Here is a 288358-nt window from a genome sequence, read left to right as displayed (position 1 = left end):
CAAATGATTTAATGATGGAACGCATATGAGTGTTATAGCTATACCGTAAACAGGATCAAAAGTTCTGATATTGTTTACCAGAAGATGCATTGTGTGCAATGTAATCAGTTATATGATTAATGTTGGCCATCGTAGGCGTGAGTTGAACAAATCACATTATAGAACGATTTTTGTACGAATCAATCCTGTTTAAATAATGAGATCAAACAAAGAGGTTTGTCTTGCATTTAGCTTGCTGAAGTTAGTTCGCGTCGGATAAATTCTGGTGGATTGAAAACCATTAGTTGTGAAATTTTATGCATTGACTCGAACGATAAGCTGAATACTGGTGCAATCACTCCTCATCTTCACTCCTCTATAGCAGAAAAATTGCACATTATTTTCATATAAAACTTTCTGATATAGATTCTCAGTACCGAACTCCACCATTCATTAATTGTAGGTGGGCTACTAAACAAAATGATGTGGTATCGACTAATGTGACGACTATTGATAAAACTATTAAACGAATTCAGTGCTCATGTAAAGGTTAATTGACACAATATTTAAAGGAATGTTAACTTGAACTTTCGTATGTCCAAGAATTACTCATTTTTATCAAAGTACGGAAAAATTCGACGTACCAAGGTTCATTTAAGGGGCGGGTAGGGTCTAACACTTTAAAAAAATCATCTATTTTTTTCTTTGTATTTTCTGATAGTAAAATATTTCAAGAATATTCTGCGAAATTTTCAAGCCTATCGGAACAAAACTCAGCAAGTTATGGGCCTTCATTTTTGTTCATCTTATACTGCGAAGAAGTAAGAACTCGGCACACAGGCTTAAGATTTCTGCTTCGATTGACTTCAAAACTTGACAAAATATTCTTGAAATGTTCATTATAACAAGTTATAAAGGAAAAAATATGATTTTTTTAAAATGTTAGACCCTTGAGTAATAATTTGTTTCCATTGATTTTATAGACAAAAAACTTTAAACGTGTTTTCCTCTAAAACAAGTCTTGAAAGTCCGTGTCCATCGTCATTAAAAAACTACTGCACCATTTTTTTTTTCAAATTTTGTACACACTTTCTACATATGAAAAACCAGACCCAAAGTTTTGCTTTTCGTTGTTTGGTAGGTTTTATAACTACAAAACGGCGGATTTTTCCACTTTGAACAATCACCAAAAATTAAAAAAAATCAAACAGAGACGTTGGGGTCTAGAAAAACTTCTACTCTAACTACGCTGCTTTGATTTGTTTACTTCTGTGGACACTGCTAATCATGATTTTTAAGAAGCGTCCTAAAAAATACCTCTTCACCGACTAATTTCTCAATATTTTTTCACGAAAAAATTACAAAATGTTGTTTGAAGGATGCTTTTCATCATGCAAAACATTTGAATTTATTTTGTTGAACGATAATTCTGAAAAAAATAACAAAAATGATGATATTTTTCATCATTTAGACCCTACCCCCCCTTAAGTAAGGAGAAGGTTTCTCGCATCTAAACTTTTACCTTCTACCAGAGGAGTCGAACTTAGCGATGCGAAACATCCGAGTCTCTGATATGTCAAAAATTTACTAAATAATTACTGACTGACCAGATGTCCTAAATTAAAAGTAAAACTAAAGTTTTATCGCTAAATTGTTAATCGTAAAGGTCACGCTACGAACATTCATTAAACACGATTAAATAATATCACCAGACTAGCGAGAAGTGACGAACTATAAGTCGCGAGGGCAGCTTTTGTAGATTGTGGAATCAATGTAAAGTAGTCATCTTAGTTATTTTTGGTTCACTTTTTATTTCATATATCGAAACCATAGTTTGAGAGAGATCTACAATCGCTATTCGATACACTGACTTCAAAGATGATATGGTGCATTGGCTTAATTTTTGCGTAACAAAAGCTTTTAACATATTTTCAATTTTTTTATGAATTCATCGCTGCCAAGTAATCAGTAAAATAATGGAAAGAAACATTAACAGCATAAGAGATTTTACAATTATTCTGTCCGAAAACATAAATTCAAAAAAATATCGGGCGAGACGAAGTTCGTCGGGTCAGCTAGTTTACAAATAGAAAATTCAAATAATTTTTGCATTCTGTACATTCCGAAATAATTCTAAGTTTGTGAAATATAAATTTTAATATTCTGTCGATTATAATTGATGTCGTTTAGGATAGTCGAAATTTAAGATATATTATTTTGTTCCTTATTGCTTGTAAAACAAAAATTGCTTGTAAAACAAAACACTTTTCGAAGATATTTGAACGCGCTCAATTTTCTCAGAGATGGCTGAACCGATTTTAATAAACTTGGTCTCGTTTAAAAGCTTTGAGCTTGATCGGACATACGTAAGGGGTGCTGCCCGGTGGTAAAGGTTTGACAATTTTCGATCTTGAAAAAGCACCATAGGGGGGAGTACATGAAATTTGATGCAAAAACTCTTAAACCTGCATAAAACATCGAAATTTAGTGTCATCTCAAAAAAATTTTTTTTTGAAAAAATCTACTTTCTGGGACCAAAAAGTCGACTTTTTCTAAAAATTTGTTTTTTTCGAGATGACACAAATTTTCGACGTTTCATGCAATTCTAAGCCTTTCGGCATCAAAAATTTCATGTACTCCCCCCTATGGTGATTTTTCAAGATATATGTAAATTCCACTAAGTGGACTAAGAAGGCTTTTTGCCTTTCTCTATAGAAAGGTATTAGAATTGCTGGAAAAACCGACTTTCGAACGGAGCCTCGGAGACCCATAGTGTTATATACCATTCGACTCAGCTCGACGAGATCGGAAAATGTCTGTGTGTGTGTGTGTGTGTGTGTGTGTGTGTGTATGTGTGTGTGTGCACTTTTAGAAGATATTTGAACGCGCTCAATTTTCTCAGAGATGGCTCAACCGATTTTAACAAACTGGGGCTCGTTTGAAAGCTACTATCGGGGCATTGATCAAGTTCGAAGATAAAATGGCGGTGACTTTTGGTTCAGGAGATATGATTGTATAAGTGACATAACCGACAAAAAGCGTTGTATTTGAACGCGCTCAATTTTCTCAGAGATGGCTGATCCGATTTTAACAAACTTGGGCTCGTTTGAAAGCTACTGTCGGGCCGTTGATCAAGTTCGAAGATCAAATGGTTGTGACTTTTGGTTCCAGATATATGATGGTATAAGTGACGTAACCGACAAAACACGTTGATTTTTACCGCTCTTGTATATATAAGGGTGCCAAAATTTTGGGATCAACTCTATTTTCGTAAAGTTCTAGTGCTCAAAAGTTTAAGCACCTCGAAAAAAGCCTTCATGCAAAATTTGACCTAAATCGGACATGCTTAAGGGGCGCTGCCCGGTGGTAAAGGTTTGACAATTTTCGATCTTGAAAAAGCACCATAGGGGGGAGTACATGAAATTTCCAAAATCGAAAATTTTTTTTGATGCCAAAACTCTTAAAACTGCATAAAACATCGAAATTTAGTGTCATCTCAAAAAAAAATTTTTTTGAAAAAATCAACTTTCAAAGTCCCAAAAAGTCGATTTTTTCAAAAAAATTTTTTTTCGAGATGACACTAAATCTCAACGTTTCATGCAATTCTAAGCCTTTTGGCATCAAAAATTTTTTTTCGATTTCGAAAATTTCATGTACTCCCCCCTATGGTGATTTTTCAAGATATATGAAAATTCCACTAAGTGGACTAAGAAGGCTTTTTTCAGATTAGCATCCCGGATTACAAATAGGCAACGCAAATGTCAAGCACTAATTTGGAAAAATGATGCTGACTGTGTGACATAAACACTGAAGCATGCTTTTGTGAACTACTCGAATCAATCTGAATCAATTAGTTTCGAAATTAGTATCCGAAATTATTTAACAAAAGTATGGAACATATTTTCATGAGACTGTTATGAAAGAAGAGAAAGGCATTATCACACCACTAGGTGGATTAAGAAGGGTTTTTTGTCATGTCATTTGTTTAGTATTAAAAATTCTTATATTTTTACGTTCTATTCCTTATTGTATGAAGCCATTGAAATTATTTAAAAATTTTGTATTATCACAAAACATCTCTATGGAATAGATAAAAACAACAAGGATGGCAATTTTAAAATTTTGAAATGTCCGATCTTCTACCGATTTTTTTATAGATTCTACGGAAAACCTAAAACAAAATCAGAATTTTAGTAGTTATCAATTGCATTTGGGTTGTTTAAATCTTTTGTACAATACAAAAATATAATTATTTTTAGAGTTTAGGTATATTTACCAACATTTTTAAGATTGTCAGTGAAATCCAAGTTTCAGTTTTTTTTGTAAATTTTGTTCATAATCGATTTCCAACCATAATAATAAAAAAAAAATATGTCAACTAATATAACATTTTTGTTTTGATTTTGTTGGCAAAATTTTCCCAATAATTGAAATTCTCTGAATTTGTACCGAATTTTTTTGAGATTTTTTGAACGGATATATAATTTTGTTCATCAATATATTGTTTCTGGTAATGATTCCAATATTTTGGATTAGAAAAATGTACATGTCATCGCTTTAATTTTTGAGTTATATACAAATATGTGAAGAAAAATGAAAAATTCATATACATTTATAAATTCATCGTCGATTTTTTTAAGTTTTTCTTTATAGTGCAAGAATGGTAGTAGGGCGAAAATTGTAGCTGGTATCATTAGCAATCGAATGATGTGTAAAAATATATAGGTCATCGCTTTCAATTTCGAGATATTTACGATCATTGTAAAAAGTCTCACCTTTTCTGAGGACATCTATCTACAATTTTCATTATAACTTTGGGTAGACAACCCGATTTTCGGTTTTTTCAGTGCATTTTATTTCTGGAAGTAATACCGTTCCAATGGTGAACAAATTTCAAAAATCGGTTGACTAACAACAAAGTTATGATTCGGTAAAGTTGAAGTATCCAATATTTTCTAAGCGATGTTTATGCCAAAGGAAAGAGAATTGGAGAGCAGATAGGGCATATCGGGCGCGTGAAAAAAACCTTTCATTGGTTTTCCTTTACCAATCGTCTGCTACAAAGTTTTTGGATCAATCTACGAACTTCACAAAATTCGAGGGTGTAAAATTTATTGAGATTCGTTCAAAAACAGCTGAGCTATGACAGCTCAAAGTTACCGTTCCAACTTTTTTTGAGGCTTGGTATTTGGAGTGTTAAGTTCTACCCATTCTTGTGACGAGTAAATTTTGAAAAGGTGCCCCATACTCAAGAAAGTCGTATTCACGACAAAATATGGACAGTTTTAGTTTTGAATCAGTATATTTGAAATTTGATTCTGAGTAATTATGTATAATCTCATGTTAGTTTTCTTGCATTGCATTATTTTATCCGTGGTAAAACATTTCTTCGCGTTTAATAACCCGGATCCGCCCCCGTCCCTTTTGGCGGCCAGTTGAGAAGAAATTCGTCACTATAATTTCCTCGTCGAGTAATTCTTCTCCGTCGCTGCCTGCTATGATTATTGTAACCGATAGCAACATTCCAAAGACCGCGCGGATCAAGAAGGGGTTGGGTATAATCACACTTCATGGCCATGGCTCGTGACCGTCATTCCAAACGGCCGGAGTTGATGTGCTGCTGCTGCTCACACATCGACCGTGCTTAACGCGGTTAATTATGGTATTAATTACAAATGTGGCGAGTTATGATCATTAACATTGCAAGAAGCTGACCTCTGCTATCGTGACCAGATGAGGTTTGTCCTCTCGGATCCGATTTAAAGCGAGGTTGAAACCGTGCTAGTATTCTAGTATCGCAACGTCCGATTCTAGGGCTTAGTTCCAGTCGGCTTTGAAAGTTGATTTCATTTAGAAAACCACAGATCAGGTATTCCGAGTACAATAAAAACCGAGCTCCGCCTATTCATCAGACGATCTCTCGGTGTCTGTCCTGAGAGGGGGGACGAATAAATCACCTGTTGCACTGTGGTACCAACCTCGACCGTAAATAACAACTACACACAACAATTAACTACAATCCATTCCGGTTTATTCAGTTAATGGACTGAAACCGCAACGAAAGCAAATTTCTCCTTTATTTCGATTCGGTCTGACCACAACCGAAAGGTCAGACTCGGAACGGACGAACAGCCGCCGTCGACCGGAGAAAAAAAAATCTTGTTCCAGACGACGACTGGACGAGGAAATAGTCAAAGAGTCAAGCAGAGGCCAATACCGGATTGATGATTTGCACTCGCTTTCGGTTTTTTTACCTTTTGTTATTGGGCATGACATAAAGCTTTGCAAACAGAACTTAATCGATTAATTTTGCTGGTTAAGTAGGCGTCGATTTCAAAGTCTTTTGCTAACTCGGAAGTAATCTCGAAATGATTGGATTTGCAATTTTTTTTGTACCACCATTTGCTTAATAGTTATGACAGACAGTATGCTCGCCCGGGTAGCAGTGATTAGCAAACCAATAGCAAATTCTGTTATTAAAATCAAACATCTGAATGGTAGAAATTAACATTATTTAGTTTGAAATAAGAGTTAAAATATCAAAAATTATAACAAAGCCTACATGAGAAAATAGCAACAAAATAAAAAACTACAAGGATCAGCCCCATGGGGTTGTTCGAGCCGTTGATGTGGAACAAGGCATCCAACATTTCCAATCATTGACATTTTCAATTTATCGTCACACTTTTGAATCCGCAAATGCACAAGAGTCTGCTTAGATTGATCCTGAATTAGGAATCAACACCGAACACGCGAACCCAGAATATAGACTCTATTTATTGTGATTTGTATTTGTTTCGTAGCCGACGAAATTACATCAATAGCCCAAATGTATACATTTAAATGTTTGTACATGCTTGCGATACGGATATCGATATTTAAGCTTCTATTCACCAAGCTTGTGTTCAAGTTTTGTATGCAAGCAGTTATTTTTATAGCGTTTCTCTACCAATACTACCATTTTGCGATTTCGGTTGAAGCGATAAAATATTTATCATTGTCAACCGAGTTCATCTTATATAAATTAGAAATTAGTCTTATGCACTCAAAATTTACCCTGGGGTAGTTGTCAATTTCTCAGGCGAAACGGCATAACATGGGATTTCATCCAATCTTGCATGACACAAGATCAGAGCGTACCAATAAAAGCTTCAAATCGTTTTATGGCACTTTTTGTCTTGCTGTGTAGCAACAACCTACCTCTAGCAAGCTACGCATAAGACTGAAACGTTAGCTATAAATTCTCTTCTATTTGTAGATTCGCGTGCTTCCAACAGCTTTGCTTTTGCTTCGATTGACCAATCAGAGCGATGCTTTCCCTTTGATATATCGCTTACTCCTTCAAAACCGTCGACTATGGCAGGGAAATCCGGTATGGCGGAGATTTTTTGCAGCCAAAATAGGACACTGCTAGCTATTAATCAACATTTCAATGATATAAAATTAAAAATACATGCCTATGAACATTCAAATCGATACGTAGAAATATTTCCAATCAAATGGTGACATAATATTAATAATTGATACAAAATTGACTGAGCTGTAATTGTTCAAAACCTGACCACATTTCTACGTGTATTTTTCTTGAGTTTCTAGTTTGCACCGCTATATAGAAAACAAAAATGTGTTCCACATTAAAATTCTGTCATTGCAATATCAAACCAAGAACAAAATATTTATAGAAGCTGAATTTGTTTATTATTTTATATTCTAGCATTTAGAACAGAGTAATATCTTAAGTATTTCTCTTTTCTGATTCAATGAGTTTATTCAATGGTATTTTATTTGAAGATAGAACTACTGGATCAATTTACTTAATGAAATTGAAATAGCTCATCAATAACGAAATAAGATATTATAACTAATTTTTATGTTGAACAGATATTGTACAATGTCTTGATCCCTTGGTGAAATATCACGAAAATATCAAGTATCGCTATGACAACACAGAAACATCAAGCCAAGATATGATGGTAAAATTTGTTATTATTTTGACCTTTGTTTGCTATTTACACCTACCCGGGTCTTGTCGGGACACCATCACTGCAATGGAATGACAAAACCGCAAATGATTGCGGTATGATTGATGGGTGGATTCCTAGAGCCGCACTAGCGTAAATGATTCAAAGCTATCAATGACATCATGAAAGCCAGTGAATTATCTACAATTAATTAATAGCACATTTTCACCAACCAGTAAAGGCGATACACGTCAAATTGATCGAGTAACATAAATTTTTCGTAGTAAACGTAAGAGTAAAAGGCTGTTCAAAAATTACATCAAAACATGTGACAGTTGATTACAACCAATTTTTGCAAAGACACCAACAACAAAAACCTGTTGTAATCCAGAGAGAGAGAGAGAAAGAGAGAGAGAGAGAGAGAGAGAGAGAGAGAGAGAGAGAGAGAGAGAGAGAGAGAGAGAGAGAGAGAGAGAGAGAGAGAGAGAGAGAGAGAGAGAGAGAGAGAGAGAGAGAGAGAGAGAGAGAGAGAGAGAGAGAGAGAGAGAGAGAGAGAGAGAGAGAGAGAGAGAGAGAGAGAGAGAGAGAGAGAGAGAGAGAGAGAGAGAGAGAGAGAGAGAGAGAGAGAGAGAGAGAGAGAGAGAGAGAGAGAGAGAGAGAGAGAGAGATTTCGAATACTCGACGAACTGAGTCGAATGGTATATGACACTCGACCCTCCGGGCTTCGGTTCAAGAGTCGGTTTTCACAGTGATTGCATAACCTTTCTATATGAGAAAGCCAAAAAATAATATTTAATAGCGAAAATTTTTTTCGCGCTAATTTTCCACTCAAGATCACTGTGCACTGGTTATAAGCTGAGTTCTTTGAGAATTTTCAACTTATCAGCCTGATTCATATAAGAACTAAGGGGCTGTCCATAAAAGACGTCACGCCGCAAGGGGGAGGGGGGTGTTTCATAAAACGTGACCTTTTGTGACAGGGGGGTGGGGGGGAGGTTTTTGGAATGTGACGTCCAATATTTTCAATGAGCGCATTTTTGAAATACCTAATTATATTACTGCTTTGCTCTATTTCTTGAAAAAATCTCCAAAATAAACGTTTACATTCTATAGGAAAACGTGTATTTGTTGATGTAAAAGCTTTTGTTGTAAATTCGGAAATGAGTGATGCAGGAAATCATTTCTGTTGTGATCAGCAAAAGTGCACGGAAGAGCGAGTAAATTAGCGAAATTAATAAATTTTGCTTAATATGAGTCAACAGAAAAAATGCCTTTAAACGGTTTAACTTAAGTTATGCACTGACAATTTTTTCAGTAATTTGATTTTCTAGCATTGATAATAGTATATCATAAGAATTTCTCTTATCTGATTCTGATGCAGTTTATTCAATTGTACTCCATTTGAAAAAGGGCGGGAGATCAACGATTTCAGACGTAGATCATGTCTTATCTTGATCATATGTGATTTTCCTCCACCAACATCAAAGCTTGTCGAATCATCCAATGATTGAACTTACATAAATCAAGAATCATTTTAGCTCAAAATCACTACCCATTGTGTGACGGTAGATCAGTACCGATATTGATCGATATGATTTAAAATTCACTGATCAACTGATCTTGAAAAGATTCTTCGGCAGTGATCTCGTTTTGATGAGGTTTTGGTCTTTATTTTCTCAGCCCTGTATGCTATACTAAGTAAATATTATTCTTTACCTAAAACAATAATATATCTGTGTACCCCTAGGAGGAATAAAACAGATGATTTAAATGTTTCATCAATTCCAACCAAATACTTTTGTTAATTTATATAATTGTTATTAATAAAATAATTCCGATGATTTTGTAGTTTTAGGGATATTTTTTAATCTAAGGACTCGATTTTTTCCTCATATTTGTATGGTTTGTCATACATATTGAGAATGAATTGAGATGATTTTTTTTTTATTTTGAATTCGTGACATGTGACATAGGGGTGGTGGGGGGTCTTTACTTCTGTGACAATTTGTGACAAAGGGGGAATTGGGAGTCAAAAATCGTCAAAAAAGCGTGACGTCTTTTATGGACAGCCCCTAATTCAATTTTCCTGATCCCCACGGTAGTGATCGGACCATCGGAGACAATTAAAGTTTCGTTTGACCTCACACGAAATATTGATTGGAAATACAACGCAAACTCGATATCTGAGAAACTAGAATCAACACAAGAACTTCCTCCGGAGGAAGAGTACACATTTTTGGCTGGCTTGATTCTCGACACCGCGACTCAAGCTCAGACGAAACGTGTACCCGGCGCGAATACCAACATCCGTCCTCCCAACCCATGGTGGGACAAAGAGTGCTCAGAATTAAACGCTGAAAAAACTTCATCGTTTATCGAGTTTAAGAAAACCGGAACATCTGATAACTGTAGAAACTACGCGGTATTGGCCGTTAAAATGAAAAGCTTGATTAAAGTGAAGAAACGCGGTTATTGGCGTCGATTCGTAGACGGATTATCAAGAGAAACATCAATGAGCACTCTTTGGAATACGGCCCGTCGCATGCGCAACCATAACACAATGAACGAAAGTGAGGAATATTCTAACGGTTGGATATTCGATTTCGCTAAAAAAGTATGCCCAGACTCTGTTCCGGAACAGAAGATCACCCGCGCCGCGACACCAAGCACAAACGAAACACCGTTTTCGATGGTAGAGCTTTCACTTGCACTCTTGTCATGTAACAATAAAGCCCCGGGATTAGACAGAATCAAATTCAACTTGTTAAAAAATCTGCCTGTCCTCGCCAAAAGGCGTTGCTGAATTTATTCAACATGTTTCTTGAGGGTAATATTGTCCCACACGACTGGAGACAAGTGCGAGTGATCACCATCCAAAAACCAGGGAAACCAGCCTCCGATCACAATTCGTATCGGCCGATTGCTATGCTTTCCTGCATCCGGAAATTGTTCGAAAAAATGATTCTCTTTCGTCTTGACAATTGGGTGGAGACTAATGGCTTGCTTTCAGATACACAATTTGGTTTCCGCAGGGCAAAGGAACGAACGATTGTCTTGCGTTGCTCTCAACAGAAATGCAAATGGCATTTGCTCGCAAAGAACAAATGACATCAATTTTTCTTGACATCAAGGGGGCTTTTGATTCAGTCTCAATAAATATCTTATCTGAGAAGCTGCATCAGCATGGTCTTTCGCCAGTTATGAACAACTTTTTATTTAATCTATTGTCCGAGAAACACATGTATTTCGCGCATGGTGATTTGTCGATAATACGACTCAGTTACATGGGTCTTCCTCAGGGCTCATGCTTAAGCCCCCTTTTATACCATTTTTACATTAACAACATTGATGAATGTATCAACACATCCAGCAAGCTAAGACAACTTGCCGACGACAGCGTTGTGTTTATTATAGGACCCAAAGCTGCCAATCTCCAAGGACCACTGCAAGATACCCTCGACAATTTGTCGACATGGGCTCTTCAAATGGGTATCGAGTTCTCCACGGAGAAAACTGAGCTAGTTGTATTTTCAAGGAAGCGAGAACCAGCACAATTACAGCTTCAACTAAGGGGTGAAACCATAGCTCAGGTCTTCACATTTAAATATCTCGAGGTCTGGTTCGACTCTAAAGGGACCTGGGGATGTCACATTAGGTATCTGAAACGAAAATGCCAGCAGAGAATCAATTTTCTTCGTACAATAACCGGAACTTGGTGAGGCTCTCACCCAGGAGACCTGATCAGGTTGTACAAAACGACGATATTGTCAGTAATGGAATATGGATGTTTCTGTTTCCGCTCCGCTGCGAATATTCATTTCATTAAACTGGAAAGAATTCAGTATCGTTGTTTACGTATTGCCTTGGGTTGCATGCAATCAACCCATACAATGAGTCTTGAAGTGCTGGCGGGCGTCTTACCGTTGAAAAACCGGTTCTGGGATCTCTCATATCGTTTGCTCATTCGATGCGACATTTTGAATCCTCTGGTGATTGAAAACTTCGAAAGGTTAGTTGAGCTTAACTCTCAAACCCGTTTTATGTCCTTGTATTTTGATTACATGGCGCAGAATATTAATCCTTCTTCGTTTGTTTCCAACCGTGCTCATTTCTTGGATACTTCTGATTCTACTGTGTTTTTCGACACATCCATGAGAGAAGAAATTCGTGGAATTCCGGATCACGTGCGCCCTCAAGTAGCCCCTAATATATTTTATAATAAATTTAGAACAGTCAACTGTGAAAAGGTGTTTTACACTGATGGATCAAACATCGACAGGTCCACAGAATTAGCTGCTATTAAGTACACCCTCGAGATCATTGAAACCTTCCCCAAAGACCATTACTTCATTGTCACGGACAGTCTAAGCTCAATAGAAGCTCTCCGGGCAATGAAGCCAGGAAAGTATCCCCCATATTTCCTGGGGAAAATACGGGAACACTTGCGAACTTTATCTGAACGGTCTTATTCAATAACGTTAGTCTGGGAGTCTGCGAAGGGATTGTTCCATTCCGGGCAATGAAAAGGCAGACTCATTGGCTAAGGTGGGTGCATTAAAAGGTGGTATTTATGAAAGACCAATCTGCTTCGATGAATTTTGCAATATCTCTCGTCAGAAAACTCTCGAAAGTTGGCAAACTTCATGGAGCAATGGCGAACTGGGACGATGGCTGCATTCCATTATCCCTAGGATATCGACGAAACCTTGGTTCAGGGGGATGAACGTGAGTCGCGATTTCATTCGTGTTATGTCGCGGCTCATGTCAAATCACTACACTTTCAACTCACATCTCCGGCGTGTTGGGCTTGCGGAGAGCGGGCTCTGCACCTGTGGCGAGGGTTATCAGGACATCGAGCATTTCGTGTGGTCGTGCGTAGAGTATCGTGACGCCAGGTCGAAGCTACTGGAATCCCTTAGGGCCCGAGGTAGACCGCCTGAGGTTCCGGTTCGGGATGTGTTTGCGAGTCGGGATAGTTTATATATGCTTCTCATATACCAGTACCTTAAACACATTGATACAGGTTCGACACTAACATCCGCCCTATTCTCTCAATCCCGTCCCTGTCCACCATCTTCATTGTTACTAACAAGATCTTTTTTTGTCACTAACTTTTTCGTTCCCTCTTCCCTGTCTCTTCACCATCTCGATGGCAACTAATTAGATCTCTGTCGTTTTCAGACATTTTGTTCCCACATCCCCTTTTTACCCCGTTTCCACAATATTTACTTTCTTTTTCATTCTCTTCCGTGACATCACCATCACCGCCCACGGAGACCGCTCCGGTCGAAAACCAGCATGCGGGCCACTCGCCGGGCCTTCGTAGGCTGGGGGTGTTTCCCGCGGACCCACACGGACCGAAGGATGCGGCCAGCATAGATATTTACCAACGCCATCTGGAAGACCCTCATGCAATATCCAATTCACCGGCCACTGCCAATCGCCAGCTGAAAGCTGGATTTACGGGAACCCGAGATGACATAGTCTAATGATACTATTCTAGTTTTAAGTTAGTCGTTGATTAAGATTAGAAAATACCATTAACATCTTAGAGCTTAAGCAGTGTGCCTAAAATTATATTACATTATTGAATAAAAAAAATACGTAGTAATATTTCCAATCAATTGGTGAAATAATATTACTGATTTAAACTAAACTGGCTGAGCTGTAAGTGTTCAAAACCTGACCATATTTCTAGTTGTATTTACCCTTGAAATTCTAATTTGCACACCTATATAGAAAACAAAGATATGTTCCACATCAAAATATGTTAGGAAAAGTACTACAAAATTAATAAAGCATCCGGATTCTAAATGAACTAAAAATCAAAACAGTTGTATAACACTCTTGCCTAGAGTTTTGATTCGAAGAGAAGAATGCATCTTCAAATCAATTTCAACACAACTACGATTAATTCAACACCTCATAGAACTTAACATGGTGTCAAATGTCGTCAGTGGAATGCCCTTTTCGAACTGCAAATCGATAGAAGCTAGCAAATTATTACTTCCAGTGCTCACTGGTTTGGAACCAACGATCGGTCTCAAAGGATTAACAAGGACTGTCCATTGTTTGACCTGCTTGTAACACATTCTAACACTTTATGTGATATGGATCGAATTCCAAGAAGTGTTATCTGTTCCCCCATCATGTTTGTGTGACTAGCTTTGCTTTAATGCCATTTGATAGCAGCTAACTGCGAGGCACATTGTATGTTAGAGCTGTACTGTACATTTTCGACCGAAGGATATTGAACCGTTTGTCGAAGATCTGATTTTGCTAAAACTCATCCCAGTTTCACATTTAAACACTCATCTTGCATTTGCATACTTCCCTAGTCCTAATAAACCAAGAATTTACTCTGAAAAACCAAGCTTCGTTCGTCCCATGTTCCATTCCATGACCTCCAATGGTTTTACTTTCATCGAAGCAGGCGGGGGCTCAGGTGAATTTTGCACAAGACAAAGAATATTAGGTCCCATATATGAAGTGGCTCAACAAATCGTTTTGAAGGTTGAATTCATTGCTCGCATCGTAGGAGGCGGGAGGATGCCTTTCTGCTGTTGGAATTTGGCAGCTACATCACTTGGTCTCGGCCCGGGGCAAGGATTCCTTTGTGAGGACACCGTTCGAAAGAATCCCCCCGTCCATAGTCGGTACCTACTTTTTTATGAATATTCATACTGGTTTTAAACGACAGGAGAGTAGCTACCGAGAGAAGGATCAGGTTTTCAGTTCACGATTGCAGACACCTTTTAAGATAAAATTTTTATTATTATTATTGTTCCGACTGGCTTGGCTACTCTTTTCAGTGGATGCCGGGGAATGTGGCCTGGAAAAGATGAAGAATTCAATTTAACTGAGAACTGACTGTCATACTGGCCGTTGTTCTTCATCTGGAAGTAAAATGAATAATCTATGCAGTCACATCTGATAGGTGGAAATTTGTTCAATATGTGGTTAGATGAAAGGTTTAATCAACCGATATGGAATCAGGTACTCAAATGCGACTATGGAAGGTATGTGAGAAATTTTCCGCTCCATCCATCTGATGCAAAACCAACATAACTTTGTAGATTGATCTAGATTGTGGGACAATAAATTATCGCAATATTTCAACAAAATACTGATAAACAATGGTACTAATAGAATTTAAAAATATTCCTCGTTTTGAATGATCTTTATTTCAGTTCGAACAACCGTTCTATTGTTCAATATTTACATTGAGAGTGGGAAGGATGATCGTAAATATCCCGGAAGAGCCGACGTGTGCTGCCGAAGGCATAATCCATTTGTATGACAAACGTGTGGACCATTTGACCCGTAACAAAGGCACTTTATGCGTTCCCCCCGGTCCGTCCGTTTCGGGTTGGTATCCAATAAATTGAACTGCTCGAAAATTCCAAAGTTGTTATCCCTTTTGTAATTTGCATAACTGCCCCTTGCTCGTTTCGGTGTGATGATTTATTTATATTTTGGGAATTGCTTCTCTGCCTTCTGGTTTTATTTCATACCCTAGGCTAGTAGTTAGATAAAGGAAAAAAAAAACCTGTGCCGATTCAGACAGGAGATTCGGATTCAATTCATCGCTTAATGACGCGACAAAGTAAGGGCACCTTAACAGGAACGGGTCGAGTAGAAACCGAAAATCGTTTGAGATATTTTCAGTTTCCGCACTTTTCGAATGTTGTTTTTCATTTTTGAGATAACTATTGGTACAACATACCAAGAATAAGAAAAACCTCTCAAACCATTCTGTTTTAATCCATCTAGTGGTGTAATGAAGCCATTCTCATATTACTTATATTCCCGAAACGAAATGTTTCAGCTATCAACTTGGTAAGCGTGATGAATAAGTTACTAGTTACGAGTTACTAGTAGTAATCTCATACTACCAAAAATTCTATCACAAATTCCATGAAGGGGAGAAAAAATTAATTTCATACGTTAAATAAAACAAGAGATATTCATGATCAAAAACTTGTCACTCTTCTTCCAGAGGGTAATTTTGAAAAATGAGCCCCATAGTGAACTAAGACGTATTCACGTCAAAATAACGCATCGTAACGCTTGTAACTTACTAACGAGAAACGTTTTGTAACGCCTATTAATCTTAAAAAGTAACGCATGTAACGTTTCGTAACGCATAGCTCCCAAAAAGTAGCGTTACCAAAATTTATAAAAGAAACGCATGTACCGCTTGTAACTTGAATGAAATAAATAACGCTTGTAACGCTTTGTAATGTCATGTCTTACAAAAAAGTAACGCATGAAACGCTTTGTAACGCCATTAATTTACGTAACGCATGTAACGCTTCATAACGCCTATGACTCACAAAAAAGTGACACATGTAACGCTTAGTAACGCCATAACTTGCTAAAACCAAACGCATGTACAAAACTTACAAAAAAGTAACGCATATAACGCTTTGTAACGCCAATAACATACAAAAAAGTAACGCATCGAACGCTTCGTAACGCCCTTAACTTACTAAAAATAATGCCGCTCCGTAACGCCTGTACCTTGCAAAAAAATTAACGCATTAAACGCTTCGTAAAGCCTATAGCTTACTAAAAGTAACGCATGTAACATTTTGTAACGCCATTAACTTACAAAAATATAACGTATGTAACGCTTCGTAACACCTATAGTTTACTAAAAGTAACGCAAATAACGCTTCGTAACGCCAGTAACTTGAAAAAAGTAACGCATGTAACACCTGTGGTTTACTAAAACTAACGCATGTAATGCTTCGTAACGCTATTAACTTACAAAAAAGTAACGCACGGAACGCTTCATAACGCCTGTAACTTACTAAAAGTAACGTACGTAACGTTTCGTAATGCCAATAACGGTTAATGGTTAACCATTCGGCTGCTCGGCCATCCATGGAAGTTGTCCATCAATGTCAACTTCCCTTTCTGAGTAGCCTAGATAGCCGTGTAGTGTCGGTAGCGGTTTCCCAACTAAGAATAACGCTACGGTCCACCTGTACCGGTGGTATAAGTCCACCAAACAGGTAAACCGTGTGGCATCCGGCGAAATTATTTGCTACCAAGAATTGATCCACTGGTTTCCTGTTCCATGTCGTAAAAGGCCACAAAAATAGGATCTCCTAAGTCAAGGTGTATTTCCGTGCCGATGGCTGGATGGCTGCAGGAGGTTAAATAATGCAGTCGTGAACGGAATATCTTGGGGTTTTCCCTTACTGGATACACGCAATGCTTAGCAATCGACTTCTTTGTTCATCGCTTCGGCAAGCAGATATTAGAAAGCTGAGTGTCTGTGGGTGTCCTCAAGGTTGTGTACTATCCCCACTTTTATGGAACCTAGTCGCTGATGGTTTGTTAAGGAAGCTTAATAACCTTGGATTTCCGACTTATGGTTTTGCCGACGATTATCTTATTTTGATGACCGGTATAAGCATTAACACTCTCTTTGATTCAATGCAACAAGCCCTGCGATCTGTTGAACAATGGTGTTGTCAGGTTGGATTATCTGTAAATCCGGGCAAAACATCATTGATGCTTTTCACTCATCGTAGGATAATCACAGGAGCTAGCCCGTTACAGTTCTTCGGTTCAGAGTTAAATACGTCGGAGTTATTCTTGATTCAAAGCTGAATTGATCTGCTGACATTGACTTCAGGATTAAAAGAGCTTGCATGGCTCGTCGGCCAATGCAGACGAGCTTTTGGAAAATCATGGGGGCTCAAACTCAGATACATTCATTGAATCTACACAACTATTGTTAGACCAATTTTAGCATATGGATGTCTTGTATGGTGGCAGAAAGGAGAAGTCGCGACAGTTCAGTCAAAGCTAAATCATCTCCAAAGGATGGTCCTAATGGCGATGACAGGAGCATTCACGACAACTCCTACTGCTGCTCTAGAGGCGCTACTGTGTATTAAACCACTACATGTGTTCCTTAAACAAGAAGCATTATCTTGTGCATACCGTCTTAAGGTCACAGGGCTTTGGAACAGTAACCCCTTAGATTATGCTACCAGCCACACTCGCTTGTGATCCCAAATGGTTACGTGGGATGAGTATTTACTCGCTCCTAGTGACCTAACTCTCACATGCAGTTTTCCTTTCAAAACATTCAATGTGAGCTATCCTCTTCGTTAGGAATGGTTGTCTGGTTGGCTGGAACGACAACTTGATGAACACATAGTCTGTTGAATGGTCGTGCTGGTGCTGGTGTCTGCTGTCGTGATATGAGGTTAGAGCAGTCTCATTCACTTGGTAAATACTGTACTGTGTTCGAAGCAGAAATCTACGCGATTCTGTGTGGAATACAATCGGCAATGATGAGTTGGCTAGAGCTGGTGCAACGAATGATTACGTTGGTCCTGAACCAGTTTTACCACTTTCAACTAGTTGGATAAAGCACAAGATTCGTCTTTGGCTGCATCCAAACGGGAACGGGCCATTGCGCCGAAAGCCATTTCGCCGAAAGTCGTTTCGCCGAATGCCATTTCGCCGAAAGTCGTTTCGCCGAATGCCATTTCGCCGAAAGTCGTTTCGCCGAATAGGTCATTTCACCGAAAGTCGTTTCGCCGAATAGGTCATTTCACCGAAAGTCGTTTCGCCGAAAGGGTCATTTCACCATTTCGTCATTTTTTTTGTGTTATTATTCCTCCTGAATAACTGATGTGGCGCAGCCACATAACCGAAGCCAAGATGGCTCGGCGGCATAAAGCAGCCGAGGCGACGCCGGCTGAGTTGGCCTCTTGGAAGCGGCGGCCTCTTGTATACAAATCTGTAACCGCCTCGTTTGCCCGGTCTACTCAAAGCTAGGTTTCTTTGCTTTAGTTAGGTCCGAACGAGCGGTAGCGAGGTCGGACAGCACACGAATCAAATCGATGTTACGAAGTCGCATTAGATATTTTTATATTTAGTTAACGGAAAATACCACATATAGGGGACGGGTATAGCGTGATGGGATAGTCGATGCCTGGTTTTCTGGTCCGAAGAGGCGAATGACCTAAGATGTTAAAGCCTCTATAATTGAAACAAAAAAAAAATACCACATACATTTGCTCGATAGATACCTATGGAATTGCTTTGATGATTAATAGTCAACAAGTTTCTTTGGGAATTCCGTTCTGAGGTTCATGAATCAATCTTCATTCAAGAAGTACAATTGTAGGTCAACAAAACGGGCGTTAACGTTATCATCTTTGATTTGTTTTTATTTTAAATCGATTTCCATTACGATTTTAAGACATTTGCAGGAATCGGCGAAATTACCCTTTCGGCGAAATGACTTTCGGCGAAATGGCTTTCGGCGACATGACCCTGATCCATGCAAACATGCCAGCAAAAGGATATTCTCTCTTTTCTTACCCAATGTGATAGGGAGCTTTAGTCAGATGGGTTCATCGTTCTTCCTGGAGTGAATGAATCCTTTTTATATTCACCTTAAACAGGGTTTAGCAGATTGTTTGGCATCCTTTAGGGGGTACCGAATTTACTTCTGCTCGTACATACTGCGAATCGTTCTGCATTCTTCCGGGAGTGCAGAATGGTGTCGCTTTTGTAAGATCTCTAAATCCTCTCGGGGGTTGGAGGTTTTATTAACAGCAGACTGTTCGGGACCTCGTAGAGGTTCAGAATTTACTTCTGCTTCCACTAAATGTGATCCCCAGCAGATTGTTCGGCATCCCCTAGGGGTGCAGGATTTACTTCTGCTTTTATGTGTTTTTATGTCGTCAATTTTTCCCATCCTTCTAGTCCAGACCTTACCATTTCCTTTCTATCCTTCCCTCTTATATATCGGAAAAATGATGCTAAAAACAAATTGATGGCAAGGCACAAATCTCCAAATATCAAGGGAAACGTGCCATTCGAGCCAATTTGTTCTAATTCCTGATTCCTGAAACACCTGTAGTTTACTAAAAGTAACGCATATAATGCTTCGTAACGCTATTAACTTACAATAAAGTAACGTATGTAACGCTCCATAACGTCAATAACTTACAAAAAACTAACGCATGCAACGCTTCGTAACACCTATATCAAACAAATAACGCACGGAACGCTTCATAACTCCTGTAACTTACTAAAAGTAACGTATGTAACGCTTCTTAATTCCAATAACTCACAAAAAAGTAACACATGCAACGCTTTGTAACGCCAATAACTTACAAAAAAGCGACGTATAAAACACTTTCTTAACAACACCTATAACTTCCTTAGAAGTAACGCGTCTTAACTCGTTTACCGCAAGAATATAACCCTTAAACCGGTTTTTAACATTCATAATTTTCACAAAATAACTCAATACTCAACCAATTTAAGAAAATTATCGTATGCAACGCTTTCTAGCTTCTATAACTTAACGTAACGCTTCCCCATTACACGATAATATCGAGTGAAACGCTTTGTTAAATGGAACATTTTTCCATATTGGGGACGGGTATAGCGTGATGGGTAAGTCGATGTCTTTCACGCAGCCCTCTTGGGTTCGATTCCCAACCCCCACATAGGGTCAGAAAATTTTTCTAGCCTGAAGTACTATTTCATGTACACCCAAACCTACGTTTACGAACACTTTTTTTACGTTACCTCTTTTTACGTAACTCTTTTTACGAACCAAATCCCAAATAACGTAAACTTTTTTACGTATGTAACCAACTTCGTAAAAAGAGGTTTTTGCATCCAATGAAAACAATTTCCGGCTCCATGGAAATTACTACAATATGGGTATTTTCGGAACGGGATTGATGAGTAGATGACGGAAAACGATGTTAGAAGTGGTTCGGAAATCCAAAATGGCGACTTCCGATTCTTTGATATTGCTTAAAAACATTTACAATAAGGTTTTTTTTCCTAAACGGGTTTGATGAGTATATACCGGGAAATTATGTTTGAAAGCGATTCAAAAATCAAAATGATGAGTTCAGTTGTATCGGTATTCTTTGACGATCATTACGATGTGATTATATATCGTTTAAAAAAAAGTTATGCTTCTGACAAAGGTTTTTCCTGCTAATCATTATTGTTTGAATATTGTACTATATTTTCGAAATGACCATAACAAGTAGACGTCTGAACAGCTATAATAGTTTTATAATGTTATAATTATATTGCATGCTTTCAATATTTTATTGAACAACTGGAAGTCACAATCGGGAAGCAACCAGAAACATTAAAATTTGGATTCAAATCAATGACCGTATTCTCCAATATTTTTTTATTTTCATTTTATAACATCAGTTGTTTTAGTATACATGATAAAGACGAAAAAAGTAATGTTACTCTCATCACGACACATTTGTTTTTATTTAAACTTGTCAAAATCTCATGTCAACTGGCCCGTCGGAATATGATTTAACATTTTGTAAGTCATTGAGAATAAGGGATATTATTTGGCTCAAGTGGTAAGAGTTAGACAACCACATGACACTGAATTTCTAGCATTTGTGAGCAATTTCAGAAATAAATAGCAGATAAACTGGCAGGATCGACTTTCTCCGAATCGGATGAAACAATGTACACCTCTTCAGTATGGCAATCTCTTCTTCCTGATAAAGGAACCTTTTCGACTCAATATTAATTTTTAGAATGTCGAAATTTGAAACCGTAACTAACCACTTCAAACATCGTTTTCCGTCATCTACTCATCAATCCTTTTCCTAAAATACCCACATTGTAAAGGTTTTTAAGGAATATCGACATCGACATATCGACGCTATCTTGGATTTTGATCCGACCCCAAACATCATTTTCTTGCAACCACTTATCACATATGTTCCGAAAATGGCCATGTGATTGGGGGTTTCCACATTCATTACACAAAACTTTTTTTACGAATAAAATCCCAAATAACGTAAACTTTTTTTACGAACTACCTCCATTTACGAACCCCCGTTTAGTTCGTAAATGGAGGTTTCGGTGTATTTTATACATTATTATTATTTTCACTCATTTAACCTCGGTTTCATAATCTATTTTAGGTGGATTTGATGCTGCTTGTTTTATCGGAGGTGGAGCTTTAACCATCACGTCAAAACTTCTATATCAAGCTGTATTCTACAAAATCAAAGGCCTCATAATATTTCTCAAACTTTTTTTTTTGCATTTCTGTTTCTGATTTCGGGAGGAGTCAGGGTAGTATGAGAATAGAGAAATAATTCCACCGCTAGGTGGATAAAAACAGGTTTTTTTTCTTAATTCAAATATGAGAGATGTTCTAGAGTGGTTCTAAGAACGTTCAAATCAATTAACATTTTGAGATAGATTAAAAGAAACTTAGAACTCTCGGATCGGGATACTGCCAAAAAATACGATGCCATAGCCGCAGTATCGTTCAGGAAATCTATCTGCGATGGGTAATCGTTCATGCTGCCCCTGTCAACAGGATATTGGGAGGGAATCTAGCATTGCCCCTAAATATTGATTTTGTACTAAGTATTCTTCCTCTTTTTTCTGGCGGACGTCACCTCCTTTGAAAAGACGCCGATTAATTGCACAGGAACCTAGGCTATATATTGCCAGTTAATTTTCGTGTATAGTCCAATGTATTTTCTTTTCAGTGGATTGCCAGCGAAAAACACGCTGGGTTGCAACCTCGATTCGTCAAAGTACGTATAAAAATCTTTACTTTTTCGAGAAATATTTGATTTTTCCAACGCTAATCACAACCCTCGAACCAAGAAAATATTGCCATTTTTGAAAGAAAAGTTTTCTGCATATCCATATCCATATATAGCAAAAATAACGTCGTTTAATAAACAAACCATACTTCGTGGTAAAATAATTTTTACTAAACATTTATTCCATACAACATTTTATAGCTACAACCGGTTGGCTTTACCTATTCTCGTCTAGATGTCAGCAGTGTACATTAGAAGGGGCCTCGCTTAAATTATGGTTAACTGAAATGATGTATTTTATTTTCTCATGCCACGTGCTTCGGTTCCGTTCAATGTTTGACTCAGTATTTTTTACCGAAATCAAAATCATCGTCAAAATGATTATCGTGATCGTTGAAACCCGAATCGATGTACCGCCTGGTATGAACCGGACTGGAACTTAACGGCCGACAACCGGAGGACGTCGTCGCCGGTCCATCGTCATATCGGGAACAGTGATGGTCACTTCCGGCCGTTGTTCCCAGCGGTGATGCCGACCCGTACCGATGGCCCAAACAGGTACAGTGATGCTGCGAGGTACAGATCGACTGGAGTTTGTGGAGTAGCTCCGATTCGGGACTTTCGTGCATGTGCAACAGTTTTGCCACCGATATGCGGAAGGCTTGCAGCTGCGACAGACGGTGACCGGTGTCCGCCAGTTGGGATTTCACTCGGGACAGTTCGTCGCGAAGATGCTAAATTTTCCGGGGAAAAAATTATCAGTGTTTTTTTTTCTACGGGGTAGACTCCTAAAGTTCAGGTGACTCACCGAAATGGCATGTTCATCGCGAACTCTTCGATCGTGAGAACTTTCGACGGCCGAACGTGCCTTCGATTTGTACGCCGCCAGTTGATTCACCAGCCGTTCCCGTTCACCCTCGAGCTGACACAATCGTGCCTGCAGTTCGTCACACTTCCGGGATCGTTCCAGGGCCGTTAGCTTGTAGTCGGATGCTTCGTTGAGTTGTGATTTCACCTCCACCAGTTGAGCTTTCACTTCGGCAAGCTGTTCGGCGGTTCGTTCGGCATTCTTCGAGTTCTTGCGTGCTCTGTGAACCGCTTCGTCCCGTTCGGTCTGAAATGGGAGGAAAAAGTATACAGACTTAACGGGACTCGTTTGGATTCTCTAGACCCGATGGATGATTGAAACGAAAACTACTTGAAGTATCACTTTCCCCCTGGCATTGTCCTCTAGCAGTGCTATTTTTCGCCGAAGTAGCTCCAGGTGCAAGTCTCTTCGTTGCACTTGTTCCCGGAGGACACGAACCCGTCGTTGCAAATTGTACAGTGCGGAACTCTACAAAACGAGAATGATTTAGTGCCGAAGAATGAAAAATCAAAAGGGCGTACTTCTTTCATTGGCAGATCGGTGCAGGAACGTTCGCGTCTCAGCTTTGGCAAATGGCTTTGATGATGGTGATGATGAGAATGGGAGTGCGTGTGATGGTTCGCTAGTTCCCAGCAATTCTGATGGGTGAAACAAACAAACAAACAAGCAGTCACTCGATCAACTTCGAAAAGCGCTCACTACGCTTACCTTATCACAGATTCCGTGGATGTGGTGATCGTGATGAGTCGACAAACGACTCGCTCGCTCTAGCAAAGTTTCGCCCAGGATGGTGGTGTCGCTTCCGGGTGCCGGAGGTTCCGTACATTCGCTCCAGTTCAATGCTCGGGCCAGTCGGACCAGGTATTCACTTAACTGTGGGTTTTATTGTATTGATTAAAGATTCTGATTTAGAAAGAAACAAAACAACTAGTCTTACGGTGGTGTGTTCCGCTCTAAGATGCTGCAGCTCGTGACAAGCCTTCTCCAAACGCTGCTCGGCACTGACACGGTGCTGTTCCTCAGATTTCAATCGACAGTTGGTCCCTTCCAAGTGTTCGCTGTGCCGTGCAGCATCCTGATGAAGTTGTTCCTTGAGGTGTGTTATTTGCTAAAGGAGATTAATTTATGACGGGACCAGATTTCTCCTTGAAATGTTTTACGTTTTACTTACGTCATGCAAAGTCTGGTTGTGGTTCGTAATTTCCCGCACTTTATCCCGAATATTGTTTTCGCAAGGCTCATTCACACCCACAATGCTGGCCAAGGTACGTAGGAATTGCAAACGTTCAGTTTGCATCCGATCGGTATTGTTTTGTAATCGACAGCTGCGAGACTCGAAACCTCTGAGCTCCTCTAGAAAAAAAAATTGGAAATTATTACCAACCCTTCATCATTGAAGTCAACCAACCTCTCAGCTTATCTCCGTTCAGCTCACTTTCCGCTAGCCGATCACGGGTCACCTGAAGATCCCGTTCTGCCTGGCGACATCTCGATTCCAAACCCTGGGAAAGCGACTGCAATCCTTCGATTTGTGTCTGCAGACGAGTTTTCTCGGTAGAAGCAGTAGTTTTGGCGGTGATCAGTTCCGCTTCGGTCGAAGTTAAATGTTCGCAAGTTCCGGCCAATTTAGATCTCAACCGTTGCAGTTCCGCCACAGTTTCGGCGGCCTTATTGAGAACACATTCCGCCGTCAGGTGAGCCCCTTCACAGACATCAATTCCCAGACAGAGACACAACCTTCGGATCAAATCCTGTAGATTGGTCCGAGCCTGATCGCGATGGCCTTCCTCCTTGGTCAAATCACACTCCAACCGTCGGCTTTTCACACACAGCTCCTTAATCTTGTCTTCCAGGTGCTTTTTATCCCGCGTCAGAGTACCAACGACACTTTCGGTCCGGGAATGAAGTGATTTCTCCCGTGACTCGGCCGCCGCCAACCGTTGCTGCAGTGAACCGATGAGGGAAGTTTGGCGAGCGCTTTGCGCACGCAACGCTTCGCACTCATTTTCCTTGGCACACAGCGAACTTTTGGCCTCGGAAAGTTCCGCCATCAGCCGGTCCCGCTTGTAGGTGGATGCGGCCAGTTCGCTGCGTAGCGTCGTCGCCAAATCGATCGAGTGTGCCAGATGATCGCTGCATGCCGGATCGGGCTGAGAAGTAATAAAAGAATAAATTGAAATGGAAATCTTCAAGAAAGTTTTGTGGAATTCAAGCTAGATGACGTTAGTGATTTTCTCTTTCAAATAGTTATTGTCGAAAAATGACAAATCCTAAAAAAATGTGTAGTTCGGGCGATTTTCACAAAATCCGTTATATGTTTGAATAAAAATACCGAAAAAATCCCTATCGAATCCTGCACTGAAAAAAATTGATTTTGAAAATTTGAAAATCGATTTTCGAAATAAACAAAAAATAGTGGGTAAGAAAGAAATGTAACCCTTTTCAAAAGAGAGCCAAGATCAATTATGGAAAAACAAAGTATGCAAAATGACTTTGTGTGACAAAGTCTACATGTCCAGAATGGTTCCTTCTATCAGGTGTACAACTTTGCTTCCGCCGTTTTCCGATAGATGGCTGTACCGGCTGAGGCTGGTCAAAATACATAGATGATAATGCCTTTGAAGTGAGTGTGTACAGTGCCTAACGAATTGTCATCGCCGTTTCAGTGACAGTTGTTCTCGTTTTCGTATTATTCACGCTCGAAAATGTCTGTTTATGTGCCCAATTCTCGCCATTTGCGGAAAGTTTTATTTTTCTGTTACAATTCGAAAAAAATGCAAATTGAGGCGCATCGAATGCTTTCAGAAACTTACGGTGATGCTGCTCTGAGTAAAAGATCGTGTCGGGAGTGGTTTCAACGTTTTAAAAATGGTGATTTAGATGTCGAAGACAAACATGATGGTGGAAGAGAAAAAACCTTCAAAGATGAATAACATTTTACTACGGGCTCTTAAAACCGGGTTTTCACAGATCCACAGATTCGCAGATTTCCAGAATAATTAACAGATTTCCAGATTCCCAGATTCCTAAATTCACAGACTCTCAGATTCCCAGATTCCTAAACTCATGTATTCCCAGAATCTCAGATTCACCAAATTCTCTAATTCTAAATTTCTTGTTTCTCAGATTCGCAGATTCGCAAAATTCTATAATTCAGATTTATAAACTCCTAAATTCCCAAAGTTTCAGATTCGAAGATTCGCAAAATCCATTAATTATTAGATTAATCTCTGCGATTTTAAGATTCGCAGATTCGCAGATTCGCAGATTCGCAGATTCGCAGATTCGCAGATTCGCAGATTCGCAGATTCACAGATTCGCAGATTCGCAAAATTCTCTAATTATCAGATTCTTAGATTTCCAGATTTGCAAATTCGTAGATTCGCAGATTCGCAGATTCGCAGATTCGCAGATTCGCAGATTCGCAGATTCGCAGATTCGCAGATTCGCAGATTCGCAGATTCGCAGATTCGCAGATTCGCAGATTCGCAGATTCGCAGATTCGCAGATTCGCAGATTCGCAAAATTCTCTAATTATCAGATTCTTAGATTTCCAGATTTGCAAATTCGTAGATTCGCAGATTCGCAGATTCGCAGATTCGCAGATTCGCAGATTCGCAGATTCGCAGATTCGCAGATTCGCAGATTCGCAGATTCGCAGATTCGCAGATTCGCAGATTCGCAGATTCGCAGATTCGCAGATTCGCAGATTCGCAGATTCGCAGATTCGCAGATTCGCAGATTCGCAGATTCGCAGATTCGCAGATTCGCAGATTCGCAGATTCGCAGATTCGCAGATTCGCAGATTCGCAGATTCGCAGATTCGCAGATTCGCAGATTCGCAGATTCGCAGATTCGCAGATTCGCAGATTCGCAAATTCGCAAATTCGCAAGTTCGTAAATTCGCAAATTCGCAGATTCGCAGATTCGCAGATTTGCATAATTCTCTAATTATCAGATTCTTCGATTCACAGATTCGCAGATTCTCAGATTATCTAATTCTCACATTCGCAGATTCGCAGATTTCCAGATTCTCAAACTCCCAGATTCTCAATCTGTGAATCACCGATTCTCAGATTTCCAGATTCATTAACTCCTGAATTCCCGAAATCTCATATACGCTGATCATCAGATTCTCAGATTCGGAGATTCGCAGATTCGCAGATTCGCCGAAATAGCTAATTCTCACATTCGCAGATTCGTAGATTCTCAAACTCGCAGATTCGCAGATTCGCAAATTCGCAAAATTCTCTAAATATCAGATTCTTAGATTAGTAGATTCGCAGATTCTCAAATTCCCAGATTCCCAGATTCTCAATCTGTGAATCATCGATTCTCAGATTCCCAGATTCATTAACTCCTGAATTCCCGAAATCTCATATACGCTGATCATCAGATTCTCAGATTCGGAGATTCGCAGATTCGCAGATTCGCAGATTCGCAGATTCGCAGATTCGCAGATTCGCAGATTCGCAGATTCGCAGATTCGCAGATTCGCAGATTCGCAGATTCGCAGATTCGCAGATTCGCAGATTCGCAGATTCGCAGATTCGCAGATTTCCAGATTCTCAAACTCCCAGATCCCAAGATTCCTAGATTCCCAGATTCACAATCTGTGAATCACCGATTCTCAGATTCCCAGATTTATTAACTCCTGAATTCCCGAAATCTCAGATAAGCTGATCATCAGATTCTCAGATTCGGAGATTCGCAGATTTGCAGATTTGCGGATTCGCAGATTTGCGGATTCACAAAATTCTCTGATTCCCAGATTCGCAAATTCGTAGAATTCCCGCGATCCTGAATATTCCTATATTTCAGGATCCCGCAAATCTACGTTTCCTGATAATAAAATTTTAACATAGCGCAATTTCAAGATTTCAAAACTCCAATACTCTGCATTTCAAGATATCGTGATTCCAAAATTTGACCATTGAATGCATTTAAGATTTTGAAATGAAAGTAAATATTTCTCTGAGATTTACTGTGAACTGAAGAAAATGGTTCTGAAAAGGACATTTTTTTTGAATATTTATCGATTATAACCATAAGCCATTTTCAGAGTAGATAGCAAGTCATCATCGATTTCAGTACCGTTTGTTTTACACTGATGGAAAGATCAATACGACTTAAGACTGATTTGGAAAAGGTCTAATGAAATTTTTGCACGCACTTTCTTCAAATCGTTGTTACTCGGAAACTATCAATTGTCATTTGAAAAGAATTTGTAGATAATCGATTGCACCCTCTAAAACTATAAATACATAATCAAATTTTTTGTAAAATGTATTTGTTATCATTCACATGCTCAATATTTTCATAGTATGAATACTTACGTGATGATGGTGATGGTGCACTGGTGAGTGATGATGCTTTGGCATAGTCTGAAATTTGGAAACCGAAAAAAATATTTATATAGAAATTTTGGTACTTCATTAAATGAACCTTATTTTGTTGTTCAATACTTTGTTTATTAAACCTAGGAGAAGCGTCACAATTCACTAACACTGGGACACTGCGCTGCTAAAACAAATTTCGTGAAATTCCAGATCAACGCACAATTTTGTGTATGAAAAACAGCTCCCCCTCCCCAGGCCCGGTTCTTTTTCAGAAGGCCCGGTCTACTGTGCTTCGATCGAGATCATGTCAAAACGTACGTGCGTTTTGACATAGGACTACGTCTTTCTTTTCTATACTCATCTGGGTGCATTTGAAAAAATTTCAAACTACGAGAGCATTACGAAACTATCCCAGATTTACTTTCCCTGTTTGAATGTTTTTTTCAATTCTTTTACTAAACGAATGGAAGAAGAAGTAAGATTGTTACCAATATCACACTTAGCACATAAACATTTTTTAAATAGTGAAATAATAAGTCCAAACACAAAATATAACAATCAACCGAATCTAGAAATATACCCTGAAGCACACCAGAGTGAAATCTGTGTATCAACTTGAAAAACCTGTGTACCATCTGCATTGCATATTTTCGATCATAATATGTGAAAATCTGTGGAAAACATTTTGAAAATCTGCCATTTTTATTGAATATTCATAAAAACCTGCAGAAAACTGTGAATTTTGATCAAATCTGTGTTCTGTGACATCTGTGCGGCAAAATAGGCAAAAAATCTGTAGTACTACGGAAAAATCTGTGAATGTTGTCTATGATCATCCATGAACGGGGACACATCGAGTGCGCAGACCGCCATCTACATCAAGAGAGTGAAACTCAATCCAGCCTTATTCGACTGGTGCTTTGCAATCAAGAAAAAATTCAGCATTAGACAACGTAGAATATCAACAAATCCGGCCACCGAGAAGAATATTTCGTTGATCAGCTTTATACTATGTTCACACCTGCAGAAAATAACACGTTTTAACGATAGTGACATAAAGTTAAAACCGAACTGTTCACACTTGTATTATGTTATACGCATGACATATTGTTTGTTATTGAGTTTGTTTAGAAACAAACTGCAAAAATGTTTACGTCGCAAACATTAAGCACTTGTTATGAAGATAAATTACTGTGGAACTTTACTGGGTTCCGGAATTCTCATAGAAGTCGGAAGTAATTCGGAATAGGAAAATCTACAGAGAAAAAATTGAAAATTGCATTCCCGATTTCAAAAAGCAAAGTTTTTCACAATGCCTCGGAAAAGTTGGTAAAAATATGTCAATCGCTTCAATGTTCCACTTCTTCACTTAGAAAGTTTTCTTCTACGTATTAAAAAGTCGTTTTTAGTCATTTGTTGGTTTTAAATGTTTTTGTCACGTTAGTTGTCAACGTTTCGAAGGGTATTTGCTTCGAAACTTTGGCCATTTACGTGAAATAAATATATTTAGCAATAAATGATCAAAAAAGTCATGTCTTAAAACAAAAAAAACAAGCATTTTTGCACCCGTTTCTTGTTCTGTTTTGTCATGATTACATGGCTACTCTGATGGAAAACTGTTTCGATAAAAGCTTATCAATTGACATAGTCGAAAAATGACGGAAAATGCTAGCAGGGTTGTGCTTGACTGATCATTATATCATGTTATTTTTGGAAAACATGTTTTAATGTGACGTTTCTGTATATGGAATAACACCGAAGAAAAACATGTTATTTCGCTTAAAACATGAAATCAGACTTAAAACTCGTTTTAACTCGCAGTGTGAACGTAGAGTTAGGCACCGACATTCAACTGGTGGACGTTCACATTTCAGAAAAACCTGTTTTAATTCACCTAGTGCACAGTGGTTTGAATCGACAAAAACGTGAACTTAATTCTCTAGCTGCTCAACCGTTAATCCGATATACATAGTTCCTTTGGAGAACTCATTTACAAAAATATACCTCGTGATTTGATCACAATAAAAAATGTGCAAAGCCTACTACGGAATTTCGCCCTTTTCAGTGATGGTATACAATTTTTAACACACTTACCTTATATTTTCGGATCCGGATGAAACTCCGGAATTGGAAGTCGGATTCAAATAATATTCAGGAATTTTATATGGGACCACAAGCCATTTTATTTGAATCTAAGTTTGTAAAAATCGGTTCAGCCATCTCCGAGAAAAGTTAGTTCAAAAAAACGTCACACACACCTCCGGGTCTCGTTTCAAAAGTCGGTTTTCACAGTGATTGCATAACCTTTCTATATGATAAAGGCAAAAATATACCGAAAAGTGAGCAATGATTTTTTTCATAACAGCCCTTCTAAGGGCTATAAACGTCAAAAAAAGTACTGCAAGAATTACTTTTCGGTTGAAATATGAAAATCGGCAGTGAAAATAAATATTTTATTGATCCGAGTCTGAATAAAACTAGACAGTGTTCAATATCATAGAGAATAACACAATTCGGCCCTTCTGAAAGTATGAAGTAACAACCGTACAGAATTATAATAGTTTCTTTCGGTGGAATATGCAAATCCGAAATGAAATGATCAACACCGGAGTCAGTATTGAATCAACAAATGAGTCAGTATTGAATCAATCCGCACTGTGAGCAGTTCTGCTGCGGGACGTTCGCAGTGCGAGATTCGCTTCATACGAGAGCGATTGCATCATCATCCAGCTGCTAGTCGTTTGCATTTGTGGTGATCCGATGAGAATGGGATCACTGGGATGGGATGTGATCGTGACACAAGAATCGTGTGCAGTACTCGACCCTTCGCTTTCATAAACCACGCTGTTGATATTCAACGTAAAGAAGTATGAACGCACTTTGATTTCGCTGTAAATAATTCACAAGTGTTAGATATTCAAATTTTATTCGATATACTGATAATATTAGACTACAACAACAGAATATTATTCTCAACATTTGCTACTTAGCCATTGTAGACTAGCTGGCGCACCTTCTTGCGAACGATCCTCATTAAATTCCGTACAGACTTCTTGGCGACGAGTTTTGACACTTTTTTCCAATCTTTTTCGAACTGTTGAATGGTTTCGGCTGCCGAGACATGTTTCCTAAGAAGGGCCTTCGTGAATGCCCAAAATTCGTCAATTGGTCGAAGTTGTGGGCAATTTGGTGGATTCATGTCTTTTGGGACGGAAGTGATATTTTTAGTAGTTTACCATTCTACCGTTGATTTCGAGTAGTGGCAAGAAGCAAGATCTCGCCAGAAGACAACAGGATCCTTGTGGCTTCGAATCATGGGTAGAAGTCGTTTTTGTAAACATTCCTTGATGTATATTTCGCTGTTCGTTGAAGCAGTGGTGATGAAGGGTTTCGAAATCTTACCGCAGGTACAAATTGCTTGCCAGACCATAGCTTTCTTACCAAATTTTTCGACTTCAATCGATGTCTCGGACTGGTTTAACACTTGCCCTTCTCGCACCGTAGAATATTGTGGTCCCGGCAAGGATTTGTAATCGAGTTTTACGTAGGTTTCGTCGTCCATGATTATGCAGTTCAAATTTCCAGCAAGAATCGTACAGCTTTCGAACCCTCGGCCTGATCGATGCTTCTTGTTTCGGACTACGTTTTGGTTGTTTCTGCTTCTTACAGTTTCGAAAATTCAAACGTTCTTTAGCACGAAGAACATTTGACTTCGAACTGCCTACTTCTTTGGTCACATCCCGAACTGAAACCTCCTTCTGTTGCTCGAACGCCTTCAGTATACGTTTACCCAACTGAGGGTTAGCAGGACCTTTTCATCGACCCGTTTTCGGTTTATCCTCAAAGGTGTTATCCTCACCGAACTTCCTGATTGCATTTCGCACGGCTTTTTCACTTACTCCTTCCAGTTTTGCCATCTTTCTCAGTAACAGTCCGCATTCTGCGTACCATTTGTACACATTTTTTCGACGTTGTTCTGCTGAAAGTCCACGCATTTCGAAACAAACTAATGAAAACGAATAAACAACTGCACAAGTGGTTAGAGAAAAGAGTAAACAACAGGACGCAGCCATAAAAATTGACAGATTCTGAACCATTGAGAAATGGCAGCGGTTTTTGGTTGCGTCCATACTTTCTGGGATAGTCTTTATAGATTCAAGATATGTCAAAAAGCAAAGTCTTGGCATTACATTGTTTTGGTGGAATTTGGCATTTCTGTTCCAATACTCTTCGCTGCCGATTCAAACCGTACAGACAGCTGGTTTGTAAGAGCAGCGCCCTATTCATTGAACCGCCAACCCGGGTATGGCTATCGTTACGATAACATTTATATAATGACTTTTTCTAAATCAAGGCTTAAACTTACAAATGGCTTGGATCGGCGCCGTTCCTGGAATACAAACGTAATCATCCGTAACTAAATAGCCCTTTTCAGGACTCCAAAGCCACAAGCGGTACTTTCCAGGACCCCAAAAGTGACGAAAAGAATTTTTTCAGAAAACTGATTTAGACTGCCGCCAGACATCCCAAAAACAAACGCAACTTTCCGAAACCAAGCGGTTCTTTTCAGGACCCCAAAAATGACAATGTACTAATTCAGAGAGTTCAAAACATCAGCTGTGGAATCTCGATTGCTATCAAGTCACTTAATATTTATACACAGGCCGAATGTAGTCCTACGCCAATCTCGCGGTTATGTATCTGATATTACCTTTTTCAATACTTTTACCGCGCATCGTTACGATGGTCAGTAAATTTAGTGAATATTAGTTTTCGATTGCGTGGAAAACAAAAGACGCAACTCAACAGGACACATAATTTTCGACTTGAAAGTCTTAACGCATTCTTGAAACATTCCATAATATTGACATAATATTGCGTCTCTGGCGGAAAACTTTGATCGATTTCCAAAATTAACTTTGGCGAGAAAAACACAATTACACTACCAGGTGGATTGAAAAAGACAAAATGTACTTCTAGTGCAAAGCTGCTTTTACAAGAGAAACATGTACAAAAATAACATTTTAGTAGAAATTCAAATCTTGGGAATATCCTTCCATGTTAGACTTTTCCAACTTTAACACTGATAGAAATTTTCCCTATGTCCTTGACAGATTCACTAAGGAATGCAAACGTGGTTCCACACGAACGAACGCAACAAAAAATAGGTTAACAACCATTCGGCCTGCTTTGATGGCGGGTGGCTCCAAGTAAAATGAAACACCAAACTGCCATAGGCATGGCGAAAAGCAGGTAGAGAACGTGTTTCAACTGTGCAAAGTAGGGACGCCTACTGTTGGAGTTTCCTGGCCTGTTAAAGCGCTTTCTTTTATTACGCTGCACTACATTTCTGTAGTGCCTACTACGCTTGTTCGAATAAAAACTGTAATCAATTTCCTAACATTGGCTCCTTCTCTGTGGCAACAATTTAGCAAACGAAAAAGATATTATATTGTCCCTATTAACATAAGTAAAACGATTGTCCTTCATCACACCATTTTTTTTTAAATTATTAAAATATAACTTTGAGGTTCTTTATTCGCAAGTATCCTATTTAACGACGTTTATTACGTAAAATCCATTCTATGATTTCATCCAGGATAGAGCCGTAGTCAATATTTACGGATATAATGTTCCATTTACATACTGTGACTGTGACTTACTTTAGGTTTATTGAACACTTTCCTTATAGTAACAAACACTTTCACTACTTATCTTGTATTGATAATCGTTTTTTTGAACACATAATTGAGCATTCTAGTAGAATGTTTGACATTTATGTTTGAACACTACTTGTCAAATAACTCTCCAAGCATCTAAACCAGCGCTCCAGCATTAAAATCAGTTCATTTTCACCACTGAATATCCACATCACACTTCACTGAAAAACCAAATTCCACCAATCAGAGTGTACGAAACATGCTCCAACACATCCGACCCTGCCTGGTATCCTTGCAAAACTGCTGCAAAGTTTGATTCACGATATCGGAATTCTCTGCACACCACCAAAACCAACCAACCAGCAAACAAACAAAGTTTCACGCAAATAACGGATAAGCCTCAACGTTTTTTCGCCACCGAACGCAAACACATTGGCATTCTTTTTTTTGCTTTTGATAGTTTGTTGTATTTCGCTTGTAGTAATGCAATTTATCAAAACAATAACTAACCCGCCAACGAGCCTGTCAGCCCAAGTTAGGCTAACTCGTGTTCCTATTCGACTTCCGTTCGAAAGGAAAATTGAGATCAACAAATTCCTTCGCTACACGAATCGATTATTATGCCATAAAATTCAATCGACTCCAGTCGAACCGTTTACAGTTACAGGAACTGAACCGAGTTGCCGAGAGTTTGGTTTGGCCGACTTCTAAGACCTGTGTGCTCGATCCAAATAGTAATAAATTGGAAAATGGTCTCCAATCACAGGATTATCTGAAAAGGGGACGGTAAGTCACTTTTGCAAATTTGGTCATGCAATAGCAGGAACTTTCATTCAGAAAATCTTACCTTGATACCGTGAAAATAGAATCAACAAAGCTGTAGTTGCCATGGAGACGACATCAAATGAATCCTAATGTCGGCCATTCTTCACCAAAGGGACTGTTCGATCGAAGGAATTAGGTGAGAGGTTGGAAAGTCTTACACAGGAATAATTTTTCAGTCGAATTCATGCCAAATATGAAACAAGTTGCTATCGAAATTCGTTTGAAATTTCACCACAAGCGCAGCAGCATCAGATAAATCTCGCATTTCCATCCCGTTAACAGGAAAAGTTTCCCTTTGTTTTGAATACTTTGGTGACAGATTTTTGTGTTCCATTTAAACCAGGTTTGGAAATAAGCAAATATTTTGATTCACAGTAAATAGAAATAGTCAGTATTATCTTTTTATATCATATATTTATTGTAGATATTATAATGAATTTTGAAACGAATGATTTTTAATGACATAAATTTTGGTTTTACTTAGAGTTTAAAAATGTCTTTCATTTCTGATTCGGAATCAACACTTTAGCAAAGTTAGGTTCGTTTCAATGCAGCTCTGTGTTCATTGAACAGGTTTGAAGTTCAAATGGTACTTACGGTTTCGGTAATATAATGGTATAAGTGACGTAAACGTCACAACCGATTACTGCTTAATTTTCTCGGATATGGATTTTCCGATATCAATAATTTTCGGTCGTGATGTATTTGAAATTTATTTAGTCGTGGTGGAATAATATCGTCAATGAAAACAGCTAATAATATTAACATACATGTTGCGATGAAAAATAATCATAATGATAATAAAAACATGCCCAATCAAAATGCGTGCTACGCAGCTGAATAATATTACCCTATTTAGCTTGAATATCATACACAGAAGTAACAGGAGTGCAGGATTTTGCTGCGCCAATTCAAACGCATCATTCAAATGCTGCGCTCCTGTTACTTATATAAATCAAATTCATGTCAAATACCGTTTTCTTTGGTTTAATCTAAATAGTGCATGAATATCATCATCAGCATCAACCAGCTGTAAGTAAAACAAAGTCTTTTGTCGTTATACTCGCTATTTGATGTGGTATATTTCTTTTTACTAATTTTGCATTGCGCTGCACTCATATCTCATCTTGCTCATATGTGATTTTCTTCCACAATGCTCTAAGCTGAACGAATCGTCCAGTGATTTTATCTTGCATGAATCAATGATAATAGTAGCTTAAAATTACTACCGACAGAAGATCGGTATTGATTTTGATCGATGTGATTCAAAGATCACTGATCAACTGATCTTAAATAAATTAAATCAGTAGTGATCTTTATTGGGAAGGATCACAAGCAATCATCTTCGCTAATGATTATAATTTGGTGATTTTTTTTATCTTAAGTTAACAGTTTCGCTGCATGTAAAGTTGTAGAATTCAACTGCAGGATCTTTAACGTATGGGTATCGGTTTCTAAATAAATGCATAAATTTGAAAAAAATGCTACCTAAACTATTCGCAGATTCTCAGCAAAACGTTCTATCTATGAACATAAAAATCAAACTCGCCACATTTTTTTTTATATTCCTGATTTTTTTTTATATATATACGACATAGAAGGTAACTTGAAATGTATGTGTGAGATCAGCTTGGAAGATTTATAACCTTTTGTGTTCATATATATCCCAGTTTTATTCTTTTTTTTTTCAAATTTTTCTGATCCAGAGAGGTTAATTTTGTGTACCGAAACCGGACTTGAACTTTTCAGAGCAGAAATCGTTCAAAAGACATTTTTAGTGCAAGAACCGGGCACAAAACTTTGAATGGGATAACCAGATAAAATCTTAGCCGGTACTTTCAGAGCAAATGTGTTGATTTTTGCATAGAAACTTTCTACGAGTTTCCCTCGTTTGCGGGATTCATTCCACATATTGAATGTTATGTATTCTATCTAACAGATTCTAGGTCGTTTGTTGTATTAATTACGCGTATGCGTTCGGCACCCACTATTTAATCTACAAGTTGTTTTTGATTACTGAATATTGATGACGAACCTTTCAGTTTAATCTAATTGTATTGAAATCAGATATTATTATCTTGACGAATTAAGTTCGATAACACATGTCTATTAAAGTATTTTTTGGAATCAAAATTTATTAAAGTGTAAAAAATTACTGCAATTATCGATATTACTAGGTTTGAAAAGAAGTTCATTACAATTAAAATTACTAACGTGATTACTCTATTTAATTTTTTCGGTACATAAATGCGTGAACGAGATTCTGTGAGAGCAGCTAAAATTCTTCACATGCGCATGGTTCTCTTTTGAAAATGAGAACAAATTTGTCTTTGCGCAATAAAAAGAACGCGTATCCATAAAGTCTGCTGCCACTCTGTGTAATATACAGCTCCCAAAATTTAAAAAATAATCGATCATAAAGTTTTAGTTTTCTTAATTCACGCTGTTCAGTTTTTTGATTCACAATCGGAAATCTTGATTCACGTTTTCGTGCGCAAAATGGGCTTATTTCCACCTCTGATTCAAACCATGTTTAAAATTGCAAATAATTTCGGATACCCAGAAAAGGACCGTTTAGTTTATTGGTGTTGATGATGAAAGGGCCTGATAACAATCATCCACCACTTCATGATCGAGTTCATCCATCGTTTTCCTCGACTGCGACGAAACATTACAATATCGACGAAAATGTCTCTCGTGCAAGGCAAACGGTGCGTAAAATAAATCTGCAGAAGGTCCACCAGCTGATGAGCACAGCAACCTTCTCGGCGACATTAACGAATTGCACAGTAGTTTCGATACTGATATCTGTTTTGTGAAGGGACTCTGTGCGGACATACACACAAACACTGAAGAGCGGAACTCCTATAAAAACCGAGAACTTATGTACACTGAAGTTTGTTTTTACGCAGGAGATACGTACCACAGCAAAAAACTTGTAACTCCGGAAATCGACGGAAAAAGTAGCGTTACTTCGAAAATCCGCCTAGGAAAACCGCGTAGCTTTGGAAATACGCGTAAAAAATGCGTAAAAAGAAATCGCATAAAAAAGACCTGAGTGTACACGAAATTGCTTGGAAAACAGGGAATTCGTGTCAATGCTTAGAAATAATTCCGAGTAATAGCTGTAATAATATCGATAATCTGTTAAAAATTGGTTGAGTATAGGTTTTAAAAAACTGACCCCTTTTTACATGGTTTCATTTTCCGTATTAGGAGTTTGCATCCTTATATAGAAAACAAAGCCATAATCTTAGGTCCAAATATTTTCTTGTCTATACTGAACTCCTGGGGCCGCTAATTCGTTCTTCAGAAGTTTTCAATGTTTCTGCGAAACCGTACTGTTTATTTTTATATATTCTGTTATCCAGTAGTTGAAGTACAAGTTTCCATTTTTAAAATATAGGTATCTCGTATTAACGCAAAGTAACAGTGAAAAATTTTAAAGTCATTTTTAACTGGCCCTTTCTTAATCCACCTAGTGGTGAAATGATCCCATTCTCATATATCTTATATTTTCAAGAAATATCACTAGAAGATTCTGTCAAGATTTTTTCTTTCTAACTTGAATAAAATCAAAAACTTTCTTTGGTAAAAATTACCATCCGCTGTTCAATTTGTAAACAGTTACGTCAAGTCAAGAAAGATTTAAATGTGGCAACCCTGCATGCTATACAAAATTGAACAAAGCACGCTGTGTGCTAGGCGGGTTTGTTCCGGTTCCGGAAGTACCGGAAATAGTGGTCATATATACCAAAATGGATCTCACTCACTTTTCTCATCGATGGTTTGACCGATTTCCACAAACTTAGATTCAAAAAGGTCTTCCGGTCCCATACGGAATTCCTGAATTTCATCCGGATCCGACTTCCGATTCCGGAGTTATAGGGTGCGTACTAGAAGAGTTTGTATGTCATGTTAGTTGGTGGCCATACGAATCGACTTTGATTATACCGGTTCTCGGGTTCCGGTGCCGGAAGTACATATAATAGTGAACCCATTTCGTTTTCTTAAGGATGGCTTACGCAAACAAAGCACTGTTTTATTCTGTATGTTATGCATAAACAATCTCTTGGTTTCTTTCAAAAATCGAAGAGAAATTTTTTTAATAGAATGCCACAATATTATATGCACATGAGAAAGGCATCATTACACCACAAGGTGGATTAAAACAGATTTTTGTAATTTATAGGCGTTACGAAGCGTTACATGAGTTACTTTTAGTAAGTTACAGGCGTTATGAAGCGTGACGTGCGTTACTTCTTTGTAAGTTATTAGCGTAACATACGTTACTTTTTTGTTGGATTTACATACGTTACTTGCGTTACTTGCGATACTTTTTTGTAAGTTTTAGGTGTTACGAAGCGTTACATGTATTAATTTTTTGTAAATCAAAGGGGTTACAAAGCGTTACTATTTAGAAAGTTATTATCGTTACGAAGTGTTACATGCGTTACTTTTAGGGAAGTTATAAGCGTTACGAAGCGTTACATGTTTTTTTTTTGTAAATTATGGACGTTAAGAAGCATTACATGCGTTACTTTTGGTAAATTACAGGCGTTACGAAGCGTTACATGTGTTACTTTTTTTGTAAATGATAAACGTTACGTAGCCTTACACGCGTTATACACATTACGTTAAGAAGTGTTACATGCATTACTTTTGTGTAAGTTACTGGCGTTACGAAGCATTACATACGGTACTTTTTAGTAATTTATAAGCGTTACGAAGCGTTACATGAGTTACTTTTAGTAAATTACAGGCGTTACGAAGCGTTACATGTGTTATTTTTTTACGAAGCGGAAATTTTTCAACCGATTTTTACAAACTAAGATTCAAACGAAAGGTCTTGAAATTCTTTAAAAAGTCCCCGAAAAGTTGATCCAGGTCCGACTCCCGGTTCCGAAATTATAAGGCAATGAGTATCAAAACTTTCAAGCTGTCATACAAAATTATGCAAAATCGGTACGTGCTGGTACGGAAGAAGAAGAAAACAAACCCGCCTAGCACACAGCATCCTTTGTTGAATTTTCTATAGCGTGCAAGGTTGCCACATTTATATCTATATTAACTTGACACAACTGTTTACAAATTGAACAGGTGATGGTAGTTTTTACCAAAGAAAGTTTTGGCATTAAAAATGCCTTACTCTTCGCTATACGGGGCCGGGTGTCAATTAAAAGTTTCAAAAATAGCCGCGTAACCTTTTTGTGTCATAATTTTGAACGTTAATAGCTCAGTCATTTGTTGATGGATTGTTATAATTTAACAACCAATCGATTCGGAAACTTTTAACTTAAACATGTATAGCAACGTCGTTTCAGTATTTCAATAGCATACTATTGAAAAAATGGTTAGAATTGACCTATGTTTCCATCTACCAATCCCAGCTGTGGAAATTGACGTCATTTTCTTTTCCGGCATAGGAGGCTTTGCGTCATGCATAAAGAACACCGCATTGTTATGCGTAGTATGAAGAGAAATCTATAAATATATGCTGCAAATCATTTCTTGATTTCAGTTGATGCTTGACTGTGAATGAAACAAGTAGCTCGTCGAGTGAGGTGATGACTGGATTGTATATGCAATCGTTCGTTGGATTGTCGTTTTTGCTAACTCTTCATTGTACGAGGCTGGGTGTCAACTTAAAAAAATGCAAAATCGTAACCTTTTTTCTGTCATAATTTTGAACGCTTATAACTCAGTCATTTGTTGATGAATTTATATAATTTAACTACCAATCGATTCGAAAATATTTAACTTAAACTTATATGATAACGACATTAAATTATTTTAATTGCATACCATTGAAAAATTGGATTGAGTTGACCTATGTTTTCACGAGCCAATGACAGTCTCAGTGAATGATGTCAAACTCTCGTCCGATTTGCGCAGTATGAACTATAGCACAAAAGGGAATCTATAAATATATGCCCGAATACATTTCTTCTTTAGTTTACCCATGGCTTATCTTGATTCTCCGGTAACTAGCAGGCCAACTTAGAATTATCGGCGATAGATTTTTCGAACCTAATTTGAAGCGCTTGTATCTCTGTGATTTATTGATAAATTTTCCTCATTTAACTTGATTCGAAAAAGTTTAAAATTGTTTTAATTTGTCAACGGGTAGTTTGCATACTGAAATCTCCATTTACATACGAACAACACGGTGGCGCGCAAATAAATTCAGTATAAAGTTGTGTTATGATGATAATCATAGATAATTATTTTGCCTTAAATGTGGCAAAACACAAAGACCTATCTCTCAGCATAATCCCTCAGACCCTATTATTAAACCAAACAATAATCGTGTAACCTAATTGAATAGTTAGAAATTGATTTATTCGTATAAAGCATAACATTTTGTTCGAATCTTGCTTCCAAGAATCTTATAGAAGAGATCCAGACTAAGTGTAGCAAAAATAATGCAATGCAAATCGTTATGCAGTATCGATTTGAACAAGTTGTTGTCCCACCAGGAATAAAACGCTTCAAAAGCTTCGGAACTTAGTACAAATGAGTTGCACAGACTCACATATACAGAATTATCAGATGCAATAAAGTACAGTATTAGAGATAAACTTAAGACAAGCTGATTTGCGATTTTACATGTATAATTTAAATCCTTACTAAACTCGGGTTACCGCCAGTTTCAGTTAAATTATCATTTCCATAAAAACAACAAGTGTCTTATCACTACATGCGTTGTAACAATGACAATGTTCGTTCATGTATTAATAAAATCTAGTTATTATATGAACCTAATTAAGGAATTTGGTTGCGTATGCATTGGTTCCCTAATATGCAAAAGTGAAAATCAATCAAAGTAACAAAATATGTTCTGCGGACTGTGTCACATATTTTCTTCCTTGTTCTGCTGCCATTCTATGTTCAGACACTTTCCGAAGATTATCGATGCTTTTTAACGAAGGATCATTAAAATTAAACTATTACTGAGTTTATTGGTTGACGGTTATTCAAATTTTTCACATCCAAATTTTTCGATCAAAATATTTAAAATCTTCTCTAATCTCTGTTTATAAAATGATTAAGTTTGTACGTTCTCTGTCTTGAAAATTATTATGATAAAAAATCGTTTCTTTTGTCCAGATTTATATCTGGAGTTTGTACGTATCCAAAATTGATCTTTTAAGTAACTTTGAAATCATCATAATTGACTTTCATTTAAAGTATATTTTCCAAAAATTTTCAAATGTAAAAATTTATTGAAGGCATCAAAATAGAGTAGAATCAATTGTTCTGAAAGAATCAAATTGTAAGTAAGAGTAAGTTTGTAATTTGTGACTTTTAGTGCATCCATCATCATCTTTATTTTTGTATTTATTATGGGTACCTAAGAATTATTTCATTTTTAATGTAATCGTGATCGGTCGTGTCTTGCATACAACCCTCTAATGTTTTTTGATTTTATTCAAGTTAGAAAGAAAAAATCTTGACAGAATCTCCTAGTGATGTTTTTTGAAAATATAAGATATATGAGGCCAGTTAAAAATGACAAAATTTTTCACTGTTACTTTGCGTTAATACGAAATAAAAAAATTATTTACGTTACGAAGCGTAACACACGTTACTTTATTCGTGAGTTTTACATGCGTTACTTACGTTAAATACGTTACTTTTTTGTAAGTTATTGGCGATATCAAGCGTTACATACGTTACTTTTTTTGTTGGATACGTTACTTGCGTTACATGCGTTACTTTTTTGTAAGTTTTAGGTGTTACGAAGCATTACATGCATTACTTTTTTGTGAATCAAAGGGGTTACAAAGCGTTACTATTAAGTAAGTTATTAGCGTTACGAAGCGTTACTGTAACTTATCGATACTCTTTAGTAAGTTAAAGGTGCTACGAAGCGTTCCTTTTGTGTTAGGTATGACGCTTCGAAGCATTACAAGCATTATTCCTTTGTAAGTTACAAGCGTTACATGCGTTAGTTTTTATAAGTTATAGGTGTTACGAAATGTTATTCGTTACTAAGTTACAATCGTTACGATGCATTACTTCTAGTAAATTTTAGGCGTTCCAAACCGTTACCTTTTGTAAATTACAGGCGTTACGAAGCGTTAGTTTAGGTAAGTTACAGGCGTTACGAAACGTGACATGTGTTATTTTGTGTAAGTTTTTGGCGTTACGAAGCGTTACATGCGTTAGTTTTTTGTGAGTTGTAAGCGTTGCGTGCGTTTCTCTTGAATGAATTACAAGCTTTACGAAGTGTTATTACATTTTTGTAAACTAGAGACGTTACGAAGCGTTACATTCGTTACTTTAAATAAGTTTTAGGCGTCACGAAGCATTACATTCGTTACTCTTTTGTAAGTTATAGGCATTGCAAATTGTTACATGCGTAACTTTTTTTGTAAACTTTTAGGGTTACAAAACGTTACATGTGTTTTATTTTTAAAATGTACAAGCGTTACGAGTCTTTACATTCGTTACTCTACTGTTAGTTTGGCGTGTTACGAAGCGTTACATGAGTTACTCTTAGTAAGTTACAGGCGTTATGAAGCGTGACGTGCGTTACTTCTTTCTAAGTTATTGGCGTTACGAAGTGTTACATGCGTTACTTTTTTGTAAGTTATAGGCGTTACATGCATTGTTTTTAGTAATATACAGGCGTTACGAAGCGTTACATGCGTTATTTTTTTGTAAGTTATTTACGTTACGAAGCGTAACACACGTTACTTTTTCGTGAGTTTTGTATGCCTTACTTTTTAGTAAGTTATTGGCGTTACGAAACGTTACATGCGTAACTTTTTTTGTTAGTTTTACATACGTTACTTACGTTACATACGTTACCTTTTTGTAAGTTATTGGCGATACGAAGCGTTACATACGTTGCTTTTTGTTGGATTTACATACGTTACTTGCGTTTCATGCGTTACTTTTTTGTAAGGGTTAGGTGTTACGAAACGTTATTTGCATCACTTTTTTATGAATCAAAGGAGTTACAAAACGTTACTATTTAGTAAGTTATTAGCGTTACGAAGCGTTACTGTAACTTATCGATACTTTTAAGTAAGTTATAGGTGCTACGAAGCGTTCCTTTTGTCTGAGGTATGACGCTACGAAGCATTACAAGCATTATTCCTTTGTAAGTCACAAGCGTTACATGCGTTAGTTTTTTTGAGTTACAGGTGTAACGAAATGTTATTCTTTCTTACTTTTAGTAAGTTATAGGCGTTACGAAGCGTTAGCTTTTGTGAAATACAAGCGTTACGAAGCGTTACTTTAGGTAAGTTACAGGCGTTACGAAACGTGACATGTGTTACTCTTTTGTAAGTTATAGGCATTGCAAATTGTTACATGCGTGACTTTTCTTGTAAGTTTTAGGTGTTACAAAACATTACATGTGTTTCTTTTTTTAAATGTACAAACGTTACGAGTCGTTACATTCGTTACTCTACTGTAAGTTTGGCGTGTTACAAAGCGTTATATGTGTTGCTTTTTGTAAGTTATAGGTGTTGAAAAGCGTTTTGGCATTTCAATTTTAACATATTGAAGAGTCTCTTTTTTGCACGTAACATTATTTTTCTTTATCTGAGGGCCCCTCCCGAAACGAATTCCTGGGTACGGCCCTGGTTAGATCAGCACCTTCTCCTCGGAAGCACCGAGTTGTAGTAACGTAAGTAAAATTCACAATAATACATAACCCTCAGTTCATTTCGTATTCTGTTATTTGCCGGAAAAAGACATTCAAGATCTTTTCGCCAAGCAGTTTAAAAATCTTCAGAAAAACTAATCTTTGAAAGGTGGAAAAAATCTTTTGGTGAAAGTTATCAAAACTGTGTCACTTTTTTTCAGTTTTCAAGGTGAATTGTTGTTCTGTAAAGATCACAGAACAACAATTCACATCGAAAACTGAAAAAAATGTGATACATTTTTGAAAACTTTCACCAACTTTATAACATAACTTTATAACTTTATAACATTATAATCTGTTCATTTCAAGGTTTTTTTTTTGTTGCGCCATATTTATACTGAAATAATTAAAAAACTCTTTATTGTTCTATAACAGAAACTATTAACGATATTTAACAGAGTTTAGCTAATCCTAAAATTATTACACCTCACTCAAACCAGCTCTCAGTGCTTCAGAAGAAGCTAATGAACATCACGATTCCACCACTTACTTTATCTAAGTGAACTTGCACACTTTAAATGTCACCTAGCTCTTACCTCTTCCCCACCACATAAAATATCGAAAATTTCCCAATCCTTCTCGCTGTTTCCCGACTCTTCGTCTGTCGTCTTTATCTTTGACATTATCTGGCCTTTTGTTTTGTAACTAACCTATGTGTATCAATGTAACAACCAGTGCAACTATCAACTTAACACTTGTACTGCAAAACAAGTCGCTTTATCCATGATTAATTCACACTTTCACGACCAAAATAATACTGATTAAGCAAACATAGAGAAACAGTGTTTTCCTTCTTCAAGAGCGACTAGAACTTGCGAAACCCTTTAGCAACTCTTTCTACTTGTTAGTGTTTTATTAACTTCGAAAAATCAAAATTCGCTTCCTGTGCTGTGCTCGCAGTCTGAAGTTAATAATTTGAAAACTAATTCGTAGGTAGCTAGAATCAGAACGTGTCCACGGAATTCAAGCACATCGTGTTCCTACGGTTGGAGCATGTCAGAGACCTCCCACCCCCCCTTGCAGGAACTCCAATCGCAGTATGCCAGCCACTATTCAAACTTTCAATCCGTAGGTATGGAATTGTTTATACCATCGAGGGTGTTTCCACGGGGATCTCCTTGAAGTGCGCCTACTGCGTTCGGGTTTTGTTTTGCTCATGTATGGGCAAACAGTTACGCTCCAACAGAAGTACACCCATGGAATATTGATCCGGGGGGCTAAGGATAGGAAATTTGGATATCAATCTGCAGCTCTAGCTGTTTATGCTTCATGAAGTACAAACTTTTGATTTCTACATTATTTTTTTGATAAATAATCAGTGTCAGTACGAATTAAAAGACTGAGTTCGAAACGAAATTTAAGGCTATGATATTGTTAGTTTGAAGAATTAGATCATATTCTAATTGGTTGTTATACCAAAATCTACATACTGACGTCTAACAACAAGAAACAAATCGATAAATTAATCAGAAAATTATTCAAATCAAAATTTTTGTAACACTTCTTCTAACTAGAAATCAGAAATTTGTTATCACTTATCAAACAATCCCAAGCTGAAATCACATACGAATAGTGAAACGCTGATCAAAAAGCTATACTTTAGCCTGACGACTAGTGAAAGCCAAAAACAAAACCTATTCATATCAACATTTTTACTGACAAAAGAGGCAAAAAAGCATTAAAGATGCAAAGAAAAAAATAAATCTTCAACAATTATGCTACCACCTCCGTAAGTAATGTGCCACGACGATGTACCAGGCACTACGGTTGCAAGGAGAACCTTCAGCTGGTTCGGCGAAACTGCCAGCTCGATGCACACGATGTCTGCCAAAGCGATAAAAGGAAATCTTGACCGGCTGCAAGGAAAAGGAACAAAACAGTACCCAACTGCATTCGGCCGTCTTGGTAGCGCAGTGCAGTTAAAGTGTTCCTTGATGATTGGTGTACGAGCCCTTAGTGCGCTTCCAGTGCAGGCTGCCATCCTGTTCCAATGATACACTTTCGAAACACGCCCTATTTCGGACCAGAATGCTACTCGGCAGCCGAAAGGGCTCGGTCGGTCGGTCAGGCTGAGAGCCCTTTCAAATCGGGTACGTACTGCAAAAAAAAACGTGCAGCCTCCTCGAAAAGCCCTTGCCAACACAAACAAAAAAACTGAATCGAACCTGTGTACCTGCGGAAGGGACGTGACAGCAAAAAAAAAAAGGAGTCGAATGAAACATTTCTCAGAAGGGCGCTTGTTGCTTGCCGATGCACTTCCAATGGATGCCGGTTTATTCATGCGATGCTGTTAAAATGCGGGTGAATTGAGTTGTAGTGGTCACTTTCATCATGTAAAGAAGGACAGCAACAAAGCAGGCCGTTTTGAGCCCAACTGACCATTTTGGTCCTTTGCCGCGAAGATAAGAGAGGCTGCTACGATTGTGATGTGGCCTAAAACTGGTTTTCGGTTCATTTACTTTGTGTTTCGTTTTCGGCTCGTCAGTGCATAACAGTTTATGTTATGCTTTGAACGACACAAAACGAAGCTAGCTCCTAAATGAATAGTTGAGGAAGTAATGTTCGAAGTCATGTTTGATTTGAAGTTGAATAGCACTTATGCTCTTATTGTTAAAAACAAAATGAAAACAGCGTTAACCATAATGGATTTTCACCGAAAACGAAAGTTAGAGTCGTATAATTTCATTCAATAAAAACTAGTATAATTTTGGCGATCTCATGACAGTAAAACAGTTCACCTTCAAAATTCTTTGTTATTATTTTTTGATCGTAGATTGGTTTTCGGGGCGCTTGTTGAGCATTTGACGCATCATGTGATTTTAGTAAACAGCTTCTCGTCCCATTTTAGTCCTTTATGCAAAGTCGACATTTTTTTTCTCATAAATACGTTTATTTCATGGGCAATATCCATAAGTTTTTCTTCGCCGTGGCATCCACAATACATAGTACTTTTAACCTAATACATTTCGAATATCATATTAGTATGTTGGTATTCATTAGTTAATCTAAAACCCCGTTTCAATCAAGCATTAAAACATTACATTGAGTTATATTGCATAAAATACATTTATTTTGTACATTATCTTATAACTATTTCAGGTTTGTTTGTATCAGTTCATCACTTTTATTCAATATCATATAGTTGGCTATTGGCTGAACTCATGGAAGACATCACACGAATGAAGTCCCTACTCACATCCAGTCCCCTGAACCATGCCTTTGTCGATATTTTAGGAATAATTGAGTGCATCCACCGTCCCAGATCATCTTTATCCCAAGAAGCTTGCCAGCTGGTAAGTGTTATTTGGCGAGACGCGCTAGAGAATTCGTTGAAAGCAATCGGTCTCTCATAAATTTCACCCTCAATAGCACCACGTTTGGCTAAAATATCGGCTTTTTCATTGGCTGGAATGGAGCAATGAGCAGGGACCCAAACTATTGTGATTTGATAATTATTGTTCAATATGTCGTTCAGGTACTGTTGGTTATTTCCGTGAAAAACATTTTCTCAGAGTCAATGTGCCTGAGCTTACTTGAAAATTGGGATTTTCATCGAGCGTAGATGTTCCGGGATTCCACGCACTTCGCGCTGCATGGATGTGTCGAAAAATAAGCTTGAGTCAGGGACATTTAGGAGGGTGTCACGGATAGGAATATATCTTGAAGGGTTGATTTACTGTGACATATGGTTAAAATATACTGTCATGAATCTTGTTTGAGATTGAAGCTCAACTAACCTTTCGAAGTTATTAATAACCAGGGGATTCAGTACCTCACATCTTATTAGCAGTCGCGATGCAAGCTCCCAAAAACGATCCTTCAATGGAAGAACTCCCGCCAGAACTTCAAGACTCATTGTGTGTGTCGAATGCATGCAGCCCAAAGCAATTCGCAAACAACGATATTAAATTCGCTCTAATTTGATAATATGAGAGTTTGCAGCGGAACGAAAGCAAACGCATTTATATTCCATCACTGAAAGTATTGTTGTCTGATACAATTTTATTAGATCTTCCGGATGAGCACCCCACCAAGATCCTGTTATTGTTCGAAGAAAATTTACTCTTTGTTGGCATTTTGTTATCAGAAACCTAATGTGTCCTCCCCACGTGCATTTGGAATCAAACCACACCCCAAGGTATTTGAAAGTCAAAACCTGTTGGATCATTCTTCCCATCATATGAAGCTGAAGTTGCGCGGGATCATGCTTTCTTGAAAAGACGACCAGCTCTGTTTTCTCCGCAGAGAATTCGATACCCAGATGAACAGCCCAAACGGACAAGTTATCTAAGGTATCTTGCAATGGTTTTTGCAGATCAATAGCTTTAGGTCCAGTAACTGAAACCACGCCAACATCTGCCAATTGTCTTAGTGTACATGGGGTTACGAGACAGCTGTCAATGTCGTTTACATAGAAATTATACAGGAGCCAAATAGCCAAACCGCCATGTGAAAAACACATGCACTTCTCTAACTAAAGGTTGTGCAAATAATTATTTATAACCGCTGGGAGTCCATGTTGGTGGAGCTTGTCTGAAAGAACATCAATGGAAACTGAATCAAATGCTGCTTTAATGTCTAAAAATACAGATGCCATTTGTTGCTTTTGAGCGAAGGCAATTTGGATGTCTGACGAAAGTAATGCAAGGCAATCATTCGTCCCTTTATTTCTACGGAAACCAAACTGAGTATCTGACAACAAACCGTTCGTCTCGACCCAAGTGTCGAGGCGTCATAGAATAATTTTTTCGAACACTTTTCTGATGCAGGACAACATCGCAATGGGTCTATATGAGTTGTGATTGGAAGCTGGTTTACCCGGCTTTTGAATGGCGATAACTTTCACTTGCCTCCAGTCAGGTGGAACAATGGTTTGCTCAAGAAACTTGTCGAACAATTCCAACAAACGTCTTTTTGTGAGGTCAGGTAGATTCTTCACCAAGTTCAATTTAATTCTATCCAACAAAGGAGCGTTATTGTTACAAGTCATGAGTGCTATGGAAAATTCCATCATTGAAAGTTTCAAATATTTTTTGTTGTGAATACGACTTACTTTACTATGGGGTGCCTTTTAAAAATTAGTCATATGGAAGAATGGGCAGAACTTATCGCTTAATAAATGTACTTTTCCCAAAGCATGGAAATCTTCCTTTTTTGTACCAATATTTAAATCTGGTGCAAAATCTAACATTCGGAACTACCGTGGAATAGCCATTATCTCATGCATTCCAAAATTATTTGAAAAAATTGTAAACGAAAAACTTTTTCATCAACTTAAAAATGTAATAACAAACAACTACATAGACACTCTTTACACTGACTTTAGCAAAGCCTTCGACCGTATTGACATACCTTTACTTCTACACAAACTACAAAAATATGGCATAAAACATACTCTTCTTGAATGGCTCAAATCATACTTAACGAATCGTGTACAGGTAGTCCGCTTCCAAAACATTCTGTCTGAACCAATTAATGTAACATCTGGCGTACCTCAGGGTTCTCACTTAGGGCCTCTCCTTTTCATTTTACATATAAACGACATTTCCTTCATACTCAAAAATCTGAAAGTGCTTATATATGCAGACGACATGAAACTCTTTATGGAAATTAAAAATATCAACGACGCTGTAATATTTCAGAACGAAATCAATCTATTCCACATTTGGTGCTGCAAAAGTCTACTCCAACTCAATGTAAAAAAATGTAACTCAATAACTTTCAGTAGGAAAAATGAAACTATACCTATAAACATACATCTAGGAAATCAACTTGTAGAAAAATGTAAAATTGTAAGAGATTTAGGCGTAATCTTAGACTCCAAGCTCACTTTTGTGGAACACTACAATACCATAATCAATAAAGCAAATAGCATGCTGGGCTTTATTAAACGTTTCAGTCATAACTTTCAGGACCCATACACAATTAAAATATTATACATATGTACTGTCAGACCTATTTTGGAATATTGCAGCCTAGTATGGAATCCATATAATATTATTCACGAAGAACGCATCGAATGTATTCAAAAACAATTTTTTTTATATGGATTTCGTAAATTAAACTGGACAGCATTTCCTCTACCATCATATGAAGCACGCTGCATGCTCATCAATATACAAACACTTAAAGAACGCCGCGACCTTGCAATGCTTTATTTTATCAGCGACATTATTTCTCAACGCATTCAATCACCTTCTTTATTATCGCAACTAAATTTTTATACACCTAGCCGTCAATTACGAACCAGGAAATTATTTTTAGAAAGAAACACTAGAACAAATTATGCAAAATACAGTCCAGTCAATCGAATAATGCGCCATTACAATCAATACTGCGAACATCTTGACCTTACTATGTCAAAAAATCAAATCAAATCTCAGCTTTGTCGTAGAAATAATGCGTAGTATGTAAGTGAACATTGTAAACAATTTATATGTAGTCTACATTTGCTTGACGAAATAAATAAATAAATAAATTAATCGTGAATATCTCGACTTGTAATAACGGCAGCAACATAATTCTTTCACCATTTAATCAAAAATATGACCAGGAACTTAGGACGGATGACGATTTTAAAGTAGTCAGGCACATATCTTCATCTGAATGCGTATAAAAGGGGAATTGTAGTCGAAAATCGATCATTTCTTCTTGTGCGTTGGATGGAAGAAAACGTCGTGGGAATGATTTAATCAACCAGCAGCAACGAAGAGTGCACCTTCTAACTAAATTCTGAGTCTGTTCTAAATTCTTAATTTAGTTCTTAGGCTCAGGTCTAGTTCCTAATTCCAGAATTCTTCAAATCGGTTCTTTTTTGAACCATAATAATACTCCCATAGAATTATGCGAATATTTCATCATAAAGAACTATACTGGTTATTTCGTAATATTTGTGTGTCAGAATGTTTAATGCAACTAATCTGTACTGTAGTTTAGGTGTATCGTTTCAAATTCTAGTAGTGTAAAAGGGCAACACTTGCACAATTCACACAATCGATCAACTAATTGATAGTCGGAAGTATAAAGAAAGAGTGTCAGTTTTATTCGTATTCGCGACATCCAGTTATGCCGCTGACATTACACATTTCAATTTGTAAGTTTTATTTTGAACAAAAAACAAGTACCCAAAATAACGTACTATATCTTCCATTTGAGTTTATAACTTTTCCCATTTCACATCAAACAATTTAGTTTATGCTTGTATTATGTTGGTACAACTAGAAAAACAAACAAAAAATCTTTATTTTGACAATTGACTAGGCAAATTCCGAAAAATATTTTTATTAGCGAAAAGTTTTCACTTCTACCATTGATCGCCTTATCTTCTGTATGTTAGTATTGTGGAAAAAAAGAAAACGTGTACGAAACAAAATTACCCACTTATCGCAGTGATGGTAATTGTTATTGCTCGTATTTCAGTCTGACGCACGCACGATAAACACCTTCCCGGGGGCATGCGACCCGCGGAAAAAGCTGCATACACGGAAGACCAAAAACGGCAGTTTTAATGTTCGCAGCCTTCCAATAATACAGGGTGATTTTTTAAGAGCTTGAGAACTTTTTTAAACAATAAAACGCATAAAATTTGCAAAATCTCATCGGTTCTTTATTTTAAACGTTAGATTGGTACATGACATTTACTTTTTGAAGATAATTTCATTTAAATGTTCATTCGGAAAGTCCGCTTTTTTATCGACAAATTTTGTTCAGCGATGAGGCTCATTTCTGGTTGAATGGCTACGTAAATAAGCAAAATTGCCGCATTTGGAGTGAAGAGCAACCAGAAGCCGTTCAAGAACTGCCCATGCATCCCGAAAAATGCACTGTTTGGTGTGGTTTGTACGCTGGTGGAATCATTGGACCGTATTTTTTCAAAGATGCTGTTGGACGCAACGTTACAGTGAATGGCGATCGCTATCGTTCGATGCTAACAAACTTTTTGTTGCCAAAAATGGAAGAACTGAACTTGGTTGACATGTGGTTTCAACAAGATGGCGCTACATGCCACACAGCTCGCGATTCTATGGCCATTTTGAGGGAAAACTTCGGAGAACAATTCATCTCAAGAAATGGACCGGTAAGTTGGCCATCAAGATCATGCGATTTGACGCCTTTAGACTATTTTTTGTGGGGCTACGTCAAGTCTAAAGTCTACAGAAATAAGCCAGTAACTATTCCAGCTTTGGAAGACAACATTTCCGAAGAAATTCGGGCTATTCCGGCCGAAATGCTCGAAAAAGTTGCCCAAAATTGGACTTTCCGAATGGACCACCTAAGACGCAGCCGCGGTCAACATTTAAATGAAATTATCTTCAAAAAGTAAATGTCATGTACCAATCTAACGTTTAAAATAAAGAACCGATGAGATTTTGCAAATTTTATGCGTTTTATTGTTTAAAAAAGTTCTCAAGCTCTTAAAAAATCACCCTGTATAAAGTAAGAATGGCGGGTAGTACGGCCCTTTGTTACTGGCCACAATCATGGGTGTGTTTTGGTTCGGTTTACCGGGCTAAGGAACTAGACAAGACACACCTCATCATCCATCGTACACACACACGAGCCGCTAGGGATTACGACGACGCCTCACACGATTTTTGTTTCTTTCTTCGCGAGCGGACCAAACGACGAACCAGGAGTTCATGTGAGCTAATAACCTTTCCCGATGAGCACAGACAAGGTGTGGTGTATGCGAGTGAGTATCGGTAGTAAGAAAACGATGTTATCCTGCTTGCCGAATCGGATTCCATCCATCTTTCGCGAGGACGACCGTTTCCCGTAGCGTCGAGTTCACTTATTCAGTCGCACGGTCTGTGCTCGGGGCTAGAGCGAGAGTCACTGTCATTCTGCGGTCGAAGCCGGAACGAAGAACAACACTATCATCCTAGTGGCATTTCTTGTCTTTCGCAATCACCGACCGCCATTCGACTGGTCTCGTTTGGTTTCACTCGAACTTTTACTTTATTTTACAAGGCGAGCAGACTGAATCGAACCGGGCGAACTTCTGTTGCCAGCTTGCTTGGATTTGCCGCGGTATTCAAGGTGTTGATTGCTTGTTTTTTTTGTTGTTGCTTCATTTTTAATGAAATTTCAACAGAATCGGATAATAAAATATGTGGATACCGAAAATGACGTCAATACAATGTCCCCGAGATCAGGATGACATGCGTACCGGGGGGTATTGATGCCCGTGCGAGGTGGGAAACTACCGCGAAACAGAAATGATAATTCCGATGATGATTCTTCGTTAGACGTCAGACAGCGGTGGATAGGAAGGCAATCATCAGAAGTCGTCGTAGAAAAAGTAGCACTCGATGGAGGGATCTATCCGCGTACTGTACTTTGTTGCATTGAAGTCGACGATTTCGAAAGTAACCAAAAATAGTGGTAAAAAAACTATCCAAAGGCAATTCACTCCAGCTTTAAAGAGAAGGCCTAATCGATTTGACCTAACTAAGGCTAACTAACCATTGAATTAATTTGGATCCGAATTCCTGTTCCGAAGTTACAGAGTGAAAAGTGTTTCAAAGTTTCAAACCGTCATTTGGAATAACGATGCAAACAACATACTTGCATTCTGAAATTGTCTTAAAACTGTTTCAATTTTTAGGCTATGTAAGTCAATCAAATCGACCTCGGCTGTACCGACTCCCATAATTTGTTACTGAACTCAATTTTTATCAAACTTTCTGTTTCTGAATTACAGGGCGATATGACGATGCAAAAAAAAAACTTTAAAATAGTTAAATGTTTGGCTCTGTACTGTTCTATTTCGTAGGTTTGTAGGTAGGTTGCCAATACAAACTGTTTTATTTTTAGGTCGTCGGTGTTGAACAGTCGTTCGCACCGCATTCGTATAGCTCTTGGCTCCTGGAAATTTTTTCTGGCTACCTAGAGTTTAATTGATTCAAGGCTTCAGTCCTTTTCAAGGCCACCTGAATCACTACTAAACATTAGTCAGCCTTTCTCAAGGCTATACAACGAGTGATATTAGAGTGACTAAGAAATTTATCAGCCTTTTTTAAGGCTAGCTATTCAAAGAACTATTATTCAAACTTCAAAATTCCATTCGTTTCAAAAATGCCTGCGTCCAACCGGAAAGGCAATAAGCCTAAGGCTAAAAATAATTCAATACGGAATAAATCACAATCCGTTATTCAACATTTTTCTAATAACATTCACGATCTTATAAAATCTGAATGTAAAAATAAAAGACAACGGACGGATTTCCCTTCCGTTGATTCTGTGCCGTCTAACAATATTTACGAGATTCTTCCTGAATCCGATTGTAGCGACATAGAAAAAAATTCTTCAAAAATTTCCAAAATGGGCGCTTGTCGTTCTGGGAAGAAACATCAATCTATGCCTCCAGTGACGGTGATGATTTCCGACTTCAGAGCATTCCGTACTACTAGCTTTCTACTTTTCTCCCGGAAGTAAAAGTCTCATTTCAAATCGGACGAAGAGGAGAATGTCGAGTCTTGGTTGATAGATTGGAAGATTGCGAACGTCTTATTCGATATTTGTCCGAGAAACTTCATGAATTTTATTCATATGATATAAAATCAGACAGACAATTCAAGGCTGTCTTGAAAGGATTATCAAATGATCAAAGTACTGATGAAATTAAAAATGAAATAAAAGAATTGCTTGGTTTTGCCCCTTCCCAAGTAATACTTATGAAAAAAATAGCGAATGGTACTTCTAAACCACGCTCTGGAATTTCCCATGAACTTCACTTAATACACTTCAATCGAAGTGATGTAAACAATTTGAAAACTTTAGAAAAAGTACGTTTCATTTCCCACATTAAAATTCATTGGGAACATTACAAACGGCATAATCGTATTGCAAACTTAACGCAATGTCGTCGTTGCCAAGGCTTCGGTCATGGAACCAAAAATTGTCATATGGATATACGGTGTTTGAATTGTGGTAAATCGCATTCGAAAGACGATTGTCCAACGAATGAAACCACTGATAAATTTTCATGTTCAAATTGCAATGGAAATCATAAATCCAATTATTTGAAATGTCCTGTCAGGGAAAAAATTTTAAACGCTCGTTCGCTTCGACAACAAGTCAAATCAACGACCTTAAATTTACAGAACATACCTAAAAATCAAAAAACCGTTACAAATGCCACGCTTAATTCTTCTAAGGCACTTATTTCTTCGAATTTAGAACAGCAAACAGGTACGTCTTCCAATTCGTCTTCCTACGAAAACACTTTATTGACAGGTAGATCGACCTTGTCATCATCTTCTTATAATGGCAGTTACGCTAGTGTAACAGGTAGAAATCTTCCACTTAATTCTTTCAATGTAAATAATCAAAATACAGGAACGCCTTGCAGTTCTTCTTCTAACGAAAACAATTTATTAATAGGTAGACCAGCCAAATCATCTTCTTCTAATGGCAGTCTACCTACAAATATTCCTTCAATGCCATTCGCTTCTTTAAATGAAGTTGATTTAGGCGATATAACTGAAAATAAAATGATCTACCTACAAGATCAACATTTTCAAATGATCGTCCGAATGAATTCGACTTCATCACTTTTTGAAGCATTTCAAATCGGATGGCAATTTGCAAATAATATTATAATGAATTTAAAATTTAACAGTGGTGTTAAATAATTATTTGAATATTTTATATTGGAATGCTCGATCTTTGAAATCGAGTGAAGATGAATTTTATAATTTTCTCAAAGTTCACAAAATCTATTTTGCAATTGTGACAGAAACTTTTCTTAAACCAATGGTCAAATTGAAAAGTAATCCACATTATGTAGTTTATCGATTTGACAGGTTTACTGGAATGGGTGGTGGAGTTGCCATTTTTGTCCAACGGCAAATTAAACATCGAATTTTACCTTCTTTCTTAGTTATTGAAAGCTTGGGAATCGAAGTTGAAACCATTCATGGAATTTATTTCATCGCTGGATCATATTTGCCATTTCGATGCACCGGCGAACAATTAAATTTCTTTAAAGGCGATTTGCAAAAACTCACAAGATATCGACCGAAATTTTTCGTAATAGGAGACTTAAATGCTAAGCATGTTCAGTGGAATTGTAGGCAAAATAACAGTAATGGTAAAATACTTCATAATCAACTCTCTGCTGGTTACTTCACAGTTCTTCATCCCAGTAAACCGACTTGTTTCTCTTCCATGAAAAACCCGTCTACAATTGATTTGGTTCTAACAGATCAAAGTCACATTTGTAGTGAACCGATTACACATGCTGACTTTGACTCAGATCATCTTCCTGTGACATTCAGACTTTTCAACGAAGCTTTAATTAATCCAATTAATTCTATATTCAACTATCATAGAGCAAATTGTTTGGATTACAGATCTCACATTGAAAATCATGTGGATCATGAAACTATTTTAGAAAATTCTGCGGACATCGACACAGCAATTGATAATTTGAATCATTACATTATCGAAGCTAGAAATCTTTCAGTTACCAAAGCTCAAACTAAATGAAATTCTTCTATCATCGATGACAATCTTCAACTGCTCATTCGGTTGAAGAATGTTCGTCGACGACAATATTAACGTTCTCGTGATCCTGCTATGAAAAACATAGTTAAGGATTTACAAAAAGAAATTAAACATAGATTTACTCTTTTGCGAAATGAAAATTTCGCTAAAGAAGTTGAACAAATCAAACCATATTCTAAACCTTTCTGGAAACTTTCTAGAGTTCTTAAGAAACCTCAGAAACCAATTCCTGCTCTCAAGGAAGGAAATCAAATACTTCTTACAAATGGCGAAAAAGCTCAAAAACTTGCTCAGCAGTTCGAGAGTGTCCACAATTTTAATTTAAACGTTGTGAGTCCTATTGAAAATGAAGTCTCACTGAAGTATGATCATATTTCAACCCAAGTGTTATCACACGATGACATTATTGAGACGAATTTTGATGAAATTAAATCAATTATTAGGAAACTTAAAAACATGAAGACTCCTGCTAATAATGGAATTTTTAATATTCTTTTTAAAAATCTTCCCGATGTTGCCTTGAGACTCCTGGTTAAAATTTTCAACAAGTGTTTTTCATTAGCTTACTTCCCAAAAAGATGGAAGAACGCTAAAGTAATTCCTATCCTCAAACCTGACGAAAACCCAGCAGAAACATCAAGTTATCGACCAAATAGCTTACTTTCTTTTATCAGTAAACTTTTGGAAAAAATATCTTGTTGAGAATGATGTGTCATATAAATGAGAATTCTTTTTTTTTTTACCAGAGCAGTTTGGATTTCGTCATGAACATTCAACTACTCATCAACTTGTCAGAGTAACGAACATGATAAAAGCAAATAAATCTTCTGGGTTATCAACTGGAGTTGCTCTTCTAGACATAGAAAAAGCATTCGACAGTGTTTAGCACAAAGGTTTAATAGCAAAATTATTTAACTGATCGTACTTTTCTGGTTAGCTATCAGAATTGTAAATCTGAATTGCTACCCGTACGAGCTGGTGTTCCGCAGGGTTCGAGCGTAGCTCCAATCTTTTATAATATTTTCTCTTCTGATCTTCCAAATCTACCCGTTGGTTGTCAGAAATCGCTATTCTGTGACGACACAAGTCTGTTATAAAAAAAAGAAGTTTAAATATTTTCAGTGATTATCTATAAAAATGGAAAATAAAACCAAATGTAGCAAAAACGCAATCAATTATTTTTTTTTTTTTTTTTTTTTTTTTTTTTAAATAACTATTTATTGGAATATGAGTTAAAATTAAATTATTAAGATTTAAATTGGGTGTTCAGCCACAAGTGGTGACTTTTCAGCCCTATTATATATATATATATATATGATTTGGTTATTACCATGAAGACATCATTTGCTTCCGCAATTCTGAGATTTTTGTGTAGGGAAAATTCTAAACCTACTTGTATTGTGTAATGGGGAAAAGGAACTTATATACTAACTTACTAACTAATACAGAGAGCGAATCGATTCAATTGAAGATTGCATCGATTTTTGTCGGAATTTGCTTATAATATTATGTGACATTACATCTAATGGTTCTATATTTGTGAGTCTGTGTAACTCATTTGTACTAAACCAGGGAGGACGCTTCAGAATCATTTTCAGAATTTTATTCTGAATCCTTTGAAGCGTTTTCTTCCTGGTGGAACAACAACTTGACCAAATTGGTACCGCATAAAGCATGGCTGGTCTGAAAATTTGTTTATAAATTAACAATTTGTTTTTTAGACAGAGCTTAGAATTTCTGTTTATAAGAGGATATAAACATTTAATATATTTATTACACTTTGCCTGGATTCCTTCAATGTGATCCTTGAAAGTGAGTTTTTTGTCATACGTTAAACCTAAGTATTTAGCTTGATCAGACCATGTCAATTCCAAACCATTCAATTTGAGAATGTGATTATTGTTTGGTTTTAGAAAAGAAGCTCTTGGCTTGTGAGGAAAGATAATTAATTGCGTTTTTGCTGCATTTGGTTTAATTTTCCATTTTGACAGATAATCACTGAAAATATTTAAACTTCTTTGTAGGCGACTGCAGATCACTCTTAGATTTCTACCTGTGGCTAACAGACTTGTGTCGTCACAGAATAGCGATTTCTGACAACCAACGGGTAGATTAGGAAGATCAGAAGTGAAAATATTATACAAGATTGGAGCTACACTCGAACCCTGCGGAACACCTGCTCGTACGGGTAGCATTTCAGATTTACAATTCTGATAGCTAACCTGAAGAGTACGATCAGTTAAATAATTTTGAATCATTTTGATCAAATAAATAGGAAACTGGAAATCAGACATTTTTGCTATTAAACCTTTGTGCCAAACACTGTCGAATGCTTTTTCTATGTCTAGAAGAGCAACTCCAGTGGATAACCCAGAAGATTTATTTGCTTTTATCATGTTCGTTACTCTGACAAGTTGATGAGTAGTTGAATGTTCATGACGAAATCCAAACTGTTCTGGTAAAAAAATTGAATTCTCATTTATATGAGTCATCATTCTTAACAAGATAATTTTTTCAAAAAGTTTACTGATAGAAGAAAGTAAGCTAATTGGGCGATAACTTGATGTTTCTGCTGGGTTTTTATCAGGTTTTAGGATAGGAATTACTTTAGCGTTTTTCCATCTTTTTGGGAAGTAAGCTAATGAAAAACACTTGTTGAAAATTTTAACCAGGAGTCTCAAGGCAACATCGGGAAGATTTTTAATAAGAATATTAAAAATTCCATCATTACCAGGAGCCTTCATGTTTTTGAGTTTCCTAATAATTGATTTAATTTCATCAAAATTCGTCTCAAAAATGTCATCGTGTGATAACACTTGGGTTGAAATATGATCATACTTCAGTGAGACTTCATTTTCAATAGGACTCACAACGTTTAAATTAAAATTGTGGACACTCTCGAACTGCTGAGCTAGCTTTTGAGCTTTTTCACCATTTGTAAGAAGTATTTGATTTCCTTCCTTGAGAGCAGGAATTGGTTTCTGAGGTTTCTTAAGAACCTTAAAAAGTTTCCAGAAAGGTTTAGAATATGGTTTAATTTGTTCAACTTCTTTAGCGAAATTTTCATTTCGCAAAAGAGTAAATCTATGTTTAATTTCTTTTTGTAAATCCTTAACTATGTTTTTCATAGCAGGATCACGAGAACGTTGATATTGTCGTCGACGAACATTCTTCAACCGAATGAGCAGTTGAAGATTGTCATCGATGATAGGAGAATTTAATTTAGTTTGAGCTTTGGGAACTGAAAGATTTCTAGCTTCGATAATATAATGATTCAAATTATCAATTGCTGTGTCGATGTCCGCAGAATTTTCTAAAATAGTTTCATGATCCACATGATTTTCAATGTGAGATCTGTAATCCAACCAATTAGCTCTATGATAGTTGAAAACAGAACTAATTGGATTAATTATAGCTTCGTTGGAAAGTCTGAATGTTACTGGAAGATGATCTGAGTCAAAATCAGCATGTGTAATCGGTTCACTACAAATGTGACTTTGATCTGTTAGAACCAGATCAATTGTAGACGGGTTTTTCACGGAAGAGAAACAAGTAGGATTACTGGGATGAAGAACTGTAAAGTAACCAGCTGAGAGTTGATTATGAAGTATTTTACCATTACTGTTATTTTGCCTACAATTCCACTGGACATGCTTAGCATTTAAGTCCCCTATTACGAAAAATTTCGATCGATATCTTGTAAGTTTTTGCAAATCGCCTTTAAAGAAATTTAATTGTTCGCCGGTGCATTGGAATGGCAAATATGCTCCAGCGATGAAATAAATTCCATGAATGGTTTCAACTTCGATTCCCAAGCTTTCAATAACTTTAGTATTGAAAGAAGGTAAAATTCGATGTTTAATTTGCCGTTGGACAAAAATGGCAACTCCACCACCAATTCCAGTAAACCTGTCAAATCGATGAACCACATAATGTGGATTACTTTTCAATTTTACATTTGGTTTAAGAAAAGTTTCTGTCACAATGGCAATATGAATTTTGTGAACTTTGAGAAAATTATAAAATTCATCTTCACTCGATTTCAAAGATCGAGCATTCCAATTTAAAATATTCAAATAATTATTTAACATCACTGTTAAATTTTAAATTCATTATAATATTATTTGCAAATTTCCATCCGATTTGAAATGCTTCAAAAAGTGATGAAGTCGAATTCATTTGGATGATCATTTGAAAAAGTTGATCTTGTAGGTAGATCATTTTATTTTCAGTTATATCGCCTAAATCGACTTCATTTAAAGAAGCGAATGGCATTGAAGGAATATTTGTAGGTAGACTGCCATTAGAAGAAGATGATTTGGCCGGTCTACCTATTAATAAATTGTTTTCGTTAGAAGAAGAACTGCAAGGCGGTCCTGTGTTTTGATTATTTACATTAGAAGAAATAGGTGATAGATTTCTACCTAATATACCAGCATAACTGACATTAGAAGAAGATGATGACGAGGTCGATCTACCTGTCAATAAATTGTTTTCGTTAGAAGACGAATTGGCAGGTGCCTTAGAAGAATTTTCAGGTATATTCTGTAAATTTAAGGTCGTTGATTTGACTTGTTGTCTAAGCGAACGAGCGTTTAAAATTTTTTCTCTGACAGGACATTTCAAATAATTGGATTTATGATTTCCATTGCAATTTGAACATGAAAATTTATCAGTGGTTTCATTCATTGGACAATCGTCTTTCGAATGCGATTTACCACAATTCAAACACCGTATATCCATATGACAATTTTTGGTTCCATGACCGAAGCCTTGGCAACGACGACATTGCGTTAAGTTTGCAATACGATTATGCCGTTTATAATGTTCCCAATGAATTTTAATGTGGGAAATGAAACGTACTTTTTCTAAAGTTTTCAAATTGTTTACATCACTTCGATTGAAGTGTATTAGGTAAAGTTCATGGGAAATTCCAGAGCGTGGTTTAGAAGTACCATTCGCTCTTTTTTTCATAAGTATTACTTGGGAAGGGGCAAAACCAAGCAATTCTTTTAGTTCATTTTTAATTTCATCAATACTTTGATCATTTGATAATCCTTTCAAGACAGCCTTGAAGGGTCTGTCTGATTTTATATCATATGAATAAAATTTATGAAGTTTTTCGGACAAATATCGAATAAGACGTTCGTAATCTTCCAATCCATCCACCAAGACTCGACATTCTCCTCTTCGTCCGATTTGAAATGAGACTTTTACTTCCGGGAGAAAAGTAGAAAGCTCAGTACGGAATGCTTTGAAGTCGGAAATCATCACCGTCACTGGTGGCATAGATTGATGTTTCTTCCCAGAACGACAAGCGTCCATTTTGGGAATTTTTGAAGAATTTTCTTCTATGTCGCTACAATCGGATTCAGGAAGAATCTCGTAAATATTGTTAGACGGCATAGGATCAGCGGAAGGGAAATCCGTCCGTTGTCTTTTATTTTTACATTCAGATTCTATAAGATCGTGAATGTTATTAGAAAAATGTTGAATAACGGATTGTGATTTATTCCGTATTGAATTATTTTTAGCCTTAGGCTTGTTGCCTTTCCGGTTGGACGCAGGCATTTTTGAAATTAATGAAATTTTAAATTAAATTAACTAGGCTAAATTAGTCTTCGATTAGACTCCTAGCTAGCCTTAAAAAAGGCTGATTAATTTCTTAGTTACTCTAATATCACTCTTTGTATCACTTAGTCACTCTAATATCACTCTTTGTATCACTTAGTCACTTAGTTAGTGATTCAGGTAGCCTTGAAAAAGACTGAAGCCTTGAATCAATGAAACTCTAGGTAGCCAGAAAAAAATTCCAGGAGCCAAGAGCTATACGCGTGCGGTGCGAACGACTGTTCAACACCGACTGACGCAATCAATTATCTTTCCTCATAAGCCAAGAGCTTCTTTTCTTAAACCAAACAATAATCACATTCTCAAATTGAATGGCTTGGAATTGACATGGTCTGATCAAGCAAAATACTTAACGTATGACAAAAAACTCACTTTCAAGGATCACATTAAAGGAATCCAGGCAAAGTGTAATAAATATATTAAATGTTTATATCCTCTTATAAACAGAAATTCTAAGCTCTGTCTAAAAAAAAATAAATTGTTAATTTATAAACAAATTTTCAGACCAGCCATGCTTTATGCGGTACCAATTTGGTCAAGTTGTTGTTCCACCAGGAAGAAAACGCTTCAAAGGATTCAGAATTAAATTCTGAAAATGATTTTGAAGCGTCCTCCCTGGTTTAGTACAACTGAGTTACACAGACTCACAAATATAGAACCATTAGATGTAATGTCACATAATATTATAAGCAAATTCCGACAAAAATCGATGCAATCTTCAATTGAATCGATTCGCTCTCTGTATTAGTTAGTAAATTAGTTAGTATATAAGTTCCTTTTCCCCATTACACAATACAAGTAGGTTTAGAATTTTCCCTACACAAAAATCTCAGAATTGCGGAAGCAAATGATGTCCTCATGGTAATAACCAAATCATGTGTACAATAGGGCTGAAAAGTCACCAGTTGTGGCTGAACACCCATTTTAAATCTTAATAATTTAATTTTAACTCATTTTCCAATAACTTGTTATTAAAAAAAAAGTCCTCACAAGTTCCTATCTCATGCCTCCCCGAGCGTCTATGATGACATTTGGTCAATAGAACGGCGTCGACTGGGTGCTATCGCCTTCTGCGTTAGTAGCAGAATGAGAGGGTGCGAAATAGCTTGTAGTTTGAAGCTCATCCTAAAGTGCAATATTTATGGTAGTATATTGCCACATGTGGTTCTTATGTTTGTTGCATTATTTGTTATATATTGAATTGAATTATATTACATTGTATTATATATTGTTGTTCTTATTATTATTATTATTATTATTATTATTATTATTATTATTATTATTATTAGTACTACTACTACTACTACTACTACTATTATTATAATTATTGTTATGATTAACAAAGAAATATTATATTTCCTGCAGTACTGCTACGAAAGAAGAGAATAACTTACACTGTGACATCAACTGTTATACATTGTATCATAGCATATTATTTCATGTTGTATGGTATTATACTGCATTGCATTATATCATATTGTATTGTATTGTATTATATTATATTATATTATATTATATTATATTATATTATATTATATAATAAGAATATGTATTGTGTTATATTGTATTATGTTATAGTATATTGTGCTATACTGTGTTATATTATTATATATAATGTTATATAACAGAGAAAAGATATCCAACAGACATTCATACGTGCAAAGCTGTGTGCAACGGTGATTTTTAACGGATTTTCACTTGTATGCTTCACTTTGCGCTGTCTCAAAGTTATTTGAAAAAATTATTCTTGACTTTTTAACCCACAATTGCAACGACTATATATCTGAAACGCAACACGGATTTATGCCTAAACGATCAACATCTACAAATTTAGTATCCTTCACTTCATTTATCATCCGTTCTCTACAATCACGCAAGCAGGTCGACGCAATTTACACTGATTTCACGGCAGCGTTTGATAAAATACATCATCAAATAGCAATAGCCAAACTTGACAGGCTTGGCTTTAATGGTGCTCTACTGAAATGGATGCAGTCATATCTAACTGGTCGTGAGATGTCTGTGAAAATAGGAAACAGGATAACAACACCATTTGCTGTTAGTTCTGGAGTTCCTCAAGGAAGTCATTTAGGACCGTTCATATTTTTACTCTATCTCAACGATCTCAACTTCACTGTAAAATGTTTCAAGCTATCATTCGCTGATGATTTCAAACTATATCATCTGATAAATGTTCTAGATGACGCTTGCTTTCTACAAGCTCAACTTGATGCCTTCGCAAAATGGTGTCATGTCAACAGGATGGTACTGAATGCCTCCAAATGTTCCGTCATATCCTTCTCCCGAAAGCGCTCAGTAATTTTGTATGACTACAACCTCTCGCAAAGCATTCTCAAACGTGAATCGTTTGTGAAAGACTTAGGAGTAATCTTAGACAGCAAACTTAACTTCAAGAACCACGTCGATTACGTAATTTCAAAGGCTTCCAAACTCTTAGGTTTTATGTTTCGAATTGCTAAAAGTTTTTGTAACATACACTGCTTAAAAGCCCTTTATTGTGCACTGGTCCGGTCAATCCTCGAATATGCATCTATTGTTTGGTCACCTCATTACCAAACTGACATCGATCGTGTTGAAGCTATTCAACGTAAATTCATTAGATTCGCTCTTCGCAATCTACCATGGAGTGATCCATTTAACCTTCCAAACTACGTGGATCGCTGCCGCCTTATTGACTTGGATCTGCTGTCTGTTCGAAGGAATGTTCACAAGGCCGTTTTCATAGCGGACTTAATTCAATCGCGTATCGATTGTGCTGATCTCTTACGGTTGGTCAATTTCGACATTCATCTTCGCAGTCTTCGTTCACACCCGTTTCTTAGAATTCCCGCTGCTAGAACCAACTACGGGTATAATGAGCCTTTTTCTAATATGTGTCGTTTATTCAATAGTTGCTCCGATGGTTTTGATTTTCATCTATCCCGAAATGCAATAAAGCGATTGTTCCGTAATTCCTTATCTATCTAGTTGTTGAGCTAGGGCAATTTTACAAGCAAATACAATACAGCTATTTGTAAAGTAATTCAGTTTAATCGAAGTCTTATATTGTAAGACATGTGAACTAACTAATTCGCTCGCCTAAATTAACCCGGTCGTTCTTTCCTCTTTTTTCTGTCTTCCACCATCTATTTTGTTTTATCATTAATTAGATCTACATGCCGATTCTAACCCCGTTGTTCGTTTGCGTTCGTTTAGCATCCCCTCCGCCTACCCTTGTATACCATTTGTCTCTTCTCCACTCTCTCACCTTTTTAGCAAGAGCACTATTACTAATCTGTTACGCGTGGTGTCTTCAACTAGTTTAGTGTTATAATTTTGTTTTAACTGTTAGTTTTAATTCTAGTGTTAAGCCTAATGTATCTGTTGGATCATTGTAATCTGTTGATATAAATAATGAGGAGGTTTTATGCCTGCTGGAGAGAGAGATTGACAAATTTCATCTCCAACGGGCTTTTCCCTGCTCACAAATAAACAAACAATAAACAAACACAGCTTTTAAAGAAGTTTGTACTAGCTTGGATGTCTGTTCTCTGTAGTTATATTATATTATATTATGTTAAATCGAATTATATTATATTATATTATATTGTAGTATAATATAATATAATTCAAAACAACATTGTATTGCATTATATTATGTTATATTATATTATATTGTATTATGCTCAAGTATATCGACAAGGGGGAGGGGCAGGGAGTGCATCAAGGTATCTTACAAGTGAATGACTGGATGATGGAGTAGATTGCCAACCTGAGTCACGTGGGGGAAGCTTTGTGTTTTTCCCTGAAGGTTTGAAATGAGTAAGACGCACCCTTCTAATGTAACCATTTAGGTTACAAATGTTTTTCGATACACCATGCAGACTCATATTTGGATTTTTGGTTCAGTGATTATAAGTTAGTATAGGGATTCGGATAGATTGGTGAACACCCCTATGGTGGGGTTAGTATAACTCAGATGGTCGACAGTGAACACGAATCTCAACAGGTGGTAGTGTGGGCGGTTGGCTGCAATGGGGTGAACGGATGAAGGAGGAACAAGGAGAAAATGGAACTGAGTGATTGACAGGAAGAGTCTGTACCATGATCGGGGATTGAGATTTCAGCCGTGGAAGCGAACGGTTCAGGACAAAAAAGATCCTAGACGTGTGAGAAGCGAAGAGTGTACGGTGAAATCGGCTGTGAAAGCCCTGGTCGCAGAGTACCTTCTTGGACTCCAGCTAAAAGTAAAGGACCAGTCAATTTGTGCCTGTCTCGCCCTGATCGGCTACCGGCCGTCGCGGCTAATCGTAATAGGAGAAAGCAGGCTGTCGTCGCGGGTCCATCGGCAATTTGGTCAAGGATCGCTCCTTCCCGCTAATTACCAAGGACGACCACGTGGCTTGCGAGCCCGCTCGACTATTGGCAACGGCATCGGAAGAATATTTGACAGTCACATTAGTCACCACCTGGCAGCAGTATTAGCTACCTGACATTGTCTGGCGCTCATGGATGGCCCGGATAATCGGTCTCCGCCAGACAAAATCACCTCCGTTACGGCCACCACCCCTCAGACGAGATCAGTTTGTAGAGTAGTAAGTAGCAATAAAATTGTAATTGTATTTAATCACCGGAACCGACAATCTAGATCCGAAACCCCCCCCACAACTTTTAACGACCCTGGGACCCGAGGACTAAAAGAGGCCTTGAGTGCCCACCCCGGAACGTCCATACCAGGCGTTGGGGTTTAGGCGACATCCATTCTGGATCCGCAACCAGAGCATCCTCGGGGGCTAAGAGTAGCCGCTATTCTAAACGGTAACACTAACAAACAAACCATCAGGCGGGTTTAAGCTGGTACAGCGAAATTCTTTATTATATGGCCGGATGTTCTTGCTGGAAGGCGCCGGGTCCTCAAAACCCATTTTGACCTTCTTAACAGCAATTATATGAAAGCTATCTGATAATCAAATTCGGATCTACTGTAAGTCTACCCGCATACACTGGTAATGCCTTGAACTGATGGTTGCTTCACACATACATACATACATACAGGTTGCCTAAACAAACTGTTTTGATTCTGTTTAGGAGTTTAGGAGTCAGTAAAACGTATTTTGAAGAATCTCACCGTAATATACAGTGAAGTCTCGTACAACGCGGATTCGTTATAGCCGGAAAACCGCGATACACGAGATCCAGAGTATATGGGACTTCGACTGATTGGGGCTGTGAACGGTTATCTCGCTTCGGTCGACAGAAAGAGCCACACAATCTTTGGCAAACTTGTTGTAGATACTAAGACCAACAATTTACTGTAGTTTGACAGACAATTAGTTGAGAACTGCTCCGCCAGGGGCGCTTCGAAAAAATGCATGATATAAATCATTCGCTTAACACAGCCAAAACGGGTTGAGCTTCAAGTAACTCGCAAATTATAGTATTTTGAAGAATGCGGGAATTCAAAGTTTGCCAGACAGCAAATGTTGTTACCGTTGACACCTGAACAATTAGACGGGTCCACATTCATGACAGATACATTTAACCTTTTTTTTGTAAAGCTTGTTTTTCTTTTGATATTGAAAATTTTGTTCTATCTTTATATTTTTCGATTTAAAGTTCATTTAAGGCTCAATATAAAATTTGTTAATAGGTTAAGTGATAAATTTTGTAAATATACTAATCCTACTAACCCCTAGTCTATAAGCCCTAACTAACAACTAACTCGTCAAGAAACCATCAGCGTGTTTTTCGCCGGCTGTCATCGAGCGAAAGATTGTGGCAACACATCACCATTGTTTCCGGAAGAGAGGAACAGAGAGAGTGTGAGAAAGAGAAAGGAGATAGAAGAGGTGAAGAGTGAAGAGAAAGATAGTAGGGAGATTGAAAAGGTCTGCCTTGGAGGTCGGACGTGAAAGTTTGTGACTCCGACCAAGTAGAGAAAACCGTCGAAAAAGCCATCTTACCCAGAGTAGAATTTCTACACGCGACGTGGTGCTTCTCATCTGGAACATAATCGAAGCTGTGCGAGTGTCGAAAGATACCTCGGTAGAAAGTTAACTGGACAAACGACCGGAAAAGTCTCCGGACTTCTCATCACCACGTGGTCTACTTCAACGGCAGAAGTCTGAAAGGGGGTGATCTTACCCCGGCGATTCGATCGGCTACGAGTGTACGGCAAAACCCACCGGATCCCGGAATCGTCGCTTTGAAGTCGTCGCTGGAGATTCGATAAAGACACCTCAACCAGCAGTGAAAGCTTTCGTGTAACAGGTGCTGGTGACCGACGAGACTTTCGCCATTGTCGTGTCACACGCTAGCGACAAGTGAGGGAACGGACGCTTTGGAGGTTTGGGTTTGGGGAGGACTGGTTGAGCCTGGCCCCCGCTCTCTATAATCTGGACCGATGAGTTTCCCTTGTGCTGGCGAGCGCCGAAGGTAGAGCCACAGTTACGACCATACCCGGAACCAGCTGGAATCCTGGTAGTGCTCTATCTGCACTGTAATGTTCCTGTACGATATCCTCTCTCTCACCGGAGTGTTCCTGAAGCAAGGGCCCCAACAGTTCCTGACGGCCGCATCGGTACCGACCATGTAAGCGCAAAAGTTTTAAATATAAGTGTTAAAATGTATTGCATTTGTTTTGTATAACTACTTTTTTCAATGAGCCTTGTTTCTGTCTTGCATGTCGATCTTTGCTTTCGTGATATGATGTCAGGTAAGTTAAACGGTTGTGAGTTCTCCTTGAGCAACAGCGAAAAGCCGACCCTGATGAAATAAGAACCCGATTGAGCTAGTCAAAAGTTACAATGTTTAACTCGTTATCTCCCCATCAGAGTTAGTTAGTGTGCTTGAATTCAAATTTTAATTATCAGAATTTTGCTCTTATCAAAAAACTTAAGGATATAGAGCGGTTTTTTTGTTGGAAAGTTGTTAGGAATGTCAGGGGATTCATTATGAAAACCATGTTAGTTGAGAACTTGTCCACCGAATGGCGTTATAAATTTATCGATTTACAATTTTTATCCGTTCGCCCAAATGTCTTTAGAGCGTTTGCGTAACCGATTTTGTTTCAATCTCGAGCTGATTATCCTAACTTGTGAAAAAAACTGGATTTAGACATTCACTCTCGTTATGTTCAATCTCATCCATTCCTGAAAATTCAATCAGCATTATCTGATTACGGCTTTTTTTAATATGCATCGTCTATTTACTCATTGTTCCAAATTTTTTTCAAACAGCCTTTCTAGTTCTTAAGTGGCAGGCTAATTCGTTGACATGAAAAATGAAGAGATTTGTTGCCTGATGATGAGCGAGGCTATGGAATTTTCGCTTCACTGGGCTTTTCCCAGTTTAATAAAACATAAAAATTTAAGTAAAGTAAAATAAAATATGCAATACATGTCACGATTTATGTACTTAACATTATGTCCAACTATGTAAATAGTCAAAACCTCAGATTTCAGAAGTCGATATTCATCCTAATACTACAGTAGCCTTCTAGCGCCTTCTAGTAAAACAGTTTTCAATTTGTCTATCCTTCACCAATTTATTGAAAAACTGATTGATAACATCAATCTCGTAAACAATTCTGATTTTCAATTACAGAAGACCAGCTTGTAGATTTAATAAAAACTCATTCTTGTAATGGTTATCGAAACCCTAAAACACCCTCTCGGAAAAATCAACATGATCCTGAGCTGCAGCAATTTCCAACCCTGAATTGCACACTAGGATTACCAATGAGAGAAATTTTGACTACTGTTTACACTAACAGATCGGCTGAAAAGTTCGTATCGTTTCTATGAGAGGGCGCCACTAGAATTAAATCCATACCATTTTAAGTTAGTACCAACCTTCAAAAGATACGTGTATAAATTTGACAGCTGTCTGATTATTAGTTTGTGAGATATTGCATTTTGAGTGAAGCTACTTTTGTTATTGTGAAAAAAATGGAAAAAAGGAATTTCGTGTGTTGATGAAACACTACTTTTTGATGAAAAAAAGTGCCGCCGATACCAAAAAATGGCTTGATGAGTGTTATCCAGACTCTGCACCGGGCGAAGCAACAATTCGTAAGTAATTTGCAAAATTTCGTACTGGTCATATGAGCACCGAAGACGATGAACGCAGTGGACGTCCAAAAGAGGCTGTTACCGATGAAAACTAGAAAAAAATCCACAAAATGATTTTCAATGACCGTAAAGTGAAGTTGATCGAGATAGCTGACACCCTAAAGATATCATAGGAACGTGTTGGACATATTATTCACGAATATTTGGATATGAGAAAGCTTTGTGCAAAATGGGTGCCGTGTGAGCTCACAATCGATCAAAAACAACAACGAAAAACCATGCTGAAATTGAACGAATTGGGCTTCGAATTGCTCCCTCATCCACCGTATTCTCCAGATTTGGCCCCAGTGACTTTTTCCTGTTCTCAGACCTCAAGAGAATGCTGGTAAAAAAAAATAGAAGCAATGAAGAGGTAATCGCTGAAACTGAGGCCTATTTTGAGGCAAAGGACAAATCGTACTACAAAAATGGTATCGAAAAGTTGGAAGATCGCTATAATCGCTGTATCGCCTCTGATGGCAATTATGTTGAATAATAAAAACGAATTTTGGCAAAAAAATGTGTGTTTCTATTAAACGATACGAACTTTTCAGCCGAACTGTTATTTGATCTGTTTTGAACTCCGGAACATTCTTTTCGAAAACAGGAACATTCTATCTCATCAAATTGTAAAGATATAACAGAATTAATTTTCTTTGGCAAAATTGTGATACCACTAGCGCCACTGGGTGGGTGAGTTTCTAACTAATATAATTTCATAATGTAGACCGCTACATTCCGCTACATTTTTGTACGAGACAAATTGGATCTAAATCTTTTAGTTTTCGCATAAGAGCATAATTTTATATTGAAAGTTGTACGATTGCAAGAACACTAATTTCATCTGATGTAGTGATTCCGAAATATACTTTGAACTTGTTTATAAACTTTGAATCTCTCGAAAGGAGCCGGAGCCTCGGAGACCCATAGTGTTATATACCATTCGAATCAGTTCGACGAGATCGGAAAATGTCTGTGTGTGTTTGTGTGTGTGTGTATGTGTGTGCACTTTTCGAAGATATTTATACGCGCTCAATTTTCTCAGAGATGGCTGAACCGACTTTAACAAATTTATGCTCGTTTGAAGCTACTATCGGACCATTGATCAAGTTCGAAGATCAAATGGCTGTGACTTTTGGTTCCGGAGATATGATTGTATAAGTGACGTAGCCGACAAAACACGTTGATTTTTACCGCTCTAATACATATAAGGGTGCCAATATTTTGGGATCACCTCAGGCGCGTACCCAGAAAAAAATTTCGGGGGGTGTTTCAGAACATGTTGATCAATTTCCATACAAATACAAAAAAAAGAGTTTACATAATATCATACTTTTTTGAGTTTCGGAAGGGGTTTGAACCCCTAAAACACCCCCTGTATACGCGACTGGATCACCTCTAATTTCGTAAAGCGCTACTGTTTAAAAGTTTAAGCACCTCGAAAAAAGTCCTCATGCAAAATTTGAGCTAAATCGGACAAAAAAAAATTTTCGATCTTGAAAAAGAATCATAGGGGAAAGTACATGAAATTTCTGAAATTGAACATTTTTTTTTATGCCAAAAATCTTAAAATTGTATGAAACGTCGAGATTTAGAGTTATTTAAAAAAAATTTCGAAAAAATTGACTTTCTGAGACTTTCATGCAATTCTAAGACTTTTGGCATAAAATTTTTTTTTAGATTTCGAAAATTTCATGTAACACCCTCCCCCCCCCCTCCTTTATGGTGATTTTTCAAGATCTATGAAAATTATGCTAAGAAGGGGTTTGCCCTTATATAGAAAGGTTATGCAATCGCTGTGAAACCCGACTTTACAACCGAGTCCCAGAGGGCCAAGTGTCATATACCATTCGACTCAGTTCGTCAAGATCACAAAATGTCTGTGTGTGTGTGACAAATAATGTCACTCAATTTTCTCAGAGATGGCTGAACCGATTTTCACAAACTTAGGTCTTAAGGTCCTCCACAAAGTTCCTGAGTTTCATTTGAATCCGACTTCCGGTTCCGGAGTTACAGGGTGAAATGCATTAAAAAGGAAACAAATTGTCACACACGTTTCTCAGAGATGGCGTGACCGATTTTCACAAAATTTGATTCAAATGAAAGGTCTTATAGCTTCATACAATTTTCCTGAATTTCATTTGGAACCGACTTCCGGTTCCGGAATTACAAGGAAATATGTGATTAATTAAATTTATTTAAAAATGTGCACTCAATTTTCTCGGAACTTTTAACAAACGAAGAAGCAAATAAAAGATCTTAAAATTCTTTAAAAAGTACTCGAGAAAATTATCCAGATCCGACTTCCGGTCCCGGTATTACAGTGCGATTAGTGACAATTTTCAATTTCAGGAGTATTTTTTCACAAGCGATGGCGAAACGAGGTGCACATTTATATAAAACTTACTGCTAAATTCATCTAGTTGGCGGATCTTGTTAGTTAGAGAATATATAAAACTACTTTGGGACTACTAGTCCCCGGTTTCCGATTCCGAAAGCACCGATAATAGTGTAGAAAATCTCCAAAAAAAAACGGAACTCAATTCGATTTCTCAGCAACGGTTAAGACGATTTCCACGAATCATGATTCAAATTGAAGCTCTCATTGTCTTTAAACATGCTGTGCAATTTCATCCTGATTCGACTTCCGGTTCCGAAATTATAGGGAGATGAGTGTCAAAACATTCAAATCGCCAGGACGATGCAAAACTAGTAAGCAACGGTATGTGCGGCTTTGCTCCGTTCGCAGCATGCTTTGTTCAATTTCGTATAGCGTGCAGGGTTGCCACATTAAAGTTTATATTTTTCAGGTAAAAAATATGTAAATTTTCTAATCCTTTTATTCAATTTGTACTTACTTGTTAGTGTTACAACGATGCTTTTTGTCGTGAATACGACTTACTTTACTATGGGGCGCCTTTTCAAAATTTATCCTCTGGGATAGTGATAAGTTTTTGATCGTGAATATCTCTTGTTATAATTAACGCAACAACATAATTTTTTCTCCATGCTATCAGCAATATAATCAGGAATTTGTGATTAAATTTTCAACAGTGTAAAAAATCCATAAATAACTCAAAATCTATTTTTTTTTTCAAACTTTTGGAAACAACGAGGAAAACTCATCTCGTTTGCTTGTCTTTTTCGCACCAGGACGACGGTTGTGAGGTAGTCAGGCACATATCAGCTGCGGTGTTCTACTGGCCGAGTGTAATAATTAAATCTTGACCGAGAATTATTCATTTTTCCTAGTACGTTAGACGGAACTGGATATCGTGCTGATGTTCTTCACCACCATCAGTAATAATGAGGTGGTAAAAACTTGCTCAGGTGGTGCTCTTCTTCGCATTCAGACGTCGTGGCTAGCAACAAACCAGCAGTAGTAGAGAACTGAATTTTTAGTTAAATTCAAGAACTAATTTCAGAACCTAGATTCTGGTCCACCTGAATTATGAAGTTAATTTTTATTTGAAGCACATTTTTGTTTTCTATATATTAGAAACTCAAGAAAAATGTGGTCAGGTTTTGAACAATTACAGCTCAGTCAATTTTGTATCAATTATTAATATTATGTCACCATTTGATTGGAAATATTTCTACGTATTGATTTGAATGTTCATAGCCATGTATTTTTAATTGTATATCATTGAAATAATGATTAATAGCTAGCAGTGTCCAATTTTGTCTGCAAAAATTCTCCGGCATACCGGATTTCCCTGCCATAGTCGACGGTTTTGAAGAAGTAAGCGATATATCAAAAGGAAAGCATCGCTTTTGAGTGCATAAGATTAATTTCTAATTTATATAAGATGAACTCGATTGATAATGAGAAAAAGTTTATCACTTCAATCGAAATCGCAGAAAGGTAAAGAACCGCTTTAAAAATAACTGCTTGCATACAAAACTTGAATACAAGCTTGGCGAAGAGAAGCTTAAACATCGATATTCGTATCGCAATCATGTACAAATACATAATTGCATACATTTGGGCTATTGATGTAATTTCGTCGGCTACAAAACGAATTCAAATCGCGACCAATAGAGTCTACATTCTGGGTTCGCAGACTTTCGTGCATTTGCGGATTCAAAAGTGTGACGATTAATTGAAAATGTCGATCATTAGAAATTTTGGTTTCCTTGTTCCACATCAATGGCTCGAACAACCCCATCGGGCTGATCCTTGTAGTTCTAAGTTCCGAATTTAGTTTCATACTTCTATTTCAAAATTTCGTTCCTGAATTGCACTTTCCGTTTTCCGTGAATTCGTTCGTTCGTTTACAGAACTTAATTCCCAAAACTTAGGAAGCATGATAAATTTACCTAATTCCACCAGGCCAGCAGACGCGTGGGCTGGTAGGCACAGGTAGGTGGTGGGCGCTCGCCGCACAGCCAGAGAAGGCACACCTGAATCACCCTCTCTCCCTTCCTCCCTCCGCGTGCCGTGCTTTAAGGCGTCAGACAAAGAAGCAAAGCGGCACAAACACTCGGCTCGGTTCGGTTCGAGTGGTTGCAGTTCGCGGTTATAAACTCAGGTAAACTGGAGCCCGTTCTGCTGCCAGGTGAAGAGGGTAGCTAGGAGCTGAAACGGAAGCCTTTTTCTCATTCATCGGTCGGTCGGTCGGTCGGTCGCAGGCTGCTGAGATCACCTCCGTTTTCGGCTGAACGATTATTGAATGTTGTTACCTGAGCTTTTGATGTGGCTTTGCTCCGAAGAGGCATTTTAGGCGTCGTTTTCATACATGCGACTTGCTGGAAGGCTTTGCCGCTGTTAAGCCCTTCTCGGTCACGGAGCCCACGGCAAGATGAATAACTCCTTCTGCCAGTTCTTGATTCTTGGCCCAATTGTAAGCTCTAAACAAAAGGGTTAGCTTCGGTGGCTCTGCCTCGCTTTCTGGTGGCTGCTCTCGTGGGATCTCTGGGGACCACCGGAAAATCGTTCCGAACGGTGGTACCGGTGCTACTTTTAGACGAAATACGATATCATAAATGTATGTTCCGTCATCAATATCTAGTTCCTGAAAGAGGGGGATTGCAACCACAAACACACACACACACACACACACTTTGTTGAGTGCCCTAAAACTCTAACCCGTTCAGTCTTTTCGAGCATTTCGATCAGGCTGCCAGGATCGGGTGGAAACATAAACCGGTTAACCGCTTCTCTCTGCACTCGTCACAGGCTACAAAGAACACATGTTTCTTCCTTTTCTTCATCGCACATGCATATGTATCCTGCCTGAGCTGAGTCGAGTCTTAGTGGAGACCGCATGTCCTGCTGCAGCAGAACGACGCCGTAGGAGAGAATAGCACATTTTTGTGTGTGTCAAAGTACGTACCCTACTTTATCCGGGCCACAGACGGTGGGGGAGTAAACTGGGACAGCCTGTACCGAGGCCGGGCTACACAACCCCGTGTGGGAAAAAGGCGAACGCCGTGCAGTGAGCATAAAAATAAAGATGAACACGATAACGATGGAAGGAATGGTTATTTTTAGCAGGTACGTAAAACCGTGAGTAGGTAGAGCAGGATCAGAAGAACCTTTTGTTTTGTTTATGCCGATGGCTTCGGGTATGAATTGCGTGGGAGTTCGGTTCCGAATAAAAACAGGTTGTTCGAGTTAAGGCAATACCAGAACGGCAGCCTTCTCGAGGGGGTGAGCTGCAGAATTGGGTTGAGCTGTGGGAAGTTTTATTCAGATACAAAATAACCTGCTGTCGGGTGGCTCCTACTTTGGTGCTTTTAAAAAATGTACCGAAGCTTAATTATAAATTATTTAAGGGTTATCCTATGTGTGTGCTTAAAGCAATTAAACGGTCCAAATTTTTCCACAAGTTTCATCTAAAGCAGAAGCCAGAGAGAAAGTGATACACAAAATAACAAAATAACAAAATAACAAAATAACAAAATAACAAAATAACAAAATAACAAAATAACAAAATAACAAAATAACAAAATAACAAAATAACAAAATAACAAAATAACAAAATAACAAAATAACAAAACAACAAAATAACAAAATAACAAAATAACAAAATAACAAAATAACAAAATAACAAAATAACAAAATAACAAAATAACAAAATAACAAAATAACAAAATAACAAAATAACAAAATAACAAAATAACAAAATAACAAAATAACAAAATAACAAAATAACAAAATAACAAAATAACAAAATAACAAAATAACAAAATAACAAAATAACAAAATAACAAAATAACAAAATAACAAAATAACAAAATAACAAAATAACAAAATAACAAAATAACAAAATAACAAAATAACAAAATAACAAAATAACAAAATAACAAAATAACAAAATAACAAAATAACAAAATAACAAAATAACAAAATAACAAAATAACAAAATAACAAAATAACAAAATAACAAAATAACAAAATAACAAAATAACAAAATAACAAAATAACAAAATAACAAAATAACAAAATAACAAAATAACAAAATAACAAAATAACAAAATAACAAAATAACAAAATAACAAAATAACAAAATAACAAAATAACAAAATAACAAAATAACAAAATAACAAAATAACAAAATAACAAAATAACAAAATAACAAAATAACAAAATAACAAAATAACAAAATAACAAAATAACAAAATAACAAAATAACAAAATAACAAAATAACAAAATAACAAAATAACAAAATAACAAAATAACAAAATAACAAAATAACAAAATAACAAAATAACAAAATAACAAAATAACAAAATAACAAAATAACAAAATAACAAAATAACAAAATAACAAAATAACAAAATAACAAAATAACAAAATAACAAAATAACAAAATAACAAAATAACAAAATAACAAAATAACAAAATAACAAAATAACAAAATAACAAAATAACAAAATAACAAAATAACAAAATAACAAAATAACAAAATAACAAAATAACAAAATAACAAAATAACAAAATAACAAAATAACAAAATAACAAAATAACAAAATAACAAAATAACAAAATAACAAAATAACAAAATAACAAAATAACAAAATAACAAAATAACAAAATAACAAAATAACAAAATAACAAAATAACAAAATAACAAAATAACAAAATAACAAAATAACAAAATAACAAAATAACAAAATAACAAAATAACAAAATAACAAAATAACAAAATAACAAAATAACAAAATAACAAAATAACAAAATAACAAAATAACAAAATAACAAAATAACAAAATAACAAAATAACAAAATAACAAAATAACAAAATAACAAAATAACAAAATAACAAAATAACAAAATAACAAAATAACAAAATAACAAAATAACAAAATAACAAAATAACAAAATAACAAAATAACAAAATAACAAAATAACAAAATAACAAAATAACAAAATAACAAAATAACAAAATAACAAAATAACAAAATAACAAAATAACAAAATAACAAAATAACAAAATAACAAAATAACAAAATAACAAAATAACAAAATAACAAAATAACAAAATAACAAAATAACAAAATAACAAAATAACAAAATAACAAAATAACAAAATAACAAAATAACAAAATAACAAAATAACAAAATAACAAAATAACAAAATAACAAAATAACAAAATAACAAAATAACAAAATAACAAAATAACAAAATAACAAAATAACAAAATAACAAAATAACAAAATAACAAAATAACAAAATAACAAAATAACAAAATAACAAAATAACAAAATAACAAAATAACAAAATAACAAAATAACAAAATAACAAAATAACAAAATAACAAAATAACAAAATAACAAAATAACAAAATAACAAAATAACAAAATAACAAAATAACAAAAAAACAAAATATTAAAATAACAAAATAACAAAATAACAAAATAACAAAATAACAAAATAACAAAATAACAAAATAACAAAATAACAAAAAAACAAAATATTAAAATAACAAAATAACAAAATAACAAAATAACAAAATAACAAAATAACAAAATAACAAAATAACAAAATAACAAAATAACAAAATAACAAAATAACAAAATAACAAAATAACAAAATAACAAAATAACAAAATAACAAAATAACAAAATAACAAAATAACAAAATAACAAAATAACAAAATAACAAAATAACAAAATAACAAAATAACAAAATAACAAAATAACAAAATAACAAAATAACAAAATAACAAAATAACAAAATAACAAAATAACAAAATAACAAAATAACAAAATAACAAAATAACAAAATAACAAAATAACAAAATAACAAAATAACAAAATAACAAAATAACAAAATAACAAAATAACAAATAACAAAATAACAAAATAACAAAATAACAAAATAACAAAATAACAAAATAACAAAATAACAAAATAACAAAATAACAAAATAACAAAATAACAAAATAACAAAATAACAAAATAACAAAATAACAAAATAACAAAATAACAAAATAACAAAATAACAAAATAACAAAATAACAAAATAACAAAATAACAAAATAACAAAATAACAAAATAACAAAATAACAAAATAACAAAATAACAAAATAACAAAATAACAAAATAACAAAATAACAAAATAACAAAATAACAAAATAACAAAATAACAAAATAACAAAATAACAAAATAACAAAATAACAAAATAACAAAATAACAAAATAACAAATAACAAAATAACAAAATAACAAAATAACAAAATAACAAAATAACAAAATAACAAAATAACAAAATAACAAAATAACAAAATAACAAAATAACAAAATAACAAAATAACAAAATAACAAAATAACAAAATAACAAAATAACAAAATAACAAAATAACAAAATAACAAAATAACAAAATAACAAAATAACAAAATAACAAAATAACAAAATAACAAAATAACAAAATAACAAAATAACAAAATAACAAAATAACAAAATAACAAAATAACAAAATAACAAAATAACAAAATAACAAAATAACAAAATAACAAAATAACAAAATAACAAAATAACAAAATAACAAAATAACAAAATAACAAAATAACAAAATAACAAAATAACAAAATAACAAAATAACAAAATAACAAAATAACAAAATAACAAAATAACAAATAACAAAATAACAAATAACAAAATAACAAAATAACAAAATAACAAAATAACAAAATAACAAAATAACAAAATAACAAAATAACAAAATAACAAAATAACAAAATAACAAAATAACAAAATAACAAAATAACAAAATAACAAAATAACAAAATAACAAAATAACAAAATAACAAAATAACAAAATAACAAAATAACAAAATAACAAAATAACAAAATAACAAAATAACAAAATAACAAAATAACAAAATAACAAAATAACAAAATAACAAAATAACAAAATAACAAAATAACAAAATAACAAAATAACAAAATAACAAAATAACAAAATAACAAAATAACAAAATAACAAAATAACAAAATAACAAAATAACAAAATAACAAAATAACAAAATAACAAAATAACAAAATAACAAAATAACAAAATAACAAAATAACAAAATAACAAAATAACAAAATAACAAAATAACAAAATAACAAAATAACAAAATAACAAAATAACAAAATAACAAAATAACAAAATAACAAAATAACAAAATAACAAAATAACAAAATAACAAAATAACAAAATAACAAAATAACAAAATAACAAAATAACAAAATAACAAAATAACAAAATAACAAAGTAACAAAATAACAAAATAACAAAATAACAAAATAACAAAATAACAAAATAACAAAATAACAAAATAACAAAATAACAAAATAACAAAATAACAAAATAACAAAATAACAAAATAACAAAATAACAAAATAACAAAATAACAAAATAACAAAATAACAAAATAACAAAATAACAAAATAACAAAATAACAAAATAACAAAATAACAAAATAACAAAATAACAAAATAACAAAATAACAAAATAACAAAATAACAAAATAACAAAATAACAAAATAACAAAATAACAAAATAACAAAATAACAAAATAACAAAATAACAAAATAACAAAATAACAAAATAACAAAATAACAAAATAACAAAATAACAAAATAACAAAATAACAAAATAACAAAATAACAAAATAACAAAATAACAAAATAACAAAATAACAAAATAACAAAATAACAAAATAACAAAATAACAAAATAACAAAATAACAAAATAACAAAATAACAAAATAACAAAATAACAAAATAACAAAATAACAAAATAACAAAATAACAAAATAACAAAATAACAAAATAACAAAATAACAGAATAACAAAATAACAAAATAACAAAATAACAAAATAACAAAATAACAAAATAACAAAATAACAAAATAACAAAATAACAAAATAACAAAATAACAAAATAACAAAATAACAAAATAACAAAATAACAAAATAACAAAATAACAAAATAACAAAATAACAAAATAACAAAATAACAAAATAACAAAATAACAAAATAACAAAATAACAAAATAACAAAGTAACAAAATAACAAAATAACAAAATAACAAAATAACAAAATAACAAAATAACAAAATAACAAAATAACAAAATAACAAAATAACAAAATAACAAAATAACAAAATAACAAAATAACAAAATAACAAAATAACAAAATAACAAAATAACAAAATAACAAAATAACAAAATAACAAAATAACAAAATAACAAAATAACAAAATAACAAAATAACAAAATAACAAAATAACAAAATAACAAAATAACAAAATAACAAAATAACAAAATAACAAAATAACAAAATAACAAAATAACAAAATAACAAAATAACAAAATAACAAAATAACAAAATAACAAAATAACAAAATAACAAAATAACAAAATAACAAAATAACAAAATAACAAAATAACAAAATAACAAAATAACAAAATAACAAAATAAACAAATAAGCAAATGCCAACTATGTCGTACAACTAACAACGAATAACGAATAACGAATAACGAATAACGAATAACGAATAACGAATAACGAATAACGAATAACGAATAACGAATAACGAATAACGAATAACGAATAACGAATAACGAATAACGAATAACGAATAACGAATAACGAATAACGAATAACGAATAACGAATAACTAATGAACCTTTGAAAAATCTCGATGCCAACTCGACTTCTGGTTCCGGAATTACCCGAAAGATTAGTGTTAGAAAATTCATAGAAACGTTAAGGGTTATTATGAAAAATGGTAAATCAGCTCCGTTATCTTCAAAATTGGGCAGATGACAGCTTCAATTTGTTGGTCGTACCAGAAATACCGAAAATAGTGGTCATGAACTCCGAAATGGAACTTACTTACTTTTCTAATAGATGGCGGGATCGATTTTCACAAACTAGGATTCAAATTAAAGTTCTTACTGGTTTCATAGAAAGCGATTGAGTTTTTTTTTTCGCATTTTCGGATTGGAAATTTCCGAAGGAATGCATCAAACTCGTTTTTTTACCGTTACATTTACGTTTTTTATTTTAAACAATGGAAATACAAGTGACAAAAATGAAAATTATTATATTTTTTTAAATTTGGAAGTGAATAATCAGTTGATGTTGGATTTCATCCAAGATGGCTGCACCGACTTTCACAAACTTATGTCGTTTTCGCTTGACGCCGAACCTAATTGCTGTCAAACCTGATTGTTTGAAGCCGGTTTCGAACCTGGTTTAAACGTTCTTGAACTGAAATTTGTGTCAATTTCGAACCTGATTCTTATATCGGATTTGCTCACATCCCCGTTGCTAAGTGCGATCACAACACAGTTTCGTGAAAAGTGTTCGTTTGATGAAACTACCCTGGGTCAGTTTCAGTTTTCTCAAGCGAAAACGACATTATATTCAAAGGAAAGGTCTCACGGTCCCACAGGTATTACTATTGAATTTTACCCGCATCGAGCTTCCGGTTCGAAAGTAACGGGATAAAATGTGCAAAAGATGAAGCAAAAGTACACTCGATTTTCTCAGGAACCGCTCAATAGAGTTTCTTCAACATAAATGAAAATTAAGGGCCTTATAGTTCCGTTGTTTACTATTGAATTTCATCCCGATCCGACTTCCAGTTCCGGAGTAACGGAAAAATGTACTCTCGACTTTTTCAAAGAACGCTCAACCAATTTTCCAAAGTTTAGGTTCAAATGGAAAGTCTTTATAACCCATAGAACTCTATCAAATTTCATCCAGTTACGACTTCCGGTTCCGGAATTATAGGCTATTAAGTATATAAATGTCATTTTCCAGAGCGTATTTTTATACATGATACTGATAAATCGAGCAAAATACTTCTAACTAGTCGTGTAATTCTTCAATTGAACTTGTTTGATTCGTTTGTGACCAAAAACACTATTTCTGATACGCCGGATCTTCGTTCCCGGAAGTACCGAAAAAAGTGATCGCATATTCCAAACCGGAAATCGCTTCAATTTGTTTATCTTTTGCTGGACCGATTTTCATAAACTTAGATTCGAATGAAATGTATTGTTGTGTGAACCCCTAAATAATTGTAGAACCTTGTCCGAATCCGGCTTCCGGTTTCGGAAATACGGTTAAGTGTGTATGGAATTGCAACCAATCATTCAGAGCAATAATTTAAAAAAGTCGGTTTTCACAGCAATGGCACAGCCTTTCTATATGAGATAGGCGAAATGGAAAAATCCTTCTTAATTTGGCGTAAAACTGTTTAAACTTGTAGGTTGTGTTAGTTGCTGGTCGAACGAATCGATTTCAGCTATGCCGGTTTCCAGTTCCCGGTTCTGGGAGTCCCGGAAATAGTGGTCAAACACACAAAACCGACACTCACTTCATTTTCTCAAAGACGACTGAGTAGATTTTCAAAAACTTAGACTCTAATGAATGATTTTATAGACTCATGGACTACTGATGACTTTTGTTCGGATGCGACTTCCGGTTCCGGGACAACAGTATTGAAAATTTTGTTCTACGGAAGCTTCTTATATGACCTAAGCATTCAGATAAGAAATCAAATTGGTTGGGAGTTAAATATTATCAACGAACGATCAAAGCAAACGCTGCCACAATAGTAGTAGTAACCGTAGAGATAGTCAACAGAAAGCGTGGTCTTGCTCATTTCATGTAGCTACGAGCGCTTGTTATGTGATGACTAGGGGAATTTGTCGGTCCGCTTACAGCCGAAAGCCCCTGTATGCCTGCAAGTGAGCAACACCACTATCAAAACGTTATCATTATTTATTCGTTCGCGCCCAGCAGACCAAATAAAAAGACTTGTATCAAATTATGACAGCCTCGTTGAAATGGCTTTCATACGCAGATGCAACGAGCCGCGTACGTAGTTGTATGAATCGACGTCATCACACCACTCGCAGGCAGTATCTAGCAAACTGACGAACGAACCAAAAAAACGGTTCGGTTTGGGCCAGCGAAATGACAGCGAGTGGACTCTCCACACTGGCAACGTGGCGTCCCCATCTAGTGCCTAACTGTTGTACAGTGGTATCTTTCCGTTTAGACCCCCTCCTTCTCTTTCGTTTTTTTTTTTCCTACGGAGAACGACATAAACATAAACGCCTGGGTCCCATAGAAGGTTTCATACTAGAAATCAGAGACCGACAAACGACGTGGACACTAAAAACATTAAATTTAACTCGCTCACCACACGGCGCGCTACACGGACAGACACACGGGTTACGAAAGATTTAAAAAGACCTCGACAAGTGGAATTTAAGAGGTCTCGGTACTAGGCAGTCAGGAATGTCAAGAGCCGCACCCGCTCGGGCAGTGCGGCAAAGCAAAAGCGTGGTTTGCTTTGGTAGTTTTAAAGAGCCGCAGAGCTGACGAAGCCGGTGACGTTTGCCAGCATGCGATTTTTTTTGTGAGGTGCGGTGCGGTGCATTCATGAGAATGTATTCGACCGGCGGCTATCGGAGTGAGTTCGAATCGACCGTAGATCGCTCAAGCGTACTACACTAATTGCTGAGTAGAGAGCGATGGTACCTCTGTTCATCTCATTTGTTAAGATAATTATAATACAATATAGTCCTCGTAACGATTCTTATTCTTTTTATTCAACTCGCAAATGAATTGCGAAGACTGTACTCGGTAAAAATAAATGCAACACATTCTTTTGTATATAATTTCATATTGCAAGGATAAAAATGGAAGAAATTTGTGGTAGAACTGAAAAAAAACTACTTCAGAGTGTCATTTTTAAGTGTGCAAAATTTCGCCACAAATTGTCAACTGGATATCAAGAAGATCTACAAGCTAGAAGTCCTTCGAGAGAAGTTATGAGCTCGGAAAATTAGGCCAGTCCCACAGGTATATCGCAAAACAGTTGTGAATTGACAATTGCTATGTGGTGACCCGTGCACTATGGTCTGAAACGGGAAATTAGCGTGACAAAAATGTTTTCACTATTAAATTTAGTTTTTTGTGGTTGGTGTCTTCACAAAAGTTGTTTGTAATCAAATGGCGCTCCTTTTGATGAAAAAAGTTACTAGGGTGATCCTCATTGAGATTGAAATCTGAAATATAACTTTCTTAATTGAACTCAAAAATGATTTTGTAGTACAATAAAGTTGTAGGAAATTTTATTGCGAGCAACTTTGTTGAAAAAAGCACCTCTCTAGCCCTTCATTTGAACGAGTTACATCAATTTTCCCTAGTAAAAGTAGGGTGACTCCAGAAAAATTACTTTTTTTATTCTAACTTTTTTGTGAAACGTTCCACCGAGAAGTTGTCTTTAAAAGAGTTATTGAACTGATCATTGCGCACGATTTTTCTCAACCAAACTTTCTCATATGAGCAAAGCAAAGTCTTGGCATTGCATTCCTTTTGTGGAATTTGGTCTTTCTGTTTCAACAGACTTCGCAGCCGATTCTTAGTGTACAGAATCATTGCATGGCTAGTACTATGAATCCTACTGACACTACCTATGCATTGAACCGCAAACCCGGGTAGTTTTTTTGTGTCTCATTTTTCATATGATCAAAAAAGAACCAGAATTTTCATTTTAAAATTCCCGCGTTTGTCCAATCGGTAAACTTTAAACGACTTACTTTACTATGGGGCGCCTTTTCAAAATTTACCCTTTGAGAGAGTGATAAGTTTTTGATCGTGAATATCTCATGTTATATCTAATGAATCAACATAATTCTTGCTACATGCCTTCGGAAATATGATCACAATTTCATAATAAAATTTCCAGTTGTGTGACATATTCTCAAATAGTTCATACTTAAACTTTTCTGAAATGTTTGGTATAAACAAGTATAAAGAGAATAATCCATAAGGCGCGTTTGCCTTTCTCGTATTTTAAAAGCTCATAGCTCAGTGATCTGTAGAAGGATTTATATAATCTAACTACCAATAGAATCGAAAATTTTCAACTTGAACGTGTATTGCAACAACATTGAAGTTTTTCAATAGTACACTATTGAAAAACCTGTTTGATTCAACTCATGACAGCACCAGCCAATCAGAACGTGAGATGTCTGCATCTATACAAGAGCATTCATATAAAAGTTGAGTGGTTCATTTTTCCTACCATATGCTGAGCAACTGTTCCCGAAACAAGACACACGAGAGCAACATCGAGGACCTGTCGTCTCACTGTTTCCCGATCTGAATGCACGAGACACCGTCAGCACAATGACACCGAAAATCGGTAGAAAGGCAGCCAAAAAGTCCAGCAAGGCCCATTGCCGAAACAAGACACACACGAGAACCATCTCAGATCTCAATATTTCCTACCAAAAGATTCATCAAGATGGAAGCTAAATTAATTTGCACCGTCACTAACACATTCAATTACGAACGGCAATGCGAAAGCGAAAGTGATAATTTTGAACACATCTTTATACTAGTATACAAATATGCCGTGCGAAACAGAGTTGAACAAATTGTTAGAACAAATGTTTGCACTTGATTTGCGCATTCTACTTTCCAGGCGTATCAGAACTGGCTAAACTTAAAGCAATCCTAAATATTTCTTTATCACAGTGATGTGGTCGTCCTGAAATAGACGGGGTTTTCAACTCCTCGTCGTTACGGATGGCCAGCTGCAGATGGCTAGGGATGATTTTCGTTTTCTTGTTGTCACGGGCAGCATTACCGGACAATTCCAACACTTCGGCAGCCAAGTACTCCATAACTGCCACCAGATAGACCAGTACACCGGTACCGACACGCTCTGCGTAGTTTCCCTTCCGGAGCAGACGATGGATTTTGCCAACTGGGAACTGCAGACCAGCACGGTTCGAGCGGGACTTTGCCTTGCCCTTAACTGTTCCTCGTGTGTGCGTGTTTCCGCGTAAAAATTCCACAATATGCTGTTAACAGCTAGACAGCCAATTCAGTATTAATGGCTGCCGCTCTACTAACTCTCTCTTTTTAATCGCTCACTGTTTCCCGTTCTGCGAAGGGGAGGTCCGTACGCCGCTACCAGTAGCAGGTATAAAATGAAATGTGATGTGAGAAATAGCGTCATTTAAGTTAAAGCAGCTACTCTGAACGTACGAGACACCGTCAGAACGATGGAACCGAAAACCGGTAGAAAGGCAGATTTGTACCGTCACTAACACATTCAATTACGAACGGCAATGCGAAAGCGAAAGTGATGATGTTGAAAACATCTTTATACTAGTATGGGGTCATGTGAAAATATGCCATGCGAAACAGGGTCGCCATATATACAGGTTAATCTGTATTATTATTATTATTATTATTATTATTATTATTATTATTATTATTATTATTATTATTATTATTATTATTATTATTATTATTATTATTATTATTATTATTATTATTATTATTATTATTATTATTACTATCATTATTATTATAAGAATGACTCTTGCATACCGAAGATTGTCGATGCATTTCAGACCAGGCCATTGCAATAGTCTCGTACTGAAAATTCGAGAAGGATCAGATATCTTCGAACTTCATAGCTTCAATAAAAATAAACTACAAATTTGTCGTACCTAGCCTCCTATATTAGCAAATTAAGAAGGAATTGTTTCAAGTTTGGAATATATAGTTGTAGAATAGTAGCTGTTTAATGTAACTAATCTGTACTTGAATGTAGGTGCATCGCTTCAAACTCTATTAGTGAAAAAGAGGAAAGCTTGCACAATTCATACAATCAATCAACTAACTGATATTCGGAAAAGTGATGGGAGCGTATCAGTTTTTTCGTATTCACGACATCCAGTTATGTCTCTGACATTACCCACCCGCCTTTTATTCTCTCAACGTTGGCAACACTTTTATACACATTCTGTCAAATTTTGACGCATATCGTACGATTAGTTTTTGTTTGGCGTCTATACAAAGAAGTTGAAAAATTTTCGTGTGGCGATTTTTATAATGGATGAAAATTTAGAACAACGGCTCGCCTTCGAAGCGCCATTCGGTCGATTGTTGTGCGGTTTCGACGTCATATTCATAGATCCACACCTCATCACCAGTTATGATGCATTCGATGAATGTGGGGTCACTATCTGCGTTGGAAATCATCTCTTTGGCCACATCAACACGACGCTGTTTTTGAATTAAATTCAGCTTTTTTGGCACCAGACGAGAAGCGACGCGTTTCAAACCCAAAACATCAGTAAAAATGTGTTCGGCTGATCCATAAGAGATGCCCAACAACACAGCAATCTCTCTAATCGGTACAGAAGGACTTTGCAACACGATTTGCTTCGCCGATTCAATGTTTTCTTCAGTAACAGATGTTGTTGGGCGGCCAGGGATCTCATCATGATCCAAGCTTGTACGACCACCTTTGAAGCGTTTATACCACTCGTATGCCTGTGTTTTTCCTAGACACTAACATTTTTAACGTTTCGGAACACTTAAATCCATTTGCAACACAAAATTTGATGCACGCACGTTGTTCTAAATTTTCATCCATTATAAAAATCGCCGCACGAAAATTTTTCAACTTCTTCGTATACCCGGGTAGGTGTGAATAGCAAACAAAGGTCAAAATAATAACAAATTTTACCATCATATCTTGGCTTGATGTTTCTGTGTTGTCAGAGCGATACTTGATATTTTCGTGATATTTCATCAAGGGATCAAGGCATTGTACAATATCTGTTCAACATCAAAATTAGTTATAATATCTTATTTCTTTATTGATGAGCTATTTCAATTTCATTAAGTATATTGACCCAGTAGTTTTATCTTCAAATAAAATACCATTGAATAAACTGCATCAGAATCAGATAAGAGAAATACTTAAGATATTACTCTGTTCTAAATGCTAGAATATAAAATAATTATTAAATTCATCTTCTGTAAATATTTTGTTCTTGGTTTGATATTACAATGACCTAATTTTTTATTTTGTTGCTATTTTCTAATGCAAGCTTTGTTATGATTTTTGATATTTTAACTCTTATTTCAAACTAAATAATGTCAATTTCTACCATTAAGATGTTTGATTTTAATGACAGAATTTGGCATTGGTTTGCAAATCACTTCTACCCGGGTAGACGCCAAACAAAAACTAATCGTACGATATGCGTCAAAATTTGACAGAATGTGTATAAAAGTGTTGCCAACGTTGAGAGAATAAAAGTTTACCGATTGGACAAGCGCGGGAATTTTAAAATGAAAATTCCGGTTCTTTTTTGATCATAAGGTATACATCTTTGAGAAATCGTAGTGCGAATAAAATTTTTGGGTGCCTTCCGAATCGAAAGCTGAATACCGCTAAAACTGAAATAAGTTTATTTGGTTATCGACTATCCAAATCTGCTAACCCGATAAACTTGATTAATACGATCTTGGTCTGAGTTTGTAGAAAAAAAATGTCCGAGTAAATCGCGTGAAATTATTTGTCACACACGCATTTGCTGATCTCGACGAACTGATGCGAATGGTGTATGGCTGTTATGTTCTTCCAGCATTTATTGCTGTAAGTAGTTTAAATCAATATAATTATGGAACTGCTTTCAACTCGAAAAGATGATGGCAGATCTGCTTTACATATATCTTATTCGAACAATCATGTTGCCAAAAACGAACCGTGCTAAAATCGGTCCCAGACAAAATGTCATGAAAAAGAATGCTGTACACAGTATTTTTGGTACTTAGAAATAATTTGTCATACAGCGCTCAAAACTCCTATTGCTGAAATAGGGGGAAAAGTCGCTTATACAAAAATGTCGATATCTCCGTTGAAAATGGACGGATTTTAACAATCTATGGCTTGTTGGATAGGTATTACCGTTCGAAATATAAATCTGGAAAATATTCTGTTTTCAAGGACAGATATTGTCAAACTCACACACACACACACACACACACGGACATTTGCTCAGTTCGTCGAGCTGAATCGATTGGTATATGACATTCGGCCCCCGGGCTTCGGAAAATTTTTCTAAAGTCTGAGTGAATTCTTTACCTATTTTTTATATACTATGGGTCTTTTTTTATGCGGTCTTTTTTATGCGGTTTTTTTATGCGACTTCTTTTATGCGAATTTTCAGAGTTATGCGACTTTTTTATGCGAATTTTCAGAGTTATGCGTTTTTTTATGCGAAGTCTCAGAGTTATGTGTTTTTTTAAGCGGTAAGTAAACTCGCATAAAAAAAGACTTCAGTGTAAACAAAAATGTAAAACAGAACACAATGAATGAAATGTTGGAATTGATAGCGAACCTCCCGATAGCTGGCTGTCTGGAGTTGTACGACTTTCGGAAGAAATTTCGGACTTCAGTAAGATATTAATACAAAACGCGATAAAATTGCAACGTATTCTCGGTAACCGGCTACCCAGAGCAATAAATTCATGATAATATTATTCGAAAATTTACTAACAAACAAACCCTTCCTGTGATGCATGAGGAAATGAAGAGGATTCCTCGGGTTTTTAGTAGCAATATGCATTAAAATAACAATCCGTTCATCCCAAGACACAATTTTCGTAAAAGGCTATACAGGGTCCGGCACTCGAAGTGTAACCAATTAAAAAGGCTATAAATTCAGTTTGGAAAATTACTTTTACTTAATTCAAAGTACAAAATATGTAAAAATAATACAAAATTCAGAATCAATTCACTTCTGCTCGATATGACCACCTTTTGCCTTGACCATGGCCTTGAGACGGTCAAAAAACGAATCGCAAGCTGCCCGAATGTGACTTGCAGGTGTATTTTGGCCCACTCGCGGACAATAACTTTTTTCAGCGCCTCGAGACTGGTGTATCTTTTAGTTCGGACTTTGCTCTCCAAAATGGCCCAAAGAGAATAATCCATTGGATTCGCATCTGGTGAATTCGAGAGCCATTGTGTGGACGTGATGAAGTTCGGAACGTTGTTTTTCAGCCATTCTTGGTTCACTCGAGCTTTGTGAGACGGTGCCGAGTCCTGCTGAAACGTCCATGGTCTGCCACCGAAATGTTTGTCTGCCCACGGCTTCAAAGCAACCTCCAGAATACTTTCCCGATAATATGTCGCATTTACCTTGACGCCAGGCTCGATGAAAACGATTGGAGAGCGCCCATCCGCGGTTACAGCGGCCCAAACCATTATCTGTTGCGGGTGCTGCCTCCTGGTGGCCAATCGATGACTCAAATTCTCGTATGAACGGTCGGTCAAGTAAACCCTATCGTTTTGAGAGTTTACGAATTGCTCAATTGGAAAAATTTTCTCGTCAGAAAATACAATGTTCGGAAATTGACCGCTTTCGGCCAAACGAAGCAACTCCTTCGCTCTCTCAAGTCAAGATTTTTTTTTCGCGTTCACTTTTGGCAAAATGCTTTCTTGCGCTTGTAAACAATACAACTCCGAACTGTCATTTAGCAAATTTCTAGAGAGCTGAAGCCCGTGCGTCAGCTGCGCGAGCGGTCTGAAGTTGGTTACACTTCGAGTGCCGGACCCTGTACGTACCTTCTATTAGTAATCCGGCAAAAAAGAAATCTTTAATTTAACACGCGAAAGGCAATGGATATGGAATGTTGTCGTAAAACTATTTATTTTTCCGGAAAACTGCTTTTGTAACAGAAAATATCTAGCTTTGTTTATTTTGTGTAGCGCAATCTTATACAAATGCATTGAAGCAGCGATGCTAACTTTTTTATTAAAGAATTAGAATCTACATTCATAAAATGTAAGCAATTTTTCATCAAACGTTGGTGAAAAATTGATCAAAACTAATATTTCATCCAAAAAGTCAGGCTTAACATTCATTTGAGAATAAATTATTGTTAAAAAACGATTGTTTGAAACTCAATCGTGCAAGCCACTTTGATAAACTCGTTACACTGCATATAGATCTTTGACATACGTACCAAATAAAATGTACGTAATACACAAATTACCAACATAAGTTAACTTGGGTTACTCTTGATCCTTAAAAATAATGTGGTTTAAAACACATTCGTCCTTTTTCAAAAATTAGTATGAAGTGTAAAAAATCTCTAAACCGGTGAAAAATACTTTATTTGTCATACCGATCACACATTATAATTGCTCTAATGCAAACAAGTGCGGGATATCAGAAGAAACATTCAGAACAGTGACACTTAAGTTGAGTTGTACTGTCATAAGGCGCCACCAGTTCAATTTGCATGGCTTTCCACTAACGAGTGAAAGACGAAACATGAATTTTTTCATCTAGTGTTAAAACTAATACTGCTTTACAATCAAGCAAGATGAAATAGAAAACCCCCTTACCGAAGTCCGGAAACTACATAATCCGATGCTGTCCTGTTACTACCGCCTGATGGCAACGCGAGAACACCAACATCGTTTTCCGAGCTGAATGAACGAGGTTTTCTACACAAATAACCGGGCATCCTTTTCTGATGAACCGGCGGCAGGTACTTCCATTAAATATTTCGCAAGCAGAAACGAAAGATGCGCTCGATGAGACACGGAAACTCCGCGGCAGGACTGCAGGAAATATTCCGTTTCATCTCAACCAAACAACGAACGAACAACACGCTTTTCGTTCATCTCGTTCCTGTCAAAAAACGTGGCTCATTCTCACTCCCCTACCGACGAAAGTAACAGAGTTTCAGCGCCAGAAGAAAACTTTTTTGCAGGCATTTCGCTCGGAAGATCACATCTTTGCTTTCTCGCGTTGCCGATTTCAACTGCAAACCGAAACCGAAAGAGGAAACCACCGACAAAAGAAGTGAGTTTGTTTCATCTCCGATTGCACCACGTCTGACGAAACCTTCTAAACCGAACGAAACAAGACGAGAGACAACCACAGCAGCAGCTGCTACTGATCGGATGAAATGAGACGCTGCTATATGCGCTGCTGGCTCTCGACTGGCACCGACGCGACGGCGGGAAACCTCTCCGAAAAAAAAATGAAATGAAAAAGTTCCGAGTACAGTCGGACACAGCATCCCGTCGCATGCGGCCCTGGTGCCAACTTCACTCTTGGATGCTGTTTGGCTTCATCTCGTGTTCCACTGAACTAGAAAAGGCATCACTCGGGCGGAATGAACGAGGACCGTTTCGATTATCGCCTGCGAGTTGGATGCTGCGCTGCGAGAGATAATTCGGTCGGTCGGTCGGTCGGTCGGTCGCTAGGTCGGATGTTCGTTTCACTGCGTTGCACTCGGCGGCACCCCGGCACCGGATCGAATTACATCCGACAATGTAATGTAACTGGGAGGAATCCCTTTTCCGATAGTGCCGATCGGGGGGAAAGGGGAGGGGAACAATTTTAATCCCCTCGAGGGCTCAAATGCACCGCTCATCGCCTTTGCAGCGTCACTCGCGGTTAAAACGTGGGCATGGAGGAAAATCGTACTGTTTCTTCTTTACTTCAAAAGATTACAACGTTGTAAGTTAACAGGCGACCATCGGCAAGGGAAAGGTATTTCACTTACTTTCTTCCGGTCTGTCGGCCAACTGCCGCCGTTCGAACCGTTGGGCGGCTCGGGCACTCGCCAGGAAGTACACAGTCACAGTTCATGCGGCTCTGATGCCGAGTGTAAGGTTTCTTACATTTTAGCAGGGGAAAATCTGCACACGGGAAACGACTGTCGTTACCGCTACCGCACCGCCGCCGTCGTTGAGCGTCGAGTAGAGTAACACACGTGCGACGGACGGGGCGGGGGCGGTGCAGTTACACTTTCTTTCGATGGTGAAAGCTGGAAAATGCAAAAAGGTTCATGCATTTACGAATGGAATTATTTACTTGTTTACATGCAGTAGGCGGGAATTGAGATTAATATACTATTCTGGAACCTGATACTTTTTCATAGTAGCAATACAATTATAATGTATAATTTAGTATAAGTTAGATGATAATAATGTACTGGTAGCAATTCAGATTTACAATTCTGATAGCTAACCTGAAGAGTACGATCAGTTAAATAATTTTGAATCATTTTGATCAAATAAATAGGATACTGAAAATCAGACATTTTTGCTATTAAACCTTTGTGCCAAACACTGTCGAATGCTTTTTCTATGTCTAGAAGAGCAACTCCAGTGGATAACCCAGAAGATTTATTTGCTCTTATCATGTTCGTTACTCTGACAAGTTGATGACTAGTTGAATGTTCATGACGAAATCCAAACTGCTCTGGTAAAAAAATTGAATTCTCATTTATATGAGACATCATTCTCAACAAGATAATTTTTTCAAAAAGTTCACTGATAGAAGAAAGTAAGCTAATTGGTTGATAACTTGATGTTTCTGCTAGATTTTTATCAGGTTTCAGGATAGGAATTACTTTAGCGTTTTTCCATCTTTTTGGGAAGTAAGCTAATGAAAAACACTTGTTGAAAATTTTAACCAGGAGTCTCAAGGCAACATCGGGAAGATTTTTAATAAGAATATTAAAAATTCCATCATTACCAGGAGCCTTCATGTTTTCAAGTTTCCTAATGATTGACTTAATTTCATCAAAAATCGTCTCAATAATGTCATCTTGTGATAACACTTGGGTTGAAATATGATCATATTTCAGTGAGATTTCATTTTCAATAGGACTCACAATGTTCAAATTAAAATTGTGGACACTCTCGAACTGCTGAGCAAGTTTTTGAGGTTTTTCGACATTTGTAAGAAGTATTTGATTTTCTTCCTTGAGAGCAGGAAATGGTTTATGAGGTTTCTTGAGAACCATAGAAAGTTTCCAGAAAGGTTTAGAATATGGTTTAATTTGTTCAACTTCTTTAGTGAAATTTTCATTTCGCAAAAGAGTAAATCTATTTTTAATTTCTGTTTGTAAATCCTTAACTATGTTTTGCATTGCAGGATCACGAGAACGTTGATATTGTCGTCGACGAACATTCTTCAACCGAATGAGCAGTTGAAGATTGTCATCGATGATAGGAGAATTTAATTTAGTTTGAGCTCTGGGAACTGAAAGATTTCTAGCTTCGATAATGTAATGATTCAAATTATCAATTGCTGTGTCGATGTCCGCAGAATTTTCTAAAATAGTTTCATGGTCCACATGATTTTCAATGTGAGATCTGTAATCCAACCAATTAGCTCTATGATAGTTGAATATAGAACTAATTGGATTAATTAAAGCTTCGTTGGAAAGTCTGAATGTTACAGGAAGATGATCTGAGTCAAAGTCAACATGTGTAATCGTTTCACTACAAATGTGACTTTGATCTGTTAGAACCAAATCAATTGTAGACGGGTTTTTCATGGAAGAGAAACAAGTAGGATTACTGGGATGAAGAACTGTGAAGTAACCAGCAGAGAGTTGATTATGAAGTATTTCACCATTACTGTTATTTTGCCTACAATTCCACTGGACATGCTTAGCATTTAAGTCTCCTATTACGAAAAATTTCAGTCGATAACTTGTGAATTTTTGCAAATCGCCTTTAAAGAAATTTATTTGTTCGCCGGTGCATCGAAATGGCAAATATGATCCAGCGATGAAATAAATTCCATGAATGGTTTCAACTTCGATTCCCAAGCTTTCAATAACTTTAGTATTGAAAGAAGGTAAAATTCGATGTTTAATTTGCCGTTGGACAAAAATGGCAACTCCACCACCCATTCCAGTAAACCTGTCAAATCGATGAACCACATAATGTGGATTACTTTTCAATTTGACATTTGGTTTAAGAAAAGTTTCTGTCACAATGGCAATATGAATTTTGTGAACTTTGAGAAAATTATAAAATTCAACTTCACTCGATTTCAAAGATCGAGCATTCCAATTTAAAATATTCAAATAATTATTTAACATCACTGTTAAATTTTAAATTCATTATAATATTTGCAAATTGCCATCCGATTTGAAATGCTTCAAAAAGTGATGAAGTCGAATTCATTCGGATGATCATTTGAAAAAGTTGATCTTGTAGGTAGATCATTTTATTTTCAGTTATATCGTCTAAATCAACTTCATTTAAAGAAGCGAATGGCATTGAAGGAATATTTGTAGGTAGACTGCCATTAGAAGAAGATATGGCCGATCAACCTATTAATAAATTGTTTTCGTTAGAAGATGAACTGCAAGGCGGTCTTGTGTTTTGATTATTTACATTAGAAGAATTAAGTGATAGATTTCTACCTGTTATACTAACATAACTGAAATTAGAAGAAGATGATGACGAGGTCGATCTACCTGCCAATAAATTGTTTTCGTTAGAAGAGGAATTGGCAGGCGTACCTGACTTGTTGTCTAAGCGAACGAGCGTTTAAAATTTTTTCCCTGACAGGACATTTCAAATAATTGGATTTATGATTTCCATCGCAATTTGAACATGAATATTTATCAGTGGTTTCATTCATTGGACAAATGTCTTTCGAATGCGATTTACCACAATTCAAACACCGTATATCCATATGACAATTTTTGGTTCCATGGCCGAAGCCTTGGCAACGACGACATTGCGTTAAGTTTGCAACACGATTATGCCGTTTATAATGTTCCCAATGAATTTTAATGTAGGAAATTAAACGTACTTTTTTTAAAGTTTTCAGATTGTTTACATCACTTCGATTGAAGTGTATTGGGTAAAGTTTATGGGAAATTCCAGAGCCTGGTTTAGAAGTACTATTCGCTCTTTTTTCATAAGTATTACTTGGGAAGGGGCAAAACCAAGAAATTCTTTTAGTTCATTTTTAATTTCATCAGTACTTTGATCATTTGATAAGCCTTTCAAGACAGCCTTGAAGGGTCTGTCTGATTTTATATCATATGAATAAAATTTATGAAGTTTCTCGGACAAATATCGAATAAGACGTTCATAATCTTCCAATCCATCAACCAAGACTCGACATTCTCCTCTTCGTCCGATTTGAAATTAGACTTTTACTTCCGGGAGAAAAGTAGAAAGCTCAATCCGGAATGCTTCGAAGACGGAAATCCTCACCGTCACTGGTGGCATAGATTGTTGTTTCTTCCCAGAATGACAAACGTCCATTTTGGGAATTTTTGAAGAATTTTCTTCTATGTCGCTGCAATCGGATTCAGGAAGAATCTCGTAAATATTGTTAGACGGCATAGGATCAGCGGAAGGGAAATCCGTCCGTTGTCTTTTATTTTTAGATTCAGATTCTATAAGATCGTGAATGTTATTAGAAAAATGTTGAATAACGGATTGTGATTATTTTTAGCCTTAGGCTTGTTGCCTTTCCGGTTGGACGCAGGCATTTTTGAAATGAATGAAATTTTAAATTAAATTAACTAGGCTAAATTAGTCTTCGATTAGACTCCTAGCTAGCCTTAAAAAAGGCTGATTAATTTCTTAGTCACTCTAATATCACTCTTTGTATCAATTAGTCACTTTATTGTCACTCTTTGAATAGCTTTGAGAAAGGCTGACTAATTTTTAGTCTTTAAAAAGACTGTTAGTGATTCAGGTAGCCTTGAAAAAGACTGAAGCCTTGAATCAATGAAACTCTAGGTAGCCAGAAAAAATTTCCAGGAGCCAAGAGCTGTACGCGTGCGGTGCGAACGATTGTTCAACACCGACTGACGTATGTTCTCCTTCCGCCCGGCTAACGGATGAGTATTAAAATTTTATTTGTATTGCTTTTAATCTGGAAAAGATGTTTTGTTCTGTTGACCTAGAGGAAACTGTCCAAGCCATCCAGCGGAAAATTATTGAATCACATTTTCTCCTCGCTTGAAATCGATTTTATTTTTTTCTCGTCCATTGTTTGGAATTCGTCGAAAAGAAAAGACAATTTTGTAAAAAGAAATACATTTGAAGGTTCTGTTTCGAATACGGTAATTAACCCCAAAAAGCGCAAGTCAACTGAAAGGATTGAGCTCAAAACAGGAAGATGCATACAACTTGTCCCAAGAAATACTTATCTGTTGCAGTAATTACTTACGCGACTGTTACTTGATGAGAACTTAACACATGTAGATTTTCTAGAATAGTTAAATCTGTGAAGACTGTCCCAGAAAGTATGGACGCACTTTTATTTCGTTGTAAATAATTCACAAGTGTTAGATATTCAAATTTTATTCGATATACTGATAATATTAGACTACAACAACAGAATATTATTCTCAACATTTGCTACTTAGCCATTGTAGACTAGCTGGCGCACCTTCTTGCGAACGTTCCTCATAAAATTCCGTACAGACTTCTTGGCGACAAATTTTGACACTTTTTTCCAATCTTTTTCGAACTGTTGAATGGTTTCGGCTGCCGAGACATGTTTCCTAAGATGTGCCTTCGTTAAAGCCCAAAATTCCTCAATTGGTCGAAGTTGTGGGCTTTGGTGGATTCATGTCTTTTGGGACAAAAGTGACATTTTTGGTAGTATACAATTCTACCGTTGATTTCGAGTAGTGGCAAGAAGCAAGATCTGGCCAGAAGGCAACAGGATCCTTGTGGCTTCGAACATTGAAGCAGTGGTGATGAAGGGTTTCGAAATCTTACCTCAGCTACAAATTGCTAGCCAGACCATAGCTTTCTTACCAATTTTTTCGACTTCAATCGATATCTCGGACTGGTTTAACACTTGCCCTTCTCGCACCGTATAATATTGTGGTCCCGACAAGGATTTGTAATTAAATTTCACGCAGGTATCGTCGTCCATGATTATGCAGTTCAAATTTCCAGCAAGAATCATATTGTACAGCTTTCGAACCCTCGGCCTGATCGATGCTTCTTGTTTCGGAATACATTTTGGTTGTTTCTGCTTCTTATAGGTTCGAAGATTCAAACGTTATTTAGCACGAAGAACATTTGACTTCGAAGTGCCCACTTTTGTGGCCACATCCCGAACTGAAACCTCCTTCTTTTGCTCGAACGCCTTTAGTATACGTTTATCCAACTGAGAGTTAGCAGGACCAACAGGACGTAGCCATAGAAAATGACAGTTTCTGAACCATTGCGAAATGGCAGCGGTTTTTGGTTGCGTCCATACTTTCTGGGACAGTCTTCAATACATTTTCATGCGAACATTATAGATAGTTATAGTAGTCAACTCATATGCGAATACCATTAGTTAGAGTGAAATTTATTATCTCTGTTCGATAGATTAACCTTAAGGGTAAGATGAAAATAGATACATTCGCTTCGAGTTTTCGCGTCGTTATAACAGCAGTATTGAATAATTTTTGAATTATTTTTCCTGCGGTATTGCTTCTTAAAGCCAAAACAAGGATATTGTATCCAATTTCATCACAATTCGTTGATTGATAATCGACGAGTAATCGGCAAAATAATTTTACGCCTCTAAAGAGACGACTATTGGTACAATATCCCTACTAGAATACTCGAGAATATTACCTGAGCCAATATATCTCAACGTCGTAAGAGCTTGTTAATTGATCGATTGTAGTTCTTTCATCTTTTTAAAGGAATCACATTGAAGGGTTGATCTAGCAAGATAATAAGCTTTTGAGTCAAGCATTTATGCATTCGAAATATTTTCTCAAAGTTGCCATCCAATACTTCAAACAGATTACTATTATCCCTCAAAAATCGACGTTAGTGAAGCAAATTATTAGAATATTTCCCTTTCCGGCTTTTGTCGTGAATACGACTTACTTTACTATGGGGTGCCTTTTCAAAATTTACCCTCTGAGAGAGTGATAAGTTTTTGATCGTGAATATCTCTTGTTGTATCTAACGAATCAACATAATTTTTGCTACATGCCATCGGAAATATGATCACAATTCTATGATAAACTATTCAGTTGTGTGACATAATCTCAAATAATTCAAAATTAAACTTTTCTGAAATGTTTGGTATAAACGAGTATCAAAGAGGATCATTCATAAGGCGCGTTTGCCTTTCTCGTATTTTTAAAGCTCATAGCTGAGTGATCTGTGAAAGGATTTATATAATCTAACTACCAATAGAATCGAAATTTTTGAACTTATGCGTGTAAAGAAAAAGCATTGTAGTATTTCAATAGTACACTATTGAAAAACCTGTCTCATTTGACCCATGTCAACACCAGCCAATCAGAACGCGTTCTGAGGAAGAGAACAAAATATCTGCTGCTGTACAACAAATCGTTCGAGAAAATGTTCCGAACAGTGTTTAATATCGTAGTGAGTTCCACAATTTGATTCTTCTGAAAGGCAGGAATGAATCCCGTACAGCATCCGGATAGTTTCTTTCAATGAAATGCAAATCCGAAATGAAATAACGAAATTAAAATTCAATATGCTACTATTTTTATAGCCGTTAGGACCGCCCATTAGTGAAAAAGCTACAAACGAATTCAGGTAAAAACAAACCTCTCAACAAAAATTGGATCAGTTTGGATTCTTTCGCTTCCGACAAGATGGCTCTAAAAGATTACGTCACAGCTGCCAGTCATTTGCATTGGTGAAAAAGCAAGCTGTAGTGCATTACACAAAATCAGCCGTTCTAATGGCTCTAACAGTTTTCTAAAGAACTGAAGGATTTCTTGCTCGCAAATCGAAGGGAAATATCCTCAATTTAGTGCAAATCTAGAACTGTTTGATTTGATTTTTGCACTTTTCGCTGTGTGAAATTCACAGTAATCTAGATCAAGTAAAGCCTTCTTTGTTTTTGCGAAAAATGTGGAAAAGGGGAATGCTTGCATAATTCATACAATTGATTAACTAATTGATATTCGGAAGTGTTAAGGAACATGTCAGTTGTTTTCGTATTCACGACATCCAGTTATGTCTATGACATTACCCACCCGCCTTTTTTTCAGATGATATTGCACAAATAATGTCTCCAATGCTCCTACGTAATATTTTTTTATATAATTTGGATGAATTTTACCACTAAAACAAATGTCTTTCAGAATGTCTTCCGCAAAAATGTGAAAGAGATTTTTTTTCTCAAGTGTAAAAACATTTCTTGTTGAACTTGACCGGATTTCCAAACTACGAAATAGGTGAAATCTCTTTGCAATTTTCTTTTCTTTCAAAAAGTTTTATCACCGGAGCTCGGCCGATGAATGCGTTGAGAAGAAAGGACATTTTTGTGAAGACAAAGACATTTTAATATTTTCTTCTCTTGAAAAAAAAGTGACAAATCTCTTCTGCGACCGGAATTAGGCTGCTGGTGTGTTTCGTTTCGTATTGTATGTTATTCTACTATATTTTTTCACATTTAGTTGAAGAATACTTTTGTTACACCAAGTATAGAAAGAAAAACGTGCTTAATCCACCAAGCAGTGAGATGATATCTTTTTTTATCAATTCGCATTTGTTTTTTGCATGAATATTCTTCGTCGCTTCAGTTTTCATGACATTATTTTAATGAGCGTCGTTTTAAGCGGCAATTTGAGATTTTAATCACTGATTGCTCTGTAATGTCTAAACTGCAAATCGGATCGAATTTGAATCTAAAAGTGTGACAAACGATTGAATATTCCATGTCGAAATAAGTTCCACTTTAGAGTTTACGGTTATTTACGATACTTCCAGATCCGGTATTTCACGAGAAAAATGAGTAACACTATTTTAATTTCGTTTCACATATCATCCTGTAGCTCCGGAACCATAAGTCGGATCCAAACATAATTCAGGAACCTTGTTTGGGAGCATACGACTTTTCATATGAATCTGAGTTTGAAGAAAACGGTCCGAACAAAATTGAGTGAAATTATTGGTCACACACGCATTTGCTGATCTCGACGAACTGATTCGAATGGTATATTCGTGTTATGTTCTTCCAACAATATAATATAACAATATAATTATGGAATTGCTTTCAACTCGAAAATTCTGCCATCATCTGGTTTACATATGCCATATTCGAACGATTATGTTGCCAAAAACGAATCGTGCTAAAATGGGTCCTAGGCAAAATGTCATGAAAAAGGATGCTGTACACAGTCTATTTGGCATTTAGAAACAATTGTATGTAAAAGTATTAAAAAATCGTGTTTCACGTTGCTCCCAAGTATTGCTTTGTCATACAGCGCTCAAAACTCCTACTGCTGGAATAGGGGGAAAAGTCGCTTACACAAAAATGTCGATATTTCCGTTAAAACTGGACCGATTTTAACAACCTATGGCTTGTTGGATAGCTATTTTAGAGCGAAATTTAAGTCTAAAAACATATCCTGCTTTCAAGGTCAATTGTGACAGTCATTGTCAAAAGACTGAAAATTTTGACATAAAACTTCGCATAACTCAAAAAGTAAACATCCGATCTTAAAACCATTCAATAGCGTTCAGGGTGACAGGGAGACCTTTTATTTGCGACTAGTTTTATCAAAATCGGTCCAGCCATTTTTGAGATCTCGACCTCTTTGTTGACAACACACACACGGACATTTGCTCAGTTCGTCGAGCTGAATCGATTAGTATATGACATTCGGCAATAGGGGGCTCCGGAAAAATTTTCTAAAGTTTGAGCGAATTCTATACCTATTTTTTATATCATTAAAAAAAGGTAAAACTACCATAACATAAAAATGGAAAAATTTCAAAAACGTAGGGGCGAGGCATTTAATACCAAGAAAGTATGTTCCAAGTTTGAAAAGAATCGAATCGGTTCAGTAGATTTTGCAGGATCGTGCTCACGGACTTCGAAATATTGGTTTTCAGAAAAACGCGTTTAATTTTTTTCTCAAAAAGTGAGCAAAACAATATTTCTTGTAACATACTCTGAATCGTTCAATTGATTTGAAATTTTGACACAATACTTTTGAAATGTTAAACTACAAAAAATGTAAAAAAAAAATTTTCGAAACGATTTTGTTCACAACCCCCCTCACCCCTTAAGGGATTGCATTGACAAGGTTTGATATAACCTTTTGTCCAATAGGATAACGAAGAGGAACATTGTTTATCGTATTGGATACTTCGTAGTTGCTGAGGTTTTTTTCGAATATGAAATTTGTCAAATACAAGGAAAAAGCAGAGCCTACTTAAGTTACCGTACAGAAATTGACACCTAACCAGCTGAAAGGAAGCATTTACAGAACTAACAAACTGATTCAATCGTACCATCGATTGCCATGGTAGCCAATCAATCCTGCCCACAACCGACACAGACACGCGCATGCGTTCGCTGCCCTGCGATGTCTGGGAATGCAGAACACGGTGCCACATGCAACATTTCACTGTTACATTCCATAATGGCATTCCCTCCTCGCACACAAGGGGAGGAATATTTCACGCAAGTCCTTGCAGAGTCCGCGGGAAATTCTTCCCTCGCGCTGACCTCGTTTTGCCATTTCCGCCCGTGCTGCAAATCATGCTGGCTTGGTGCGTTGCAATTCGTCCGGAGGTTTTGGCATTCCTTTTGCCCTCGAGAACTTCGGTGGGTTCCAATCGGGAAATCGGTACGGAACATGAAGCGAAGCAAAAAAAAACCAAAGCAACTATCTTGGTGGATTTTTTTTTGCTCGTCATATCTTGAGGGACTCGTCGTCTCAAGGATATGGAAGCGTTCCGGTCTGCACCATGCTGCGAATATTCCTGCTCGGAGTTCCAGTCTCAATTCCATTTTCGGAATACTTATGTACTAGAATGCCATACTAGTTGTGCTCACGGAAGCCAGCGTCCTTTTCGATATCCTTTTAATTTTTTTTCCGTGATAAGCACGGCGAAGTGTATAAAGCAGCAAAATACAAAGATTTTCTCCTCTTTTGTTATTGAGTAAATCGAATAGGTAGCGGTACCAAGAACCCATGCATTTCGCGAGGTGCAACTGCATTGGGTGCACTACCGGCTGATTGTTTTCCGTTCAGCTGATTGCAAATCGCCCGGCCCTACAAGTAGGTTATAATCAACAGCACAATTGAATACAGGCAGTGAAGTAGGTGAAAAAAACAGCCGCTGACAGAGTCATCGTTCGTTGTTCAAATCAATGCCCAGAGGGTGGGGGAAGCAAACGAAAAGACTGACGGAACAACGAAAATAAAAAAAAACGCCACCAAACACCGAGCATTATGCAAATTAAGCTGTGTGTCACAATACGGGGAGGGATCGAATTACTAGGAGTTCATAGCACTCGAGTCGGTAAACGAAAAGCTGGTCGGAAAAAAACTGACACCAGAATTTAAACCATACGCTAATAGGACTGCAGTTTATCGGACAGTTTAACAGAATGATTGATTGAATGAAATGAGTTTTGACGAAGCAGATGGCAACTGCCAACGCTAGGAATATGAACAAATTTTAGAACATTTGATTCTTCTAACAAAATGGTTTTTATTACTGAATTTATTTTCAATTTTAAATTTTCATATTGTCCGTACTCACAACCAATTCTAAATTGACGTCATTTTATTCCGGTGATGAATATCACATGTCTAGCACATGTCAATACCATCATCGAACCAGAAGGAGACCAGATTACGTATGCCGAAATCGCTTTTTTAGATATTTATTTTACACCCGATTTCTCGCAACACAAACAGACTTTTATGATGCCACTTTCGTTTATGGCTTTCGTGGATTCGAGAAAAAATGTTGGACCTTTTATTATGCCGTGAACCAATTTGATCGCTCGATGCCGTACACCATCAGAATAAAAGATGACGCAAAAACGATTATAATCTTTCAGGTAAATCTCGGTTCCTTCGGCTCGTTCGGTAATCAGCTCCGTAATTGAATTAATTACTCACGGATCAGTCGGTGTTGAACAGTCATTCGCACCGCACGCGTACAGCTCTTGGCTCCTGGAAATTTTTTCTGGCTACCTAGAGTTTCATTGATTCAAGGCTTCAGTCTTTGTCAAGGCTACCTGAATCACTAACAGTCTTTTTAAAGACTATCAATTAGTCAGCCTTTCTCAAGGCTACACAAAGAGTGATATTAGAGTGACTAAGAAATTAATCAGCCTTTCTTAAGGCTAGCTATTCAAAGAACTATTCTTCGAACTAACCAGTCTTTATTAGGACCACCACAAAATCAGTCTTTATCAAGACTTTTCCAAACTAGGAGTCTAATCGAAAACTAATTTAGCCTAGTTAATTTATATTTTTCAAAAATGCCTGCGTCCAACCGGAAAGGCAACAAGCCTAAGGCTAAAAATAATTTAATACGGAATAAATCTCAATCCGTTATTCAACATTTTTCTAATAACATTCACGATCTTATAGAATCTGAATGTAAATATAAAAGACAACGGACGGATTTCCCTTCCGTTGATTCTATGCCGTCTAACAATATTTACGAGATTCTTCCTGAATCCGATTGTAGCAACATAGAAGAAAATTCTTCAAAAATTCCCAAAATGGACGCTTGTCATTCTGGGAAGAAACAACAATCTATGCCACCAGTGACGGTGATGATTTCCGACTTCAAAGCATTCCGTGCTGAGCTTTCTACTTTTCTCCCGGAAGTAAAAGTCTCATTTCAAATCGGACGAAGAGGAGAATGTCGAGTCTTGGTTGATGGATTGGAAGATTACGAACGTCTTATCCGATATTTGTCCGATAAACTTCATAAATTTTATTCATATGATATTAAATCAGACAGACCCTTCAAGGCTGTCTTGAAAGGCTTATCAAATGATCAAAGTACTGATGAAATTAAAAATGAAATAAAAGAATTGCTTGGTTTTGCCCCTTCCCAAGTAATACTTATGAAAAAAATAGCGAATGGTACTTCTAAACCACGCTCTGGAATTTCCCATGAACTTCACTTAATACACTTCAATCGAAGTGATGTAAACAATTTGAAAACTTTAGAAAAAGTACGTTTCATTTCCCACATTAAAATTCATTGGGAACATTATAAACGGCATAATCGTATTGCAAACTTAACGCAATGTCGTCGTTGCCAAGGCTTCGGTCATGGAACCAAAAATTGTCATATGGACATACGGTGTTTGAATTGTGGTAAATCGCATTCGAAAGACGTTTGTCCAATGAATGAAACCACTGATAACTTTTCATGTTCAAATTGCGATGGAAATCATAAATCCAATTATTTGAAATGTCCTGTCAGGGAAAAAAATTTAAACGCTCGTTCGCTTAGACAACAAGTCAAATCAACGACTTTAAATTTACAGAACATACCTGAAAATCAAAAAACCGTTACAAATGTCACGTCTAATTCTTTTAAGGCACTTATTTCTTCGAATTTAGAACAGCAAACAGGTACGTCTTCCAATTTGTCTTCCTACGAAAACAATTTATTGACAGGTAGAACGACCTCGTCATCATCTTCATCTAATGACAGTTACGCTTTGGTAACAGGTAGACAACTATCTATTAATTCTTCTAATGTAAATAATCAAAATACAGGAACGCCTTCCAGTTCATCTTCTAACGAAAAAAATTTATTAATAGTTAGATCGGCCAAATCTTCTAATGGCAGTTACACTAGTATAACAGATAGACACCTACCTACTAATATTCATTCAATTCCATTCGCTCCTTTAAACGAAGTCGATTCAGGTGATATAACGGAAAATAAAATGATATACCTACAAGATCAACTTCTTCAAATGATCATCCGAATTAATTCGACTTCATCACTTTTTGAAGCATTTCAAATCGGATGAGAATTTGCAAATAATATTATAGAAAATTTAAAATTTAACAGTGATGTTGAATAATTATTTGAATATTTTAAATTGGAATGCTCGTTCTTTAAAATCGCGGAAGATGAATTTTATAATTTTCTCAAAGTTCACAAAATTCATATTGCCATTGTGACAGAAACATTTCTTAAACCAAATGTCAAATTGAAAAGTAATCCACATTATGCCTCTTTCAATACAAAAGGTATCGCAAGCATGGAAATCGAAATTGAAACTATTCATGGAATTTATTTCATCGCTGGATCATATTTGCCATTTCGATGCACCGGCGAACAATTAAATTTCTTTAAAGGCGATTTGCAAAAACTCACAAGATATCGACCGAAATTTTTCGTAATAGGAGACTTAAATGCTAAGCATGTTCAGTGGAATTGTAGGCAAAATAACAGTAATGGTAAAATACTTCATAATCAACTCTCTGCTGGTTACTTCACAGTTCTTCATCCCAGTAAACCGACTTGTTTCTCTTCCATGAAAAACCCGTCTACAATTGATTTGGTTCTAACAGATCAAAGTCACATTTGTAGTGAACCGATTACACATGCTGACTTTGACTCAGATCATCTTCCTGTGACATTCAGACTTTTCAACGAAGCTTTAATTAATCCAATTAATTCTATATTCAACTATCATAGAGCAAATTGTTTGGATTACAGATCTCACATTGAAAATCACGTGGATCATGAAACTATTTTAGAAAATTCTGCGGACATCGACACAGCAATGGATAATTTGAATCATTACATTATCGAAGCTAGAAATCTTTCAGTTCCCAAAGCTCAAACTAAATTAAATTCTCCTATCATCGATGACAATCTTCAACTGCTCATTCGGTTGAAGAATGTTCGTCGACGACAATATCAACGTTCTCGTGATCCTGCAATGCAAAACATAGTTAAGGATTTACAAACAGAAATTAAAAATAGATTTACTCTTTTGCGAAATGAAAATTTCGCTAAAGAAGTTGAACAAATTAAACCTCAGAAACCAATTCCTGCTCTCAAGGTAGGAAAACAAATACTACTTACAAATGTCGAAAAACCTCAAAAACTTGCTCAGCAGTTCGAGAGTGTCCACAATTTTAATTTGAACATTGTGAGTCCTATTGAAAATGAAGTCTCACTGAAATATGATCATACCCAAGTGTTATCACAAGATGACATTATTGAGACGAATTTTGATGAAATTAAATCAATTATTAGGAAACTCAAAAACATGAAGGCTCCTGGTAATGATGGAATTTTTAATATTCTTATTAAAAACCTTCCCGATGTTGCCTTGAGACTCCTGGTTAAAATTTTCAACAAGTGTTTTTCATTAGCTTACTTCCCAAAAAGATGGAAGAACGCTAAAGTAATTCCTATCCTGAAACCTGATAAAAATCCAGCAGAAACATCAAGTTATCGCCCAATTAGCTTACTTTCTTCTATCAGTAAACTGTTTGAAAAAATTATCTTGTTGAGAATGATGTCTCATATAAATGAGAATTCAATTTTTTTACCAGAGCAGTTTGGATTTCGTCATGAACATTCAACTTCTCATCAACTTGTAAGAGTTACGAACATGGTGAAAGCAAATAAATCTTCTGGGTTATCCACTGGAGTTGTTCTTCATCTCCAATTCATTAAACGGTATGTGGAATCAAGGAAATGTGAGTTTTGTTTTCTGTTATATGTCGAATTTATGCTACGTTTCCTAAAACAATTATATCGAATAACCTAAGAAAACGAAATGGGTTCACTATTATATGTGAACAGACATCCTGTTCAAAAAGTTCCCGGAATTTTTTAATTGCGCGCATCAGGAGAGTCCGGTGGTCAAAATTTTTTTTTTATTGTGTTGGTACATATGTCCCTAATGTATGGTGAAATTTTCAGCTGTATTCATTGTTTACATTCTGTCTTGTAGCGGTTGGTGTAGACGTGTTTTTTGAGCTCGGCGATTTTTGTTAGTTTAAACAATGCAAGAATTGAAGAGTCAAAGAATTTGTATTAAATTTTGCGTGAAAAATGAAATAAAGTGTAACCAAGTGTGCGAAATGTTACAGAGAGCCTACGGTGAGTCTGCTATGAAAAAAACAAGTGTTTACGAGTGGTATAAGCGTTTCCAAGATGGCCGCGAAGACGTTGAAGACGACGAACGCTCCGGTCGACCCAGCACGTCAATAATCGATGAAAATGTGGGAAAAGTGGAAAAAATGATTATGGATGATCGCCGCATCACTATTAGAGAAGTTGCTGATGAAGTTGGCATAACAGTTGGCTCATGTCATCATATTTTTTCAAATGTTTTGGGCTTGAAACGAGTAGCAGCAAAATTCGTTCCAAAACTGCTGAATTTTGATCGTGATTTTTTGGCTAAAAACAAGACTTTAATCATGCCCCAACCTCCTTATTCACCAGATATCGCTCCGTGTGATTTTTTCCTGTTCCCAAAGTTGAAGAGACCCATGAAAGGATAGCGTTTTTCATCGATTGAAGAGATAAAGGCAGAATTGCTGAGAGTGTTACAGAGCATTACAAAAAGTGACTATCAGGGGTGTTTCGAAGACTGAAAAAAACACTGGCATTAGTGTATTATATCTAGGGGGGATTACTTTGAAGGGGACCATATAGATGTAGACGAATAAACAAATATTTTTTTAGAAAAATGAGAATTCCGGGTACTTTTTGAACAGACCTCGTACTTCTAGCACTGGAACCCGAGAACCGGTACAATCGGTTCAGTTCGTACGGCCACCAACTAACATGACGTACAAACCTAACTAGTTTTTACTCATTTTTTTTTATTTGTTTAAGGACTTTTTAAACTTTGTCATTTAGGGCCGTACTCAAATTTTGAAGTTTTTATACGATTTCGACATCGTACTCTTAGCGACTAGTGATCTGATTTTTCGTATTAATCGATTATTAGGTATTCGATTAATAAAAGAGGAATCGAATAGTGTAATCGATTACTATATAGCATTAATCGATTAATGCATTTAATCGATCAAATTATTCTAAACGGAATCAGAGCTGCCAAATGAAAGTCCGTGTTGAATATCAAATATTTACAATTAGTGTATCATACAGCAAGCAAAAATATGAGAAAATGTGGTTGAAATGTCTAGAAATTTCAATAAAATCTATTATCAAACGAAAGGAAAAATTTATGAAAAACGGTGAGTAAAATGGATCGAAAATCATTATTTAAAGTGAAATTCATATTTCCTTGAAGTATGACAGATAAAACTGCAACTCTCATCATAGCAACGTTTAGCCTTAGGCTGCAGACAGTGTGAGCGCGAGAAGCTGGGCCGAGCTTGGTGCTGACCAAAGCAGGAAACGTACTTACAGCAAACCAAAGGGACCCTGTCTGAGTGAAAGCTGAGCCGATTTCTCATTTGTACTCTCTCTCGCTTTTGATTTGCCAATGTTATTCACCAGCTCGGCTCCGCTTCTCGCGCCCAATATGTCTGCAGCTTAAGGCTAAACGTTATCTACTAAGACTGTAAACCAATTCTCGGTTAATTTTAGCTTTCGGTTGAAATCTGACACTCGAGCGGTTATTGTGATGTTCGAGAGAATGGTTATTTTTGACAGATCGATGGTTATTTTCCGACACTGAAAAAAATCTTGCAAATTCTAATATTAATTTTGTCGTGAATACGACTTACTTTACTATGGGGTGCCTTTTCAAAATTTACCCTCTGAGAGAGTGATAAGTTTTTGATCGTGAATATCTCTTGTTGTATCTAACGAATCAACAAAATTTTTGCTACATGCCATCGGAAATATGATCACAATTTTATGATAAAATTTTCAGTTGTGTGACATAATCTCAAATAATTCAAAATTAAACTTTTCTGAAATGTTTGGTATAAACGAGTATCAAAGAGGATAATTCATAAGGCGCATTTGCCTTTCTCGTATTCTGAAAGCTGAGCAGTGATCTGCGGAAGGATTTATATAATCTAACTACCAATAGAATCGACATTTTTCAACTTAAACGTGTATAGCAAAAGCATTGCAGTATTTCAATAGTACACTATTGAAAAACCTGTCTCATTTGACCCATGTCAACGCCAGCCAATCAGAACGCGTTCTGAGGAAGAGAACAAAATATCTGCTGCTGTACAACAAATCGTTCGAGAAAAATGTTCCGAAAAGTGGTGAATATCGTAGTGAGTTCCTCAATTTGGTCCTTCTGAATGCTAGAAACGAATCCCTACAGCTTATTGATAGTTTATTTCAATAAATTATGCAAATCCGAAACGAAATAATCGACATTAAAATTCTGTATGCGGCTATTTTATAGCCGTTAGGACCGCCCATTAGTGAAAAAGCTACAAACGAAATCACGTAAAAAGAAAGCTCCTAACAAAAATTGAATTAGTTTGGATTCTATCGCCAATGCGAGCAGATGTATTTTGTGTCGTTTGCAAAGCTAGTTTCGCTTCCGACAAGAGCGATTACGTCACAGCTGCCAGTCTTTTGCATTGGTGAAAAAGCAACGGTGGAGAGCATTACACAAAATCAGCCGTTCTAATGGCTCTAAAAGTTTTCTAAAGAACTATTAGGATTTGTTGTTCGCAAATCGAAGGGAAATATCCTTAGTTTAGTGCGAATCTAGAACAATTTGGTTAGATTTGTGCACTTTTCGCTGTGTGAAATTCACAGTAATCGAGATCAAGTGATGCCTTCTTTGTTTTGCGAAAAATGTGGAAAAGGAGAATGCTTGCATAATTCATACAATTGATCAACTAATTGATATTCGGAAGTGTTAAGGAACATGTCGGTTGCTTTCGTATTCACGACATCCAGTTATGTCTCTGACATTACCCACCCGCCTTGTTTAGTTGAATTAATTTTCAGCGGAAAATAAATCCAAATAACTTTCCGTCCGTCAAACTTTGAAATGGGCCGCAGTTTTAGTTAAATTTACCTACTGGACACAAAATAACCACTCAAGTGTCAGATTTCAACCGAAAGTTAAAATTAACCGTAAAATGGTTCACAGTCTAACTGATATAAATCTCGATTAATTGATTGCTATTAACCGATTAGCCCGATTAGTGGCACTGTCGTTAATCGATTACAAATATTCGAAAACTTTAGCCTTTTAATCGATTATTTTGATTAATCGAGTAAAACAATACATCACTATTAGCGACAGTTTAAATTTTGGTTGTATCCAAAAATATGCAGTAATTTTTGGTAGGACCATAAGACCTTTCATTTGAATCTAAGTTTGTGGAAATCGGTCAAACCATCGCTGAGAAAAGTGAGTGAGATCCATTTTGGTATATATGACCACTATTTCCGGTGCTTCCGGAAACCAGAATAGCCGGAATCGGTTTGTTCAGTTGCCTACTGATAATGGCTATCGATTTGTGTAGTTTTAAGTGCAGTTTAGAAAATTATTTACGGTTTTTGTTTCGCCGCTTTAAGTGACGATGTACAATATTCAACACACTTTACTTCATAACTCCTATCGCCCACCGGTTGGGCGATCTTACGACGTTCGACCAAGGTTCTAGTTAGAGATGTCCTGCAGTACAAGCCACCTCTAAGTCTAGATTGAATTCTATAGTTTGTAGCACCTGCGTAACAAATACTACACGCTATAGACTTTGGAATGGGGCCCTTCGTCCAAGGGATGCAAGGTGGAAACCAACGAAGAGCTCCGGTGTTTCGGAAACGAATGTTTGCTGAATGAGTTTTGGATTTTGACTGTGTCTTTATTGATAATTTTTGGGTTTTTATATCTAAATTTCTTAAAGCCAATTATTTACAAATATATATAAGTACATTGAATATTTGAATGATTCCTTATGTTCCTACGTTGCGCCGCTTATGTTATTGAATATATATCAATATATCGCGGTGCGACAATGGCATCGGCATCGAGAATGTTGACTTAGCATAATTTGTCTGTTTTACTATGTGACCGACCGGACTCAACGCCGAGTGCAGTTGATGTAATTTGATTCTTCCTCGCGGTGTGCAGTAAGTACTAGTTGTATGAATTATTGCGGTCAAAGTTTCTTTAATCATTAATGAACGAGTGTTACGGCAATAACAGCTGATTTTTGTTTTGGATTTAAGGTTTGCGTCGGCGACATACCGGGCCCCGTAAGTCTATCCAGTAGATCTTACAAGAACAAGCTGCCGACGCTTCATAGTTCATTGCTAGTCAATGTTCTCTTTGCGTACGAGTACCTTATAACTTAATTTTGCATTATTTGTTTACGCTTGTTTTAAGTTAAGTCTTCTATAGTGTGTTTCTGATTATCTACTTTGATTTTGCAACAACAGAATCTAAATTTTGTTATACAAGCTTAAACTGTTTCATCGCTTATGGCTGTTATCTTCCTTGGTGGTCTTCTACGCGGAAAAGGGGTGGGTTTATTCGTCTGCTGCTTTTCTTATAGTAGATCGTACTGATAACTATAGCTGCGATGAGCACTGTTGATATAATTGCCAGGATACCCGTGAGGTTGTATATTGAGCTATGGTCGTTCTTAGATGTTTTCTGCTGTTGATTGGGTGATTCGTGTGTAGTCAAAGGTTCTTCTGAAGTTTCCATTGGTTCAAGCAGGTTGATTGTTGAAGACGGCATTTCTTTTTGACTTTTGAAAAATATTTTTCTCTCTAATGATGTTCCACCAATACTAGCGTGTGTCATGCTGTATTTAGTTCTAAGCTCGCAGTCAGGATCTAGTACAACAATCGCCATTGGGTGTGTGACGCCTTTTAATTCGGTTCCGCAGCGTATGGTGATAGCGCTCGGGTCTTCGGCTATATATAGTATTGTATTTGATCTAGATAGTGAAACTACCTCTGTGTAATAGGTCGGTAGATTAGTTGTAGGGCATTTTCCAATGGGATGTTGGTGAAATATAGCGGCAGGAATACACGTCATTGCCGTTTGAATAGTTGTGCGATCGTGCAAAAAATGTGATTTGTTCAATTGCTTTATATTTGCTGATGGATAGAAGTACTTATAGTGTTGATGAATCGCTATTTTTGGCGGATCGATGAAAATTCTTGTCCTATTTCTGAGGTCTGGTATACTTATTACCTTGAATATTTCATATGATTCCTTCGAAATAATCATGGATTTCATTGTTATTTGATATGTACTGTTTTTCAGGTTGATTTCGTATTGAGTTGCAAATTTATCCAATGGAACAAAACTATCATTAGGAAGATGTTTATTTATTTGTTGGATAAATTCATATTTTTCTTCTAAAGTGATAGGATGATTTTTCAGTTTTCTATGTCGGAAGATGATGCTTTCTATCAGTTGTTTAGCTAACATCATGGTGTCCAATAAATGATCGGATAAAATTCTGGCATAGGCTATCGTAAATCTTTGATTTAATTTTTCTATACCGTTGAAGGCATGACGAATCCTTTTTTCAAAGAGGTTCGTTTGTTGATTTGTTTTTTCACTTAGTTGATTTAAGCTATATGTGACGTCATGAATCTTTTGTTCTTCGTTCATGTGCATTGCCGTAATTTGGTCTTCTAGCTCGTTACCTCCGAATAACAAATCCTTGAGAAATCCGAAGATTCCTTTTCCTCTTTTTGTTCTGGCTGGCTCTAAAATCTCCTGTTTAGCTGCAATACATTGTTGTTCTATGGAGGCGGTCAAATCGATGAGCGTCGGGTGGTTCATCTTCTTCTTTACGGCTTCAACAGCGGTTTTAATGTTCATACAAATACTATTAATAAAATTTGCGTCTTCGGTCGGTGATACATTAGTGGCAATTTCAGTAGTCCAGACACCTGACTTCAGAAGACAAGATCCTTCGTGATCGAAAATGAATCCTGTATCTGATATAGGCTTTAGTTCCAATCCGGAAGATTGATTTAACGATATTAGTGCTGCTGTCGTCACGAGCATTTTGGCCCACATATTTGGTTTAGCTTTTATTACTCGCTTTCTCGGTCTTGATGGATGAGCAGTTTTATGTTTTTCTGCTAGCTGCTTTACGAGATCTATGTCGATCTTTTGACGCTTGCCCCAGTCTGTCATGTTTGCTCTTGAAGCTGAGCTCTGTTCGCATTCTTTACGCTTCGTCGAGAGTTCCTTTATGCACCCAACGAAATTGGTCGTTTCTCCCTTAACGTCTAATTTTGCCAATTTCACTGTAGGTCGTATAAGTTTTGTGTTCTCTGTTTGTACTATAGCGGACCTTGTCTGTCCGTCTTTTGATCTTCGTACTTCCGTTATAATCCCTTTATGGAATTTTCCCTTCTTGCCCTCTTCTGGGAAAACTACGACATCGCCCGGTTGTAAAGGGTCAGCGGTTTGTCTCCATTTTTCTCTTTTATTTAATTTGGGAAGGTATTCAGTACTCCATCTATCCCAGAATTTACTAGTAGCAAGTTGAGCTTTCTTCCAGTTTTCTCTTGATGCTTCGGTTTTGGTTGTATCGTTAAGAGATGGATATGTTCCTCCTGAGCATCCAATCAAAAAATGATTTGGAGTTAAGGGTTCATCATCGTTGGCATCCATGGGTATGTGTGTGAGCGGTCGACTGTTTAAAAGATGCTCTATTTCAATTAAAGCATTTCTTAGCACACTTTCTTTTGGTTTTGATACCGGCCATAATTTTTCATTAAGAAGTTTCTTGACTTCTTGTATCATGCGTTCCCAAGCTCCTCCAAAATGTGGAGCAGAGGGTGGTATAAAATTCCATTTTATTCCTTCAATGGCTGTTCGGCACTCTAATTCCTTCATAAGTTTACTAGCTCCAACCATATTAGTTCCATTATCGCTATACATTTCCGATACCTTGCCGCGTCTGCTTTGGAGATTTTTGATGCAGATTATAAGTGAATCTGTACTTAAGTCATCTGCTAACTCCAGATGTACCGCTCGGGTTGCCATGCAGGTGAAGAGTGCGCCCCAGCACTTCTCGCATCTTCTTCCAATCACGACCTCCATAGGTCCAAAAAAGTCTACTCCTGTGTGTGTAAATGGTTTAAGTCCGGGAGTCGTTCGACAGCTTGGCAGATTGCCCATTATAGGTGGGTGGGGGCTTGCCTTTTTATTTTTACAAAACTGACATTTAGCTGCAACACTTTTCACAGCGGTCCTAATGTTGAGAATCCAGAAATGTTTGCGTATTTGAGCTATGACAGTTTCCGTTTCTCGATGTAGGTATTGTTCGTGGAAATGCTTTATAATGAGGTTTGTTACATGACCTTTGTTTGGTAGTAGTATAGGGTTCATGTTTTCTACTCGTCCGGAGATTCTAATGAGACCGTTTTCATTCAATTCTAAATCGTGGTCTTTGACAGAACTCTCTCGTTGAATATTGTCGTTGTTAAGTAATGAAATAAGTTCTGATGGGAAGGACTGCTCTTGAGTTTGTCTCAATAGTAGGATTTCTGCTAGTTTAAAGTTAGCAGGCGTTATGTGCCTGTTGAAATCGGTTTTCGTTACTTTTGCTCTCAGTTTCTCGACGTACTTTATCCAGTAACTAACTGCTTTCTTCAGTCGTCTCCAGTCCGAGCACCACTCTGTTTGTATAGTTATTGGGGGTTGTACCTCTTGTATGTTACAGATCCTTCTTTCTTCATCGGTTTCTGCAGTTTGATTTTCGTCTTTTGGCCAGACATCCCTCTCTTCTTTATCTTGTTTATTGGAAGTATCTGGTGAGGTGGATGCTGCACTTGTTTCCTTAAGGTCCTTCTTTTCAATGGTTTTCTTGGGATCTTTGGAGTTATTAAACGACTCATTTTTAGTTTTTATTTTGGTGTCATTTTTCTGGGAGGTTGTGCTCTCGTCGCTATTTCTTGTACGTAAATGGAGGAATGTATGATGGCGTGCCATGCATCCTTGTGTTCTACAGTTTGGCTTAGTCTCACAATTTTTGGATGAGTGTCCTAGTCGTAGACAATTGAAACATATGCGTTTCTCAAGAGCTAATGCGCGTCTCTTTTCTGTATTCATGTTTCTGAATTCCTGACATGATGTTAGTCAATGTTGTTGATTACAACAGAGGCATTTTACTGGAGGTTTGCTTTTACCTTCAGTATGTAGATTTATCCTTGATTTTTCGTTTTTTGAATATTCCTTATCTGATAGACAAACCCTTTGTGCGACAAGGAGTGTCGCTCTCTTTTGTTGTGGTTTAAGGAATTCGTGTACATCCTTCAGCGTTAGTTTTTGTCTTGGCTGCCCGTTCGCAGGAGTCATGGCTTCGATTTCCTTGTCCGCCCATTGCTCTCTTAGGTTGAGCGGCAGACGACATATGATTTCTGCTATTTGTAATGGATTAGCAAGATAATCTTCACACTGTATTATCGACATATTTGAAACTAAATTGCCGAGTGTGACTACAAAGTCTACCATTGTTTGAGGGTTTTCCATACGTGGGTTCCGTAATTTTGTCAGATCCTTCCACAGTTCGTTGAATATCGCTAGTGGCTGTCCATATATACTGTCCAATGTTTCGATAACTTGTTTCTCGTTTCCCGGGTCCATTAACAATGCATTAATGTGTACTTTAACAGATTTATCGAGACTCGCCATAAGTCTATTGATGTTATCCGTATTACTGAATTGTCCTTCTCGTTTACTTTGTTCATAGAGTCGTTTAAAATTTGGCCAATCCTTATAATTACCGTTAAATTGTGGAAGCTGCGTTGCTGTTTGTCTTCTTAGTAGATTTGTAATTTCATCTGGTAGTTTTATTGTGGAAGCCGTGGAAGTGCTAAAAATTTCGGGATCATTCTTAATTTGATGAATTTTGTTTGCCATTTCAAGCATGGCTTTTTGGAAAGCCTCGTCACGTATCTTTTGGCTTTCCAGCTGCGCCTCAAATTGACGCCGTAGCAGTTCAACCGTATCAACTGGGCTGCGTTCTTTGGACTTACTTCTCGTGGTTGTCCGTTTATATTCTTCCAGCTCCTTCTTCAGAAGCTGGATTTCCTTTATTTCTTCCTTACACCTTGGACAGTGCCAAGATTCCTTTACCGTAGGCTTTTTTTCTAGTTTGGCACATGCCATGTGGAACCAATTCCAACATTTCGTGCATTCCACCATCCATTCGTCCGCACTGTCCTTGTCCTGGCACAGGCGGCAGTTCCCGTTGGGATTGTTCACGTACGATGTGGAGGCCATATTTACGATGTTTCCTTCTGGTACGAATTGCGTGATATATCACCTGGTTGTGATATTGTACTGACAGACGTCAAACACTCACTCACTTGTGTATTAGCTATGAATACACTCTTTTTCGTTACAATACGTTTATTTGTCCGCTATGAGCTACGGACACGCTTGGACTTTTATTTCGTTCCTTTTAACGTCGCGAAACTTGAGGATAAATCCTCTCTGGAGCCACCATATATCGCCCACCGGTTGGGCGATCTTACGACGTTCGACCAAGGTTCTAGTTAGAGATGTCCTGCAGTACAAGCCACCTCTAAGTCTAGATTGAATTCTATAGTTTGTAGCACCTGCGTAACAAATACTACACGCTATAGACTTTGGAATGGGGCCCTTCGTCCAAGGGATGCAAGGTGGAAACCAACGAAGAGCTCCGGTGTTTCGGAAACGAATGTTTGCTGAATGAGGTTTGGATTTTGACTGTGTCTTTATTGATAAATTTTGGGTTTTTATATCTAAATTTCTTAAAGTCAATTATTTACAAATATATATAAGTACATTGAATATTTGAATGATTCCTTATGTTCCTACGTTGCGCCGCTTATGTTATTGAATATATATCAATATATCGCGGTGCGACAATGGCATCGGCATCGAGAATGTTGACTTAGCATAATTTGTCTGTTTTACTATGTGACCGACCGGACTCAACGCCGAGTGCAGTTGATGTAATTTGATTCTTCCTCGCGGTGTGCAGTAAGTACTAGTTGTATGAATTATTGCGGTCAAAGTTTCTTTAATCATTAATGAACGAGTGTTACGGCAATAACAGCTGATTTTTGTTTTGGATTTAAGGTTTGCGTCGGCGACAACTCCTGAACCGGAAGTTGGATCCGACCTTTCATTTGAATGTAAGTTAGTGGAAATAGGTCAAACCATCGCTGAAAAAAATTAGTGAGATCCATTTTGGAATACATGACCACAATGTTTTTTGGTGCTTCCGGAACCGGAGACCGGGAACCAGGACAGTTGCATTTCATTTTTGGTGTTATTTCACGTCTCTAGGTCTATGGTTAAATTAAAAGAAAAACAACACACACACACACACATTACATATTTGAGCATGGTTTTGGTGGTTTAACAATGCTATGAAAATGTATCAGTCTATCATTAAGCCTGTTCAACCGGCCAGATGTTAACGTCCCAAGCACTTTAGATTTTTATATGGAAAATACTTCCAGTGACTATTCTTATACCGAAAATATACTCTTTACTGCTTGTTTGGCAAGTATTTAGAACAGTTTCTCCTGCTGTGCCGCCGAATACATTTCTTAAGCATTCAACAGTACCATGACTTCTGTTGAATTCAGGATGTGCACTTCGATCAGAATATGCCACTGCAGAAAAGTCATATGAAATACTGTTTTTTATCGAAATCATATACATACTACTTTCTGAACAATTTTCGTGAATATCTTTTGAACTAACAAACTCGGGTTTGGTCAAAGGATTAGATTCTCGTAATATGATACTGTTCCTAAAGTTGATTTTACGAGTTAGTTGCTCTGCTTTGCTGTTGGCTTGTTTTATTTGGTCATCATCTGGAAGGTCATATGAAGTAGATGTCATAGCTCTTGAGACTTGCTTTCGTATGCATGGTAAAACTACCCGAGTAGAATGTGAGATCAAAAAGAAAACTCAATTTGTTGAAGACGATTTTTCGCCATGACTTCCAAAGTGGGTTGTATAGAGTACAGTAAAGTAAAATTCCGCATAATTCTTTAGGAGTATTATTATGGTTCTAAAAAGAACCGAATAGGAGAAGTCTGGAATAAAGAACTGGACCCTGAGCTCAAGAACTAAATTTAGAATCAATAACAGACTCAGAATCTAGTTCTAGAACTGCAATTTCGAATTCTAGAACTGCAATTTCGAAACTCAAATCAGTTCCGGAATACAGTTCCAGAATCCAGTTTCAGCACGCAGGCTCTGAATTCTAAATCTATATTGCGGAACCGATTGAAGGTTTAACTCCCACGACGTCTGATTCCATCGAACGCACGAAAAGAAATGATCGATTTTCTATTTATTTATTTATTTTTTTTTTTCGTCAAGCAAATGTAGACTACATATAAATGGTTCACAATGTTTACTTAGATACTACGCGTTATTTCTACGACTTAGCTGGAATTTCATTTCATTTTTGGACATACCAAGGTCTAGATGTTTGCAATATTGATTGTAGTGGCGCATTATACGATTGATTGGGCTATATTTTGCATAATTTGTTCTAGTGTTTCTTTCTAAAAATAAATTCCTGGTTCGTAATTGACGGCTAGGTGTATAAAAATTTAGTTGCGATAATAAAGAAGGTGATTGAATGCGTTGAGAAATAATGTCGCTGATAAAATAAAGCATTGCAAGGTCGCGGCGTTCTTTAAGTGTTTGTATATTGATGAGCATGCAGCGTGCTTCATATGATGGTAGAGGAAATGCTGTCCAGTTTAATTTACGAAGTGCATATAAAAGAAATTGTTTTTGAATACATTCGATGCGTTCTTCGTGAATAATATTATATGGATTCCATACTAGGCTGCAATATTCCAAAATAGGTCTGACATATGTACTGTATAATATTTTAATTGTGTATAGGTCCTGAAAGTTATGACTGAAGCGTTTAATAAAGCCCAGCATGCTATTTGCTTTATTGATTATGGTATTGTAGTGTTCCACAAAAGTGAGCTTGGAGTCTAAGATCACGCCTAAATCTCGTACAATTTTACATTTTTCTACAAGTTGATTTCCTAGATGTATGTTTATAGGTATAGTTACATTTTTCCTACTGAAAGTTATTGAGTTACATTTTTTTACATTGAGTTGGAGTAGACTTTTGCAGCACCAAATGTGGAATAGATTGATTTCGTTCTGAAATATTACAGCGTCGTTGATATTTTTAATTTCCATAAAGAGTTTCATGTCGTCTGCATATATAAGCACTTTCAGATTTTTGAGTATGAAGGAAATGTCGTTTATATGTAAAATGAAAAGGAGAGGCCCTAAGTGCGAACCCTGAGGTACGCCAGAAGTTACATTAATTGATTCAGACAGTATGGTTTGGAAGCGGACTACCTGTACACGATTCGTTAAGTATGATTTGAGCCATTCCAGAAGAGTATGTTTTATGCCATATTTTTGTAGTTTGTGTAGAAGTAATGGTATGTCAATACGGTCGAAGGCTTTGCTAAAGTCAGTGTAAAGAGTTTCTACGTAGTTTCCGGCGTCCATTGCATTCAGAGTGAATGTCATAAATTCTAAGAGATTTGTTGTTGTTGAGCGGTCTTTAAAAAAGCCATGTTGTTTGTTTGTTATTACATTTTTAAGTTGATGAAAAAATTTTTCGTTTACAATTTTTTCAAATAATTTTGGAATGCATGAGATAATTTTCACGGTAGTTCCGAATGTTAGATTTTGCACCAGATTTAAATATTGGTACAAGAAAGGAAGATTTCCATGCTTTAGGAAAAGTACATTTATTAAGTGATTCGACCACGGTTCCCCTTTTATACGCAGTCAGTTGAAGATATGTGCCTGACTACATAAAAATCGTCGTCCTTGCGCGAAAAACCCAAGCGAAAGTAAAGAGTTTTCCGCATTGTTTTCAAATTTTGAGAAAACTTAATTTTTGAGTTGTTTGTGGTTATCTCACACTGTTCAAAATATTATCCTAAATTCCTGATTTTGAAAAGGCACCCCATAGTAAAGTAAGTCGTATTCATGACAAAATAGTTGTGTTTTGTTGGATAAACTAGAGAGGGGCGAAGTTTGTTAACTAAATGGACTGTATCTTGTATGCAAACCAAGCTATCGTTCATGTTTGCTATAAAATACTTTCCATACAATTTACTTGAATCCGGAAGAGGAAGACTTGTTTTTTCCTTCATTGCATGCAGAAGACGTGGATCACCATCAGATGCGTGCCCAATTACTTTTATTCCAGCTTTTTTCATGTTATTTTCCACGTATTCCCATCGACGTTTGATGTTTTGATGAGTAAACTTATTATCACTGCAATTATACAAAACACAGAAAGACGAGACACCAACGACAATCGGCGAGGCCATTATAACATAAAGATACTCGTCAACTGGATACTTTTCAAGATCTCGTATCAGTTTTCAGCTGTAAAGACTGTCCCAGAAAGTATGGACGCAACCAAAAACCGCTGCCATTTCGCAATGGTTCAGAATCTGTCGATTTTTATGGTTGCGTCCTGTAATTTACACCACTTCTCTAACCACTTGTGCAGTTGTTTATTCTTTTTCATTACAAATGGCGCACAGAACGCGGACTGTCACTGAGAAAAATAGCAAAAATTGAAGGAGTAAGTGAAAAAGCCGTGCGAAATGCAATCAGGAAGTTCGGTGAGGATAACACCTTTGAGGATAAACCGAAAACGGGTCGAAAAACAGGTCCTGCTAACCCTCAGTTGGATAAACGTATACTGAAGGCGTTCGTGCAAAAGAAGGAGGTTTCAGTTCGGGGTGTGGCCAAAAAAGTGGGCACTTCGAAGTCAAATGTTCTTCGTGCTAAAGAACGTTTGAATCTTCGAACCTATAAGAACGGAAACAACCAAAACTTAGTACGAAACAAGAAGCATCGATCAGGCCGACGGTTCGAAAGCTGTACAATACGATTCTTGCTGGAAATTTGAACTGCATAATCATGGACGACGAAACCTACGTGAAACTCGATTACAAATCCTTGCCGGGACCACAATATTATACGGTGCGAGAAGGGCAAGTGTTAAACCAGTCCGAGACATCGACTGAAGTCGAAAAAATTGGTAAGAAAGCTATGATCTGGCAAGCAATTTGTAGCTGCGGTAAGATTTCGTAACCCTTCATCACCACTGCTTCAATGAACAGCGAAATATACATCAAGGAATGTTTACAAAAACGTCTTTTACCCATGATTCGAAGCCACAAGGATCCTGTTCTCTTCTGGCCAGATCTTGCTTCTTGCCACTAATCGAAATCAACGGTACCAAAAATGTCACTTTCATCCCAAAAGACATGAATCCACCAAATTGCTCACAACTTCGACCAATTGAGGAATTTTGGGCAGCAACGAAGGCACATCTTAGGAAACATGTCTCGGAAGCCGAAACCATTCAACAGTTCGAAAAAGATTTTAAAAAAAGTGTCAAAACTTGTCGCCAAGAAGTCTGTACGGAATTTTATGAGGAACGTTCGCAAGAAGGTGCACCAGCTAGTCTACAATGGCTAAGTAGCAAATGTTGAGAATAATATTCTGTTGTTGTAGTCTAATATTATCAGTATATCGAATAAAATTTGAATATCTAACACTTATGAATTATTTACAGCGAAATCAAGGTGCGTCCATACTTTCTGGGACAGTCTTTAACACCATAAGTTTGTTGAAGCTTGGAGCGATTATTGATATTGATACCTACGAAGGAATTCTACGTTCTCACTGAAACACGAAAATGATTTATTTGAAAATTATGTAGTTTCTATTTGATAGAAATAGAATCTATTTGATAGAAATAGAATCAAATGAATTTCTAGAAACTTTATCGACTGTTTACTTTCCGCTGTTTACCAAGGTTTTGTGTTGTCATCATTGAAAATATCTAAACTAGAATGCACTCTTAGAAAAAATGAAATTTACGCTTGACGTAAATTCAAGTATGCCGTAATTTCTTCGGTGATGATACAATATTACATCTACCAACATGTAAACATATATTTTGCGTCTGTATCGATGTGAGTTTCAGCTAAAACAACTGTGAAGTTAATGATATGACTTATCCTTAAATGCTTTGTATTGTGAATGTAAGTAAATCGCGACGCTCCTTTTATGTGCATCTATAAAGATGTAACATTTTTTAAGTGTGTGGTTTTTCAGTCATGAATAAATGACCAGTGAAAATCATTACCACAACCATCATCAAGTATGTCTTCATCTGTATATATTTCACTCGATGCATTTATTGTTTCGTTATGTTCTGATATATTTTCGGTGTTGGTTCTTAATGAACTCGATAGGACAAAACTTGAAGCTGAAACAGAGATTGTTTTCAGTATAGATATTTCAATGTACAACACAAAGAATTTTTTCGTTGAGTTGTGATTCCTATTTGGTAGACTAGCCGAAAAATAGCTTGATTCCTGAGTAACGTTCAATACGTTGTTCCTGGAACATTTTCGAGTCGATGTAACAGGAATCCTAAAATGAATCGAGTTGGTATTTCGAGTGAAGTTGTAAATGTGCCAATTTCCTCGATCATCCTTCGTGATCGAGAGATTTCTTTTCTTACCATTCTCCTAACAAATCGGGCATAGAACTTCTGCACGGAACTTTCCGTTGCCGATTGGAAAATAATTTGATTTGTCATCTTCTTTTGACTTTTTGATTTTCGACTGATACTCACTGTGAAGCGAAATGCAGCCAAAATTTTTCATATAATCTACTGAAGTGTTCATCCACATCTATTTCATTGAGTGCTATGCAGACAGCAGGAGTGGATTTCTTTGCCTTAAGAAAATATTTGATTCCATCTCTTTTCATTACATCTGCTGGATCAAGTCAACATAACATTTCCGCTTTCAAAAATCGAAACTTTTCGGGATCATTTGCAAAAGTTGGACCATAAATATCAAAAATATTCCGAAATACGCGTATCTGTATTGTAACGTTTGTTATGCTTCATTAAAGTATAGTGACTTTGTGAAAGTGTAATAACGTGACAGTGAAATAGTGGAATTAAATGGTACAGAAAAAGTGAAACTGTTGATCAAAAAGAGGCAATCCGCCACTTGAATTGAAGCTTCCTCGCGTAAACTAGCGGCCATGGTTCGCATACCCATTTTTATTTCACGGATACGGACTATTTTTTGACAAAATTTACTTCATCCATTGCAAATTCAATAGCAAGAAGAGAAAAAATGTCAATTCAATTATGTTTATTTTACCGTTGGCATGACAATGATTAGCAGTGCAGTTAATACGATGGAAACAGTTACTTGTCAAAAGTGAGCTTGTGTGTGCCGGAACTTGTGCAACTGAATTTAAGAGTTTTACCGTTCATAGTCCGAACATAAACGGGATGTTGTGCCTCCTAAGTTTGACCATATTCAGAGTATTTCAAATGGGCAGGACTGCCTCCTGTCTTACCTTCACGAAACTTTTCCGAGCAACGCCGGGTAATTCAACTAGTAAACAAATGGAAAATTTTCACGTAGACTATGTCGCACAGCCTATTTTTTTTGTGGAGATAAACATTAGATGACAAGTTGATCGGGTAAAACAGAATTGAAATGGAACTGAAATTGATGAAAACTGGTTTAATCATATGAATAAAGTTAGATGAAGAAAAGTTGAATGATACTCTAGAAAAAAAATATATTCAAGTTTCCACCGTTATTTCCTTTTCTCATAATATTATCAGAACAGCAGAACACTTCCTGCTTGCCGACCGTTCGTTCGTTCGTTCAATCTCAAGCATAAGTAGGAAAGGCGTCTCAGTTCGTTCCCTTGAAAGGATGAGGGTTAGCATGTTTTCCGTGCGGTCTTCTGCCACAGCACGGCACATCTTTCCGGTACTGTCCGTCCGTCGAGTCGAGTCGAGGTGATGCTGCAGTGAATGAGTGTGTGTCTGTGTGTGTGCGAGTACGTGCCAAGAATGGGTGCGCCTGGTGACGAATCTTGGGAGCGTAGGATTCAGATGGACGGGACTTTCTTTGGCAGCATGTTTGGTGTGCTGCAGAGATGTTCTGTTCCCTTTTGGTTTCGCTTTCGGTCAGACGGGCGGAGGGTGGGTCATTTTCATCCACCCTCCCAGCAGGGAAATCCCATCCACGGGGCTAACTGTATCTCTCTCTCTCTCAGTCTCTGTCTCTCCACTCGGTTGTACCTTTCGTCAGCCATGTGATCCTAATTGATACAACTAAAATTTTCGCAGCGGACACTTTTTCCGTTTATTTTAATTACACGATAAAAATAGAGTTGGCGGAAATCGCTTTGCGATTGTCAGTGAAAATGTTTCTATTTTTTTTATATCTAACGGTTTTAAAAAAACAATTCACTTCAAAGATCACGACACGGATGGGCCCTCTCATAAATTTCAAATCGCAAAAAGGCTCTAAAAAGGACGAGATATTTATGGCAAGGAAATTTTTACACGGTCGTTAAACAAGTTTTATGGTTTTAAACTTCAAGCATGTGGAAACAGCTGCTAGTGAAGCGTACTTGAGCATGCAAATAGACCAAAACAAAAAAGGATATCTGGTTGCGTGGTGTGTAACTGATATTTCCCCTCGCACCAGCTGCCGATTCGTCGGTCGGTCGGTTGCTTGTTCCCGAAATAGAACCCTCGTTGTTGTCGTGATTCGTGCGACGCGTGCGCATGGCATAGTTCCCTTCTGACTGCAAGTGCTATGCTAAATATAAACTACCCCTAGAGGGACACTTGTTGATCTATTTGAATGTCGGGGTTTTTTTTTCTTGTACTCTGTTTATCCTATGCGAGTCGTGTTCCGCGTGGGACCGTGTGTCGGGAAAATCATGTCGTGATTTTTGCCTCCTGTCAATCCTGTTCGGTTGGTGTCTTTTAACGGAAAGCTACTGACGTCGCGATGCCGGAAAATCGTGGAAAATGACCTGTCGTGGTCGTGGAAATTTCGTGAAAATTCGTTTCGCGTATCGAACTCTCACTCACGACCCGACCACATGACACTCGACGGAACGGCTCGTCGGTAGATTTGATGGATAGAATTTTCCACGATTCCTTCGTTGCCAAGTTGGCATGCCGAGAAGGAGCTGAATTCGGAAAAGTCTAGGAAAATATTTTCACCGACTCCCGACCAGAAGACATGACTCTAGACCGGACGCTCTTCACTTGTAGGGAGATTTGTCTAGCTACTGAAAACAGAAAATTTTCCTTCGATTTCCCGCCAACTGCGATCGGAACGGTATACCTTTTCAAAGCATCGCCTTCGCATACATTTTTCTCACCACTCTAGTTCTTTTTGTGCGTTCACAGCAGTGCTCTAGACCGTGATATACTCTCCCTCCTTGTGTAACAGAAGCTGCCGGAAATGTTACACATGCATACTTTGCTACCCAGAGTGAGGATAATATGGGTGGAAAAAAAAGGCAAGGCGTTCCCCGTTGTCGTTCCTTGTCATGTGGCTTGGGTTGCCTTTTTCGGCACGGAAAGGTTCATATAGTTTTTGAAACTAGTCATGAAATTGCTTGCTCAACATTACGGGTTAATCCCGTCGAAACAGATGGTACCATATTGGAGTGTGAAAAAAAAACAATTTTTGGTTACAAATGTAAAAGCGGTTGTGTCATAATCCTTCATTTGCTGTTACTCAATCTTGATTTCACAACTACACAAATCGATTTTCACAGAAAATCTTGTTCGTAACACTAAATCAGTCAGATTTTTAATTGATTTGCTTACCTAGATTGAAGGTTAACCTTTGCTTTGTTTTCTGCACACTGTCTCATTGTTAGCAAATACAAATCATAATACGGAATACTCATCATTTTCGAGGACACGTGGTAGGAGTAACAGTGTACCTTTTTGGAGTTTACCATAAAACTGGCAACGCTGAAGTGTTCAGATCAGCTCATTATAGTAACCTGATTATTATGTTGTCAAAAACGACATCGTTCTATCAAATACAAAATATAATAATCTGGCTAATTTTCGTGGACCCGTTTTTCGATATGCGATACACTGTCGAAGTACACTGTCAGAGTGACAGTGTACCTTCCGGAATTTCCTATAAAACTAGCATCGCTGTTGACTGAAAGTTGGAGCACCATGGATACTGTTTATTGTTCTGTTGATATTTTTCATTTCAGCAGAGAAGGCTTATTTTGATGTGGAACACATCTTTATTTTCTATATAGAGGTGTAAATCGGAAACTCAAGGTAAAATGCACGTAGAAATGTGGTCAGGTTTTAAGCTCAGTCTAATTTGATTCAATTATTAATATTATTTCATCATTTGATACCGGATTTTCCTGCCATAGACGACGGTTTTGAAGGAGTAAGCGATATATCAAAGGGAAAGCATCGCTCTGATTGGTCAATCGATGCAAAAGCGAAGCTGTTGGAAGCACGCGAATCTATAAATAGAAGCTAAATTATAGCTAACGTTTCAGTCCTACGCGTAGCATGCTAGATGTAGGTTGTTGCTAGACAGCAAGACAAAAATTGCCATAAAACGATTTGAAGCTTTAATATGGTATGCTCTGATCTTGTGCCATGTAAGCTAGGATGAAATGCCATGTTATGTCGTTTCGCCTGAGAAATTGAGAACTACCGTAGAGTAAATTTTGAGTGCTTAAGCATAATTTCTAATTTATATAAGATGAACTCGATTGATAATGAGAAAAAGTTTTTGACTTCAACCGAAATCGCAGAATGGTAGAGAAACTTAATGCTATAAAAATAACTCCTTTTATACAAAACTTGAACACAAGCTTGGTGAAGAGAAGCTTAAATATTGAAATCCGTATCGCTAATATGTACAAAGATATAATTGCATACATTTGGGATTTTGGATTAATTACGTCGGTTATAAAACAAATACAAATCAAGACAATGTTCAGTGTTGGTTCGCAATCAAGATCAATCTAAGCAGACTCTCATACATTTGCGGATTCAAAAGTGTGACGATTTATTGTACTGTTTGATTATAGATCATTCGAAATTTTGGTTGCCATTAATACAAATCGAGATAATCACGATTAAGTTCTGCCCATTCTTCCATATGGCTAATTTTGAAAAGGCACCCCATAGTAAAGTAAGTCGTATTCACGACAAAAATGGTTTTAAATACATCGTTGTTCGATTCAAACATAAAATCCCTTTCCAATTTAGGAAACATTTTCGTCTCAAATTTACCAGTTAGTCATTGTTCTGAATATTTACTAATTGATTCGTCTCAAAACATGATCACTATTTCACATAATTACACCACTATTCAATGTTGGATGACTTCATAATTAGTAATGTTCACTTTTCACTTGTTTCATCGACCATTGAAAACTTCTAAAATTACCCGATAAGCAATAAAAATCTTCAAAAATATGAAATGAAAATTTGCACTTAATTCTTTGTTTTCATCTCACTTCGTATCGCAAGGTTGTCAAGTTTTGTCATAATGTTAAAAAAATCTTGTGATTTTAGAGGCTGAATCAAATTTTTGAGGTAACGTTCTTTCAAATGAAATGAAATAGGAAGCCGTTACCTCCGTTTTCCATGAAAATTTATCTGATTTTTGTGACTTGTGTTTTTTCACAGGCGATTTGATGAGACAAAAGTTAAATAACGTGTAATTTAGAGGGCAGTACGTACAGTATCACTGTTTCTAAAATAATAGACTCGGAGTTCATAATTTCCTGTCCGTTACTTGCTATCAAATTTGGGCTATAATGTCGTTACGCCATAATCTTCCATTGTGATTGATTTCGAAATGATCAGTTTTATTTTACACGAAAGAATGTTTTACAACGTATTGCAGAAAGCCGAATGAATTCAATAATTCCTACTACAATATTATATTAGTACTATCTTTTAGCGGGTACTGTATTGAAGGTAGAAGAATTGAAATTGTTCTTTGGATCAACCCTACAGGCAGCAGCAAGATAATATTTCATATCTAGTCGCATGTTTAGTAGTACGCGATGTATCGTATGTAACATATTTCGAACTAACTTTTCTCGGAGATGGCTGAAACGATTTACATGAACTTTTTTTTTTAAGTCTTAAAGTCCCACTCAAAAATTTCCTGAATTTTATTTGAGTCCGACTTCCTACTCCGCCATGCAAAAAGTGAACCAGGTTAAAAAAAATTTTTACAAACTTATGTTAAAATGAAAGGTATAATTGTCTCAAATAAAATTCCTGATTTATTTTTGGATTCAACTTACGGTTTCGGAATTGCAAGGTTATTAGTGTAAAAATTTGTATTTTCGAAGTTTTAAATGAATGGTCTTACGATATCATACGGAATTCCTGCATTTCATTTCGATCCGACTTCCGGTGCCGAAATTGTAGGATTATGAGTGTTAAAAATTTGAAACCTTCATACGCCCAAACCTCCGTTCACGAACACTTTTTTACGTTACCTCATTTTACGAACCGAATCCCAAATAACGTAAACTTTTTTTACGAAACTACTTCGTAAAAAAAGGTTTTAACATACGATGAAAACGATTACCGGTTCCTTTACATTCCATGGAAACTACTACAATATGGGTATTTTTGGAACGGGTTGAAGGAGTAGATTCCGAAAAATGGTGTTTGAGTTATTTTGGAAATCCAAGATGGCGACTTCTGGTTTCTTAATATTCTTAGAAAACCCTTACAAAATGAATATTTTCGGAAGATGTTGATGGAAAGGTGTCGGAGGTATGATTGATATTTCTTGAAATCCCTTACGGTATGGGTATTTTTTTGGACAGAATTTGATGTGTAGGGGCTAGGGTCCACTAGGAGATTGATAGTACCTATTATCTATCTCCGGACAGTACTAGCCTAGATGCCGTGTGGAATCCGGCGGAAAAAAATGAACCAAGAATAGATCCACTGGGTTCATGCTTCCATGTCGTAAAAGGCGACAATTGCAGGAGTTTCTTTTCAGTTATCAGAAATTTCAATGTTTCACTTCTGATTACTCTATTTTACTAAATTATCTCTTCATTTAACCTATCAATTTCTGTCTAGCTTCGGAGAAAGGTGTTATTTGTTTTTTTTTTCTTCCATGTTATTGATTGTCTTTCATGATTATAAATTGAATGATAAAAATCAACTATTGCGCAAATTCGTTGATATTACAAAGTTAATAACAGAGATAACATATATCCGTTAATGAATACATAGTAAAAAAACACTTGATACTAATATTTCAAACAATGAATTAATATTTTTCTCGGTAGCCGGCTGCCCAGATCAACCAATTAATAATTTTAATAAATAATTAAAATAAAAAAGTGGAAATAATAAAAAATCAAGACGCGCGTGAAATCTGTTCAATTGGTGATTTAAAATGATTTTATAACAACTGTTTAGAATATGTTAATGCAAAGAATCGACTATTTTGTCTAAATCCTATTGACTCGTTTATTTTGTATTACGTAATTGCATTTATAAAAAAATAGGGAAGTTTTTATTTTTTACGCGATAGTATTGCAAATTTTTCTTCTGTTTCCTCGAATAAGAAATGTGAATTAAGACTTCCCGGAACTTCAATATAGGATATTGTTGAAACGTTCACTCGGGAAGTCAATGAGTTTAGTGGTGCATCCGAACATCTTGAAACCGGAACATACTGAGTCGCGCGCGAATTATACCGATACTGAAATTATTACTAACAAGTGCGCAGTAGTATATACGGCCTCTAGTAACAACAAGTGTTGGACTAACATCCTTTCCCATTCCTTAGGTGATCTACGTACGGGCCTGGCAGATGTACATTGAAGGATGATTTACCAGTCCCAGGTCGGATCATCTAGAAACTCCCTGTACAATTTCAGCTAATCCCGATCAGTAACGGAGTAGCAACCAGGGGTGGTCGCTCAAGCTCAAGAATTTGATGTGTAGGTGTCATAAATTCCGATGTTTGTGATCATTCCGCTTCCAAAAGTGCGACTTCCGGTCTATTGATATGTCTTGAAAATATTCACAATGTGGATACTTTCAGAACAGATCCGATGTTTGTGGTCGTTTTAAACTCCAAGATGGCGACGACCGGTTTATCAATATTTCTTGAAACCCCTTTCAGATGTTTGGTGCCGTCTTGAATTCCAAGATAACAACCTCGTTTCAAAATTCAATGTGGTGACTCCGGTATAGAGTTTTAAAAGAATACCAGTTCAATGAATGCGGTAATAAATTTCAAGCAATACAAATAAACCAAAAGTCGCCATCTTGGATTTCAAAACAACAACAATAATTGTTTACCGGCACTTATTTTTCAAATCCGACATATACTTATAAATCCTGTTCCGAAAATACCCATATTGTAAGGAGATTTAAGGAACATCGAAAAACCGAAAGTCGCCATCTTGGACTTTCAAACGACCCCAAACATCATTTTCTTTCACTTACTTTTCTCATCCGTTCCAAAAGTTGCCATATGATGGGGGGTTTCCACATTCATCACACAAACGATTCATTCATTTTTAACGAAGTAAATTCCAAATAACGTAAACTATTTTCACGAACCACCTCGTTTAACGAGCCCCCGCTTAGTACGTAAATGGAGATTTCGGTGTATAAAGCACATCGTTACGTATATGCGCTGAAACGGAAAACACCACCTCTACGAACGAAGCACACAGCGTTCGATTGCATACTAGCGGTAAAGAAACCGAAAACCGACATCGACTGATGCGCAGTAGAGTAGTAGTAATAGTAAAAATCCGATCACAAAGCATATTATATATTTCAGGTTCAGAAGTATTACACTATATAGGGTAAGGGCTTCAAACCCCGATTTATCCACTAAAATCATTATAACTATTTCATATTACTGCTTCATTCGCCTTGCTCCACGTTGAGAATTGATTCACATTTCTTGAAAATTTAACTAATATTCATAAAACTGCTAAAAACACTTATGATGTATTCACTACTCTGCTCCTAATTCCATCTCAATGGATTTTTATCCATCCTATCGTTGATCCTTTATTCATCCTATAAATTAGCAATGGCGACAGCAATCAAAACAAAATATTCCACTATTACACTCTCAGGTTCAAAATGTCAGAATTATTCTTCAAAACGGCCTAATGCAAACTATGAGACACAACACACAATATTTTTAGAACCAGTTTGAAATCATTTCAACGTCTAAAAATTTTTCGGTCGTTTCCGTTACCTTTCGCTTTGAATTTAAAACTTTACTGTAAAGTATCTATTAGTATTTGATTGCAGTGATTCTTTAGAAGCTTATTAATCAACGGACAAATCACATGTTAAAGTGGATATCTTTTATGTAGATAATTGATTATTAACACTGACAAACATTTATATTAAAATTTTGAACCAATTTGAACTGATATAAATATATATATATATATATATATATATATATATATATATATATATATATATATATATATATATATATATATATATATATATATATATATATATATATATATATGTATATATATATATATATATATATGTATATATATATATATATATATATATATATATATATATATATATATATATATATATATATATATATATATATATATATATATATATATATATATATATATATATATATATATATATATATATATATATATATATATATATATATATATATATATATATATACATATATATATTGTTATTGTATATATCAACTCGTTAAATATTCTCGTGAGATTATATGACTTACAGAGATATAAAGAATTATTTGTTAACATCATTTCATTAGTGAAAACAGATAGAGCAGATATCGACTTTCTATGCAACGGAATACATATTTTCTATGAAAATATCTGGCATCTATGTGCACAGCTGATGAAACACACACACTTAACAGCGTTATGTTGACGTTTAGCGGAATGAAACCAGTGCTACTAGATTTGCCACAATGGTTATTTCATCAATATTTAACACGCTCTTTTTGGTAATATTCAAAGCAAAAACAGTTTTATTGAAGTATTAATATCAATAATATAATTAAACTAATGTCACGGATACCAAAAACATTCTTTTTGATAATAATTTGAAGAAGATAAACAATTTATTTTTTGTAATATTTTGAGAAAACTTGGCAACTTTGCGAAACAAAATGAGATGAAAACAAAGCGCAATCAAGTGAACTAAGTGAAAATCTTTCATCTCATATTTTTAAAGACTTTTATTGTTCGTCGGGTAGTTTTTGAAGTTTTAAATCGTTAATTAAACAAGTGGCAAGTGAACATTACTAATTATGAAGTCATCCAGCATTCAATGGTAGTGTAATTGTGCGAAAAAGTGATCATGTTTTGAGACGAACCGATTAGTAGATAATCGGAAACATGACGAACTGTAAATCTTGAGACGAAAATGTGTCTTAAATTGAGAAGTGAGTTTATTTTCAATGAAAAAAACGATAAACGAAGAACTTAAAACCTTTTCTTTCAATAGGAAAGTGTGACAATAGCTTTTATAATCATTTTAAAACATTTCACAGTTTGGTTCAGGTAGGTTGTAAAATATTATTCATGTTCAAAGTAATGAGGTGAAGGGATGAGATGGAAATAGGAGCTCAGATGAAATAGGGAGCCGTTACCCTAGTACGAATATCTTATACAAGTAACACGAGCACAGGATTTCGCTCGTTAAATCAACCAGCTTGAATTAAAACGAAGTAGTTGTCTCCACAATCGATATTCACAATGGAATATTTTCGCCTTTCTCGTATAACAAGGTTATGCAATCACCTAAAAAATCTTAGTAGAAATTGTCCTACACCATTCAACACAGTTCGTCGAACTACTCAAATTTTCCAATATGTGATCAATAAATTTCCTAACGTACATTTAATAGAAAAACCTGTTTTAATCTACCTAGTACTGTAATGATGCCATTTTCATATTATTCATTTTCTCTTATATATTACAGCAAAAATTCATCGTAATACTACAAATTTAAAAAAGTTGAGAGGAGAAAGGCAAAAAATCATTTTCTATGCCTACTTGTCCAAATCTGTCGCAGCTCGCTTCAATCACATCGACGACATCGCACCCTACCGAACCCTGCCGAACCATACCGATTCGCTCGCGTGGTGCACTTTGCATACAGCGCGGGTATACAAAAAATCAAAAATTTTAAAAACCCTATTTGAGCACAAATTTTTTTTTTGTTGATTATGAAAACCAATAACATATGCAACATTTTAGCATTTAACAGAAACAAAAATCGTGTGAAGAAAGTACTTTAATATCGATTTCTTTGGAAAATATAAGTAGAAAATTTGGTAAAATTGAACATTTTTAAACAATTTTCTCGTCATTCTATGACAAAAGTAGTTGTTTATCCATTTGCAAAGTTTCGTATAATTCGAAAGAGAACTTGAGTTTCAGGAAGCATTACAATAAAAAGGTATATAAATGTTAATGTAACTAAAAATAGTATAAAAATTCGAATATCGACAAAATATTTCACGAACATGTCTGTAGATACTAATACTACAAAACAATAACACTTATTGTAAAATCGGTTACCTCACGAAAAATGGGGGGGGGGGGGGGTCACTTCAGAAATTTTTACTCTAATGTCTGTGTGTGTGCCTTAAAGCGGCAAAACAAAAATCCTTCCTCATTCACCTAGTGGTGTGATAGTGTCTTTCTTTTATCATTTGAATAGTCTCATTAAAACATTTGTAAGATAATATAATCGGGTATTAGTACTGCGAGCTTATCAAATAACCTAGCAGTGGCTTTTAAACGAGTCTAAGTATTTCGAAATCGATCTCCGGAAAATTTTGTTGCATTGAAAAACAGCGGGATTTGTCGGTTATGTCGCACATAACATTACCCTTCCAAATTTGATCGTTTACGTCACTTATGCCATTTTATGTCTGGAACCAGAAGTGACAGCCATTTGTTCTTTGAACTTGATCCACAACTCAATAGTAGCATTCAAAGGAGTCTAGACGTGTTTAAATCGACTCGGCCATTTCTGAGAAAGTGAGCGGTAAAAAACAACGCGTTTTGTCGCTTACGTCACTAATACCATTATATCTCCGAAAGCAGAAGTGATAGTTATTTGATCTTTGAGCTTGATCAATGGTGTAATAGTAACTTTCAAACGTGTTGTTGAAAAGTCAAATTAGAAAAAAACATTACGGAACCGCAATTGTTCTACTCTCAACAATAACCAAACATCGAAGCTCTAATGCAACTGCCAGCGTAATACACCATCATCATCCATTCCATAGCTTCCATTCACGTAAATACTAACGAGGTGCTGCTCGGTACGGTAGCGAGCTGACGTCAAATGGTTTACACTGCATTCGTCTTGCACTGCAAATGTCCGCCTGCCCGACGACGACGGAACAATGAAACCGTAGTGAAAAAGCGCTTCGCAGTGTGCTGAGCTCCTGTTCCCGCCAGAAGTCAGGTGGGACTGCCTCAATTCAATCATTTCCGAATCCCATACACGCCCACATATTTTAATCACTCCGAGTGCCGTGGCTGCAGTCCAAAGTCGCGTGGCTCACGTCAGACCGAGCGCAGCAAGCGTGAAAATCCCACCTCGGTCCGCCCCGTTTCTCAACCCACGAGCACGAGGAAAGCCACGCTCACACTCGTTTGCGATCCAAATCGTATCCGAGATGACAATAGGGGTATGGCCTTCGATCCGCCCGACTCCCCCTTCCGGGCAGTGTTCGTTTCATTGCCGGGTAAACAAAAACTCGTTATCAACTTTTATACATACATTATGCCACGTCGAATCGTTTGGAACGGCGAGAAATGGACGGGAAACTCTAGCAGACAGGCAGTCCGAAGTGCTACGGTACCGATTCCTACCGTGCACCCGGAACGCTCACGAACACCCTATCAGCTGTGAGTGCGGCACCGCCTTCCACCCATTAAAGAAAAAACAAACGAAGCGATAACCGAAAGCGGCGTAAAAACTGACGAACGACAGGCGAGCTGCCAGTTACCGGAGCTGCGGTCCTGTTCGAAACGGCGTGGTTACCTAAAGATAGACTGAGTCGATTTCTCACTCTCTCTCCGCCCCGACGACGAAACGAGGATTGGCCAGCATTATTTCCTTGTTGTTGTTGGTGTTGTTCATCTGCCCGCACTCACTGCTGTTTGCGTTGCTGCTAGCCAGCCTCACATCGCTCGGAAGGGAAATTGATGGTACGGCATAATGAGAACCGACCGCAGGCGAACCCACCGTCGCGGTGTTCGTTCTGTGCTCGATCTATGCCACTTCATACGAGCGGTGATTATTGTTTTATTTTTTTTTCGGATTTTCGGAAAACCCGGAAAATGATGGGTGTGTTCTGTTCGGGGAAATGGGAAAATTTGAGGCGTGAGTGTTTCGGTAAATGTTTATTGATTCGATGGTCGATGTTTTTTTTCAGAGATGCTTAAAAAGAGAGGCAAGGTCTATTTGAGTGTGTTTCTCCGTTTACTGAAAACGCAGCAATCATTGATTTGTTGGAAACAATAAAACGATACACTGAAAATAATCTGTACGCTAGCATCATGTGCAAAACATTTGATCTGTCACTGTTTGTAGAACACATGAAATTCATGAAAATATACACTTAACTCATAAAATGAGTGTAAAAACTGTTGATATTTAGTTTATATGAAATGCACTTAAAAACGATAAGATATTTCGTTACCTCTAGATTCTATATGCATTTCAGGTGAATGTCGAATTGTGTTACACATAGATTTTAATTGAAACAGAGTGGACCGAATCAAGTGTTTTGCACATACATTTCCACTAGAAAATGAAGTGTTTAAAACATGCAGTTCGATTCAATAGCAAAACACATCACATCCAAAGAAAAACACATCAAAGCTAAATTAAACAATAATCTAATCTCGCATCTTAGTGAGTTTGCACATGAAATCTTGAAACAAATCGCTTTGGTTATGTATTGAAAAGAAAAAGCATGTTAAATTGAAGTGATGTTTACATATGAATCGATCGTGCACATTTTTATCAGTGTAGATTTCTGTGTCAACAATCGGTAAAGGAATATGTGTCAAAAATTGGGTAGTTTATTACCCAGTTTCAGGCCCGTGCGCAGGAATCATTCAAGGAAGGAGAGGAAGGATTTCAAGGGCAGGCTCAAGAGAAGGTTCAAGGGAAGATTCAAAAGGGGTGGGGATTCAGTACGCACATTTGTTCACGTTTCTATGCACGTACATCGTGTACGTGCACCGAGCACTTTTTAGATACGGTTGAACCAGTGATAGAGGAAGGACAGAACAAAGCAGAAGCAAAACTAGCTCGATAGTAATCAGAGTGAGAGAAGGGTGAGCATAACAAGTTAGAAACAAAACTGAGCATGTCAGTGTTGCCGTTTATTTACATTTATTTGACAAAGCAAGCAGTCCAACAATAGTGTTTCGAAGTTATTTAATATCAGTTCAGAGTACTTTGATTTGTTGGGTTTAAGGTTCTTAATTTATTCGATAACTCATACAAAATACATTCAAATGGTAGCAGTGACGTAAATGTTGAATCTAAAATGACATTTTTCACGTTTTTACTTGAAATCTCATTTGTAAATAAATATTCATGATCTACTAGTCTATCGATAATTTCCCGAATGGACATTGTGTCCAGTCGGCGAGCGAACATCGAATAGTAAACGATGAACGTGCAATGCGTTTGATTGTACCACTAAACATTTGCACGCGTTCGTGTACAAATGTGTGAGATTGGGTTTGAACATGACTTGAAAGTACGATATGAGTACAGAACTTCTGCGAACATGGTGTTCTGTGTTTACTTGGGAACACTTATTTTTAGCGTAAAGCAAAGGGCACTTTGATATTCGTTGACTGTTGACCTTTTTTTGAACAACAGTGGATATTATGTTAGTATGAATGGTTATAAGGAAAAATATGAATACTAAAACAAAAATAAATAATTACCAAATAAAAATAAATGATCAAGCAATAAAGGTGGACAACTGTTGATATAAAGGCGGGTGGATAATGTCAAGGATATTACTGGATAACGTTAATACGAATAGAACTGGTATGCTTAGGAACTTGTTGATTATTCGTGTGAATTTTGGAACTATTGATGCTTCACTTGCATAATATCAACAGTAATGTACGATTTATTGACGAAAAACATATTCTATAACACCAATAAATGTTGGAATATGACATTAATTTCTCAAACCTACTTTAATTATGAGTTATTTATGGTTATCTCATATTACTTTGCGCATTTAAAGTTACTGATAAGATTAGTCACGGATTGAGCCCTTCAGCATCGAGTTTTGCTGCGGATGTAGGTCTCTCCGAAGACGTGAACACGAACTTGTTTTACTAATAAATGCTTTCCTTAAGTGCATTTGATGTGTTTCGGTTTCACCCCATTTTCCCATGTCAAAATGTACCCAATTTATGACAACTCGAATTTTTATCGAAATATTGAGTATCCGTGTATGAGAAACAGAAGTATATCAGCTGTTTTTCAAAGAAGGGCGAGTCTAACATTGACATGAATGTTTCGACTTTGGTTTCAAATCCTATTTAGACATTTTCGTATATTCTCAGATTAATTTTTGATTAGTCGATGAATTTTAGGTTTATCTTTGAAAGGCATGAAAATTTTTCCACTATCCTTCTATATCCACTGAATAAAACAACATAAAAAGAGTTTCGCTCTTTCTCAATTTGTTTACTTTTATGCTTCCTGTGTGAGTTATGATGTTACGCCCTTGCGCATTATTCGTGAAATTGGCTGAATTGCGGTACTAAGACAAATCTGTGTGTAATTTTATCGTCTCATTTACTATTTCTAGTAGTTTCGGAAACGATCTAACATAAATAAAATAAATAGTTTCGCCCTTCCTTTCTAGCAATTGAAGTATCGCCCTGTTTGTTGGCATGGAACACGAGGGGCGAAACTTACGCAAACAAATGAAATGACAATTCCGCCCTTTATCGTGTTCTTGGTATTACTAAGATTGAGATTTTTGCAGAATCCGAATTTTTAGGCAAAATTGTAGGATTTTGAAGCATTTATTGGTAGGAGCGAAAAACTCAATTTGTTTACTTTTGTAAGATTCGACCTTCTTTGAAAACCAGCTGATATGAATCATTGACAGGATTCGTATTATCAATTTCTTATCAATGCTTTTCTAGTTCTTAAATTGCTAATTAGTATGAGATAACTGTTCGAAATTGATTTTTTTTTCTAAAATATTTGACAATTAACATAAAGAGGGTCAAAATTTTATTCCAACCTGCGTAGTTGACTCGTTCAGTACAGACCAGAATCCTGGTACAGAATCCAATTCTAGAGTCCAGTTCTGAACTTCAGTTTCAGTTCAATCCAAGACCTATTTTTTTTTGCATTTCTAGAATCCAGATCTTGATTGATCCATCTTGATTCAAGACCAGGACTTTGGAACTAAATTTCGGAAATGAATGCTGGATCTGAATCTGAATTTTGAATATTGCAACTGAAATTCCGGCTCAGATCAGAATTCAATTCCATAACTCAATTATATTTCAGAATTCCGTTCCAGAATGCAATGCGGGTCTAGAATATGGTTCCAAAACTCAATTGCACAATTCTAAAAGTGTAACTGAGCTCAGAAACTACATTCTGAAGATTCTCTTTATTCTAGTATTGAATTTTGGAGCTGAATTCTGAATCTGAATATTTCTGAAAATTAAGTTCTGGACCGGAATTCTGTAACTAAAATTCAGCAGAAAACCAGAATCCAGGTCCAGAATTTTGGTCTTGAATTCAGTTCCAGAACACTGGTTCAGCGATCATTTTTACAATCCAGATCCCGAGTTCCTTTTCAGAATTTAATCCCCAAGTTCAGATTCTGAATTCAGTTCCAGAATCATGCATCAATATTAAGTTTCAGAATTCAGTTCTAGCATTCAGACGTAATCCGACTCATTTTTGGTGTAGGCAAATTTTGTCCCGCAAAGGGTCATACATCATGTAAACGATCTTTTTTTGGTTTAAATTTCCACACGTTCGAAATTCCGTTTGTCAAAGTCGCACATTTCACTTTTCACATTCATAAAATTCGGAAAAAGAAAAAAAAATTCTTTCCAAATTTCTAAATTACGGCACCCCTTGATCTTGGCGCCCGAGGCGACCGCCTTCTTTGCCTATGCCATTATACGGCCCTGATATCGGTAAATATAAATAATGCAGTGCAAATATTTATAAATTCTCATAAATTCAGGCACGTACCCAGAGCGGGAGCCCAAGGGGCCCTGGCCCCTCTCGAAATCGGACAACTTCACAGATTTCTTTTTACATACTGTTTACACAATCATTTTTTTACATGGTATGAAACTTAACAAGAAGATTTTCGTTTTAAAAACAACACATTTTTGAAAGGTAAAACGGTGAAGGAAACCAAACAAAAGTTTTGATATTTCATCATGAGGCTAGTGCTCCTTCAGATTGCACATTGAAATTGTGGTTTCTAAGGTTTCGTGGTGATCGAAATTTCACTGCCGATGAAGCGGTAGACCCTCCGATGCACTTACAAAGGACAATGTCAAAACTACATGGAATGGTGCTGGTTGACTGGAAAGAGAATGTGTGCGAGTTAACTGATCGTTTGAGTAAGATTCTGAAGACGAGCAAGATATACTGTCACTGGACTAAAAAGACGAACGCGAGCGGACTTCGGAATCATGTTTGGCTGTACTGATGCGGTAGGACTTTTGGTATCGAATGGTAACTGTTGACGAAACCATTGATTATCCGGCAATGTATTGAAACGTGTGCTCCGAAGCTCCGAAGTATACTTGTTATGAAATTCCTTGAAATTCTAGCGTCCCAATTGCCCCATCCTCCTCATTCGTCCGATTTGGTTTTCTCGCACTATGTCGAAGAAGCCAAATCGCTTATTTTTTTCAAAGTCGCAAGCCATCTCCAAGAAATCGATGTGAGGTTCATTTTGGAGTTTTCGACTTCTTCTTCTGGAACCTGAAATCGGGAACCGCCGAAGTAAATTTGTATGGCTATCAACTAACATGACTTACAACTTGGAGTAATTTTTGAGGAACGTTAAGAAGATTTTTTCTGTTCTTCACGAGTTGAAACAAGGGACCAACCACCGAAAGCTCAAGTTTGATCTCGATTAAATAGAAACTAGTGGGATTATAAGACCCTTCATTTTAATATAACTTTGAGAAAATCGGTTCAACTGAATTTGAGAAATCGATGAGTTATATTTCGAAATTGTTGACCGCTCTTTCCGCTGCTTCAGAAACGGATGTATTCGAATTGAATTTGTTCGAAATAGATAAATGAATAAATAAAAAATTTGCTCCTTTTTACATAATCACTTATAAAAATACATTCTTGAAATTGAATGTTTGCACACTCAATACTCTGTACTTCCGGAATCGGACGTCGAATCTCCACTACAAGACTATATAAAATGAAAATTTTTTCTCTTCCAACACATAGAATTATTTACTTAAATTGCTTATTATTTTCTATGCGAACTCAGAAATGCCTTAATTATTTTTACTTTTGAATCTGCTCTCATCTGGCTCAATCTGGCGCACCGAGAATTAAGTAGATTAGATTAAAATATTATCTACATTTTGGGCTCTTCCGAAAGTCATCATATGATCCACTTCCAAAAAGTGAACAGTTTGTTGTTCTTCGATCACTAAAATATATATTTAACTTTTTATTCAGTTTTTTTTCGAGGTTCCGCTTCGATAATCTATTGTACTTTTCAGTCGAGGTTATCGCAGGTAACTTCCCAACCAAGCTACCACGATCAGTTAAACGTTTGCAGTTTTATTCCTAACTAGATAATAACTTAATCACTGTTTATTGTTTACCCACTCCTAGCGGGATGAGTCGGATGATCAACCGCTAAATGACTGTGATCCGGCGCTGGCGGCCGATCCGCTCTTGCTACCGAATCCGCCGCCACCGTGGCTGAAACTCTGTGATCCGGCATGGGCCGCCGATCCGCTCATTCCACCGCCATGTCCGTGTGGTCCAAAACCACCACCCTGGGTAAACGAATGCGATCCAGCACTAGCAGACGATCCGGACATTACACCACCGCCAAAGTGTCCGTGTCCATGTCCGGATTCGTGTCCATGTCCGGATCCGTGTCCGAGTCCGGAGCCGGATCCGTGTCCTTGTCCGAGTCCAGGTCCGGATCCGTGTCCTTGTCCAAATCCGGGTCCTGAACCGTGTCCTTGTCCGAGTCCGGGGCCGGATCCGTGTCCTTGTCCAAATCCTGGTCCTGAACCGTGTCCTTGTCCAAATCCGGGTCCGGATCCGTGGCCTTTTCCGAGCCCCGGGCCTGATCCGTGTCCCATACCTTGGTTGAACGACTGGGCACCGGCATTGGCGGCCGATCCGGACGCTCCAAACCCGTAATTCGGAGCACAGCTGACCGCAGCAATGATGCTCGCTAGCAGAGCCAAACAAACGAAAGAATTCATGATTAAACTATTACTGATTTCACTGGTGCACTTGTTAGCAAATATGAAAGTATTCTGATACTTCTGACAGATATTGGACGGTCTTTTATATTGCAATCTTGTCTATCTTCTGATTGTGAGCGTAGTGTGCTCCCGGCCATTCTGTCTTATCAGTTGAACTGACATTTGAACGCGGTTGTTGTTTTTTTCATTTCGCATTTCCAATCATTCCAGTGCATCCCGTCCCGGCTTTGACGTAATCGCAGTAGACACAGGGAATTCCTACGGGATCTGGAAATTATGCGAACTGACGGGAAATTTCTTTCTACAATTTATAGGTAAAAGCTACTATAATCCGTTTCCTAAACTAACGAGACTGGAAAGTGAATGCAAAGCAATCATCTGATTATTTGATGAGTAATCCTATCGTTGAGCTCAAATGTTCTGCCTTTCTTAAATAAAAATAGAGTATGCTTACTCTGTGAAAATCCACTTTTGAAACGATGCCCGCATATGGACTAGTTCTATTGGCATGACTAGAAAAATGTTAAGTGAAGTTAAGCCTAGAAATAACAACGATCTTTCCCTGAGCATTAGGAAACCATCGGAAAGTCCGTCAATCCGAAAAGAAGGAGAACCGCAAAGTGTTTTAGGTACTCCGGTCGCTCATGATGAGCACTGAAATGTTTCTATACTATTTCTATATTTGTGATTTGTAACGGGTACTTAATTCTTGTCGAGTTCGGAATGTAAGGCGGTGTTTGAGTTATTGTGAAATCCGTTGTAGTCGCTGAATTGTTTGAATGACGTTGAAATCATCTGCTAACTTCCCGACAGAAAATAAATCATCGGTTCATTAGTTATATATGGATTTGTGTAAGAAAAAGTTAAATTTAATCAAATCTACTAATCTATTGCATCAATCCAAGCTGCAACACGCATTCAAACTTATCTCACCTTTTCATTATAATAAACAGTAACTATGGTCTTTTTTTTCTTCAGCGTTGCTAGTTTTTTGCAAAATTCGTTTTAGTACATTGTCACTCTGACAGTGTACCATTGTATATGTATGTGTAAGTTGCATGTGTAAATAATTACTAACCTGAACACTGTTTAGCGCCTGTCAGGTCTAAAGAGCGATGAAATCTATGCTATCGAAAAAAAAAATATTGACTTCCACCGAATCGAAAAGTGTCCTACTCAATAGATCTTGTTTACGTACGTTTAGGTGAGGAAGTTCATCTTGAAGGTTTCTGTGTGTTTTTTCACCAATTTTAGTAGAGCTTGATGCCTGTTCAACTATATTTCGATATTTGTTTAATTTATGCAGACAAGCTGAAATTCAAACTCAGAAATTGGTAGACGAATGATAATGAACGAATAACAGTCTCGAGATCGGTGGGTCAACATTTTTTTAATTTTATTTCAAAAAGAGAATATTGCAAAGCTAATTAATAAAAATCATCGTTCAAAATAAAAGCATTTTTCTGTTCTGGAAATAAAATTTTAAAATTCCTGCAAAAACTTTGAACAAACTTTTGAATAAATCCAATAAAAACTATGGAATTTACCAACGATCTTCTAATAAAAATCACCTTCATTTATTCGTGTTCGGAGTTTCGATTCGGTTTAGCGATGAAACTACATCAAATGGCACTCATTTAAGTGAATCTTATTGTGTTCTATATATTCGGCGAGCGGACTCATTGAACGCAAATTTGCACTTAGGTCGAACAACAGAACCTAATTGGAGCGTTGGTTTGTAGAAAGTTTTAGCCAGTATTATCAAATACAAATAATAGTCCCATACAAACGAACCGCCAATGTTTGGTTCACAGCCTGAACAAGTAAGCCTAGCAAATTACTCCCTTTCATTGCGATAGTTTGAAAATGTGGAAGGAGATCGTTTCTGGCAACGCTTTATGCTAGTTGCTACGGTGCAAAACAAACTTGTTTGTTTATGTTTATCGTTGCTGTATTAAACTGCAACAATCAGTCTAAATATCACCGACACTAGCACAAAAGATGAAAAATGAACACAAACGCCCACGAATCTACAAATATCAATACAGCTAGTAGTATATTCATGGTGGCTTAACCATTCTAGATTATTGTTTAACTTACGTTTCGCTTGTGATGTTGATTATCAGATGAAAACTGTTTGTTTATTTATTTTTCACTATAATAAACTATGGTGAACTTGTTCTTACCCTTCAGTGTTGCTAGTTTTATAGAAAATTCGTTGAAGTACATTGTTACTCTGACAGTGTACCGCACGATGCAAAATGTGTCCTTGAAAATTTGTCGAAGTATTCCGTATTATAATTTGTATTTGGTATTACCATACACAATTTGCTGCAGAACTATTGATCCTGGACCACATTATCATCATTTACTGCATACTTCATATACTAATCAGATTCAATAAAGAAAATTTCCCTTCTGTTTTCCTCCTTTGTTTTTAATCATGTTTCATTTCTTCTAATTTTGTTTAAGACATTATTTGGATCGCCTATAGGTTAGATTTAATATTTACTAAATCTTTCCACGAAAAGTTGGTGAAGTACGAGGTCTGTTCAAAAAGTTCCCGGGATATTTTAATTGCGCGCGTCTAGAGAGTCGTCTGGCGTCTGGTTAAAATTTTTTTTTATTGTATTGGTACATATGTCCCTAATGTATGGTGAAATTTTCAGCTGTATTCATTGTTTACATTCTGTCTTGTAGCGGCTGGTGTAGACGTGTTTTTTTGAGCTCGGCGATTTTTGTTAGTTTAAACAATGGAAGAATTGAAGAGTCAAAGAATTTGTATTAAATTTTGCGTGAAAAATGAAATAAAGTGTAACCAAGTGTGCGAAATGTTACAGAGAGCCTACGGTGAGTCTGCTATGAAAAAAACAAGTGTTTACGAGTGGTATAAGCGTTTCCAAGATGGCCGCGAAGACGTTGAAGACGACGAACGCTCCGGTCGACCCAGCACGTCAATAATCGATGAAAATGTGGAAAAAGTGGAAAAAATGATTATGGTTGATCGCCGAATCACTATGAGAGAAGTTGCTGATGAAGTTGGCATATCACTTGGCTCATGCCATCATATTTTTTCAAATGTTTTGGGCATGAAACGAATGGCAGCAAAATTCGTTCCAAAACTGCTGAATTTTGATAAAAAAAAACAAACGCATTACCATCGCTCAGGAGCTGTTAAACGACGTCAACGACGATCCAAATTTACTTGAAAGGGTCATAACTGGTGATGAAACATGGGTGTACAGTTATGATGTCGAAACAATTGAAGAAACAAACGATTGAAGAGATAAAGGCAGAATCGCTGAGAGTGCTACAGAGCATTACAAAAAGTGACTATCAGGGGTGTTTCGAAGACTGGAAAAAACGCTTGCATAAGTGTATTATATCTAGGGGGGATTACTTTGAAGGGGACCATATAGATGTAGACGAATAAATAAATATTTTTTTAGAAAAAATGAGAATTCCGGGTACTTTTTGAACAGACCTCGTACATGTTAGTTTTCTACCGATAAAGTAATCATCTGGAATGTAAATTATTTTGCCATCCTTCCCGGATACGTCTTAATATACGGAACCAGCACCCTACACAACGATTCTTTCTGGGAGCAAGGCATTTTAACTGCAATATATATCGAAAAATATTGAATTTTATACATCAAATACCACAATTTTTCTGATGAAATCACAATTTATCAAAATAAGTAAACAGCATCCATGGTGATTTGGCGTTCAACCTCCAAAGTTACCAGTTTTATAGGAAATTTGTTGAAGTACACTGTCATTCGGACAGCATACCCTGACCGACGACACGACCAGGCACTCCGAAGAAAAATCGATACTAAAATTGTTTGTTGACGATTTACCGTCAGTTACCACAAATATAGCGACCCCTTGATAATGATAAAAATAATCTTCTCAAGCAACACTGTTAAGTTGCTACGAACTAATTACCAAGGAACTCCAGGATAAACAAACAAACATTCCGTGATCGCAAAACATACGGGGACGCCTAATAGAGTTAAAATGTTGAGAATGTTCAAAATATTGTAGAAACTATTGATTAGTAAGTGTTTCAGGCAAGAGGAACGACATATACGTTGGACTGCTGAAGGAGACCTCATGATAGGATCGTGTAAGCAATGAAAACATTTGTATTCGTTAGTATGGTAAGATTCACTCGACATATTTGGTGAGATAAATTAGAAAATTCAAAACTGATTTCCATCAGAATGCCCTTTGGACTTTGATGAAGAACAAGTATCAGTGAACTACCGGTAAATACCTGGAGTGCACCATATGTTGCATTCAGCACAATAGGCGATGCTGAATGAAGAACGATAAGATTTGTATTGCATGAATAAGCGCTAAATTAAGTAATTGATTTACCAATCTTTTAATCAATTTCAGTTTCATATCAAGAAAAAAAATTCTTCAATATTTTGTAATTTAAAATTCTCAGCGAATCGGAGAAATAACTCAAACAAATGATGAGTGATAAAAGTTCTGCGCGAGAAAGCTACCACGAAGTCAAGTGGTCAAAACGAAAAAGAAAACTAATAACTTAAATGATACTTATTGTTAACAAAATATTGTCGACGTATTAGATTTCAAACCATGGATATGATTTTGAATAAAATAGCTTATTTGGGTACTCATCTCCGCAGTCGTATTGTTCTATTAATCGGGTCTAGAAACAACGATCATACGTCGTCGATCATACAGTAGTTAATATGGAGATTCATGTGCTTAATTTCGTAATGAGCTCCCGATGGCGTTTTTCTTATTGGGATTTTTATGGATTTATAGGAAACCGTTGAACTGTAAAACGAGAACATTTAAACCGGTCAAAGGTAACATTATTTATGCTTATCAGGAAATCATCATTTTTGATTTAGCAACGTTACCTGAAAATACTCCATTTATTTGAATAAGAATCTGTTTGATTGGCATATTTCGTCAGTGGTTTGGGTGTTCTCGGTGTTTGGGTATTGACCACAAACGGGTTCCATCTCCACTAACTAAGATAAGCGAAGTTCGTATGATGATATCTTTACAGTATCGATAAATTTATCGATTTACTGCTCTGACACATAACGATTCTGGAGCATTTGCAAATTTAATGCGATAAGATCTTCCATTAGAGACTGTTAGTTAGCCAAATTTTAATTTTCCGCGATTTACATTACTATTCGGAGTTTTTTTTGTTTACATTTCTCATGTCTTTTATATTAGAAACCAAGGTTACAGTAGCTGTTATTCGAAACAACTTATCAACCAGTGTTACCAGTTGAATTTTTTGTTCAAGAGATTTCGTTTTGACATTGCCACCCTCTCAGCAGGCCGTTCTATTTTGTTGGTCTTTGAGCGCTTGTTGGACGACATATTGCACGAAATATTTGTTCAATTTGCTGGAACGGTTTGTTGTTGTTTTTTCTCTTACAAAAATAGTGTGAAAATTAAGTGTTACCTTTACATAGAAAGGAAATTTGTTGTTATTCTACGTGAAGTAGAAGTATTGTGCAGGTATGTAGTATTAGTTTAAAAAAATAAGTGGAAAAAACTTCAGAAATTCTGCAGTAAAACTAGTTCAACGGGGCTCCAACTCCTCATGTAAAAACCTGTTTTGATCCACCTAGTGGTGTAATGATACCTTTCTCATATATAATTTCAAAATGTTTCTCATCGATTTTTGAAAGAAACCAAGGGATTGTTTGTGCATTAACTAGTATAATATGAAGAATGAAAAAATTCTCTGATCGGTTAGGCCATCCATTAGAAAACGAAGTGGGTTCACTATTATATGTACTTCCAGCACCAAAACCTGAGAACCGCTATAATCGAAGTCGGTTCGTACGGCCACAAACTAACATGACGTACAAACTCTACTATTTTTTATTCAAATTTTGAAGATTTTATACGATTTTGCCATCGTACTCTAAACGACGATTGAAATTTTCGTTGTATCCAAAAATATGCAGTAATTTTTAGACGAACCATAAGACCTTTCATTTGACCTTAAGATTGGGAATAGCGGTTTTGAGTCCAGTTAAGATTGTTTTACGGTTTTTGTTTCGCCGGTTTAAGTGACGGTGTACAATATTGAACACACTTGACCCTATAACTCCGAAACCGGAAGTCGGATCCGGATGAAGTTCAGGAATTTCGTATGGGAACGTAAGAACTTTCATTTAAATCTAAGTTTGTGGAAATCGGTCAAACCATCGCTGAAAAACCTGTTTTAATTCACCTAGTGGTATAATACTGTGGTATTCTTCAAAATAATTCTCTGCGATTCTTGAAAGAATAACCGAAATCGGTTTGTTTGACCGTCTACTGATAAAAACTATCAATTAGAAAAGATTTGAGGTCGATTTAAAAATTTTCAGTGATGGTATACAATTTTTAACCCACTTTACCCTACATTTCCGGTTCCGGAAGTCGGATCAGCATTAAATTCGGGAATTACGTATGGGACCACAAGGCCTTTCATTTGAATCTAAGTTTGTGAAAATCGGTCGCGCCATCTATGAGAAAAGTTAGAATATATATTTTCTTTTTTTGAACATTTTACCCCATAACTCTCGAACCGGAAGTCGGATCCAAATAATATTCAGGAATTTTGTATGGAATCACCTTTCATTTGAATCTAAGTTTGTGAAAATCGGTTCAGCCATCTCCATGAAAAGTTAGTTAAAAAAAAACGTTACTTACACACATACGAACATACTACACACACAGACATTTTGCGTACTCGACGAACTGAGTCGAATGGTATATGACACTCGGCCCTCCGGACCTCGGTTCAAAAGTCGGTTTTCACAGTGATTGTATAACCTTTCTATATGAGAAAGGCAAAAATGGCATTCGGTTCAACGGTCTGTTTGAAAATCGGCAAACAAAGGTCCCGTGTTGGCCTCCCGTTGAACGATTGATTGGACTTTCATTGGACCAATGATCCAATGTATTGGACCAATAGAGGACCACCGTTGAACTTTATTTTTTCTAAGAGGGCAGTTACTGAGAGCAAATTCAGCAGCTGGAAGTTTTATATGGACGATCTATAATAGAACTAAAACTAGAGCAAATGTATCTCCAGCAAACAGTTTTAGTTTTATTTATTCGAACAGTTCTACTGTCAAATTTAAAACTGGCATACGCTGACGTTCTATTTTTTGTATTTTTGAATCACGAGTAAAACGCCGCTGGGGCTGCCAGTTCTTCTTGGTGTAATTTTCAAATTTTAAATTTTAAAACTGTCATAAATTATGCATCTAGAACTGGAGCACTCCTGAACATGCCCTGAGGGGTAGTTAAATTTGCGATACAGTTTTGAATAGTGAGTGGCAGGTCGTGTCGTTGCCCTGACAGTGTACCGCAGGTTGTATAATGTGTCCTTGAAAATTTGTCAAAGCATTCCGTATTATAATTTGTATTTGGTGTCTTTCCTCATAAGCCAAGAGCTTGTTTTCTTAAACCAAACAATAATCACATTCTCAAATTGAATGGCTTGGAATTGACATGGTCTGATCAAGCTACTTAGATTTAACGTATGACAAAAAGCTCACTTTCAAGGATCACATTGAAGGAATCCAGACAAAGTGTAATAAATATATTAAATATTTTTATCCTCTTATAAACAGAAATTCTAAGCTCTGTCTAAAAACAAGTTGTTAATTTATAAACAAATTTTCAGACCAGCCATGCTTTATGCAGTACCAATTTGGTCAAGTTATTGTTCCACCAGGAAGAAAACGCTTCAAAGGATTCAGAATAAAAATCTGAAAATGATTTTGAAACGTCCTCCCTGGTTTAGTACAAATGAGTTACACAGACTCACAAATATAGAACCATTAGATGTAATGTCACATAATATTATAAGCAAATTCCGACAGGAATCGATGCAATCTTCAATTGAATCGATTCGCTATCTGTATTAGTTAGTAAGTTAGTATATAAGTTTCTTTTTTCCATTACACAATACAAGTAGGTTTAGAATTTTCCCTACACAAACATCTCAGAATTGCGGAAGCAAATGATGTCCTCATGGTAATAACCAAATCAAATATATATATATATATATATATATATATATATATATATATATATATATATATATATATATATATATATATATATATATATAATAGGGCTGAAAAGTCACCACTTGTGGCTAAACACCCAATTTCGTGGATCAGCTTTGTACACCGTTTATTTTTTTAAGTTGCTGGTTGTTCACATTCAAGAAAAATGCACCAAAAGTGTACTAAAACAAAAAAAAATTTACAAATCGATCCTTCTAAGAGCTATAAATGTTTCTCAAAAGAACAATTAGAATTACTCACTGTTGAAATATGCAAATCGGAAGTAAAAATAATCAGTTTACTACAATTCTGAAATAAATTGATAAGTTTATTGAACCGTTCGCGGTGCAAACTTTACGGTTATCGATTCAACATTTTTCGATTAAAATTTAGAAAATCATCTCTTGAATCGCTGTTTATAAAATAAATAACTGAAAATTACCATTGTGATATAAACTTGTTTCATTTGTCCAGCTCTAAATCTTGAGGTTGTTCGTATCCAAAATTTGTCTTTTAAGTAACTTTGAAATCATCATAATTGACTTCCATTTAAAGGATATTTTTCAAAAACTTTAAAATGTCAATATTTGTGGAAGGCATTAAAATAGAAATTATTAGTTTGTAATTTGTCACAGTTTGGGAACATTAGAATTATTTCATTTTTAATGTAAACGCGCTCGGTCATTTCTTGCTTACAAACCTTCATTTTTTTAATACGATAATTTTTTTCGATTAAGATAAGATTAGACTTGGGTCCGGAAATATAATCATATAAATGTTTTGAGACTATTTTACTGGCCAAAGAAAGGCATTATTATTCCATTAGGTGGATAAAGAAGAAGTTTTTCCATCATTTATTTTACATCGACTTGTTTACGTCCCTAGAATAGTCGTTCAAAAGAGGTGATACAAATTCAATTATTGAATGTTAAATTTAGCGAATATCCAACATCATTTCCGGATTGATTTTATTTAAAGATTAGCACATATTTCATCATTAAAAAACTTGTCCAGATCAAGTCTGCTGCATCACAGTTGAACAATAGACTTGACCAGAAAAAAATCGATTCCAACCACGCAGACGGAACGAAACACCTCCTGCAAAATAACTGGGCGCATGCAAGGTTCCCTTTTTTCGGTATCGATTTTGATGATGCGATAACAGGGATGAAAACTAACGACGCCTGCTAGAAGGTTATACGCCGTACGGTAGAACCGTCGTGCATCAGCAGCAGCAGCAGTAGGGTAGTGACGATTTGTCGCAAATCCCTTTTACTGTCCACCATCCTAATGATGATTGCTGCCGGTGCTAATGAGACCGTTTACGGTAATGGCCCAAGTCTTCATCAGTATCAATCAGCTAACAACGACGCCATGATGAAGAGTGTGTAGTAAATCATAACTGACAGTCTCTTTCGGTTGTTGATGCCCTAAACTACGTCAGTCAAAATGACGCATGGTGGGTTTCTAACAGGAAAGCAGTACGGCCGGAAAGCATTTGCGAGAAATTGTCAATTTTACGCGGGCGCCCCTTTTCTTCCTACCATACCTTCCTCCTATTCCGGGACGGACTGGCGTGGCATTTGGCATCCATCATTGTTGTCTTCTTTTGACTTTTGCGTCTGGAATCTGTTGGCAAATCCATTCTTTTCACGGTTTAAATTGAAACTTGATTGTAAAAAATCGCACAAACAACTCAGTTGGCCATGCACACGCAGTTTGATTCTCATTACTGTCAACACAATGAACCCGAAGCTAGTGGCATGCTGTCAATCAGGTAACAAATCGAATCGAATCTTCCCGGCATCGGATCACACTCACCCGGGGCCAAATTTAAACCCGTTTCAGCATGGTGCATCTCCATGCAACATCTGACGACTCTGTTGGCGTTCTTTTCGATTGTCAATCAGTACACGATGCGAATCTGTTTGAGCTTGGCCATTACGGAAATGGTTCAACCGACCAATGGGTCCAGTACGGACGAAAGCCATGTCCGTTGCAGAAATTCCATACGATCCGGAACGGAACACGCCCAGCCCCGAGTCATCCAGGGTGACGCTTTCGAATGGGACGAATATGTACAGGGAATTATCCTGTCGGCATTTTTCTGGGGCTATGTACTGTCTCATTTCGGAAGTGCATTCATCGCCGACCGGTACCCGAGGCTAATGTTGGGATTGAGCGTTCTAATTACGGCTGTCCTGACCCTACTGACGCCGTTGGCCATCGATGTCGGAGGAGCACCGCTGCTGATTGCCACGCGAGCGATCGAAGGAATCGGCGAAGGAGCAACTTTTCCGGTGCTGAGTGCTATCGTGGCCCAGTGGATTCCGCCGCATCAACGGGGAACGCTTGGTTCGTTCATCTTCAGCGGTGGACAAATCGGATCTCTTGCGGGAGGCATCGGAACGGGATTTCTACTGTCGGAACTGAACAGTTGGCGAATGGTGTTCTACGTGTGGGGAACACTGGCCATCGTTTGGTACATTTTTTGGGTAATACTCGGGTATGAAAGTCCGGAAAGTCATCCGTTTATAAAAGAAACGGAGAAACAAAAGCTGATCGAAAGTTTCGCTGATGCTAAAAAGAAACCGGACGTTGGACCGATTCCTTGGCGGAGCATTGCCAAAAGTGTGCCGTTTTGGGGACTCGTTGCTGGACAGGTAAAAAAAAACAATCCTAACTCACTGATAGAAGTCTAATATTTTTCTGGTTCTAGATCGGTCACGATTGGGGATTCTATTTGATAGCCACCGATCTTCCCAAGTACATGAAGAGTGTACTAGGATTTTCGGTTAAACATAACGGAATGATCAGCTACTTTCCCTTCCTGTGCATGTGGATATTTTCGGTGCTGGGAGGTTGGATCTGCGACAAACAGATTTCTAAACAGTGCGTTTCAATTACGGCTGCCCGGAAGATGTGGACAACCATCGGTTCGCTCGTTCCGGCCATCAGTTTGCTGGCGGCGTCGTACGCCGAGTGCAACACAGTGGTTGTGGTTGTAAGTTTCGCCATATGCGTTACATTCATGGGTGGGTTCTATCCGGGAATCAAGGTCAACGTGAACGATTTGAGTCCCAACTATGCCGGGTTTTTGATGGCCGTTGTTAACGGATTCGGTGCCATTACAGGTTTGTTATGTTTTTTTTTTCCTGTTCCATCGAGTTATTTTTGATTAAATTGTTGTTCTCATTCAGGCATTCTGGTTCCGTACACCGCTGGATGGATGACTCCGAATGTAAGTGGAACTTTGATTTTTGACCTGTCATTAATTGTTGATATTTAGATAGACTGACCCAACCGTACAGATTTTCGTACACGCTATCATCAATCTAATTTATCTTCTGTTTCCCGTTTGGCATTGATATGAGAGATTTTTTATGTCTCTTCGGCCACTTGATACAGCTGAGTTACTTCCTAGGTTATATTTCATCATATTTCTGCTGGAAATCTTTGAATTACAATTTTTTAAAGTAAAGTTATGATATTTTGTGAATCAAGATTTTAAACTATAAAAGTATTGTATCACTAATTATTGAATTTCACTTTCTACATATCGGAACATCGATATTAAAGATTTGATATACACACTTAAAAAAACCATGTGATTTTACATCTTATTAGATGCACATAAATGGAGCGTCGCAGTTCACACAAATTTACGTCGAAGAACATTTAATATTGTGTCTAAAACTCCATGCCATGAAATTCATTGAAATAAAAAAAGAATACTGATAGCAACCGCTGCGACTTGAACCGAGAATCATTGGATCGCAAGTACGTCTGTTAATCGACTGAGCCACAGAAGCATACATCTGCTTGGTTGGTAAAAGGTGTATTTAAATTCATACAGTCGCACCTGCTAGCAGAACGCAAGTTACAGTCGAAACCAGTAAAATTCAAGCTCATCTAACATTAAGTCATAACAAATAAAATCTTCAGTCATTTGACAAATTAGGTCTTTATGAATTACATCGTATGAGGGTTTAAGTCATCTGTAAAATTCAAATTTTTTTGGAGTATATTCTAAAGATTGAAATTTTAATATCTTAGAATTCAATTAGGTTTTCATACCTCTTGAAATTTTATATTGGACTTCGATTTAAACTATGAGATAACGTTATTATCAACTCTTTCCATAATATTTATGAATTGTTATACGTCCAACAAATACACTGAGGATGTTTTCAACCCGGGTTTTCTCGCGTATTTCCTTAGTAACGTGTTTTTCTACGCGGATTCCCGAAGTTACGCGGTTTTTTTTTATTCAAATTCCCGTTTGTTTTTTTTTTTACGGGGATTTTCGAAGTCTCGCAGTTTTTCTAAAACGGATTTCCGAAGTTATGCGATTTTTTAATGACAATTTTTGACAAATCGTAGTTTTTCCAAGGTGGTTTTCCGAAAAGACCACGTTTTCAACGCGAATTTTGACAGTCACGCGGATTTTCGAAGTTATCCGGCTTTTTAACGCAAAATTTCCGAGGTTACGTTATTGTGTTTTCGCATGGATTTCCGAAGCTACATGTATTTTACGGGGATTCACGAAGTTTCACAGATTTTCAACACGGATTTCCGGAATTAGTCGGTTTATTTTAAATCGAATTTACGAGGATATGTGTTTTTATACGTGGGTTTCCGATTTTTTTACGCGATTTCCGATGTTATGCGATTTTTAATGAGAATTTTCGACCAATCGCGGCTTTTTGAAGACGGACTACCGAAAAGATCACGTTTTTTACGCGGATTCCAGTAGTTACCTGTATTTTCAAAGCTATCCGGCATTTTAATACAAATTTCCAAGCTTACGTTATTGCGTTTTCACGCGGATTTCCGAAGTTACACGTATTTTACGTTTTTTTAAGCGGATTCCCAAAATTACTTGGATTTCCAGAGTTACGAGGTTTTTACGAGGATTCCGGTAGTTACGCGGATTTTCGAAGTTATACGACTTTTGGAAGCAAATTTCTGAAGTTACGTAATTGTAGTTTCACGCGAATTTCCGAAGCTACATGTATTTTACGGGAATCTATGAAATTTCAAAGTTTTTTTTAATGAGGATACCCGGTTTTTAAGCGGATCTCCGAGGTGAGGCGGTTTTTAATGCGATTTTTTTTAAGCAGCGCCTTCTTTGTGCCGATTCCTAAAGTTGCGTGGATTTCTTCAGTTACGCGGATTCCCAATGTTACGCGGTTTTCAATGCAAATGTACGATGTTCTATGTTAATTTTTTTACACGGATTTTTTACGGTTCGTTCCGAAGTCTCGCAGTTTTTTGAAAACGGATTTCCGAAGTGATGTGTTTTTTACACAAATTTCCGAAGATACATGTTTTTTTACCTGAATTTTCGGAGCTCCGTGATTTTTTTTACGCGATTTCCGATGTTACGTGATATTTTACGCAGATTTTCGAAGTTACACGATTTTTTGCGCGGATTTCCGATGTTACGCGAATTCTAATGAGAATTTCCGGCCAATCGCGTTTTTTGTCGTGAATATGACTTACTTTACTAAGGGGAACCGTGGTCGAAAATCGAACATTTCTTTCCGTGCGTTCCATGGAAGCAGACGCGTGGAAGTGAAATCAGCAACCAGCAGCGACGGAGAGTGCACCTTCTGCGTGATTAAAACCTCAAACGCTCAGGTCGCAGTTCTCATTTGTTTTTCGGTAGTCGTAACGAGAAGTTCAAGTTTCAGATTTTAGTTTCGCAATATAGGTTTAGAATTCAGAGCCAGCGTGCTGAAACTGGATTCTGGAAAATGATTCCGGAACTGATTTCAGTTTCGAAATTGTAGTTCTAGAATTGGAACTGAACTCTGAATCTGCTCTTAATTCTAAATTTAGTTCTTGAGCTCAGGTCCAGTTCCTTATTCCAGAATTCTTCTATTCGTTTCTTTTTAGAATCATAATAATACTCCCAAAGAATTATGCGACATTTTACTGTACTCTTTGCAACCCATTTTGGTAGTCGTGGCGAGAAATCGTCTTCAAGTTTCAGAGCTTAGTTCCGGAATATGGGTTTAGAATTTAGAGCCTGCGTGCTGAACTGGATCCTGGAAAATGATTTCAGTTTCGAAATTGTAGTTCTAGAACTAAAATCCAACTGAATTCTGAGTCTGTTCTATGTTCTGAATTTAGTTCTTGAACTCAGATCCAGGAATTCGAACTCAACTCGTCACTCTCCACCATGAACGCTTATATAAAAGGTTCTTTTCAGAGCCAACATAATTTCATTATAAAGAACTATACACGTTATTCCACAATATTCATTTGCGTTTCAGAATGTTTAATGTAACTAATCTGTACTTTAGTCTAGGCGCATCGTTCAAAATTGTAGTTATAAAAAAGGGGAAAGTTGCACAATTCACACAATCGATCAACTACCAATTCGAATTCGGAAGTATAGAGAAAGCGTGTCAGTTTTATTCGTATTCACGACATCCAGTTATGTCTCTGACATTACACACCCATACTTTTTTGTCGTGAATACGACTTACTTTACTATGAGGTGCCTTTTCAAAATTTACCCTCTGAGAGAGTGATAAGTTTTTGATCGTGAATATCTCTTGTTGTATCTAACGAATCAACAAAATTTTTGCTACATGCCATCGGAAATATGATCACAATTTTATGATAAAATGTTCAGTTGTGTGACATAATCTCAAATAATTCAAAATAAACTTTTCTGAAATGGTTGGTATAAACGAGTATCGAAGAGGATAATTCATAAGGCGCGTTTGCCTTTCTCGTATTTTTAAAGCTCATAGCTCAGTGATCTGTGGAAGGATTTATATAATCTAACTACCAATAGAATCGAAAATTTTCAACTTAATCGTGTATAGCAAAAGCATTGAAGTATTTCAATAGTACACTATTGAAAAACCTATCTCATTTGACCCATGTCAACACCAGCCAATAAGAACGCGTTCTGAGGAAGAGAACCAAATATCTGTTGCTGTACAACAAATCGCTCGGGAAAAATGTTCCGAACAGTACTTAATATCGTAGTGAGTTCCACAATTTGGTCCTTCTGAAAGGCAAGAATGAATCCCGTACAGCAGTTTCTTTCAATGAAATGCAAATCCGAAATGAAATAATCGAAATTAAAATTCTATATGCTGCCATTTTTATAGCCGTTAGGACCGCCCATTAGTGAAAAAGCTACAAACGAACTCAGGTAAAAACAAGCCTCTCAACAAAAATTGAATCAGTTTGGATTTTATCGCCACTGCGAGCAGATGTATTTTGTGTCGTTTGCAAAGCTAGTTTCGCTTCCGACAAGAGCGATTACGTCACAGCTGCCAGTCTTTTGCATTGGTGAAAAAGCAACGGTGGAGAGCATTACACAAAATCAGCCGTTCTAATGGCTCTAAAACTTTTCCAAAGAACTATTAGAATTTCTTGCTCGCAAATCGAAGGGAAATATCCTCAGTTTAGTGCAAATCTAGGACTGTTTTGTGAAATTCACAGTAATCGAGATCAAGTGAAGCCTTCTTTGTTTTTGCGAAAAAAGTGATAAAGGGGAATGCTTGCATAATTCATTCAATTGATCAACTAATTGATTTTCGGAAGTGTTAAGGAACATGTCAGTTGTTTTCGTATTCACGACATCCAGTTATGTCTCTGACATTACCCACCAGCCTTTTTTTTTTGAAGACGAGCTACTGAAAAGACCACGTTTTTTAGGCGGATTCCGGCAGTTACCCGGGTTTTCGAAGCTATCCGGCATTTTAATGCAAATTTTCTTGGTTACGTTATTGTATTTTCACGCAGATTTCCGAAGCTACACGTATTTTACGAGGAATTTCGAATTTTCATTTTTTTAACGTGGATTTCCGAAATCAGTCGGTTTATTTTTAAAACAATTTAAAAGGATATGCATTTTTTCACACCGATTTACACCAAAGCTACGTTTTTTTACGCGGATTTCCGAAGCTAGGTATTTATTTTAACGCAGATCCCCAAAGTTACACAGTTTTCTTAAGTTTTCTTAAGTAACTTATTTTTTTACGCGAATTACTAAAGTCGCGAAAAATTTCTGAAATTACGCTAACTTCCGAAGATACTCGTTTTTTTACACAGAATTCTGAATTTATGCGTTTCTTCAAAGTGAAGGTAACACGTATTTTTCATGTGGATTCTCAAATATACACGTTTTTAGGTGAATTGTCGAAGTAAGGAGGTTTTTCAATTCAAATTTTCGAGGCAGTGCGGTTTTTTAAGACTGATTTCAGAAGTTACACGTCCCTTTTGAAGCGAATTTCGATCATTTTTTCACGCGAAACTACGGATTTCCAAAGTAACACGATTTGTCAATTCGAATTTCAGAAGTAACGCGATTTTTTTCACACAGATTTCCGAAACTACGCGATTTTTGCGCGGACTCTCGATGTTAGTCGTTTTTTTTGAAGCGAATTCACGAAGTTTCGCTGTTTCTTCCACATGTAAGTTAAGCGGGTTTTAATGCAAATTCCACATCCACATCCAAAGTTAAACGAGTTTTAATGCAAATTTCCGATGCTACGCTTTTTGTTTTAAGTAGATTTCTGATACGCGGCTTTCAGGCGAGTTTTCGAGATTACGCGGATTTCCGAAGCTACGCGATTTTTAATGCGATTTCTCAGTTTTTAACTCGATTTTCCCAGAGATTGCTGAATCGATTTTCATAACTTCGATTCAAATGAAAGGTCTTATGGTCCCACAGACTGCTATTGAATTTTATCCCGATCCGACTTTCGGTACCAGAATTATAAGGTAATATGTGCAAATCTATGAAAAAATCCGCACTCAATTTCCTCGGTAGTTTCTTAACCGATTCTCACGAACTAAGATGCATATAAAAAGTCTTGATATTCTTAAAAAAAAGTCCCTGAAAAGTTGATCCAGATCCGACTTCCGTGCCTGGAATTACAGCGAAGTGAATATTTTCATTTTCATGAGTATTTTTTCACAAGTGATGGCGAATTTGTTTAAAACTTACCGGTTAAATTCATATAGTTGGCAGACCGCATTAGTTAGTGGATATATAATCCTACTTTTTGACTACTAGTCCTCGATTTCCGTTTCCGAAAGCATCGGTAAAACTAAAGAAAAGCACCAAAAAACTGAACTTCGAATTCTCAGCAACGGTTCAACCGATTCTCATAAATCTGGATTCAAATTTAAGCTCTCGTTGCCTCAAAAAATACTATACAGATCCTACTTCCGATTCCGAAATTATATGGCGATGAGTGTCAAAACTGTCATACAAAATGATGCAAAACAGGAACGCATCGCTACGTGCTGGTACGGAAGAAGAAGAAAACACCACCGCCTAGCATACAGCGTGCTTTGTTCAATTTTGTTTAGTGTGCAGTGTTGCCACATTTTAATCTATATTAACTTGACATACCTGTTTACAAATTAAGAAAGTAGTTTATACCCAAATAAAGTTTTTTGATTTTATTCAAAGAAAAAAAAACAAATCTCAATAGAATCTTCTAGTAATGTTTTTGAAAATATAAAAAAAAATATGAAAAAGGCATCATTACACCACCAGGTGGATGAAAAAAGGTTTTTTCATCAGAAAATTTTGATACCTCTTTTCTTTATATTTATATATTGGAAACTTTTCCGTTTGAAACTTTGAAACTTTTCCATTTAAAATCTGGAAAATTCTTTAACATTATCAGCAAAGGAAATATTCTTTTCTTTTAAATAAAATTTTTATTCTGGCCTTTTTGCGTAAAAGCTTTACGTGGCCTATATTTTTGTTACTTAAAAAATTTTTTTTGCTATTCCAGTTTATCACATGGCTTACCGTAGTGAACAGCTTTTTGGCAATATTGACATGTGGCCATCTGATTGTCATAGGTAACAAGTGATTTGCACGGAATTCTTGTATCCCAACCGAAAGTCACATAAGAAGGTATATGCCTCTTCAAGTGTATGCGTAATAAACGTACGCCATTTAGAATACCGGGGAAAAAGTTATTCCACTTTTCTTTTTCGATAGAGAGAATCTCTCCGTATTGGGACATAGTTTTGCGAACATAAGAATCGGTGACGCTTGAGTGGAGATCATGCACACGCACTTCTATAGCACTATCATCCATATATACTGGAATGTTGTACCTAATGTTCTCGTGCACATTGTTATTGTCTTTTGCGAATTGAATTGCATCCAACTCTTTATAAAACTGGATGTAAACAACATTATTCGTCTTATTACATTGAAGTAAATGCACACGTTTAATGTCAAGATGCATTTGCTCCTTAAGTCAACCTTCAAGTTCTCGTATCGAAGGTCGAATTTTGCACTGCCTGAAGTCAACAACAATTGTATTTTTTTGTGTTGGCGGTAGCTTTGTTCGTTTGGTTCACTCATTTCGAGATCGTTCTATTGTTCACTACACAATACTGTACTTGGTTTCTTCCGTCTCGAACGTAAGCGGTATTGCTTTATCAACTGACTTGGATGAGACGTGAAAGCGAACTGAAAAGAAATATTCTTGCTAATTCTGAGTATAGACTCATTCATTTATCGATCGAATGTTGTGCGAATCAATTTTTCATTAGAAACAAATTTTACTTGTATTGATACTCTTTTCTGGTTAGAGTATCGAAAACAATACTCACAAACGAATTTTTTAAACTTTGGTTGTCATAGATTGAAACTAAAATTATGAAATTATCATCGTCTGCATAAAATCCCACTATCTGATCCGAAGCTAAATAGCTTAAAACGATAAAACTTGTGGAATAATCGTTCAACTGTTTCAGATATTGTTTTGATAGCGTAGTCATTTACCTATCTGTGAGATTTTTACGTGCAAACGGATCGTCGGGTGCTCAAATTCATCGAGAGTTATGTCTAGTTCAAGGACCAACTGTAATGAGTAAATTAAGTATACGATAGAAAGAAGTGAGTGGTCGTAAAACAAGCCCTATAGACGGTTAAATGTCCAGGGAAATGGTGCAACAACTCGAGAACTAACCCAAACATGTCCGTCACAAGCCCAAGGTATCAGCCGCAGCGTGATTCGTACAGAAAATCATGAAGCGTATTGTGGTACTAGCTTTAAAAACATAAAAAAGTTCCAAACCAGAATGAAAGCAAATCAACAACACGCATGTGGAAACTTTAACCGAAATTGCTCATGAAATTCTGTTGCAACCTGATGAAAGGTCGATCACCGTCGACTTTCTAGGGAAGTAAATTCCGTTTCCAAGTCTAATTATCGAAATTTGCAAAAAAGGTGGATGGGTAATGCCAGAGACATAAATGGATGTCGTGAATACGAATAAAACTGGCACGCTTCCTTCACACTTCCTAACAACAGTTAGCTGATCGATTGTGTGAATTGTGCATTGTGCGTTCCCCTCTTCACAACTAGAATTTGAAACAATGCACATTGACTAAAGTACGGATAAGTTACATCAAGCGTAGTAGTTTGTGAAGGAGCAGATTTCATGTTCATGAAATTACTGAATTTAATATTATCTTGTTTTGAAACATCTATATTGATATCCCTCACAACTATAATTGGTGTATTTTTAGGAGAATATAAAAATGGCGCGTACTCAATTTCTTAATCCGCATAGAAACAAAAAATATTTTCAGAATAAAACACATGTGAATTTTTGGCGGTGTTAAGAATTTATTTCTTTTTGCAACATTTAAATCTGTATTTTCCAGGAGAAATAAAATAAAGATTAATCTGTATATGTGGTAACTTTGTTTCGCACGGCATATTTTGAAACGACACTCATACTAGTATAAAGATCTGTTCTACATCAATACTTTCATTATCGCATTGCATGAAAGCGTTGCCGTCGTAATTGAATGTGTTAGTGACGGCGCAAACTTTTTCAACTTCCATTTTGAAGCATCCGATACTTTTGATAGGAATTTTAATTAATTCTTAATGATGATTTGTGGGAGCTTGAATTGTCACGACCAACAGGATCTGAGATGACTCTTGTTGTGTACACTCGGTAAACTCGTCCGAAATTTCTCGGTTGAACTTTCAGAAGCCCGTAAAAGCAAATATTTCTCTTCTATCAATTATCAAGAGGTTTTCACATTTATCACTCAACTCTTTCCATAAAATGATACCCGAAACTTTCGACTTTCAAAAAGAACTGTGAATCTTTATAATCACATCAAACTAATCGAAAGAGAAAGTAAACAAAAAGTCACTTGTTCTTACGGCCTTCTGATAATTCAACCGAGATTTGACTCGGTATTCATTGTAATTTCTAATTGGATTCCAAAGTAGATTAATTAATCCATTTCGGGCGGAATCAGTAGGTGCATTTGGAAATCACAATGAATTCCGACTCAAATTGTGGGTAATTAAACTGAGCAGCGCTCCCATGACGACTGACGACTTCCACTGGCAGGCCTTTGGCGTGTTTCTTCTGTGTGCCCGGGTGCGATTGTTCTTCGGCACAGTTCTGCTGTTCGGCCCTCGTTTCGTTCCAAAAGCGTAAGTTCTTCCATGTTACTCTCTCGTATGTCTCGCTTGGACAACCGTTGCTCAGAAAATGATGGCAAAAAGTGTTCATGTTCATCTTTTACATCGATGCAGTTGAACCAAATACAAATAATAATACCCCTAGGTCCCATACAAACGAACCGCCAATGTTTGGTTCACAGCCTGAACAAGTAAGCCTAGCAAATTACTCCCTTTCATTGCGATAGTTTGAAAATGTGGAAGGAAATCGTTTCTGGCAACGCTTTATGCTAGTTGCTACGGTGCAAAACAAACTTGTTTGTTTATATTTTTACCGTTGCTGTATTAAACTGCAACAATCAGTCTAAATATCACCGGCACTAGCACAAAAGATGAAAAATGAACACAAACACCCACGAATCTACAAATATCAATACAGCTAGTAGTATATTCATGGTGGCTTAACCATTCTAGATTATTGTTTAACTTACATTTCGCTTGTGATCTGTTTGTTTATTTATTTTTCACTATAATAAACAGTAACTATGGTGAACTTGTTCTTACCCTTCAGTGTTGCTAATTTTATAGAAAATTCGTTAAAGTACATTGTCACTCTGACAGTGTATCATGACAGTGTACCGCACGATGCAAAATGTGTCCTTGAAAATTTGTCGAAGTATTCCGTATTATAATTTGTATTTGGTTGTACAGCAGCAGAAATTGGTTTTCTTCCTCAGAACGCGTTCTGATTGGCTGGTGCTGACGTGGGTCAAATCAGACAGGTTTTTCATTATTGTACTATTGAAACACTTCAATGTTGTTGCAATAAACGTTCAAGTTGAACAATTTCGACACTATGGGTAGTTAGATTATATAAAGGGTGATTTTTTAAGAGCTTGAGAACTTTTTTAAACAATAAAACGCATAAAATTTGCAAAATCTCATCGGTTCTTTATTTTAAACGTTAGATTGGTACATGACATTTACTTTTTGAAGATAATTTCATTTAAATGTTGACCGCGGCTGCGTCTTAGGTGGTCCATTCGGAAAGTCCGCTTTTTTATCGACAAATTTTGTTCAGCGATGAGGCTCATTTCTGGTTGAATGGCTACGTAAATAAGCAAAATTGTCGCATTTGGAGTGAAGAGCAACCAGAAGCCGTTCAAGAACTGCCCATGCATCCCGAAAAATGCACTGTTTGGTGTGGTTTGTACGCTGGTGGAATCATTGGACCGTATTTTTTCAAAGATGCTGTTGGACGCAACGTTACAGTGAATGGCGATCGCTATCGTTCGATGCTAACAAACTTTTTGTTGCCAAAAATGGAAGAACTGAACTTGGTTGACATGTGGTTTCAACAAGATGGCGCTACATGCCACACAGCTCGCGATTCTATGGCCATTTTGAGGGAAAACTTCGGAGAACAATTCATCTCAAGAAATGGACCGGTAAGTTGGCCACCAAGAACATGCGATTTGACGCCTTTAGACTATTTTTTGTGGGGCTACGTCAAGTCTAAAGTCTACAGAAATAAGCCAGTAACTATTCCAGCTTTGGAAGACAACATTTCCGAAGAAATTCGGGCTATTCCGGCCGAAATGCTCGAAAAAGTTGCCCAAAATTGGACTTTCCGAATGGACCACCTAAGACGCAGCCGCGGTCAACATTTAAATGAAATTATCTTCAAAAAGTAAATGTCATGTACCAATCTAACGTTTAAAATAAAGAACCGATGAGATTTTGCAAATTTTATGCGTTTTATTGTTTAAAAAAGTTCTCAAGCTCTTAAAAAATCACCCTTTAGATCCATCCAACGGAACACTGAGCTATGAGCTCTCAAAAAACGAGAAAGGCAAATAGTTCAGTTTGGAATTATTTGAGATTTTGTTATACAACTGAAAATTTTAGAATAAAATCATGATCATATTCCGATGGCATGTATCAAAAATTTTGTTGATAGGTTAGATACACCAAGAAATATTCACGATCGAAAACTTATCACTCTCTCAGAGGGTAAATTTTGAAAAAGCACCCCATAGTAAAGTAGGTCGTATTCACGACAAAAAAAAGTATCTGATCTGGCAGGCAAATCGAGGATATAGTGAAATAAACACAGAGAAAATCGTATTGTATAAAATTTTATAGCAATGGTAATTTGACAACATTGTACAAAATTTGAATGATGGATTGAAAAAGAAGGTACGGACATTCGGGATGGGAAACGAAATTGAATGAAACAAGTTGTAGATTTTCATTTTTTGCAATTTTCAAGATCTAGTAATCGGTTTAATTTTGGTGGCTAATGATGTGTTTGCCGCTTTCATCGAATAGGAGAGACCGGGGCTGGTTGGTCGAGTTTTGTTTTCGGAATTTCTGTACTGTTTCTTATGTCGTTTTCGGTTGAGAAAATTAAAACTGACCCAGGGTAGTTTCATCAAACAAACGCTTTTCGCGAAACTGTATAAGGTTTACACTTAGCAACGGGGGTTTGAGCAAACCTGATGTAAAACCGGGTTCGAAACTGACTCGATTTTCATCTCAACAACGTTGAACCTAGGTTCAAAACTAGCTTCAAACAAACGGTTTGACAGCAGTTAGGGTGGAAACTGGGTTAGGTTTGGCATCAAGCGAAAACGATATTACTTATTTTACAAGTCAAAAAATGGTTTGTTGAAACTGATTCAAATCACGTAAGAACAATTAAGAAAATTGCTATGGTAGTCCGAAAAATGATCAGAATTGAACGGCAATTATATTGAAAAGTTGATTCGATTTGCAGGAAACTAAATATTCTAATAAAACCTGTTTCAGATATTTTCTTATTGTAAAACGGCCCTCGTTTATCAATTTACTATAGGGCCTCGTATTTACTCAAGTTAACTAAACCCCTATGTTCTTTCATTCCAGCAAACCATCGAAGAATGGCGCAACGTATTCTGGCTGGCGTTTTGGGTTCTCAACGTGACCAACGTTATATTTATTGCGTTCGCCTCCGGTGAAATTCAACCGTGGAACGATCCAAACTCTCGCACCGAGAGCAACTGATTTTGAGTAAAGTTTGCAAATCACTTTGAAAATTCCGATGACAATTGAACACTTTCCGAGAACCGCATCGTAGATTGCCGCTGATGCACTGAAGAGACTAAAAACAAAACGCCTGAATTCACTCGAAGCGAACATTACCGGCTGGAGTGTTTTGCTGCACACGTTGCAGCAAACCACACCCGAGTCGAAAAAGAAAGAAAGAATGAACGAAACAAAAAAAAAACATCGAGCAAAGCTATTGTGCTGCGATCCTGTTCAATCGTTGTGTTTAAATTTCACATAAAGCACCGATCGCTTTTATTCGCAACCCCCTCATGGGAATTTAAATTTCTCGTTGTGTACTGAGAAAACGAAAATTGTTTTTCCACTACCGCCAACATTTCTGTCCGTTTCAGCCGCGTTTCAGTTCGCACGGTACTACATACTGTTCGTCTCATCATCGGAACATCGGAACCGACACCACACTCATCGGCTCTTAGTTCCGATTTCTCTCAGACGCCATGTGACGGACTGATGTTGGGCCGCCGCCGGTCGTATGGTTTGTTTGTTGTTTGACTTTCAGTTCGGTTCCTTCCATCATCTTCCAGCGGAGACCACATTTATTTGTAATAAAAAAATACTATTCCATAGCACAACGCATTCCCGCAGGCAGAGTGAGAAAGAAACCGACCACGTCCTGTTGGAATTTGGAACAGCGAACGAGGCCACATGGGAAATGTTCATGTGACTGCGGTAACAGGAGCGAATACCGAATGCGATGTCTTTCCGTACAGTTGCGCTACGAGTCTGATGAGCACGATGCACAACACCAAAGCAGACGGGTGTATCGCGACGACATCGGGTTTCGGGTAACGACGTTCGCTCGGTGTGTGTTTCATCGTCGAATGAGCAGCAAGGTGACAGCAACAAAGATTGGTAGCTAAACTAAATGTCGTCTCGCTCCGGGTCGGGTTACGAACGACGGAAGAATTAATTATCGGTGTCGGTTTCATGTCATGTCGTTTCGTTATCAGCATGAAACCTGCAGCAAGGGCGTCGTTGTTAATGTAGATTCGAACAGCTTTCCATCAAGTTGCTTAACCTAGTGACGTAATGTTGGAAAAAGTGTATGCAATAAATGTTCTCTAGTATGCGTGAACCGATTTACAAATCTTTTTTTATCGTTTGAAGGGTAAAGTTTATGCAAAGTTTTTAAGGTATATTACATTAGGAAAATTCATTGGGAAAGAGGCGAAAAAATCTAGAAAACGGTTTTATATGGAATTGGAAATATCGAGTTGCGCATATCGACTTGCAATCCAACCATTTTTTTAAATTAAAACCAAATAGGGTAACGACTCCCTATTTCATCTCATATTTTACCAGATTTAAGCAACTAACATCAATTTCTGCTTAATTCGCCTTGCTCCACATTGAAAACTGATTCACATTTCTTGGAAATCAAACTCGTAACTTTTCAAAACATAACTAAAACACTTCGGAAATGTTTACTGTTCTGTTACTAATTTCATCTCAATGGATTTTTATTCATTTTATTGATTAGCAATTGCGATAGCAATCAAAATGGAATATTGCACTATTATGGCATATTCAGCAGTGTTATAGCTCTAGAGTCTAGATGCATAATTTATGTCATTTTTAAAATATTTTATCTGGATTTTATAATAGGAAAAACAGTGTTTCAAATATAGAAATAATGGCCCTTATTACGGGTATCTCTCCACGGTGAAAACCACGAAAGTCGCTTCAGAGACTGACTGACTAATTCACTGAACGTGAGCTGGTAATAGGTAAAATCAAGTGAAGTGATATGTGAGTGAAGTGAAAGTGAAAGTGGAAATGAGAACGGTAATAAGGGCCAATAAAACGGCAACGGTATGCTAGATAAAACTAGAACGACTTGCTGGGAATACGTTTGAACCAGTTTCAGTTCGATTATAGATCTTCCAGAGCAGCAGCTTCCAGCTGCTGAATTTTCTCTTACATTCTCAGACTCAAACCGTCAGAACTCTTCTTAAAAGGGCCTGTGAGACAACCAACCCGTGGACAACTTGACAGCTCCCATACATCGAGAATATAAGTAAAAGTTTTGGTTCTCTCGTTCCACAACGGCGTCGTAAATGGAGTAACATTTGGAAAAAACGCATCTGTTTTTCGACAATCTGCTGTTTAAATTTTTTTTTAAATAAGTAAAATAAATTTTGCTAGCATTTTTTGACATTAATTAAATAATTATGATGATAAGTTACTATGGTTTAGTATAAGTATAATTTTTCTCTTTTCATCAATAGAAGATTTATAAGTAGTACATCACATTTCAATGAACAATGAACGTGAAGTAATTTATTCTACTGAATCTTGAAGAACAATACTACTAATTTGCAAACCAAGATTAAATCTATGGTTCCCTTATCTTTATCCGAGTCGTTAGAAGATCACCCAATGATAACAAATACTTCTACAAATGGTTACTAATTCTTTGCGTGTTCATTGATACGACTAAATACGTTAGGTACTCTTTAGTCACACTCCACATTTCAAAAACCACTTAATTTCTAACTCTATCAATTACTATTGATAGTTATCTTTTCAGAACAAAGAGAAAACGTTGGGCAGAGTGAATTAAAAGATAGAAAAATTACAAAATACGCATATTTGTAGATTTATGACGGGTTTTATGGATGAGTTTGTTGCTATCATAAATAAAATAAACCTAGATTCCCCAGTGTAATAGTACTGTACTTGAGCAGCCCGTGACACCAAAAGCGACGTCTGGTTTAGAATGGGTGCGTAAAATGCATGTAAAAAGTTGCCTGCGCATTTAACACAACCACAGTAGCTAATGGAAAAAAGTACATCCGTTTTGTACTTGAAGCGCTGTTAGTGTCTCCGTACAATGAGAAATCTATGTTTATTTGGGGAGCGGGTCATATCGCCGAAAGCCATTTCGCCGAAAGTCATTTCGCCGAATAGGTCATTTCGCCGAAAGTCGTTTCGCCGAAAGGGTCATTTCGCCGAAAGGTTCATATCTCCTGCATGTTATGTCTCCTGTATAACTGATGTAGCGCAGCCACATAACCGAAGCCAAGATGGCTCGGCGGCACAAAGCAGCCGAGCCGACGCCAGCTGAGTCGGCCGCCGACCCGCCGTCGGAAGCGGCGGCCTCTTGCATACAAACCTGTAACCGCCTCGTTTGCCCGGTCTACTCAAAGCTAGGTTTCTTTGATTTAGTTGGGTCCGAACGAGCGGTAGCGAGGTCGGACAGTACATGAATCAAAACGATGTGGCGTAGCCGCATTAGATATTTTTTCATTTTCACTTAATAAACGGAAAATACCACCTACATTTGCCTGGTAGATACACCTATGCAATTGCTTTGGTGCTTACTAGCTAATAGTCAACAAGTTTTCTTGGGAACTACTTTCTGAGGTTCATGAATCAATCTTCATTCAAGAGTACAACAATCATTCATTATTCAAGAAGTACAATGGTAGGTCAACAAAACGGGCGTTAACGCTATCATCTTTCGTTTGTCTTTAATTTAAATCAATTCTAATTACGATTTCAAGACGATTTCAGGATTCGGCGAAATGACTCTTTCGGCGAAATAGCTTTCGGCGAATTGGCATTCGGCGAAGTGACCCATTCGGCGAAATGACATTCGGCGAAATAACCCTTTCGGGGAAATGACTTTCGGCGAAACGGCTTTCGGCGAAATGGCTTTCGGCGAAATGACCCTGATCCGTTTATTTGATTTATGTTGCTATGCAGCGCTGTTAGAAAAAATCGCAATATTTTCATTTCATTCAGGAGTTCTTGCGTGAGTCACAATATGAAAATTACGCTTCTTTTAAATATATTGCTGGAACCATACACAGTACCCGTAAATAACGTTTACTATTATTATATCGTTTATTTATACCCGGTTTTAACCTAGTTACGGTCGTTCACCGGGCGTTATTAACATAATGAAGTATTGGTTTCTCTTGTAAACTTTTTGTTTCGTAATTCATTGCACCCGTATTGCTTAGATACACTAGCGCCGTCCTGAATTCAGTGGAACATATATGAAACAGGCTCATTTCTGTCAGGTTGTGTATGGGTTGGAGACAACACACGATATTTTTAGAACCCGAAATGGAATCAATTCGACATTTAAAAATTATTGAGTCGTTCTCGTTTCCTTTCGTTTTGCGTTTAAAATATTACTGAAAGGTTAATCTGGATTCGCCTTTTAAAAATATGAAAATATCAGATGCTCAGCCAATGAAAAACACACACAACAGCGATATGTTGACATATATCTGAATGAAAACAGTGCTACTAGATTTGCAATATTGGTTATTTCATTAGTATTTAACACGCAGTTCCTGGTAATATTCGAAGTCAAAACACATTAATTATGTCACGGATACCAAAAATATACTTGTTAATGGTAATTTAAAAACTTGTCTAATTCACCTAGCAGTGAGATGATACCTTTTTTTTTATCATCCGCATGTGTTTTTTGCATGAATATTATTCGGTGTTTTAGTTCTCATGACATTATTTTAATGACAGTCGTTTCAAGGGGCAATTTAAAGTTCTATTCACTCATTACCCTGTAATGTCGGAACTGCAAATCGGATAGAATTTGAATCTAAACGTGTAATAATCGATTGAGCATTCCATGAGATGTCGAAATAAGTCCCACTTTAGAGTTTACGGTTATACACCAGAACCGGTATTCAGGAACCAGCATAACTGAAAATGATTCGAATGGCCATAAATTAATATGACGAATAAATTGCAATAGTTTTTAGTCAAACTTTGAAGCTGTTTTGGATTGTCATCTTCTATATCGGTATGAATTTTAAAAACTCATCACCTTGTAATTCTAGAATCGGATAAAATTCATTAATTTTGTATGGGACCATAAATCCTTTAATTTGAATTTTTGTTTTTGAAATTTGATATGGTCTTCTTTTAAGAAAACGATTGAGCTTTGAGAAACGATTCGATACTGGAACCGGAAATCGAAAATCGGTGTAGCCGAAGTCAGATAAATTCACCTGAGTAGCTGTAGTAGCTGTTTGTTGACAACACACATACAGACACACACACAGCGAATTGAGCGAATTTTATATCTATTTTTTACATTTATAGAAAAGGTGAAAACGTGCTTTATCCACCTAACAGTGAGATGATACCGTTTTTATCAATCAGCATGAATTCTTCGCGTCAATATTCTTCGTTGTGTTCACACACTTAAATTGGTTTACCGATGTCAGCTGTTCCATTCTCGTTAGCTGATTTTTCAGTAAAATTAACATTTCATCACAGCGGTATCTCAAGGTACTGCTGGCAGCAAATGTTTATTTTTGCTGATATATCAGTAGAATGAGGATGTTCGGTAGTTTGGATGTTCTAAACTCGTCAAAAGATATAAAAATACCGAAGGAGTTTAGTGTGTAGTTTTCATGAAATTATTGTAATAACCATCGGTTTAAATGAATTTTAATTATCATTTTGGAACTGTAAGACGAATCGAAGATAGAAATTGTATGAAACCTTCAAATTATTCCTTTCAATCTGATCGTGTGCATTCTATGAGATGTAGAAGTGAGTTCCTCTTTGAAGTTTTTGTCATTATTTATGGTATTCAAAAACCAGCATAACCAAAAATAGCTCGCAACAGGTGCACGCAAAGACCGAAATCAGCTTTTTGGCGAAAAAATTTGTTGATTTGCTGATTTTAGTTAGTAGTTTTTTAGGACAACTAAAAAATTCTTATATTTGCTAATTCAGATTTGTTATTTTTGAACCCCTTAATAATGCTAAAAAAGTTGGTTGAATTTGCTAATTTTTCAGTTGATTTTGCAACATTTACATGCTGTCATTTCTTAGCAAAGACACGCTCCACTTTCATTCAACTAATATTTTTAGCAAAATCAGCAAAACTATGGTTGATTTTAACAAATAATTATTGTTGATTTCAGTAAAAAATGTTGTTGAATTAAGTGATATTGTTGTTAATTTCAATGAAAATTGACAGTTAATAATAACAATAAACCTTCTTGAGTTAAGTAAAATATATACTGATTCCAACTAATACGAACTGTTAATTTTAGCTACAGCCAAAACGAGTTCAATTAATTAATTTATTTTAATTGGAATTGCCAGTTGATTTGATCAATAAACGTTCTTGAGTTTAATAAATTTATTTCTGTTTATAATGTGAATAATTGATTTTGCACTATAAACTAATAACTGCTTTCCTACGTTTTTAAAAGGCCTCTTAACAAAAGAAACAATACATATGGGTACGGTCCTGATTATAACTCATTTTATCTAATTTGTTGAATTCTTATGCACTGTGAAAATGATTTGCTTCTCCAAAGCAACATTTTGGTTGTTCATTGTAAACTCTCACTTACAATCACGAAGCGTAATTACAAACGATCTACTTTGGTTGGGCACTGAATGTAATGAATGGCCAATGAAAATGTCTTACCATTTCGGATAGTAGCTTTCCTTTTACTTTCTTTTCTGATTATTGAGCGACTAAACGAGTATATTTTCGTTTATTTACATGTACTAAGCGGAAACCAAAGCATTCAGATGTCTCATACAAAAAGTTCAGAGATAGAAGTCGGAATGGCAAAGCAAGCATAGAATATGCAATAAACATGTACTTTCTGCACTGGTCACAGAAATGATTGTTAGTTAATCTTTTAATAATTCACCGATAGCTGGAAGCACTCCACAAATAAACTTAAACCAAGCAACTTTACAGCAGTAAAGTAAGAAAAATAAGGGTGTGTACGTGTTAGCTCTCTCTCTCCTCTTTCTGCTAGTATTTTCTGTTTGTTTTGTGCTTGCTCAGTTTTGCTCAAAATGCCGTCGAAACAAGAAATATTTCACGAGCGCATTGTACAGTTCAATCCCGGGTTGGGGGTTCAATGCATAGGGCACTGGTCTAACAAACCAGTTGTCGTATGTTCAAACCTCGACCTGGAAGGATTCGTAGTGCTAGTAGGATCGTAGCACCAGCCATGCACGAAATCTTCACCGAACGGAAGCTTCGTCGAACATCCGATTACGAACCGTTTTCAAATGTTAACTAATTTTTTTTCAACAATGAACAATGTATCTTTAATTTCAATAAATCAGATCTTCTACAAGTATGTTTGTCTTTTTTTGATAGCTTGAGAAAGAAATTCCAAAATTTTAGTTGCCACCCGTTATATGATTAACACCGGCGTTTGTAAATGAAACTGTTTGTTGGAATTTTCATTTAGAAATTGCAACATTGGATTGTGAAAACAGGTTTTATTTTCTTACATGTACATGAAAATGAGGCACTGAGTTTAACCGAAAAAATCATTCAAAAAAACTACAAGGATCAGCCCCATGGGGTTGCTCGAGCCGTTGATGTGGAACAAGGCAACCAAAATTTCTAATGATCTACAATCAAAAAGTTCAATCAATCCGAACCAACACCGAACATTATTTGTCTTGATTTGCATTTGTTAAAAATTACACCATTATCCCAAATATATGCAATTATATCTTTGTACATACTTGCGATTTTGATAATTCTCGGTTAATTTTTCAAAAGGGCGTATGAGCAAGTGACAATTTCTCTTTGTTTACTCTCTCTTCTATTAATTACCAAGCGGTCTACACGTTTATCACTCAACTCTTTGCATGAAATGATACCCGAAACTTTCGACTTTCAAACAGAATAGTGATATCAAAGAAAATCTTTTTAATCACATCACAATAATCGAAAGAGAGAGTGAATAAAGAGAAACTGTCACTTGCTTATACGCCCTTTTGAAAAATTAACCGAGAATTAAGCTTCTCTTCGCCAAGCTTGTGTTCAAGTTTTTTATGCAAGCAGTTTTTTAGCGTTAAGTTTCTCTACCATTCTGCGATTTTGGTTGAATCGATAATCTATTTCTCATTATCAATCGAGTTAATCTAATATAAATTAGAAATTAATCTTAAGCACTCAAAGTTTATCCAGAGGTAGTTGTCAATTTCTCATGGGGAAACAACATTACATGGAATTCCGAGATTGCATGACACAAGATCAGAGTATACCAATTAAGGGCTGAGGCCAGTGTGTTTTAGAGCGTTTTGAAGGGCTATTTTCACGCTTCAAATCTGATTTTCTCAGAAACGATGACGAATATAAAGAAACCCAACAGACAATCTCTTAAAAATTTAGTTTAGATTATTCTGTGAAAATTTTAGAATGATCGTTTGACTTTAGCGATCAGGAAAATCTTGTTTCTGAAGGAAGAGTTGCATAGCTGAAAACGGCAACTTTCAACTTGTTCATTGAAAATCTCGCCTTCAAAAGCATGGATCAAAAATCTATCCTGACAATGTCTAGATAATTTAGTTTAGATGGGATTAGTGCATAAAAACAATATGTTGTCGCGATGAAAAGTAAGTGAAAGTTATTTTTGTGGAGGTAAGTCGATTTCTATGTCGGCGCCATTTTAGTTCCCTGGTAACGTAACGAAATATGAGAGAGAAATAAAATCGGTTCATCAAGGCTGCCAAACAAGCGGTAGCTTTATTGGATTTTATGTGATGTAGTCAAACTTGTAACCGAAAATATCAAAACTTTCTTGGCCACCCGGCTACATCGAGAGTCATTTTACATATTTACGAGAGAGCATGAAGAGAAATGTAACACGCACAGCGAGCGACACGGTTTTACGCTAACAACTGGCATCAGCCCATAAAGCTTCAAATCGTTTTATGGCACGTTTTTGTCTTGCTGTCTAGCAACAACCTACCTCTAGCATGCTAGGAATAGGACTGAAACGTTAGCTGTAATTTCGCTTCTATTTATAGATTCGCGTGCTTTCAACAGCTTCGCTTTTACATCGATTGACCAATCAGAGCGATGCTCATCGCTTACTCCTTCAAAACCGTCGACTATGGCAGGGAAATCCGGGGGTGGAATCATGTAAGGTGATTATCACCAAGTGATTATCACTTTTGAAAATTTGGAATCATGTAAGGTGATAATCACCAAGTTCTGTCACCACTGCTGAGAGGCTAACATCACTATCAAACGTTGGCATTACGTAAGGTGATAGTCACCGCGATTTAATCACCTTCATGTCAAAATGGAGGTGATAGCAATTTAGTTATCACTTTCAGTAGTGATTTGATTTTTTGAGAAGTGGCTTTATAAATTATTGTCCGTTAGGTGAATTTCAAGCCACTGATATAAAAAACCTACCAATATTGGTCGGAGAGGATAATTTTTTAATAAAATTCGTACTGATATTGTGTCAGAATGAAATACCAAAATGAAAAGTAACTTAGTTTATATAGTTTAAAGAATTCATAGAATGAACGGTAGTATTTATCAATTAAATCAATTCATTTATGTAATAATTATTATTTGTAGGAATATCATTGGGGTATTCGTAAAGTCAAAGATAAATTGCTTTCTGGAAAAGTGATAAGTTTATGAATATAGACATCTCCTGTTGCAAATAACGTAACATAAAAAAATCTTTGCTAACATTTTCAGTAGAATTAGATGGCCGTGACTTAGTAAGCGACATATCAGTCTCGTTCAACTGAACGAGTAAAAAAGATTAAACTGCGTTCTTAATTTTCTTCTTGTGAGTTGAACTAAATAAGGCAATATTTTTGGACAATTAGTTGCTGCTAATCATAGTGGATATTCGTAGTACCGGTGGGTAAAATTTCCAAAATGGAGGTAGCATTTGAAAGCTCTGTGAAATGCCATAATCGTAAAGTGAATGAAAACTATACAAGAAATTATTTAACGGATCTTTCTCATTCGAGAGGAATGCCATCCGTTGTGAAACATCAAGAAGATCTAACAATTCGTGTCATTTCAAAGCTAGCAAATTTATCCCAAAGAATTGACTGTGACATTGATATCCATTGAAAAATAAAAATCGGTGCTAAATTAAACAAACAAGTGATTTTTTTTATTTGTTTGTGCGCAGGTAATTTTTTCCAACGTTACTCTTCGATCCATACAAATCATCATTGATAAACATGACTCGAATTAATGAAAAAATTGAAAACTAAAGGAATAAAACTTTAGATTTCAAAATATTATATGGGTATACGCCACTTTCATATGTTACTCCTCCTAATATCAACGGTATACGCCACATTCATATTTTACTCCTGAAAAATTGACGTTTCTTGACAGGTGATAAATGGAGTGAAGTTGGCTCAATCACCGGTGATGGTGATAGTAAAAGTGATCACCTTCGGTGATTCCAAACATTCTGGTGATCACCTCGTTATCACCAGGAGGTGATAGTCACTTATCACCTTACATGATTCCACCCCGGTATGCTGGAGATTTTTTGCAGACAAAATAGGACACTGCTAGCTATTAATCAACATATCAATGATATACAATTCAAAATACATGGCTATGAACATTCAAATCAATACGTAGAAATATTTCCTATCAAATGATGAAATACTATTATTAATTGATATAAAACAGACTGAGCTGTAAGTGTTTAAAACCTGACCACATTTCTACGTGTAGTTTGTGATTTGCACCCCTAATAAAGATGTGTTCCACATCAAAATTGCAATTCTATTCAGCGTTGATGTTCTATTATGAGATACCATCAGTTTATAAATGCTACAAAATAGTGTAAAATAAGTACCACCGGTTAGAGCTTAACAATACAATATTTATTTGGAACACTATACAAAAATACATAATTAGGTAGAAAGCGAGACTATCCTCAGTTCCGTGGCACATGTTTGCAAAGATTATGTAAGTAATCCGTTCGATTAGCTACAACTTTATCTAGCTGGTATTTGTTCTTCCGCCAAGTTCACCTTCGATCACCTACCTACTATTTCTAACAAAGTTTCCCTACCTGACTTATAACGCGATTGATTGATTGATTGAAGTCAACTAGAAATGCAAACACGTACAAGACGAATGCAGTTTTATGAGGCGTGTAATTTTTCACGTCGAATCGTCACTTGACTCAATTGACACCAGCACCAGCTTCGCTGACGAATACTTTCGTAAGTTTGACGATCGAGCCGAGGTGGTCAGTTACTTTGGACGCGTTTGTACACCAAAAAAAAACAAAACAAAATCTACGGTTTTCGTTTAATCCTAACAGTTGCTTCTCATCAAGAGAAGCAGTATTTGTCTCGTACTTTCGTATCACTATCTCCAGAGCAAAAGTCTGGATGATTTTACTGGATTAAATAAATTAAATAGTAACAAGCTCGAACTCTGAAGACTTCGACTTCACACCCGATCGATCACTTCATCATCTTCACGGCATCCGACTTTTTCTTCTCGTCGCTGAAAATGTCGTGCTTGGAGTCACCGGATTCCACCGATTTGTTCATCAGATGCGGTGTGTTCCAGGGTTGCACCTCGCCAGATGCCCACAGCACGTACACCAAATTAGTCACGTGGAATACGGCAAACGAGATCCAAAATACGATGCGCCATTCTTCGAGCGCGTGCTGAAATTTAATCACACTTCATTAGTGGGTTGGATTCATTAGCGGGAGGAGGACTTACATTCGGAGTCATGATGCCAACGACGTACGGAGCGATGATTCCCGTAATGGCACCAATACCGTTGGTAACAGCCATCAAACTTCCCGCATAGTTGGGACTCAGATCCAGTGGGTTGACCTTCATTCCCGGATAGAAGGTACCCATGAAACCCATCGCTAGGGTGAACAGTGCGACCACCAGAGCACGATCACAACCGGCATACGAAGCACCCACGATGAAGAAAGCCGGTCCAGCGGATGCTGTAAAAATGAAAACACGATCATCGGTAATCGTTTCGGAACGCAACCGATCCGACCTGGTACTTACCGATTGTCGTGAATAGCTTCCTGCCAAAAGTGATCGACATCCTTCCGGAGGAGATCAACCAATCGCTCAGCACTCCAGTCGTCAGAGATACGATCCACATCAACAGATAGGGTAGTGAGGAAAACAGACCGTTATTCTTGATCGAGAACCTCAGAACGTCACTCATGTACTTGGGAAGATCCGTCACCATGATGAAAAAGCCCCAATCGTGACCGATCTGGGCACAAACCAATGCCATCAGCGGCACACTGGTCAGAATGTAACGCCACGGTGTCGGTGGAAGTGTTTTGTCCCGGGACAGTGTTCCCATTTCCTGCTGGAGGTATTCCTTCTCTTTGTCACTGATGAATGGGTGAGATTCTGGGTCACTGTAGCAGAGGAGCGTCTGTAAAATTAACACAAAAATTAGATTAAAAGACACTCCATTGGTCTTACAGACGGCTTATGCTTACGAATAAAATGAACCACAAGACTCCCATTCCACCGAAGAAGTAGAACACGGACGACCATCCATCGAAGTTGTGTAGCAAAAGGCCGGATATTAGATTTCCCAGAATCGTACCCATCTGCCCACCACCGAACACCAGCGATCCCAGCTTGCTCCGTTCTTTCAGCGGTATCCACGCGGCCAGCAAGGCACTCAACGCCGGAAATGTGGTTCCCTCGCCGAGACCCATCAACACCCGGATCACAATCAGTGCCGTCGATCCTCCCAAGTTGACGGCCCAAGGTGTGATCAAGGTGAACACAGCCGTCGACAGAATGCCCAAACTGAGTGTCCACTTTCCGCCAAACCTTTCCGCCAGTATACCACCCGGCAGATGGGTGATCACGTAACCCCAGTAGAACGATGACAGAATGATACCCTGCAGTTCCTGATCCCAGTTGAATTGTCCTCCGCTGATTTCGCTGGTCCCCAAACCGTCTTCAGCCGGGCAGACACCTTCTTCCAGTTCGGCGCTGGTAGTCTTGTTGACCATCTCGGTGATGGCGATCGACAGGCTGATCCGCATCGTGTAGGCATTGAGGATTGCCAGAAAGCCGAAGATCGCCAGGACCACCCGCTGCGGAATGATGAAAACTGCGGGAAGAAAAGGGAAAGATATTTTCACTCTCTCATGTTGTTCGGAATCGTAATCATTTTTGGTTCCTTCATTTCGAGCGTGGATTGAAATAAAACTATGTGTTGCCTAATCTTCATTTTTTATGTTGCTTTTATTGTTTGCTAGAGACAGTGTAAATTTTATGGAAAAATATCGAGTTGTTACTGAGACATGGTTGCTAAAAAAGGAACAAGATATTTTCGCAGAGGCCTCAGGAGTTACCTCTGGTACAAACAATATATATTTTGCCTTTCTCTATAGAAAGCAAATAGAATGGCCAGAAAACAAGCTTTTTGTTTCGCCCCTTTAAGTTATGGTATAAAATTTTCAGCACACTTTATCCTATAATTCCGGGACCGGAAATCGGATCCTAACAAAATTCAGAAACATTGTATAGGACCACAAGACCTTTTATTTGAAGCAAAGTTTGTGAAAATCGATTCAGCCATATCCGAAAAAAGTTAGAGCAACAAAACACACATACGCACATACAGACATTTTGATTGCTCGACGAACTGAGTCGAATGATATATGACAGTTTGTCCTCCGGGCCTCGGTTCAAAAATCGGTTTTCACAGTGACTGCATAACCTTTCTATATGAGAAAGGCAAAACCCATTTTTTATTTTGATAAAATTCGGAAATCAATTATATCATAAAACAAATTTTTGATTGTTTACATCATTCCATATGACTGTCTATTTTAACTGGTAATATAATATTTTTTACACTCTTGGTAAAAATAGAAAAAAAACTTTTTTCATCCACCTAGTGGTGTAATGATGCCTTTCTCATATTACTTATATTTTCCAAATATCACTAGAAGATTCTGTGAAGAATTTCTTTTTTCAATCTTGAATAAGATAAGAAACTTTCTTTGGGTATAAACTAATATAACCTTTTCTATTTGTTATGTCAAGTTAATAAGAATTTTTCTTTATTTTACATCGTCGTACTAAATGATTAACACACACTTTACCCCATGGGACTACAAGAACTTTTATTTGAGGCTGTTTGTGGAAATCGATCAAATCATCTCTGAGAAAATTTAGTGAGTACTTCTGGAACCGGGAACTTGGAACCAGTATAGCCGAAGTCTGTTAGTTTAGTAAGTAAACTACAAATTGAATCAGTTTCAAGCCAAATCTAAAAGAATTTTACCCTTTCTTGCATCGTAGCTCTAAATGACTGTGTGCAAATTTAAGCACACTTTACCCTATGAAAGCATGATGAACCTCAAAAGGAACCTATGGGCCTACGATATTTTTAATTTTATGAGTGACATTATTTGACACAAACTCGCATGTTTTTCACCTGAAAATATAAATTTTAATGTGGCAACCTTGCACGCTATACGAAATTGAACAAAGCATGCTGCGAACGGAGCAACGCGGAACACACCCACGTGTACCAGTTTTACATCGTCATTTTGAATGACGATTTGAATGTTTTGACACTCATCGCCCTATAATTTCGGAACCGGAAGTCGGATCTAGATGAAATTACACAGTTTATTTAAAGACAATGAGAGCTTTAATTTGAGTCATGATTCGTGAAAATCGGCTTTACCGTTGCTTAGAAATCGAAATGAGTTCCGGTTTTGGAGCTTTTCTTACTATTATATGTACTTTCAGAAGCGGAAACCGGAAACTAGTAGTCCCAAAGTAGTTTAATATATTTACTAACTAACAAGATCTGCCAACTAGATGAATTTAGCAGTAAGTTTCATAAAAATGTACACCGCGTTTCGCCATCGCTTCTGCAAAACCTTTTTTAGTCCACATAGTGGTGTAATGATTCTTGAGAAAATAACCGAAATTGGTTTTTTTGGCCGTCTTCTGACAAAAACTATCAATTGGAGGAGATTTGAGGTCGATATAGAAATTTTTTAAGTTTTTTTTGTCCTTTCCAGTGATGGTATAAAATTTTTAACACACTTTACCCTATATCCGGATGTTAGATCCGGAAAAAAATCAGTGATTCAGTATTGGACCACAGGTTCTTTTATTTGAACCTAAATTTGTGAAAATCGGTTCAGCCATCTCCGATAAAATTTAATGCAAAAAAAACGTTACATACACACACAGACATTTTGCGTACTCAACGAACTGAGTCGAATGGTATATGACACTCGACCCTTAGGGCCTCGGTTTTCACAGTGATTGCATAACATTTCTATATGAGAAAGGCAAAAATACTCATAAAATTGAACATTTTCACTAATCCCACTGTAATACCGGAACCGGAAGTCAAATCTGGATCAACTTCTCGGAGACATTTTAAAGAATTTTAAGATCTTTTATTCGCTTCTTAGTTTGCGAAAATTGGTTGGGAAATTTCCGAGAAAATTGAGTGCACATTTTTCAATAAATTTGCACATGTTTCCTTGTAATTCCGGAATCAAAAGTCGGATCCAGAAGAAATTCAAGAAAATTGTATGAGGTCATAAGACCTTTCATTAGAAGCTAAGTTTGTGAAAATCGGTTCAGCCCTCTCTGAGAAAATTGAGTGACATTATTTGTCACACACACATGCATACATACATACATACATTCATACATACACACACATACACACAGACAGACATTTTGTGATCTCGACGAACTAAGTCGAATGGTGTATGAGACTTGGCCCTCCAGGCCTCGGTAGTAAAGTCGATTTTCACAGCGATTACACAGCCTTCCTATATGAGAAAGGCAAAAAGGACAGAAAATCCGTTTTTTTTAAATCAGGTATATTTTTGAAAATGTTTGATATATTCTTTTGTAATTATTTTCAATCAGATTTTATGAAAGTTAGAAAAACTTAAAATTTCAAACTTATTAGAATTTACATGGTACTGCGGTTTAAAAAAGAATTCACTGGAAACTTTTCTGATTTACGGATATTTCAAGTTTAATAAAATTTAAAGCTAGTAAAACATTTTTTTAATCCACTTGTTTTAAGAAGATTGCTTACTTTTTTGCTTACTATTTCTGCATCATGCCTTAGAGTGCAGCTGTCTTCTTTTATTTTATTTTAGCTACAACATAGAATTAATACAATAAATCGAAAATGTTGTTGAAAGTTTCTTTCTACTGTGTATGCTTTTTTCATATAGGCCCTTATTATCGGTATCACTTCACGGTGAAAATCAAGTTAGGTGAATGTAGGCTTCTATCACAAAAGTCTATTCAGAGAAAAATGGAATTACTAACATGAGCTTGTTGTTATTATGAATATCAAATCACCAAAATTTTATTGGAAAAAATGATTTTTTGATTACTTCACTGCGCGTGATACTGGTAATAAGTAAAATCAAGTGAGAACGGTAATAAGGGTCATCCCCAACAGTTACCCAAAACATTTCTGAAGCCACCCAATCACCAACCATTTATGAGATATACGCGTTCGACAATTCCCATGGAAACTTCTCAAAAGAAGTCAAAATAGTGAACAGGAAGCAAATTATTCTTAATAGTCATGAATTATGCCTACACGGAAAGAAATCCATTATCATTGATATGGTTAAAAATCATGAAACAAATCGTCTTTCGAACGGAGCCTCGGAGATCCATAGTGTTATATACCATTCGACTCAGCTAGACTAGATCGCAGAATGCCTGCGTGTGCCCCTTTTAACGATTTTTTACCGCTCCAATTTTTCGGAGATGTCTGAAACGAGTTCAACAAGCTCGTTTGAAAGCTACTTGTGGGTTGTAAATCAAATTCGCAGATTAAGTGACTGCCACTTCCGGTTCCGGAGATCAAATGATACAAGTGCCGTAACCAACAAAACGCACTTATATTCTTACCGCTTAATTTTTTCGAGATAGCAAATCCGATTTTAATAAATTTAAGCTTGTTTAAAAGCTTTCATTGAATTTTTGATTAAGTTCAAATACCAAAATGCGGTTCCGGAGAGGTAATGGTTCTCAGTTATGATTTCATACTACCCTAGAACAGGACCTGACAACTCGTAATCCATTTTCTGAGTCAGTTTAGGACCAGCTCATGATTGGTTGAAAATGACATAAGCAAGTACCAGTTATCAGGGCTTGTATTGTGAATCCTCAAACGAACGAAGCAACAAAAAAACATCTGCTGCGAACACTTTGCTTGACATAGCTGAATGAGAGACCTATATTAGAGAGAAACTGCATGCGTGAAAGTATATGCTACTGAGCAGATCAATTCCCTTGCCTCTAGTAAATTGCCTGTGCTCTCAGTCTCAGTTAACACATGAACTAAGCAATCCATGGCAATGTAATGAAATGTAGGATTCGCTCTCGTTAGTATTGTATGAGAAAGAAGGCCTTGCTTCACGGAGTGCTACATGACGCGAAGCAAAGCCAAATAGGCAATGTTTACGGTGTTTTCACAGTGTAGGTTTACAGAAATCATTTTTGAACATAATGTTCGCATTCTAAGACCAAATTTGATAACATTTCAAACATACTTCAAACATTTTATAGCAGAAATTTTGCATTTGAGCCCATTTTCAAAACAATTAATTTGTTTCTTGGGAGTTTACACTGTGTACATATCCTAGAAACATCAAAAGCAATGTTCTTTAAATTAATATTCATCGGAACTAAAAGTTATGAATCTAGTTTCTTCATAGGCATCTTCAATATGAGAACCATTCATCAAATGCTAACCTCGTGAAGCAAAGGGTCAGATAGCGGGCATATTCATGAACTAATGAACGAACGAAGGAGCTTTCCTTGCTTGGGTTGCGCTGTGAATTCTACCTGACATACCTAAGACAAGGCCTGACAACTGGGGGGGCTGCTTTTGTTTCAGAATGGACCAGTTTCTGATTGGCTGATTCTGATGTTGCTACCCGTACATTATGAGAAGAAAAAACTTTTGCAGGGTACGCGAGCAATGATTCCAAGTATAAAGAAAATCAGAAATGAGTTTTTTTAAATGTATAATTTTAGCTCACCAATGAAAATGAAAACGTTTCACTTTTTTTCAATCTCATTTGTAATAAATGTATATAGTGACAGCACTGTGTAATTAAAATCAGCATCAAGCCGTTTTTCTTTTTAGTGAATTAAAGTGTAACCAAAAAAGATTTGTAAAATTAGTGTAAACTCGAAAGTGTGTCTAGTTTTACGACAAGAATGAACTGTTGTGTTCCACACTGTGGTCGCACTAAACATTTCTATCCAAACTTGACTTTTTCCGGTTTCCAAAAGATCCGATAATACGTCAACAATGGATTCGATTTTGCGTTCAACATGAAATATTTCGTGTTTTGTCGTCAAAGCTCAAGCGTTATTAAGCGTTATTATATAATAAAAAAAATGCATTCACCAAAACATTTCTCATGTTTATTTCAAATCAAAAATCGAGTCTAAAAATCTAAATCAAATAAAAAATTTTTCTCAGCATAAAGTTATTAAAAACGCTGTAAATATGGCTGCACTGTAGCCGATACGTTGGTATTTATTCCACAGGGCGAAAATGACGAGAAGGATGATTCAGAAGGAAGAATAAGAACCCAGTTGTCAGGTCTTGTCTTAGTGACATACGAATGTGTGTGAATAGCACAGATGGTGAAACCCTTTTGTTAATATTCGTTGCTTCAATTTGCAAGCTCTGCCAGTTATAGAAATTTAAATTACTGCAGGGTGGTGTAAAAATTATTGGAAACATCGTTGATAATAATGTAGTTGGATATTGAATATTTTAGTTTCTGATGCATCATCTTTTTAAAATTATTAATTTCAATTGGATTTAAGTTCAATTCGTTTTTAGTTCCTGTCAACGTGGGAAGTATATGAATACATTTAACAATCACTGCACAGTGCACAGTGGTTCAAAAGCGCAATTACACGCTCTTAATTGATAACTTATTGAAAACGTGGTTTTCGAGGTATAGTATCTTCAGCAAAGTTGCTCAGAATGACAAACGCTATCTTTTGGCAAGTTTTATTTATGAAATTGATCCCCCTAAAAGTGAGATAAAAATTTTATTTTAGCTCAGAGCCAACATAGAGGCTAAGCTACTTCGACAAAGTTGTGCATAAAGCTATTTAAAACAAGTTTGCTGAAGGTTTTATTCCCGTAACTTGAGTATAATTCATGATATAATGTATTTTCTGAAAAAGGTGTCCAAAAACCAGTTTTTGTATGAAAACATAGATATATTTTCAATTTATATGAGTTTTTCATGTTATACAAAGTTTTTCATCTTTAAAAACTACACAACTATCTCAAACATACTATACTGCTATCATTTCAGTTAAATGAAATAGATCAATTTTTCATTTTTTCTAAATCAAATTCTAACTTGTCTATTATTAAAAGGCGCAGGAAGGTGCAGATGAGATTACTTACATATTAAACTACTTCAAAAGAGCTTTCATACCATGGTTGAGTTATTCGTCTGCGATCGTCTGCAGGCGAGATGTGTTCTTTGCAAATATCCTTGTCCTTGACATTTGCAATAATAATGTTCATTGTATATCAGATCAGATTTCAGTATATATTCGTTACCATGGAATTTCAAACAATAAATTTTTTTTTGGACATTGAGGTCTACAAATAGAAAAGCTTAGTAATAATTACAGACGTTTTTTGAAAGTGAGATAAGAAGCCACGACTTTGAAAAAAGGCAATCATCATGTCGAATTACGTTATGTCATTTTTTGGTAACTTTTTTTCTATAGAAAAGCTCTGCGGATAAATATCCTCTATTCGTCAATTGAAGTGGAGATCGGTAAACGCTTGCTATATCGTTCTGTTGACAATGATTAAGAAGTTTCTTTCATACAGATTTCGAGAGTATTATACACGCGAGCAATCCAGATCACTTACGAATCGGGATCCCACGAATTGGTAATTAGTTTCATCGGATCCTTTGGTTACAAATATTCGTGAATGGCCAAAACAGTCCAAAAAAATCTGTCTAACGATGCTAAAAGTCTTTTAACTGGTTAAGAACATTATCAGCTATCATAAAATAAATACAAATAATTAAAAAATTAGTTTTGATAATACTTTTTTCTACCAGAAGATGACATAACTTAATTCGATTTCATGATGGCTTTTTAAAAAGTCGTGACAAAACAGTTACTAAACTATTCAATTTTTAGACTTCAATGATAATAAAAAAAAACATATTTTGTGGCAGGTACCATAGTAATGAATATATACTGAAATCTGATCTGATATACAATGAACCTTATCATTGCAAATGTCAAGGACAAAGATATTTGAAAAGAACATATCTCGCCTGCAGACGATCGCAGACGAATAACTCAACCATGGTATGAAAGCTCTTTTAAAGTAGTTTAATATGTAAGTAATCTCATCTGCACCTTCCTGTGCCTTTTGATAATAGACAAGTTAGAATTTGATTTAGAAAAAATGAAAAACTGATCTATTTCATTAAACTGAAATGATAGCAGTATAGTATGCTTGAGAAAGTTATGTAGTTTTTAAAAATGAAAAACTTTGTATAGCATTAAAAACTCATATAAATTGAAAATATCTATGTTTTCTTACAAAAACTGGTTTTTGGACACCCTTTTCAGAAAATACATTATATCATGAATTACACTCAAGTTACGGGAATAAAACCTTCAGCAAACTTGTTTGAAATAACTTTTTGCACGACTTTGTCGAAGTAACTCAACCACTATGTTGGCCCTGAGCTAAAATAAAATTTTTATCTCACTTCTAGGCGGATTATTCACATAAATAAAATTTGCCAAAAGATGGCGTCTATCATTCTGAGCCACTTAACTGAAGATACTATACGTAAAAAACCACGATCCTATGAGTTATCAATTAAGAGCGTGAAATTGCGCTTTTGAACCACTGTGCAGTGGTCCAAAACGGGAAATTAGCGTGACAAAAATATTTTCACTATTAACTATTAGTTTTTTGTAGTTGGTGTCTTCACAAAAGTTGTTTGTAATCAAATGGCACTTCTTTTGATGAAAAAAGTTACTAGAGTGGTCCTCATTTAGATTTCTTAATTGAACTCAAAAATAATTTTGTTGTACAATAAAGTTGTAGAAAAATTTTATTCTCGGAAAAAGCACCTCTCTAGCTTTTCATTCGATCGAGTTACATTAATTTTCCCGAGTAAATTAGCGTTCCCACTTTTTTTACCCCCTTGGTATTCGGAGTGTTAATAGTGAAAATATTTATGTCTTAATAAAATAAGGAAGCTTAAAATCAGCGCGAGAATATGGATTATATTGGTTATACTTGAGCTAGTACCAGATATTTGGACACTTCTCTATGTTAGTATTTTTTCCCCAAATTACCAAACTTTAGTTTCAAAATCAACTTTAGTTGATGAAGTGGCAAAAATTAAAATATGTGTTTTTGAACATTTTGATCTAACTTCTTCAACTAAACGATTTATTTAAAAAATACAACTGATAAAAATGAATTCAAAGCTTTATTTTTAGCTGACATAACATATGTCTTAATGTTTTCAAATGATAAATAACCACACGTTAGACGAGAACTTTTTCGGATTATTTGGTAATTATTATTAATTAATTTTCAAAATTAACGGTTTCCGAGTTACAACGATTTGAAAAAGGCATTTTTTGTGAAATGCAAAAATACATACGCCCTTTTTAAAAATCAGTCGGATTGCCCTCTCCATCGGTTCAAAACTTATGGTTTGCCATAATAAAGCCATGTGCATAGTTTCATCCAAATTGGAAAAGGTCGATTCTGATTTTGTCACTTTTTCGTCTACTCATTCCTGGAATTGCTCAGGTCGAGGTACGAACATACGACCACTGACTGGTGCGGTCAGCTTCTTATGCGTTGAACCGCCAACCCAAATTTTCAGATTTTTTTCACTCACTCAATCTTCTGATCATCTAGAGATGTTCTATTCAATTTCAGTTGATTCCATCGAGGTATCGAGGAGGCTATCATTATCGAAAAAGTTGGAACACGTTTACATACTTATCCTATTTAATCCTTGATTGTACGCATTAAGTAACAATGGTTCACTATTGCTTTTTCCAGAACAATTTTTCAAGTACGACAAAGATAACGTTAATTCTCAAAGCAGCAGAAATGTTTGCCTGTCATCTCCACTACAAAATTCCTGTTAATGCAAACCAAACTGCTAATGGCCAAGGAATACTCAAGTATTATTACCCAATCGGAAAAATTTAACCCTTATGTAAATTTCAAATTATACATTTTTCTGGCAAATTATGAGATCTGGAGCGAATATAAATCTCGTATTTTGAGCTCAAGAAATTAATCAAGCAAAATTTTGATTTCTTTCACTTTTAAATAAAACTATATACACAACGAGTGTTCTGCATCGACCGAAACAAGTGGTAGCTGAATGGTATCATGGGTGAACCTAAGGGCCGGTTGAAGTAGAATTTCCAGCATAGTTACTACACGGAAAAGCCAGCGATCGCAAAACAACTAAAATATTAGTTGTTTTTCTGATTTTGATTGGTTAAAATTTGGTACAACTAATCGACTGTTGTTTTAACTAATCTGTCATTTTTGATTTATCGTGCTGGCAGCTTAGCAACGACACCCAACAAAAACACGCACCACAAACAAGTAATGAAACGTTTCAGTTGAGCAATGCCAAACAGCCTGAGCGAACAATGAAACGTTTCAATGAGGTGTCACTCGTGCAATTGAGCAAAGACAGAATCCCAGCAAAGTTACTTATATGCATTAAAGTAAGAAAATGTCTCAGTTGTTTCAACCATTTATTCAGTTATTTGAACTTAAGACGCCAATTGCAATAAATATTTTTTACTGTTAGCCTCTTCGGGGAGCAACTAATCGTTCACTGCTTGAACAACGAAATTTTACCCAATTAACTGCTTATATCTTTATCACTAAACTCACAAAGGATATAGAAATGCACCAAAAGATTACAATTCTCAAAAGGAAACTCATCAGAAAAATGGTCACAGGGAATTAGAAAATTTTCCCTTCACTTGCAGAATGGCTCTCTGGTAAACCTAATGCTACAGATACACTTTCAAGAAAATACAAATAGTACCACTTCACTTTAGCAGCAAATTTTTAGGCGTTAAGCGGTTTTAATAACATTGGCATGAACTGTCCTAGAATACATTACTCTCAGATGAAATTAAAACATTTATACTGTAGGAATATCTATTTAACACATGGAAAACTTGTTTTTCAATTAACTGTTATATTCTTCTGCATACTTTCACTTACATAAAACGACCACTTCGTAACTAACATAAATGACGTTCATTTACCATAGAAAATTTTCAATATGAAACGTTTCTGGTGAAATGAAGAAGTTCTTTGTTCTGCGTTTTGCTGTCTTCGTTCTCCGCCAAGTGACAGCATTTGAATACAACAATTTCGGTTACCTGAATGGTTATGGCAAAATCAACAGATATGTTGAAACAACCAGGGCGTGAAACAACACTTGCAATATTGTAATTTTGTGATCTGCGGGTTCTCCGTGTACACAAACAAAAATTATGAATTTTACACAGTCCGATGCAATTCATAAAACCTGAAAAATTATGATAGAGAATTCCATTCGTAACGACTAATTTTACTGGTTCAGGCTGTAATTTGCCCTCGGCTAGTAAGATCAACTGCATAAATTTATATGAACCCTTTACCTGCTTAGTAGATGTGTGTTTCTGTGGTTCAGTCGATTAACAAATGTACTTTGCGATCTATTAAGTCTCGGTTCAAACCGCGGCCGCGCTTACCGATTTTTGGTTTTGTATTTCATTGAATTTTAAGAATTATTTTTTGTCGTGAATACGACTTACTTTACTATGGGGTGCCTTTTCAAAATTAGCCATATGGAAGAATGGGCAGAACTTAATCGTGAATATCTCGACTTGTATTAGCGGTAGCAACATAATTCTTTCACCATTTCATCAAAAATATGATCAGGAATTGAGGATAATATTTTGAACAGTGTGAGATAACCACAAACAACTCAAAAATTAAGTTTCTCAAACTTTGAAAACAACGCGGAAAACTCTTTACTTTTGCTTGGCTTTTTCGCGCAAGGACGACGATTTTGAGGTAGTCAGGCACATATCTTCAACTGACTGCGTATAAAAGGGGAACCGTGGTCAAAAATCGATCATTTCTTCTTGTGCGTTGGACGGAAGCAGACATCGTGGGCAGCAGCTTCAAAGAGTGCACCTTCTGCGTGGTTAAAAACCTCAAACGCTCAGGTCGCAACTCTCATTTGGACTTCAGTCGTCAGGTGGAGCAGTCGTCAATGAAAGCAGACCTTTTGCGTGGTACCAAACCTTAAACGCTCATGGCGTGCTCTGGAGCAGTAGTCAATGAAAGCAAACCTTTTGCGTGGTATAAAGCCTCAAACGCTTAGGTCGTGCTTTCATTTGGACTTCCATCGTCAGATGGAGCAGTCGTCAATGAAAGCAGACCTTTTGCGTGGTACAAAACCTCAAACGCTCAGGCCGCACAGCCAGTTTCCCTTCGAAGAAGATCGATTACATCATCCTGTTGGTGGTCGTTTGTATACAACGGGAAATGGACAACAATGTGAAACATTATGCAAAATCAGTCTTTCTAATGGCTTTAAATGTTACCTAAAGGACTATAAAGATTGCTTCTTTGTAAATCAAAAATTAAAATTAGCAGTGCAGTGCAAATCTAAGATAATATGATCAGTTTTTTTTGCCATTTTCACAGTTCTAAATTCGCAACAGTGTTCAAAATCGTTTATATCCAATCAGTGTTTAATATCTTAGAAAATTATACAATTTGGCCTTTCACGCACGCCTTCATAAGAGGTTCTTTCCAAAACCACCAATATTTTATCATGAAGACTGTACTGGTTATTTTGTAATATTTGTGTCAGAATGTTTGATGTAACTAATCTGTACTGTGGTTTGGGTGTATCGTTTCAAATTCTAGTAGTGTAAAAGGGCAAAACTTGCACAATTAACACAATCGATCAACTAATTGATATTCGGAAGTATAAAGAAAGAGTGCCAGTTTTATTCGTATTCACGATATCCAGTTATGTCTCTGACATTACACACCTGTACTTTTTTTAAATTTCGACACATCGTGACCTATAGCAAATGAAACGCTTTATTAAATTAAAAATTTAACAACTGATCCCTGGATGCAGCCCTGTGCGCCCCCATGACGTGACGGCGACACTGAAATCGGCCGACTTCAATCTGAATCGAAACGCTTTCTAACAATTTTGTGATCGATTGCATTACTTGATAATCCCTTCGCTAATGCTGCGGCATTAGAAAACAATGCATAAGATTTTATATAACAGACAAAGAACTCGACAAAGCGTGACCGCAGAAGTCATCTATCAACAGCATTCGCAAACGCAAACGCAAAAGGCTACCGGAGCGCAACGTAGCGGCACGCGTTTACTGCGTTCTTTCGCGCGGCATTTCTCGCAAATTTGAATAATTTCCCATCACTCAGCCGCCGCTTGCATTTCGTAATTGCCGCGCGCATAAAAAAAACCCGGTTGCTATGATTTGTATACAAACACACTCGGCGGTGGCTTCGCCTAATGATCATTTGACAACATGTTCGTCAATTTGTTGGTTGTGGAGTAGCAGCACAAACAATGGAGCAAGATCAAATAATTACATTTCACGTTATCAGTTTTTCCAACAATTTTGCAGCGATATAAAATCCACCGCTTTCAAGCGGTTCAAGTTCAATGTTTTTTCAAGTGTTTAGGAAGTGTAATAACCTTCACAGCTGAGCGAGTTCTGCCTGCATGAGATTGTCGATTTTTGTGTTTGCTTCTTCCATTCTTTTGTTTTGTTTCGAAGCGTCAGATTAAGGTAGTATTCAGACTATTCCTTTGCTTCGCCGGTGGAACGTCACGATTGAATTAGTTTTGATGCTTCTTTAAAAATGTCAGGACTCTCGACGAACATACTTTAGGTTAGAACCGTGGTGAAATGAAAGAATTGTACATGAAAATGTACAACCGTTACCGTACCTGTACCATCATGGACGTTAAACGGATCGTATGAACGGATCTTTTAAACCATCCGCAGAGCTTCGATGGACTTCGCCAAGGTGCTAGCGATAATCAATCTCTCGGGGATCGTTGTTCGTCTTTGAGCGTCCCACATTTGCTATGCAACGAAATGATCAGATAATTTCGATGTCAAACAAATTTAAAATAATCACAGATCGTTTGTTAATTTTTTTTATGTGGATCTTTATTTTCTATATAGGGGTGCATATCAGAAACTCATGAAAAACTACACGTAGAAATGTGGTCAGGTTTTAAACACTTACAGCTCAGTCTATTTTGTATCAATTAATAATATTATTTCATCATTTGATAGGAAATATTTCTAATATTCGATTTGAATGTATCAAGCCACGTATTTTCAATTATTAATGATTAAAATTTTGATTAGTAGCGAGCAGTGTCTTATTTTGTCTGCTGAAAATCTTTGGCATACCGGATTTCTCTGCCATTGACGACGGTGTTGAAGAGCGATATATCAAAGAGAGAGCATCGCTCTGATTGGCATATTATCGCAAAACTGAAATGTAGAGGCGCTGCTTGTTTAGATATGATACTTTCAGCAAGAGCTGTCAATTCGGTAGAAAAATTTCTAATTACTCCACCTTTTCAACGATTTCTTATGAAAAAGGGGAAATTCATTTGAAAAATCATAGTAGAAGTAGAAGAAAAAGTTTTTACTTTGAGGTGGTAATGTTGATCTATGTTCATTGTGCGAAATCTACCGTTTATTCAGAATAGAGTATTAAACTTGGTTTGATACCATTTTTCAAATGCCTGGAAATAACAAATAAAGTATCCAAAATAAATAGTACTCGATCGCTATACTGGTTTCTGTTTAAAAAAAATGTTGATCCGGAAAAACCTAACCTTACCCAATTTCACACATTTCTGAAGATTTCCCATGTTTAATCGTAGTTTACACTAAAAATAATAGTAGTAATCACTTCGAAATCGATTTTCTTCTTCTCCGAGTGTACTTTTATTGTTGATATCTATTTGTACTAATGAATAAACGATAAAAACGTTGCAAATCATTACTGCCGATATGAAAATTTCCGGAAGAATCCTCCATTTCTTGGTTCCATTTTTCATTGGCAGGTGTCGCTACCGGTAAATCAGATGTTATCGCCTTTTTTTTTGACAACAAGTTTGAAAAGGAAAAAAAATTTTACTTGAATTTAGCTCATTTCCAGTTCCATGCAAAACCGAAAGTCGAATTCTTCTTGTATTATTTAGCTCGACTTTTTTGAAAGCTTTCTTTATCATCAGAAGTGACATTTTGCATCAGATGGTCACCTTCTTTACTACAGGTTCGCTTTTGAGAATAGACTAAACACAAATCTCTTGAAAATGTTCAATAATGCTGGGTGAGCCATTTAAAGTGGGAGCATCGGGCAATCCAATAACTTTTAACAGAATTGTCAGATCGACTAATGACATACCGCGTTGGAAGCGTCATTCCAAGACAATTTTACCATCGAATAGTACACACCAAAAGAACGTGGTGAAATTGTTCAGCATCACATTCAAAATAGCTTCCTAAATCATCATCATATCAGACGAGACACAGTTCACGATAAATGCATGCGTTAAAAAGCAAAATTGTCAGTTCTATGCCACTGAAAACTCTCAATTAATTGAGGAACAATCTCTATACGACCAAAATGGTCCCTATTTTTTCCAAAGCGATGGCGGAGCAACAAAAACTTGTTAATGGCGACCGTTATCGAGCCATGAAAAATGATTTTGTGGTACCCATTGCTGATGAAAATGGTTTGAATGGCTTCTGGGTTCAACAGGACGGTACAACATGCCATACAGCAAGACTCACATTCGATTTGTTACGACCATTTGTTCTCCTTAACTCAAAGACAACATACGACGTGAAATCGCCGCAATACCGACAGATATATTTGCCAAAACGATGAAAAACGCCGAAAAAAGGGCACATTTTGTACTTAGGGCCAAAGATGACCTTTCAAACGAAATCACTTTCAAAATATATCTGTAACATATCTTTTGAACTAAATTATAATCAAAATGAAAATGAATAAAAAAAATTTCTCCATATATTTTTTTCAGAAACAAGTGCTTCCACTTTTAATGGCCCACCCTGTAAACTACCCCTTAAATGTATCGATGTATCAGTTAAACACGAGTAACTAGTACTCAAACTTTTGAGTTACTTTTTATAAGCGTGTAGTGTTTAGTATACGTCTGTCTTTCTGAAGTATTAAAAGGGTAATCGGCAATTTTTACAATGAGTTGAATCAATCAACAGAGAAGTTCCCTTCAATTTTGTGTGCGGAATCAAATTTCTGGTGCCGAAACGTTCAGAATGTTGCAAAATGTCTTCGGTGATAATTGTATGTCGCGAGCAAATGACTTTGATCGGTACAAGTTGTTCAAAGGGGGTCGAGAACGCGTTGACTACGAACCACGTCCAGGACGGCCATCAACATCAACTGATGATGAACATGTCAATGAAATCACGAAATTGGTGCTCGATAATCGACGATTAATAGACCTTAGTAAAAACCATTTTGAAAATTCTTTTGGGCCTAACAAAAGTGAAAGCACGATTGGTTCCAAAATCACTCATTTTTTCGCCAAAAATTTAACCAATATCGTTCCGTAATCACCGTATTCGCCTAATTTAGCTCCGTGTAATTTCTAAATATCCAGCAAACGCAAACGATTGAGTTAATTGAAGACATCAAACGTGAATCGCTACGCGCATTGAAAGCTTTTCCGGAACACTTTGACTTTAACAACTGTATCTAGGATTGGAAAAAAACCGTCCGCACAAGTGTGGTGGGGCCGGGACGATTATTTAGCAAAGCCTTGGTATTACATTCCTGTAGTGGAATTAGACCTTCTGTTTCAACAGCCTTCGCAGCCGATTCAGAGTGTACAGAACTTGAATTCCATGACATTCGTTTATTCTTTCGGTCATAGAATAACTAACATTTTTATCAACCGCAACACCGTCTTTTACCAATATCACACACCAGTAGCAGACATCTGTAATTGTTGCTTCATAGCGTGTGCGAAATAGAACAAAGCACGCATCGTTTGTTTTGTGTTTTCTTCTTCTTTCGGTGTTGTACATATTGTCAATATTGAGCTTCAATTCAAATCAAGATTTGTGAAAATCGGCTCAAACATCGCAGAGAAACCGAAATGAGTTCAATTTTTGAAGGTTTTCTTCACCACTTTCGGTGCTTCCGAAACAGGAAAAGGGGTGGGCAGTAGTGCCGAATTAAGTTTTTATGCCCACAAACTAACAATCTCCGCAAACTAGAAGAATTTATCAGACAGTTTTATGGGATTTGCACCTGTTTTTCACCATCGTTCGTGAAAAAATACTAATGAAATTTGTATTTTTTCACTTATCACACTTTAGTTACGGAACCGAAAGTCGGATCCGGATAAAATGTTCTAGAGATTTTTAGGAAACTATAAGACCTTTCATTTAAATCTTAGTTTGTGAAAATCGGTAGAACCGTTTTAGAGAAAATTGAGTGCACACTTGTTCTCTAATTTTCACATATTACCATGTAACTCCGGAACTAGAGGTCGGATCCAAATAAAACTCAATAGCAGGCTATGACACCATCAGACCTTTTGTTTGAATCTAAGTTTGTGGAAATCGGTTCAGCCATCTCCGAGAAAAGTGAGTGCACATTTCTCCATTTTTCGTTTTTGTTCATATCACCCTTTGATTCGGCCCTCCGGGACTCGGTTAAAATGTCGGTTTTCACAGTGGTTGCATAGCCTTTCTATATGATTTATTTCCAGAACTATTGTTCAACAAAATATATTCAAACGTTTTGCATAATACAAAGCCTCATTCGAAGAACATTTTGTATTTTCCTCGTGGAAAAATATTGAAGAATATGTCAGTGCAGAGGTATTTGTGAGGATGCTTCATATTCAAATCATGATTTGCGGAGCATAGAAAGAGTAGATTATATTTTTTTTTTTTTATAAATAACTATTTATTGGAATATGAGTTAAAATTAAATTATTAAGATTTAAATTGGGTGTTCAGCCACAAGTGGTGACTTTTCAGCCCTGTTATATATATATATATATATATATATATATATATATATATATATATATATATATATATATATATATATATATATATATATATATATATATATATATATATATATATATATATATATATATATATATGATTTGGTTATTACCATGAAGACATCATTTGCTTCCGCAATTCTGAGATTTTTGTGTAGGGAAAATTCTAAACCTACTTGTATTGTGTAATGGGGAAAAGGAACTTATATACTAACTTAATAAGTTAGTTAGTTAGTTAGTTAGTCTGATTATTAGTTAATAACTAATACAGAGAGCGAATCGATTCAATTGAAGATTGCATCGATTTTTGTCGGAATTTGCTTATAATATTATGTGACATTACATCTAATGGTTCTATATTTGTGAGTCTGTGTAACTCATTTGTACTAAACCAGGGAGGACGCTTCAGAATCATTTTCAGAATTTTATTCTGAATCCTTTGAAGCGTTTTCTTCCTGGTGGAACAACAGCTTGACCAAATTGGTACCGCATAAAGCATGGCTGGTCTGAAAATTTGTTTATAAATTAACAATTTGTTTTTTAGACAGAGCTTAGAATTTCTGTTTATAAGAGGATATAAACATTTAATATATTTATTACACTTTGCCTGGATTCCTTCAATGTGATCCTTGAAAGTGAATTTTTTGTCATACGTTAAACCTAAGTATTTAGCTTGATCAGACCATGTCAATTCCAAGCCATTCAATTTGAGAATGTGATTATTGTTTGGTTTAAGAAAAGAAGCTCTTGGCTTGTGAGGAAAGATAATTAATTGCGTTTTTGCTGCATTTGGTTTAATTTTCCATTTTGACAGATAATCACTGAAAATATTTAAACTTCTTTGTAGGCGACTGCAGATCACTCTTAGATTTCTACCTGTGGCTAACAGACTTGTGTCGTCACCGAATAGCGATTTCTGACAACCAACGGGTAGATTTGGAAGATCAGAAGTGAAAATATTATACAAGATTGGAGCTACACTCGAACCCTGCGGAACACCGGCTCGTACGGGTAGCAATTCAGATTTACAATTCTGATAGCTAACCTGAAGAGTACGATCAGTTAAATAATTTTGAATCATTTTGATCAAATAAATAGGAAACTGGAAATCAGACATTTTTGCTATTAAACCTTTGTGCCAAACACTGTCGAATGCTTTTTCTATGTCTAGAAGAGCAACTCCAGTGGATAACCCAGAAGATTTATTTGATTTTATCATGTTCGTTACTCTGACAAGTTGATGAGTAGTTGAATGTTCATGACGAAATCCAAACTGCTCTGGTAAAAAAATTGAATTCTCATTTATATGAGTCATCATTCTTAACAAGATAATTTTTTCAAAAAGTTTACTGATTGAAGAAAGTAAGCTAATTGGGCGATAACTTGATGTTTCTGCTGGGTTTTTATCAGGTTTTAGGATAGGAATTACTTTAGCGTTTTTCCATCTTTTTGGGAAGTAAGCTAATGAAAAACACTTGTTGAAAATTTTAACCAGGAGTCTCAAGGCAACATCGGGAAGATTTTTAATAAGAATATTAAAAATTCCATCATTACCAGGAGCCTTCATGTTTTTGAGTTTCCTAATAATTGATTTAATTTCATCAAAATTCGTCTCAATAATGTCATCGTGTGATAACACTTGGGTTGAAATATGATCATACTTCAGTGAGACTTCATTTTCAATAGGACTCTCAACGTTCAAACGTTAAAATTGTGGACACTCTTGAACTGCTGAGCAAGTTTTTGAGCTTTTTCACCATTTGTAAGAAGTATTTGATTTCCTTCCTTGAGAGCAGGAATTGGTTTCTGAGGTTTCTTAAGAACCTTAGAAAGTTTCCAGAAAGGTTTAGAATATGGTTTAATTTGTTCAACTTCTTTAGCGAAATTTTCATTTCGCAAAAGAGTAAATCTATGTTTAATTTCTTTTTGTAAATCCTTAACTATGTTTTTCATAGCAGGATCACGAGAACGTTGATATTGTCGTCGACGAACATTCTTCAACCGAATGAGCAGTTGAAGATTGTCATCGATGATAGGAGAATTTAATTTAGTTTGAGCTTTGGGAACTGAAAGATTTCTAGCTTCGATAATATAATGATTCAAATTATCAATTGCTGTGTCGATGTCCGCAGAATTTTCTAAAATAGTTTCATGATCCACATGATTTTCAATGTGAGATCTGTAATCCAACCAATTAGCTCTATGATAGTTGAAAATAGAACTAATTGGATTAATTATAGCTTCGTTGGAAAGTCTGAATGTTACAGGAAGATGATCTGAGTCAAAATCAGCATGAGTAATCGGTTCACTACAAATGTGACTTTGATCTGTTAGAACCAGATCAATTGTAGACGGGTTTTTCACGGAAGAGAAACAAGTAGGATTACTGGGATGAAGAACTGTAAAGTAACCAGCCGAGAGTTGATTATGAAGTATTTTACCATTACTGTTATTTTGCCTACAATTCCACTGGACATGCTTAGCATTTAAGTCCCCTATTATGAAAAATTTCGGTCGATATCGTGTGAGTTTTTGCAAATCGCCTTTAAAGAAATTTAATTGCTCGCCGGTGCATTGGAATGGCAAATATGCTCCAGCGATGAAATAAATTCCATGAATGGTTTCAACTTCGATTCCCAAGCTTTCAATAACTTTAGTATTGAAAGAAGGTAAAATTCGATGTTTAATTTGCCGTTGGACAAAAATGGCAACTCCACCACCAATTCCAGTAAACCTGTCAAATCGATGAACCACATAATGTGGATTACTTTTCAATTTTACATTTGGTTTAAGAAAAGTTTCTGTCACAATGGCAATATGAATTTTGTGAACTTTGAGAAAATTATAAAATTCATCTTCACTCGATTTCAAAGATCGAGCATTCCAATTTAAAATATTCAAATAATTATTTAACATCACTGTTAAATTTTAAATTCATTATAATATTATTTGCAAATTTCCATCCGATTTGAAATGCTTCAAAAAGTGATGAAGTCGAATTCATTTGGATGATCATTTGAAAAAGTTGATCTTGTAGGTAGATCATTTTATTTTCAGTTATATCGCCTAAATCGACTTCATTTAAAGAAGCGAATGGCATTGAAGGAATATTTGTAGGTAGACTGCCATTAGAAGAAGATGATTTGGCCGATCTACCTATTAATAAATTGTTTTCGTTAGAAGAAGAACTGCAAGGCGGTCCTGTGTTTTGATTATTTACATTAGAAGAAATAGGAGATAGATTTCTACCTGTTATACTAGCATAACTGACATTAGAAGAAGATGATGACGAGGTCGATCTACCTGTCAATAAATTGTTTTCGTTAGAAGACGAATTGGCAGGTGCCTTAGAAGAATTTTCAGGTATGTTCTGTAAATTTAAGGTCGTTGATTTGACTTGTTGTCTAAGCGAACGAGCGTTTAAAATTTTTTCCCTGACAGGACATTTCAAATAATTGGATTTATGATTTCCATTGCAATTTGAACATGAAAATTTATCAGTGGTTTCATTCATTGGACAAACGTCTTTCGAATGCGATTTACCACAATTCAAACACCGTATATCCATATGACAATTTTTGGTTCCATGGCCGAACGACGACATTGCGTTAAGTTTGCAATACGATTATGCCGTTTATAATGTTCCCAATGAATTTTAATGTGGGAAATGAAACGTACTTTTTCTAAAGTTTTCAAATTGTTTACATCACTTCGATTGAAGTGTATTAGGTAAAGTTCATGGGAAATTCCAGAGCGTGGTTTAGAAGTACCATTCGCTCTTTTTTTTCATAAGTATTACTTGGGAAGGGGCAAAACCAAGCAATTCTTTTATTTCATTTTTAATTTCATCAATACTTTGATCATTTGATAATCCTTTCAAGACAGCCTTGAATTGTCTGTCTGATTTTATATCATATGAATAAAATTTATGAAGTTTTTCGGACAAATATCGAATAAGACGTTCGTAATCTTCCAATCCATCCACCAAGACTCGACATTCTCCTCTTCGTCCGATTTGAAATGAGACTTTTACTTCCGGGAGAAAAGTAGAAAGCTCAGTACGGAATGCTTTGAAGTCGGAAATCATCACCGTCACTGGTGGCATAGATTGATGTTTCTTCCCAGAACGACAAGCGTCCATTTTGGGAATTTTTGAAGAATTTTCTTCTATGTCGCTACAATCGGATTCAGGAAGAATCTCGTAAATATTGTTAGACGGCATAGGATCAACGGAAGGGAAATCCGTCCGTTGTCTTTTATTTTTACATTCAGATTCTATAAGATCGTGAATGTTATTAGAAAAATGTTGAATAACGGATTGTGATTTATTCCGTATTGAATTATTTTTAGCCTTAGGCTTGTTGCCTTTCCGGTTGGACGCAGGCATTTTTGAAATTAATGAAATTTTAAATTAAATTAACTAGGCTAAATTAGTCTTCGATTAGACTCCTAGCTAGCCTTAAAAAAGGCTGATTAATTTCTTAGTCACTCTAATATCACTCTTTGTATCACTTAGTCACTTAGTTAGTGATTCAGGTAGCCTTGAAAAAGACTGAAGCCTTGAATCAATGAAACTCTAGGTAGCCAGAAAAAAATTCCAGGAGCCAAGAGCTATACGCGTGCGGTGCGAACGACTGTTCAACACCGACTGATAGAAAGAGTAGATGTTTTTCTAGACTCCAACGTTTCTGTTTGTTATTTTTAGAATTTTTAAAATTTTTGGTTGTTAATCAAAGTGAAAACTACGATTTTTCACGAAAAAATTCGTCATTTTGTATCTGTTAAACCACCCCAAAGTAACAAAGAAAACGTTGAGGTCTGGCATTTTACATGTAGAAAGTGTGTGCAAAATTTGTAAAAAAATGGTGCAATGACGATGGACACATACTTTCAAAGCCTGCTTTCGAGAAAAACGCGTTTAAAGTTTTTTGTCTATAAAATTGAAGGAAACAATTTATTACTCTAGGGAGCCCATAGAGTCTAACATTTTCAAAAAAAAACATATGTTTTCTTTTGTATTTTGTTTTAATGAAACATTTCAAGAATGTTTTGTTAAGTTTTCAAGTCGATCGAAACAGAAATCTTGGGCCTGTGTGTCGAGCTCTTAGAGTAAGGGCACCCTATTTCATCTCATTTGTAAGGACGTTACCTTAAAAACCTGATTCAGCCACCAAAATCACTACGATTTTTTCATGGGAATTAATTCACATTCCTTGGAAATTAAAATAATAATTAAAAATTTGCTAAAAACAGTTCTGATATGCTCACTACTATGCTCCTTATTTCATCTCAAAGGTTTTATATTCATCCTATCGTTGGTCCTTTATTCATCCCATAAATTAGCAATGGCGACAGCAATCAAAACCAAAATATTGCACTATTACACTCTTAGGTTCAAAATGTCACAATTTTCCTTAAAAAGGGCCTAATCCCAACTATGACACAACACACGAAATTTTAAAAAATAGCTAGGAATCATTTCGACGTTTAAGATTTTTTGGATCGTTTTTATTACCTTTCGGTTCAAATTTTAAATTTTACTCTGCAGTTAATTTGGAGAACTTAAAAAAAAACAAAAAAAGAATTGTTATTATTTAGCCCTTCTAAAAACAAAATGCAGAATCAGAGATGCCATTCATACAGATTTATCTGTATTGTATAGATTTTTGCGTTCGCGTTCGTTAAATCAGATTACAGATTTTCTAAATTTAATACAGATTTGTAAAGGTTCATAAAAAGTAAGAAGTAAAACGTTAGACTTTTCTCTCAGAGTATCTATTAGTATTTGATTGCAGTACTTCTTTAAAAGTTTATCACATGTTAAAATGGAAATCTTTTGTGCAAATGTTTGATGATGAACACTGATAAACATTTATATTAAAATTTAAAATCAATTTGAATTTGATTTGATTTGAATTTGAATTTGATTCATTTTATTAGTGAAAACAGATAGAGCAGATACATATTTTCTATGAAAATATCTGGCATCTCTGTGCACAGCCGATGAAACACACACATTCAACAGTGTTATGGTGACGTATAGCGGAAAGAAGCGGTTATTTGACTAGTATTTAACACGCTCTATTTGGTAATATTAGAATCCGAAACAGTTTTAATTATATATAAATATCAATGATATAACTAAACTAAAGTCACGGATACCAAAAAACACTTGTTGATTATAAATTAAAGAAGAAAAAATATTTTTTTTTATTTAACATTATGAGAAAACTTGGCAACCTTGCGATACGAAATGAGATGAAAACAAAGCGCAATCAAGTGAATTGAGTGCAAATTTTCATCTCATATTTTTCATTGATTTTATTGCTTATCAGGTAATTTCAGAAGTCTTTAATCGTTGAATAAACAAGTGGAAAGTGAACATTACTAACTATAAAGTCATCCAACATTGAATAGTGGTGTAATTATGTGAAATAGTCATCACGTTTTGAGACGAATCGATTAGTAAATATTCAGAAACATGATGAATTGTAAAACTTCAGACGAAAGTGGTTCATAAATCAAAAAGTGAGTTTATTTTAAATGAAAAAAGCGATCGTTGAATGTTTTTAAACTATTTTTTTCAATTGGAAAGTGTGACAAAACCTAGAATAAATGTTTTAAAACGTTCCACAGTTTTGTTCAGGTATGTTTAAACATTTGATTAATGTTCAAAGTTATGAGGTGAAGGAATGAGATGGAATTTGGAGCTGAGATGAAATAAAGAGCCCTTACTCTACCACCATGCTTTTTGATATTTTAAATACGCTACCGCTCGTTTTAGATTAGCCTTGAAGTTTAACGGTGACACTTCAACTTATAATGAAACTCATACCGGCGAGATAAAAGCTATTGATATTTCCGCAAATACAATACAATCAACGATAGTGCGGAAAATGTATTTTTTATTAACATTTTTCAATTTTTTGTGCGCATTATGCTGTCATTTCGATAATAAAACCAATTTGCTAGTATGAATCAATGAACCAAAATTGTTTCTCATATTTTTTTTAATAACTATTTATTGGAATATGAGTTAAAATTAAATTACTAAGATTTAAATTGGGTGTTCAGCCACAAGTGGTGACTTTTCAGCCCTATTATATATATATGATTTGGTTATTACCATGAGGACATTATTTGCTTCCGCAATTCTGAGATTTTTGTGTAGGGAAAATTCTAAACCTACTTGTATTGTGTAATGGGGAAAAGGAACTTATATACTAACTTAATAAGTTAGTTAGTTAGTTAGTTAGTCTGATTATTAGTTAATAACTAATACAGAGAGCGAATCGATTCAATTGAAGATTGCATCGATTTTTGTCGGAATTCGCTTATAATATTATGTAACATTACATCTGATGGTTCTATGTTTGTGAGTCTGTGCAACTCATTTGTACTAAACCAGGGAGGACGCTACAAAATCATTTTCAGAGATTTATTCTGAATCCTTTGAAGCGTTTTCTTCCTGATGGAACAACAACTTGACCAAATTGGTACTGTATAAAGCATGGCTGGTCTGAAAATTTGTTTATAAATTAACAATTTGTTTTTTAGACAAAGCTTAGAATTTCTGTTTATAAGAGGATATAAACATTTAATATATTTATTACACTTTGCCTGGATTCCTTCAATGTGATCCTTGAAAGTGAATTTTTTGTCATACGTTAAACCTAAGTATTTAGCTTGATCAGACCATGTCAATTCCAAGCCATTCAATTTTAGAATGTGATTATTGTTTGGTTAAAGAAAAGAAGCTCTTGGCTTATGAGGAAAGATAATTAATTGCGTTTTGCTGCATTTGGCTTATTTTTCCATTTTGACTGATAATCACTGAAAATATTTAAACTTCTTTGTAGGCGACTGCAGATCACTCTTAGATTTCTACCTGAGGCTAACAGACTTGTGTCGTCACAGAATAGCGATTTCTGACAACCACCGGGTAGATTTGGAAGATCAGAAGTGAAAATATTATACAAGATTGGAGCTACGCTCGAACCCTGAGGAACACCGACTCGTACGGGTAGCAATTCAGATTTACAATTCTGATAGCTAACCTGAAGAGTACGATCAGTTTAATAATTTTGAATCATTTTGATCAAATAAATAGGAAACTGGAAATCAGACATTTTTGCTATTAAACCTTTGTGCCAAACACTGTCGAATGCTTTTTCTATGTCTAGAAGAGCAACTCCAGTGGATAACCCAGAAGATTTATTTGATTTTATCATGTTCGTTACTCTGACAAGTTGATGAGTAGTTGAATGTTCATGACGAAATCCAAACTGCTCGGGTAAAAGAATTGAATTCTCATTTATATGAGACATCATTCTCAACAAGATATTTTTTCAAAAGTTTACTGATAAAAGAAAGTAAGCTAATTGGGCGATAACTTGATGTTTCTGCTGGGTTTTTATCAGGTTTGAGGATAGGAATTACTTTAGCGTTTTTCCATCTTTTTGAGAAGTAAGCTAATGAAAAACACTTGTTGAAAATTTTAACCAGGAGTCTCAAGGCAACATCGGGAAGATTTTTAATAAGAATATAAAAAATTCCATCATTACCAGGAGCCTTCATGTTTTTGAGTTTCCTAATATTTGATTTAATTTCATCAAAATTCGTCTCAATAATGTCATCTTGTAATAACACTTGGGTTGAAATACGATCATATTTCAGTGAGACTTCATTTTCAATAGGACTCTCAACGTTCAAACGTTAAAATTGTGGACACTCTTGAACTGCTGAGCAAGTTTTTGAGCTTTTTCGCCATTTGTAAGAAGTATTTGATTTCCTTCCTTGAGAGCAGGAATTGGTTTCTGAGGTTTCTTAAGAACCTTAGAAAGTTTTCAGAAAGGTTTAGAATATGGTTTTCGTTTCGCAATAGAGTAAATCTATGTTTAATTTCTTTTTGTAAATCCTTAACTATGTTTTTCATAGCAGGATCACGAGAACGTTGATATTGTCGTCGACGAACATTCTTCAACCGAATGAGCAGTTGAAGATTGTCATCGATGATAGGAGAATTTAATTTAGTTTGAGCTTTGGGAACTGAAAGATTTCTAGCTTCAATAATATAATGATTCAAATTATCAATTGCTGTGTCGATGTCCGCAGAATTTTCTAAAATAGCTTCATGATCCAAATGATTTTCAATGTGAGATCTGTAATCAAACCAATTAGCTCTATGATAGTTGAATATGTAACTAATTGGATTAATTATAGCTTCGTTGGAAAGTCTGAAAGTTACAGGAAGATGATCTGAGTCAAAGTCAGCATGTGTAATCGGTTCACTACAAATGTGACTTTGATCTGTTAGAACCAGATCAATTGTAGACGGGTTTTTCACGGAAGAGAAACAAGTAGGATTACTGGGATGAAGAACTGTGAAGTAACCAGCTGAGAGTTGATTATGAAGTATTTTACCATTACTGTTATTTTACCTACAATTCCACTCGTCATGCTTAGCATTTATCAGGAATCAGAACAAATTGGCTCAAATGGCACGTTCCCCTTGATATTTGGAGATTTGTGCCTTGCCATCAATTTGTTTTTAGCATCATTTTCCCGATATATAAGAGGGAAGGATTGAAAGGAAATGGTAAGGGTTGGACTAGGAGGATGGGAAAAATTGACGACACAAAAACACATAAAAGCAGAAGTAAATTCTGCACCCCTAAGGGATGCCGAACAATCTGCTGAGGATCACATTTAGTGGAAGCAGAAGTAAATTCTGAACCTCTACGAGGTCCCGAACAGTCCGCTGTTAATAAAACCTCCAACCCCCGAGAGGATTTGAAGATCTTACAAAAGCGACACCATTCTGCACTCCCGGAAGAATGCAGAACGATTCGCAGTTTGTACGAGCAGAAGTAAATTCGGCACCCCCTAAAAGATGCCAAACAATCTGCTAAACCCTATTTAAGGTAAATACAGAAGGGATTCATTCACTCCAGGAAGAACGATGAACCCTTCTGACTATAGCTCCTTACCACATTGGGTAAGAAACGAGAGAATATCCTTCAATTTTAGCTCCGCATACACAGACTCAACCATGTATGGAGAACCAAAAACCCGGATACGTAGCTGCGTCAATGCGGGACAGTTACATATCAGATGATATGAAGTACCATAATCGCATTCACACAAATCACACGAATAATACTCAGCACGTTGAATAGTAGCCATGTGATAATTGAGTTTGCAATGTCCAGTCAGAGCTCTGACCAGAATACTGCAATGATGCTTGGAGAAATGCAGTAGACACTTTGACATTTTCAGATTTAAATCTGGTAGAAATGCTTTTGTCTGAGCGCAAGTTTGCAAGCTGCGCCAGTAGCTGGCATGTTTGGATACAGCCCAAGAACGAATCTTGTGCTTTATCCAACTAGTTGAAAGTGGTAAAGCTGGTTCAGGACCAACGAAATCATTCGTTGCACCAGCTCTAGCCAACTCATCAGCCCATTCATTTCCAGTAATACCAGAATGGCCGGGTACCCATAAGAAGTAAACAGCATTTGAAATGCTGAGGTCTTCAATTTGAGTTCGACATGCGATCACTAGATTCGACCGTGAGTCATTCGAACTGAGTGCTTTTAACGCTGCCTGACTGTCGGAACAAAAATAAATTCGCTTACCACAGATCCTCTGCTGAAGTGCCGATTGTACTCCACACAGAATCGCGTAGATTTCTGCTTGAAACACAGTACAGTATCTACCAAGTGAATGAGACTGCTCCAGCCTCATTTCACGACAGTAGACACCAGCACCAGCACGACCATTCAACAGAGAACCGTCCGTATAACAAACTATGTGTTCATCAAGTTGTCGTTCCAGACAACCAGACAACCATTCCTCACGAAAAGGATAGCTCACATTGAATGTTTTGAAAGGAAAACTGCATGTGAGAGTTAGGTCACTAGGAGCGAGTAAATACTCATCCCACGTAACCATTTGAGACCACAAGCGAGTGTGGCTGGTAGCATAATCTAATGGGTTACTGTTCCAAAGCCCTGTAACCTTAAGACGATATGCACAAGATAATGCTTCTTGTTTTAGGAACACATGTAGTGGTTTAATGCACAGTAGCGCCTCTAGAGCAGCAGTAGGAGTTGTCGTGAATGCTCCTGTCATCGCCATTAGGACCATCCTTTGGAGATGATTTAGCTTTGACTGAACTGTCGCGACTTCTCCTTTCTGCCACCATACAAGACATCCATATGCTAAAATTGGTCTAACAATAGTTGTGTAGATCCAATGAATATATCTGGGTTTGAGTCCCCATGATTTTCCAAAAGCTCGTCTACATTGGCCGAAAGCCATGCAAGCTCTTTTAATTCTGAAGTCAATGTGAGCAGACCAATTCAGTTTTGAGTCAAGAATAACCCCGACGTATTTAACTTGTTCGACCACAGTGACCTCTGAACCAAAGAACTGCAACGGACGAGCTCCTGTGATTATCCTACGATGAGTGAAAAGAACCATTGATGTTTTGCCCGGATTTACAGATAATCCAACCTGACAACACCATTGTTCAACAGATCGCAGGGCTTGCTGCATTAAATCAAAGAGAGTGTTAATGCTTATACCGGTCATCAATATATGATAATCGTCGGCAAAACCATAAGTCGGAAATCCAAGGTTATTAAGTTTTCTTAACAAACCATCAGCGACAAGGTTCCATAAAAGTGGGGATAGTACACCACCTTGAGGACACCCACAGACACTTAGCTTTCTAATCTCTGCTTGCCGAAGCGATGAACAAAGAAGTCGATTGCTAAGCATTGCGTGTATCCAATTTGTGATACTTGAAGGTATGCCATGACCACGGGCTGCTTCCAGAATTGAATTGAAAGACACGTTATCAAAGGCACCTTCAATATCTAGGAAAACTCCCAAGCAAGATTGCTTTTGTGAGAAAGCTTTTTCAATGTTGTACACAACATCATGTAACAGGGTTGTAGTGGACTTTCCACGCTGGTAAGCATGTTGCATTCCATGTAGCGGATGCAGGCCCAAACTAACATTTCTGATATAGTGATCGACTATGCGTTCCACTGTTTTAAGAAGAAATGAGCTTAGACTGATAGGCCTGAAACTCTTCGCTTCCTCATAAGTGTCGCGACCGCCTTTGGGAATAAATTTGACAATTATTTCCTGCCAGGCTCTTGGAATATATCCTGTCGCAAGACTAAAAGTAAGTATTTTCTTCAAAACATGTTTGAAATGTTCATACCCTTTCTGCAGTAACACTGGGAAAACTCCATCCTTTCCCGGAGACTTGTACGAAGCAAAACTCTCAACTGCCCATTTGACCGATTCAATCGTCACAACGCTTCGAGCAAGGGCCCAAGAATCGTAACTACCTGAAAAAGTCTCGGGAAGAGCTGTCGGTGATGGATCCATACATCCTGGAAAGTGAGTGTTAAAAAGATAGTGAAGTACATCACCTTCATCAGACAAGTGTTCACCATCTGAAGTTCTTAAGAAACTGACATTAAAGTCCTTAGACTTCGAAAGTAACTTATTTAATCTGCTAGCCTCGTTGAGACTAGAGACATTTGTGCAGAGGCTTTTCCAACCACTTCGCTCAGACGATCGAAGAGCATTTTTGTAAGCCCTACAATTCCACTCGTCATGCTTAGCATTTAAGTCCCCTATTACGAGAAATTTCGGCCGACATCTTGTGAGTTTTTGCAAATCGCCTTTAAAGAAATTTAATTGTTCACCGGTGCATTGGAATGGCAAATATGCTCCAGCGATGAAATAAATTCCATGAATGTTTTCAACTTCGATTCCCAAGCTTTCAATAACTTTAGTATTGAAAGGAGGTAAAATTCGATGTTTAATTTGCCGTTGGGCAAAAATGGCAACTCCACCACCCATTCCAGTAAACCTGTCAAATCGATGAACCACATAATGTGGATTACTTTTCAATTTGACATTTGGTTTAAGAAAAGTTTCTGTCACAATGGCAATATGGATTTTGTGAACTTCGAGAAAATTATAAAATTCATCTTCACTCGATTTCAAAGATCGAGCGTTCCAATTTAAAATATTCAAATAATTATTTAACATCACTGTTAAATTTTAAATTCATTATAATATTATTTGTAAATTGCCATCCGATTTGAAATGCTTCAAAAAGTGATGAAGTCGAATTCATTCGGACGATCATTTGAACAAGTTGATCTTGTAGGTAGATCATTTTATTTTCAGTTATATCGCCAAATCAACTTCATTTAAATAAGCGAATGGATTGGAAGGAATATTTGTAGGTAGACTGCCATTAGAAGAAGATGATTTGGCCGATCTACCTATTAATAAATTGTTTTCGTTAGAAGATGACCTGCAAGGCGGTCCTGTGTTTTGATTATTTACATCAGAAGAAATAGGTGGTAGATTTCTACCTGTTATACTAGCATAACTGACCCTAGAAGAAGATGATGACGAGGTTGATCTACCTGTCAATAAATTGTTTTCGTTAGAAGACGAATTGGCAGGCGTACCTGTTTTTTGTTTTGAATTCGAAGAAATAAGTGCCTTAGAAGAATTAAGCGTGGCATTTGCAACGGTTTTTTGATTTTCAGGTATGTTCTGTAAATTTAAGGTCGTTGATTTGACTTGTTGTCTAAGCGAACGAGCGTTTAAATTTTTTTTCCCTGACAGGACATTTCAAATAATTGGATTTATGAATTCCATCGCAATTTGAACATGAAAATTTATCAGTGGTTTAATTCATTGGACAAACGTCTTTCGAATGCGAGTTACCACAATTCAAACACCGTATGTCCATATGACAATTTTTGGTTCCATGGCCGAAGCCTTGGCAACGACGACATTGCGTTAAGTTTGCAATACGATTATGCCGTTTATAATGTTCCCAATGAATTTTAATGTGGGAAATGAAACGTACTTTTTCTAAAGTTTTCAAATTGTTTACATCACTTCGATTGAAGTGTATTAAGTAAAGTTCATGGGAAATTCCAGAGCGTGGTTTAGAAGTACCATTCGCTTTTTTTTAATAGGTATTACTTGGGAAGGGGCAAAACGAAGCAATTCTTTTAGTTCATTTTTAATTTCATCAATACTTTGATCATTTGATAAGCCTTTCAAGACAGCCTTGAAGGGTCTGTCTGATTTTATATCATATGAATAAAATTTATGGAGTTTCCCGGACAAATATCGGATAAGACGTGCGCAATTTTCCAATCCATCAACCGAGACTCGACATTCTCCTCTTCGTCCGATTTGAAATGAGACTTTTACTTCCGGGAGAGAAGTAGAAAGCTCAGTACGGAATGCTTTGAAGTCGGAAATCATCACTGGTGGCATAGATTGTTGTTGTTTTTTCCCAGAACGAAAAGCGCCAGTTTTGGGAATTTTTGAAGAGTTTTTTTTTTGGTCGCTACAATCGGATTCAGGAAGAATCTCGTAAATATTGTTAAATGGCATAGGATCAACGGAAGGGAAATCCGTCCGTTGTCTTTTATTTTTACATTCAGATTCTATAAGATCGTGAATGTTATTAGAAAAATGTTGAATAACGGATTGTGATTTATTCCGTATTGAATTATTTTTAGCCTTAGGCTTGTTGCCTTTCCGGTTGGACGCAGGCATTTTTGAAATGAATGAAATTTTAAATTAAATTAACTAGGCTAAATTAGTCTTCGGTTAGACTCCTAGCTAGCCTTAAAAAAGGCTGATTAATTTCTTAGTCACTCTAATATCACTCTTTGTATCACTTAGTCACTCTAATATCACTCTTTGTATAGCCTTGAGAAAGGCTGACTAATTGATAGTCTTTAAAAAGACTGTTAATGATTCAAGTAGCCTTGAAAAATTTGACTGATTGTTTCTCATATGATTGTGCTCAATATATATTATCAAACCCACCGTGTATTTCTCACACTAGTACTATACGAAATAGTGCACACGAAGCATAAAGAAAATAACGAAAAATTGGCAAATACGCTTTGGATCATATTGCAATTTCGACGATATCTTCTCAAATTTTATAGTTTTGAGTCTCGAGATCAGATTTTTCGCTTCCGTTACTGTATTTCAATTTTTCAACCATCTCCGTATAAGCGAACAGTAACCAATCATAGTTTTCGAAAACCAGTTACGGCTTCACAAAGCGAAAAGGGCACAAATAAAAACGATCGATTCTCGGCCATGGTTTACTGTTTATACTTGTCCAATTGAACAACGGAACTAAGTATACCTCAAAATCGTAGTCCACGTGCGGAAAAGGCAACCAAGCGTGACATATTTTCCTCATTGTTTCCAAAAGTTTGAGTAAACTAACATTTCTAACTCGCGATATTCACGATTAAATTCTACGCATTCTACCACATGGTGAATTTTGAGACAGCACCCAATAGCAAAATAAGACTCATTCACGTCAAAACTATTCCTGAATTCTAAGCTTTTCAATTTCGAAATATTTTTCTTTTAACCTTGAATTTCATTTCTGTTGAAATGTTTTATTGGTGTACCAAAACCATTCAACCCGAAGTTTCTCCAAATGCAGCGATCGTTAAGTTATCTTACGGGACCGCAAATTCCCCCGGTTGACGTCATATCGTCGAACCGCCAACCCCGGCGAGTCGAATTATCGTTAGCTATCGGAACTGATGACACATTAATAGCCCATTGTAAACTGTGACTACCATAATGTTCGATCGATGATTGAAACGTTGATTTGACGGTGTAGTCCTTCAACCTGAGCAAAGTTCGAAAACAAACACAATTTCGGTGGACATCAGAGTTTGAGTTCCGTAGAGGCACGGTCCGTTCGATTGATGGATAGGGGGAGTTTTTGTTATCTGAATGTTGTTGATACAATTTGCATAATACTAATTGAAATAAAAAAATGTCACTATCAAGCGTAAATTAAACCCCACGCGTGGTTTTGCTTGCTTACCCCAAACACAAATATTTGCCAGCCTGGAGTGAATGGTAATAATTTTAGTCAACAATAACACAATTAGAATGTCGAGTTCGGTTTGTGTTTCCAATTTGCATTGCGTTATTGTTGAAGGTTTAATTTTAAACTTTTATCGTTTAGTTGCAAATTGTTTTGGTTTTCCTTAACAACAATTCCGCCTGATTGCAACCTGCTGGCCATAAACTCTAGTTCTGAACTAGAACTATAACTAGAACTATGTTAGATGGATCTGAACATCGTATCTGGAACACACGAACAAAAAAATATTAATATCGATAATTCAGCACGCCTAATGCATAATGCAGTAGCAAAATAGATCCAATTAAGCGTCTAAATGGCAGTTCTTATCACCACGCAGTTCAAATCGTATAGAAATTAGTACGCCTGAGCATTACAAGTCTTTCGCTATCCGACAGCTGATACTTTGTGTTACAGCGAAATTTACAACCCCTTCATTCGCATAAAACAAACAAGCCACTTTTGAATCACACGAAACAATGCGATAGATTCAATCAAACGCGCAATTCTGCCTTCAGAAAATAATCCCGTCTGATTGGGACTGAGTATCAACTGTCCGGGGGCTTGGGGACTGAGAGGAAGGTTTGTAAATTTATCAACTGGAAAAACGTCGAGCTCACTTCAGATAGTGAAGTGCTTATTTTTACAATCGATACAGTTGTTACACAAGCGAAGGAACATATCAAATTAATGTTATCAGGTCGAACTTCCAGTGACCGGTGGCCTCGTCTGGTGCCCGTATCAATGCCATGTAGGTGGCAATTAGACTTTTCAATTGCAAAGATAGCTGCTACTGGATCGGTAATGGGGTTTTTCGTATTTAAACGAACGCTACATTCGCTCATTCTTTTCTGTAATCAATGGTGACAATGAATAATGTAAATGAGATCATTGTTTCAGTTGACGCATGTTTTACTGAAAAATTCGAGTATTGAAGAATTTGGTCACCCGGAAAATGACGAGGTTCTGAAAACGAACAACGTCACGTGACACTTTTCAATTTCCATAATTTATTTAGGCTAATCAAACTGATAAGAAAACAAACAAATCGAAAAACATGAGAGGATAAGACTGCGAGGATGGATGTCAAAATTAACCAATCGTTGGAGACCACCAAAGTAGCGAACTTTTGAAAAAAAAAATCTCTTGATAAGACCAACACCTTAGCAAGATTTTTGTCTTATCATTGGATTTTTGATTGCATTGCAATGCGTTAAAAATAAAACTACTAGTACTAGAGCAAAACAATGCACACACTCTCAATATTGCTTTCAAACTTCCTTTCGAAAACATGGTTGACATTTTAAATACTACATCAACACGTGAGATATTTCGCAGACTGATGATCGTTAGTTTATTCATTATGTGAAACCAAATTTTAGTGATGATACTACAAGCTTTTAGATCGAAGATGGCGTTGAAAAAAAAAACAACTGCAAAAAGCAATCGTGTCCGGTCACAAAGAAAATCCGGATCTGTCATTAAAAGAACTTGCAAAAAAGCTTGCTTCTCCTACCAGCACCGTTCATAACGTTCTTAAAATTTTCGATACACGTTTGACAACAGCCAGAAAGGCTAGAAGCGCAACAAAATTAATATTAAAGGGTTGTATGCAAGACACGACCGACTACGATTACATTAAAAATGAAATAATTCTAAGGTACCCATAAAAAATACAAAAATATAGATGGTGCACTAAAAGTCACAAATTACAAACTTGCTCTACTTTAAGTGTTTACATTTTTGGCGAATGATCAAAATGACAATTAGATTCTTTCAGAACAATTGATTCTACTCTATTTTAGGCCGTCAACAAATTTTTACATTTAAAAATTTTTGGAAAATATCCTTTAAATGAAAGTCAATTATCATGATTTCAAAGTTACTTAAGAGGAATCAGAACAAATTGGCTCAAATGGCGCGTTCCCCTTTATATTTGGAGATTTGTGCCTTGCCATCAATTTGTTTTTAGTATCATTTTCCCGATATACAAGAAGGATTGAAGGGAAATTGGACTAGGATGGGGAAAATTGACGACACAAAAACACAAAAAAGCAGAAGTAAATTCTGCACCCCTAAGGGATGCTGAACAATCTGCTGGGGATCACATTTAGTGGAAGCAGAAGTAAATTCTGAACCTCTACGAGGTTCCGAACAGTCTGCTGTAAAACCTATTTAGGTTTGTTACTATGTGCGTTCTTTCTGATGAACGATGCACAGTTAATAAAACCTCCAACCCCCGAGAGGAATTAGAGATCTTACAAAAGCGACACCATTCTGCACTCCCGGAAGAATGCAGAATGATTCGCAGTATGTACGAGCAGAAGTAAATTCGGTACCCATTAAAGGATGCCAAACAATCTGCTAAACCCTATTTAAGGTGAATACAGAAAGGATTTATTCACTACAAGAAGAACAATGAACCCTTCTGACTATAGCTCCTTATCACCACCTTGCACCAGCTCTAGCCAACTCATCATTGCCGATTGTTTTCCACACCGAATCGCGTAGATTTCTGCTTCGAACACAGTGCAGTATCTACCAAGTGAATGAGACTGCTCTAGCCTCATTTCACGACAGTAGACACCAGCACCAGCACGACCATTCAACAGAGAACCGTCCCACAGTGGTTTGAATCGACAAAAACGTGAACTTAATTCTCTAGCTGCTAAACCGTTGATCCGATATACATAGTTCCTTTGAGGAATTCATTCACAAAAATATACCTCGTGATTTGATCACAATAAAAAATGTGCAAAGCCTACTACGATAAAAGTTCATTTCAATAACTTTATTCCCCCAAGAGATAGAAAAATGATGTCTTCTACAAAGTTTTAGAACTTCTAACGAGAAAAAACTTTGCCGAAAAAGCTAAAGGTCTAACGCATATAATTTCGGATATATGAAGCATTTTCTTTTGAAACCACTTAAAATCAATTTTTTGTACGTAACTTTTTTCGCAATCACTTTCAGTGTCTATTATGTTCGAGACAATTACTAAAAACGTAAAATTACACATTTTTGTTGAAGACTGTGCACGGTTTGGCAGTTATTTAACATTTAAACTTTTATATACACTAACTTTAACTACTAATAGGAAGCAGGGTCGCAGACCAAATGGCACATACATTTTGGAAAGTTTAAATCAAGTAATATAAAGATACGAAGTGTGTAACGTGGCCTTTTTAAATTGAGTGAATGAGAGAACAAAATATAGAGTGCTTTTTTGACCATTTTCGTAGGAAAAACATACATTAATACAATTGTTTATCTTTATATCACGCGTTATTTGTGATATCAACCAACTCTTTTGTGTTCTTAAAAATAATATTCAGCGCTGCTCTCACCAACACCAACAGTGCATATTTGAAGCAGAAATTTAATACAAAGTTAGTTCACTGTGCTTCATTTTTCAGTCTATATATATATATATATATATAAAAATGGATGTAAGTTTGTATGTTTGTAACGCGATAACTTCGGAACTACTGAACGGATTGCCACCAAACTTGGCACAGGTACTTCTTGTATTTCAGAGATGGTTTAGGGAGTATATTTATATGGGAGGGAGCGTAGCAAGTGCCATAAACCGCCATTTGAAGACCGTAGAACCATTTTGCATACCTTAGATATGACTATATGGGGGGGGGGGGTGTAGAAAGTACCTTTAAATAGGGAGGTGTAATGTTTAAAACGGCATAATTCCGAAATTACTGAACGGATTGCTACCAAACTTGGCACAGATACTTTTTGCTCTTCTGAGATGGTCATAAGGATATTTTAATGAGGGAGGGAGCGTAGTAAGTGTTCTTAACAGGGGTGAGTCATGAAAAAATTTGTCTAATTTGACGAGAATCGATACTTTTTAAGACCATAGAAACATTCTGCATATATTAGATATGATTATATGAGGGGTGGATGTAGCAAGTGCCTTTAAAAAGGGGGGTGTAATGTTTGTAATGGCATAACTCCGGAATCACTGAACGGATTGCTATCAAACTTGGCACATGTACTTCTTGCTCTTCAGAGATGGTCATAAGCGTATTTTTATGGGGGGAGAGAGCGTAGCAACTGTCATAACCAAGGAGAGGTCATGAAAAAAATTATGTAACTTGATGGAAACCGATATTCGTGAAGATCTTAGAAACATTTTGCATACCGTAGATATAATTTAATGGGGGATGGATGCAGCAGATGCCTTTAAAAAGGGGGGTGTAATGTTTATAATGGCATAACTTCAAAACTACGCAACGGATTGCTATCAATCCTGGTACATGTACTTCTTGCTCTTCAGAGATGATTATAAGAATATTTCCATGGGGGAGGGAACGTGGGAAGTGTCCTTAACAAAAGTGGTCATTAAAAATATTATCTAATTTGACGAGAATCGGTACTTTTTGAAGACACTTTTTGCACAACTTAGATAAGATTAAAAAGATATTCTGTGGGGAGAGGGTGTAGTAAGCGGCTCTAAAAAAGGAGTGTAATGTTTGTAACGGCATAACTCCGGAACTATTGCAAGAATTACTATAAAATTTGGTGCAGTTATTTCTTGCTCTTCAGAAATAGTCATTAAGGTGTTTTTATAGGGGAGGAAGCGTAGCAAGTATCATTAACAGGAGGGGCCATGAAAATAAAATCATAAATTTTGACAAGAATCGATTATTTTTGAAGATCATGCAAACATTTTCCATACCTTAGATATGATAGATATAGGGAGTGGATATATCAAGTGCATTTAAAAAGGGGGATGTAACGGCATAGCTCCGACACTACTGAACGGATTGCTATCACACTTGGCATAGCTGCTTTTTGCTCTTCAGAGATAGTTGTAAGGGTATTTTTATGGGGGAGAGAGCGTAGTAACTATCCTTAACTAACCTTAAAAAAATTATTTAATTTGACGAGAATCGATACTTTTCGAAGACTATAGATACTTTTTGCGCAATCTAGGGTATTCGTGTAGGGTGGATGTAGTACGTCTCTCTAAAAAGGGGATGTAATGTTTGTGACGGCGGAACTCCGGAACTACTGAACGGATTGCTATCCAATTTGGCACAAAGAAGCTCTCCAGAAATGATCATTAGGACATTTTCAGGGAGGAAAGTGTATAGGAAGTGTCCTTAACATCGGGGAGAGGGTCAATGACGAATTTTGAAGAGACTAGAAGCAGGGGTTTTTGAAAATAAATTGTAATCTCCCATTTTTTATAAAAAAAGAGAGTGGCAAGAATTTCAAGGTCGTATTTTTCTTTAAATATTTACAAAAGATCTGGTTCCATTTTGCCGGGGAATTCAAAGAACTAAGGGACAATAATCTTGGTCTGCCTGTGAACGTTAGTGTATTCAAGTCTCAGCATAACTACAAAACAACTAAACGAATCGCCACCAAGTTTGGCACATGTAATAAAGGTGGGAATCGATATTTTTTGAAAAGCACAGATACTTTCTACACTACTCAGGGTAATCATGGAGGAGATCAGTAGTGAGTTCACTGACAAAAAGGATGTTAAATCAAACAGAATATAAGGTTATTTTGAGGGTGAGGGAGTGTAGCAAGTGTTCGGAACATGGGAAGTATAAGGGAAAATTGATCGGGTTTTACGAAAAATTGGTACTTCTTTACGAGTACAGCATATTTCTAACAACTAAATGTGGTTCACAAAAATATTCACATGAGGGAGCGGGAATAAGTATTCTCAACATTGATCTGAATTGACGAAATCATACAATCAAGGTACATTTTTATGTAGATTAAGAAAACTCAGGTATTGTAGATCAGATGTAACGTGGAACGTTAATTCGGGTGCACTTCCGGAGGTTACTAAAAAGGTATTTATAGAAAGGAAGTGTTTTAAATGTTCCTAATAAAAAGTTCAAACATAAAACAAATGATTATTGAGAGATCTGAGATCGGACACTGATCATTCGCCATCTGAACATGAACGGAGTATTATCCAATCGGGTTACCGTCTAAGTTGTGTTTCATTACAATCAGATTATTTCAATGGGCAGGACAATTTCTAGAATTTTTTTCGGACTTGCTGTCACGAAACGTTTCCGAGCAACGCCGGGTAATTCAGCTAGTATACATTAAAAGTAAAACTAAGCGTCAATATAAATAAACGGTCATATTCATTGATATTAATGTATTCCAATTTAGTTTTACATCGAGGATGGTTTTGAATCGATTTTTTTATTCAACTGATGTCCATTTCATAGTACTATTTATTTAGAAATCGTGTGGATTTCATTTTTTTTAGTGTATGGCTTAATTCATTAGAACGTATTTCGTAGAACGACATGATTTTACAAAAAGGATTCAGCCTTTCAAGCAGGCTACACTTACACATTTCAACACATAAAAATTAATCTCAGAAGACTTAAATTTAAACGATGTTTTTGGGCGTACTGGTAATGGTGTAAGATATCATCCTTTAAATGAATTGGATTGGAATTAAATGATCTGATAAGGAATATTCTATTAAAAGAATAAGTAAAACTTGTCGAAATTTAATAAGCCCGTTAATATGCTTCGTTAGTTCGATCAATTGCATACAAGAATGCATCATGAAATTATACTCAATCATTACACCATTGCACCAAAGCTACACTAACGACCGATTCCAATGTTTTAACATTTCCTACAAAGCTCTTTTTAATAAACCAAAAATAGTCGTTTTAGTAGAAAAAAAATTAGAGGGTTGTATTCAAGACACGACCGAGCACAATAACATTAAAAATGAAACGTTTCTAGAGTCTTCATAATAAATACAAAAATAAAGATGATAATGATGATGATACACTAAACTTCACTACACTTCACAGTTACTTTAAAGCTCAATTTTAGATACAAACAACGTAAAGATTTAAACCTGAACAAATAAAACTATTCTATTTTATGATGATAATTTTCGAGAAACGTACAAACTTATTAATTTGATTTGATTTATATCGATTACTTACCCCCAGTTTTAACCTAATAATGGTCGTTCACTGGGTGGACTTATTAATTTTATAAACAGGTAATCGATCCAAGAGAATGTTGTACCAGTAATCTCAGTAAAATAAAATATTTAGTTACTTACATTGATTTTCGCTTTGGCATATTAGGAATATACGGAATGGATACGCAACGAAATTCCGAAATTTTGTTCATATTGTAACTTGATGTTATTAACACATGAATGAACATTGTCATAGTTACAACGTGTGTAGCCATCAGACGCTTATTGTTTTGAAGCAAATAATAATTGAACTGAAACTGGCGGTTAACCAAATTCTACGAGGGTTCCTATTAAAAAGATTGATGTAAAATCGCAGGTAAACTTATCTTGAGTTTATTTTTGATACTATATGATATTGCATCTAATTGTACTGTATATGTGAGCCTGTGGAACTCAATTATACTACTAAACCGAAGAGACCGCTTTTAGATAGGTTTCAGAATTTAATTTTGAATCATTTGAAGCGTTTAATTCCTGGTGGGACAACAACTTGTTCAGTCACATTGTCACGTTTTGTTCATATGGGAATTGAGATTTAAGTATACAAACCGATCCGTTGACAAATTAAAACATTTTTGAGCTTACAATATTGAAGCTTTGGAATCATTTAAATTAGGAAAATCAATTAACATATCATCGTGGAACAAGCGCTGCAAAATAAACCCGAAAAATCTATCGCCGATAATTCTAAATTGGCCTGATAGTTACCAGAGAACCAAATACTCAATTCAAACCAATTTTTCAATGGTATGCAATTGAAATATTCAAATGACGTTATATCATAAGTATTAGTTAAATGTTTCCGAATCGATGGGTTGTTGAATTATATAAATCCATCAACAAATGACTGAGTAATAAGCGTTCAAAAGTATGACAGAAAAATGTTACGCGATTAGTTTTGTATGTTTTAAATTTTTTTTTAAACCAGCCTCGGGAAGCGAAGTGTAAGGCATTTTTAATGGCAAAATCGGCCAAAAATTAGCTAAATACATGGAATATTTTCAAAAAATCGGTAACCACGCAGATTCGGTTCTTCAATAGCTAGATGATATATAAGATACTCAAGCGAATACGGTGTTGCACAGACAACAGGAAATTTCACCAACACATAACGCAAAAGCGACAATCCAGCAAGTGAACGCATATACAATCCAGTCATGAGCTCACTGGACGAGCTACTTGTTTCATTCACAGTCAAACATCAACTAGGCAAAGAAATATTGTGCAGCATATATTTATAGATTTCTCTTCATACTACGCATACCGATGCGGTGTTTTTTATGCATGACGCAAAGCCTCCTATGCCGAACAAGAAGTTAACGTCATTTTGTACAACAGGGATTGGTGGATGAAAACATAGGTCGATTCCAATCATTTTTTCAATAGTATGCTATTGAAATACTGAAAAGACGTCGTCATACATGTTTAAGTTAAAAATTTCCGAATCGATTGGTTGTTAAAGTATAACAATCCATCAACTAATGACCGAGTTATTAACGTTCAAAATTATGACACAAAAAGGTTACGCGACTATTTTTGAAACTTTTAATTGATACCCGGCCCCATATAGTAAAAAGTAAGGAATTTTTAATGCCAAAAAAAGTGTTAAAACGAATGCTCTATTTTTTATACCTGGACTGCAATTTCTTGCAAAAGTTTTTGCCTAAAAGTAACTCGGTCGATATCACAAATAACGCGTGATATAAAGATAAACAATTGTATTAATGTATGTTTTTCCTAAGAAAATGGTCAAAAAAGCACTCTATATTTTGTTCTTTCATTCACTCAATTTAAAAAGCCCAAGCTACACACTTCGTATCTTTATATTACTTGATTTAAACTTTCCAAAATGTATGTGCCATTTGGTCTGCGACCCTGCTTCCTATTAGTAGTTAAAGTTAGTGTATATAAAAGTTTAAATGTTAAATAACTTTTTTGGGAAAAAGCCAAACCGTGCACAGTCTTCAACAAAAATGTGTAATTTTACGTTTTTAGTAATTGTCTCGAACATAGTAGACACTGAAAGTAATTGCGAAAAAAGTTATGTACAAAAAATTAATATCCGAAATTATATGCGTTAAACCTTTAGCTTCTTCGGCAAAGTTTTCTCTCGTTAGATGTTTTCAAACTTTGTAGAAGACATCATTTTTCTACCTCTTGGGGGAATAAAGTTGTCGAAATGAACTTTTATCGTAGTAGGCTATGCGCATTTTTTATTATGATCAAATCACGAGGTATATTTTTGTGAATGAGTTCTCCAAAGGAACTATGTATATCGGATCAACGGTTTAGCAGCTAGAGAATTAAGTTCACGTTTTTGTCGATTCAAACCACTGCGCAGTGGGAAAAAAAACGATCAAAAACGCGACTTTGCACAAAAATTGTATAAAAACATGAGCAAATATTTTCAAAATTAGTATTTCTTATGCAAATTTTTCTGTAAAATCGATTTATGATAGTTAGAAGATCCGCAAAATTCACTATCATGCCCTTTCTGCTCCAATTCCTCATTTTCTGACTTTACTTTGAAAACTAACTGTGAAACTCAGGAAAAAAAATCAATTCCACCAATCGGAAGGTATTCCTGACATGATCATAAGTTAGATAAATGGATTGTTTTAATAAGATTGACCGCAAACAACTGTATTCTGTTTTACCCCCAGTCATCTTCTTCCGTGAATTTACAGAAAAAAAAGTTCTACTGATCGGTGTTTGGACCAATTTTGGTTAAACAAGACAGACCTCAAATAATAATTTGCAGATAGTGAATTCAATGACCGCACGTATCTTGTTATACCGTATTACCCCAATTTATTCCATAAGTCGTATTTCTGATTAAATTTTCTTTTGCATACCGAAAGCAAGCTGATTGTGGTTAATAAAAATCGATTGATATTACGAAGAAAAACCTGGAAATTGGATTACAAATGAATTCAATGTGGAGCAAAATCTGAAGACTCAGTTAAAGGATAAATTGGAGTAAAACGGTATAACAAGATTCGTGCGGTCATTCACTTATCCTACGATAAGTGAAAAGCACCATTGATGTTTTGCCTAGATTTACAGATAATCTAACCTGATAACACCATTGTTGGACAGATCGCAGGGCTTGCTGCATTAAATCAAAGAGAGTGATAATGCTTATACCGGTCATCAATATATGATAATCGTCGGCAAAACCATAAGTCGGAAATCCAAGGTTATTAAGTTACCTTAACAAACCATCAGCAACTAGGTTCCAAGATATTCCGTTCACGACTGCATTGTTTAACCTCCTGCAGCCATTCAGTCCTCGGCACGGAAATACACCTTGACTTAGGAGTTCCTATTTTTGTGGCCTTTTACAACATGGAACAGGGAACCAGTGGAGCAATTCTTGGTAGAAAATGATTCCGCCGGATGCCACACGGCTTACCTGTTAGGTGGACTTATACCACCAGTACAGGTGGGCCGTAGCATTATTCTTAGCCAGTTGGGAAACCGCTACCGACATCTAGGCTGCTCAGAAAGGGAAGTTGACATTGATGGACAACTTCCATGGATGGCCGAGCAGCCGTATCTTAAGAGATCAATTTTGGACTGCATTTTTTTAAACTGATACCCAGCCTCGTGTAGTGAAGAATTAGCAAAAGCGACAATCCAACGAGCGAACGCATATACAATCTAGTCATCACCTCACTGGACGAGCTTATTGTTCCATTCGCAGTCAAGCATCAACTGAAATCAAGAAATGATTTGCAGCATATATTTATAGATTCCTCTTCGAAGTACGCAGAATGATGCGGTGTATTTATGCATGACGCAAAGCCTCCTATGCCGAACAAGAAAATGACGACAATTTGGTCAACTGGGATTGGTGGATGAAAACATAGGTCAATTCTAACCATTTTTTCAATAGTATGCTATTGAAATACTGAAACGACACTGCCATTCATATTACAGTTAAAAGTTTCCGAATCGATTGATTGCTAAATTATATTAAACCATCACCAAATAATTGAGTTATTAACGTTCAAAATTATGACGAAAAAAGGTTACGCGGCTATTTTTGAAACTTTTAATTGACCCCCGGCCCCGTATAGTGAAGAGTAAGGCATTTTTAATGCCAAAACTATATCACAGCCAACTATTAGCATCGTTTCAATCCAAAATTGTTGAATGATTTTTTTTATTAAATAAAGTCCTTTGGAATTCTGATCATTATATTTCGATATGAAGCGACGGAATGCATCTTATGTGCATCTGATCGGGATGTGCTTTTGCGTATGGATGTAGTTAAATTTTTGATATCATTTATACTAAAATCGAATGAAACCTTTCTTGCTCGAAAAAATTTAAATAACGCGATGTTTTATTTAATTTACGCACCTACGACTGCAAAGCAAATTACATTGCAATTTTTGAAACTACACTAAATACGCAAAGCTAATACGAAAAGGATAAACATTAATATGGGACTAACATATGGAAAAAGACATCCCAGATTCCATGTTAGCTCACAACACCAAACACCGAAACAACAGAAGTGAGAGCAATTAAAAAAACTATATTCCTAATCAGATCAATCAAAGATTAGTTTAAAATCATGTCTCGCACATTGGAACAATGCAAATGATCGTAAAACCGAGCGTTGTTTTTCTTTCCTGACTGACTTGAGGTGTGAATCGTCAAACTCAGAATTTTCCACTGCCAATTAATTTATTGATGATATGCTACCTCCCACGCTTGCTGCGATCCAGAGATCCTGCTGATAGTGCAATGGAAATTTTCGTATGCCGTTCCAACTCTCGACAGATCCCACGATACTAATTTGTTATTGAAAGATTGGTTGCCAAAATCAGCTTATCATTGTATTCTGAATTTCTGTTTGATGGGTTATCACCTTTTTTCAGTTTGTGAACAAAACCGTTATATTAACAAATATTCCACGCCCTCCCCTCCCTGTTCTAATCTATCAACAGGCCACGAACCACTTCAACATTATCAAACAAAATATCGTTACTCTAGTGCAGAAAAAAAAAATTAATATCGGTCTCATCGATCACCGCTATTTTGATAATTCGCACATATTGCGGATGTCGCAAATTGAACCGGAAACACCGTTCAAATAAGTCGTCCAGTTTTACTAAAACGCGTGATGTGTCAGTGTCGAGCTCGCGAAACACACAAGCGAAAAACGAAAGTTCGTTCACATCCCCATTGTTCCCAAAAACGTTTCTCAAAGTCGTAAATCGACTACTGTTTTCCTCTGCGATTACAATCGTTAAACCTCTCGGTACAACAAATATTCGCACTGCACATTGTCACCTCGGTACCCGTTTTCGAGAGGCACATGAGAAAGCTACGGAGACGACGATCTCTCTCTCACCTTCGATCTACGGGTCGGAGGAAAACTAGAACTGAAATGCTACCAGCAACAACATCAACCACAGGTCAAACTTCAATCAACAATTGACAGAGGCAGGTAGCAATTTTCGAGTCATCAACGTTTGCGAAAATCCGATCGCTGTAAAACGAGGTCACGTGGGTACACGTCAACGTTTTTCTACTCACATTTGGACACTGTCAGCTGCCACCCACTCAACATGATGATCGATTCGTTGCACACTTGGATTGATTACTGAATCCGACACACGTCACAGCACCACCGGAATGCAGTCCCGGGCTCAGACCAGAACCAACTATTACCGTCGTTGGCGGCAAATTCTCCTCGGGCTAATTCGCTAGTAACAACACCACCACCACCACCACCTCCGCGACCTACGCCTAGGAGGTTACCGCAGGCAGGTATTTAGTATTTTCCGGGCGTCACTTTCGATGCTTTTCGCATGTTCTTTATAGGTTTTAACTTCCGCAACGAAACCCGACTGTCACCCGACCGCAAAATTGAGGAACCACTGTCAGTCAGTCAGTCAGACAGGCAGGCAGAGCCACGCGAGCGATCTCGAGAATAACGACGAATGACCGACCGTCGAGACGTTTGTGGAGGAATTAAGCACCGCACGGAAAGCTTCTGGCGCATTTATACGGACCTCGCATACCTGAGAGATAATATAAATATATTGATAGAGCTGTTGAACAGTCGTTGACTGACTGAAATTGGTTATCACCGACGGCCGCACCGCACCGCGAGGCTTTAGGAGTTTTCGTCGAACAGCGAAAGCTCTGACGGCTTCAGCTTTGCGCGAATTCAATGGAAATTCGTTCGCTCCGTCGGTCGGAGCCGAAATTACCCCCACGCAACGGCAATTTGTTTTGGCACCTGGCGGTACGTACTTATACACACACACACACACACATACGATTTGTGCGATCCGGTTAAAGTCGGTTACGCGTGCTAAAAGCTACTTCCGTGTGTGGAGATTCTTTGAGTAACAACGGAATCGGATGTATTCGATCTAGGCAATCGGCACAAATGTTGTGACTTGTGAAATGTGGCATTTGGTCCAAGAAGGCCATGATGTCATCGTATAATTTATGCTGGATTCAATTCTGCCTGCTTGAGCATCAGAACTGTATGAAAATTATGTAATATCGATTTCAATAACGGTTTCATCAATTTTCTCAAATATTTTGTGTTTTTGCCTTTGTCATACAGAAAGGCTATGCAATCGCTGTGAAAACCGACTTTACAACTGAGTGCCGGAGGGCCGAGTGTCGTATACCATTCGACTCAGTTCGTCGAGATCACAAAATGTATGTGTGTGTGTGTGTGTGTGTGAACCGATTTTCACAAACTAAGATTCAAATGATTACATTTTTCTTGAATTTCATTTGGATCCGACTTCCGGTTCCGGAATTACAAGGAAATATGTCGAAATTTATTGAAAAATGCGCACTCAATTTTCTCGGAAATTTCATAACCGATTTTCACAAACTAAGAAGCAAATAAAAGGTCTTAACATTTTTTAAAAAGTCCCCCAAAAGTTGATCCAGATCCGACTTCCGGTGTCGGTATCGCAGTGCGATTAGTGAAAATTCGTGAGTATTTTTTCACAAGCGAATGCAAAACAAGGTGCACATTTTCATAAAACTTGCTGCTAAATTCATCTAGTTGGCAGATCTTGTTAGTTAGTAAAAATATAAAACTACTTTAGGACTACTAGTCACCGGTTTCCGCTTCCAAAAGCATCGATAATAGTGAAGAAAATCTCCAAAAATGGAACTCTCTTCCATTTCTCAGCAACAGTTAAGGTCTGAGGACAGAGGGTCACTTGTTGAGTTTAAAAATCGACCACGTTGCTCGCTCAATTCCCTTTGCGCATCGTATTTCTCTTGTACTCTCTCTCGTATATGAGCAAACTGCACCGGGTTACCAGCATACATTTTATTATTTTGATGAAAAGTTTTATCACATTAATCTATCGTATGGGTTGGACATTACATGGATTCCGATGAACAATTAAAAAATATTCAACTTTCACAAAGATTGAACGTCTGTGTGTTTGGCAGCCTTGTCGAGTCAATTTTATTTCTCTCTCCTTTTTCAGAATGCTATCAGGAAACCAAAGCGAAAAAAAAATGATGGATGCGTTGAAAAGACTTTGTTTAACAGAAAAATACAAGACTTTATTTTTATCGCGATAACATATATGTTTTTATGTACTAATCGCATCTAAACTAAATTATCTAGACTTTGTCACGGTAGATTTATGATACAAGCCTTCAAAGCCGAGATATTCGATGAACAAGTAGAGGTATGCATTTCCGAGCGTTCCAATTTTCAGCAGTTCTTCAGTCAAAAAAAAAATACAATACGACCGCTAAACTCAATGAATCATTCTGAAAATTTCACAGAATATTCTCAGCTAAATTTCGAAGACATTGTCAGGTGGGTTTTTCTATATTCTGCACCGTTTCCAAGAAAATTTTATTGGAAACGGGAAAATAGCAAAAAACCTACCACTTTACGGTACTGTCTTCAGCCCTTAAGCCGATTTTCACGAATCATGATTCAAATTAAAACTCTCATTGTCCAAAATAAAGAAACATTCTTACTAACTTGACATAAATGTTCATACATTCGGCATGATTTCTTGTTTTAACATGGTCTACAACTTTTCTGAAGACATGAATTCTCCTTTTCGCAATGTACGCAAATTATTTGTTTAACTCACTTCTAAGTGAATAAATGACACAAATTTTCTTCTGAACACATAAACACTCCACAATCAATAAGGAAAAAGGAAAAAGGAATAAGGAATAAGGAATAAGGAATAAGGAATAAGGAATAAGGAATAAGGAATAAGGAATAAGGAATAAGGAATAAGGAATAAGGAATAAGGAATAAGGAATAAGGAATAAGGAATAAGGAATAAGGAATAAGGAATAAGGAATAAGGAATAAGGAATAAGGAATAAGGAATAAGGAATAAGGAATAAGGAATAAGGAATAAGGAATAAGGAATAAGGAATAAGGAATAAGGAATAAGGAATAAGGAATAAGGAATAAGGAATAAGGAATAAGGAATAAGGAATAAGGAATAAGGAATAAGGAATAAGGAATAAGGAATAAGGAATAAGGAATAAGGAATAAGGAATAAGGAATAAGGAATAAGGAATAAGGAATAAGGAATAAGGAATAAGGAATAAGGAATAAGGAATAAGGAATAAGGAATAAGGAATAAGGAATAAGGAATAAGGAATAAGGAATAAGGAATAAGGAATAAGGAATAAGGAATAAGGAATAAGGAATAAGGAATAAGGAATAAGGAATAAGGAATAAGGAATAAGGAATAAGGAATAAGGAATAAGGAATAAGGAATAAGGAATAAGGAATAAGGAATAAGGAATAAGGAATAAGGAATAAGGAATAAGGAATAAGGAATAAGGAATAAGGAATAAGGAATAAGGAATAAGGAATAAGGAATAAGGAATAAGGAATAAGGAATAAGGAATAAGGAATAAGGAATAAGGAATAAGGAATAAGGAATAAGGAATAAGGAATAAGGAATAAGGAATAAGGAATAAGGAATAAGGAATAAGGAATAAGGAATAAGGAATAAGGAATAAGGAATAAGGAATAAGGAATAAGGAATAAGGAATAAGGAATAAGGAATAAGGAATAAGGAATAAGGAATAAGGAATAAGGAATAAGGAATAAGGAATAAGGAATAAGGAATAAGGAATAAGGAATAAGGAATAAGGAATAAGGAATAAGGAATAAGGAATAAGGAATAAGGAATAAGGAATAAGGAATAAGGAATAAGGAATAAGGAATAAGGAATAAGGAATAAGGAATAAGGAATAAGGAATAAGGAATAAGGAATAAGGAATAAGGAATAAGGAATAAGGAATAAGGAATAAGGAATAAGGAATAAGGAATAAGGAATAAGGAATAAGGAATAAGGAATAAGGAATAAGGAATAAGGAATAAGGAATAAGGAATAAGGAATAAGGAATAAGGAATAAGGAATAAGGAATAAGGAATAAGGAATAAGGAATAAGGAATAAGGAATAAGGAATAAGGAATAAGGAATAAGGAATAAGGAATAAGGAATAAGGAATAAGGAATAAGGAATAAGGAATAAGGAATAAGGAATAAGGAATAAGGAATAAGGAATAAGGAATAAGGAATAAGGAATAAGGAATAAGGAATAAGGAATAAGGAATAAGGAATAAGGAATAAGGAATAAGGAATAAGGAATAAGGAATAAGGAATAAGGAATAAGGAATAAGGAATAAGGAATAAGGAATAAGGAATAAGGAATAAGGAATAAGGAATAAGGAATAAGGAATAAGGAATAAGGAATAAGGAATAAGGAATAAGGAATAAGGAATAAGGAATAAGGAATAAGGAATAAGGAATAAGGAATAAGGAATAAGGAATAAGGAATAAGGAATAAGGAATAAGGAATAAGGAATAAGGAATAAGGAATAAGGAATAAGGAATAAGGAATAAGGAATAAGGAATAAGGAATAAGGAATAAGGAATAAGGAATAAGGAATAAGGAATAAGGAATAAGGAATAAGGAATAAGGAATAAGGAATAAGGAATAAGGAATAAGGAATAAGGAATAAGGAATAAGGAATAAGGAATAAGGAATAAGGAATAAGGAATAAGGAATAAGGAATAAGGAATAAGGAATAAGGAATAAGGAATAAGGAATAAGGAATAAGGAATAAGGAATAAGGAATAAGGAATAAGGAATAAGGAATAAGGAATAAGGAATAAGGAATAAGGAATAAGGAATAAGGAATAAGGAATAAGGAATAAGGAATAAGGAATAAGGAATAAGGAATAAGGAATAAGGAATAAGGAATAAGGAATAAGGAATAAGGAATAAGGAATAAGGAATAAGGAATAAGGAATAAGGAATAAGGAATAAGGAATAAGGAATAAGGAATAAGGAATAAGGAATAAGGAATAAGGAATAAGGAATAAGGAATAAGGAATAAGGAATAAGGAATAAGGAATAAGGAATAAGGAATAAGGAATAAGGAATAAGGAATAAGGAATAAGGAATAAGGAATAAGGAATAAGGAATAAGGAATAAGGAATAAGGAATAAGGAATAAGGAATAAGGAATAAGGAATAAGGAATAAGGAATAAGGAATAAGGAATAAGGAATAAGGAATAAGGAATAAGGAATAAGGAATAAGGAATAAGGAATAAGGAATAAGGAATAAGGAATAAGGAATAAGGAATAAGGAATAAGGAATAAGGAATAAGGAATAAGGAATAAGGAATAAGGAATAAGGAATAAGGAATAAGGAATAAGGAATAAGGAATAAGGAATAAGGAATAAGGAATAAGGAATAAGGAATAAGGAATAAGGAATAAGGAATAAGGAATAAGGAATAAGGAATAAGGAATAAGGAATAAGGAGTAGCAAATTTTTCTCGGTGAATTTAGTTTTGGTAAAGTTTACGGTCAATCGCATTTCAGCTCTTTAGAATTCCAAAGAACAAAATTTTAAACAATACCTGGTACGCAGTATAGAAAATTGTGTCGGCTCAATAGTTTCTGTCACCAACTTTGAGTGAGATAGTTTACCCAACCTGAAACTCTTTATTGCTGATGGCTCAGATCACGTAACCTACCGCAATTCATATTTCATCTAGTGTGGGAAGTACATCACTAAAAGCAAGTTTCATCCGGTCACGTTTTAGCAAGAACACCTTTTGTTTTATTTTTTGACAAATCCGTGTTTCAGTTTTCATGACATTATTCTAATGTCTGTCGTTTTAAGTGGCAGTTTGAGATTTTAATCACTCATTACCCTGTAATTTCGAAACTGCAAATCGTATCGAATTTGAATCTAAAAATGTTACAATCGATGAGACATTCCATGATATGTCGAAGTATTTTCCACTCTAGAGTTTAGGGTATTTTAAGGTACTTCCAGAGCCGGCATTCAAGAACCAGCATAACCCATACCGATTCGTATGGCCATACGACGAATAAATTGCAATATTTTTGAGTCCAACTTTGAAGCTTTTCGGGATTGTCATCTTTTATATCGCTTTGAATTTTAAAAATTCATCATCCTACAATTCCAGAATCGGAAGTCAGAATTGGATAAAATTGGATTTATTTTAATTTGAATTTTTGTTTTTGAAATTCGATTTGGCTTTCTTTGAGAAAACGATTGAGCTTTGAGAAACGATTCGATACTGGAACCGGAATTCAAAATTCGATTTACAGGATCTTAAAACTTTTCATTTGAATCTTAGATGATTCTTAGATTTCATTTGAATCTTAGATCGGTTCAGCCATCTACGAGGAAAATGAGTTACACAGTTTTTATTTCGTTTCACATATAATCCTGTAGTTCCGGAACCAGAGGTCGGAACCAAACATAATTCAGGAACCCTGTTTCGGAGTATACGACTTTTCATATGAATCTGAGTTCGTAGAAAACGGTTGAGTCATTTCCGAAAAGAATTGAGTGAAATTTTTTGTCACACACGCATTTGCTGATCTCGACGAACTGATTCGAATGGTATATGGGTGTTATGTTCTTCCAGCATTTATTGCTGTAAATAGTTCAAATCAATATAATTATGGAGCTGCTTAGAACTCGAAAATTCTGCCATCATCTGGTTTACATATGGAATATTCGAACGATTATGTTGCCAAAAACGAACCGTGCTTAAATCGGTCTGAGGCAAAATATCATGTTGTACACAGTCTTTTGGGTACTTAGAAACAAATGTATGTAACAGTATTAAAAAATCGTGTTTTGTGTTGCCCCCAAGCATTTCTTTGCCAGACAACGCTCGAAACTTCTACTGCTGGAATAGGGGAAAAAGTCGCTTACACAAAAATGTCGATATCTCCGTTAAAAATGGATGGATTTTAACAATCTATGGCTTGTTGGATAGCTAATACCGTGCGAAATCTAAGTCTGAAAATATATTCTGTTTTCAAGGTCATTTGTGACAGATACTGTCAAAACACTGAAAATTTTGACATAAAACTTCGCATAACTCAAAAAGTAAACATCCTTATCTCAAAACCAATCAATAGCGTTCAGGGTGACGGGGAGACCTTTTATTTGCGACTAGTTTGATCAAAATCGGTCCAGCCATCTCTGAGATCTCGACCTCTTAGTTGACAACACACACACACACACACACACACAGACATTTGTTCAGTTCGTCGAGCTGAATCGATTGGTATATGACATTCGGCCCTCCGGGCCTCGGAAAATTTTTCTAAAGTTTGAGCGAATTCTATACCTATTTTTGATATTTATAAAATAAATGGTAAAAAGGTATCATCTCACTGCTAGGTGGATTAAGCACGTTTTTTTTTTGACAAATCCGACCAACTCTACTTGGCTTAACAGTTGAAGCAATCCAACCATTTCACATTTTATTGTTTGCAATCCATCAATCGGTTCATTCAAAGTGATAACAATGGATCTTGTATGGGATGTCCATTATTTTGCTCAGAGTTCGTCTGAAATTAAACTCATTCACTTGGTAATGATAAGACATTGTTTTTAATAATGTTTTATTGATAGACAGAGTTTTCGACTTCCTGCATTTGTTATCTGTTTATTATAATGATTACGAGGTATTTATCTCACACTTTTAATGATGAATACCTATTAGCAAAGTATGATAACGTCCAAATCAGTTTTTTGTTAAATTAGCTTTTTGTTCATGGAGTTAAACGCCATTGAAAGAATTCAACTAAATATAAAATAATAAACTTATGTAAAAGATTTTCAATCACAATAGTATTTTCATTCTATTATGGTTTCATCAACTACTTGAGTATCCAAATTTGACCAGCTATGTCAACAATATTTATACAAAAGCAGAACTAAATTGTTTTACTGCTTTGCGGCTTATATTGTAACTACTTTTCCGATGGCAACAAAGAATCGTGACTCATGTCACCCTGGGGAACATTAGGGTTCTATTTAACATCGTTAAAAAAAGAAAAAGAATTCTTCTCTGTAACTTACTTCTTATTTAGAAAAATATGCCAAATAAATTGATGTTTCTCTTTTGATTGTCCGTTCAACGACTGCGAAGAAAACTGCTTTTGCGTTTTGCAACGATTGCCTCTAAATTGCAATCTCCCAGAACCAGTGTTGCAGTCACCGCCTCCTATCAGTGTTCTCCACGTTCGGGGCTGTTTAATATCTTCTTTGATAGCTTTAGCCAATAAATCATCACAGTCCTGAGAATAACACAAGCTTGTATCCATGGTGATACAACGTTCGTTTCTAATCTAAGTAGGCGATTCTCAGCCTGACTCGACCCTTTTCCTGCTATCAGCAGGCAACACGTGTTTCCCCGATTGCTCCTGCCAGATTGCTCTGTAGAGTTTTTTTGAACTGCTATCAATAATGCACGTGACAGTCATAATCATTTGACGTCAACAAATCTGTTCAGATATACAAGTGCATAATTTATGGTTGACCTTGTGAAGAGCAAAAATCAATTCCAGTCCAGATGAGCCGTTAAGAAAAAAAAAAATTATGGAAAATGTCAACTCTTCTCACTCACCGTGTCGTCATTAGCCAAAACAAATATTTCGCGCGCGCAAAAATTTACTACCCAAACAAACCATCAAATCATTTTGATGAGTAAAAGCACACCGGACAAGGTCCCCCAGTTTGGTGGACCTCGGCAAGCGGCACCGAAGCCAAGCACGAAAGATTAATATTGGATCTTGAAAAGTTGCCCACTTGGCACTTTGGCAACTGTTAGGAATGATAAATCTTGGCCGCTAAATGCGCATGTCCGATTTTTCGATGTGTGTCATCGATTTGGCATGTAGATCTCGGCGATCAACCTGAGGTAGCAAAACACTCACACGCGGAGACGCGGAGTCTGGTGAAGTCGAGATTTTTTTTTTGCTTGCTCGTTTGCTTACTCGGATCGATGATCATCGCCATGAAAGACGCGATTCTCCGGCTTTGGCTCGCACTGTGTGATGTCAATGATCATAAAATGTAATACCACGGTCATCGAGTGACCGCAAGCATAGATCATGGCAGCGGCAGCAGCATTTTGGGCTAATCGGTTTGACGCAGTTTTTTTTTGTTGCATTTTCGATAAACAATTCGCAAAATTGCTCAACTCTTCGACGTCAAAAGTCTTTTGTTGTTTTTGGGAAATTACGATTCATTTGAAATGTGGCAATTCTGGCTTTCGTTTTAGGGATCTCGATCGTAATTTTATTTGTAGAGAAAGGATCTTGCAATTTTAGATGGTTTCCATGATAACACAAATGTGATGTATTACCTGATGCTGAAGCTCTTTGTTAGGGATATAAAGTGTGTACCGCTCAAACTTTTGATCCGTTGGGTAAAATTAATTACAAATAATTATTAAAAGTTTAATGTATATTTTTCACACTCTGTTAGTTGATCATCATCCGGTGCTCAAAAGTGTTCAAAGTGACGACGAAGGAACAGTGCGGGCGAGAAAAAGTTTTGCACGAGTGCTTTGAGAATAAGGATTTGTCACATCGAATCCGAAAAAGGTACTCCGCGAGAGTGATCACAAATGAATGATTGTATATGTACTTCTAAGATTTTCAAACCGTGACGGGAAACAGAACACGGTAGTAAAAACCGTGCCCGGAAAGTTGTACGACCGGAAGCTAACGAAACCACACTAGAGCAATTCCAGAAATGCTTAGCAGATCATCAGACTCGACCTTCTCCGATTTGGAACTTCCGAAACTTTGCACATGGCTTCAGTATGGCAAACCATAAGTTTTGAACCGATGGAGAGGTCAATTCGACTCACGACTGATTTTAAAAAGGGCGTATGTATTTTTGCATTTCACAAAAATTGCCTTTTTCAAATCGTTGTAACTCGGAAACCGTTAATTGTACAAAAATTGCGTTCAGGAAGAAGTTGTAGGGAATCGATTGGACACTCTAAAAAAATATACACTGAAAAAAATTTTGATTTTTTCCTCAATAAATACAAAATAATCCGAAAAAATTAAATTAAAAAAATCAGGGTTTTAATTTTTTTTGATAATTTTTATTTTAAAGCTCTTATTAAAACCTACAGATTTATGGCTATTCCATCCGTACCGTTTGAAAAATGAGGTTACTGCTAAAACAATTTACAGATATTTTCGAAATTTCAAATTCTCGTTGAAAGATAATCATTCAAACAGTAGAACTAACGTAACTACGTCAAAACGAATAAACACATGTAGAATCAAAGAGGTGTGCCAATTGACTACCGGTGAATGGCTTACCTAAATTCTACCTGTTTCACAGGTGTTACCTCACAGCTATGCATCGTAGAACAGATATCAGTTTATAACAAATCTCCCAAAGTGTTGTAAACCTTTTCCTGGTTTTGTGTGTTTCGGAAAATTTTTCCAATTAACAGAAACCATATTTGGAGAATTAGAAGCTCAAAAGTGTAAGGGTCAATTGAATACCACGTTAAGCATTTGTGATCGCTGTCGTAGGCGGGCTTATAAGGTAAGTCATACGTCGGAAATAGAAGGGCAGTCAACAACGGAACCACAACCATCCACATCGCAATACGATTTAGAGGAAGTATCTTCAGCAGGTTCAATCAACTCAGCATCTTCTGAAGCATCAGTCGCGGTGGAGTATTCAAGAGCACACAACATTGAACACTTCAACAAGGGAATTTATTTAAATATTTAGATATTTCAAGAGCTATAAAAATGCAAATATTCGGGTTCCCGGCGGATGAAGAAGATCCAGAATTACTCAAAACGAAAGCAGCAGAGTTGGATGAAGTGATTACTACAATGATAGAGTGGTTTGCTAAGCCTGATTGCACTAGGAATGAAAAAGTGCGTTTGTTGTCAGTCTTGCCAAACTCGTGGTCAAAGGAGAAAATAGCCACCCAATTCAAGGCGAACAAAAAAATTGTGTCGGAGGCAAGAGAATCAACGAACGAAAACAAAGCCATGAAACAAACGGGACGCAGCAGGAACGAAACGATAGATAACGAGATGCTTCAATATTTCAACAGCGATGACGTCAGCAGAGTAATGCCGGGATCAAGAGATTGCGTCACGCAGTCAAAATGAATGGTAAGTGTGAACGCAAACAAAAATGATTGCTTTATTCATCATTGAAAGAAATTTATTTAGCATTAGCATTAGCATTAGAGACCGCCCGTGTGTTGCTACTCCGTTATTGATCTGGACCAATTGAGATTGCAAAATGATTTTTTGAAGTAACATGTTTGGGAATAACACATTGTTTCACACTGTGCAAACTGTATTGAACCATGCATGCTGATCAATACCGACGCCGGCCACGTCCGAATGCAGATCTACTTGGGAGGGAAAGGATTGTTAGTTCGATGCATGTTGCTACTAAGAACCGAGGAATCCTCTGCATTCCCACATGCATCACAGGAGAGGATACTTTGTTAGTAAATGTTTTAATAATGTTATCATGTGTTTATTGCTCTGGGGAGCCGGCTACCAAGAATGTTTTAAAGTATTATCGTTTTATGTGTTACTTTGTGCTGGCAATATAATGCACGAAACAGTCAATCTCCGAAATTGACAAAACTCCGGACTCCGGCTGTCGAGTATGCAGTCACTCGTTTATGCATCTACCTTTCGCGTTTTTTTTAGTCATGCAAAAAAACACATGCGGATTGATAAAAAAAAGGTATCATCTCACTGCTAGGTGGATTAAGCACGTTTTTATAAATGAAACTACGTGATACAAAATAAACGAGCGAATAGGATTTAGACAAAAAAGTTGATTCATTGCATTGAAATATTCTAAACAGTTATAATAAAATCATTTTAAATCACCAAACAAAGGTCAACAGATTTCACGCGCGTCTTGATTCTTTATTATTTCCGCTTTATTATTTAAATTATTTATTGAAATTATTAATTGGTTATATTAGTTGATCTGGGCAGCCGGCTACCGAGAAAAATATTAATTTACTGTTTGAAATATTAATATCAAGTGTTTTTTACTATGTATTCAATATACCGATATATGTTATCTTTGTTATTAACTTTGTAATATCAACGGATTTGCGGAATAGTTATCAATTCAATTTATAATTCTGAAAGACAATCAATAACATGGAAGAAGAAATCATTCCTAATAAAACTTTTCTCCGAAGCTAGACGGAAATTGATAGGTTGAATAAAGAGATGATTTAGTAAAGTAGAGTAATCAGAAGTAAAACATTGAAAATATCTGATAACTGAAAGAAAAAAAGAAACTCCTGCAATTGTCGCCTTTTACGACATGGAAGCAGGAACCCAGTGGATCTATTCTTGGTTCATTTTTTTCCGCCGGATTCCACACGGCATCTAGGCTGGTACAGTCCGGAACATCATTGAAAGAGATTTATTTGGGTAATAAGGAGAAATTTCCAGATCGAAATATTGGAATTGTAATTATTTGTGATTTTTCAGAAAATTTTTCATTTGTGCTTCAGGATGCTGTTCAAAGCCACTATTGGAGCAATGATCAAGCAACCATTCATCCGTTTGAAATTTATTATAGACAATACCATCGCGATTCAAGCGATTATTTCACACTTAATGTCATTTTTGAAAGACAAAATTAAAATTAAAAAAGCAACCGACCGACCGAGTGGAGTAGTGTTTATAAGGATACCAAAATGATTCCAGGCACACAGAAATACCATTCTTTCGTTCCGATTTCAGAAACCACAATCGTCACAAGACTGTATTCGAATAACGATGCACGTAGTATTCATACAATTTTCAAAAAAACTAAAGATTTATTCATGTACATGTAATAATTGTAGATATAGCAAGCAAATAAACAATTCATGGAAATATAAAAAATGATTATCTTTCAACGAGAACTTGAAATTTCGAATGTATCTGTAAATTGTTTTAGCTGTTACTTCTTCATTTTTCAAAAGACACGGATGGGATAGTCATCAATCTGTAGGTTTTATTAAAGGCTTTAAAATAAAAATTATCAAAAAAAAAAATTAAAACCCTGATTTTTTTATTTAACTTTTTCGGATTATTTTGTAATTATTGAAAAAAATAAACCAAATTTTTTTTCAGTGTATATTTTTTTAAAGTGCCCAATCGATTCCCTACAACTTCTTCCTGAACGCCATTTTTGTACAATTAACGGCTTCCGAGTTACAACGATTTGAAAAAGGCCATTTTTGTGAAATGCAAAAATACATACGCCCTTTTTAAAAATCAGTCGTGAGTCGGATTGACCTCTCAATCGGTTCAAAGCTTATGGTTTGCCATACTGAAGCCATGTGCAAAGTTTCATCCAAATCGGAGAAGGTCGATTCTGATTTTGTCACTTTTTCGTCTACTCATTCCTGGAATTGCTCATAATGTAAACGTCAATTTTGTTCGAAATGCAAACATAAGCTTTCGTGAACGATCCGACCGATGTTCGAATTTACTGGCGGGCGAGGCTCGTTCAATTGGCAATCCTATTCCATTTAGAACTAGTATTCAACAAATTTCATTTTCATAAAACATAATGTAAATAAATGAAACAATAGAACATAAAAATTGATCTTATGCTTTTTGAATGCTAATCAACTCATCGTAATCCATAATCGGCATCGTAATCCATAAAAACAACAACTTCTAAATTAAAGCGATAAAAAGAGTCATTATACAGGTTTTGATGTCTAACCAATTTACCGAAACCGCCGTGATTCATCCGCACCGTGCGCACTTTTCAATTACCGGCCGGACGAGAATATTGACGGAACCATTCCGTAAATATGTCATACCACTAAAAGTGAAACCATTATCTGTGCGGATCCTTGGCGAATTGTTTGCTGTTATGTTTTGCTTTATTTTTTTTATTTGTTTTATTTCACCGCTCGTCGTACGAAATGCGCCAATTTCAATATTATGAAATGTATAAAGCGCTTAAATCAAAGACCAGACAGACATTCGTCGCTTTGTCGTGTTACAGTTTTCGATTTTTTTTTCCTATACGAGTCAGTTAAAAACTTCGGCAGGCTGAATCGTGCAATCAAAGCAAGCCAAGCGCGATCCTCCTAGACCGTTTGTGATCCTGTTCTAGTGCTTCGAATGTAGCCTTTGAAGTACGAAAGTTCAAAAGATATTTCTCATTTTTCGGATGCTTTGAAGTGGTGTTGTGAAGTGCTTTCTCCCGTTCTGACGAGTTAGGAAATGAGACTAATTTACATTCATTATTTATCTGCTGATGGTCGAAATGACAGACACCGCTTTCGATGTCAGCTGTTTCGTTGGTTGGATGAATGGCAGAATAAGACTTGCGAGCTAGGAACCTTCGTTTCTGGTTTAAATCTAAATTCGACTAAAACTGTTAGTAATGATAAAGTCTGATAAACGTTACAGAGCTAATGTTCCTATTTTATTTTGAGGCCAAAACCTGGAAAATATTCAGTAAGCTCTTCTAGTTTGCAAATTATGTTGATTATTTGTCGAGCAAACTCAATTCAAATATAGCGGTTTTGAAAGCACCAGGAATAGCAAACCAAAATGACCAAAATTTTCGAAATAAAAATCACATTAATTACTTAGAGATGGTTGAACCTATTTTAGCCTTTCTTGTAATCAATTCAACTTTCGGTTCTGAATATACAGATGATTAATGGCCATATAAACTAACTTCAGCGGTTTCCGGATTTAGGCTCCGGAAGTAGCGGTCAGAACTCCCAAAATAATGCTCTTGTGTTGTCGGCGCATTGTCTGAAAAAAACGACTTTTTCGGTTTTCAATCGCGCCAATAATGCACGTTAATACTTACTACCGATACCTTTTTCGAGGTAGTCCACGAAAAGTATACATACTATGATAAACTTCCCAAGCTTTCCGTCCCATTTAGTCTCCCTAAACAGCTTCAGAACATTAGTCCATTGTCCGGTAATCTTTCTATTATTATAAATTATTAATGTTATTCTATTTCACCCCGGTTTAAACCATAATTGGTCATTTGACGGGAAATCTTTCTCTTCTCTGACGTGTAGTACCCAAGTAGCAAATGTAATTTATTTAAATTCAACAATTGTTCAACTTATCAGAAATTTTCCAAATGGCTGTCATAATTGTACTGGACTCAATATATGCCGAACAGGCTGTATATCTCTTGTGAAGAAAAAATAGTGAAATTATGCTCTCCGCAAGGCAAAAACTAATAAGCCGAATTGAAAACCTCGCAGTAAAAACTATTTTGTTGCCGAGTCCGCATTGTTTTGACTACCTCATGAAATTTTAGGTCAGTGTGTGCAGTTTTCTTCATTTTTAGAAAAACGATTCGAAACTTGCAAATAAGTTGTACCAGGTAAATCTGCTTGAAATGAACGTAAAACTTGCCGACATGAGAATATTATCATAAAAGTTTCGGAAATACATCATTACATACGTAATGAAAACAAAAATCAAATCAAATAATTTGTATTCGGTTTTCATCTCGCGAAAAAATGAACAGACTTGATATCACTTTTTCCAAATATATTGAACGAAATGTTAAGTTCATCATAGTTACTCTCATAGTTATATATTACCGCTTGAGCAACTTGTTTTTGCAACTAAAGCCCATGGGCTCACCAAAATAATACCTACAGTGCGTATCAGAAATGTCGGGTTCACTAAGATGAATGACTAAACTGTATTGTTGTTCAAGTCAACTTGTTTGATAAAACTAAAAACAAAAATTTCTCTTTTCAATATTTACTTGTTTATATTTGTATTTATTTAGGTAAAATAAATTATTACGTTGGGTGAACCATTTTCTTTTCAACACACTGTTACCCTTGATGCCATATTGGAAAATATTGATGCACAATTCATTTCAAGATTTTTCAGATTAATTGAAACATCAATATGATTAAAATCGTCTGAAAAGTAGTATGAATGTTTGATAACTTTCTTGTACATATTTTAAACATTCTCCCGATCATATTGAATGTAAATAGAATAGATTTTAATAGAAATTGATGTTCAATCATCAAAACACGTACATTCAACGGCGCTTGAAAATTTCAGGCGTACGAAGACATATTTCACCAATAAAATGCAGTTCGTTGTCGATTTTCTATTTACTAAAACATAAAAGATTAATTCTACAATATGTAGTATTACCATTTATTTATGTGCAGAATATTTTTAAAATTTCATGTTTGTGTTACGGGCAGTTGTATTGAAAATCAAATGTGAAACTTATTCATTAGAAATTATGTTTGCTATGTTTTTTGTAAACATCAATTCAATTCTTGTTTACATTACATAGTAGTTCCCATGAGTTTCACAATTGTTTTTTCGCTGATTTAATTACTGCATTTGTAATAGGATCGATGCATGAGTTTTTGTATCAGTTGCACAATAATTGTAAATAAATGTTCGTGACAACGGAAGAACTTAAAGATATGTTGCACAACACAGAAAAAATGCGCTTTTTCCATAACACAACAGTTATAGTAATATGAACTAATTTGATAAATTGAACAATCTGTAGAAAAATACAAGACAGCAACTTAACGTGCTACTTGGGTATTGGGTCTAGGCTTCGTCATCAGTTACCAACCGACACCAAAAGTCTTTTGTCGTGAATACGACTTACTTGACTATGGGGTGCCTTTTCAAAATTTACCCTCTGAGAGAGTGATAAGTTTTTGATCGTGAATATCTCTTGTTGTATCTAACGAATCAACATAATTTTTGCTGCATGCCATCGGAAATATGATCACAATTTTATGATAAAATATTCAGTTGTGTGACATAATCTCAAATAATTCAAAATTAAACTTTTCTGAAATGTTTGGTATAAACGAGTTTGCCTTTCTCGTATTTTTAAAGCTCATAGCTCAGTGATCTGTGAAAGGATTTATATAATCTAACTACCAATAGAATCGAAATTTTTCAACTTAAGCGTGTATAGAAAAAGCATTGAAGTATTTCAATAGTACACTATTGAAAAACCTGTCTCATTTGACCCATGTCAACACCAGCCAATCAGAACGCGTTCTGAGGAAGAGAACAAAATATCTGCTGCTGTACAACAAGTCGTTCGAGAAAATGTTCCGAAGAGTGCTTAATATCGTAGTGAGTTCCACAATTTGGTCCTTCTCAAAGGCAGGAATGAATCCCATACAGCATCCGGACAGTTTCTTTCAATGAAATGCAAATCCGAAATGAAATAATCGACATTAAAATTCTGTATGCTGCTATTTTCATAGCCGTTAGGACCGCCCATTAGTGAAAAAGCTACAAACGAAATCAGGTAAAAACAAACCTATCAACAAATATTGGATCAGTTTGGATATCGCCACTGCGAGCAGATGTATTTTGTGTCGTTTGCAAAGCTAGTTTCGCTTCCGACAAGAGCGATTACGTCACAGGTGCCAGTCATTTACATTGGTGAAAAAGCAACGATGGAGAGCATTACACAAAATCAACCGTTCGTTTTCTAAAGAATTATTAGGATTTCTTGCTCGCAAATCGAAGGCAAATAACCTCAGTTTAGTGGAAATCTAGAACTGTTTGATTTGATTTTTGCACTTTTCGCTGTGTGAAATTAATCAGTAATCTAGATCAAGTGAAGCCTTCTTTGTTTTTGCGAAAAATGTGAAAAAGGGGAATGCTGGTATAATTCATACAATTGATCAACTAATTGATATTCGGAAATGTTAAGGAACATGTCAGTTGTTTTCGTATTCACGACATCCAGTTATGTCTCTGGCATTACCCACCCGCCTTTTTAGTCCTGAGTACCCCGAAACCTCCATTTACGAACTAAACGGGGGTTCGTAAAAAAAAGTTTACGTTATTTGGGATTTGGATCGTAAAAAACAGTTTGTAATTTGGAATTTACTTCGTAAAAAAAGTTTTGTGTGATGAATGTGGAAACCGCGCATCATATGGCTATTTTCGGAACGGATGTGAAGAGTAAGTGCAAGAAAATGATGTTTGGGCTCGTTTCAAAATCCAAGATGGCGGCTTCCGGTTTATTGGGATTCCTTAAGACCCCTAACAATATGGGTATCTTCGGAACGGAATTGATGAGTAGATGTAAGAAAACAATGTTTTTAGGTGGTTTTTAAATCCAAGGTGGCGACTTCCGGTTATTTGATGTTCCTTGAAACCAGTGGCGTACCGAGGAAATTTGGCGCCCGGGGCAAAATATGAGTTTTGCGCCCCCATCGTTTGAATAGTGAGCAAAAATCAAAATCCGAAAATCCACAAAGATCTTCGACGAGCAAAAAAGAACAAAGGTCCCAAAGGTGACTTTGCCGCCCCTTCAAATGTTGCGCCCGGGGAGAATGCCCCCTTTGTCACCTTCTTCACCCGCGGGGTACGTCACTGCTTGAAACCCCTTACAATATGGGTATCTTCGGAACGGAATTGATGAGTAGAAGTCAGAAAACGATGTTTGAGGTGGTTCTGAAATCGAAGATGGCGACTTCCGGTTTGTTGATATTCCTTGAAACCCCTGAGAATATGGGTACTTTCGGAAAGAGATTTAAAAGTAGACGTCAGAAAATGATATTTGAGGTGGTTTTGAAATGCAAAACAGTGACTTCCGGTTTATTAGTATTTTTTCGGAAGTTTTTGCCATATTCCTTGAACTTGGTATTCCTTTAAAACACTATACCGAGAATCACCTCATTGAATTTTGAAACGAGCTCAACATCGTTTATTGGTATCTAATATGTTTCGGAAATTTCTTTGTTTTAAGGGTTTATAAGGCCTATCGATAAACCGGAGGATGTCACATTGGAATTCGAGACGACACCAAACATAGTTTTGCGGCATCTGTTTATTAAATACTTTCCAAAAATACCCATATTGTAAAGGTTTTCAAGGAGTATCGATAAACCGGAAGTCGCCATTTTGAATCTTAGAACCACCTCAAACATCGTTTTCCGACATCTACTCATCAACCCCGTTCCGAAAATACCCATATTGTAAGGGTTTTCGAGGAATATCAATCAACCGGAAGTCGCCATCTTGGATTTCCAAAATACCTTAAACATCATTTTCCGGAATCTACTCTTTAAACCCGTTCCAAAAATACCCATATTGTAGTAGTTTCCATGGAGTCGGAATATTGTTATAAATACTTCTTGAACGCAGTTGACGACGATATATTAGTAACATTAGTGTTTCACAATTATTTGCCTATTTTTCAAATTTAAATCTGTTGATGAGAGAGTTTCAAAATTGCATTTCTATTGTCATTATGTTCGGTCGTGTCTCGCACCCTACCCTGTATTTTTTTATCGTTACGGTGCAAAGAGCTTAAAAACTTTGAATCTGTGTTGAAAAATGTTACAAGATAGACTTTGTCAGTTGATGGTAGAATGAATTCAATTTTCAATAAATAGTTAAATCAATTTTCGCAAACTAAGATTTGTAGGACGATGAGTGTGGGAAATTTCAAATTATCACTTGAGGTAACGAAGAACGTGAAAACTTTTTGAAATTGTGTTAATTTACTTTCCCAATCCGATACCGGAAATAGTAGCATGTATCAACCGATGAACGTGTCCGATTTCGAAAGGGGCTAGGACCCCTTGGACCCCGACCCATCTGGGTACGTGCCTAGTTATATGCTATTCGACTCAGTTCAACGAAATCACTTGTTAGAGTGTAGTAGGACAATTTTTACACATTATGGTCAAAAATTTACGATTGATTTAAATAATTTTGCTCATCATAACAACAGGTATGATCTCATGAAAAGACAGAATCAGAATTTCTTAATCATGATGCCGGCAAAAGATTTTTATTCGAGCGGAAGGTCAATAAACGCCACGAAATGGAATATGATTTGTAGATCTAATTCACATTTATTCGATCGCTGTATTAAAAAATGTTAATAATTGTGTCGGTCGCATTCATTTATGCACCTATAAAAGTACAATCGCTTAAAAGCCCGTAACGGCTGAACTCACAACTACTTCCAGTGAACCCGCCAAAAAAAAAACGGACCGAACGACTATTTCTCAATCCAAGCCGATCGGTAGCCTGATAGGACTGCACATTGAAATTCCGCTCATCGAAGCGGACGTTTGCGGACTTGAAATGCGAATCGGCGCAAATGGCACGGATCAGTGACGGGGTACGGGGGCTTGCATAAACCAAAGTTTTACTATCGACTAGAACCTCCGCATCCCCTTCGCGCCGTCAGTTCGTACTGTTCGTACTTCCCGGGATGAGTCGTCGATAAAACGAATCGTATGACATTGGTTTCATAGCCGATGCAGCGAGCATATCAATTAGTAGGCCGTGGATTGTTTTTGCACAAACGGCACTTTTAGTTGATCACGTGCACGTCTTACGGAACTGTAAATACAGCACTAATTGGAAACCAGAAGTGAATAAACTATTTACTGCTGGTTGGTTGGTTGGTGAGAGGTGAAACAAAAATAAAGTTAGAACTCACCTTTCGTTAGCCATCGGTTGTTGCCTTCATGTTTTCTTCGGCCACCGCCGCCAGAATCACCGCCAATCCAGGATGGTCCCGGCATTGGCTCACCCGGATACGAACCCTTTCCCAACAGTGGTTCCCTTTCACCAAATGATTTGTGATCATTGTAACGGATCATCACTGCACTGATAACTAGGTTTAACTGTTCTGAGATTGGCTTGTGTCAGAAGATTGCCTTTATATGAATGAATGAATGAAGCACACAGCACTGACAGCAGAAATAGTAAGCGCTTAGATAGTGCTGATAGCAGCAAGTTTTATTTTTAGAAGTTTTGCCTTTCTGTACCAAGGTAAGTTCTCACTCCATTTGACCGCAATCCATCACTCCACACCCGGACCTATGGATTTCAATAGTAGTTCATTCGTACCAACACTTGGAGACATTGCCAACTTCAGTTCGCTCCGGCCCAGCATCAACTGTCTCAAGCTCAACCGCAGCCGAGTTCGTCTAACCAGAACCAGGCTTTATTTTCGTTCTTTTGATCCTCGTAACGAATCAACAATAACAAAATATGTACAAGAGCCAGCAGAGATAAGCACAAACTGTGAAGGTATATAATATTGAATCTAATCGGTTCGTTGCTTTGAACCCTTAACTTGCCGAAGAAATAAAATTGTCTTGCTCAGTATTTACAGGTCTATTGTTCTACAAGCGATTCGATATAATATGTATAATATAAATATACATTTCGGTTATGTGCCCTAGCACAAAATTTGGCTAAACCCTAAATGATAAATATACAAATGAATTACGGAATAAAAATTACGTGATAACATTCTTTCCGAACATGCTTTCTAACAAAATTGTAAGCTTCACGATTATTATTATTCAAGGATTGGGTGGAATTGTAATGTTTTAAAAACGCATCGAATGATCAATAAAAAAGAACTCGGTGAACTTCGGAATTTTGAGAGTTGTGAATCAACAAGCGCTAGTTTCCGAGTTTTTTTTTCTTTTTTGTTGACCAACGGTCAGGGAATGACCTATTTTTAATTATGATTTCTACTAATTAACATCCGGTATCAACCATGCACCATGCCTAAGATCGGAACCTAAGACCACTTTATTTAAGAGGAGCTTCTCCTGTAGTTTTTCGTTCATTTATTCCGAGCACAGATTGATGGGACAGACTATGGAATGCCCAATCTTAAACTTTTATACAGTTGTTATTCATTATTAGAAACACAAACAGTGTAAATTTTATATGAGAAATTCGAGTTGTTCATGTAATATGGTTGCTAAAAGCGGAAAAACTGTCAAACTGGTGTGCATGATAACTACAAAAACAACTTGATCGATTTTCATAAAATTTACGTTTTACGAATTATATCGAAGATGTGATACAAAATCTACACGCGTAGCATTGCATTATAAGGGTGAAGCCAGAGAAAAAGCGACGCGAAGCGATGCGAAAATTGACAGATAGCACGGAATCGCGCGGCAGAGCTCCGTCCACTCAAGTTCAGCAGAAAAATGACAAGTATGTCAGAGTGAACTCGATGCGTTACGGAGCGACTACTGACCGATCGCATCGCACTCACTCTGACACACTCTTCCATTGCGATCTGTCAAGTTTTGAATCGCTTGCATCGCGTCGCGTGTCGCTTTCTCTCTGGCTTCACCCTAGCGGTGGTCATTTCGAATTGCACACTGATAACATCATGTTTTCTGCTGATTGACTAATAAGATATGCTTATGAACAGAGCTAATGAAAGTCATTTTCATTGACTCAAAATAGACGAAAATGACGAGAAATTAATGTCACTCTCAGCAGTGTTGGTGATTGCCGAAAATTTGACAGAAGCGACTATATTGCTATCTATATTGTATACAACATTTTCAATCCGGTAGAAGATGCTACAAGAAATCGTATCTCTCAATGCATGAACCGTGAGAGAATTTTTCTACATTTCTTCGCTCCACTTCATACTCTGAGTATTTCACGGCCCTTAAACAAATTTACAGTCTAATAATGATCGTTGCTGTGTGGAATTCCCCAAGAGAGAATCGCAAGTTGACAATTATCGCAGAAAATCGAATCGATGATTCTCATACTAGGTTGCAATATTTTAAAACCTTTTTGTGTAACATTCACATACATTTTCATAGACACAACTTATGCAAAAGGTTATACGCACATTGCTACAATAAGCGGCAATAGTAAAATGATTCTATCGCATTTATCCACTGCCCATACAGAATCGGATCGCGAAACGAGAATAAGTGACCGTTTGTTGCTTCAGAGAGAATCCCCACAGCACCCAAGTAACCTTTTTAATATTAATAAATACATGTAGCTGTCTTCAATGCTATATAATAAATCTTGCAATAAAACTTTAAACTCCACGAAAGCCTACTGAAAACCTCTATAAGAGCATGTTCCTGCCAAGTGGACCATTCTTCATAAGGTTTATAAATCAAAATGAAGAATCAGCATAAACCTGCTTTAAAACTCCAAATTCAAGAAAATTTTGAAACCAGCTTTACGATCAACATTAAATTTATTTGGATGGAATGAATTTCGCTATGAATAAACTGACGTTTTGATAATATTTTTTTGACTATATGTGTGTCATGTCTACTTTGAATGCAGTCAGTAAGAATATATTAGATTTTTTTTTACTAGTTTGAGGCTGTTTCCGAACGTAAAAACTTTATGCGCTTTCATTTTTATCGTGAATGTAAGGATAAAAATAAGAATTGTAACTAATCGCCTTGAAATAAATACGGTTTTTGCGAAAGTCTTCATGATTTGTGAAAATTATTTTTTGTGATTCGTCGTCATTTTTATATAAAGCTATTTCGTGGCGTTAAAACTTGTGCATACATTCTGAAAACGAATCATGAAAGTCCCTCATATTTTCTCGTTTTTGCATTTCGAATTTTATTTGATGTCAATAAATGCTACGGTATAGAAAATCATAATGGCGGCCATGAAATTTAATCCTTTAATGCAAGTTACACTTAACCTAAGAAGTAATAAATCAAATAGCCTACAATTAATGTGTCATAAATGTACTTTAGAACCCTCAAAATTGCTCTGAGTGAAATTGTCATCCAATGAACACGCACACACACAAAACTAGACTTATGAAAGAATTTAACTGACAATAATGTTTTAAAGAAAATGTTTGAAAGCAATATTAAGAGTATTTGCATGGTTTTATCCCAGTACAAATTGTTTTATTTTTACTTCTGTTGTTAGTGTAGGTAAAGGGTTTTATAGAAGCTTTGAAAACTATGATATTACTGGTTAACACTCCTAATACCAAGCCTCAAAAAAAGTTGGAACGGTAACTTTGAGCTACCATAGCTCAGTTGTTACTTGACCAATTTCGATAAATTTTTCACCCTCGATTTTTGTGATGTTTGTAGATTATTTTAAGTATATCATTATTGGCAATCTTTTGGGAAAAACTTATGAAAATCAGATTTTTCCCGTTCCAAGTTTTTTTTCGAGCTCAAAACGTGCCCTATCTGCATTCATGCGGCACCTGCATCGCGAATCGGATATTGAGAACTTCAACTTTACCGAGTCATAACTTTGTTGTTAGTCAACCGATCTTCAAAATTTGTTCACCATTGGAAAGGTAATACTTCCAGAAATCAAATGCTTTGAAAAAACCGAAAAATTGGGTTATCTACCCAAAGTTATAATGAAAACTGTAGATAGATGACCTAAGAAAAGATGAGACTTTTTACTATGATCGTAAATATCTCGAAATTCAAAGCGATGACCTATATATTTTTATACATCATTCGATTGCTAGTGATACCAGCTACAATTTTCACTCAATTACCATTCCTACACAATCAGAAGAAAACATTGAGAAATCGATGAATTTATAAATATATATGAATTTTTCATTTTTTTCACATGTTTGTATATAACTCGAAAATTAAAGCGATGACATGTACATTTTTTTGATTCAAAATATTGGAATCATTACCAGAAACAATGTATTGATGATCAAAATTATATATCCGTTCAAAGAATCTCAAGAAATTTGGTACAAATACAGAGAATTTGTGTTATTGGGAAAATTTTGCCAAACAACATGAAATCAAAACTTTTAAATTTTATGACATATATTTTTTTATTATTTTAGTTGGAAATTTATTATAAACAAAATTTACAAAAAAAAACTGAAACTTGGATTTCACTGAAAATTTTAACATTTTTAGTAAATAACCTAAAACTCTTAAAATATTTTTATATTGGACAAACGATCTAAACAATTTTTATGCACAACACAAACGCATTTGATAACTACTAAAATTCTGGTTTTGTTGTAGGTTTGCCGTAGAATCTCAAAAAATAGATAAAAGATCGGAAATTTTAAAATTTCCGAGTTAAATTGCATTGCACAGTGGTCCGGATCCACAATTTAGGGGGACAAAAACATTTGTGGCTTAACCTTATACTTTAAAGCTATGATATCTTCAATGCAAATGATCAATGAAAGATAAGCCATATTTTGATGTACATGGTATTAGGGTGGCTCTTATTATTAAGGTGATCCAAAACTTATTTTCCGGATGTATTGAGATAAAGGACTGCATTTTTCGGCAAAACTGTAGATAAACCTATATCGAGCAGCTTTGCTGAGGACATCATAGTAGTATCTGCAACGGTTTTAGTGTTACAGCTATTTTTAAAGAGCAACTTAGGGTGTTCCTCAAAAAATCAGATTTTTTGCTCTAGCATTTATATTTTTCTCTTTTCGTATAGGTATCTTTGAACATCTTTTAGAGTTTGTTAAAACCAATTTTTTAATGACTGGCGTGTTCAGGTAGCGTTTTCTGAACCGAAGTTATGAGCAAAACTAGTTCAAAAACAGGTTATTTTTAAACTGCTATATCTAACATTGAGGAAAACGAAAAAAATCCGTTTCTTGTATTTGACAAAAAAATTTTTCGAGCATGTTTATAAAAAAAGGCGGAGGAGATATTTTTTAAAATTTTTTTAAATTATGTTCATACATTGGATTTTTTCATTGAAAAATATTCGTATCAGTCATTTATTAGCTATATAAGGTATTTTTGTCTTCTAAAGTGTCAAATTAATTCAAGTGCATATTCGGGAAGAAATCGTTTTACTTAACATTCTTCGGGGAATGCAGAATGGTGTCGCTTTTGTAAAATCTCTAACGCCTCTCGGTGGTTGGAGGTTCTATCAACCGTGCATTTTGGCACCTGCAGATCGTTCAGCATCCTTTCGGGGATGCAGGACGACTTATTTTTTTATGTTTTGTGCTGTTTTCCCACCTCACTCAATTCTCAATTCCCTTCCATGTTCCTTTTATCCTTCCCTTCCCATCAGGAAGTTGATGAGAAGCTACGCAAGGCATGAATCTCCAAATAACTAGGGGAACATGCCACTTGAGCCAATTAGTTCTGATAACATAGGTGCAGGATTTCATTCAGTAAAAAGCATTCAAACGAAGAGGTTGTTTTTCGAGACGAAGACAACTTTAAGCTGCGAATAGATTGGTTGGTAGGTGCTAATCGCAAAGGCTACTTCAAAGCCAATATTCGGGGCGATTCCAGTTTCACAAGTACCTGAAATAGTGGAACTCACTTCACTGAGAAAGATGGCCCAACCAATTTGAGAACTGTTTCAATTTGTAGGTTACACTAGTTCATGCACTAGCTTTCATGTTTTTCAAAAATCAAACAAAAATGTTTGAAGAATACATTTTTATATGAGAATAAGAGAGATATTAGAAAGGCATCATTACACAACTAGGTGGAAAAAAACAAGTTTTACTTAATTTCGTATGATTTTTGTGCTAAATTCAGAATTCTACTTTTTCTAAATTGTTTACTAATAGAAAATTCATATAATTTTCGAATTCTATACATTCCGAAATAATTCTAAGTTTGTGATATTTAAATTCTAATATTCTATGGATTATAATTGATGTCGTTTAGGATAGCGGAAAATTTAAGATATATTTTTAGTTCTTAATTGCTAGTAAAACAAAAATCAAGCAATATTTTTTTTTTTAATTTTAGTTGGTTTCTTTGGCCATGGGTCAGTATATGGAATTCGTAAAAATTTACGTTCTATTTCTTTTTGTACAAAGCCATTGAAATAATTTAAAATTTTCGTGTTGTCAAAAAATTTATTTTATTAATAGAAACAAATTCTACGTCTCTTTGAAACAGATGAAATCAAAACGGATTCCAATATTTTCACTTTGATTTGCAGAAACGTTGGAACGCAGTATATATCAGAAATTTTGAAATTTCCGATCTTCTACCGATTTTCTGAGATTTTATGGAAAACCTAAACCAAAAAAACCTAATTTTAGTAGTTAACAATTCCGTTTGGGTTGTGCATAAAAATTGTTTAGATCTTTTGTTCAATACAAAAACATTATTATTTTTAGAGTTTAGGTGTATTTACCAAAATTTTTATTTCAGTGAAATCCATGTTTCAGTTTTTTTGTAAATTTTGTTCATAATAAATTTCCAACTAAAATAATAAAAAAATATATGTCATAAAATTTCAAAGTTTTGATTTGTTTTTTTTTTGGCAAAATTTTCCCAATACTAGAAATTCTCTGTATTTGTACCAAATTTCTTGAGATTCTTTGAACGGATATATAATTTTGATCATCAACACATTGTTTCTGGTAATGATTCCAATATTCTGAATCAAAAAAATGTACATGTCATCGCTTTAATTTTTGAGTTATACACAAACATGTGAAAAAAATTGAAAAATTCATATATATTTATAAATTCATCGATTGTTTAATGTTTTCTTTTGATTGTGCAGGAAAGGTAGTTGAGCGAAAATTGTAGCTGGTATCACTAGCAATCGAATGATGTATAAAAATATATAGGTCATCGCTTTGAATTTCAAGATATTTACGATCATTGTAAAAAGTCTCATCTTTTCTTAGGTCATCTATCTACAGTTTTCATTATAACTTTGGGTAGACAACCCTATTTTCGGTTTTTTTAGTGCATTTTATTTCTGGAAGTAATACCTTTCCAATGGTGAACAAATTTTGAAGATCGGTTAATTAACAACAAAGTTATGACTCGGTAAAGTTGAAGTATTCAATATTTTCTATGCGACGTTTATGCCAAAGGAAAGAAAATTGGAAAGCAGATAGGGCATATTGGGCGCGTGAAAAAAACTTGGAACGGGAAAAATCAAATTTTCATTGGTTTTCCTTTGCCAATCGTCAGCTACAAAGTTTTGGAATCAATCTACGAACTTCACAAAATTCGAGGGTGTAAAATTTATTGAGATTCGTTGAAAAACAGCTGAGCTATGACAGCTCAAAGTTACCGTTCCAACTTTTTTTGAGGCTTGGTATTTGGAGTGTTAAAAGAGACACTTATTATAGTTGTCATAAAACAGGTAGTGATTGAAAAATCAATTACAAAACTCCTATAAATTATAATCAAAACCATCAGGCATTCGAATTGTTACTTGGGCAGCGTCCTAACCTTTGATTCTCAGAAATGTCATCGAGAGAAATTCGCTCTCGCACTGGTGTCTATTCTATGTTATTCTAGCCATGCCGGGTTTTTGTTGCTGCGATGATATCCGTATCTCTTTGATGGCACTGATTGAATCGTGTGAAGAGTTGCTAGCGAGCGTTCTTTGATACGATGAAAGCCATCTTTGACTTTCAGCTTCGCTTGCAAACTATGAGAACGAAATCTATGTCCAGTCAGTGACATAAGCGAAACAGTAGTTTCAAAATTGTGGTCTTTCTTTAATTTGCCTTTCAGCCATTTTTGGTTGTCACTGAAAAACCGAATACTGTGCAGTGTCGATATTCTACCGAAGCTTTAGGAAACGGAAATGACAGAAAAATGTTCCACAATGATTTTTATCTGTTGGTGTTCTAATCTGTAGTAGTTTCGGTTTCCGAAGAGGTTCGGGGGTGTAATTATTTAGATTTGTGTCTTTCTTTATAGCCAAGCGTCACAAATTTTCAATAAATCGACAAAATAATGAGAATTGAAATTCTGCTTATTCTCCCTGCAGTCTTGTTATAGATGAAAAAGTGACGTTCACAATTATACTCTCTCTTTTTTTCAATGAGAAACAAAAATGCTTCGTCTTTCTTCGTTTGTTCTGGTGCTGGTCGTTTACGATTGAGACAGTAAAATATTGAAAAAAGACGCTGTTGGATTGGATTATTTCATTGAGAATGCATGACAATTTTAAGTTCTGCTCAGGAAATAGCACTGGGAATTGATACCATTCCTACTCAAACTAAATATCTATCTCCATCGTTCACAGAAAAGAATAACGGATAAGGAGGACAGAAAATGTTAATGCTGGACCTAGTGATGTATTTTTTTACTCGATTAATCAAAATAATCGATTAAAAGGTTAAAGTACCCGCTTGTGAGGAATTCTGGCAACCGTCAGAAGACTGGCTGCATTCCGGCTGCTGTCAAAATTGTTCAGGCGAAATTGCGTCATTATCTCGCCGTATGTGTCTTGTTTATTTCTCTCTTCGTTCTTTTTTCTTTTTTTTTATTCGACTTCATTTGATGTTTGTCAATCCCACATGTACATACAAAAAAGAATCTTGAGACGAGTTAAATGAGATTGAAATATGTGTATGTTTGGTAGTGAGAAAGCACTGCTATTGACAATAACATTTTCATAATTAGTATGTATGAAGGGCAATAATTTATTGCCTTTCATATGTACTTTTTAATGAAAAAATGAAACCAAGACGCTAAATATGTAGAACCGATTCAAAACGGTTCTGCCAATCTTGTATGGCAAGAATCTGGCAGAAACTGAACCGTTAATAACCGCTAGGCCAAATTCTCTGCCGGAAACGGTTGTTGCCAGACTTTTGCCGGAATTCTGGCAGAATTCCGGCAAAAATGGCTGGCAGACATAGCCAACCGTCTGGGGGGGAATCTGCCCGCCGAGTACAAGTGGGTAATCGAATATTTGTAATCGATTAACGACAGTGCCACTAATCGAGCTAATCGATTAATAGCAATCAATTAATCGAGATTTATATCAGTTAGGCTGTGAACCATTCCGCGGTTAATTTTAGCTTTTGGTTGAAATCTGACACTTGAGTGGTTATGTTGTTGTTATGGATGTTGTCAAAAATAACTTTGTTCGAGAGCATGGTTATTTTTGACAGATCAAAAGGATTCTTTTAGAGTACAAGTGAGAAATCGGCTCAACTTTCACTCTGACAGGGTCCCTCTGTTTTGCTGTAAGTACGTTTCCTGCTTTGGTCAGCACCAAGCTCGGCTCAGCTTCTCGCACTCACTCTGTCTGCAGCCTAAGTCTAAACGATGCTATGATGAGAGTTGCAGTTTCATCTGTCATAATTCAAGAAAATACGAATTTCAATTTAAATAATGATTTTTTATCCATTCTGCCCACGGTTACAATGTCATACATTTTTCCATCCATTTTATCATAGATATTATTGAATTTTCTAGACATTTCAACCACATTTTCTTATATTTTTCTTACTGTATAATACACTAATGGCACAGATAACAGATATACAGGCTCACATATGAATTGTCTGTAAAATTTGCTTAATCAGCGTGGCGAAAGATTTCAGATGTCACCACGATCGACACGAGGTGCCACCACGATTTGGGTTCCACTTTCGCTGAGCAACAATTTTGGGTGCAACATTCACTTCACGCTAGATTTTTGTTTTGACATGACAAGTTTTTTGTTTTATTTCGATCGAATCGTGTGATAATTGTTGAAATGGTTGTAGTTGGAATATTTCTATAACAGGCAGGAGGATTTTGTTTTCGTTCCGGAACGTTGTGGAACTTTTTGAAAGATCGCGGCGAACAGTCGAGTAGATGGCAGTAGTGTTTTCAACGTATAGCAAATTTGAAAGTTACACAGAATTTTGAAAAATTTTGTTCGAGCCTGTATATCTGTTATCTGTGCTAATGGTAAAGATTTGATATTCAACACAGATTTTCATTTGACAGCTCTGATTCTGTTTAGAATAATTTGATCGATTAATTGCACTAATCGATTAATGCTTAATAGTAACCGATTACACTAATCGACTCCTCTATATTGTTATTCGAATACCTAATAATCGATAATTACGAAAAATCAGACATCACTAGTCGGCACCCTTTTTCTTTTAATTGAAGTATCTTGAAGACTATTAATAGCAGAGATGCCATTTATACAGATTTATCTGTATTATACAGATTTTTACATGCGCATACAGATTTAATACAGAGTACAGATTTCTTACAGATTTCTTAAATTTAATACAGATTTGTACAGATTTCACCAAAAGTATTAAGGAAAAAATTAAACTATCTATTAGTATTTGATTGCAATGTCGAGATAAACGTTTAGGAATCAACGTACAAATCAGTTTTTAAAATATATATTTTTTGTGCAGATATTTAATGAAGAACACTGAAATCCATTTATATTTATATTAAAATTTGTAACTAAATTGAACTTAAAAGTTAGACAAGTCTTGGCATCATGAAACATTATTGCCAGACTGACAGTTGTATTACCTGACTTGACGCTGCATATTAGGTTTTGGAAATCCATCTCAACTTATGAAGTGAACATTTTTAAATTAGACAAGTATATGGCACCATAATTCAATTGTTGTTGATAGGAAAAAACTATAAAATTTCGTCGATGAATATAATATAAGATATGAAATTTAATCTACCACTCTATAACCGTAATCTATTGGACTAACACCTTTTAACATAATTGTATTGTAGAAATGGTATTTTATTAGCGAATACAGATAAATACAGATATTTTATACGAATCAATACAGATTTTCTATGAAAATATCTGGCATCTTTGATTAATAGTACGAAAATGCTGTCAAAAAAGAAGTTGTAAGGGTATTGGTATTAGTATACACTGAAATGAAAATCTTATTTATAATCATTAGATTTGTCATATGAATCATATGCAGAACACAATTTATAGAGGTTATATGTAAACTTATAATCTTTATTTAAAGTGTACGTTAAATCAGACCCTGTCAGCTTGCAGCGAAATCAATCTTCAGTTCAGCAACGCCATCGAACGGTGTCACATTCAACATATCATGTCAATTGTATGGGTGCGCAGCCCTGCTATTTTGGCGCGCACGAATTTGACAGTTCTCTCCCCTACTTCTATGTATGAGATTCGATGCGGACTCACCTGAGGGCGACATGCTCGCAAAAAAGGATGTTGCCAATGATTTGTTCGGGAAATGTGAGAGCTGGATATCTTGTTAATATGATGTCTTTGGTTAAATCTAAATAGACGTTACCATAATGAAAGTTATAAGAATATTCCATATAATATATATTGAAATCGGATGAAACCTAACTCGTTACATAATTTATATTCATTGGATGTGTCTTATGAATCGTACGCAGATAGTATTTCCCAAAAGACATATGACAACTTATGACCTTTAATGGAACTCTACATGAAATCTAAATGATGTTCAATAAATTTTACATCTTCATAATTTTTATGATATTGATAAAAATACCATATACAAGTTATGCGAAAAGTCGATAAAACTTAAGCCAATATAATTTTAATATTCATTACATTTTTCTATTAATCGCATGCTGATTATGTTTAATAAAAGTCATGTGATAACTTATAATTTTCATTGGAAGCGCACATCAAATCTGCAACAAGGAAGAAAACGAGGCACTGTTTTCTTAAGCTGAAGAAAATAACAAGAAATAATTTTTTAACTTAGATATATAATGGAGTTTGTTTTTACGAAAGAATAGTTGTGAATCGTACTGCTTGAAGCTGAAGAAGGAATTGTGTCCTCGATATTCATCAACTGCTCCAGACAGTTTTTTAAGAAGTTCCGTTATTTTAAATCGCTAACAAGATAGCTCATTCAATTTCGTTCAAGGATATGCCCTAACGGATTATGAAATAAATATCCGGTACGTCTCATCACTCTGTCTGTCTAATAAGAGGATTTAAACTTTTATTCATAGTTTCGGGATCCTACTTCTCCTTCGCAAATATCTGGAGGTGCTCCCTTACAAAACTAACGACTAGTATAGCTCAAATCCTCGAGAAAAGAAGTAGTTTCCGATTCGTTGTGCATCTGATTCGTCTGGTAACAGTAAATGTCCGATGAAATCAGCCAGTTCCAAAGAAGTAAGCGTAGTTGAAATATTAAAATAAATTTTCAATATGAAACTCTTTACATACGAAAAATATAACAAGTTTTTGATAAGACGATTATTTTTATTGTTTTTGATTCCTTTAAGCACCATTATCCCAGTATTTCAATTAATTTGAATCTTATATGTATCACTTATTCAATCAAATAGCAATCATTTGATCTATATATATAACTGCTATATAGAACTGGGATGACCTCCATCAAAAGTTATATATAAATTTTATGAAACTAGTCATATGGTATCATGAATCAGAACAAATTGGCTCAAATGGCACGTTCCGCTTGATATTTGGATATATGGATAAACCTATTCTTATTAATTCGAAGTGAATAGAATATGCACTGCATAAATTTTTTCAATGTATGTTGTGTGGATATCTAGTAAAGGTTATAGGGCGCGGCAATAAATTTGACTTAGACTGGAAATTTCATTCGTTATATGAAAATCTTGTAAAAATAACGTTACGAAGAGTTTTATGTTTCATAAGATTATCTTATATATTTGACATGATGTTAAATAAATTTTGTAGCTATCAATGGAAATGCTAATAGTGAAAAATCATTAGAATATCATATAATGTGAAAATGAGAATTAAGCTCAGTGTAGGATATAGTTGTATTGGACATTTTAATAATATTAACACTGAAAAAACTCGAATGTTTTTTCAAGAACTATAAATTAAACAAAAACAGCAGGCGTCGAATACAGTTTCGGTATTTTATTCAAAATTTCCGTTTCAGAAACCAGAGCAAAGATTTAATTATAATATCCTGGTCTATATATAACAATAGTATATAGAGTATAAATATACATCTAGAAAATATCGCTTAAATTTATGTCTTCTGAGACCGACATATACGAGCGTCAAGAATGACTCATTTCTACAGTCGATTTAACACATATTTAATACAGTCTGACATATTTTTAAAAGCAGAAACATATAAATTTACACGGCTTGAAATGTGGGTTATGTTTGACATATATTTAAATCATTCTTGTAAAAATCAGTCATTTTACGGATTACATGATAATGTCATAAGTAGATTTGCGCCACCAGTAACTTTTATAATTTTTTGCTGTGTAGTTGAAATTGATGCATATAAAAGTTGTAAAGAAAAAGCAAAGACGTGCACAGTCTTCAACAAAAATATGTAATTTTAAATTCTTAGTAATTAGCTCTCGAACATTGTAAGCATACAAAAAAATTCGACAAAATTGTTCACAACAATAAAAAAAAATTTACGGACTTTTACCGAAATTGCTTCATTCATCCGAAACCTTTTGTATTAGATCTGTAATCTTGTTGGCAAAATTTTCTCCTCGTTAGAAGTTCTAAAACTTTGTAGAAGACTTCATTTTTTTTTCATCTCTCAAGGGAAAAAAGTTGTTTAAAAACACTTTTGTCACAGTAGGTTTTGAAAATTATTTATTATAATCAAATTACGCGGTATATTTTTGTGATAAAGTTCACTGAAGAAACTATGTGCATCCGATTGACAGTTTAGTGTCTAGTGAATTAAGTTCACGTTTTGCCTTTTTCATATAGAAAGGTTGTGCAATCACTGTGAAAACCGATTTTTGAACAGTTTCATATACCATTCGACTCAGTTCGTCGAGTACGCAAAATGTCTGTATATGTGTATGCGTGTATGTTTTTGAATGTATGTATGTAACATTTTGGTGTACTCATTTTTTCAGAGATGGCTAAATCAATTTAAACAAACTTAGATTTATATGAATGGTCTTGTTGTTTCATACAAAGTTCCTGAATTTTATTCAAATCCAACTTCCAGTGCCGAAATTACAGCGAAAAAATTTAAATTTCAAAATACTTATTCATTCATTTAAATCCGTTTGTTGCATGCTGCTCAGGATAACATTCCTGCACAATTGAGTAAGACCTTAAAAAAACACCTAAACGCAGAGGGATTAGTCCAAAAGGTTAGAAATTGAGTACCGTAAGCATTGAAGCAGAGAGATATTGAAAACTAGTCAATTTCACAAAAGATGCTGTGGGACGTAACTGTATAACTCAAGCAAGGGGCCTACAAGGAAACGAATCAAAAAGAAAGCAGCTCTTATTGTGTTATTATCCAACAATTTATCGACTTATTGTGTTATTACCGAACAATTCTCATCGACTATTGATCACGAAATATGCAATAATGTCTAAATAGAAATTGAAACCTTCATGTGCTGTTAAGGAGCAAGACTGTTTTAAAGCGTATGAGTAATGTCAACAATGTGTGCGTAATAAAAAATTTAGGCGCTTCTTTTCCTGATTTTAATACATATTCCATATGGTTGAAAATAAACCAATCGGATCATTCTGCTTAAAATTACAATTCAAGAAAAGCGAAAATCTTAGTCTAAAACTTTTCCGCTTTCCTTAAAACTGCTCGAGAAAAAATATTTCAGTTTCAGCTTACATCCACTAACACATTTGATTAGCAACAAACACATTCCATTTCCTCTTGCAGAAATTATTGCAATATAAAGATTTACGTTCCTTCTGTAAGTAAACCCGAAAAAAAGGAACCTTTAATTCAACACACGAAAGGCAATGGATATGAAATGTTGTCGTAAAACTATTTCTTTTTCCGGAAAACTGCTTTTGTAACAGAAAATATTTAGTTTTGCTTATTTTGTGTAGCGCAATCTAATACAAATCCATTAAAGCAGTGTTGCTAATTTTTTTATTAGGGAATTTAAATCTACATTCATAAAATGTAAGCAATTTTCCATCAAACGTTGGTAAAAAAATTATCAAAACTGATATTTCATCCAAAAAGTCTGGCTTAACGTTCGTTTGAGAATAAATTATTGCTAAAAAAGATTGTTTGCAAGCCACTTTGATAAACTCGGTGCACTGCATATATGAATACATAGATCTATGATATACGTACCAAATAAAATGTACGTAATACACAAATTACCAACACAAGTTAACTTGGTTTACTCTTGAGCCTTAATGTTAGTAAAAAAAACAACGAACAATAATAATTATTGAAAATATTATCCAGTAGTAAACGGATCCACCCTAAGCCGACCGTTTGTTGACACAGAGCGATCAGCTGTTCACGTATTCCACAGCAATGGTGTGCGTGAAGCTTGAGTTTGCCACTCGCATACAACCGCCCACGAGTAAAAACAAAGCCTTTGAAAGAAACGTCAAATCGATAGTTTTTTTCCTGCCAGCGATGTCAGATCTACGGAAATCTCCGTAGATCTACGGATTCGACCATTTTCTACGGATCTACGGATCCGTAGACAAAATCTACGGAAATTGGATTTTTTCTACGGAAATCTACGGAAATCTAAATTTATCTACGGAGAACTACGGAAAGTAGTTTGGTCTGAAGAGCAAAAAAAAAAAAAAAGGTTTTCACCGCGAGAGTTTCCGAGAAAAATGCCAATCTACGGAAATGACACTACTACTATCTGGCATCGCTGTTTCCTGCCTGCAGATAACAGGACTTCCAAGTGGCGAAGCTAAGAATCGTGCCTATTCGCTGGTTTACGGGAAACCAAACGGTTCTCCTCAAGTTCCATTCCATCACCGTGTGCCAGGTTCGTGCTGTGATGATATCGGACAGTTCATTTCGTTGAATTCAAGCGCTTAAAAATGAATTCAGTTTTCCGTCAATGACAGCTCATTGTTTTGATGTGAGTTCTTCGTTCAGGTAATGGGAAAAATTGGTTTTTCAGTTTGATTCCAATTATGAATGAGTGTAATTTTAGCTGCCACGGAAAACCATGGAATCACTGGTTCAAGATTTAAACATTCCACGGCGTCAAATCCGTGAAACACGCTGCCCCCATCGGTTCCAGCTGCTAGTACATAAATCATGGCTGAAAACTGTTTCGCAAGCAGGAAGAATTCCCAACGAATTTCCCGTCTGTTCTATGGAAGCACTGGAATGGCCCCCGGTTGGGCCAAGCAGCGCTTGGTCACGGGTTTATGTTGGGGTGAGCGATTGGTTTCAATTTGATGTTTTATAAGTTTATTATTTTGACAATTAGACATATTGTGCTTTAGTAATGACGTAAATCTTGGTTGCGTGCCTTTCACTATTTTGATGAAAGGAGAAACTTTGACGTGTTTCGTTTGTGATGGTTTATTTACGTGTGCGAGCTATACGATGCTTTACCAATACTTGTGCGCCTGACAGCATGCTTGCGAAGTTTGTTTAGGTATCGAGTTGTTCATTGTTGATTCGATGGAATTGGGGCAATACGGGATTTTATTAAAATGTGCTAATCGAATGCGATGTTTTTAGGTTCACAAAAAGCAACCGACCAGGGTGATCCCATTGCCACGCAACAAATTTCTTACCAACCTCACGAGTGGTGATACGAACGCGTTTGAAAATGAAGACCCACTTCATTATTCCCAGCTGCTTCAGTATGTCTCCCAAACCAACAACAAAAGCCTCTGGAAAGCCGCCTATCGAAAGTATGTAGGTTCGCGTCCCGAATCGAGAAAATCATCGTCGGCAATGCAAAAGTTTGACAGTAATATCAACAGTACAAAGAAACAACAACAACAACAGCAGCAGGATAATATTAGCAACATATCAGCGGCGTTGCTTCCGCATGATTTGGTCCTACGGGAGGCACTCATACGAACCTACGGTTGTCGCATCGTACGTTTGGATGCCGAAACCGGTGATGAGTATCAGCCCGCGCAAGGCCCAGTCAGTGTTACTCAGGGACATGCCAATCTCTATCCGGCTCTGGTGGCCATCGAGACCAACCTGAATTTGTATGTGATTTTCGATTCTTTCCTGGAAAACAGCCTGCTGGATTGCGTCACCTACAGTCCGGCCATCCTAGAGAAATCGCACAACAAACTATTGTTTTTGGTGTACCAATTGTTGAATTTGATGAAGTCACTGCACGATCGGGGATTGAACATGGGCAATCTGAGTCTGGGTGATTGTTTTCTCACCGAGAACCTGTGGCTGCAGGTAATGCCGGATCTCGAGGCCAATCTGGTTGAACTGAATGATGATACAAAACGACAGCTCGATGAGCTCGGCTCTCAGCGGTTGGTGCTGAGCAGAGAGTCCAAAGTCCGGCTGATGAAGGGACTGGACTTGAAGTACTCACTGAAAGATTGGTGCGAAATGTGGTGCCACGGGCAGTTGTCAAACTTTGACTACCTCACGATACTGAACAACCTGGCCGGCAGGAGAATCGGATGCCCGGAACATCATCACATCATGCCATGGGTTACGGATTTTTCCACCAGGAACGGTCAGATTTGGAGGGATCTGAAAAAATCCAAGTACCGTCTGAATAAGGGTGATGCGCAGTTGGATTTGACGTTTCAACCAGCGCTCGGAACGGACGGAACGGTGCCCCACCACGTGTCGGACGTGCTTTCGGAGATTACCTACTACGTGTACATGGCCCGGAGGACTCCGAAATCGGTTCTGTGCAAATACATTCGACCGATTTGGGTGCCTGCGGAATATCCGATCTCGATACAGCGCCTTCAGGAGTGGACTCCGGATGAGTGCATCCCGGAGTTTTTCACTGATCCGTTGGTTTTCAAAAGTATTCACGAAGATCTACCGGATCTGGAGGTGCCTATTTGGGCTACGTGTCCGGAAGATTTTATCGCCAAACATCGGGAAGCGTTGGAAAGTCAGTATGTTTCGGAGAAGCTGCACCACTGGATTGATCTTACGTTCGGGTACAAACTGACCGGTTCATCGGCGATTAAATCGAAAAATGTCTGCCTTTCGTTGGTGGACAAACATCAGAATCTCTGTCAGCGGGGTGTGGTGCAACTTTTTACCAATCCTCATCCGACCCGACAGTTCGTTACGATCTGGAATGGGAAAACACCGCCCCGATTGAACACCCATCAAGAATCTCATCATCGGTTGACCCGAAGCTCGGAGGATTTGTCCCACCAGGGCTCGGGCAGTGAGTCCGGGTTCTACCCGGAGTATACTTCGTCGCCACAGAGTCGATATTCTTCGCAGAATTTGAACAGTTTCAGCAGCGGTTATAAATCGGAATCGATGGAACGATCCACCAGCTATCACATCAGTGTTCAACCGCGAGTTCCTTCGGTGGTGGTTCTTCCGAAAAACTATAATCCGATAGCTCAACTGAATGCAGTGGAAAATTTGGGACTGTTTGTGGCGAAAACCTTTCACTCATCCCCGGCCGTCCCGTCGAGAGAATCGCTGGGCAAACACAATTCCGTGGATGATGATTTCGAACTGTGGAACGTCAGCACGGGCAGCAGTTACGAGCGGGAGCTAAGCTACGAAAGTAACTCCTTCACCAATCGATTGTTTTCCGAAGCGTACGAAGCTTCGCTGCTGAAAGATAAGAAAATGTTTCAGAATCTTCGCTTTCAAAGTCTGCAGCAGCACGTCAACTCCAAACAGACCTTCAAACAGCTGGTGCTGGACGTCCGTACCGTGGATCTTAAGGTTTTGGGATGTTTGATCGTGGAATTGTTCTTCGCGGCCAAACTGAGACCCCACGGCAGCTGTCTGCCGCAGGATTTCGAAAGTCGGTTGGAGGCCTGCGTGAAATTGGTGAAAACTAGTTTAAAATCTTTACCGGTTTGTATTCATTACGCAGTGAAACTTCTGCTGGGCATTGATCTCACCGAATCGGAAAGGACAGTCACGGAAAAAGGTTTACCGCAACCTTCGGCCCATCAATTTCTTCAGCCGTTGCTTGCCAATCTGTTGATTCCTTTTCCTCTGCAGTATCTGCGCGTTTACCAGGCCATCAAAGCTCTGTCCCACTTCGATGAGTGCACGCACCAGCTGGATCTGTACACTTTCTTCGAGTGTGACGGCAAGAACTGCTCCCGATTCGTCAATCTCGACAAAATCCGAATCGACTTCCGGCGAAAGATAGCCGAGTGCAAAGTGAACGCCTGCGTCGCTCTGACCGACGGTCTGTTGGAACCCCGTGGTCAAGATCAGTACTCGATGGTGGAAATTTTGCTGCCTCACTTCGTCGAACTGATCCAATCGGATGACACTTCAATTCTAGCAGCCTGGAATCTGTTTGACGCGATCTCCACTGCCCTGGGTTTGAAAGGTACCCAACAGTATCTGCTGCAGCCGATTCTTCTGCTGTACGAATCCGATGATGCCGAAATCCGAATTACCCAGCAGATGCCGCAGTTTCCCAGTAAGGATCAAGCTACCCTGAAATTCACCCGAAACACCTCCTTCAAATCCCGCAAATCGGTGAAACTTTACCATCACAGCTTTCTGCTGAAGTTGATAGTTCGCTTCGGACTGCGATGTTTCCTGGAGAACTTCATCGCACCGCTGGTCGAAGCCGTGGGAGGTTACAAGGATGCGGATTTAAATCAACCTTACCACTTCCACGAAAACCTAACGCCGGGTGACTTCAAACGATCGCGATCGTATCGAAATTTTAAGCTGAAAAGTGACAGCAGTGCAGATGGAACGGGAATCGGACATGATACGGAGTCGGCTTCGATTTCTAACACGCTGGTTTCACCGGATGCCTCGGATAAGACCCTTTCGCCGACGACAGCCCAGAATCTACCACTGGATGATGCAGGATCGGTCGGTGAGGAAGACGTCGAAGAAATGTTCACCTTCGATGACGAACAACAACCGGCGGCGACGACGACGACGACGTCGGCAGCACGGATATCGAGGAAGAAATACATGACGGACCTTTCCGTGGGAGCGGATGAATTCAGTGATAGCGAGGTGGAGACGGCCATGAAAAAAATCATCGACGATTTCGACATGAAAGCGGATGTCAGTAGTTTTGATCTACCGCTGAATCACTCGCAAGCGGAGGAAGCTATTGAGGACACCTTGGAAGAGGAATCCGGCGAGAATAGCGTCCTCGAACAAGTCAATCTTTCGGTGGTCATGACGGATCCGGAGGATCCCCAAGATCCCAAATCTCCAACCATTCCGATTCCGTCGTCTTTCCGACGAAGCATCGAACTCAACTCGATCGGATGTGAAATCGGAAGCAAAAAGAGCATCGACTCGTTGGAATTCATTTGTCGGACACCGCGGGATGAGAAGACCGATAATGGCGAAAAACGGAATGCCACGAATTCCGCCCAGAATTCCTCCAAGACAGCTGAACCCACGAAAACCAGATCCACTCGTATATCGGAAATGAGTTCGGAAAGTCTAATCTGGCTATCGCATCGGCTGGGTCCCGTACTAACGGCGCGCTACCTAACCAGGAATCTACTGAAGATGCTTACTCTCTGCTACGTTGGATCGGAAAATTTGGTTCCCAGTGAAGTGCACTGCAGTAGTCATCCCGCCGGAAATCTGAATTACTTCACCGTTGCCAATGGATGCGTCACAGGAGATGAAGCTGCTCAACGGGTTCTTGAATGTCTTACGTCAATCTCTGCCCTGTTCGGTGATCAGTTCATTCTTCTGCAGTACTTCCCCCATGCCAGTGAGTTGATAGCTCTCTGTCGAAAGAAAATGACTCCGACCCTGGAAGGTGGTCTGATCAGTTCCCTGCAGCTCGTGAAATGTCTAATTCCTTATCTGAACGACACAACCGTGATGGATCAGGTGCAGGACTTCCTACTTCGCTCGATCATTCATCCGATCATTCGTCTACTGGAATCCACCAAGTTCGTAATGCCCAGTGGCTTCCTGGCTCGCTCCGTTCTGGCCCGTAAACTCATCGACACTCTCTACGTTCTTTCGATCCGCATCGGACGCGAAATGACCCGGGAACATATCTGCGTGCCGGCACTGCAGCGGTTTTTCCTTATTTTCGACAAAGCCTACGGTCACAACGAGTACCTCCGGGAGCTGAAGGCACCGCAGGAATCCAGTCCGTCCAGTTCGGGAACGGATGATTCGCACTACATAGAATTCCGTCGTGACGGAGGAGTACGCGAACTTTCCGTCCGTGGGCAGGACATTCGTCAGGTTCACATCAAAGGTCAAGAACCGTTGGATAGCTACACTCCACCGAGTGCCCTTGATCTTACTCTGCCCGCTTCCAGTGAGCCGAACGTTGTCCCCATCCAAGGATCCGTACGATGCAAAGCCATCGAAGAAATACGTGACGTTTTCACGCCCAATCTTGCCTACTGTTGCTTCGTCCCATTCCTGAACTACCTCGGACAGTACGAAATTTCACAGACGGTGAAAAACATGTCCCTCATTTTGAATCTCTGCCACGATCACGAACAACCCAACTATCCGATCACGAATCACCTCAAACGTTCGGACTCCGATCCGCGGGATGAAGAAAGTCAACTGGACTCGCTGAATTGCTCCAACAGCTTCGGATCCAACATAGTCGGCAATCGGATCGAGGTCCGTAACGACACCAACAAAATCGAACTGGAACAGAAGGAACTGCTCGGAATGGTGACCTACCGGTTGGAACAGGTCAACAGTTCGAGAAACCTCCGTGGAAATTGGTTGGCTTACTGGGAACATGAAATCGGTCGCTCGGAAAAAGATTATCGGTTCAATTTGAAACAAATCAAACTGCAAACCTACAGTGGCCACAGCAATTCCGTCAAGGCGATATTGGCTCTGGACAATGAGAACAGTTTCATATCCGGATCCAAGGACAAAACGGTCAAACTTTGGTCTTTGCGGAGCGAAGGCGACGGAAGTAAGATTTCATCCTGTCAATTCACGTACACGAACCACCGCAAGTCGGTACATTCGCTGGCGTTTTTGGAGTCCTTGAGGTAAGCGGTTCTATCCCAATTGGCGAACAGTCGAAAACTGAACTTTTTTTTCCGCTAGACTCACAATCTCCTGCGACTCGGGCGTTCATCTTTGGGATCCCTTCGTGGGTTCCCAAATCAGTCAACTGGACGTACCGCGGTACACTCCGGTTTCGCTGGTGAGAACATTCCCTTCGCCAAGCTGTCTGGTGCTGGCCGGAACCGCGGACAGCTGCGTCAAAACGATCGATGCCCGTACCTTCTGCTATTGTCACGAGTGGCGCGTGTCCAATGTACCGGTCGGTTCGGTACGAACCATGGCCGTCGCTCCGAGCGGTACGTGGATCGCCGTCGGACTCAGTTCGGGTCACATTACGGTGCTGGATAGCCGTACGGGATTTATTATTTCCTCTTGGCGGGCAAACGATAGCGATCTGTTGCAACTGCTGGCACCGAACGAAAACCAGCTGGTCAGCACCAGCTTGGATTATTCCGTGAGTGTGTGGAATCCAAATACGGGCAATCTACAATACAATATGAAGTAAGTAAACACCTCAATTAGAACATAACCTTACTTTTTTTTTTTCAATCTGTCGAATCACTTCCAGAAACCGTCCCGAGCCGGTTCACTGTCTGGCCAGCAACGGTCCGGAGTTGATTATCGGCACACCAACGAACCGGATTGGCGTGTACGGTTCCGTCAGTGCCGACACAACCTGTTCATTCACGAAACTTCGATCGGAAACGTTCAAGGGAGTGTTGACCAGTTTCGCACTGCTACCACTCAATCGGATGCTGCTGGTCGGTGGGGACAATGGCAATATCAGTTTACTTTGCTAGGTGGTGGGTGTGTGGTTTTTAGTAGCATTTCACAACAACCTAAGAGCGAATATACGTTTGAGCACATTCCTTACTCGATTCATTCGCCGAGAGCACCGGAAAGCTCTGTTCAATGCATTCCACTTTCCGGTGCACAAAAATCCGTATATTATACAGTCTATAGTGAAATCTCAGTAAGTATTATCGAATATTGTGAATTTTCATACCAAATTATTAGGTATTTAAGAACCTTTGATTATTACAAAGAAAAACGATACATGTAATTTTTATTCTTCTGGAAAGAAAGTCCAATGGTATTGTAGTTAGATAACTCTTGCCTCAGCTGTCTTTCTAGGGCTGTAATCGTCGTCTTCCACTCCCACTCGTCGTTGCTTTGGCCAATCGCGTCAGTTTATCCGGAAAACTATAATCTGAAGAAAAACGAAAAACGTTTGCATTGCAGTAGGCGTGCGAAAAAAATTTCGCTCCCGTCAATATTTTTCGAAAATAAACTTCTGCTTCTTTTTTTAACAAAATGTAATATGATTGTAATTATGTGGTGATTCTATGCTACGTAGAAGCTTAAATAAAATAGTTCTAGATTCCCCAGTATAATCGTAATGTAGATGAGCTGTTCATGAGCGCTCACTGGCAACTCTTCACACGATTGAATCAGTGCCATCAAAGAGAGACGGATATCATCGCAACAACAAAAACCCGGCATGGCTCATTTAACATAGAATCGACACCAATGCGAGAGTGAATTTCTCATTTCTGAGAATCAAAGGTTAGCACGCTGCTGTGAGGATCCTCTCTGAAGCAACAAACGCTCGCTTATTCTCGTTTCGCGATCCGATTCTGTACGGGCAGTGGATAATTGCGATAGAATCATTTTACTATTGCCGCTTATTCTACCTATGTGCATATAACCTTTCTATACGTTGTGTCTATGAAAATGTTTGTGAATGCTCCACACAAGGGTTTTTAAATATTGCAACCAAGTATGAGAAACATCAAGTTGAATCATCGACTCGATTTTCTGCGGTAATTGTCAACTTGCGATTCTTTCTTGGGAAATTCCACACAGCAACGATCGTTATCAGACTGTAAATTTTTTTTAAGGGCGTGAAATACTCAGAGTACACACTTAGAAAATTTCACAGAATTCGGTAAATTTTTACCAAATATTCAACACCTGAACATTCGGTAATCAGGTCGGTAATCAAATTGATTACCGATCGTTCGGTAATTGCTGAACTGTCAAACAACTACCGTAAACTGTAATCCAAATGGATCTAACTGATTTTTCGGTAATTTGTTGTTTGTTTGTTTTCCTTTGGTTAAATTTTTTTATTTTCGGATTTCAAAAAGCAACACATGTTCACAATAACGATTGAAGAAAATTCCAACCTGTTGTGGCTATGGTTTTATTCCACCTTCCAAAACACTGCACAATCCGTCCAACCCACCAGAAATTACCCTCGAACGATTTGTGTATAGGTAGCAAGTGGACAAGTGATACAAAATTATTTTCTGCCTATAAGTAAACAAAAAGCTTTTAGTGGTTCTAATGTTTCAAAAACTTCAGCACCTGTACCTCAATCCATTCGATGAACTCTTCAAGATTTTTTTTATTTGGTTAATAAAAAGACACCTACTGAATATTTTATCAACGTTTTCACGACAATCAGTATTTACAGAAGTTCGGTAATTGAAAGATTATTTTACCATGTGGACCGTAGGGTTTTACCGTACTCGGCGACTATTCAGATTTACCGTATGAATTGTATATCTATTTACAGAATTCTGTAATGAAAACTTGCGTAACACTGATCGTCCGGTAAAAATTTGCATAATTTTTGTAAAATGACGTTCATGTACCGAAATATTGGTAATTTCTATCGATTACCGAAAGTTTTCGTCCAAAAAATTACCGAACTACGGAATGGAATCTTAGTGTGTATGAGTGGAGCGAAGAAATGTAGCAAAGTTCTCTCACGGATCATGCATTGAGAGACTCGAGTTCTTGTAGCATCTTCTACCGGATTGAAAATGTTGTATACAATATAGATAGCAATATAGCAGCAATCACCAACACTGTTTATGTGACACTCGCTTATTTCAGAGATGGCTAAACAAGTTGTCACAAAATCAGATTCAAATGAAAGGTCATATAGTCCCATAGACTGATAGCGAATTTTATCCCGATTCGACTTCCAGTTCCGGAATTACAGGGTGAAATGCACCGAAAAAAATGAAATAAATTGTCACACACTTTTCTCAGCGATGGTTGAACTGATTTTCACAAACTTAGATTCATACAAAACGTCTTATAGTCCTATAGCTTTCTATTGAATTTCATCCTTAACCGACAAATCTATGAGAAAATGCGCCCTCAATTTTCTCGGAAATTTCTTAACCGATTTTTACAAACTAAGATGCAAATATAAGGTCTTAAAATTCTTAAAACAACTACAAATGATCAGTCCCATGGGGTTGTTCGAGCCATTGATGTGGAACCACGCAACCAAAATTTCAAATGATCTACAAACAAACAGCTCAATCAATCGTCACACTTTTGAATCCGCAAATGCACGAGAGCCTACTTAGGCTGTGAACCATTTCTGGGTAATTTTAACTTTTGGTTAAAATCTGACACTTGAGTGGTTATTTTGTGTCGAGTAGTTAAATTTAACTAAAACTGCGGCCCATTTCAAAATTTGACGGACGGAAAATTATTCGGTTTTATTTTCCACTGGCAATAATTTCAACTAAAGAATTAATATTAGAATTTCCATTGCAAGATTTTTTTCAGTGTCAGAAAATAACTATCGATCTGTCAAAAATAACCATGCTCTCGAGCAGGGTTATTTTTGACAACATCAAATTAACCGCTCGAATGTCAGATTTTAACCAAATGTTAAAATTAACCGCGAAATGGTTCACAGCCTTAGATTGATCCTTATTAGGAACCAACACCGAACACGCGAACCCAGAATATAGACTATATTTGTCGTGATTTGTATTTGTTTTGTAGCCGACGAAATTCCATCAATAGCCCAAATGTATACAATTAAATGTTTGTACATGCTTGCGATACAGACATCGATATTTAAGCTTCTCTTCGCCATGATTGTGTTAAAGTTTTGTATGCAAGCAGTTATTTTATAGCGTTTTTCTACCATTCTGCGATTTCGGTTGAAGCGATAAACTTTTTCTCAATATCAATTGAGTTCATCTTATGTAAATTAGAAATTAATCTTATGCACACAAAATTTACCCTGGAGTAGTTGTCAATTTCTCAGGCGAAACGACATAACATGGGATTTCATCCAATCTTTCTTGACACAAGATCAGAGCATAGCAATTAAAGCTCTTATGGTACTTTTTGTCTTGCTGTCTAGCTACATCCTACCTCTAGCATGCTTCACGTAGGACTGAAACGTTAGCTATAATTTTGCTTATATTTATAGCTTCGCGTGCTTCCAACAGCTTCGCTTTTGCATCGATTGACCAATCAGAGCGATGCTTTCCCTTTGATATATCGCTTACTTCTTCAAAACCGTCGACTATGACAGGGAAATCCGGTGTGCCGGAGATTTTTTGCATGCAAAATAGGACACTGCTAGCTATTAATCAACATTTCAATGATGTACTATTAAAAATACATGGCTATGAACATTCAAATCAATACGTAGAAATATTTCCAATCAAATGGTGACATAATATTAATAATTGATACAATATCGACTGAGCTGTAATTGTTTAAAACCTGACCACATTTCTACGTGTATTTTGATTGAGTATCTAATTTGCACCCCTATATAGAGAACAAAAATGTGTTCCACATTAAAAATCTCCGGAAAAGTTGATCGAAATCCGACTTTCGGTTCCGGTATTTTTTCGCAAGTGATGGTGAAATGAGGTGCAAATTTGTATAAAACTTACTGCGGTAAATTCTTCTATTTGGAAGATCTTGTTCCAAGAGTACCGATAGAAGAAAAACTTCAAAAACGGAACTCACTTCGATTCTTTAGAAACGGTTGAACCGATTTCACAATTCATGAAATTAAAGCTCTCATTGTCTTAAGAGATACTAGGCAATTTCATCGAGATCTAACTTCCAGTTCCGAAATTATGAGTGTCAAACCATTCAAACGGTCATACAAAATGCAAAACCGTTACGTGCTGATACGGAGGAAGAAAACACAACCGCCTTTCGAACAAATCACACAACGTGCTTTGTTCAATTTCGTTTAGCGTGCAGGATCGCCCTATTTAAATCTATATTTTTCAGGTGAATATTCTGTAAATCAGTATTGGGGATCAAAATTCTGTATTGAAAATCTGTATATGAAAATGATAAGAAGTTTAAGCGCAACGAAAAAGTACAGGTGCGTAATGTCAGAGACATAACTGGATGTCGTGAATACGAATAAAACTGACACTGTTACTTCATACTTCCAAATATAAATTAGTTGATAGATAGAGTAAATTGTGCAAGTTTTGCCCTTTTACACTACTAGAATTTGAAATGATACACCTAAACTACAGTACAGATTAGTTACATTAAACATTCTGACACACAATTAAATATTACGATATAACCAGTATAGTTCTTTATGATAAAATAATGGAGGTTCTGAAAAGAACCTTTTATGGAGGCGTTTGTGATGTGACGAGTTGAATTCAAATTCCGATGGATACCGCTGACTTCCGTTTGCTATTTCCAGGATGACCTGTTGTCCGTGAAGGCAAAACAGATATGTGTTCTGTTGGAGCCTCCTGCTTCTTTCGCTTGCGGTAACAAGCTTTGTGTTTCACTTGGAGATTCCTCGACCGCACAATAATGAACATGATGACAACGACAGCCAAATTCGAAATGAATGGCTTCTGAGCCGGTGCTATGCATTATATATAGCAAATCTGCAGAAAGTTTACTACAAACTACAACTGATTGAGAAATGGGCCGTATACAGTATAGTGAAGTAAAATTCCGCATAATTCTTTGGGTATAAAATTATGGTTCTAAATGGCACCTAAGAGAATATCGATTATTTCATTTCGGATGTCAATATTTCAGTAAAAGAAACTATTAAAATGCTGTACGGGATTAATTTCTGGTATCCCAGAAGAGCCAAATTGTATAGTTTTCTAAGATATTAAACAGTGATTGGATATAAACAATTTTAAACACTGTTGCGAATTTAGAACTGTGAGAATTGCAATTATCTTAGATTTGCACTACACTGATAATTTTAATTTTCGATTTACAAAGAAGCAATCTTTATAGTAACATTTAGAGCCATTAGAAGGGCTGATTTTGCATAAGGTTCCACATTGTTGTCCATTTTCCGTTTTGTTTTGCTCCAATGCAAACGACCACCAACAGGATGATGTAATCGATCTTCTTCGAAGCGAAACTGACTCTGCGACCCGAGCGTTTGATGTTTTGTACAACGCTAAAGGTCTGCTCTTATTACTAGCGACTGCTCCACCTGACGACCGAAGTCCAAATGAAAGCATTGACGAGTGACGACTGCTCCACCTTTTTATGTTTTTCTTTTAAGTCCACCAGAGAAATGAATATACGTCCATCACGTTCAACGTCCAGAAGGCAAGAGAGCCTTTGATTCATTTTATTTACATATTTTACAATTTGTTTTGTTTGTTGGTATGAACACTGTCAAATACTTTAAGAGTTCGTTCGCACATATTACACACTGAACCCTGATACTACACACCTGACGATTGAAGTCCAAATAGAAGCACGACCTAAGCGTTTGAGGTTTTTAACCACGCAGAAGGTGCACTCTCTGAAGCTGCTGGTTGATTAATGTACCTTTCAGACGACCCGGCTTCTTTCGTCACCGTCACTGGAACGTCAGCCTCCGTCAAAATTAGTCAAATGAGTTTTCCCTTTGCGCATTCACACGATCCAGCAGAAATCAGGAACGTCAACGTCCAGGCGCGGCAACTATGGGGGGACAAAGCATTTTTTGTCCCCCCAAAAGATTTATTGGAGGGGCCATGCCCCCTCAATATTTTGGCAACTGGAATAAATATTAGAAAATTTGCTAGGAATATCTTATGATATAACCTATTTTCTGTTATCTCCATAGTTTGTCTCCGTAATCTTTCATATTTCTTAACTAAGTTACTAAAATTTTTGAACTAATTTTCTGCAATGTGAAAAGTGCTATACTTTCCCGCTTTCGAATATTGATTATTACTGGAATAGTAGGGAAAATATTTGTGATTTTTACTTGGTTGCTTTGTTCTAACCTCTCCTTTTCCTTTATAAAAATGCTTTATATATAGCAAAGTTCAATGATCTGTAGTAATAATTTTTTGTGCCCCCCCAATATTTCATGGAACTTGCCGCCCCTGTTAACGTCCGTCAACGGCAAGCTCCGTCAACATTTCTCCGAAAGAATATTTGACGGACTGTGATATCGCACACATGCACGATTCATATGATTACGGTATTGAGCTGACGTTTGTTATGTATGCATTCGGTGTCTAGATCCCACTCTTAAACGAAATATACCACATATAAGTAATTAAACTTATCGGTAGATTTGCAAAGTACGTTACGTTGTTGAGTGGAACTGATTTTTTGTTTCCTCTTTCTAGTTAATTTTGAAAGTTATTTATTCGATTAAAAGGTAGGAAAACAACAGATTGATTGGCTTCAAAAGCTCCCAGATTTTGTATTAGTGGAATAAACTTGTGCGAAACTAAGTTCTTCAGATTCAACGTGTTAGAAAATGACATGACGGACACGGATAGGAAACCGGATCGTGTGAATCAGAATGACGGCGACGGAAGAAGCCGGACCGTCTGAATCGTACTTAAATCATTCCCACGACGTCCGCTTCCATCCAACGCATAAGAAGAAAAGACCGATTTTCGACCACGGTTTCCCTTTTATACGCAGTCAGTTGAAGATATGTGCCTGACTACCTCAAAATCGTTGTCCTTGCGCGAAAACCCCAAGCGAAAGTAAAGAGTTTTCCGCGTTGTTTTCAAATTTTGAGAAAACTTAATTTTTGAGTTGTTTATGGTTGTCTCACACTGTTCAAAATTCTATCCTAAATTCCTGATCATATTTTTGATGAAATAGTGAAAGAATTATGTTGCTGCGATTAATACAAGTCGAGATATTCACGATTAAGTTCTGCCCATTCTTCCATATGGCTAATTTTGAAAAGGCACCCCATAGTAAAGTAAGTCGTATTCAAAACAGAAAAAAAGGCGGGTGAGTAATGTCAGAGACATAACTGGATGTCGTGAATACGAAAACAACTGTCATGATCCTTAACACTTCCGAATATCAATTAGTTGATCAATTGTATGATTTATGCAAGCATTTCCCTTTTTCACATTTTTCGCAAAAAAAGAAGGCTTCACTTGATCTCGATTACTGTGAATTTCACACAGCGAAAAGTGCACAAATCTAACCAAACTGTTCTTGATTTGCGCTAAACTGAATATAATTACTTTCGATTTGCGAACAACAAATCCTAATAGTTCCACTATTTATGTACCATTTAATACCACTATTTCACTGTCACGTTATTACACTTGCACAAAGTCACTATACTTTAATGAAGCATAACAAGCGTTACAATACAGATACGCGTATTTCGGAATGTTATTTACATCCTTCTTCAGTGTATGGGTTTTTTAAGTTTGTTATAAAATTTATATTCATAAAACCGATACACTGAAGAAGGATGTAAATAACATTCCGAAATACGCGTATCTGTATTGTAACGCTTGTTATGCTTCATTAAAGTATAGTGACTTTGTGAAAGTGTAATGACGTGACAGTGAAATAGTGGAATTAAATGGTACATAAATAGTGCAACTATTGAATATATTCCGCTAACAGCTCCAGGTAAAAATAGTAAAAATAGAAATCCTAATTGTTCTTTAGAAAACTTTTAGAGCCATTAGAACGGCTGATTTTGTGTAATGCTCTCCACCGTTGTTTTTTCACCAATGCAAATGACTGGCAGCTGTGACGTAATCGCTCTTGTCGGAAGCGAAACTAGCTTTGCAAACGACGCAAAATACATCTGCTCGCAGTGGCGATAGAATACAAACTGATCCAATTTTTGTTGAAAGGTTTGTTTTGACCTGATTTCGTTTGTAGCTTTTTCACTAATGGGCGGTCCTAACGGCTATGAAAATAGCCGCATACAGAATTTAAATGTCGATTATTTCATTTCGGATTTGCATAATTTATTGAAATCAACTATCAATATGCTGTAGGGATTCGTTGCTAGCATTCAGAAGGACCAAATTGAGGAACTCACTACGATATTAAGCACTGCTCGGAACATTTTTCTCGAACGATTTGTTGTACAGCAGCAGATATTTTGTTCTCTTCCTCAGAACGCGTTCTGATTGGCTGGTGTTGACATGGGTCAAATGAGACAGGTTTTTCAATAGTGTACTATTGAAATACTGCAATGCTTTTGCTATACCCGTTTAAGTTGAAAATTTTCGATTCTATTGGTAGTTAGATTATATAAATCCTTTCACAGATCACTGAGCTATGAGCTTTAAAAATACGAGAAAGGCAAACGTGCCTTACGAATTATCCTTTTTAATACTCGTTTATACCAAACATTTTAGAAAAGTTTAATTTTGAAAAATTTTGAGATTGTGTCACACAACTGAAATTTTTATCATAAAATTGTGGTCATATTTCCGATGTTATGTAGCAAATGATTATGTTGATACGTTAGATACAACAAGAGATATTCACGATCAAAAACTTATCACTCTCTCAGAGGGTAAATTTTGAAAAGGCACCCCATAGTAAAGTAAGTCGTATTCACGACAAAAAAACCCTTCTTAATCCACCTAGTGGTGTGATAATGCCTTTATCTTCTTGAAATGGCACCCCATAGTAAAGTAAGTTAATCATAAAAATATATTTCATACTTTTATCAAATAATTACTGATACCAATTTAGACACCAATTGATTCAGATTGATTCGAGTAGTTCACAAAAGCATGCTTCAGTGTTTATGTCACACAGTCAGCTTCATTTTTCCAAACTAGTGCTTGACATTTGCGTTGCCTATTCGTATGAGAACAGTGATGCTAATCTAAAAAAAAGCCTTCTCAGTCCACTTAGTGGAATTTTCATATATCTTGAAAAATCACCATAGGGGGGAGTACATGAAATTTTCGAAATCGAAAAAAATTTTTGGATGCCAAAAGGATTAGAATTGCATGAAACGTCGAGAGTCCCAAAAAGTTGATTTTTTCAAAAAAAAATTTTGAGATGACACTAAATCTCGACTTTTCATGCAGTTTTAAGAGTTTCGGCATCAAAAAAAGTTTCGATTTTGGAAATTTCATGTACTCCCTAGGGATGGTACTCGGAAGGTAAAGTATCGATACCTAGGGTATCGGGATACCAAAATTTTGGGTATCGATACATGATATCAAAAGGCAATAAAGTATCGATATCTGTAAGTATCAATTGATACTTGAGCAGCAGCAGGTTTTTCCATAAATTTGTTGTGAAACTAGTATACGCATATTTCTTGCCACATAGATTGCACCTCGCCTTTCGTGACTTTTGGTCCACTTCAAAGAATTTCACATTTCACTTATTTTCTCAAAAAATTTCATATCATAACCTTTATGTCGATACACGGATACTACACTAAAAGCTAATTCCTATTGAACATTTAGGAGTTTCGTTGATTTGTGCAAAAGCACATATTCTTTTTCTTCGGCTCGTCTGTGCTAATTTTGCGGTTTAAATTGAACTACTATTATTATTACCACAGGACCAGGGACGGACGGAACGGAAGCACCAGGCTCGCGCATGTATTGGTATGACGTGGACTAGTGCTCGTTGAAATTCGTACTCGACAATCTCGCGTCGTCCCACAGGCGCACTAAGAGAGAGAGAGAGTGTAATGAGTGTGAAATATTGAAATGTTTGAATCCTCTAAGAGTATGGCCTTTATGTGCCTGTTTTGTTGATGGTTTTCGCTCAGTTCACTTTCTTTCAGTTCAAGAAGCGAGAATGTCGAGAACAAATTTCAACAACGGCTAGTCTACGTCATACCAATCCAAGCACGAGACTGGCGCTTCGTCAAATCCGAAGAAAAAAAAAAGTTCGATTGGGGACGGGTATAGCGGGATGGGTTAGTCGATGCCTTTCACGCAGTCCACCAGGGTTCGATTCCCAACCCTGAACATAGTCTTAGACAGTTTTTCTGGCCCGAAGAGGCGAATGACCTTAAGGTTAAAGCCTCTGTAATTGAAACAAAAAAAAATTTACGTCGTAATGGGAATTGACTTTAATCCGTTGCGATACTATAAGTATCGAGACCAAAAGTATCGATACTAACAGTATCGCTCTGATGCCATATCGATACCAAAAATACTCGATTCTTGAAAAAAAGTATCGATACCTCAAAGTATCGACTCAGTATCGGACATCCCTAACTCCCCCCTATGGTGCTTTTTCAAGGTCGAAAATTGTCAAACCTTTATCACCGGGCAGCACCCCTTACGCATGTCCGATTTAGCTCAAATTTTGCATGAAGACTATTTTCGAGGTGCTTAAGCTTTTGAGCACTAGAGCTTAACGAAAATAGAGGTGATCCCAAAATTTTGGCACCCTTATATGTATAAGAGCGATAAAAATCAACGTGTTTTGTCGGTTACGTCACATAAAATTGAGCGCGTTCAAATATCTTCGAAAAGTACACACACATACACACACACACACACACACACACACACACACACACACACACACACACACACACACACACACACACACACACACACACACACACACACACACACACACACACACAGACAGACAGACATTTTCCGATCTCGTCGAACTGAGTCGAATGGTATATAACACTATGGGTCTCCGAGGCTCCGTTCGAAAGTCAGTTTTTCCAGCAATTCTAATACCTTTCTATAGAGAAAGGCAAAAAGCTAACGTTTCAGTCCTACACATAGCATGCTAGAGGTAGGTTGTTGCTAGACACTAGTTGGTTCCTAATCAGGATCAATCTAAGCAGACTCTCGTGCAATTGCGAATTCAAAAGTGTGACGATTGATTGAACTGTTCGATTGTAGATCATTAGAAATTTTGGTTGCCTTGTTCCACATCAATGGCTCGAACAACCCCATGGGGCTGATCCTTGTAGTTTTTACTGTTAGTCTCTTCGAGGGGCAGCTACTCGTTCGTCGCTTGAACAACGAAATGTTGCCTAAGTAGCTGCTTATAGCTTTATCACTAAACTCACAAATGATATAGAAATGTAATAAATGGATTATAATTCCCCAGAGGAAACTCGTCAGCAGAATATTCACAGAGCATTCAGAAATTTTCCTCCATTTGCAGAATGGCTCGCAAGTGAAATTTTCAGTAGATTTTCCAAACAAAACAGAAACAACAAGTTTCCAAACCTTTAAATTAACTTCTGCACACAAATAGTTTAGTCTTAGAAATATACTACGACTAACTATTGCAATTTTGGTTGGAACAGAAAAATTCACCGCTGTGTCCAAATTCAATTCAATCTCACACCCTGGCCATCCCAAGAGTCATCTCATCTTAGGAGCTCTCCCTCTACCGTATTTCGTTTCTCACACTAATTCTAAGCTGTGAGTTTGAAAATCGAACTGAAAAACCTCACTGCCTTGAAATCATGTGATCCGGATGCCGGTTGATTAAGTTCGATTCAATCAGCTTTAAAACAGGTATCCCAACCGCAGTAGTAGTCAGCAGAAAGCGATGATGGCCTCAGGAAGATCGATCATATGACGTCGGTGGCACTTGTCTAGTCGGTGCAAAGTTACGCCGCGTGTAGAAGAAGAAGAAGAAGAAGAAGAAGAAGAAGGAAACGAACCATGAGGTAATCCGCTTCCGTGCGTCGTCACAACAAACAAACGAGCAACGGAATCCGTTTTGCATGCATACAACATACATGCTTGTTGCACACGTGAAACAGAATTTGTCTCAACCCCTAGGACAAGATGAACACAAAACCAACACTTTTTCTAATCCGCATAGATTTTCTAATTTCGCCCCTTACTGCCTTGACCGTCTGAACTCCTGGCAATAGTTTTAGTCAGAAGGTGAGTCTAACGGGGACTAAATTTTTCTAATGTCGCCGTCTAAACAGAAACAACTAAAACACACACCTAAAAGTAGTCGGACGTTAGGCGTTTTGTTGAGAAGAATTAGTTCGGTCGGAAAGCACATTCCCACATCCTGTGCTCCTGTGACCAAGTCAAGCCAGAGCAAGTTGAGTCGAAGCGAATCCAACCTGCATTCTTCTGCTGGGATTGCAAGCCGGTTATGTCTCTAGTCGTGTCATCTATCGGTTCGACTCGGGTGGGAGATATTTGTACTTATTTTTTGGCTTCCGTTCCCAAAGGGATGGAGTTGGTGTGTAAAATTCGACATCGTCTACCGGGAGACCATACCGGCGCAAACACACGTCCCGCGCACAAGGTCACGTCGTGATAACCGAATTCCGAATTCGCATCTCAGCCGGATATTTCCATTTGACGGTGATGGCGCAGATCTCCACCGCCGAAGCAAGCGTGAGAATTCGCATCTTGGTCCAGCGAATGAGATAAAAAACTTCCCAGGTTTCAATGCATGGTAGCAAGTGGTTTTCGGCATGCGAACGCGGCCCCGTCAGTTCCCACGGTTTTCATTTCGTAGTTTCAAACAGATGGTTTCAGTCTAACCGAGAAGATCCCGTCCCCGGCCAAAAAAAAAATGATGCTGGCAAAGACCCTACCTCAGATTGAGATGCGAAAGTGCATTGTATTATTGAACTAAAGAGGAAATGGGTTGTTTAAGAGCACTCACTCCGCTGACATATTGCTTTTTTTTTAATTTCGCACCTATCGAAAAATCATCTTGAATAATTTGATTAACTTTTCGCTGTGCGAAATTTGCACCAAACGAACGTTAGCTATCATTTTGCTGCATCGCGTTCGAGAAAAAATGTTCCGAACAGTGTTTATTATCGTAGAGATTTGTAGAATAATTTAGTCCTTCCGAATGCCAGAAATGAAACCCGGACAGCATTTTGATAGTTCACGCAGAGAAAAATATTGCAAAAGTAACTAAATTTTGGTTTCTCGCAACGATTTATTTTATTGAAATAGTGACAACAGAAAATTTGGTTTCATATAGCAAATATTTTTGCTTGAAACTACAAAACTAGAAGTTTGATTTGTCTCAGTGAATTAGTTTATTTCAAAAAATAAAATATTTTGTTAAAAACAACAAATATTTGGCTTGTGCGTTCCTGTCAGTTTCTTAACAAACAATTCCATAGTAAATTTAACTTGCAAAGTTTAAATGAAGGTAATCTTTATAGTGCTTTGAATTTATAAACTTGGCAGTTGAAACAAATGATAAAATATAAACCTAAAATGAATATTATTTCTACTTACGTTTTTTGTTTCTTAAAATACTTTTTTTTGTTGTTATGAGTAAAATGATTTCTTTCAACATAAATTGGAGGGTTGTTTTTGATACATTTATTGTCGATTTTTTTTTTGTTTTAGCAATTCTAAGTACTTACATGAATGAAATTAAAATTATTTTCAAACCACAATCATGTTGCCCTTGCAGATCGGTTAAAATAGAGATATCCTGTAACATTTTTTTTGTAAAGAAAACGTGTTATGTAATATTATGAGGTTTCTAATATTACTGATTATCAATACTTACGCTTGAATTGTTGAAATGCTCCACGAAAAAGAAATGAGCAGATGAAGTTTCACTTTTTGAAACACGTTTTTGTCGGCTGCTCGGCCATCCATGGAAGTTGACCATCAATGTCAATTTCCCTCTCTGAGCAGCCTAGATAGCCGTGTAGTGTCGGTAGCGTTTTCCCAACTGGCTAAGAATAACGCTACGGTCCACCTGTACCGGTGGTATAAGTCCACCAAACAGGTAAGCCGTGTGGCATCCGGCGGAATTATTTTTTACCAAGAATTGATCCACTGGTTTCCTGTTCCATGTCGTAAAAGGCCACAAAAATAGGAACTCCTAAGTCAAGGTGTATTTCCGTGCCGATGGCTGAATGGCTGCAGGAGGTTAAACAATGCAGTCGTGAACGGAATATCTTGGGATTTTCCCTTACTGTGTTAAGCGAAGCTCTGGCACAGTGGACGACTTCTTTCTTCGCAACTCGTGGGATTTAAATGATTAAAACATTTAAAAAAATCCTTACATGGTTCGCTATAGGCGATTATAAGCCAATATATTTGGTTTCTTGTAGTTGTTGTACGATAAGTGCTGGAGGTGGAATGTTCGTTACTCTAATTGATAATGGTTAGAGTGGCACAAATCAATCTTCAGCATAAACGTACAGCAACTATGAATCTATCCAGACTTCTGCAAGAAGGTAAAGCTTCTATAGTTTTGGTTCAAGAACCATATTTCCAAAAGGGAAACTTCTACGTTGGAAAATTGTTAAACCCAGTCTTTGTTGCCTTCAACAAGATCGGTATGACTAATCCACGTGAAATGCCTCGAGCATGCATACTTGCAAATAGTGCTCTCGATGTCTCTCTCATATCGGAGCTCACAACTCGGGATATTTGTGCTGTCACAGTTGGTATGACTACTGATGGCATAGACAGGAAATATGTCTATTGTTCGGCATATTTGCCGCATAACCAACCTTCGCCAAGCGATGACTTCAAAAAGGTTGTATCATACTGCTGCAAAAGTGATTTACCGCTTGTAATCGGCAGTGACATAAATGCTCACCATATCATTTGGGGCAGCACAGATATAAATTCGAGAGGCTCTGATATGATGGAATTTGTGAGCAGTACAAACCTGCACATAGTCAATGCAGGAAACCGTCCAACTTTTGCGAGATCTGGCAGAGAGGAGGTTTTGGACGTAACTCTCTGCTCTGATAGAATTGCGCATGAGTTGGTAAATTGGCTCGTCTCCGATGAGCTCGAACCTTCGTTGTCTGATCATAAGTACATATTCTTTGATCATTCAAACGTTAAATTTGATATTATCACATATCGTAATCCCAAATCTACAAACTGGCACCTCTATGAAGAGGGCTTGGCGACTAGATTTTACGGGTACCAACCAACAATTGAAACCCCAATTGATTTGGAAAATGTTGTCGACGAGACAAACTCACTCATAGTTGCAGCATATGAAGAGGCTTGTCCACTTCGGATTGTGCGAGCTACTAGAAGAACTCCTTGGTGGAATGCTGAACTTGCTAGACTAAGGAAACTATGCAGAAGAGCTTGGAACCACCGACGCAGAGATGGGTCGGAGGCATTCGTGTTGGCTCGAAGGGCTTACAAAAATGCTCTTCGATCGTCTGAGCGAAGTGGTTGGAAAAGCCTCTGCACAAATGTCTCTAGTCTCAACGAGGCTAGCAGATTAAATAAGTTACTTTCGAAGTCTAAGCACTTTAATGTCAGTTTCTTAAGAACTTCAGATGGTGAACACTTGTCTGATGAAGGTGATGCACTTCACTATCTTTTTAACACTCACTTTCCAGGATGTATGGATCCATCACCGACAGCTCTTCCCGAGACTTTTTCAGGTAGTTACGATTCTTGGGCCCTTGCTCGAAGCGTTGTGACGATTGAATCGGTCAAATGGGCAGTTGAGAGTTTTGCTCCGTACAAGTCTCCTGGAAAGGATGTAGTTTTCCCAGTGTTACTGCAGAAAGGGTATGAACATTTCAAACATGTTTTGAAGAAAATACTTACTTTTAGTCTTGCGACTGGATATATTCCAAAAGCCTGGCAGGAAATAATTGTCAAATTTATTCCCAAAGGCGGTCGCGACACTTATGAGGAAGCGAAGAGTTTCAGGCCTATCAGTCTTAGCTCATTTCTTCTTAAAACAGTGGAACGCATAGTCGATCACTATATCAGGAATGTTAGTTTGGGCGTGCAACCGCTACATGGAATGCAACATGCTTACCAGCGTGGAAAGTCCACTACAACCCTGTTACATGATGTTGTGTACAACATTGAAAAAGCTTTCTCACAAAAGCAATCTTGCTTGGGAGTTTTCCTAGATATTGAAGGTGCCTTTGATAACGTGTCTTTCAATTCAATTCTGGAAGCAGCCCGTGGTCATGGCATACCTTCAAGTATCACAAATTGGATACACGCAATGCTTAGCAATCGACTTCTTTGTTCATCGCTTCGGCAAGCAGAGATTAGAAAGCTGAGTGTCCGTGGGTGTCCTCAAGGTGGTGTACTATCCCCACTTTTATGGAACCTAGTCGCTGATGGTTTGTTGAGGAAACTTAGTAACCTTGGATTTCCGACTTATGGTTTTGCCGACGATTATCATATATTGATGACCGGTATAAGCATTAACACTCTCTTTGATTTAATGCAGCAAAACCTGCGATCTGTCCAACAATGGTGTTATCGGATTAGTTTATCTGTAAATCTTGGCAAAACATCAATGGTGCTTTTCACTCATCGTAGGATAATCACAGGAGCTCGTCCGTTGCAGTTCTTTGGTTCAGAGGTCACTGTGGTCGAACAAGTTAAATACGTCGGGGTTATTCTTGACTCAAAACTGAATTGGTCTGCTCACATTGACTTCAGGATTAAAAGAGCTTGCATGGCTTTCGGCCAATGCAGACGAGCTTTTGGAAAATCATGGGGACTCAAATCCAGATATATTCATTGGATCTACACAACTATTGTTAGACCAATTTTAGCATATGGATGTCTTGTATGGTGGCAGAAAGGAGAAGTCGCGACAGTTCAGTCAAAGCTAAATCATCTCCAAAGGATGGTCCTAATGGCGATGACAGGAGCATTCACGACAACTCCTACTGCTGCTCTAGAGGCGCTACTGTGCATTAAACCACTACATGTGTTCCTAAAACAAGAAGCATTATCTTGTACATATCGTCTTAAGGTTACAGGGCTTTGGAACAGTAACCCATTAGATTATGCTACCAGCCACACTCGCTTGTGGTCTCAAATGGTTACGTGGGATGAGTATTTACTCGCTCCTAGTGACCTAACTCTCACATGCAGTTTTCCTTTCAAAACTTTCAATGTGAGCTATCCTTTTCGTGAGGAATGATTGTCTGGTTGTCTGGAACGACAACTTGATGAACACATAGTTTGTTTTACGGACGGTTCTCTGTTGAATGGTCGTGCTGGTGCTGGTATCTACTGTCGTGAAATAGGCTGGAGCAGTCTCATTCACTTGGTAGATACTGTACTGTGTTTCAAGCAGAAATCTACGCGATTCTGTGTGGAGTACAATCGGCACTTCAGCAGAGGATCTGTGGTAAGCGAATTTATTTTTGTTCCGACAGTCAGGCAGCCTTAAAAGCACTCAGTTCGAATGACTCACGGTCGAATCTAGTGATCGCATGTCGAACTCAAATTGAAGACCTCAGCATTCCAAATGCTGTTTACTTCTTATGGGTACCCGGCCATTCTGGTATTACTGGAAATGAATGGGCTGATGAGTTGGCTAGAGCTGGTGCAACGAATGATTTCGTTGGTCCTGAACCAGCTTTACCACTTTCAACTAGTTGGATAAAGCACAAGATTCGTTCTTGGGCTGTATCCAAACATGCCAGCTACTGGCGCAGCTTGCAAACTTGCGCTCAGACAAAAGCATTTCTACCAGATTTAAATCTGAAAATGTCAAAGTGTCTACTGCATTTCTCCAAGCATCATTGCAGTATTCTGGTCAGAGCTCTGACTGGACATTGCAAACTCAATTATCACATGGCTACTATTCAACGTGCTGAGTATTATTCGTGTGATTTGTGTGAATGCGATTATGGTACTTCATATCATCTGATATGTAACTGTCCCGCATTGACGCAGCTACGTATCCGGGTTTTTGGTTCTCCATACATGGTTGAGTCTGTGTATGCGGAGCTAAAATTGAAGGATATTCTCTCGTTTCTTACCCAATGTGGTAAGGAGCTGTAGTCAGAAGGGTTCATCGTTCTTCCTGGAGTGAATGAATCCCTTCTGTATTTACCTTAAATAGGGTTTAGCAGATTGTTTGGCATCTTTTAGGGGGTGCCGAATTTACTTCTGCTCGTACATACTGCGAATCGTTCTGCATTCTTCCGGGAGTGCAGAATGGTGTCGCTTTTGTAAGATCTTCAAATCCTCTCGGGGGTTGGAGGTTTTATTAACAGCGGACTGTTCGGGACCTCGTAGAGGTTCAGAATTTACTTCTGCTTCCACTAAATGTGATCCTCAGCAGATTGTTCGGCATCCCTTAGGGGTGCAGAATTTACTTCTGCTTTTATGTGTTTTTGTGTCGTCAATTTTTCCCATCCTCCTAGTCCAACCCTTACCATTTCCTTTCAATCCTTCCCTCTTATATATCGGGAAAATGATGCTAAAAACATATTGATGGCAAGGCACAAATCTCCAAATATCAAGGGGAACGTGCCATTTGAGCCAATTTGTTCTGATTCCTGATTCCTGAAAATGATTTCTTTCAACATAAATTGGAGGGTTGTTTTTGATACATTTATTGTCGATTTTTTTTTGTTTTAGCAATTCTAAGTACTTACATGAATGAAATTAAAATTATTTTCAAACCACAATCATGTTGCCCTTGCAGATCGGTTAAAATAGAGATATCCTGTAACAATTTTTTTGTAAAGAAAACGTGTTATGTAATATTATGAGGTTTCTAATATTACTGATTATCAATACTTACGCTTGAATTGTTGAAATGCTCCACGAAAAAGAAATGAGCAGATGAAGTTTCACTTTTTGAAACACGTAAGAATAATTTTGTTTATTCACAGTTGAAACAGTTTCTCTGGTTTATAAGAAATATAACTGACACGGTTCATTTCAACAATAAACTGTGTTGCATCATCATACAAATTAGATCATAGATGAAAGGAATCAATTTTTTTATTAACATAAGGATAAATCAGAATTGAATCAACAATGATTTTGCCAATGAAATCAACACAACTTTTGTTGATAAACAAAAAATTAGTAGTTTATTTCAACAACTGGAACAGCAATTTTTTTCGTTGGGTGAAATGTTAATTCACATCAAACAGCGATTATTGTTTGGTGTTGAAGTGGGACATAGGTTTAAAACAATCATATCTATATATTTAAAAATGCAGAGATCATTCCTTGTAATCGCATCACGTAAGAACGGATGGACGGATTGAGATGATTTTTTTTTTTGTTTGGTCAGTTTTTACCCCCACCGGGTTCGTACATCAAAAAAATTAGTAAAATTTACCGGAAAAGTGGGAAAAATCCATAAAGTTGTTTTGTATGGGCAATGGAATTTTCCACTGAAAAAGTCGCCAATGATTGCGATTAATGGGAACACTGTTCAGTTGAGCTTGTTGTGTTTTTTACATACCGTATTTTTGCAATTTTTAACCGTTTCCGCGATAGTTTATCACTAAGTGTTTTTGTCAGTGAATGACAGTATACTATCCGGATCTGGACGAAGTGTTATTCTTAACCGCCAAGTGCCAATCGAGTGGTGATTTACGTTCATTTGTGTCGTGCCTACGGCTATTCTTTTTGCTGCCTTCGTTGTAGTTTAACAATAAACAATCGACGAACCGTTTCCTTGCTGTGCTGTACCTGCTGCATAATTAAAGGCGCTTTCCTGCACATACAATGAGTTTGGAGAAAAATTGTGCA

At 36.6% G+C, this 288358-nt stretch overlaps 5 protein-coding genes across 8 annotated transcripts; 2 read left to right on the top strand and 3 right to left on the bottom strand.

The window, feature by feature from the left end:
- Nucleotides 1-22707: 22707 nt before the first annotated feature.
- LOC131430468 (coiled-coil domain-containing protein 170) lies at nucleotides 22708-45556 on the bottom strand. 3 transcript variants are annotated; one of them, XM_058595482.1, is made up of 10 exons: nucleotides 45436-45556; nucleotides 28751-28798; nucleotides 24823-25564; nucleotides 24586-24767; nucleotides 24352-24522; nucleotides 24123-24287; nucleotides 23936-24052; nucleotides 23745-23882; nucleotides 23355-23660; nucleotides 22708-23280 (listed from the first exon to the last, which is right to left on the bottom strand). In XM_058595482.1, the coding sequence occupies exons 1-10, from the start codon at nucleotides 45520-45522 to the stop codon at nucleotides 22888-22890; spliced, it is 2349 nt and encodes a 782-aa protein (XP_058451465.1). In that variant the 5' UTR covers nucleotides 45523-45556; the 3' UTR covers nucleotides 22708-22887. The 3 variants fall into 3 exon arrangements, with proteins under 3 accessions (XP_058451465.1, XP_058451466.1, XP_058451467.1); XM_058595483.1 differs by lacking the exon at nucleotides 45436-45556 and adding an exon at nucleotides 34417-34931; XM_058595484.1 differs by lacking the exons at nucleotides 23745-23882; nucleotides 23936-24052.
- Nucleotides 45557-142602: 97046 nt separating this feature from the next.
- Nucleotides 142603-143460, bottom strand: LOC131430464 (uncharacterized). The gene has a single exon (XM_058595477.1). The coding sequence runs from the start codon at nucleotides 143414-143416 to the stop codon at nucleotides 142826-142828; it is 591 nt and encodes a 196-aa protein (XP_058451460.1). The 5' UTR covers nucleotides 143417-143460; the 3' UTR covers nucleotides 142603-142825.
- A 9707-nt stretch (nucleotides 143461-153167) lies between these two features.
- LOC131430460 (putative inorganic phosphate cotransporter) lies at nucleotides 153168-167520 on the top strand. Its single transcript, XM_058595474.1, has 5 exons — nucleotides 153168-153277; nucleotides 153349-154163; nucleotides 154220-154634; nucleotides 154701-154741; nucleotides 166845-167520. The coding sequence occupies exons 1-5, from the start codon at nucleotides 153244-153246 to the stop codon at nucleotides 166980-166982; spliced, it is 1443 nt and encodes a 480-aa protein (XP_058451457.1). The 5' UTR covers nucleotides 153168-153243; the 3' UTR covers nucleotides 166983-167520.
- Nucleotides 167521-177667: 10147 nt separating this feature from the next.
- LOC131430459 (putative inorganic phosphate cotransporter) lies at nucleotides 177668-246351 on the bottom strand. Of its 2 annotated transcripts, none has more exons than XM_058595471.1 (5): nucleotides 245886-246351; nucleotides 179307-179935; nucleotides 178855-179239; nucleotides 178549-178787; nucleotides 177668-178490 (listed from the first exon to the last, which is right to left on the bottom strand). In XM_058595471.1, exons 1-5 carry the CDS (start codon nucleotides 246046-246048, stop codon nucleotides 178281-178283), a joined length of 1626 nt encoding a protein of 541 aa, XP_058451454.1. In that variant the 5' UTR covers nucleotides 246049-246351; the 3' UTR covers nucleotides 177668-178280. The 2 variants fall into 2 exon arrangements, with proteins under 2 accessions (XP_058451454.1, XP_058451455.1); XM_058595472.1 differs by lacking the exon at nucleotides 245886-246351 and adding an exon at nucleotides 225596-226141.
- A 15206-nt stretch (nucleotides 246352-261557) lies between these two features.
- On the top strand, nucleotides 261558-268916 carry LOC131430458 (WD repeat-containing protein 81). Its single transcript, XM_058595470.1, has 5 exons — nucleotides 261558-261806; nucleotides 261865-262092; nucleotides 262404-267841; nucleotides 267900-268361; nucleotides 268429-268916. The coding sequence occupies exons 2-5, from the start codon at nucleotides 261880-261882 to the stop codon at nucleotides 268658-268660; spliced, it is 6345 nt and encodes a 2114-aa protein (XP_058451453.1). The 5' UTR covers nucleotides 261558-261806; nucleotides 261865-261879; the 3' UTR covers nucleotides 268661-268916.
- Nucleotides 268917-288358: the final 19442 nt, after the last annotated feature.

The sequence above is a fragment of the Malaya genurostris genome, chromosome 2, assembly GCF_030247185.1.
Source record: "Malaya genurostris strain Urasoe2022 chromosome 2, Malgen_1.1, whole genome shotgun sequence".
Lineage (NCBI taxonomy): Eukaryota > Metazoa > Arthropoda > Insecta > Diptera > Culicidae > Malaya > Malaya genurostris.
The sequence above is the reverse complement of the archived record's forward strand: the minus strand, read 5'-3'. Positions and strand labels throughout refer to the sequence as shown.

What these genes read in the sequence shown, in the direction of transcription:
- LOC131430459 (XM_058595471.1), bottom strand. Translation starts at nt 246,048, where the DNA reads ATGATCCGTTACAATGATCACAAATCATTTGGTGAAAGGGAACCACTG. An exon ending in TCTTGTGGTTCATTTTATTC is followed by an intron (nt 179,240 to 179,306) that starts GTAAGCATAAGC and finishes TTAATTTTACAG; the next exon opens with ACGCTCCTCTGCTACAGTGA. An exon ending in TTGGCATCATGACTCCGAAT is followed by an intron (nt 178,491 to 178,548) that starts GTAAGTCCTCCT and finishes ATTAAATTTCAG; the next exon opens with CACGCGCTCGAAGAATGGCG.
- LOC131430458 (XM_058595470.1), top strand. Translation starts at nt 261,880, where the DNA reads ATGGAATCACTGGTTCAAGATTTAAACATTCCACGGCGTCAAATCCGT. An exon ending in GGTCACGGGTTTATGTTGGG is followed by an intron (nt 262,093 to 262,403) that starts GTGAGCGATTGG and finishes CGATGTTTTTAG; the next exon opens with GTTCACAAAAAGCAACCGAC. An exon ending in GCGTTTTTGGAGTCCTTGAG is followed by an intron (nt 267,842 to 267,899) that starts GTAAGCGGTTCT and finishes TTTTTCCGCTAG; the next exon opens with ACTCACAATCTCCTGCGACT.
- LOC131430464 (XM_058595477.1), bottom strand. Translation starts at nt 143,416, where the DNA reads ATGAATTCTTTCGTTTGTTTGGCTCTGCTAGCGAGCATCATTGCTGCG.
- LOC131430460 (XM_058595474.1), top strand. Translation starts at nt 153,244, where the DNA reads ATGAACCCGAAGCTAGTGGCATGCTGTCAATCAG. An exon ending in CGGATTCGGTGCCATTACAG is followed by an intron (nt 154,635 to 154,700) that starts GTTTGTTATGTT and finishes GTTCTCATTCAG; the next exon opens with GCATTCTGGTTCCGTACACC. An exon ending in CTGGATGGATGACTCCGAAT is followed by an intron (nt 154,742 to 166,844) that starts GTAAGTGGAACT and finishes CTTTCATTCCAG; the next exon opens with CAAACCATCGAAGAATGGCG.
- LOC131430468 (XM_058595482.1), bottom strand. Translation starts at nt 45,522, where the DNA reads ATGTCAAAGATAAAGACGACAGACGAAGAGTCGGGAAACAGCGAGAAG. An exon ending in TGCACCATCACCATCATCAC is followed by an intron (nt 25,565 to 28,750) that starts GTAAGTATTCAT and finishes ATTACTTCTCAG; the next exon opens with CCCGATCCGGCATGCAGCGA. An exon ending in GCGATGAACATGCCATTTCG is followed by an intron (nt 23,281 to 23,354) that starts GTGAGTCACCTG and finishes CGGAAAATTTAG; the next exon opens with CATCTTCGCGACGAACTGTC.